At 41.8% G+C, this 288,358-nt stretch overlaps 4 protein-coding genes and 1 pseudogene across 4 annotated transcripts; 2 read left to right on the top strand and 3 right to left on the bottom strand.

The window, feature by feature from the left end:
• The first annotated feature begins 24,216 nt into the window (after nt 1-24,216).
• On the top strand, nt 24,217-99,258 carry LOC126425285 (uncharacterized). Its single transcript, XM_050088257.1, has 3 exons — nt 24,217-24,331; nt 72,932-73,440; nt 97,417-99,258. The coding sequence occupies exons 2-3, from the start codon at nt 72,949-72,951 to the stop codon at nt 98,683-98,685; spliced, it is 1,761 nt and encodes a 586-aa protein (XP_049944214.1). The 5' UTR covers nt 24,217-24,331; nt 72,932-72,948; the 3' UTR covers nt 98,686-99,258.
• Nucleotides 99,259-103,182: 3,924 nt separating this feature from the next.
• Nucleotides 103,183-104,102, bottom strand: LOC126424721 (uncharacterized; annotated as a pseudogene).
• A 16,915-nt stretch (nt 104,103-121,017) lies between these two features.
• On the bottom strand, nt 121,018-210,007 carry LOC126424845 (Golgi resident protein GCP60). Its single transcript, XM_050087654.1, has 9 exons — nt 209,433-210,007; nt 190,507-190,648; nt 186,466-186,606; nt 178,097-178,201; nt 155,388-155,475; nt 152,707-152,926; nt 150,233-150,357; nt 134,162-134,345; nt 121,018-125,685 (listed from the first exon to the last, which is right to left on the bottom strand). Exons 1-9 carry the CDS (start codon nt 209,614-209,616, stop codon nt 125,441-125,443), a joined length of 1,434 nt encoding a protein of 477 aa, XP_049943611.1. The 5' UTR covers nt 209,617-210,007; the 3' UTR covers nt 121,018-125,440.
• A 7,246-nt stretch (nt 210,008-217,253) lies between these two features.
• On the bottom strand, nt 217,254-230,010 carry LOC126425160 (proteasome subunit alpha type-3). Its single transcript, XM_050088110.1, has 6 exons — nt 229,881-230,010; nt 229,469-229,551; nt 229,269-229,392; nt 227,908-228,156; nt 224,575-224,687; nt 217,254-217,525 (listed from the first exon to the last, which is right to left on the bottom strand). The coding sequence occupies exons 1-6, from the start codon at nt 229,899-229,901 to the stop codon at nt 217,348-217,350; spliced, it is 768 nt and encodes a 255-aa protein (XP_049944067.1). The 5' UTR covers nt 229,902-230,010; the 3' UTR covers nt 217,254-217,347.
• A 29-nt stretch (nt 230,011-230,039) lies between these two features.
• LOC126425028 (V-type proton ATPase subunit D 1) lies at nt 230,040-253,480 on the top strand. The gene is made up of 6 exons (XM_050087937.1): nt 230,040-230,168; nt 230,384-230,501; nt 230,591-230,738; nt 231,983-232,198; nt 247,778-247,856; nt 252,546-253,480. Exons 1-6 carry the CDS (start codon nt 230,128-230,130, stop codon nt 252,694-252,696), a joined length of 753 nt encoding a protein of 250 aa, XP_049943894.1. The 5' UTR covers nt 230,040-230,127; the 3' UTR covers nt 252,697-253,480.
• The last annotated feature ends 34,878 nt before the right edge of the window (nt 253,481-288,358 follow it).

Below are 288,358 nucleotides of genomic sequence, written 5' to 3'. Positions count from 1 at the left end.
TGGACACCAGTGTACCGGGTGATCAAAAAGTCAGTATAAATTTGAAAACTTACTAAACCACGGAATGATGAAGATAGCGAGGCAAAAATTGACACACATGCTTGGAATGACATGGCGTTTTATTAGAACCAGGCGCTCCACCCCATATTGCTAGACGCGTGAAAGATCTCTTGCGTGCGTCGTTTGGTGATGATCGTGTGTTCAGCCGCCACTTTCGTCATGCTTGGCCTCCCAGGTCCCCAGACATCAGTCCGTGCGATTATTGGCTTTGGGGTTACCTGAAGTCGCAAGTGTATCGTGATCGACTGACATCTCTAAGGATGCTGAATGCCTCACCATAACTCTGGACATGCTTTACAGTGCGGTTCACAACATTATTCCTCGACTACAGCTATTGTTGAGGAATGATGGTGGACATATTGAGCATTTCCTGTAAAGAACATCATCTTTGCTTTGTCTTACTTTGTTATGCTAATTATTGCTATTCTGATCAGATGAAGCGCCATCTGTCGGACATTTTTTGAACTTTTGTAATTTTTTGGTTCTAATAAAACCCCATGTCATTCCAAGCATGTGTGTCAATTTGTACCTCTCTATCTACATTATTTCGTGATTTATTCAGTTTTCAAATTATACTGTCTTTTTCATCACCTGGTATTTGCGTATTCAATTTAATATATTGTTTATACGTATCTTGAAACTGTGGGGGTCAATATTTTCAATCTTTAAATTCTTTAATCTTCGTCCGATTTCTACGTTTATTACATGAAATAATAAGAATAAAAAGAACCAAAACCGGTTATTGCAGAAACCGATCATTTTGAGCGGTTTTAAGAGTCAGGTTAAACTGACATTAAAAAAAACGATATAACCGAAAACAGGTCGTTTCAGCGATGACCGCCATCCCTTCTGTGATTCCCCGTCGAATGTCGCGAGTAGGGACCATGGGAGGGCAGTCACGTGCTGACCGCTGACTGCTGACCGCAGCGCACGAACGCCGTCCAAAACCGCAAACACTCTTTTGTCCCGGCAACCGGCTGTCTACGACGTGTTTCCTTCCTAGCTGCTTTACGGACTTAAGTTTATAAACGAAAAACTTACGTTTGTACAGCATCACCTCTCGGCCCTCAGCCTACGAAACCAACCTGGCTCTAGTCCGAACAAGGTATGCACTTCCAATTGACTCACAAAGTTCTACATCTTACAACCGAACGCCCCTGAATATGCTGCAGCTATTCAGCACCTCATTGCTCTTGATCTTCAGCTATACTCCGCAAGCCATCTTGCGATGAGCGGCGAGGGTACTTTGTGTCTTTGTCTTCCACCGTGACTTCCACTCCCCCGTCCCTCCCCTTCTCTCCCGTTCCGGTCTCGAATGATTCACGGGAAGAGCCCCTTTTTGTAAGCCACGGTGTGGGTTCAAATCTCCCTGTGTTTACCTTCACGGTCTTTTCGCGAGATGTACTTAGGAGGAGGCAATATATTGGTTGACTCTTCTACGGACGTACGTTCTCTCAACTTTAACAGTAGACCACACCGTGATGCAGAACGCTTTAACTTCTCTCTGCATTAATTTGAAGTTAAATTATTACGACTGATAGGCAACGGCCTTGCCGCAGTGGCTACACCGGTTCCCGTGAGATCACCGAAGTTAAGTGCTGTCGGGCGTGGTCGGCACTTGGATGGGTCACCATCCAGGCCAACATGCGCTGACGCCATTTTTCAGGGTGCACTCAGCCTCGTGATGCCAATTGAGGAGCTACTCGACCGAATAGTAGCGGCTTCGTAACGACCGAGAGGGCGATGTGCTGACCCCATGCCCCTCCTATCTGCATCCTCCACTGAGGATGACACGGCGGTCGGATGGTCCCAGTAGGTCACTCGTGGCCTGACGACGGAGTGCTTTATTACGACTGATATTGTTCAATGATTGTCACCTTGTACCTTCTGCCACACACATCGTAATATGGCTCACGGAATATACGCTAGTATGTAGATAAAACGTAGTTCACTTGCAATGAAGAAAACAATATACCGGTGACAACAGGCAGGACACATCACACACATAAAGAGAACTACAAAACATCGACAGCAGACCGCAGCAGAAAAGTCTGAATAACCTAAACTGGGAAGATTTAATGCGTGAACAGGTCGGAAACACGGCTGTGAATGTTAGTACGTCTACAGTACAGACGCATACTTCTGACGTACGAGGCCTCTTCGGAAAGTAAGATCCGATCGGCCCCAGTGACAATCAAACCGGTTATATTTGCAGCAGTTAGCTACACCTTCCCTACACAGTCGCTGATCCGACTGCGACATTTGTCGTAGCTTTGTACCAACTTTCCAATACCCTCGTCATAGAATGCAGCCGCCTGTGTTCTCTGCCAATTCTATACGCTCGTTTACAGGTGATTGTCTGGGGCATAATGTTGTCTTCACAGCCAGCGGTTCATGTGAGCAGACCTGAACGTCAGAGGGAGCCAAGTACGGTGCGTGACCAAACACTTCCCATCGAAAACGCTGCAGCAATGCCCGCACTGCCCCTGCAGAGTGCGACCAAGGTCATCAAGGAGGAAACGCGTGACAGTTACGTTGTGTGGGTTGCATGACATCAGGCGAAATCTTTCACAGGAACGCGTACTGTACTTGGCGGGAGACACTGTTGTTCTAGGCATCTTTACGTGGTCGCTGTCCGCTCATGACTGAAAAAAGTGACGTGACGTGATCGACAGCCATACTAGAGGCATCGTCCAACATATCTACGGAGAGCTTCATCAGGATTTCACTGTGGCTTCCATTCCGCTGTCGATCGCACCTCATTTTTCGAATAGCCCTCGCAGAATCGCAAGACATATTCTGCGCTCAGGCGTAATGAGGTATCTGCAGCAGAACCGCTTCCTCCATGCCAAGCAATATGGATGATTCCGGAAAGACTGGTCTGGCGAAATCCAATTGTTGCTTTTCTCACATGATGTACTGAAAGCCATGGATGAAGGCATTGAGGTGGATGTAGCATTTCTTGATATACCATGAGCAATTGACTCAGCCGCACACTAATGCTAATCATTGAAAGTATTCAGAGTAAATCTGTGTGAGGATTGAGGATTTGTTGGTAGGGAGGACGCGGCATGTTATCTCGGGTGAAGATTTATTGACAGATGAAGAAGTACCTTTGGGTGTCTCCAGAGGAAGTGCGTCGCCAGCTTTGCTAATCGTGTTGTGCAGGGTGTTCCTTATTAACGTTTAAAATCCTCCGAAGCAACAAAGAGGTCTCTCAGAGAAGTAATTTAGTAGCAAGATACATGGGGCCGTAATAGTCGGGAAATAACCCAAAAGTGCACGAGAAATGTTGAGCATCAGCAGATGACGCACTTTCTCGTGCTGCGACTGGGCTTGGGCGTGAAGGTATGATTGAGCAAAGCAATACTTGCATTCGGACAAACGGTGCAGATTTCGAATACCTTTTGTAAACGTGATCTGTTGTAAACATAGAAGTTACAATATTATTGTCCTCGGTGTAACCGAGGGAAAGCTGTTCTTATTTTGGGTTTCTTTCCTTTTGATCCTTCTTTTTTTATATAGACATTATTTAGTAAAGAAAACTTAGCTCATTTAATGGTAACAACGCAGTTCGAAAGCTTATACTCATTTTACTTGGGACGCAATAAGGTAAGTCTTGTTGTACTGTACTTTGCTGTAAACCAGCGGAGACTGCCAGACTGGTAAGTAGAATAATAAATCTTATCTCAGTGTAAACACATAATTGTCTGACACAAGAAAAAAACTGCTTCCTGGCAGAATCAAGACTCGAACTCCAGTCCCCACGCGCTTAAGTCGCTCGCGTGGGCCCGGAGCCGCGCCGGCGTCAATACTTGACCAGTGATGGGATGACCAGGCGTGGCAGACCGTTAGGCTCAGTTGCTCTAAGCGCGGAGAGGTACGTCATCTGGTCACCTCACATCTTCAACATTCCTCATCCGCTTTTGGGGTATCTACCGACATCTGCAGGCCCCTGTCTCTTGTATTAAATTGCTTCTTCCAGGGTCATCTACGTCGCTTCGGAGGTTTTGAAACGTTACTAAGAATCAACCTGTATATTAATGACATGGCCCACAGTAGTAATACTTTCCTCATACGTACTTATGTGATGCGGTTATCTACAACGAGATGCTGTCTGAACAAAGGTTCACCAATATTCAGTCATATCTTGATAGGAGTTCAAGGTGGCGCAAGAACGGGTTACATACTTTTAATGTTCAGAAACGTTAACTTGTGCACTTCATAAAATGAAAAAAAAAAACCGCAGTGTCCTTAGAGTACAATATTTTGGCTGCCCGTTGTACCCGTTCTCTAAATGTCCTCCGTGTTCTCAGTGGTGTGTCGTGGGGAGCGGATCGAACCGTCCTACTTCGCCTATATCGATCGATCGTCCGCTCCAAGCTGGATTATGGGAGCTTCGTATACTCCTCTGCACGGCCATCCATCTTACGCCGCCTCAACTCCATACAACATCGGGGTTTACGACTTGCGATTGGAGCATTTTATACTAGTCCCGTAGAGAGTCTTCACGCTGACGCTGGCGAACTGCCACTCCCCTACCGGCGCGATATACTGCTTTGTCGGTATGCCTGTCGGCTACTGTCAATGCCCGACCACCCGTCTTATCGTTCCTTTTTTGACGACTCTCTCGACCGTCAATACGGGTTGTATGTCTCTGCCCTGCTACCCCCTGGAGTTCGCTTTCGTCGCCTCCTTCAACACCTTAATTTTTCACTCCCTGCAGCCTTTCGAGTGGGCGAGAGCCACACGCCACCTTGGCTCCAGGCTCAGGTTCGCGTTCACCTTGACCTCAGCTCGCTCCCAAAGGAGGTTACCCCCGGTTCGGTCTACCACTCCCGTTTTGTCGAACCTTCATTTATACAGATGGCTCAAAGACCAATGACGGGGTCGGGTGTTCCTTTATTGTCGGGGCACAAAGTTTCAAATACCGGCTCCATGGCCATTGTTCGGTCTTCACAGCTGAGCTCTTTGCCCTCTACCAGGCTGTTCTTTACATCCGCCGCCACCGACATTCTGCTTATGTCATCTGCTCCGATTCCCTGAGCGCCATCCAGAGCCTCAGTGACCCGTACCCGGTTCACCCTTTCGTGCACCGGATCCAACGCTCTCTTCAGCAGCTGGTCGACGTCGGTTCTCCGGTTAGCTTTATGTGGGTTCCTGGCCATGTCGGTATCCCTGGGAACGAAGCTGCAGATGCCGCGGCCAAGGCTGCGGTCCTCCAGCCTCGGACAGCTTCTTGTTGTGTCCCTTCATCAGATTGTAGCAGGGTCATTTGTCGGCGCATTTTATCGCTGTGGCATGCCGATTGGGCTACACTTACGGACAACAAGCTTCGGGCCTTGATACCTCTTCCCTCGGCTTGGACGTCCTCCTCACGCCCCTCTCGGCGGGAGGAGGTCGTCTTGGCCCGGTTACGAATTGGACACTGCCGGTTCAGCCATCGCCATCTGCTGACGGCTGCGCCGGCGCCGTTCTGCCCATGTGGGCAGTTGCTGACGGTCCGCCACATTTTAACGTCCTGTCCGGATTTTAACACGCTGCGTCTTGATCTTGGCCTGCCATGTACTCTAGATGCCATTTTAGCGGATGACCCACGAGCAGCTGCTCGCGTTCTTCATTTTATCAACTTGACAACCCTCTCTAAGGACATTTGATTATGCTGTTTTTTTAATCCTATGCCTGACAGTCTGTCTTTTATCGTGTTTTCCGTTTCGTTGCTGTTTTAAACTTGTGACTCGCGGTGCATTCCTAACGTAGTCTGGGCGCTAATGACCGTTGAAGTTGTGCGCCCTAAAACGACAAAAAAAAAAAAGAGTACAATATCAATGAGTCTGAGATGGAATCAGTCGACTCCTATAAACACCTGGGAGTAACATTTTGCTGTAATATGAAACGGAGAGATCACATAGGCTAAGTCGTAGGTAAAGCAGGCGACAGAATGAGGTTTGTTGGCGGGGTACTGGAAAAATGCAGTCAGTCTACAACCGAGACTGCCTATAAGGTACTCGCGCGACTCATCCCAGAATATTTCCCAAGTTTGTCCGGCCCATTGTAAATAGAACTAACAGTTACACTGAAGGTACACAAAGAAGGCAAGTGCGAATGGTCAAAGGTTTGTCACGAAGATGATGATGAACTCTTGAACACAGACGCAAACTGTCATCTGAAAGTCTACTTCGAAAGTTTGCAGTATGAGAACTGAGTGAGCAACGTACGAACATACTACAGCCCCCTACCTATCGCTCCGGTACGAATCGTGAAGACCAATCGCAACGCTTGCAGAGGCGTATAACACATTAAGAATCAGTTTTGTTCCAACTTAGCGCAGTGGCCAGATACGTATCGCGCCTGACTTGCACGCAGCCCGCACAACATACCTGTCTTGCAGGTCCTCTAATCTCCTTTCGTTATCGTCAGTTGTCTACATAATTATAGCAGCATTTTTTCTGCTAGTTGCTTTTTGCACCCACCCGTAGACCAGTTTACATTTCATCAACTTCGCGTGTTTTTATTTTACTCTGTTAGTATTTGAATAGAAATCGTTTCGGCGCATTATGAAACAATTTTTAATGCGTGTAGAAAATTACCAGCTTTTATAAACTACAACTTTGATTTAATTGTTAATTTCAAGCACTTATAACCATCATAATTCCCCAGTCAGATGTATTAGTCACCCAGTCTGTGGAACGGACGAATTTAGAGTGTAATTACTATTCTATTGATCATATTACGTTCAAAAATGGAATTGCAATTCACACAGTCTAGTAGTTCTATAGTGTGTGGTAGTTCTCGAAGCACTCTTGTGCAGAGGTGCCTCGCAGAACGAGCAGATGTTGCAGGTTTCCTTCCTCAACTTGCGTGCGCTGCTAACTTTGCAGAGCTTGGAAGAGTATTTCTTGGTCCCCGATCGGACAGTTTCCCCCAGTTTGTGTTTCCACATATCCCCTGATAGTCTGTGAGGATGGTGCTCTTTAAGTGTTCAAAATGTGGGTATTTTCCTGGGGTCTTCGTCTTCTCCTCCATTGTCCCCTAGATCAGTCACTTCTGGCTGCTGAGTTGATATCCAGTATCTGGTTGTCTCCAACAGGACTGACTTATACTACATCATCTTTTCACGGTTGTGTTCTATACACTATGAAGGCATCGAATGGGGCACAGTTGGTCAACCAAAGGACTACCTTCTTGCTCCATTTGACAGTCTTTCTCACGATTGAGTAGTTCGACAAATACTGGTCTGCTCTGTCCCGACCCTTCATGTATGTACAGTACTGAAGGATATAGTCAGGCGTCTTCAAACATCTCTCTTGCTTTCTACACTCTTTATCGTAGCTGGACGTATAGTGTTAACCATTCGCACCACCTGTTTGTCCTTCCAACCTCGTAAAACGACGTCTCCCTTTTGCCAGTATAAGCTTTTCCCTTTCTCGAGACTTTTCAACAGCAGCTGGAGTCTCCTATTGGCCCTTATTGTCCCTACTGATCATATAGTCTTCCGAGCTATCAGGTTATCTGCAGCTGTCAGATTTTTATAGTAGTTTTCCCGATAGACATGATGCCAGATACCTAATTGCGGTGCCAATACAGAAGAAATGGTTTCGTCCTAGTCTTTCCCCTTTCACAGTAGATATTTCCATGTTACTTATGTAACTATTGTGGCCTTATAAACCATTTGTACAAGCAGGCCATATTTCACCGGATTTCCGGGATTGTAGGTCCCAAACGATAGGCGGCCTCTCCAATGTATCGTGACCTCATCAAGTGATATCTGTTTTGTTGATTTATATATGGTCTGAAAACGGTCCACAAAAATCTGTAGCACCGGTAAGACCTTATAGAGTCTATCTGCTGGATCATCCTGTAGTGAACTGTCCTTAAAGTGCCAAGCATTCCATACTAGTTCTCGTCGATTGCGACTCATCAGCTTTCTGACGATGGGAGTTTCAGTCTACGGGTCTGTGCTCCAGTGCTCCAGATACTGTCCTTTCTAACTTGTCCCATCGCAATTATGATCGCTAAAAACCATCTAATTTCAAAACCTTAAATGTCAGTCCAGTTTAGTGTCTTGGCTGATGCTTTATACTTATGTAAATTGTGATTGCAATACAGGTTAGATTGTGTTACGGAAATACCAAATAACTCCTCATCAAAAAAAAAAGAAGCGAGTTACAACCTATGAAATACAACATGGATCATCGGGAACAGATGTACGGCCTGGCTGAAGTTGAAAAGGTTCGAAATGTGTGACTGAATTGTCTTTAGTATCGCCATTGCTCGTGTCTGTTCCACGGTGGCAAAAGTCTACCTCGTTATCACTACTAGCATCACTGCCACTCACAGACACACGTGGCTGTTTCCGCCGTTTAGTTGACGTAGGGGGCCCAAACTCACTGACTCCATCGCTACTACTGTTTCCCAAGTCATTGTCTATCACACTTGGTACGTCCGATAATGAATCTGCGTATAAATCATGAAACATTTCATCGTCGCGTAAAACACTTTGCCAATGGCGAGCCATCTTCTGCGTTGACTCCTGGCTCGCGTATACGTGCAGATTTCGCAGCTGTCATGATCGCATAGTGACCAGGATCTCCGGGACCCGGCACCAACGTGTTAAGTAGTCATTCTCCTTATGACACCACAGTCAATAGAGCTGGGAAAAGCCCAAATGCATCTGCATCTACTTCTACATACAGGGTGTTTCAAAAATGACCGGTATATTTGAAACGGCAATAAAAACTAAACGAGCAGCGATAGAAATACACCGTTTGTTGCAATATGCCTGGGACAACAGTACATTTTCAGGCGGACAAACTTTCGAAATTACAGTAGTTACAATTTTCAACAACAGATGGCGCTGCAAGTGATGTGAAAGATATAGAAGATAACGCAGTCTGTGGGTGCGCCATTCTGTACGTCGTCTTTCTGCTGTAAGCGTGTGCTGTTCACAACGTGCAAGTGTGCTGTGGACAACATGGTTTATTCCTTGGAAACAGAGGATTTTTCTGGTGTTGGAATTCCACCGCCTAGAACACAGTGTTGTTGCAACAAGACGAAGTTTTCAACGGAGGTTTAATGTAACCAAAGGACCGAAAAGCGATACAATAAAGGATCTGTTTGAAAAATTTCAACGGACTGGGAACGTGACGGATGAACGTGCTGGAAAGGTAGGGCGACCGCGTACGGCAACCACAGAGGGCAACGCGCAGCTAGTGCAGCAGGTGATCCAACAGCGGCCTCGGGTTTCCGTTCGCCGTGTTGCAGCTGCGGTCCAAATGACGCCAACGTCCACGTATCGTCTCATGCGCCAGAGTTTACACCTCTATCCGTACAAAATTCAAACGCGGCAACCCCTCAGCGCCGCTACCATTGCTGCACGAGAGACATTCGCTAACGATATAGTGCACAGGATTGATGACAGCGATATGCATGTGGGCAGCATTTGGTTTACTGACGAAGCTTATTTTTACCTGGACGGCTTCGTCAATAAACAGAACTGGCGCATATGGGGAACCGAAAAGCCCCATGTTGCAGTCCCATCGTCCCTGCATCCTCAAAAAGTACTGGTCTGGGCCGCCATTTCTTCCAAAGGAATCATTGGCCCATTTTTCAGATCCGAAACGATTACTGCATCACGCTATTTGGACATTCTTCGTGAATTTGTGGCGGTACAAACTGCCTTAGACGACACTGCGAACACCTCGTGGTTTATGCAAGATGGTGCCCGGCCACATCACACGGCCGACGTCTTTAATTTCCTGAATGAATATTTCGATGATCGTGTGATTGCTTTGGGCTATCCGAAACATACAGGAGGCGGCGTGGATTGGCCTCCCTATTCGCCAGACATGAACCCCTGTGACTTCTTTCTGTGGGGACACTTGAAAGACCAGGTGTACCGCCAGAATCCAGAAACAATTGAACAGCTGCAGCAGTACATCTCATCTGCATGTGAAGCCATTCCGCCAGACACGTTGTCAAAGGTTTCGGGTAATTTCATTCAGAGACTACGCCATATTATTGCTACGCATGGTGGATATGTGGAAAATATCGTACTATAGAGTTTCCCAGACCGCAGCGCCATCTGTTGTTGACAATTGTAACTACTGTAATTTCGAAAGTTTGTCTGCCTGAAAATGTACTATTGTCCCAAGCATATTGCAACAAACGGTGTATTTCTATCGCTGCTCGTTTAGTTTTTATTACCGTTTCAAATATACCGGTCATTTTTGAAACACCCTGTACATACCCCGCAAGCCACCTTGCGTGGCGGAGGGTACCCTGTACCACTATTAGACATTTCCTTTCGTGTTCCACTTTCAAACAGAGCGAGGGTAAAGCGACTATCTATATGCCTCCGTATGAGATCGAGTTACTCGTATCTTCTCTTCGTGGTGCGAAATATATGTTGTCGGCAGTAGAATCGTTCGGCAGTCACCTTCAAATTCCAGTTCCCCAATTTTCCCAGTAGTGTTTCTCGAAAAGAACCTCGCATTCCGTTCAGGGATTCCCACTTGAGTTCCCGAAGCATCTCCGTAACACTTGCGTGTTGTTAGAATCTACCGGTGACAAATGTAGCAGCACGCCTCTGAATTGCTTCAATGTCTTCCTTTAATACGACTTGGTACGAATCGCAAACACTGACGCAGTACTCAAGATCAGGTCGCACCAGCGTCCTGTGTGCTGTCTTCGTTACGACCAGGGTCACAGTTATTGAACTACATGAAATAAAATCGTCATGACTTCTGAACGGTTTGCATTAGGACTTTCAAACTGCACGGTTGCCCGTGGCGCATGTTAGGAATTAGTATCCACACGCATGGTTTGTTTTAGCGACAAAGCCCACATTCATTTGTGTGCGTTCGTCAATGAGCAAAACTGGCACATTTGGGGGACTGAGAACCCGCATTTCGCAACCGAGAAGTCTCTTCACCCTCGACGGGTGACTGTGCGGTGTGCAACGTCCAATCACGGAATAATCGGTGCGATATTCCTCGATGGCACGGTAGCTATCGAACGGTATAAGAAGGTTTTGGAAGATGATTTCATCCCCATTATCCAACGTGACCCGCCTTACGACGGACTTCAACCCCATCGAAGCAGGCGAGTGTTTGGCGTCATGGAGGAGCACTTTCGGGATCGCATTCTGGCTCTGGGGTACCCAGAGGCCACTGCCATGGGCCTCGATTGGCCGCCATATTCTCCGGATCTGAACACATGCGACTCCTTTTTGTGCGGCTATATTAAAGACAAGGTGTACAGCAATAACCCCAAAACCATTGCTGAGCTGAAAATATCCATTCAGGAGGTCATCGACAGCATCAGTGTTCCGGCACTTCAGCGGGTCGGGTAGAATTTTACCATTCGTCTGCGCCACATGGTGGCAGCCATATCGAACATGTCGTAACCTAACTCCGAATGTCTGTAGTAACTGTTTTGTAAATAAAACTGTCTTTTCCTGCTGCTGGATACTTTATTTATCCCACACGCGTTCCGCCTTCTCCTGCTCTAAGGCATCTTCAGTGGGATGTATAACGATATCGTTTTTGTTCGTTTTAGACTATTAAACAGTCCACTTCGCGATATTTTTTGGAAACTTGTTATCTGTAGTAATGTATACATGTTGAATAAAGTGTGTACACGCCGTAGTTTGTAACTAATTTATCACCCTGTATGAGCCACACAGTCCCAAAATTTTCCCGATAAACCGGAGTCGATCATTCGCCATCACTACGACAATCCTTACATGGTCGTCCCATTTCATATGTGTTTGCAGCATTATGCCCGGATATTTAAACGACGTGACCTTGTGAAGCAGGACGCTACTGACGATCTATAAGAACATTAGGGGTTTTGTTTTCCTACTCATCCGCTTTAATTTACATTTTTCTACATTTAAAGCTAGATGCCATTCATCATAGCAAGTAGAAATTTTGCCTAGGTCATCTTGTGTTGACCTACGCTCAACTTATCTTCGATATCTTCCCGTACGCCGCAACATCATCAGCTACACTTTCCGTACGCGAGATCGTTTATGTATACAGAAAATAACGGCGGTCCTGTCACACTTCTCTGGGGCACTCCTGACGATATCCTTGTCGCTGATGAACAGTTGACATGGAGGGTAACATACTGGGTTCTGATACTTAACAAGTCCTTGAGCCACTCGCATTCCTTGGAAGCCATTCCACAATCTCGTATCTTCGTTAACAATCTGCGATGGAGCACCATGTCAAATGCTTTCTGCAAATCTGGAAATACGGAGTCTGCCTGTTACCCTTCCTCCACAGTTCGCGGTGTATCGTATGAGAAAAGGGCAACTAATGCTTTCTAAAAGCACGCTCAGTCGTAAACATGAGCTTCTCTGTCTTTTTTTTTTTTTTTTTTTTTTTTTTTTTTTTTTTTTTTTTTTTTTTAATTCATTTCCTGTGCTAACCTCTTCATCTCAGAGTAGCACTTGCAACCAATTATTTGCTTGACGTATTCCAATCTCTGTCTTCCTCTACATTTTTTGCCCTCTACAGCTCCCTCTAGTACCATGGAAGTCATTCCCTCATGTCTTAGCAGATGTCCTATCATTCTGTCCCTTCTCCTTATCAGTGTTTTCCACATATTCCTTTCCTCTCCGATTCTGCGCAGAACCTCCTCATTCCTTACGTTATCAGTCCACCTAATTTTCAACATTCGTCTATAGCACCACATCTCAAATGCTTCGATTCTCTTCAGTTCCGGTTTTACCACAGTCCATGTTTCACTACCATACGATGCTGTACTCCCGACGTACATCCTCAGAAATTTCTTCCTCAAATTAAGGCCGGTATTTGATATTAGTAGACTTCTCTTGGCCAGAAATGCCTTTTTTGCCATAGCGAGAAAGTTTATTATATTCGAAATGAAAATACATTCGAGGTTCTGCAGCAAACCGATGTTAGGGACATCGGTCTGTAAGATTGAGTGTCCGTTGTGTTGTCCTCCATATACACAGGAGCCTCCTACGCTCTTTTTCCAGTCGCTTGGTAGCTTGCGTTGGCCGCAGATTCGCGACAAATGCAATCTAGGTACGAAGCTACGTACCCTCTGCCATGCACTTGACAGCGGCTTTCAGAGTAGGGGTGTAGACGAGGCACTCAGAAGGGAGAAGGTAGCGCGAGTTCACACACCTACAGACATTAGGTGGTTTGCCGAGTATGATGTAGATGACGTAGACAAACCCCAGCCAGCTACACACTGTAATCAAGGCGGTGTTGTAGGAAAGGTAGCCTGGAACGTTGAGACGGCTGCAGCACTCGGAAAGGATATGGCGCTGCGTCTCAACACCTGCACAGCAGTCGGAGGTTTGCCATGACAAGCACCCTCAGCGACGCACTTCAGAACGGTGACCTGAGAACAGTCACCGTTGTTGCGTTCCTCAGTCCGAAGGCCTCTCTGATGCAAATCTCCGTGCTACTCTGTTGTGTGCGAACTTCTTCATTCCGCTGTAACTACCGCAACCTGCGTACATTTGAACCTGCTTACTGTAGTCTGTTCGCTACCTTCTCATTGGTTGAGCCATCCACCTCCAGTACTCTTCCGTAGCACCACATTCCAACAGTTGTTTCTGTCTCGCGTCGTTTGCATTATCTATCATCCACGCTTCACTTCCACACAGGCCTACACTCCACATAAATACACATACATCTTCGTCTACATTATGCAAACCACCGTGAGGTGCATGGCAGAGGGTAGTCCCTTTGTACCAGTCATTAGGGTTTCTTCCTGTTCCATTCACGTATGGAGCATGAGAAGAATGACTTTTACAATGCCTCTGCCCGCACAGTCATTATTCTAATCCTATCCTCAAGATCCCTGTGCGAGCGATATGTAGTGGGTTGTAGTATGTATCTAGAGTAATCATTTAAACCCGGTTCTTAAAACTTTGCTAATAGACTTTCTCGGGATAGTTTACGTTTGCCTTCAAGAGACTGCCTTTTAAGTTCCTTCAGTATCTCTGTGACACTCTGGCACGGATTAAACAAACCTGTGACCATTCGTGCTGCTTTTTTTCTGTATGCCTTCAATATCCCCTGTTAGTCCTTTCTGGAACGGGTCCCACACATTCGAGCAATATGCTAGGATGGGTCACACGAGTGATTTGTAAGCAATCTATTTTGTAGACTGACGGTGCTTCCCCAGTATTCTACCAACAAACCGAAGCCTACCACCCGCTTTACCCACGACTGAATCTATGTGATCACTGTATTTCATATCCCTACAAAATGTTACACCCAGGTATTTGTACTAGTTGGCCGATTCAAACAGTGACTCATTGATATTATAGTCATAGGATACCATGTTTTTTCGTTTTGTGAAGTGCACAATTTTACATTTCTCAGCATATCGAGTAAGTTTCCAATCTCTGCACAATGTTGAAATCTTATCAAGATCTGACTGAATACTTATGCAGCTTTTCTCAGATAGTACTTCGTTATAGATAAATACATCATGTGCGAAAATCGTGGTTTTACAAGTAATATAGTGTGCAAGATCATTAATATACAACACGAACGGCAACGGACGCAACACACTTCCCTGTGGCACACCTGCAGTTACTTCTACATCTGACGATGACTCTCAGTCCAAGATGACAAGCTGTGTCCTCCCTACCAAAAACTTCTCAGTCCAGTCACTAATTTCACTTGATACCTCATATGACCGTACTTTTGACAGTAAGCGTAGGTGCGGTACTGAGTCAAATGCTTTTAGAAATCAAAAATTCATAAAATAAATTCTAACAGTTAAATTTATATTCGGTGTTTAAGCATTTTTCTTATCCAGTTTTCCATATTCTCTACTTCGGCCAACATAACTCATTTTGATGCCCGAAACCCACCTACTACTTTTAGTCTCTCATTTCATAATGTTTTTCCCTGAGCATTACCTGGTTTGACTGGACTACATTCGATAATCTTCGTCTCGCTTTCCTTGATGTTCATCTTATATCCTCCTTTCAAGACAACAATATCATCGGGAGACCTCAAGGATTTTATTTCTTCTCCCTGAACTTTAATACCTTCCCCTAATATTTATTTGGCTTCCTTTATTACTTGCTCAGTGTACAGATTGAATGAAATCGGTGACTGGCTACAACCATGTCTCACTCCCTTCTCAACCGCTGCTTTCCTTTCATGCCCTTAGACTCTTACAACTGCCGTCTGGATTCTGAACAGGATGTATATAACCACCGAACCCTGTATTTGCCCCTGTAGCTTCAGAATTACAACGGGTGTATTCCAGCCGACATCTAAAATCTAAAAGGGCTATAATATAAAAGGCCTATAAACATAGTGTTGTCTTTTCTTAACGTATCTTCTAAGATAACTCGTAGGGCTAGTACATCCCCGTGTGTACCTACATTTCTGCAGGGTCGCCCTCTGCCAGTTTTTCTGTTCTTTTGTAAGCATGGTCCCGGTATTTTAAGTTGTGAGCTACCTTCAGCTTCATCCATCCCACGTGTAAATCCCCAAGTACATTATTCTCTTACTACACAGGGAAACTCCCTATCGCGTGGCACCCCCCTCCCCTCCCCCCCTCCACACCGATTTAGTGGTAAGATGGCCCACTGGACAACCCGTCAAAAACTGAAATCAAGCATGAAAACAGAAAGAAGCTGTACTGGAGTGTGAAAAACGAAGCAAAATAGAAACAGTGGACAGTCTAAGAACAATAGGTGCAATAAAGAGCAGCCTGAAACAGCCATGGCGACGTGAGTAAGTGGTTGTGGTGCGGGCGATTCGTGTTCAGAACTCCCTCGTGCTATTTATTTATTTATTTATTTTCACAACGTTATGGACTTTCCGTCCGGTCATTGAAATGCCTGTTCTCTTTCTGTAGTCATGGCAGCTGTCATAGTATGAATTGGTTACAGAACATACATCATGTGGTAAGAATACGTTACCGTCGAAAGTAAATGTGATGAATTTGCGAGAGAAGGCGAGATACCATATAGGCCTCTAACAGAAATGAAAACAACAAATAAACGGGTGTGAACTATGTTACAACAAAGAAATTCAAGAGTCAAGACTTCCAAAACGGAACGCAACTTCAAAAGTGTTAAAAACATATGTTTTGAAAGAGCACAGAGAAACTGTGTGGCTGTGAAACTGTTGCATTCATTTGCTGCAGCTTATGACAAACTTATTATGTTTTCATCATTTGCTTGGTAGTGATCACATTCACATTCATACGAACACCTAGATCGCGCAAGGGGGCATATCTCACTCACTCACCAGGCGTACAAATTAGGTGCATCGGTAAGGGATTCCTATCATATGACACACGTACTGTCGCTAATGCCGTGTGTGACACGCCAGACGTGGAGGATTCGGTTGACGAGTCGGCTTGCCGTCAAACATTTGCGGGTCTCATTCGAAAACCACTTCCTTCCGGTTGCTAATAGAGTAGTTTTGCAGAATCAACTTTCATTATAGGTTGGTTCGTTACACCTCGCTGCTGCAAACCGATGTTACACCGCGACACAAACACAAATTTCAATAAAGCGAACAGCGTAAAAGAAAAATCCGAAGGAGGGAGCTTTGAACATAGATCGCTCGCTTCACAATCCAACACCGTGACGTCTTGTTTTTTCTACATCAGCCAATGTTGCATTTCCTAAGATTGGACCGTTCACTGCTTCTATTTTGCTTTTCCTTTCACAGTCCAGTACACATTCTCCCTGTTTTCACGCTTGACCTGTGTTCAGTTTTTAACGGAGTGCTACTGGGTCCTCTTCCCACTAAATCCGAGGGGGGGAGGGGGGGGAGGGGTTGTGATGGTGAGTTTCCTACATCTACATCTACGTTTATACTCCGCAAGCCACCCAACGGTGTGTGGCGGAGGGCACTTTACGTGCCACTGTCATTACTTCCTTTTCCTGTTCCAGTCGCTTATGGTCAGCGGTAAGAACGACTGTCTGAAAGCCTCCGTGCGCGCTCGAATTTCTCTAATTTTACATTCGTGATCTCCTCGGGAGGTATAAGTAGGGGGAAGCAATATATTCGATACCTCATCCAGAAACGCACCTTCTCGAAACCTGGACAGCAAGCTACACCGCGATGCAGAGCGCCTCTCTTGCAGAGTCTGCCACTTGAGTTTGCTACACATCTCCGTAACGCTATCACGGTTACCAAATAACCCCGTGACGAAACGCTCCGCTGTTCTTTGGATCTTCTCTATCTCCTCTGTCAACCAGACCTGGTACGGATCCCACACTGATGAGCAATACTCAAGTATAGGTCGAACAAGTGTTTTGTAAGCCACCTCCTTTGTTGATGGACTACATTTTCTAAGCACTCTCCCAATGAATCTCAACCTGGTACCCGCCTTACCAACAGTTAATTTTATATGATCATTCCACTTCAAATCGTTCCGCACGCATACTCCCAGATATTTTACAGAAGTAACTGCTACCAGTGTTTGCTCCGCTATCAAATAATCATACAATAAAGGATCCTTCTTTCTATGTATTCGCAATACATTACATTTGTCTATATTAAGGGTCAGTTGCCACTCCCTGCACCAAATGCCTTTCCTCTGCAGATTTTCCTGCATTTCGCTGCAATTCTGTAATGCTGCAACTTCTCTGTATACTACGGCATCATCCGCGAAAAGCCGCATGGAACTTCCGACACTATCTACTAGGTCCCTTGTTAGTCCTGTCATTTCTGCCTTTTGTGGGTTTATTCTCAAGCCCACATTTCCTGTTCTACTTCTCCAGTCCTCCACTGTTTTTATCATTTCTTCTGTCAACTCTGATACAGCTGTAGTATCATCTGCGTATGCTAGTATCTGCACAAGTCGATGCCCTTTCCTAATCTTCTCGCCTCATATTCTAGATTTTCTACGGCGTCAATTTTCCTGAACTGAATCTGGGGTAAAGTGAACTGTTTATACTTCATATTCGTGCTCCTGTCTTTGCAGTAATTACAGAAATGCTATCTGGTAAAAACGAGTCGCCAGAACTGAAACCGTATAATTGCATTTTTAATTAAGTTTACCGAAGTTATTAGAAGGCCAAAATTGTAAACTAAATAAGCTATCTTGTGAAACTACGTATTCTGCGGGAGTGAGCAGTGCTACAATGCGTGACGTCACAATACGTCATTTGCAATTCCAAAAAAACGAAGCTAACAGAATGAAAATGCTACATAAAATTTCTCATTCAATTTTGAAAGAATGAATCGCCAAAATGTTTCCCTGTGAATTTACGTATACAATCCGAATAATCAAAATTCCAAACACTGAATAATGCACACGCAAATGTAACATTGTACTGTGGAAATAAAAACTGTTTGCATGTGAAATGTAATGAGAACTGAATTTTGCCTAAACTGGTTGATAATTCATTTTGGAAACAAGCTAACTGAATGGTCTAACTGTAATCTAATTGTGCTGTAAAACTGGCCCCAACAAATTTCGTATAGTTTATCTCTGGCAACGGAAATTCGCTATTTCTTCAAGAGATGAACATAAAATATGCAGCGCAGGAGCAAGTAGGCTAAGTAAGAGAAGGCCTTGGGCAGTGCAGCTGTTGTAAACAGAACGCGCTTTGCTCTCAGCCGCTGCATTCCGTAGACTGCAATGCGGCAACACACGCAGTCAGAAAACAAAATTCTTTCGTGAGGAGACGGTGCCGGAATTTGAACTCGTTACATGGTTGAAGGGAAAGTGACCTGTAAGAAACTGTATTGTAAAACAAAGTCATTGTCTATCTATAACAATCGTCTTAACAAAACTTGTACCTTATAACAAATTTTACTCTGCCAAGATTGATTATTAAAAATGGTAAAGGTGAAACAATGTCTATAGCCTCTGAGTGCAAGCCATGTGAATAATAAACTTAACTTATTCTAATCTGAACAATGAAACCAACTAGCCCAAACCAATAAAGAGAGATTCCACTAAAACCATCGGTTAGTCATAAACAAACACTTTATCTCAAAATCTAGTCCATTTACTCTCGCCAAAATCATAATTCATAATCCATTGCTTATCTCTGTGGTGCCAATCCGCTCAAGTAGCATGGACAACACACCACTTTCTAATTAGCTGCTCTGACCCCAAACCTTCAGATGCCAGTCACTCAGATCGGTGCCAAGCATCCTGTGTCGATAGAGCATCAGCCAAAAGTCCGATTTAGCTCGTTCTGTGTGCTGTAGTCCTGTAGAACATGCGTAAATGGCAATTGAAAGTAACAACACTAGAAATACGGAGCACATCAAAATCAAAACAGTAACTACCATATGTTACTTCCGTGCGGAAGTTGGTAGAGCATTAGATCTTCTGTATCAAGGGGCCTGGGGGCCAACCACAATGACAACCATTTTTTACTGTATTATGCGTGAATGCGGTATATGGGGCAACGTGTTTATGACATGTAATAGAGCCGTTTGGAATTTACAGCAATGTTCTCTTGCCAGTCTGCTCTCGCTCCTCGGATGGGGGCTCCCGGCCAACGATGCCATAGCCTCATTTCCATATTTTTGTTCTCCCATATAACAGTTTCAAGGCTTAAACAGTTAAAAAAATTGCAGTCCCAGAGATCTGAATGCTGGACCATTGGCTCTACATTGCCACCCACGGGCGATCAACAATGCGGTTACTCACGGATACACTGTTCCTGTATAAGTAGCTCTGGCGTTACTTTTTAGTTACCGTTTAAGCATGTCCTACTGGACGACAGCACACAGTACGATTAAATCGGTGGGGTCAGGGATTTTCTCTGCCTCGTGATGACTGGGTGTTATGTGCTGTCCTTAGGTTAGTTAGGTTTAAGTAGTTGTAAGTTCTAGGGGACTGATGACCATAGATGTTAAGTCCCATAGTGCTCAGAGCCATTTGAACCTTTTTTTTTTTTTTTTTTGATTAAATCGGTGTTTAGGTTCATACTCTATCGACACAGAACATTTGGTACCGATGTGAATATCTGACATTTGCAACGACAATGCTAGCAGCAACCAAAGTAATTCTACTCAGAACCGCTGTGGCGTAACAAACGACTATCCAAAAACTAACATCCTGTACACATGTGGAATATGACACATCCCATGAAAATAGAGCATACATCATTTTCCTAGAAAACCGAAAGTAAACTACAAAACTTACAGCGTACCATTGTTTCGAGGACAAGGTTAAACGATATGGGTGTCAACGCGCCACGTCGTCGTACCCCAGTTCGAAATTCCACTTCCTTTGACATTCCTCCTAGATGCATCGAAGATACACTGAAGCGCCAGAGAAACTGGTACAGGCATGCGTACTCAAATACGCTACTGGCCATTAAAATTGCTACAACAAGAAGAAATGCAGATGATAAACGGGTATTCATTGCACAAATATATTATACTAGAACTGACATTGATTACATTAACGCGCAATTTGGGTGCATAGATCCTGAGAAATCAGTACCCAGAACAACCACCTCTGGCCGTAATAACGGCCTTGATACTCCTGGGCATTGAGTCAAACAGACCTTGGATGGCGTGTGCAGGTGCAGCTCCCCATGCAGCTTCAACACGATACCACAGTTCTTCAAGAGTAGTGACTGGCGTATTGTGATGAGCCAGTTGCTCGGCCATCATTGACCAGACATTTTCGATTGGTGAGAGATCTGGAGAATGTGCTGGTCAAGGCAGCAGTCGAACATTTTCTGTATGCAGAAAGGCCCGTACAGGACATGCAACACGCGGTCGTGCATTATCCTGCTGAAATGTAGGGTTTTGCAGGGATCGAATGAAGGGTAGAGCGACGGGTCGTAACACATCTGAAATGTGACGTCCACTGTTCAAAGTGCCGTCAGTGCGAACAAGAGGTGCCCGAGACGTGTAACCAATGGCACCCCATATCATCACGCCGGGTGATACACCAGTATGGCGATGACGAATACACGCATCCAATGTGCGTTCACCGCAATGTCGCCAAACACGGATGCGACCATCGTGATGCTGTAAACATAACCTGGATTCATCCGAAAAAAAATGACATTTTGCCATTCGTGCACCCAGGTTCGTCGTCGAGTACACCATCGCAGGCGCTCCTGTCTGTGATGCACCGTCAAGGATAACCGCAGCCACGGTCTCCGAGATAATAGTCCATGCTGCTGCAAACGTCGTCGAACTGTTCGTGCAGAAGGTTGTTGTCTTGCAAACTTCCCCATCTGTTGACTCAGGGATCGAGACGTGGCTGCACTATCCGTTACAGCCATGCGGATAAGATGCCTGTCATCTCGACTGCTAGTGATATGAGGCCGTTGGGATCCAGCACGGCGTTCCGTATTACCCTCCTGAACCCACCGATTCCATATTCTGCTAACAGTCATTGGATATCGACCAACGCGAGCAGCAATGTCGCGATACGATAAATCGCAATCGCGATAGGCTACAATCTGACCTTTTTCAAAGTCGGAAACGTGATGGTACGCATTTCTCCTCCTTACACGAGGCTTCACAACAACGTTTCACCAGGCAACGCCGGTCAACTGCTGTTTGTGTGTGAGAGATCGGTTGGAAACTTTCCTCATGTCAGCACGTTGTATGTGTCGCCACCGGCGCCAACCTTGGGTGAATGCTCTGAAAAGGTAATCATTTGCATATCACAGTATCTTCTTCCTGTTGTTTAAATTTCTCTTCTGTAGCACGTCATCTTCGTGGTGTTGCAATTTTAATGGTGTACATACATATGTAAAGAGGCAGAACACGACGCTACTGTCGGCAATGCGTATATATGATAAGTGTCTGGCGCAGTTCTTAGATCGGTCACTGCTGCTACAATGTGAGATTGAATGTGGTGTTACAGTCGGCACACGTGCGACGGCACACAGCATCTCCGAGGTAGCGATGAAGTGCGGATTTTCCGCACGACCATTTCACGAGTGTATCGTGAATGTTAGGAGTCCGGTAAAACATCAAATCTCGGACATCGCTGCGGCCGGAGAAGGATCCTGCAAGAACGGGACCAACGACGACTAAAGATCGTTCAACGCGACAGAAGTGCAAACTTCAGCGAATTGCAGCAGATTTCAATGACGGGCCATCAACAAATTTCAGCGTGTGAACCGTTCAACGAAACATAATCGATGTGGGCTTTTGGAACCGAAGAACCACTCGTATACCCTTCATGATTACACGTCACAAAGCATTACGCCTCACCTGGGCCCGTCAACACCGGGTGATCAAAAAGTCAGTATAAATTTGAAAACTTAATAAACCACGGAATAATGTAGATAGAGAGGTAAAAATTGACACACATGCTTGGAATGACATGGGATTTTTTTAGAGCAACAAAGTTCACAAAATGTCCGACAGATGGCGCTGGACAGCAAAACATCAGTAACTGCTACCGTGACGAGTGAGAGGTACGCCGATATGTTACAGAACCGCATCATCCCCAGCCTGGCGGATAAACACCTGCTGGAACGTACGATGTTTATGCAGGGTGGAGCCCCACCTGATATTTCTAGACGCGTGAAAGATCTCTTGCGCGCGTCATTTGGTGATGATCGTGTGCTCAGCCGCCACTTTCGTCATGCTTGGCCTCCCAGGTCCCAGACCTCAGTCCGTGCGATTATTGGCTTTGGGGTTACCTGAAGTCGCAAGTGTATCGTGATAGACCAACATCTCTAGGGATGCTGAAAGACCACATCCGACGCCAATGCCTCACAATAAACAGTGCTGTTCACAACATAATTCCTCGACTACAGCTATTGTTGAGGAATGATGGTGGACATATTGAGCATTTCCTGTAAAGAACATCATCTTTGCTTTGTCTCACTTTGTTATGCCAATTATTGCTATTCCGACCAGATGAAGCGCCATCTGTCGGACGTTTTTTAACTTTTGTATTTTTTTGGTTCTAATAAAACCCCATGTCATTCCAAGCATGTGTGTCAATTTGTACGTCTCTATCTACATTATTCCGTGATTTATTCAGTTTTCAAATTTATACTGAATTTTTGATAACCCGGTATGTTGCCTGGTAGGACGAGTCTCGTTTCAAATTGTATCGAGCGGATGGATGTGTACGGGTATTGAGACAACCTCACGAATCCGTGGATCCTACTTATCAGCAGGGGGCTGCTCAAGCTCATGGAGGCACCGTAATGATGTTGGGCGTGTGCAGTTGGAGTGATATGGGACCCCTGATACGTCTAGATACGACTCTGACAGGTGACTCGTACGTAAGCATCCTGTCTGATCACCTGCATCCATTCGTGTCCACTGTGCATTCCGACGGACTTGGGCACTTCGACCAGGACAATGCGACACCCCACACGTCCAGAATTTGCTACAGAGTGGCTCCAGGAACACTATTCTGAGTTTAAACACTTCCGCTGGCCACCAAACTCCCCAGACATCAACATTATTGAGCATATCGGGGATGCCTTGCAACGTGCTGTTCAGAAGAGATCTCCACCCCCTCGTACTCCTACGAATTTATGGACAGCACTGCAGGATTCATGGTGTCAGTTCCCTCCAGCACTACTTCAGACATTAGTCGAGTCCATGCCCCAAGATGTTGCGGCACATTTTCACCCAGTTTGGGTGCATAGATCCTGAGAAATCAGTGCCCAGAACAACCACCTCTGGCCGTAATAACGGCCTTGATACGCCTGCGCATTGAGTCAAACAGAGCTTGGATGGCGTGTATAGGTACAGCTGCCCATGCAGCTTCAACACGATACCACAGTTCATCAAGAGTAGTGGCAGGCGAATTGTGAAGAGCCAGTTGCTCGGCCACCATTGACCAGGCGTTTTCAATTGGTGAGAGATCTGGAGAATGTGCTGACTAGGGCAGCAGTCGAACATTTTCTGTATCCAGAAAGGCCCGCACAGGACCTGCAACAATGCGTCGTGCATTATCCTGCTGAAATTAGGCAGCTGTACCGGTTTGTTTCGCTCTTCAGTGTATTTACTACTCCTCGTGGAACACCTTGCCAGTGTTTATGAAGAGCTATCTGCTCTTCCGAAGTCGGTTGGTGATGCCGATGCGTTGCGGGTTTTCAGTGACGCACTGGGGAGCGGTTAGTCCGAGAAGTGAGAGGGCCGGTGAAGCACCGCTGCCTTGGTCAACGCCTGGAGGCCCCACCGTGCGTCAGAGGCCGCCGCCCGCGGTGGTGGGGGAAGGAGCGGGTTAGCCGCGCTGCAGCGGCGAGAGCCGGCAGTCGGCGGATGACCGAGGATGCGGAGGCAGCGCGCTCACTGGACAGCAGCCGCGGCGGGACTGCAGTGACGCCACACAGGTGCGTGGGCCGGCCGCGCAAACAATCGGGGCTGTCCAATATTTCACCGCTGCTTGGCGCGCTTGTCAAACGCGGGGCGAGTTTGAGAGAAATATTGTTTGACGTCAGTTTTGACAAGAGGGCTGGCGTCGTTTGTATCTATGTTCGCCTCGCGTGTTTAGCGGAGTTCTATTTACCTCACTGTCTAATGAGTTTTATAAGTAAGGAAACTGTCTTCGAGAATGTTGTTGTTGTTGTGGTCTTCAGTCCCGAGACTGGTTTGATGCAGCTCTCCATGCTGCTCTACCCTGTGCAAGCTTCTTCATCTCCCAGTACCTACTGCAACCTACATCCTTCTGAATCTGCTTAGTGTATTCATCTCTTGGTCTCCCTCTACTATTTTTACCCTCCACGCTGCCCTCCAGTGCTAAATTTGTCATCCCCTGATGCCTAAGAACATGTCCTACCAATCGGTACCTTGTTCTTGTCAAGTGCGCCACCGACTCCCCTTCTCTCCAATTCTATTCAATACCTCCTCATTAGCTATGTGGTATACCCATCTAATCTTCAGCATTCTTCTGTAGCACCATATTTCGAAAGCTTCTATGCTCTTCTTGTACAAACTATTTATCGTCCACGTTTCACTTCCATGCATGGCTACAACTCCATACAAATACTTTCAGAAGCGAATTCCTGGCATTTACATCTATACTCGATATTAACAAATTTCTCTTCTTCAGAAACGCTTTCCTTGCCATTGCCAGTCTACATTTTATATCCTCTCTACTTCGGGCATCATCAGTTATTTTGCTCCCCAAATAGCAAAACTCCTTTACTACTATAAGTGTCTCATTTCCTAATCTAATTCCCTCAGCATCACCCGATTTAATTCGACTACATTCCATTATCCTCGTTTCGCTTATGTTGATGTTCATATTACACCCTCCTTTCAAGACACTGTCCATTCCGTTCAGCTGCTCTTCCAAGTCCTTTGCTGTCTCTCACAGAATTACAATGTCATCGGCGAACCTCAAAGTTTTTATTTCTTCTCCATGTATTTTAATACCTACTCCCAATTTTTCTTTTGTTTCCTTCACTGCGTGCTCTATATACAGATTGAATAACATCGGGGAGAGGCTACAACTCTGTCTCACTCCCTTCTCAACCACTGCTTCCCTTTCGTGCCCCTCCACTCTTATAACTGCCATCTGTACAAATTGTAAATAACCTTTCGCTCCCTGTATTTTACCCCTGCCACCTTCAGAATTTGAAAGAGAGTATTCCAGTCAACATTGTCAAAAGCTTCCTCTAAGTCTACAAATGCTAGAAACATAGGTTTGCCTTTCCTTTTCTTCTAAGATAAGTCTTAAGGTTAGTATTGCCTCACGTGTTCCAACATTTCTGCGGAATCCAAACTGATCTTCCCCGAGGTCGCTTTTACCAGTTTTTCCATTCGTCTGTAAAGCATTCGCGTTAGTATTTTGCATCCGTGACTTATTAAACTGATTGTTCGGTAATTTTCACATCTGTCAGCACCTGCTTTCATTGGGATTGGAATTATTATATTCTTGTTGAAGTGTGAGGGTATTTCGCCTGTCTCACACATCTTGCTCACCAGATGGTAGAGTTTTGTCATGACTGGCTCTCCCAAGGCCGTCAGTAGTTCTAATGGAATGTTGCCTACTCCCGGGGCCTTGTTTCGACTCAGGTCTTTCAGTGCTCTGTCAAACTCTTCACGCAGTATCTTATCTCCCATTTCATCTTCATCTACATCCTCTTCCATTTCTATAATATTGTCCTCAAGTACATCACCCTTGTATAGACCCTCTATATACTCCTTCCACCTTTCTGCTTTCCCTTCTTTGCTTAGAATTGGGGTTGCCTCTGAGCTCTTGATATTCATACAAGTGGTTCTCTTGTCTCCAAAGGTCTCTTTAATTTCCTGTAGGCAGTATCTATCTTGCCCCTAGTGAGATAAAAAAAAGAAAAATTGTTGTCCAGGTGCGAATAGGACTCGCTTACTGAAGACATAATTACAGACATAATTACGTACACAGACATTTCATACATCCCAGGAATGAGGACCTCGACGATGTTTCCCTGTTGTCAATGCTGAGACTGGCAATACATCGGTCCCCGGGTTCCCAAGGCTTTCGAGAATGTTTAAATTTCAAGTTGGTAGTCGGGTAAATACGGATAAAAGAAATATTTTTTTCGCGTGACAAAATAATAAGCTACGCAATTTCCTGACTTTTCTCCCTTTACTTGTACTCTGATCTTCTTGCCAAATTTTATGATTCTAGACCGCTAATACGTTTCAACGAGTAAGTTTGCGAGCATCAAAATATGTGACGTAAATGGCCGTATGTTTTGATTTCATCGACGTAGGAGTTAACCTTCATTATACCGCCATCTATGATCTCGACAATCCTTGCCTGTTATCGACATAATCGGTCCCTCGGATTCCAAGACTTTCGAGAAGTCGGATAACAAACGATAAAAGAACTATTTTTGTCATGTGATATAATTATAAATTATCAATTTTCAGATTTGTTTTCCTTTACTTGTACTGTGAAGTCATTCTTATTGACAAATTTCACAATTCTAGACCAACGGAAAGTACTCTACTGGACAAATTTCCTCTACTTCTATGGTCACAGATTTTTTATCATCAGACTACCGGTTTCCGTCTATAATGGCCATCTTCAGATGTGTTTTATAAAAGCATATACTAATATACTGGAGGCATAGTGGCATCATCAAACGCTGTAACGTTGGGGGGGGGGGGGGGGATGTGGGGAATCCAAAATGTTGTTGCTGTTGTTGTTGTTGTTGTTGTTGTGCCACCACGATTGCGTCCTCTGGCCGCTGTTTATGATCCTCGCTCGCTGTGGCTGGATGTTCACTTCCGTTATAGTGAGTAACCGTGAAGATGGAAGTCTGTAGACTTCCTCTTTACTGAAATTGCAGTTATTCTTTGATATTTTGACTGTTTCACGGACGTTCGTTTCATAAATATCAGTTTCTCTTGTCTACCACGTGTGTGTTCTTAAAATCTAGAACTTGGTTACATCATTGTTGATGCTCTGCCACAGCTGATTTGAAATTTTGTCTTAACGGTAGTTGGAAAGGAAAACCGATTGATTTGAACTTTAGCTAATCACAAAATTTGCAATTTTCTAATTAATATGGTATATAAATCACTTATCAACTCACCTTGTACACATTTTTTTTCTTTTAAAAAAATATTGTCTGCGCCAGTTTAAAATGTTAAAAACTTTACATGCATTGCTTCAAGATCAAATAAATTCGTTAAGTTCTTCTATAGAAGACAGTGGATTGCACTATTACAAAGGCGAAATTACGTTGTTTCTATTGGTAGTACTGTCGAAAATAATATCGTACCCTTTCGTAATATAAACACATGTTGTATGTCGAAGTGTTAACTAAGTGTGAATACTGGAATGATAATGGACTTCGAGATTCTAACGAAAGATCGCTATGAATGTAAGTCAGGGAACGAAGCAGAACATACCTGCGACAGGAACCATAAAAGATCAACTGGTGAAATGGATGTATCTGCAGCTACTGAAGTCTTCAGTCGATCCGCGAATAAAACGTGTGTTCGTCACTTTATGTTCTTAGCTGATGGGGTCTCAAAAGCAGACAACAGTATAGTAGCAGCTGAGCCTTACGGTGACAATATTATCACAAAACTGGAATGTGTCGGTTATGTCCAGAAGAGGACTGGCACCATGAAGTTGAAACCAAGTTTCAGAAACAGGAATTTTTCAGATGGTAAAACGATAACGGAAAAGGCTGACAGACGAAGTTAGTGATGAACTATAACAATACTATGGAATGGCCATTAGAAATAACACTGATAATTTGTTCAGATTGAAGCAAGGAGAAATGGGCTACATACCTTCGCCAGCAAACTGTCAACAGATCGTAAGCCAATACGCCAACCTTGTCCTTCCGGATCAGATTTACGGTACAATTGTCGCAACTCCCAGTACTCGAACACTCGATCCCAGCAGCAGCCGCCGGCCGGTGTGGCCGTGCGGTTCTAGGCGCGTCAGTCTGGAACCGCGAGACCGCTACGGTCACAGGTTCGAATCCTGCCTCGGGCATGGATGTGTGTGATGTCTTTAGGTTAGTTAGGTTTAAGTAGTTCTACGTTCTAGGGGACTGATGACCTCAGCAGTTAAGTCCCATAGTGCTCAGAGCCATTTGAGCCAGCAGCAGCCATGGAAGACGTAATGCCCCTTTACGGACACTTTACGCATCCTCCGTTATGGAGGAAGTGTCTACATGGGCAGACTCAGAACCCAAATGAGTTCTTCAGCAATCACATGAACTCGCGTACCAAAACTGTATTTACTGAAAGCAAGACAATAAAATGGGGGGGGGGGGGGGTCATGTTGTTATTGCTTTTAGTGGTGGCAACACTGGTATAGGAATTAATCATTCAGAGAGCTTCAAGGGATGGACCAGCAGCAATGTATGCAGCAGAAATGGCCACTAAGGAGTCCTCAAGGGAGGAAAGAAAGAGATCCATAGAAAATGATCAAGATAATACGGAGTGTGATGTTTCTGAGTGGGTAACAAAATGAAACACGTTTCTCAAAACTTACATTGTCAGTTCCATTTTTCTGAATCTCAGGAATCACTTAGAGTGGAATATTCATACTTTCAGAGAGTTGTTATTGTTGCTGTGGTCTACAGTCCAGATATTGGTTTGATGCAGCTCTCAATGCTACTCTATGCTCTGCAAGCTTCTTCATCTCCCAGTACCTACTGCAACCTACATCCTTCTGAATCTGTTTAGTGTATTCATTTCTTGGTCTCCCTCTGCGACTTTTACCCTCCACCCTTTCCTCCAATACTAAATTGGTGATTCCTTGATGCCTCAGAACGTGTCCTACGAACCGATCCCTTCTTCTAGTCAAATTATGCCACAAATTTCTGTTCTCCTCAATTCTGTCCAGTACCTACTCATCAGTTACGTGATTTACCCATCTAATCTTCAGCATTCTTCTGTAGCACCATATTTCAAAAGCTTCTGATCTCTCCATACCTAAAGTGTTTATCATCCACCTTTCACATCCATACATGGCTATACACTATACAAACACTTTCAGAAATTATTTCCCGACATTTCAAATCTATACTCGGTGTTAACAAATTTCTCTTCTTCAGCAACGCTTTCCTTTCCATTGCCAGTCGACAGTTTATATTCTCTTTACTCCGGGCATCCTCAGCTATTTCGCTCCCCAAATAGCAAAACTCCTTTACTACTTTAAGTGTCTCACTTCCTACACTAACTCGATGAGTATCACCTGATTTAAATCGAATACATTCCATTATCCTCGTTTTGCTTTTGTTGATGTTCATCTTATATCCTCCTTTCAAGACACTGTCCATTCCGTTCAACTGTTCTTCCAAGTCCTTTGCTGTCTCTGACAGAATTACAATGTCATCGGCAAACCTCAAGGTTTTTGTTTGTTCTCCCTGGATTTTAATTCCTACTCCAAATTTTTCTTTTGTTTCCTTTACTGCTGGCTCAATATACAGATTGACTAACATCGGGGACAACCCTGTCTCACTCTCTTCCCAACCACTCCTTCCCTTTCATGTCCCTCCACTCTTATAACTGCCATCTGGTTTCTGTACAAATTGTAAATAGCCTTTCGCTCCCTGTATTTTACCACTGCCACCTTCAGAATTTGAAAGAGAGTATTCCAGTCAACATTGTCAAAAGCTTTCTCTACATCTACAAAAAACGTTCAAATGTGTGTGAAATCTTATGGGACTTAACTGCTAAGGTCATCAGTTCCTAATCTTACACACTACTTAACCTAAATTATCCTAAGCACAAACACACACACTCATGCCCGAGGGAGGACTCGAACCTCCGCCGGGACCAGCCGCACTGTGCATGATTGCTGGGTCCAAGACCGCTCGGCTAATCCCGCGCTGCTACGTCTACAAATGCTATAAACGTAGATTTGCGTTTCGTTAACCTAGCTTCTAAGATAAGTCATAAGATCACTTTTTCCTCATGTGTTCCTACGTTGCAACGGAATTGAAACTGATCTTCCCCGAAGTCGGCTTCTACTACTTTTTCCATTCTTCTGTACATAATTCGTGTTAGTATTTTGCAGCCATGACTCATTAAACTGATAGTTCAGTAATTTAAACACCTGTCAGCAGCTGCTTTCTTTGGAATCGGGATTATTATATTCTTATTGAAGTTTGGGCGTATTTCGCCTATCTCATTCATCTTGTTCAACAGATGGAAGAGTTTGGCCATAGCTAGGTCTCCCAAGGCTGTCAGTAGTTCTAACGGAATGTTCTCCCATGGCCTTGTTTCTACTTAGGTCTTTCAGTGTCCTCTCAGAAAGTTACAACATACGAGTACGTATACTGAGCCTACCGAACTAAAATACAAAAATGTTTGGTATAATTAAAACTACTTTGGAAAAAGTATAAATATTATACAAAACTCTGATCGAAATGTAATGATCTCAATCTAACACACTAACAATTAACACGTAATGTTGTATAAAAGTCTGACGTCCATTGTTACAGTGGTTTCTGAAACAAAGGGACATCTAAATCGTCTCCTCTGTACGGGAATATACATAATGCAGGGTGGAGAAACACGGCTGGCGACATACGGGAGTCTGGGTGTGGCGGTGAGTCGTGCTCGGGTAGCCTGGTGGTAGCAGGAAATCCGGGTTCCAGACCGGGTCCGGTACAAACTTCCATTGTCGTCATTCCATTAGGCAGCTGCCGGTTGTCCATATTCGTAACTGCGAATGCAGTTCATATTTTTCGTACTGAGACTTTGGCCCTCTCATTTAGCTTACCGCGAACTGAACCGATCTGTTTATTCCAGTATTTTCGGTGTCCGAGTGTTGCTGTTGCTTCTTTGTCTCCGAGGTGAGTTTGCTCTGGAGAGTCTCGTCTTCCAGGATGATGACAGCCGCGTTCACCAGCCTGCAAGCGTACGTTGCCGGTTTGACGAATTCTCGGGCACCCTGTCTGCACATCGACTGGCCCGCGAAATCAACCGATCTAAATCCCATCCAAAATATGGGTGACAATTTGGAACGGCTGGTGAAGCGTACCGGCCAAGGTCTGCGCATTTTGGTAGCTCAGGGGTGTCCAGTTATCAGTGGGTGGCCTGAGCTGGCTTTGGTAGACCTGAAGAAACTTGTAGCCTCTATTTGGGCCATTATCGGGATGGACGCGGCGATACGCGGCATTGGAAGGGTGCCTCGTCAACTGCGCCCAGTGGAATTTGCGCCCACCGAACGTCGAGACAAGCTCCGCTAATCCCGTGTTCGAACTCTCCAACTTGCCCGACAGCTAGAGGAGCCGAGGGCACTTACGTTGCGTACTGATGGACAGGACAGCAGATGCTCGAACAGTAAATGTAACATATTACAGGCTGACTCTTACAGAGAAGACAACATCAATCACCCACTTCTTACAATGCTGTTTATTCATTTCAACAGCGCTGCTACCGGCTAGCTCACGTTAAGATACATTTTACATTAGCTTTCACTTTTTGTCTTCCCAAATGATGAAATTTCTTTTGGTGGCGGTGTCCTACAACCAAAATAAGATATGAGACAATGCCTTTTCAACTGTGATTGTTGGTCAGAACGATTTTAAATGATGTAAACGAATTATTCTAGTGGAGATGTTTTGGTGACGTAAGGAAGTGGAGATCTCCACTAGAATAATTCGTTTACATCATTTAAAATCGTTGTGAGGCACAATTACACTTAAAAAGACATTGTCTCACACCTTGTTTTCGTTGCAGGACACCACCACCAAATGAAATTTCATTATTTGGGAAAGCAAAAAGTGAAAACTAATGTAAAATGTATGTTAACGTAAACTAGCCGTCTGAAGATGAATCTCGCGGTTCGAAACCGGTAACGGCGCTATTTAAATAAATAAATAAATAACATTGGAAAAAAGTGGCTGGTTGTTGCTGCCTTCTCTGTAAGAGTCAATCTGTATTTCGTACCCAGCCACGGGCTCAGAATGTCGGTTTTCGTCAAAATAGCAATAAATGTAACGACAAAATTTTTTAGTCAAAAAGGTATCGTAATTTATTTTACGTTCTGTCGGACGCAATTGCACAAATTTTTGCTTAGGACCGGATCTTCAGAAACTCCAATGGAAAACATGAAAATCCACTTGCAAACAAGAAATTTAAAAATCGTATCTCTTCTTCAAACAATATGGAATGGATAGATTACTACTTACGTTACACAAATTCGTACAAGCGCAACTCACATACGCGTCGCCACTGTCTCAATGGGCTAAGGGCCCTACTGCTTGGTGACGGCGGCCATTTGTGTGTGTGTGTGTGTGTGTGTGTGTGTGTGTGTGTGTGTGTGTGTGTTGTGCTTTTACGCATTTGTGTGTGTTTTCCAATTCTGAAGAACTGGAACATCTATAGCATTGAAACTTAAGAACTGGAACATCTCTAGCACTGAAACTTCTTGGCAGATTAAAACTGTGTGCCGGACTGGGATTCGTAGCCAGGACCCCTGCCTTTTGCAGGCAAGATCTCTACCCGTTCTCGCAGCTTTACTTGCGCTAGTACCTAATCTCCTACCTTCCAAACTTAAGTCCCAGGTTCGAGTGCCGATCCGACACACAGTTTTAATCTGGTAGGAAGTTCCACATCGTCCGTTATTCAACACCTCCTCTATCTAATGAGCAGCAATCTGTCCTTTCCGTGTTGTTGGTATTCCATCCTGAACTTTCCACTGTTTGACAAACCATAACGGTACTTTAAAATAAATACAAAATAAAATATGGTCCACACCTGGTGATGAGCATATGGCGCACGTGATGTACACGGTGGGCGAGAAGTTCCCGCACCCATTCTACATCTACATCTGCATTCACACAGATACTCTACAAGCCACCGTATGATGCGTGGCGGAGGGTACCCTAAACCATTACTTGCCATTTCCTTTCCTGTTCCACTCGCAAACACAGCGAGGGAAAAACGACTGTCTGTACGGGTCTGTATCAGCCCTAATCTCTCGTATCTTTTCTTCGTGGTCCTTACGCGTAATGTACTGCGTTCAGCTTTAAAAGCCGGTTCTCTAAATTTTGTCATAAGCCTTCCTCGAAAAGAACGTCGCCTTCTCTGCAGGGATTCCCATTGGAGCTCCAGAAGCACATCCGCAACACTTGCATGCTGACCGAACATACCGGTAACAAATCTGCCAGCCGGGCTCTGAATTGCTTCGATGTCTTTGATCAATCCGACCTGCTACCGATCCCAAACACTCGAGCATTACTCAAGAATAGGTTGCACCAGCGTTCTATATGAGGTGAAACACGTTTAGCAGAATTGTAGCTATCTTACTTCTTATCGGGTCATGGAATCAATTGTTGGAATTCATTATTACATGTTTTCGCGGTCGCAGGAGTTTAATTTGGAGCCATGGTAGACATGAGCGGTCACAGTTACGCTATTTGCGCGCTTAGTGACAAGTGTTTCAGTGCACGAAACACACAGAGCAGGCAGTGAGACAGATTATTGAACATTTTCAGGAAAGATTTAATAACGCTCGACCGCGAAAGGCAACACTTCTGGATTCGGAAAGACGTGCCTTTGCTGTTGCAGACCACGGAGTGGAAAAAAGCAGACACGAGAAGAAATACGTGCCGCACTCTCTCTTACGATGTCGACACGTGAGCGTGCTTCGGTACACGGAGTGCCGGATCACACGAAAAAAGAACTTAAGGTCCGACATTTTCGACCGATGTTTGTAAACGAGTTTTAGGATACAGACCAGAATGGGGGCGTTTTAGCGTTTCGTACTTTGTTAACTCGATTTCGAAATGCTGTTAGGCGAGCCAAGGTTATGTTCTCAGATGAATCTGCCATTTATTGTCGTTTAGGTCAAAGAGAATCCTCAATACACAGTCGAGTTAGGAAAGAACCCGCCTCACGGAATGATATGGGCAGCGTTGACACAACCTCTGGTTGGACCGTACTCTTTTTCATGGGACTATGAATAGAGCATTTATTTATTTATTTATTTGGTTCATCAGTCTTCTGACTGGTCTAATGCGTCCCGCCACGAATTCCTCTCCTGTGCCAACCTCTTCATCTCAGAGTAGCACTTGCAACCTGCGTCTTCAATTACTTGCTGACTGTATTCCAATTTCTGTCTTCCTCTACAGTTTTTGCCCTCTACAGCTCCGTCTAGTACCATGGAATTTATTCCCTGATGTCTTAACAGATACCGAGCGGGGTGGCGCAGTGGTTAGATACTGGACTCGCATTCGGGAGGACGACGGTTCAATCCCGCGTCCGGCCATCCTGATTTAGGTTTTCCGTGATTTCCCTAAATCACTCCAGGCAAATGCCGGGATGGTTCCTCTGAAAGGGCACGGCCGACTTTCTTCCCAATCCTTGCCTAATCCGATGTGACCGATGACCACGCTGTCTGGTCTCCTTCCCCAAACCAACCAACCATCTTAACAGATGTCTCTTCTCCTTGTGAATGTTTTCCACATATTCCTTTCCTCTTCGATTCTGCGCCGAACCTCCTCATTACTTACCGTATCAGTCCAACTAATTTTCAACAGCCGTCCGCAACACCACCTCTCAAATGCTTCGATTCTCTTCCCTTCCGGTTTTCCCGCAGTCCATGTTTCACTACCATACAATGCTGTGTTCCAAACGTACGTTCTCAGAAACGTCTTCCTCAAATTAAAGCCTGTGTTTGATACCAGCAGACTCCTCTTGTCCAGGAATGCCCATTCTGCCAGTGCTAGTCTGCTTGTTCCACCCGTCATTGATTGTTTTGCTGCCTAGGTAGCAGAATTCCTTAACTTCATCTACTTCGTGACCAGCAACCCAGATGCTGACTTTCTCACTGTTCTTATTTATGCTACTTCTCATTACTTTGCATTTCTTCGATTTACTCTCAATCCATATTATGTACTCATTCCACTCATTCGATCCCGTAATTCTTCTTCACTTTCACTCGCGATAGCAATGTCATCAGCGAATCGTATCATTGACATCCCTTGACCTTTAATTTTATTTCCGCTCTTGAACCTTTCTTTTATTTCCATCATTGCTCCTTTGATGTACAGATTGAGGAGCAGTGGCGAAAGACTACATCCCTGTCTTACACTCTTTTTAATGTGAGCACTTCGTTCTTCATCGTACACTATTATTATTCCCCCTTGGCCCTTGTACCCGTCTTTCTCTACAGCTTACCTCTACTTTTCTCAGAATTTCTAACATCTTGCACCATTTTATACTGTCGAACGCTTTTTCGAGGTCACCAAATCCTACTAACGTGTCTTGATTTCTATTTAGTGTTGCTTCCATTAGCAACCCCAACGTCAGTATTGCCTATCTGGTACTTCAGCTTTGCTAAAGCCAAACTGATAGTCATCTAGCAAATTTTTTACAAGTGTTGAAAATGTGGTTAATACCTCAGCTTGAGGAAAGGGGACCCAAGGATGCATACGGTTGCAGGAAGACGGAATGCCCCCGGACCCTCTTACACTGCGCGAGTTACTAAATAGACGCTCTCCAGGACGGTGGAAAGGTCGTGGTTCGTCAGCAACGACAGCTCCCTTGAAACGGCCACCATGAAGTGAGGCTAGCTAGCACTTGGCAACTCGGTGTGGGGAGTCAGCCGTAAAGACGCGTGTACTGGTCACGTCGTTACGCTACGAACGAAGCCCTGCGCACTGCTGTTGAGGATGCACTTCCCACTGCGACGCCTTACATGATCAAAAATACGTCAAGAAGAAGTGGAGTCGTATGGAATTGTGTTTACAGCATGATAGGGGAGCAAATGGTTCAAATGGCTCTGAGCTCTATGGGACTTAACATCTGACGTCATCAGTCCCCTAGTACTTGGAACTACTTAAACATCGCGCAGTGATACCTGAACGCTCGAGGTATTATAACGAGTGTACAGACCTCCAATTAGTCAGTGTGCATCAGTCTGCATTAATCTGCTTTAGTCTGTACCAGTCTGCGTTAGTCTGTACCAGTCTGCGTTAGTCTGTACCAGTCTATAGTCAAGTTTCAGTCTGCGCCTAATAAGATTATCATATTCCTGTACACAGCCATGAAGATAAATGAATAGACACTTTGTCAAGTATCCGAGACATGTGAGAATAAGATTAACGTACCAAGACCAGAGGAACTTCAGAATCAAGTTAAGTAATGTCTATGATTTTTATTATTTAAATAAATGTGTGTGAAAATTAATCAAGTTCTGTTTAAAGTTGGTCACCGTCAATCTGCTACTCTAAGCGTGCAAGTGGCATTTCTATCGTCTGACCTAATGGCAGAAGATAAACACGCCACGATAAGACCACGAGACATATTGCTGACACTCGCCCGCCTACTTCGTTAGCTAGCGACAAGTCAAATAATCTGATGGTGTGTGTACCGAAGGTCTTACAGTATGCACAACACACTTAGTAGGCAGTTTGTTTACACAAATACTGGTCGCATATTTCTCAGATTCTTGTAGAGACGCAGCTTTTGTGCAACGTGTGCATAATTAAAGTTCCAGTTTCAAAACGCTGTAGAAAGAGCGTTTGACAAAGAGAATGGCAGAAAATTTGAACTGTATATTATTCACGCATGGAGAAACGTCGTGGAACAAGAAAGAAACAAACTGAAAATGTCACCAATAAATGGCGTTGTACGCGTCTTAACGTAAATGGTGTCGGCTACAAATGACAGATGAATCGCAATACGACGACTATTGCACCATCCGTATTGTTGAAGGTACAAGACGACACAAGTTCGGCAGTTAACAGTTCCGCCACTGTTACTTTGGTAACCCCATACACCACGGCAAGGTCGTACCACACTGAATGGGAAAAATCGCTTTTTAATTGTCCTGAGGCCAGAAACCGCATAAAAAGCGAAATAACGAAGGTTTCTAATTGTCGTGAGACTATGAAAGACACGTTCAATACAATGTCAACCGTTTCCAGCCAGAAACTAAAATCTAAAAACGGGATGCTCCACAACAGATCGGACTGTTAAATGTTCGACACTACAATAGTGAAGCCATAGTCACAGTACATATTATGTTATTTTTTTAAAAAAAAATGGGGTAACATTACTGGTTTCAAGAAACTACGTCATCATTTGAAAATTTTTCTTACATTACCGGTTTCATTTGAAAATGAAGACGTAGTTCGTTTAAACAGGTAATGTAACAGCTTTTTTTTAAAAAAAAAAAGGAAAGAATGAAATATTTTACGTACTGCGACTCTTGTAGTGTGAAGGAAATATTAAACTTCATTTAATTTATATTATAGTCACAGTCCTTTATGACAATTATGTCGGAATATACACACATCAAAAAAAGTTTTGCATCACTCCGGTTCCCAGAACTCCTGAAGATAGACGTTGACTGTGGATATTGTTTCAAAGACACAGTCCGTTTGACAGTTGAGAGATCTCTCTCAACCCGCCCAAAGATGGAAACAACCGTGCATGAGCAGCGCCTATTAGACGGACAGCGTCCGACAGCCGATCAGTTCCAGTCACTCCACCAGGAAGGAGGTACACGGCTCGTGTTGTCAGTAGTTCAACCATGCCTACACGGTCAATACCGCGGTTCGATCGCGTCCGCATTGTTGCTTCGTGCCAGGAAGCACTCTCAAGAAGGGAAGCGTCCAGGCGTATCGGAGTGAACCGAAGCGATGTTTTCAGACATGGGGAAATACAGAGAGACAGGAACTGTCGATGACATGCCTCGCTCAGGCCGCCCAAGGGCTACTACTGCAGTGGATGACCGCTACCTACGGACTATGGCTCGGGGGAACTCTCACAGCAAAGCCACCATGTTGAATGATGCTTTTCGTGCACCCACAGGACGTCGTGTTACGACTCAAACTGTCCACAATAGGCTGCATGATGCACAACTTCACTCCCGACATCCATGGCGAGGTCCATCTTTGCAACCACGACACCATGCAGCGCGGTACAGATGGGGCCAACAACATGCCAAATGGACCGCTCAGGATTGGCATCACGTTCTCTTCACCGATGTGTGTCGCATATGCCTTCAACCAGATAATCGTCGGAGACATGTTTGGAGGCAACCCTGTCAGGCTGAACGCCTTAGACACACTGCTCCGCGAGTGCAGCAAGCTGGAAGTTCAGCGCTGTTTTGGGGTGGCAATATGTGGGGCCGACGAACGCCGCTGGTGGTCATGGAAGGAGCCGTAACGACTGTACGATACGTGAATGCCTTTCTCCGACAGATAGTGCAACCATATCGGCAGCAAATTGGCGAAGCATTCGCATTCATGGACGACAATTCGCGTCACCATGGTGCACGTCTTGTAAATGAGTTCTTTCAGTATAACGACATCGCTTTACTAGAGTGGTCAGCGTGTTCTCCAGACATGAACCCTATCGAACACGCCTGGGATAGATTGAAAAGGGCTGTTTATGGACGACGTGACCCACCAACCGCTCTGAGGGAATCGCCGTTGAGGAGTGGATCAACCTGGACCACTAGGGCCTTAATGAACTTGTGGATACTATGCCACGACAAATAGAGGCAAGCGTCAATGTAAGAGGACGTTTACTGGGTATTAGAGGTTCCAGTGTGTACAGCAATCTGGACCACCACCTCTGAAGGTCTCGCTGTATGGTGGTACAACATGCAATGGTGTGGGGCGTGTGCAGTTGGAGTGATATGGGACCCCTGATACGTCTAGATACGGCTCTGACAGATGAGACGTACGTAGGTATATCTGATCATCTGCATCCAGTTATGTCCAATTTGCATTCCGGCGGACTTGGGCAACTCCAGCAGGACAATGCGACACCCCACAGGTCCAGAGTTGCTACAGAGTGGCTTCAGGAACACTCTTCTGACTTTAAACATTTCCTCTGGCCACCAAACTCACCAGACATGAAGAATGTTGAGCATAGCTGGGATGCGTTGCAACGCGCTTTTCAGAAGACATCTCCACCCCACATACTCTCATGGAGCTATGGACAGCCCTGCAGGATTCATGATGTCTGTTCCCTCCGGCACTATTTAAGATATTAGTCGAGTCAATGCCACGTCGCGTTGCGTCACTTCTGCGTGCTCACGGGGGCCCCAAACGATATTAGGCAGGCGTACCAGTTTCTGTGGCTCTTCAGTGTATGCTGTTCAAATATGACGTCATTCTGATCATTGGTTCTCTTTCTACAGCGTTTTGAAACTGCAATTCTAAACGCTGCATACCTGTGGAAAAGACGGTGGGTAAAACGTTAGGAATGGGAAAGGGCTACACCGTGGCTCCCCCTACAGCTGGCTGGGTCAATCAGCTCAAAGGACAAACGGAGTGACGCACATACCACTTCCAGTATAGGACGGTGCCCGTGTGCTACTGCACTCCGGTGCTGAGAGCAGTGTACGAGACGAGGACGTCCTCACCGTACGTCTCACGCAAGGAACAAATAAAAGAAGGAAACGCGGAATGCGCACGCGCTGGCCGCCGCTAAGAGGAGCTGGGGAGTTATCCGTCCGCAGCACACTTCAGGTGTGGGACCGGTGGGTGGTATACAGCCATGTCCGCCCTCAGGGTTACGTAAGCATTGCGGTGCTGGCTGCAGGCCGCTAAAGAGTTTTTACCGTCGGAAACGGCGCCTGACGGCGCGGTACTGACAAAACCAGTTGCTCCTTCTCCTCCACAGGAAACACCCACCTGCAGCGTCCGGTTCCCACTTCACGGAGTCACGTCACAGCTGAGCGCCAGTCCCAGACCAGCTGCTGGCTCCGTTGCAGCACACAGTGTGGCTTTTGGTATACTTCTCGGCCTGAGGAAGGAAACACGAGGCTTAATAGCTACTAACTCTTTACCCGCGACTTCGCCCACATTCATATGCACTGAAGAGCCAAAGAAACTGATACACTTGCCTGATATGGTGTAGGGCCCCCGAGAGCACGCAGAAGTGCCGATACACAGCGTGGCATGGACTCGACTAATGTCTGAAGTAGTGCTGGAGGGAACTGAATCCTGCCGGTCTGTCCTTAAATCCGTAAGAGTACGAGGGGATGGAGATCTCGTCTGAACAGCACGTTGCAAGACATCCCAGATATTCTCAATAATATTCATGTTTGCTGAGTTCGATGGCTAGCGGAAGTGTTTAAACTCACAACAGAATTCTGGAGCCATTATCTAGAAACTCTGGACGTGGGGGGTGTCGCATTGTTCTGCTGGAATTGCCCTAGTCCGTCGGAATACACTTTGGACACGTATAGTTCCAGGTGATCAGACAGGATGCTCACGAACGTGTCACCTGTCAGAGTCGTATCTAGACGTATCAGGGGTCCCATATCACCCCAACTACACACACCCCACACCATTACCAGCTTGAACAGTCCCCTGCTGACATGCAGGGTCCATTGCTCCATGAGGTTGACTCCAATTTGAAAGAGTCGCATCCGATCAGTTAACATGTTCCCATTCATCAACAGTCCAATGTCGACAAAGGCGAGGGGTAAGGCTTTGTGTCGTGCAGTCATCAAGGGTACACGGGTGGGTCTTCGGCTCCGAAAGACAATATCGATGACGTTTCATTGAGTGATTCGCACGGAGACACTTGTTGAAAGCCCAGCATTGAAATCTGTAGCAATCTGTCACGTTGAACGATTCTCTTCAGTCGTCGTTGGTGACATTATTGCAGGATCTTTTCCCGCTGCAGCGATTTCGGAGATTTGATGTTTTACCGGATTTCCAATATTCACGGTACACTCGTGAAATGGTCGTACGTGAAAATCCCCACATGATTGCCACCTCGGAGATGCTGTGTCCTATCGCTCGTGCGCCGACTGTAACATCACGTTCAAACTCACTTGAATCTTGATAACTTGCCGTTGTAGCAGCAGTAACCGATCTGAAAACTGCGCCACACACTTGTCGTCTGCCGACTGCTGTGGCCGAGCGATTCTAGGCGCTTCACTCTGGAACCGCGCTGCTGCTACGGTCGCAGGTTCGAATCCTGCCTCGGGCATGGATGTGTGTGATGTCCTTAGGTTAGTTAGGTTTAAGTAGTTCTAAGTCTAGGGGACTGATGACCTCAGATGTTAAGTGGTGGTGGTGGTGGTTAGTGTTTAACGTGCCGTCGACAACGAGGTCATTAGAGACGGAGCGCAAGCTCGGGTTAGGGAAGGAGTGGGAAGGAAATCGGCCGTGCCCTTTCAAAGGAACCATCCCGGCATTTGCCTGAAGCGATTTAGGGAAATCACGGAAAACCTAAATCAGGATGGCCGGAGACGGGATTGAACCGTCGTCCTCCTGAATGCGAGTCCAGTCAGATGTTAAGTCCCATAGTGCTTAGAGCCATCAGAACCATCTGAACTTGTCGTCTTCTATAGGTGTTGCTGACATAAGCGCCGTATTCGGCCTGTTTACACATCTCTGTATTTGACTACGCATGCCTATATCGGTTTCTTTGGAGCTTCAGTATACTTCACGTGTACTTCATACACATTTCTACGCATATTTCTACACACGTTTCATCCGTATCAGTGACGAACTTCGCCCTGCAGTTTCATCTCAATTCCTGAGTAAACTTTTAATTCCACCTGCGTAAAAAATGAGCAAAAAGTAATCGACAGCCCTTCAACATTTTACGGTAATACGCCTGTGAAAGCCTGGAAAAATACTAGCAATTTCATAAATTAACTAAACAAACACTGATTTTTGGCCGTGTTTCAGACATTTTCTTACGGTTACTGCGCAGCCTAGAATTCGGATTATAAACGCATTTTCAAGTACAGTACTGACTCGAGAGATGATAATGCAAAGATAAAGATGATGATAAGGCAAATATAGTCATCTTTTCTATCCCTATGTCCCAAGAAGACTTTGACAAGGAACTTAATACAGTAAAAACAATAGTGATAAATAATGTATTTGGCCCTAACATCATTGGCAAAATTCTAGGTAAAAAGATGAAGAAGCAAGCGCAAGTCCCTACTGTCCCCAATGAAAAACACAGAAAAACTGGGAAAGAAATTGTTCAGATTACCTTTTATAGAGAAAATATCCAACAGGATAAGTAACATTTTGAAGGCAAAGGGTTTCTCTGTGGTTTTCTATGCCCCTCAGACAATAGGTGAAACGTCCCCTTAGAAAAATTATACATGACTGTGCTTAAACTGACACACAATATTTTTAGCGCAACGCAATCTGACTTTCAAAAATCCCTACAAAAGAATGGCCCTGACTAACATTAACCTATACCTTTCACAAATCACTTACCTCACCAAAAATCTTCGTTACTCGAACTACTGCAATACAGCGAGCGCCACTACTGCCAGCTAAATAAAAGATTCAAACTACGGAAGGCACTAACTACTGATAGGCATAGTTAGCAAATGAAAGATTTTAATAGAGAACAAACAATGTATTTACCTTAATAGTCATCAAAAGTCATAATATATATAGCAGTTCATGACATCCAGTCTTACAAATTTCAAAACTCAGTCATTTCTCTCCCCACATCCAACACATTGGCCACTTCCCAAAACAATTTGTAAAATTTTTTGTGGGGAGCATGGGGGCTATGTAAGTAGGCTTTTAGGTTTTCTTATTGGTAACGCCACGTAACGCTCTGTATGAAAAATCACTGGCTGTGCTGTGCGCAGTCTGTGGGTAGTTTGCAGTTGTCTGCCATTGTAGTGTTGGGCAGCTGGATGTGAACAGCGCGTAGCGTTGCGCAGTTGGAGGTGAGCCGCCAGCAGTGGTGGATGTGGGCAGAGAAATGGCGGAGTTTTGAAATTTTAAAGACTGGATATATATACTTACTTACTTATCGCGAATGGACCCAGAAGGATCACGCAAAGCTTTCTGACGTCGTTTCTTCCATACTTCTTTCATTCGTTCTCCATATTTTCTTTTTCTTTCTTCTGTCCATTTTGTTCCTGGTCTCTTTAGTGCTTCCTTCTCCGACAATACAATCCACTTTTCCACCTTATTTCTAAAAGTTTTTCTATCTTTGGCATCTTTAAGTTCAATATTTGCTTTTTGTAAATCTAATTTTACTTGGCTAATCCATGGTGTTGTTGATTTGACTTTTTCTATGTAAGTGAGAATTCTGTTGGTGAGTCGTGTGGGGGGAAGTCTAGTGACATGTCCATAAAATTTTAATCTTCGCCTTCTTATGTCTGCTGCCAGGTTTGATATAGTTTCTGTGGTTCTTCTTGATTGTATCCGGTATCCTTCTTCTGTTAATTTTGGACCTAAAATCTTTCTCATAATTTTGCGTTCTTCTTTTAGTATTTTTTCTAAATCACATTTTGTGTGGAGTGTGAGCGTTTCACTAGCATATAGTGCTGCTGGCTTAATTACTGCGCAGTAATGTCTGATTTTTGTGTTCGAGGAGATGCATTTTTTATTGTATATTTCATGTGTCATACCATATGCTCTCTTCATTTTCTGTTGTCTGATCTTCTGTGCAACTTTCTCTCCTCCGGTTGGCTCCAAAATTTCACCTAGGTATTTAAAATGTTTTACTCTATTTATTTTTCCATATTTTGTGTTCAAACTGTGTATATGGAATTTCGTACAGAAAAATTCTGTCTTTTGAAACGAAATTTGTAAACCTACTTTATCCGCGCATTCCTTAAGGATCTCTATTTGTTTGGTGGCGATTTCTTCATCATCTGCAAGTATGGCCAAGTCGTCCGCGAATGCTAAACAAGATATCTCCACGTTGTCTTTGGTTCTACCAAGATGGATTGGTTTCCAGTAGGATTGATTTTTTAATTCTTTTCCCATTCATTCATGACTTTATCCAGGACTATATTAAACAGAAGTGGAGATAGCCCGTCACCTTGACGTACTCCAGTTTTTATGAGAAAAGGTTCAGAGATTTCTCCCCTGAATTTAACTTTAGATACAGTGTCTGTCAGTGATTCTTTGATAAGCCTTAGTGTTTTAGAGTCAAGTCCAAGTTCCTCTAAAATGTTAAACAAAGATTGCCGGTCAATTGAGTCATGGGCTTTCTTAAAATCTACAAATGTACAAATTATGGGGGCATTTCTAATTGCTTTGTGTTTTAATATTGGCTTTAAATTAAGTATTTGTTCTATGCATGAGCGACCGGGGCGGAAGCCTGCTTGATAATCACCAATTTGGCGTTCCAGCTGCTCTTGTGTTCTTTTCAGCAGGCATGTTGAGAGAATTTTGTAGGTGACTTGTAAAAGTGAGATTCCCCTGTAGTTATTGACATTTGTTCTGTCTCCTTTTTTATGTAACGGGTGAATAAGGGCACATTTCCAATCCTCTGGTAATTTTTCTGTTTCCCATATTTTTGTTATTATTTTTGTGAGCTCTTGCAACGTCTTTGGTCCTAGGTTTTTTAATAGCTCTGCAACAATGCCATCTTCGCCAGATGTTCTATTATTTTTTAAGTTTTTAATGTGACATTTGATTTCTTCCTGTGTTGGTGGTAATGAATCCGGTTGAGCGTTGGCACTGATTTCTTTGGGAAACCTTAAACTAGGTTCTGGGCAATTTAGTAGGTTAGAAAAATATTGAGCCAATACTTGACAGTTTTCCTGGTTTGTTAGGGCTAATTTACCATCTGGTTTTCTGAAACATAAATTTTGAGGGATATATCCTCGTATTTTGTCTGCGAAAGTTCTATAGAAGTCTCTTGTATTATAGTTTTGGAAATTTTCTTCTATGGCATCCAGTTGTGCCTTTGTGTACTTCCTTTTTGCTTGCCTAATAGATTTTGAAACCTGTTTTCTAACCTCGTTAAATAAATGTAGACTTTCTTGTGATTTTTTACTGTTATATTCTTGAAATGCCTTTTTTCTCCTTTCCAATGCATTTTCACAGTCTGAATCCCACCAAGGGTGTTTGAATATCTTTTTCAAGGGAATAGTTTCCTTAGCTATTCGCGTGATTTTAGAATGAAATTCTTCCCATGTGTTTGCCTTTTCCTTCTCCCATTCTTCTTTTACTTTAGATTCTTTAATCTTCTTGGTGTCATATTTCTGTATTTCTGTTTTCTTCTGATGACTTCTTCGTGCTGTAAACTTGATTTTAATTCTAGTTAGGTAATGGTCTGAATCAATGTTTGCTCCTTTGCGTACTTGGACGTCGTAAATTTCTTTTTGTACTGGGTATGAAATCGCCACATGATCTATTTGAAACTCGCCAATTTGTTGTATAGGAGATCTCCATGTCTTTTGTTTTCTTGGACATTTTCTTAGAGATGTTGACATTATCTTCAGGTTATTCTGCTTACATAGTTCGACGAGCCTTGTACCATTTTTATTGGTAAATTTATGTGCAGGATATTTGCCTACGGTTTTTATATATATATATATATATATATATATATATATATATATATATATATATATATATATGTGTATATAATGACTTTTTATGTCTATTAAGGTAAATACATCGTTTGTTCTCTATTAAAATCTTTCATTTGCTAACTATGCCTATCAGTAGTTAGTGCCTTCCGTAGTTTGAATCTTTTATTTAGCTGGCAGTAGTGGCGCTCGCTGTATTGCAGTAGTTCGAGTAACGAAGATTTTTGGTGAGGTAAGTGATTTGTGAAAGGTATAGGTTAATGTTAGTCAGGGCCATTCTTTTGTAGGGATTTTTGAAAGTCAGATTGCGTTGCGCTAAAAATATTGTGTGTCAGTTTAAGCACAGTCATGTATAATTTTTCTAAGGGGACGTTTCATAGTTAGTTGCTTGTTCAATGCAAACGGCAAACAACGAGCCATCACAAAAAGTTGGGTTCATAAGATCATGGGACAGACGGGGAGGTCAATCTGCATGAGGCTGAAGGAACACCATAGAAGCTAGAGACTGAAGAAACCTGATTCAGCCTTTGCGGAACACTGCCTTAACAAATACCGCAAATACATAATAGATCTACAAGTATTACACACAGAGGAAAAGGGCGATCAACTCAGCCAGTTAGAAATTTTAGAAATTAAAAAACAGATTGATACAACCGCACACTTATTATTAAACGATCAAAACCAATTTAATTAATCACCTCTTTTAGATGATATCACAACTCCGGGATAGAAGTAAAACTTTGGGCCTCACTCCATCAGTAGATAAAAAGTTCTTGGTTGATGCATAACTTTATTCCTAGGTATGTTTAGTCATGCTAGTGTAATTTCTGAATTGTGTATTCCATATGTAATTTGTCAAAAATGGTCTTTGAAGTAATTTTGCGTTAAACCAAGGATCGATACATTAAGCTGTTGAGATGACTATGTTTGCCTTATCATCATGTTTGTCTTTGCATTATCATCTTTGGAATCAGTACTGTGCTTGAAAAGGGGCTTATAACTGGAAACCTAAGTTGTGCAGTGACCATAATACAATTTGTGAAACAATACAGAAAACAGTTTCTGTTTAGTTAATTTACAATGTTTCACCAAGAACCCACAGTTGATTCAACTAAAATAATTTTCATAAAATTTACGCAGCTGTAACTAAAAAACGCGAACGCTTAGGAGGATGAAAATTGAAGGACAATAGGATTGTTTCTTGCTGAGCCTTTTGATATACAATTAATTACATTAGCTCTGACGTTGACGTCATTACAAGTGTTTTGTCAAGAACCTAAATTACATTTTATGTGCCTGTCCACACTTGGAATCTACACACTGGCTTAGGTGTTTGAAACTTTAAGTACGCATTAACAACTTGTGTATCTAAAAAGTCGACTACGATCATCTTATTTCAGCCACGGGTTTTTATTATAGAAATTTTTACATCTGATAATCAAAACTATAGTTATTTTTTATAATTAATCAGAATGTATTTTCCTCTCTGTTGATAGTAAAACAGCGCATGTACCCCACCTTCCTGCAAATGGTACCCTGAAAACCCCAAAAAACTCTCAGATCTTTGGCTGAAATATATTTTTTGTGCATAAAATAAAAGTCAGAAAACTTAACTCTCGGGAAACTCAATTCAAAGTTATATTTGATCTATAACTCGTCTCTGTTGTTCCTAATGCACTCCAGCTGCATAATCTTCTTGGTTTACATTCTCCTCATCTTCTCTCTTCCTTCTTTTCTTTCCTCTTCCCTCTTAAGTTACCTCAAAGACCCACTGTTCAGCTTCCGCCACTCTAATGGAATCAGTTACCAACAGTGACTGTCTCATACTGAACCCAGAATATATTCGTAGCTACTATACAACTTCACACCTGCTAACTGTCCCACATTAAAACAAATTACGTGCATAAAAATAAGTTTCGACAATTGCAAAAGAGCAGCCACTCAAACTACAGGAAAGTTTATAAGGAAAACATTGCACGAGAACAAAGATATACAAGGGAAACATAAGAGCATCGTAAAGCGTATCTTCAGTTGGCTCTAAACCTGAAAAACAGTAATTTAATCTAATGAGAACACTGACGTGTGGAAGCACCGGAAGGAAACATGGGTGTTCACGCAGATCGCGAGATGTTTAAGTAGATTTTTAAACAACTTCCTAATGTCCGAATACCCTCCCCCCCCCCCCCCCCCCAATGAAATGGACCTTGCCGTGGGTGGGGAGGCTTGCGTGCCTCAACGATACAGATAGCCGTACCGTAGGTGCAACCACAACGGAGGGGTATCTGTTGAGAGGCCAGACAAACGTGTGGTTCCTGAAGAGGGGCAGCAGCCTTTTCAGTAGTTGCAGGGGCAACAGTCTGGATGATTGACTGATCTGGCCTTGTAACACTAAACCAAAGCGATCTTGCTGTAGTGGTACTGAGAACGGCTGAAAGCAAGGGTGAAACTACAGCCGTAAATTTTCTCGAGGGCATGCAACTTTACTGTATGGTTAAATGATGATGGCGTCCTCTTGGGTAAAATATCCCGGAGTTAAAATAGTCCCCCATTCATATCTCCGGGCGGTGACTACACAAGAGGACGTCGTTAACAGGAGAAAGAAAACTGGCGTTCTACGGATCGGAGCGTGGAATGTCAGATCCCTTAATCGGGCAGGTAGGTTAGAAACTTTAAAAAGGGAAACGGATAGGTTAAAGTTAGATATAGTGGGAATTAGTGAAGTTCGGTGGCAGGAGGAACAAGACTTTTGGTCAGGTGAATACAGGGTTATAAATACAAAATCAAATAGGGGTAATGCAGGAGTAGGTTTCATTATGAATAAAAAAATAGGAATACGGCTAAGCTACTACAAACAGCATAGTGAACGTATTATTGTAGCAAAGATAGATACGAAGCCCACGCCTACCACAGTAGTACAAGTTTATATGCCGACTAGCTCAGCAGATGACTAAAAGAGATGGATGAAATGTATGATGAGATAAAAGAAATTATTCAGATAGTAAAGGGAGACGAAAATTTAATAGTCATTGGTGACTGAAATTCGATAGTAGGAAAAGGAAGAGAAGGAAACGTAGTAGGTGAATATGGAATGGGGGTAAGGAATGAAAGAGGAAGTCGCCTGGTAGAATTTTGCACAGAGCATAACTTAATCATAGCTAACACTTGGTTCAAAATCCATGAAATAAGGTTGTATACATGGAAGAACCCTGGAGATACTAGAAGGTTTCAGATAGATTATATAATGGTAAGACAGATATTTAGGAACCAGGTTTTAAATTGTAAGACATTTCCAGGGGCAGATGTGGACTCAGACCACAATCTATTGGTTATGAACTGTAGATTAAAACTGAAGAAACTGCAAAAAGGTGGCAATTTAAGGAAATGGGACCTGTATAAACTGACTAAACCAGAGGTTGTACAGAGTTTCAGGGACAGCATAAGGGAACAATTGACAGGGATGGGGGAAAGAAATACAGTAGAAGAAGAATGTGTAGCTTTGAGAGACGAAATAGTTAAGGCAGCAGAGGATCAAATAGGTAAAAAGATGAGGGCTAGTAGAAATCCTTGGGTAACAGGAGAGATACTGAATTTAATTGATGAAAGGAGAAAATATAAAAATGCAGTAAATGAAGCAGGCAAAAAGGAAATACAAACGTCTCAAAAATGAGATCGACAGGAAGTGCAAAATGGCTAAGCAGGGATGGCTAGAGGACAAATGTAAGGATGTAGAGGCTTATCTCACGAGGGGTAAGATAGATACTGACTACAGGAAAATTGAAGAGACCTTTATAGAAAAGAGAACCACTTGCATGAATATCAAGAGCTCAGATGAAAACACAGTTCTAAGCAAATAAGGGAAAGCAGAAAGGTGGAAGGAGTATATAGAGGGTCTATACAGGGGCGATGTTCTTGAGGACAATAGTATGGAAATGGAAGAGGATGTAGATGAAGATGAAATAGGAGATATGATACTACGTGAAGAGTTTGACAGAGCACTGAAACACCTAAGTCGAAACAAGGCCCCGGGAGTAGAAAACATTCCATTAGAACTACTGACAGCCTTGGGAGAGCCAGTACTGACAAAACTCTACCATCTGGTGAGCAAAATGCATGAGACAGGCGAAATTGCATAAAACTTCAGGAAGAATATAATAATTCCAATCCCAAAGAAAGCAGGTGTTGACAGATGTGAAAATTACCGAACTGTCAGGTTAGTAAGTCACAGATGCAAAATACTAACGCGCATTGTTTACAGACGAGTGGAAAAACTGGTACAAACCGATCTCGGGGAAGATCAGTTTGGATTCCGTAGAAATGTTAGAACACGTGAGGCAATACTAACCTTACGACTTATCTTAGAAGAAAGATTAAGAAAAGGCAAACCTACGTTTCTAGCATTTGTAGACTTAGAGAAAGCTTTTGACAACGTTGACTGGAATACTCTCTTTAAAAATCTGAAGGTGGCAGGGGTAAAATACAGGGAGCGAAAGGCTATTTACAATTTGTACAGAAACCAGATGGCAGTTATAAGAGTCGAGGGACATGAAAGGGAAGCAGTGGTTGGGAAGGGAATGAGACAGGGTTGTAGCCTCTCCCCAACGCTATTCAATCTGTACATTGAGCAAGCAGTAAAGGAAACAAAAGAAAAGTTCGGAGTAGGCATTAAAATCCACGGAGAAGAAATAAAAACTTTGAGGTTCGCCGATGACATTGTAATTCTGTCAGAGACAGCAAAGGACTTGGAAGAACAGTTGAACGGAATGGACAGTGTCTTGAAAGGAGGATATAAGATGAACATCAACAAAAGCAAAATGAGGATAATGGAATGTTGTCAAATTAAGCCGGGTAATCCTGAGGGAATTAGATTAGGAAATGAGACGCTTAAAGTAGTAAAGGAGTTTTGCTATTTGGGGAGGAAAGTAACTGATGATGCCCGAAGTAGAGAGGATATAAAATGTAAACTGGCTATGGCAAGGAAAGCGTTTCTGAAGAAGAGAACTTTGTTAACATCGAGTATTGATTTAAGTGTCAGGAAGTCGTTTCTGAAAGTATTTGTATGGAGTGTAGCCATATATGGAAGTGAAACGTGGACGATAAATAGTTTGGACAGGAAGAGAATAGAAGCTTTCGAAATGTGGTGCTACAGAAGAATGCTGAAGATTAGATGGGTAGATCACATAACTAATGAGGAGGTATTGAATAGAATTGGGGAGAAGATGTGCTTGTGGCACAACTTGACTAGAAGAAGGGATCGGTTGGTAGGACATGTTCTGAGGCATCAAGGGATCACCAATTTAGTATTGGAGGGCAGCGTGGAGGGTAAAAATCGTAGAGGGAGACCAAGAGATGAATACACTAAGCAGATTCAGAAAGATGTAGGCTGCAGTAGGTACTGGGAGATGAAGAAGCTTGCACAGGATAGAGTAGCATGGAGAGCTGCATCAAACCAGTCTCAGGACTGAAGACCACAACAACAACAGTTCATTATTGCTGTTTGTGTTTACATAGTGTCATTTTGTCGTTTGGGGATATTAATGGAGCTACGAAGCTAGAAAATTGAGTGCCAAGAGAAGAAATTTGAGCATTTCCGACAAATTCTTCTGTTTGAGATCAGTAGAAGGGTGACAACACCAGGGCCAATCAGATACATTTGCGTCGTGTCTGGAGATAGTGCCATTGGAGAGAGCACAGCAAGAAAATTGTTTTCTCGTTTTGAGGAGGATCGTTTCGGCCTTAGCTACTCCCCGCGTTCCGCAAGACCTTCTGGGTTTGATGAAGATCGTTTAAACGCATTAATCCACAATGCTCCATGTCGGTGTACTCGAGAACTGGTAAATGTGATGAATTGTGACCTTTCCACCATCGTGCGACGTTTGCATGCAGTGAGGAAGGTTTAAAAATCGGGTCTTTGGGGAGCGCGTACTCTGAGCCAAAATCACAAAGATCAGCCGATGGCCAAATGTGCATCTCTGCTCGTCATCAACTGGCACGAGAAAAACAACGACCATTTGTATCCTCTGTAGTTGCTAGTGACAGAGAAACGGTGTTTTTATGCTAATACAAGGAAAAGAAGGGAATGGTCATCAACTGAGGCGCTTTGCAGGCGCAGTCTAAGAACGACAAACAGGAAAACTGCAGCTCCACGATCACGTCCGCGCGTGTTCTACTAGACTGACAAGAAACACTACGCAGGAGTTGTGTTGGGAAGTCATATTCACCTGATCTTGTGCCCTCTAATTTTTTCGCTCTCTAACGAACGACTTTCAAGGAACTTCCATTCCAGATGAAAATGCACTCTGAACTTGGCCCCACGAGTTCTTCGTCGTAGAAGCACGTGATTTGTGCAGTCGCAGAACCGAAAACTTAACCCAGCGTTGGCAGACTGTCGTAAATAGTTATGGAGAATATATTTTTGATGGCTAAAGTCACCATTGTGTGTATCTGTTGAGTTGTTTTTTTTTTCATCTTATGGAAAAACGCTACGATATTATACACCAGCCTAATACATAAATGAACTAGTGGATAAAGGCACAAGTTCAGTGAGGCTTTTCGAAGATGATGCTGTTACAAACACAGAAGTCGAGACGCTACACAAATTGTAGCGAAATACACGAAGACCTGGAGAGGATGGATGTTTGGTGCTAGGAGTGACGACAAATGGCGAGCATAAATGACTGTACAGAATTGTGAATGCACAGACAGAAAGACCCATTACTTTACCATTACACAGTTTCAGAGCAATAAGTGGAACCAATCACATCCATAATATCGGGTGATCAAAAAGTCAGTACAAATTTGAAAACTGAATAAATCACGCTGTAATGGAGATAGAAAGGTACAAATTGACACACATGCTTGGAATGACATGGAGTTTTATTAGAACAAAAAAAAAAATACAAAAGTTCAAAAAATGTCCGACACATGGCGCTTCATCTGATCAGAATAGCAATAACTAGCAAAACAAAGTAAGACAAAGCAAAGATGATGTTCTTTACAGGAAATGCTCAATATGTCCCCCATCATTCCTCAACAATAGCTGTAGTCGAGGAATAATGCTGTGAACAGCACTGTAAAGCATGTCTGGAGTTATGGTGAGGCATTGGCGTCGGATGTGGTCTTTCAGCATCCCTAGAGATGTCGGTCTATCACGATACACTTGCGACTTCAGGTAACCCCAAAGCCAATAATTGCACGGACTGAGGTCTGGGGACCTGGGAGGCAAAGCATGACGAAAGTGGCGGCTGAGCACACGATCATCACCAAACGACGCGCGCAAGAGATCTTTCACGCGTCTAGCAATATGGGGTGGAGCGCCATCCTGCATAAACATCGTACGTTCCAGCAGGTGTTTATCAGCCAGGCTGGGGATGATGCGATTCTGTAACATATCGGCGTACCTCTCACCCATCACGGTAACAGTTACAAAACCAGATTCACGCATTCCCTCGAAGAAAAAAAAAGGCCCGATAACGGTAGATGTGGTAAATCCAACCCATACCGTGACTTTCTCTTCGTGCAGTGGAGTTCCCACGACAGTTCTAGGATTTTCGGTAGCGCAAATTCTGCAGTTCTGGGCGTTGACACACCCTCGGACCGTGAAATGAGCTTCGTCGGTCCACAACACGTTACTCAACCAATCGTCATCTTCCGCCATCTTTTGAAACGCTCACACCGCTTCACTAAATCGCCTGGTAACAGTTCATGATGCCGATGGATTTTGTACGGATAGCATCGGAGGGTACGCCTAAGTGCCAACCAAACAGTAGTGTATGGAATTCCGGTGCGACGTGCGACTGCACGAGCGCTGACTTCCCCGTGCATAGACGAACCCGCTATAGTCTCCATTTCTTCCTGAACTGTCCGAGCAGCATTACGCCTTGTGCTCGGTCGGCCACTACGGGGTCTATCGTCTAAACAACCCATGGCCTCGAACTTCGAAATCATTGTCGCCACAGCTGCATTTGTCAACGAACCTTTACCCGTTCGAATTCCCTTCCAATCCGATTCCCCATTATGATAATACAGCTCCACTGAAAGCGCCTTTTCAGGTAACGTCAACATGCTGCGACTGCTGGCGCGTCTGATTCTGTGTCTCGTTACAGCTCCTTTTATAAACGATTGTCATTCGCAGTCACTGACGTTTTGCTGTCCAGCGCCATCTGTCGGACATTTTGTGAACGTTGTTTTTTTTTTTTTTTGTTCTAATAAAACCCCATGTCATTCCAAGCATGTGTGTCAATTTTTATCTCTCTATCTACATTATTAAGTGGTTTATTAAGTTTTCAAATTTATACTGACTTTTTGATCACCCGGTATATTTGAGTGCATACGTTCGGAGCTGTTTACAGTAGAACGATGGCACAAAACTAGTTGCAGGTACGGCAGATATCAGATTGCGATCCACTAGACGCAACCTCAGGATGTGTAGTCCACTCACAAAGGAGGTAGCTTACAAAACATTTGTCGACCAATACTTGAACATGGCTCGGCAGTCTGGGATCTGTACCAGGTGGGGTTGAGAGAGGAGGCAAATAAGATCCAAAGAAGAGCAGCACGTCTCATTAGATGTTCATTTACTAAGCGCTAAAGCTCAGTCAACTTCTGCGGCCCACGCTACAGGAGAGCGGTTCTGCATCACGGCGTGATTTCCTGTCAAGGTAGCGACGGCGCAGTTTCCTAGAAGAGTCGACGACTATTTGCTTTCTCCTTAGTATATTTCGCGAAGGTGTCGGTTAGGGAGATTCGAGTTCCCACAGGGCTTGACCGGCAATCGTGCTTCCAGCGTGAATGACAATGGTGCACCAAGTACCCTCTGCCGCGCACCTTAAGACGGCTTGCGGGGTACAGAAGCAGACACAGATGTGTGTGATGTAGTGCTGTGCTGTTTGTGACGGGCAAGGAAGGAAGAGCAGCAAAGCCAAGACCGCGACTGCTTCCCGAGAGCTCTTATCAGCGGAAGTTGCCACACTCGAGTGCGCAGACGTCACACGTTCGACGAACCTTGTCCCACCTCGCGGCTGCCCGGAAACCACGGGAACCGTTAACGGGCAGCACGAGCCAGTGCAGCGGCCTACAAGCAGCTGTCGTGGGGGTGGGGGTGGGGGGGGGGGGGGACAGAGAGACCGCAGGGTTTAAATGGATATACACTGAAGCACCAAAGAAACTGGTATAGGCACGCCTTTTTCAAATACAGAGATATGTAAACACGCAGAATACGGCGCTGCGGTCGGCAACGCCCATATAAGACAACAAGTATCTGGGGCAGTTGTTAGATCGGTTACTGCTGCTACAATGGCAGGTTATCAACATTTGAGTGAGTTTGTACGTGGTGTTATAGTCGGCGCACGAGCAATGGGACACAGCCTATCCGAGGTATTCATGAAGTGGGGATTTTCCCGTACGATCATTTCACGTGTGTGCCGTGAACATCAGGAATCCGGTAAAACATTAAATCTCAGACATTGCTGCGGCCGGATAAAGATCTTGCAAGAACGGAGCCAACGACGACTGAAGAGAATCGTTCAACGCTTTTTTTTTTGTTTCTTTTGTGGTTTTAGGGTGCACAACCACAGTGGTCATAAGGTTAAAACAACAACTAAGAAGGACAACACTATAAAAGGCACATTAACAGGCAAGGGATTAAAAGAAAACAGCATAATCAAATGTCCTTAGACAGGCTTGTCAAGTGGATAAAACGAAGAACGCCAGCAGCTGCTCCTGGGTCATCCGCTGAAATGTCATCCAGAGTACGTGACCGGCCAAGATCAATGCGCAGTGTATTAAAATTCGGACGGGACGTTAAAATGTGTCTAACCGTCAGCAATTGCCCACATGGGCAGAACGGCGCCGGCGCAGCCGTCAGCAGATGGCGATGGCTGAACCGGCAGTGTCCAATTCGTAACCGGGCCAAAACGACCTCCTCCCGCCGAGAAGGGCGTCAAGAGGTCGTCCAAGCCGTGGGGAGAGGTTTGAGGCCCGAAGCTTGTTTTCAGTAAGTGTAGACCAATCGGCATGCACAGCGATAAAATGCGCTGACAAATGACCCAGCTAAAATCAGATGAAGGCACACAACAAGAAGCTGTCCGAGGCTGGAGGACCGCAGCCTTGGCCGCGGAATCTGCAGCTTCGTTCTCAGGGATACCGACATGGCCAGGAACCCACTTAAAGCTAACCGGAGAACCGTGGTCCGCCAGCTGCTGAAGAGAGCGTTGGATCCGGTGCACGAAAGGGTGAACCGGGTACGGGTCACTGAGGCTCTGGATGGCGCCCAGGGAATCAAAGCAGGTGACATAAGCAGAATGTCGGTGGCGGCAGATGTAAAGAACAGCCTGGTAGAGGGCAAAGAGCTCAGCTGTGAAGACCGAACAATGGACATGGAGCCGGTATTTTAAACTGTGTGCCCCGACAATAATAGAACACCCGACACCGTCATTGGTCTTAGAGCCATCTGTATAAATGAAGATCGTATTAATGAACTTCGAACGACGTAACAGAAGCGCAACGCTTCCGCAAATTGCTGCACATTTCAATGCTGGGCCATCAACAAGTGTCAGCGTGCGAACCATTCAACGAAACATCACCGATATAGGCTTTAGGAGCCGAAAGCCCACTCGTGTACCCTTGATGACTGCACGACACAAAGCTTTACGCCTCGCCTGGGTCCGTCAACAACGACACTGGACTGTTTGTTGATGACTGGAAACATGTTGCCTGGTAGGACGAGTCTCGTTCCAAATTGTATCGAACGGATGCACATACACGAGTATCGAGACAACTTTATGAACCCATCGACCCTGCACGTCAGCAGAGGACTGTTTAAGCTGGTGGAGGCTCTGTAATGGTGCGGGCCGCGTGCAGCTGGAGTTATATGGGACCCCTGATACGTCTCGATACGACTCTGACAGGTGATTCGTACGTAAGCATCCTGTCTGATCACCCACATCCATTCGTGTCCCTTGTGTATTCCGCCGGATTTGGGCAAATCCAGCAGGAGAATGCGACACCCCACACGTCCAGAATTGCTACAGTGTGGCTCCAGGAACACTCTTCTGAGTTTAAACCCTTCCGCTGGCCGTCAAACTCCCCACACATGAACATCATTGAGCATGACTTGGATGCCTTGCAACGTGCTGTTCAGAAGAGATCGTCTGTCCCTATTCTTAGGGATTTATGGACAGCCCTGCAGGATTCATAGTGCCAGTTCCCTCCAGCACTTCTCCAGACATTAGTCAAGTCTATGCCACGTCGTGTTGCGGCACCTCTGCGTGCACGCAGGGGTTCTACACGATATTACGCAGGTGTACCAGTTTCTTTGGCTCTTCAGTTTAACAACGCTGTTGAAGATTACGCGCACTTGGTCTTTCAGTACTTTTAGAACACCGGAAATAAAGGGTCACTGACGTAATAATGAGTGTAATTCAAGTGTCTGAAGAGTGTATTGGACGTAATTCGGTTTTATAAACCACATCTTTACGTACTGGATTGGTACGTAAGTTCGTAACCTTTAATAAACACAACAGACACATACTAGAGACCTTAGTCATTACTAATACATTCTCCTTCAGTATTTACAACAGTCTGCCAACGCTGGGGTAACTTTTCGATTCCGCAACTGTAGAAGTCACGTGGTTTTGAGGCGAAGAACTCGTCGACCCATGTTCGGAGCGCATTTTCATCTGGAAAGAAATTTCCTTGAAGGCTGTTTGGTAGAGAGCGGAGAAACTGAAAATCTGAGAGCACAATATCAGGTGAATAAGTTCGATGCGTAATGACTGCTGTATAGGGTGTTTTTTTTTTTCGCTCTAGCAGAATGTGGGTGGACGTTATCGCTAGAGTTGCCAGACGCCCCGGTTTTCTGGGTCAGTCCTGGTTTCGGATTAAAAAAACGAGCGTCCCGAAAACTGCTTTCGAGATGCCGGTTTAGTCCCGGCTTTTTGATGTCAAATATATACTCTCATATCGTCTATTTATTCCCAAATGCTGGCGTGGATTTGTGTTTTAACTGTCACTGTGAAGCAGAATAATGTTTTTTGTTTCATTGTTGCAGCTGCCAGCGTCTATCAAGGGTCTTTATTGCGCATAACGCTTCCTTCTATTGTTAACTCTTGTCTTGGGATACAGTTGGAGTTAAGAAATTGCAGCTACGTGGTTCTCTGTCCGAGGCTTATTGTGCTTAGTTCATATTTGCGTGTGTGACGTGACCTCCAAATTCCAAAGCGAAAGCGTTCCTTTCAAGACAAATATTCAGAAGAATGGTCTTTCATCAAAATCGGAAGACATGATTATGAAGTGGAATGTAGAATGTTGTTATGGTGGTCTTCAGTCCTGAGACTGGTTTCATGCAACTCTCCATGCGACTCCATCCTGTCCAAGTTTCTTAATCTCCCAGTACGTACTGCGGCCTACATCCTTCTGAATCTGCTTAGTGTATTCATCTCTTGGTCTCCCTCTACGATTTCTACCCTCCACGCTGCCCTCCAATACTAAATTGGTGATCCCTTGATGCCTCAGAACATGTCCTACCAACCGATCCCTTCTTCTAGTCAAGTTGTGCCACAAACTCCTCCCCAATCCTATTCAACACCTCCTCATTAGTTATGTGATCTACCCATCTAATCTTCAGCATTCTTCTGTAGCACCACATCTCAAAGGCTTCTATTCTCTTCTTGTCCAAACTATTTACCGTCCATGTTTCACTTCCATACATGGCTACAATCCCTACAAATACTTTCAGAAACGACTTCCTGACACTTAAATCTATACTCGATGTTAACAAATTTCTCTTCTTCAGAAACGCTTTCCTTGCCATTGCCACTCTACAATTTATATCCTCTCTACTTCGACCATCATCAGTTATTTTGCTCCCCAAATAGCAAAACTCCTTTACTACTTTAAGTGTCTCATTTCCTAATCTAATTCCCTCAGCATTACCCGATTTAATTCGACTACATTGCATTATCCTCGTTTTGCTTTTGTTGATGTTCATCTTACACCCTCCTTTCAAGACACTATCCATTCTGTTCAAGTGCCCTACTAAGTTCTTTGCTGTGTCTGACAGAATTACAATGTCATCGGCGAATCTCAAAGTTTTTATTTCATCTCAATGGATTTTAATACCTACTCCGAAATTTTCTTTTGTTTCCTTTACTGCTTGCTCAATACACAGATTGAATAACATCGGGGAGAGGCTACAACCCTGTCCCACTCCCTTCCCAACCACTGCTTCCCTTTCGTGCTCCTAGACTCTTACAACTGGTATCTGTACAAATTGTAAATAGCCTTTCGCTCCCTGTATTCTACCCCTGCCACCTTCAGAATTTGAAAAAGAGTATTCCAGTCAACATTGTCAAAAGCTTTCTCTAAGTCTGGAAATGCTATAAACGTAAGTTTGCCTTTTCTTAATCTAGCTTCTAAGATAAGTCGTAGGGTCAGTATTGCCTCACGTGTTCCAGCATTTCTACGGAATCCAAATTGATCTTCCCCGAGGTCGGCTTCTACCAGTTTTTCCATTCGTCTGTAAAGAATTCGCGTTAGTATTTTGCAGCCGTGACTTATTAAACTGATAGTTCGGTAATTTTCACATCTGTCAACACCTGCTTTCTTTGGGATTGGAATTATTATATTCTTCTTGAAGTTTGAGGGAATTTCGCCTGTCTCATACATTTTGCTCACCAGATGGTAGAGTTTTGTCAGGACTGGCTCTCCCAAGGCCATCAGTAGTTCTAATGGAATGTTGTCTACTCCGGGGGCCTTGTTTCGACTTAGATCTTTCAGTGCCCTTTCAAACTCTTCACGCTGTATCATATCTTCCATTTAATCTTCATCTACATCCTCTTCCATTTCCATAATATTGTCCTCAAGTACATCGCCCTTGTACTATATACTCCTTCCACCTTTCTACTCCCTTCTTTGCTTAGAACTGGGTCGCCATCTGAGCTCTTGACATTCATACAAGTGGTTCTCTTTTCTCCAAAGGTCTCTTTAATTTTTCTGTAGGCAGTATCTATCTTACCCCATGAGAGATAAGCCTCTACATCCTTACATTTGTCCTCTAGCCATGTCTGCTTAGCCATTTTGCACTTCCTGTCGATCTCATTTTTGAGACGTTTGTATTCCTTTTTGCCTGCTTCATTTACTGCATTTTTATATTTTCTTCTTTCATCAATTAAATTCAATATTTCTTCTGTCACCCAAGGATTTCTACTAGCCCTCGTCTTTTTACCTAGTTGATCCTCTGCTGCCTTCACTACTACATCCCTCAAACCTAACAATTCTTCTACTATGTGGAATATGTAAGTCGTATGTTTCCATTTCACATGTAGGAAGGGCAGATATTGTAGAACATTTTTATTTCAGTGTCATAAAAACAGAGCCAATCAGTAGCAGCACCGGAATTATTGTACCGTTAAACATCCTCTGTCTTTGAAATCGTTACACTGTATTTCTAGGCTAAGCCCCAGTCTTTTTAACGATTCTCTCACAGCGAAGAGTGTGACGTTGGGCAGAACCAAAACAGCAGCACTTTTGAAAGCAGTTTTGGCGCCTGACACTGTCAAACAAATATGCGACGACTTTTTACTGGTCCGCTATTATTCAACAGCTACAGATGCGAGTAATCACAAGGCTTAAAAAATATTTCCATTAATTGTTCTACATCTTACATCCCAGAATGGCATTCAAGTGAAATTGCTTAAATTAGTTTCGCTGCCAAATGAAACCGCCTCTTCAATAAGTATGTACTGCATTACTGCATTAGAAGAAAATAAAACTGATAAGTGTAAGTGTATTGCATTTTGCAATGACAATGCTAACACTAATTTTGGAGGAGTGCGATGGGCAGGTAGAAATAATGTATTCGCTAGACTCAAAACAGAAATAAACGAATATCTTTGAGACGTTGGCTACCCCGCTGACATATTACACAGTGCTGCCAAGACAGCCGATGACGTGACGGGTATTGACGTAGAAGCCTTTATAATTAAACTTTTTAATTAATTCTCCATATACACAGTACGAACGGAGCGTCTAAAGGAGTTTTGTGAGTTTGTGGACATCGAGTAAACGGAAGCATGTCTGTGGTTCGTGCATAGTCAGTTGAGCGTGTTTCAGAGACAAATACTTAAACTTCAGAAAGCTGACAACAGTATTATGGAAGCAGTTGACATTTTGGAAAATACTAGCAGAATCACAGAACGTCGTAAAGAAGAAAGTTTTATTCCACTCAATGTGACACCTCTCTTGGAGAACAGCGAGGTTGCATTAACTAGTGAAATTCAAAAATTTCATGTTGATGTAGAACAGTTTAATGAAACGTGTATAGCTTATGTAGAAAAATGGTCAACAAATCTCAAAGAGTTTTCCATTTTTAAAGGCATGTTGCTGGACGCAGAACATGAGTGGAGCAATGTGACAAAGACAATAACATTAGTGCAAGGTAAGAGGATTGTCAGTAGACGATAGTTTATTGTTTGAAAAATGTTCAAGATGTGTCAGAAATCTTATGGGACCTAACTGCTAAGGTCATCAGTCCCTAAGCTTACACACTACTTAAGCTAAATTATCCTAAGGACAAACACACACACCCGTACCCGAGGGAGGACTCGAACCTCCGCTGGGACCAGCCACACAGTTATTGTTTGATCAGTTTTCTTTACTCAAGCAGTTCACTGAATCAGAAATCAACAACAATAGTGATAACTGAGGGAGTAAATCGTGTAAGGAGAAATGGACCTACTTCTATCGACAGACTGGATGCGTACAACAGTATTCTCAGTTGCTGAATCTGTGTGAATTCGTCTTCAGTGTTCCAGGGCATAATGCAAACGCGGAACGAGTATTATCTCGTAATTGTGCAGTGCACTGAGAAACCAAACAGATTACAAGTACCAACGGTCGAAGCAATAATTAAATGTGTTGTTAATTATCTAAGTTTTATGCATACAGCGGAAAGATCTTCTCTCCAAAGCTGAGACTTCAGATAAATAGGAGGCATAAAATAACAAATTATGTGATTTTGCACTTTAACATACAGTGTTTCAATAGACAATTCTATATCACGTATTAATGTTTCAAAATAAATACTTGTGTTACCAGTACTAATACGAGATGGTATCCATAATTTTCGGGACTGGTGCTGCCATCTGGAAAGTAGGAGTAGCAGCTCTTTGCACCGCTAGGTGGCGAGAGCTGCATATCTGATGAGTTAGTGGGGGCGTGGCATTCAGCTGGGAGGAGGTGTTGCGTGTCTATAGTGATTTCCGCAATACTCTGCGTTTGGTGTGTGGTGATTTTACGATGGTTCCGCGAACAGGACAGCGCGTGTGTATCAAATTATGTGCGAATCTCGGGAAAAGTGTTACGGAGATCTTTGCAGTGATCCAACAAGTATTTGGGGGACTGAGAATGAGTCGCACGCGTGTGTTTGAGTGCCATGCTCGGTTCAGGCCCGGCCGTACATACGTCGAAGATGATGCTCACATTAGAAGGCCCGTTAGCCGCACAATGCCAAACATTGTTGCCAAACTTCAACAATAGGTTCGTGCGGATCGACTTCGAACCATTCGAGACCTTGCGGATGAAGTGGGTATTGGTTAAGGGACATGTCAACGAATGTTGACTGATGAATTGGGCACGCATTGTGTCGCCGCAAAATTTGTGCCAAGGGTCTTGACTGCCGAACAGAAGGCACAGCGTGTTGAGGTGTGCACGGACCTTCATGAGACCGCATCTGATGATGGTGGTGGTGGTTAGTGTTTGACGTCCCGTCGACAACGAGGTCATTAGAGACAGAGCGCAAGGTCGGGTTAGGGAAGGATTGCGAAGGAAATCGGCCGTGCCCTTTCAAAGGAACCATCCCGGCATTTGCCTGAAACGATTTAGGGCAATCACGGAAAACCTAAATCAGGATGGCTGGAGACGGGATTGAACCGTCGTCCTCCCGAATGCGCGCATCTGATGATCCAGCCTTCTTGTCACGGGTTGTCACCGGCGACGAGAGCTGGATTTACGGTTATGATCCAGATACAAAGCAACAATCGTCCCAGTGGAAGAGCCCAGGCTCTCCAAGAGCCAATAAAGCGAGACAGGTGAAGAGCAAAGTGAAGAGTGTGAGGTAACGGGCGAGTTGTGCCGCCCTGGAAATATTCTAAGTTCGGAGTTGGTGCGACCGCAGGGGCTGCTCGGCAAGCCGGGGCCCGCCAGCGAACACGTGGTGCCAAACGTTAACCGGACGAGAGGGGTAGCGCCAGCTGGGAATTCCTTAGTGACGCTGTGTGGATGAAGGAGACACGCCGGGAGTGCCAAAGATGGCAGACATTTCACAGTTCGTATAACAATTAGTAGTAGCCAGATGAATCATGATACCTCAAAAAGATACATGTACACTACCATTATTTGCACGATGTTTCTGATGGTGTTATCAGATTTTCAGTATCTTTAATAGTTTGAAGTTTAGTATCTGACTGTAAATTATACAAGTAACACCCAGCAACAAATTTCCAACATATAAGCGCTTCTCCGATTTTGTCGATCGCCATGTCTTTAGAAAGCTATTAGTGTAAAACTAAATTGGTATGAATTACAGGCATGTAACTTGAATAGTACATGAGTTATTGGAGGTCAAAGTGGCCGATTACTACTAATCACATTAGGCCACAAGTACTCCACAGTTACACGAAAGAAACGGTAGCAGCATGCTTGTAAATATATTTATTCATCTATATCTTTGTTTATATCTGATATATACTAGTTATGAAGAAGTTGGTTAAATATTTACTATCTTTGAGACATTAGGCTGCTGGCCTACCTTTTGTGCTATTCCTTCGATATATGTTAATTTCAGTTGTTTATGTATCTAATAATGTGTGTTAGAGCGTGTTTAGGGTCCAGCCGTAGGAATATTTATTTAATTTCAAGTTATTTAAATGTAAATCCAGTATTTCGAATGTGTTTCATTACGTTTGTGTGGATACGTTGGCTTGGAGACATGGAGGGAGCGCTCTAGCCAATCACAGCGATCGTTACTAAGAGAGACGTATGGAGGTTGGGGAGGGGCATCGTTTTCGAGAGAGGACACAGAGTTCAAAACAGTGCAGCGCAATGGACTGTCACACAGGACACGGGGAGAGTCCTCGACAGAACGGTCCGACGGACGCACGGTCGAGGGAAAGACTTGAGTGTGGAGCGGTTTGCGCGTGGTCGCGGCACACAGGAATACTTCGGAGTGCCGACTGGTGCACTTGTGAGATTTCCGTCGCTTCTACAGTGAAGACGTAGTGTGTGTTTACAAGAGAATATCTCGCGAGCTTTGTTGTCGTTCATAGCTAATTACGTGCAGTAGGAATCTATTGTTTCACTGTTATTCAACTTATATTTTATAGACACCAATAAGTGTTTTGCAGAAATGTACCACATTCTCAAAAGAACTTCTGCTGTCGTACTCATCGTTTAAAGTCGTTAAAATAGTACCTGCAGATTTTAATTAATTACAATCTTTCATTTATAAATTTCTATATTAATTCGCAATTGCCAAGTGATAGGAACCTTCGACCATTCGATTCATGTGTGTATTCATATTGTATACTGTAGACTCAGCAGTATTTCGCTTGTAATGCGGCAACTACCTATCCCAGCCGCTAGACGACGAAACCAGCCAAAACTTTTAATACGAGGGCTATCCACAAAGTACATTACGTTTTGGAATTAAAAATAAATAAAGTATTGGACATTTTTTTTATTATATACAGATGAAAACCACACTAAATACTACTTTTCTACATAGTTGCCATTTAAATTAAGGCACTTATCGTAGCGATGGACGAGCTTGGAAATTCCTTCGTCGTAAAATTCGGTCGCCTGCGCCTTCAACCACGCAATGACTGTCTTTTGGGACAGAAAAGGTGTGATATTTGTGGATTTCTTGGAATGAGGCACTGCAATAAACTCTCAAAGGTATTGCCAAACTCTGCACAACCTCAGAAGAGCAATACAAAACAAGCGCAGGGGAAAGTTGGGCTCAAAGATCTTGCTGATTCACGACAACGCCCGGGCCCACACGGCAAATGCCACTCGTGAAGTTCTCGAATCTTTTAAGTGGGAGTTGTTTCCTCATCCGCCGTACAGTCCCGACCTGGCACCGAGCGACTTCCACTTATTCCCAGCAATGAAGAAGTGGTTGGCTATGCAGCGTTTTGATGACGACGGACAGCTTCAAGAAGAGGTAACCGCGTGGTAGAAGGCGCAGGCGGCCGAATTTTACGACGAAGGAATTTCCAAGCTCGTCCATCGCTACGATAAGTGCATTAATTTAAATGGCAAGTATGTAGAAAAGTAGTATTTAAGTGTGGCTTTCATCTATATATAATAAAAAAATTCCAACACTTTATTTATTTTTAATTCCAAAACGTAATGTACTTTGTGGATAGCCCTCGTATTTCAACTCTGAGTCGGAGGGTACGTAGTCGAGGGCCACCTCACTTCATTCATTTTCTATTTGAAAGCCCGAAGAGCATGATCATCTTTTCTTTGATACCAAGGGAATTGTACACAAAGAATTCGTCTCATCCAACCGAACAGTGAATTCCGCGTACTAATGCGATGTTTTGCGACGGTTCCGTGAAAACGTGCAGTGACAACAGCCCGAACTTTGGCGTCAAGGGAACTGGCTGCCGCATCACGACAACGGGTCCTGTCACACATCGTTGCTCACCCGGACCTTTTTGGCAAAAAGACAACATGGCGGCTGTACCCCACCCACCGTACTCGCCAGATTTGCCACCTTGAGACTTCGCGCTATTCCCAAAACTGAAACTCAATTTGAAAGGCCCTCGGTTCGACACTCTAGAGAGGATTCAAGAAGAATCGCTAGCAGTGATAAACACACTCAAAGAACAGGACTTCCAGAAAACGTTTGATCAGTGGCAGAAGCGATGGGACCGGTGTGTACGCGCGGATGGGAACTACTTCGAGGCTGAGGGTGACCCTTAGTCCAAAGGTAAGGCTTTCCACAGATGGCAGCACCAGTCCCGAAAATTTTGGATAGCACCTTGCATTGTAAAATGTTCTTACCATTTGAATGCCCTCCCTTGGATTTTGTTAAATTAATCACAGTATAAAGTGTTCATTTATTTATTTATTTTACTAAATCAATTGAATACAGCAGTAATTTGCACAAATATTTCACTTTTTTAGCTTAAGAAAAGTGTCCCGAAATATCCTGGTTTATGATTCACAAATTATGGCCATTTTTAGTTAATTTTAGAGAAACGTCCCAGTTTGCTAGGAACAAATTCTGGCAACTCTAGTTATCGCAGAACAGCATCGCCTCACTCAGTCTTCCTGGTCGTTGTTCTTCGATTACATCTGCAAGACGCCTCAGTTGTTGACTGTAAACGCCAGCAGTGATGGTTACACCTCGGGGAAGCTGTTTGTAATACGCTGAACCACTAGCTTAGCTGCATAGCATTATTTTTAATGGGTGAGAGCAGGTCTTTGTGCTTGGAGTTGCTGCTTCGTTTATGCTCAACCATTCCTTTCTTTCCCTTATGTTAGGATAAAAACACCATTTTTTGTCACCAGTAACGATATAGGACACGAATGGTCAATGTTGTTCATGAGCCAGTTAATGACGAGCAAGCAGAGGTGCACATTAGGGCTCCCACTGATTTTTGTGATTTTGGCTCATAACATGCGGTACCCATACATCCGATTTTTGAACCTTCCCCACTGCTTGCAGATGTCGCACGTTGGTGGAATGATTACAGTGCACTACATTTTCCAGGGGGAAAAGATTTAGAATGCTCTGCAGTAAAAGAGTGCGAATAGCTTGCTGGCCACAATTTTCGGCGGAGTCGGTGGAATGAGGATTGAGACAGTGGTTTCCCTTTTCCTACCAAAATCTTTTACAGATGAGCATATTAGCCTGTTTTGTGCCGCGACAGCAGCATTCTTCAGCTGTTTCTCTTCTTTTCCCTGTTACAGCGTGGTCTGCTGCTTATATAAGACGAATTCCAGGGGTCAGTACAGTTTTGGGAGTTTATTTAGATACAACAACAACAAAAGTTTTGCGTCACCTTGGTTCCGAGAGTTCCGGGACCTGTACAGAAAATTGGGATAAAGATCAACATAAACACCATTCCTGTCCTTTTCATTGCTCATGAAAACCACACATTGCATGTTGTACCACCATACAGCGAGACCTTAAGAGGTGGTGGTCCAGATTGCTGTTCACACTGGTGCCTCTAGTACCCAGAAGCACGCCCTCTTACATTGACGCTTGCCTGTATTCATCGTGGCGTACCATCCACAAGTTCATCAAAGCCCTATTGGTCCAGATTGTCCCACTCCTCGACGGCGATTCGGCGTGGATCACTCAGCGTGGTTGGTGGGTCACGTCGTCCATAAACAGCCCTTTTCAATGTTCATAGAACATGCTGGCCACTCTAGTCGAGCGATGTAGTTATCCGGAAGGAAGTCATTCGCAAGATGTGCACGTCTACATCTACATCCATACTCCGCAAGCCACCTGACGGTGTGTGGCGGAGGGTACCCTGAGTACCTCTCTCGGTTCTCCCTTCTATTCCAGTCTCGTATTGTTCGTGGAAAGAAGGATTGTCGGTATGCTTCTGTGTGGGCTCTAATCTCCTCATGGTCCCTTCGCGAGATATACGTAGGAGGGAGCAATATACTGCTGGACTCTTCGGTGAAGGTATGTTCTCGAAACTTTAACAAAAGCCCGTACCGAGCTACTGAGCGTCTCTCCTGTAGAGTCTTCCACTGGAGTTTATCTATCATCTCCGTAACGCTTTCGCGATTACTAAATGATCCTGTAACGAAGCGCGCTGCTCTCCGTTGGATCTTCTCTATCTCTTCTATCAACCCTATCTGGTACGGATCCCACACTGCTGAGCAGTATTCAAGCAGTGGGCGAACGAGTGTACTGTAACCTACTTCCTTTGTTTTCGGATTGCATATCCTTAGGATTCTTCCAATGAATCTCAGTCTGGCATCTGCTTTACCGACGATCAACTTTATATGATCATTCCATTTTAAATCACTCCTAATGCGTACTCCCAGATAACTTATGGAATTAACTGCTTCCAGTTGCTGACCTGCTATTTTGTAGCTAAATGATAAGGGATCTATCTTTCTATGTATTCGCAGCACATTACACTTGTCTACATTGAGATTCAATTGCCATTCCCTGAACCATGCGTCAATTCGCTGCAGATCCTCCTGCATTTCAGTACAATTTTCCATTGTTACAACCTCTCGATACACCACAGCATCATCTGCAAAAAGCCTCAGTGAACTTCCGATGTCATCCACCAGGTCATTTATGTATATTGTGAACAGCAACGGTCGCATGACACTCCCCTGTGGCACACCTGAAATCACACTTACTTCGGAAGACTTCTCTCCATTGAGAATGGCATGCTGCGTTCTGTTATCTAGGAACTCCTAAATCCAATCACACAATTGGTCTGATAGTCCATATGCTCGTCAAGAAACACGGCATTTACCTGGGAACCCGTGTCTATGGCCCTCTGAGTCTCGTGGACGAATAGCGCGAGCTGGGTTTCACACGACCGTCTTTTTCGAAACCCATGCTGATTCCTACAGAGTAGATTTCTAGTCTCCAGAAAAGTCATTATACTCGAACATAATACGTGTTCCAAAATTCTACCACTGATCGACGTTAGAGATATAGGTCTATAGTTCTGCACACCTGTTCGATGTCCCTCCTTGAAAACGGGGATGACCTGTGCCCTTTTCCAATCCTTTGGAACGCTACGCTCTTCTAGAGACCTATGGTACACCGCTGCAAGAAGGGGGGCAAGTTCCTTCGCGTACTCTGTGTAAAATCGGACTGGTATCCCATCAGGTCCAGGGGCCTTTCTTCTTTTGAGCGATTTTAATTATTTCTCTATCCCTCTGTCGTCTATTTCGATATCCACCATTTTGTCATCTGTGCGACAATCTAGAGAAGGAACTACAGTGCAGTCTTCCTCTGTGAAACGGCTTTGGAAAAAGACATTTAGTATTTCGGCCTTTAGTCTGTCATCCTCTGTTTCTTTACCATTTTGGTCACAGAGTGTCTGGACATTTTGTTTTGATCCACCTACCGCTTTGACATAAGACCAACATTTCTTAGGATTTTCTGACAAGTCCTTGAAGACGAATGCCTCACCAATATGCTGCCAATATGGTTGCACTATTGGTTGGAGGATGGCATTCACGTATCGTACAGCCGTTACGGCGCCTTCCATGACCACCAGCGGCGTACGTGGGCCCCACATAATGCCACCTCCATCTTGCTGCACTCGCTGGACAGTGTGTCTCAGGCGTTCAGCCTGACCGGGTTGCCTCCGAACACGTCTCCGACGATTGTCTAGTTGAAGGCATATGTGACACTCATCGGTGAAGAGAACGTGATGCCAATCCTGAGTGGTCAATTCGGCATGTTGCTGGACCCATCTGTACCACGCTGCATGGTGTCGTGGTTGCAAAGATGGACCTCGCCATGGACGTCTGGAGTGAAGTTGCGCATCATGCAGCCTATTGCGGCACAGTTTGAGTCGTAACACGATTTCCTGTGGCTGCACGAAAAGCATTATTCAACATGGTGGCGTTGATGTCAGGGTTCCTCCGAGCCATAATCCGTAGGTAGCGGTCATCCACTGCAGTAGTAGCCGTTGGGCGGCCTGAGCGAGGCATGTATCTCCTCCATGTCCGAACAACATCGCTTTGGTTCACTCCGAGATGCTTGGACCCTTCCCTTGTTGAGAACTCTTCCTGGAACAAAGTAACAATGCGGACGCGATCGAACTGCGGTATTGACCATCTAGGCATGGCTGAAGTGCAGACAATATGAGCTGTGGAATGACTGGAACTGATGGGCTGTCGGACTCCGTCCGTCTTATAGGCGCTGCTCATGCACGGTTGTTTACATCTCTGGGCGGGTTTAGTGACTTCTCTGAACTGTCATAGGGACTGTGTCTGTGATACAATGTCCACAGTCAACGTCTATGTTCAGGAGTTCTGGGAACCGGGCTGATTCAAAACTCTTTTTGATGTGTGTATTTCGACACATTGACATACTTACATACTTTGACACATATAAGCAACAAATAATTACTCATAACATAAGGTTAAAACAAGAACGTATCCCGTTCAACGAAAGTTCATTTTACACTACTTTATGTTCGCCAAAGAATGCAGCAAGACCAAAGAATTTCGTATGACAAAATAATTTTTTGAAAGATAGTTAAGCCACCAGGTGGCACTATCGAATAATATCGGCGTCAAGACAGCCGGTATATGTGTGAAGTGCCCATTAAACAGAGACGGCGCCTCATAAAGTTCTATTGGTGAAAAAATGACGATCGTTTGGTGACTTCAGAACCCTTGCAATTACCCCAGAAATGTTGTCATGTGCTCACTAACTGTCAAACCTAGATTTACGCTTCATTCTGGATATAAAGCGCATGTTTTACCTGCGTAAGTACTGTAAATTTGAACCACCGGATCTCGGTAACAGATAATGATAGCGAAAAAAGTTTCGAAGGTCCTCGAGATCATCTTCAGAACATATGGTAAAAATTTCGAAGGTCTGTCGTGGACATAAATTATAGAAGTGGTCATCTCCGCAATTGGTACTTTTCGGGATTCTCTCAGGAACCGCCCACGAACAAGTCGTGTTTTCATAGGCCACCCGAGGCCCACATTAGGCGACAACTATTGCAAAAGAATCAACCAATTCGTTCAGTTTGCCTTGGCTTGAGGAAATGCGTAATGTTTAATTTTTGACTGTGTACTGTATGATAGTTTCAGTATGCCCGTTCTTCCGATAACCATACGAATGGTCGCTAGGCCAAGGACTATCCAAAACACTTGACGCCTTATCTTCGTGGTGAATAAAACCCGAGAGATAACCCACTGAAAAATCGCATTTTCGCAAACAACACATGTTAGTACCGTGCACTCTCGTGCATAGACCAATAACCTTGGAAAAGCATACGTGCGAAAAATTGAGCAGTACATTCGCTACGCAGTTAATTTTTTTGTTATTACAACTCTGAAGGCTTTGAGACTGTCATAACTTACGCAATATAAAATGGAAGTCTTTACTCATAATTATCATCATTTCACTAATCACTGCAACGGTGAACACGCATCTGCAGACCACAGCTGTACGAGCCTGCTAATGAGGGGAATGTGGTGCCTCCCAGTAGTTTGTGCCTACGTTCAGCAAGTCAGCCATTGTCTCATACCACTTTTCTTATTGGACGGCGTTTCCACTTCTGCGTTGCTTTACTCAACTTTTTGTGGTTTTCTGTCTTACCTGCGGACTTACAACCCGTGTCGAGTTTGTTGCTGATAGCAGGGGCAGTCGGCCCGTGAATGCAACGTGTTCGCCTCTACCTGGATAGAATACTACCCGTAGGGGCACAACCCCATTCACGAGAGCAACCAGCTGAGCAGTGTATAGTGTCAAATACGACTTCTAAGATTTAAAATTCAGCGCAATTTTCGAAATGCTTAGTTATCATGCTACTTCATCCTCCGGAAGTCAGTTGTGAAATCTGGAAACTGATATACCTTCGAAGACAAAAAAAAAAAAAAAAAAAAAAAAAAAAAAACCTACCACGCAGGAATTATGTAACTGGGATCGAAATCGATAGATGTGATGTACATGAACGGACAAACAAGTGATTACAATTTCGGAAAAACTGGATGACTTATTCAAGAGAACGAGTTTCACGAACTGAGCAAGTCAATAACGCGTTGGTCCACCTTTGGCCCTTACGCAACAAGTTATTTGGTTTGCCATTGATTGACAAGAGTTGTTGGATGTCTCCTGAGGGATATCACGCCAAATTCTGTCCAATTGGAGTGTTAAGATCGTCAAAATGTCGAGCTAGATGGAGGGCCTTGCTCTAAATACCTCAGACTTTCTCAGCTGGTGAGAGATCCAGTAACCTTTTTGGCCAAGGCAGGGTTTGGCATTATCTTGCTGAAATGTAAACCCGGGGTGGCTTGCCATGAAGACCAATGTAACAGGGCATAGAATATCGTCGACGTACCAATGTGCTGTAGTGGTGCCGCGGATGACAACCAAAGGGGTCCTGGCACCCTAGATCACCAGTGCTTGTTGTCAGGCCGTATGGGGGGTGGCAGTTAGGCTGGTATCCCAACAGAGCATCTTCAGACACGTCTTCACTGGTCATCATGGAAGAATTCGCTGAAGCACTCATCACCGAATACAATTCTGCCCCATTCAGTGAGGGTCCAGCCAGAAGGCGCGCCAGATAGTGGTGGGATACCAGTCTGACTGTCGCCCGACAACCAGTGCTGATGGTCTGCAGCGCCTTTTCATCTCAGAGCAGGAACTCTTTAGTTATCATCCGCAGCACCATTCCAGCGCAGTGGTACGTCGACGATATTCTACGCCTAGTTTTGTTGCCTTTCATGGAAAGCCATTCTGGGTTCAGCAAGATAATGCCCGCGCACACACAGCGACAGTTTCTAGTGCTTGTCTTCGTGCTTGCCAAACCCTACCTTGGCCAACAAGGTCGCCTGATCTCTCCCGAAATGAGAACGTTCTGAGCATTATCGGCAGAACACTAAAATCATCTCGAGATTTTGACAGTCTAACGCACCAGTTGGGCAGAATTTGGTACAATATCGTTCAGGAGGACACCCGACAACTCTGTCAATCAATGGCAAGCCGAATCACTGCGTGCATAAAGGCCAGAGGTTGACCAACGTGTTATTGACTTGCACTGTTTGTGAGGTTCTCTCTCTCTTGGATAAAATCCCAATTTTTTATGAAACTGTAATCATTTGTTTGTAGACTTGTGCTTCAAGTCCATAGATTTCCGTTCAATTCGCATAATTTCTTCGTAGTTTAGAGTGTGTGCAAAAATATAAATGCTTCTACAGTTTTTTTGGAAGAAGTTCATTACCTCCAGAAATTCCGCCCACACCCTCCTCCCATGGCATGGAAGATATCACGTGAGAAGCATGTGAGGTGACTTTTGCATGATCGATGGTATCTGAACTCTTGCTGCTTCCCATATCTCCAAGGATTTTACATTAATTCGATCTATTCTTTCTGTGTGAAAACTTTGACAATCGTTACTGTGTACCTAGAATCAGTCCGAGAGTTCGAATGGGCTGCTGACATCTGGACCATTCAATGCCCTCTCATTACGATGTGTTTGGTTTCCAGGAGTGCCTGCTGCTGCAATGCGTCCCCGAGTGCAAACTTGCTTGCTTCTCCTCGTCGGGGTGCTGACCAGTCCCGGCAGAGGGGGAACGATTGGCAACAGGAACGACCGTATATACTTTGACAGTGCGGTTGGCGCAGATCCTTCAGGTGAGGACCCACACGTGAATCATCCACTTTGGAAGACCAGGCCCGAAAGCTCCCACCTGCAAAATGTTCGGGCCAGCAGTCCAGGAGTTGGAGGAGTGGAGCACTCCAGGTTCACACTGGAGCAGGCACCCACCACCAGTGCACTGCTGCAGACCTCTCCTGGGTGGGCCCAGCAGCTGGGGAACACAGAACCACCAATGGTGTACAAGCCCCTGCTAGACGAAGATCAGCTCGTTGCATTCGAACTCAACAAGTTGAAGACGACCCTGCCGCCACCAACCAGCCTTTCTGGAGAGGCAACTACTCCTGTTGCTGTAGCAGTGTCCGACCAGCCTGAAGGCGATGCGGATATCTCGTCGCAGGTGAGCAGACATTGCAATAAGACATTGCATACTCAATGGAGTATGATTACGGGCTCAATCTTCTATTCACTAATCCAGCTCGTAATTGTTGTTGTTGTTGTGGTCTTCAGCCCTGAGACAGGTTTGATGCAGCTGTCCATGCTACTCTATCCTGTGCAAGCTTCTTCATCTCCCAGTACCTACTGCAGCCTACATCCTTCTGAATCTGCTTAGTGTATTCATCTCTTGGTCTCCCACTACGATTTTTACCCTCCACACTGCCCTCCAATACTAAATTTGTGATCCCTCGATGTCTCCGAACATGTCCTAGTCAAGTTGTGCCATAAGCTCCTCTTCTCCCCAATTCTATTCAATACCTCCTCATTAGTTATGTGATCTACCCATCTAATCTTCAGCATTCTTCTGTAGCACCACATTTCGAAAGCTTCTATTCTCTTCTTGTCCAAACTATTTATCGTCCATGTTTCACTTCCATATATGGCTACACTCCATACAACTACTTTCAGAAACGACTTCCTGACACCTAAATCTATACTCGATGTTAACAAATTTCTCTTCTTCAGAAACCCTTTCCTTGCCATTGCCACTCTACATTTTATACCCTCTCTACTTCGACCATCATCAGTTATTTTGCTCCCCAAATAGCAAAACTCCTATACTACTTTAAGTGTCTCATTTCCTAATCTAATTCCCTCAGCATCACCCGACTTAATTCGACTACATTCCAGTATTCTCGTTTTGCTTTTGTTGATGTTCATCTTATACCCTCCTTCCAAGACACTGTCCATTCCGTTCAACTGCGCTTCCAAGTCCTTTGCTGTCTCTGACAGAATTACAATGTCATCGGCGAACCTCAAAGTTTTTATTTCTTCTCCATGGATTTTAATACCTACTCCGAACTTTTCTTTTGTTTCCTTTCCTCGTAATTGTTATGATTTGTAATAAACCCAATACTAAAAACGGCAGCTGCTAACAAATGTGAGTATTATCAAACCATCAGTTAAATTAAGTCATGTTAGCGAAATACTGACAGGAATATTATAAACTGAAAAATCGATGAGCTTGAAGAAACTGTTGTGGGGTGGGATCAGCTTGGGTTCTAAAGATTTACTGGAACACACAATGCATTGCCTTGCTGATCCTATAACTTATCGAAAGATATAAACTAAAAAACGATAAACCTATGCTTATGGGATCTGTACATGCAGAAAAAACTTTTGACAAAGTTTACTTGACTACACTCTCTGAGTTTCTGAAGTTGTCAGCGATGAAATACCTGGAAAGGGAGGTTATCGACAACTTGTGCTGGAATCAAACTGAAGTTATAAAGACTCAGACAATATGAGGCATTAGTTGAGAAGGACGTGAGAATGGTTTGGATCCTAGTCCATCCATTATTCAGTCTGTACATTGAGCAAGGAGTAATCGAAACCAAACAGAGATTTGAAATGACCATCAGAGATCAAGGAGAAGTGAAATTTTTGAGGTTTGTCAATGGCTTTGTCAGCCTGTTAGAGACGACAAAGGACTTGGAAGAGCAGTTTACTGGAATGTGTAGCGTAATGAAAAGAGGTTATAAGATGAATATAAACAACATGAAAACAAGGCTAATGGAATGTAGCCTAATCAAATCATGCGATGTTCGGAGAGTTATATTTAGAAATGAGACCCTGTAGCAAAATAACTGACAGTGGTAGAGGCAAAGATTATGCAAAATGTAAAATAATAATGGCAAGAATAGCTTTTCTGAAAAAGAGAAATATTATTATTTTTTATTTTTCACGTCTACTTCCGTAGGACAGAACTGAGAGGCAAATCTCGATGGACATGTAACGAGTCAGTTGTTAACGTGGAATACACGTTTGTCAGCAGTAGGCGAGTAAGTTAACGTGGCAACTAAATTTCCGTACCGTTAACCAGCCTTTACACCACATGTAGATTTTCTTTTTTTTAAATTTCAGTTCAAGGGATAAGCCAGGCGAAGCAAGTGTACTTCCGTTTTCTTCGTCATAATTAAAGTTTTGCAGTATACTCTGCTACTTTTGTTAATGCTGTTTCAGAATCCGTACTAGATTTAGTAAAAAATCGTAAAACGTAAAGGTGAGTAAGAACCAAACATGATGAATAAGAGATGATGAAACGAATTTTGCAGGTGTAATACTTTTTGGGGAATCGTCTTAACAATGACATGCTTTCATACTTAACAATTACAGGTGCTACTCGTTTATTAAGGTCCGATCGGTGGGGAAATTGAAACCACAGTGAAAGTAAAAAATGTTTTATTTGCAGCAGTTAGCTACACTTTCCAGGTACTTTTCTACATAGTCGCCGCTCCAATGTAAGACATGTGTTGTGGCGTTGTACCAACTTTCCCATACACTCGCCAAAGAAGGCAGCAACCTGTGCTTTCCGCCAGTTCTCTAAACTGGTCTGCATCTCGCTGTCTGTGCCAAAATATTGTCTTCGTAGGCAGCGGTTCATGTGAGCAGAGTTGAAACTCAGACGGAGCCAGTTATGGGCTGTATTGTGGGTGAAAACGCTGCAGCAGCATCTTCACTGCCCCTGCAGAGTGCGGCCGAGAATTGTCACGAAGACGGACACGGAGGACAGTGACGTCACGTGGGGTGCATTACGTCAGGCGGAATCTCTCGCCGGGCCTCTTAATGGAAATGTCGTGTGGCTAGGGCCTCCCGTCGGGTAGACCGTTCGCCTGGTGCAGGTCTTTCGATTTGACGCCACTTCGGCGACCTGCGCGTCGATGGGGATGAAATGATGATGATTAGGACAACACAACACCCAGTCCCTGAGCGGAGAAAATTTCCGACCCAGCCGGGAATCGAACCCGGGCCCTTAGGATTGACAGTCTGTCACTCTGACCACTCAGCTACCGGGGCGGACCCTCTTAGTAAACAAATAGGCCTCGCACGTTGTCTACCAGTTCCGCGTGGATGGTAAAGCAGATGCACAACGTAGCGAAACTGGGGATGCCGCTGAAGAAAAAAATAATCCTAGCGCTTTTTCTACGACAGACAGCAGGGACTGTAAATTTAATGCTTCAGTCGCTGTTTGTTACGCTTCTTCCTGGCCCAATATTAAAATGATAACAGTTATGTTATTAGGGACGAGTTTCGAGTCGCCACATACCTACACGTACAAGCTAAATTCCTTTGTCTGCAGTTTTTTTTTTAATCATAGCACTATTGCAATTTTATTGTGGAGCTTGTCGCCTAAATTTCGGCTATTAGTCACTGAGAGAAAAAAAAAATCTTTCATAAAACCTACACTGATGGGGAATATTTTCGCATTGTGCAGGATGACAATCATCGGAAAACATTTGGCAACATGCTGCATATCGTGATCAGGGAACCTCCACAAGTGCTCTCGATTAGGCCACTTAACAGCTAATTGACGCAGTGTGAAAGCAGACACTATAGAAGAATCTCTTACGATGCTGTAGCCGCTTGGTGTAAGTGGAACTGGTAGCAGAAGTCGGCAGCACGGGAGGTACAAATACATGGATCAAAGAAATTTCATGAAAAAAATGGAAGGGGTCCTATTCCGATTCCCTGTCCAGTTGGAGATTTTTCTCCACTCGGGCACTGGGTGTTGTGTTGCCCTTTTCTTCGGATCGTCATTACTGAACGATAATCGCCTCATGGGGTCACGTGACAAGTCTAAGCCCATGTAGCTTTGTCCTGGGGTATCGTTTTGTCAAGAGTTGATATGGATGCATGGGCGCGTCCCGAAAGCCAATTGTACCTAATAAAAAAAAAGATAAAGGAAAAAAAGGCTTCTTGTGAAACCGTTCGTAGTACCGCGGTCACATGCAACGTCTGTGAAGCTTAAGCGTTTCCAGAGCTAATTCAAGGCGGGGGAAAAAAATGACCGGCAGTGCGTGATCACGGTGCTACGGGCGATTTCACGAGAAGCGTTTCCAGACAGTTCCAAACAGCGTTACACCCGACGTCGTGTCCAGTTCTTAAACAAAGGCACAGGTCAGACCCGTCTACAAGAAGGGTAGAAGAAGTGATACACAAAACTACCGTCCAGTATCCTCGACATCGGTTTGTTGTAGAATCTTAGAACATATTCTGAGCTCGAACATAATGAGGTATCTTGAACAGAATGACCTGCTCAGTGCCAGCCAACATGGATTTCGAAAACACCGATATTGTGAAACCCACCTCACACTTTTCTCACATGAGACACTGAAGGCTTTGGATCGAGGCAGTCAGGTAGACGCTGTATTTCTTGATTCCCAAAAATCATTTGATTCAGCGCCACACTTACGCATACTGTCAAAAGTACGATCATATGAGGTATCAAGTGAAATTTGTGTCTGGGCTGAGGGTTTTCTCGTACCGAGGATACACGGCGGGTATGTTCCAGGGAAGTATGTTGGGACCCTTGCTGTTCACGTTGCATCTGTTACAGATAATACTGATAGTAAAATCATGTCTTTTGCATATGATGTAGTTATGTGTAACGAAGTGCTATCTGAGAAAAGCTTCATAAGTATTCAGTCAGATTCTGATAAGATTTCAACATGGTGCAGAGATTGGCGACTTACTCTAAATGTTCAGAAATGTAAAATTTTGCACTTCACAAAACGAAAAAACGTAGTATCCCATAACAGCTATGAGTCACTGTCGGAATCGGCCAAGTCATATGAATAACTGGAGGTAACACTTTGTAGGGATATGAAATGGAATGACCACAGTGGTTCAGTTGTGGGTAAGGAAGGTGGCAGACTTCGGTTTATTGGTAGAATACTGGGGAACTGCGATCAGTCTACAAAGGAAATTGCTTACAAATCACCCGTGTCACCGGTTCTGCAATATTGCTGAAGTGTTTGGGACCGGTACCAGAGAGGACTAATGGGGGATATGGCACGTATACAGAGAAGGGCTGCACGAATGGTCACAGGGTTGTTTGATGTGTGGGAGAGTGGCACAGAGATACTGGGGCAACTCAAACTCTTCCAGACAGAATTTAACTATCCCGAGAAAGTTTTAAGCACCGGCTTTAAGTGATTACTCTACGATATACTACAACCCCCTACGTATCGCTCACATAGGGACTGTGAGGATAAGATTGGAATAATTACTGCACGGACAGAGCCATTCAGACATTCTTCCCGTGCTGTGTATGTGCATGGAACAGGAAGAAACCCTAATAACTGGTACAAGGGGATGTATCCTCTGCCATGCACCTCACTGTGGTTTTCAGAGTATAGATGTAAATGTAAAACCGATGTCAAAAGTGTGTTCTGGCTAACAGTGATTATTTTGAAGACCAGTAAATGTATTTTATTTGTAATTCTTGTTTCGTTCGTTTTGTGAGATAATTCACAGAACTTCTCAGACGCATCTTGTAGAATAATATGCTTCTAGAAACTAACAACCGAATTCAAAAACATCAAGAGATCTTAAGAGCGTAGTTGCCCCGCTCAGTAGTAAACAAAAATACAGAGATGGTAATATTTTAAGACGGGCTTACTTTTAACTGACGTTGATGAATTTCGCCGTGAGCTAAGTAAAACTAACAGAGGGGTAAGCCAGTGCGACTGCTTGCCATGTAGGAGGGTATGGGATGGGGGGAAGTTTCCTTGTTTGTCTTCCAGTACAGGCAACTCACGGGCGTGGCGAGTCGTATCGGTGTTGACACGGTAGTAATAAGGATTCGTGAATACACGTTACAGAGACAGTCATCTTAAAATCCGGAACATATTTCTTGCAAGGAATGTGAAATTAAATTAAGGCTGTTGTAATACAACACGACGACTACGAGAAAAATAACATGAAAAACGTTTAGTAAGCATTTGTGGGCGTGTCTAATACTGCATGCTGCATTTAAATATAAGTACGATCACTGTCTACTTATCAGTTCACACGTTCAACATAACAACACTTCGTCAGGTAATTACAGTCACTACTTTGCGGTCGCTGAAGTTGGCAGCAATGTGAAACAAAGAACAGTCGGTAGCAAATGTTCCGACTTTTAACGCGGGGGCCGGTCCCAATTTTTGTTTCCTTTGTTATAGCTAGCTATTTTGTTTTGTATAACATAACACACCAATTTACGTAGGTTACGAATTAATAGTAACGTCGGTACTTATGCGGCCCGAGGTTCAGCACTGCAGTGTCAGTATTGTCTCGTGAGCAGAAAAGTTTCACTACTGCTCCAGCTGTTCTAAAAAGTACCCAAATCGTGCCAACACGGCCGGCGCTGGTCGTATAGCAATAAAGCACACTGCCTAGAAACCGAAGAGCGGCGAAGTGTTCCCACCCTTCTCGAGTTTGTGCAGTTGGGGAAATAAATAGTTGTTTTGTGGGATATCCTGCTTTGAAGCTGACGAAAAAAAGCATTGTAGCGAGAATTGTATCGGTTTGTTTCAGTATTGCAATGTTTCAGTTGCGCAGACGTAGTTACGTTGTTGAGGAGCGTCTGTGTGGGTGTACGGACATCGAACGACGGGGCAAACAATGACAGAGATAATGAGTGAGTTTTTACGCACAGCTTTCGCAAGGCCGCAGCTGATATTACGATAAGGCCAGGGATGTCGTCACGATACCTGTTCGAAACGCATTTTTTGAAGGGTGCGCCAATGCTTATTCTTTTTGGACATGTTGCTAACTTAATTGTTACCTCAGAACTATCCCCAGGCCACTGGACTGGGCGTGGTTCGGCATCTCCAGCCTCACCTGAAATGACCACCACGAAGCGCACACCTTACCTCGCCACACAACCCGCACTGGCTAACAACCAAGTCCGGTTTGGCTCAACAATGGTATAAGAGTAATGAACACTGCGCAAAAATGCGAAGGAATCCTTTGGGGGCATAACTCCTGAGATGTTCCCCAGCACAAAAAGGAGGACACAGAGACGCACACATTTCTGTGTAAGACATGATGGTGTACGCGCAGATCCACTAGATACATTTTTTTAATGTAAATACTTGAGTATACAATAAACTATTTTGACCAAGTGGTACGCGGATTTCTCGGACGCAGTGCAGATACACTGAAGCGCCAAAGAAACTGGTGTAGGCATGCGTATCCAAATACAGAGATATGTAAACAGGCAGAATAAGGCGCTGCGGTCGGCATGCGTATCCAAATACAGAGATATGTAAACAGGCAGAATAAGGCGCTGCGGTCGGCAACGCCTACATAAGACAAGAAGTGCCTCGCGCAGTTGTTAGGTCGGTTACTGCTGCGGCAATGGCAGGTTATCAAGACTTAAGTGAGTTTGAACGCGGTGTTATAGTCGGCGCACGAGTGATGGGACGCAGCATCACCGAGGTAGCGATGAAGTGAGGATTTTCCAATGCGACCATTTCAGAAGTGTACCGTGAATACCAGGAACCGGGTAAAACATGAAATCTGCAACATCGCTACGGCCGGAAAAAGATCCTGCAAGGACGGGACCAACAACGATAGAAGAGAATCTCTCAACATGACAGACGTATAACTCTTCCTCAAATTGCTGCATATTTTAATGCCGGGCCATTAACAAGTGTCAGCGTGCAATCATTCAACGAAATGTCATCGATATGGGCATTCGGAGCCGAAGGCTCGCTCGTGTACCCTTAACAACTGCCCGACGCTAAGCTACATGGCTCGCGTGGGCCCGTTAACACCGACACTGGACTGTTGATGACTGGAAACATGTTGCCTGGTCGGACGAGTCTCGTTTCAAATTGCATCGAGCGCATAGACGTGTACGGGTATGGAGACAACCTCATGAATCCGTGGACCCTGCATACTGGTGGAGGCTCTGTAATGGTGTGAGGTGTCTGCAGTTGGAGTGATGTGGGACCCCTGATACGTCTAGATACGACTCTGACAGGTGACACGAACGTAAGCATCCTGTCTGATCACCTGCATCCGTCCGTGTCCATTGTGGATTCCGACGGACTTGCGCAATTCCAGCAGGACAATGCGACACCCGACACGTCCAGAATTGCTACAGAGTGGCTCCAGGAACGCTCTTCTGAGTTTAAACACTTCCGCTGGTCACCGAACTCGCCAGACTTGAACATTATTGAGCGCATCTGGGATGCCTGGCAACGTGCTGGCCGGAAGAGATCTCTACCCCCTCGTACTCTTACGGATTCATGGTGTCAGTTCCCTCCAGCACTACTTCAGACATTAGTCGAGTCCATGCCACGTCGTGCTCGCGGGTGCCCTACACGATAAATGAGGCAGGTGCTCTTTGGCTCTTCAGTGCATTAGAGTACAGTGCTGACGGCATAACGCTGATGGCCGAGACAGAATGTAAATTGAGTCGGTCGTCAAAAAAGCAGGACATGCGCTAGCTGAGATCCATAACAGGCGCATCAACAGACAAGAAACGCTAAGGGGTGTACTAGCCGATTATGCCGGAAGGCTGCACTTAAAACTTGTGCAAGAAACTAACAAAGAGGTGAACGAATTTTGTTACGTTGCAGGTGAAATACAGGGTGAAAGAACTTGAGCGACGAATTTTCGGAGGTTGTTCACGGATATTGTTGCCAGGCACTCGTGGTCTCCGCTGGCTGGTTGCAGAGTAACAATGTAATGATCGGTTTATTCGGTTTCTTGCAACAGTTGCCTTTGTTTCTATGAAAATGCGTTCCGAGCCGCTGTAATATGCACTCGCCGGAACCTACAGCACACACAGCTCAGAGTAAGGAAGGGAGCGCCCGGGCAGATGCCGCAGTGCTGTGACGTGGCTGTTGCCGCTGCGGAGAATAGCTGTGTATTTCAGTCTGTCACTGCGTTCGGTGAAACCACGCAGGCCGGGCAGCTCCGCGGCAGTAAATCTGTCCACACTGCTGCGTACTGTTGTTAACGTACGACTGAAACTGCCGGAAAAACAGAACCGAGCAGTACTCCCCAGAGGGCGACAGGATACGAGGTGGGCATTGCCGTCGGCGACATCAACTAACGGGACCGAACGGAACAAGTTTGTTCCGGGGCAAAACACCGAGAGCACACTGTCGACATTTGCACCGCTGTACAGATATTTCCGATGCGACACAGATACAAAGATAATATAGGAAAACAAACGAAGTGCAATTACTCTTTAGCAAGCCACTCGTCTCCTGCACCAAAGTGCTCGGAAAACATGTCTGAACAACCGCCGAAATACAAGGTCACACTGTTGAAGGAGAAGGCTGTCGAGGTAATTTTGGAAATTTATGGTAACGTCTTATAGGACCAAACTGGTCAGGTCATCGGTCCCTGAGCTTACACACTACTTAACCTAACTTATGCTAAGGACAACACTCACACCCATGTCCGAGGGAGGACTCGAACCTCCGACCGACGGCGGGGGGGGGGGGGGGATCGCTCGATCTCTGACAAGACGACCTTAGACCGCGCGGCGCTGTTGAGCACGTCCTCGGTTGGGCAGCTCGAAGAAACGCTTCGAAGTTACCTAAATCGTGGAGTGACGAAGTAGGTCTCCTCGCCAAAAGTTCAATGTCCCGTCGGGATGGTGCGTGGGTCCTGAGGCAGAAATCAAAAGAATGAGAGATACAACCGGTGGGAGAAGTCTTGTATAATACTCAACATTGGTACAGAGCGTCCTTGTCGAAATCCATATACAAGTCCTTGGGAAAGTAGACCCAAGTTAAACACTTCAGCAGTTCAGTATACATGAATACATGGAGGGACAAAAGTGATGCGACACCTCCTAGTATCGTGTCGGTCGTGCTTTTGCCCGACTCGGCGCGGCATGGCCGCGGCAAGTCGTTGGGAAGTCCGCTGCGGAAATATTGAGCCATACTGCCTCTAAACCTGTCCCATAAATGCGACACTGTTGGCGGTGCGGGTTCCCGGGTTCGATTCCCGGCGGGGTCAGGGATTTTCTCTGCCTCGTGATGGCTGGGTGTTGTGTGATGTCCTTAGGTTAGTTAGGTTTAAGTAGTTCTAGGTTCTAGGGGACTGATGACCATAGATGTTAAGTCCCATAGTGCTCAGAGCCATTTGCACCATTTTTTGAATACCCAAACAATGCCGGGTTTGTCAGCGAGTTCTGTGCAAAAACTTTCCACAAGATGATATCTGTGCCCAAAAGCAAGTAGTGACTTTGATGCAGTCTGTCAAAAACCAAAATACATGCCAGATCGTCAAACACATGCCATGAGATTACGTCTCCGTAAACGCAACATGATTTCTAGTAGGGGGACAAAAATTCCTATGCCATCGACTCCATATGCAATGCTTCTGCAGCGTCTTGCAATGCTTTTTTTACAGGAAAGCGTCCGATTTTTCTTTGTAAGTGCTCTGTTTTACAATATTGCTAAAGTTTTGACAATATCATTACTCACTTCATTGTAATCGCCTGGATTTCAAAAGGCTAAGCACAATTTCTCAAATGTTCAAATGTGTGTGAGTTCCTAAGGGACCAAACCGCTGAGGTAATCGGTCCCTAGACTTACACACTACTTAAACTTATGCTAAGAACGACACACACACACATGCCCGAGGGAGGACTCGAACCTCCGGCGGGAGGGACCGCGCAATCAGTGACATGGCGCCTCTAACCGCACGGCCACAATTTCTCATTTAGGAACCTTCCAGTAATAGGTGTTCCTGCAGCTCATCGAAAATTGCGACGGGCTCAAAATAGAAAATAAAACAAACGGTCGTCGTTTTTTTCTTAATCAGATAAAACCAACACAGTGTGGAAACATCAATGGCTTTGTTGCAAGCTTCTGTAGCATATCGGCACTGCGCAAGTCCATAGAGCACACGGGAAATATCGTCTGAATATTGGTATAATGCTCTTGTTTACATTTTGTGCAAACTTTAAAAATGCACGTAATTGTCCTACTTTTACTATTTACTCATTGGTGACAGCACTGCCGAATAATTTCTGCTGCTACGGATGTAAATCGAAATACGAGGGTGCAGGAACAACTATACATTTCAAGGGTGAGTAGCACAAACTCGTATGATCTGCAATGAAATCCAAATGAGTTTCTGATGTTGTTCTTGTCAGTAAAGAATGGACAAATCTAGTAAACGTGGTAGATCAGTCTTAATCTATACAGGGTGTCCATAAAGCCCCTGTATCGTCTAGAAAAACCATTACGTTGGAAAATATTTGCGTCAAAGGATCTCGATTTGTGGAAAAACGTTTAGCAGGTCAATCTCGGAGTTTCTTTTCTGTTCTGTCACTATTTCGAAGTGAACCCCACTCGTCGCTCTTGGAACATCAAGGCGATATTTGAGTTCTGCCCATGTAGAGGTCAGCACTGCAGCATCAACAGTTGCGACTGCTTCATTGATTCCTGCACGAAATGTGGCAACGTCATCGGCTGTGTCGTGTACCCGCGGTCCTTGACGTAACACCACAAAGAGAAATCTAAGTGCTTGACGTTGGAAGAGCGTGCGGTCCGTGCGATAAGACGATCACGATCCATCTCCCTCTCACCCGGAGAAGCAAGTGCCATTACCCGATTTCCCAGAAACGTCGCTCGGTGGAAGAGGAGCTAAAATAAGCGAACACATATCTCGGCTTATCAGCAGAGATTCGACCGTTTCTGGGAAAACGAGAGTCAAAAGTTTCCGACATAATTTAGATCGCTTCTAGCGCGCAACACGTTGACCGCAACTGGTTAAATAGTGGCTAGTGTCTCGTTCTCTCACTTCTGCGTCCCATGTTCAAAGCCCGACAAGTGTTTTTATTTTATTTTATTCATTTATCTACCAATGCCCATAGAAGGATGGTACACGAATATTTCTTATAAAGTTTGGGGACACAAGGCGTTATATTAATTGTGAAATTGCAACTGTGTTTTATAATACACTGAAGCTCCAAAGAAAGTTATATAGGTATACGTATTCAAATATAGAAATATGTAAACAGGCAGAATACGGCGCCGCGGTTAACGCCTATATAAGACAACAAGTGTCTGCCGCAATTGTTAGATCGGTTACTGCTGCTACAATGGCAGGTTATGAAGATTTAAGTGAGCTTGAACGGGGTGCTATAGTTGGCACTCGAGCGATGGGACACAGCATCTCCGAGGTAGCGATGAAGTGGGGATTTTCCCGTACGACCATTTCACAATTGTACCGTAAATATCAGGAATCCGGAAAAACATCAAATCTCCGACACAACTGCGGCCGGAAAAAGATCCTGCAAGGACGGGACCAACGACGAATAAAGAGAACGTGACAGAAGTGCAACACTTCCACAAACTACTGCAGATTTCAATGCTGGGCCATCAACAAGTGTCAGCCTGCGAACCATTCAACGAAACGTCATAGATATGTGCTTTCGGAGCCGAAGGCCCTCTCGTGTACCCTTGATGACTGCACGACGCCAAGCTTTACGCCTCGCCTAGCCCGTCAACACCGACTTTGGACTACTGATGAGTGGAAACATGTTGCCTGGTCGGAGGAGTCTCGTTTCTACTTGTATCGAGCTGATGGACGTGTACGGGTATGGAGACAACCTCATGGACCTATGGACCCTGCACGTCAACAGAGGACTGTTAAGGCTAGTGGAGGCTCTGTAATGGTGTGGGGCTTGCGCAGTTAGAGTAAAACGGGACCTCTGATACCTCTAGATACGACTCTGACAGGTGACGTAAGCATCACTTGCATCTATTCATGCCCATTGTGCATTTCGACGGACGTGGACAATTCCAGCAGGACAATGCGACACCCCACACGTCCAGAGTTGCTACAGAGTGGATCCAGGAACACTTCTCTGAGTTTAAACACTTCCGCTGGCCACCAAACTGTTGCAATGTGATGTTCAAAAAAGATCTCCACCCCCTCGTACTCTTACGGATTTATGGACAGCGCTGCAGGATTCATGGTGTCAGTTTTCTGCGTCACTGCTTCAGACTTTAGTCGAGTCCATGCCACGTCGTGTTGCGGCACATCTGCGTCCTCTGGGGTCCTACACAATATTAGGCAGGTGTATCAGTGTCCTTGACTCTTTAGTGTATGTGTGTGTATGATATTTTCTGTGGTTACAATCTTCTTAAATTCTCATATTCTTATATTTCATTCTTATATCAATTCTTAATTCTTATAGTTTATACTTATGTTTATTCTTCAGGGAGATTTGGTGCGTTCCCTTGCATGATACCAGTCGACCAGACATTCGAAACATAGAAATTCCGAACACCACGAGCATTGAGTGAACACAGGTTTGCCACAGTGACATTTCTTCGTATGAATCTCACTCGGGAAGGAATCGTCGTTGACATTGCTTAAGACTTCATGCGTTGGCAACAATTTGGCGACAAACCACGCATAACGATTCACTTTTCTGGTAACTGGCGCTTGCAGTTGATTATGAATCACGTTACACCAGAGAAATTCCACCGAAAAACAACTTCAATTAATTTTTCCATTCATTTTTTTTTTCCTCATTCACCAGACATATGTGTAGATAAATGAAAAACAAAATTAAAATGATAATCGGGTTTCGAACACGGGGCGCAGAAGTGTAAATCTGCGACTCAACCCACTGTGGCACTGGGCACTGATTTGGCTGGACTGTTTGCTCCATGAAAGGCATATAAAGTATCTCGAAAACTTTAACCGTCGTTTTCTCAATTCCGGTCGAATACCTACGGATAACCTAAAGCAGGTGTTCGCTTATTTTGAGCCCTCTTCGACTGAGCGAAGTTTCTGGGAAATCGGGTGATGGCACTTGTCGTGTTCTCGTCAGGAAAGAAATATGTCGTTCAGCACATTCTGCAGGCCCAAACTCCAATGTCGCGCTGCATCGTCATGCTGGTAGATGGTGGATGGCTGCACCGCTTCGATCTGTGGTAGCAGGAACAGTTTGACAGTATACAGGTAAACATTTCGCGTTATGTCCCGTTCAGGCTACCACGGATGTGTTCACGCGTGTCCTGTGGGTTTTTGGAGCTCGAAATGCTAACGTTTTGGCGTCCACATGTCCAGAAATGTGGAACGCTGTTGCTTCATCTCACTGTCAGCCTTATGGAAGCCAGCATGGAACGCGTGAATGCATAGTGCAGAGGACGATCGTGTGGCTGTAATGCTTCGACCAATTGCACTTTTGTACGCATAAAGGCGTAACCGCTTGTGTAGCACTTTATGGAGAGTTGATCCTGCTTCCTGCAATGAATTGACTTGGGGAGTTGCACTGGAATGCAGCTTCGCCCTGTCAACACATTATTGAGACACAAGGGGACGTCCACTTCGAAGAAAGTATTTGACAGTGCCTGTCTTTCTTGAACCATCTCACTGTACTTGGTTTTGCTGGTGGTGCCCTCCCACACTGTCGCCGATACTTTCACAGGACCGTTGTCATACACTGCGCCTTCTCCTGATTTGTCACCATTTTAGCGCATTCCAAGACAAATCGTCCAAGACAAATCGGAAGGAAAGGACAAAGGAAAAAGTTTGAAAGCTGCCAAACTTTTTCCAACAGACCCACATTCCCTGTCTCTAATAAACTAAACTCTACCCGAACATGCCATGAAGGCCCAACGGTACCGACCGGCCGCCGTGTCATCCTCAGACCACAGACGTCACCCGATGCGGATATGGAGGGGCATCTGGTCAGCACACTGCCCTCCCGGCCTTATGTCAGTTTCCGAGGCCGGAGCCACTGCTTCCCAGTCAAGTACCTCATCAGTTTGCCTCACAAGGGCTGAGAGCACCACGCTTGCCAACAGCTCTCGGCAGACGTGATGGTCACCCATCCAAGTGCTAGCCCAGCCCGACAGTGCTTAACTTTGGTGATCTGATGGGAACCGGCATTACCAATGCGGCAAGGCCGTTGGCCTGTCTCTAATAAACTGGTGGAAAAAAATTGCAACAGCAAAAAATTATTAATGCAGAGCGATGAAATTTCGAGAATACTTCTGTCTAGGTAACATAAGAGGGCTATCCACAAAGTGCATTACGTTGTGGAATTAACAATAAATAAAGTATTGGAAAATTTTTTATTATATACAGATGAAAGCCACACTTAAATACTACTTTTCTACATAGTTGCCATTTAAATTAAGGCACTTATCGTAGCGATGGACGAATTTGGAAATTCCTTCGTCGTAAAATTCGGCCGCCTGCGCCTTCTACCACGTGGTTACCTCTTCTTGAAGCTGTGCGTCGTCATCAAAACGCTGCATAGCCAACCACTTCTTCATTGCTGGGAATAAGTGGAAGTCGTTCGGTGCCAGGTCGGGAATGTACGGCGGTTGAGGAAACAACTCCCACTTAAGAGATTCGAGAACTTCACGAGTGGCATTTGCCGTGTGGGCCCGGGCGTTGTCGTGAATCGGCAAGATCTTTGAGCCCAACTTACCCCTGCGCTTGTTTTGTATTGCTCTCTGAGGTTGTGCAGAGTTTGGCAATACCTTTGAGAGTTTATTGTAGTGCCTCTTTCCAGGAAATCCACAAAAATCACACCTTTTCTGTCCCAAAAGACAGTCGCCACGTGGTTGAAGGCGCAGGCGGCCGAATTTTACGACGAAGGAATTTCCAAGCTCGTCCATCGCTACGGTAAGTGCCTTAATTTAAATGGCAACTATGTAGAAAAGTAGTATTTAAATGTGGCTTTCATCTGTATATAATAAAAAAAATTTCCAATACTTTATTTATTTTTAATTCCAAAACGTAATGTACTTTGTGGATAGACCTCGTATGTTAGTGATTAACTTAGGAAGATCAAAGTTAAGTCCGAGATAAGGCATTGCAAATATGAAATGCTGGTACATTAATAACCAGGGTAAACCGCCAAAAGGTTGGATGCAAGCATGCGAACGTGCATGTGTTGTGTTGTACAGGTGCCGGATGTCACTTTTTGGGATGGTGTTCCACGCCTGCTCCACTCGGTCGACTATCACAGGGAAGGTTACTGCTGCTGGAGTTGTAGTCTGATGATGTCTCATGTATGCTCGACTGGAGACAGGCCTGGTGATCGAACAGGCCAAGGAAACATGACTACAACAGCGGAATACGGGTGAGCGTTATCCTGTTGGAAAACATCCCCTGGAATGCTGTTCATGAGTGGCGACACAACAGGTCGAATCGCGAGATGGACGCACAAATTTGCAGTCAGGCTGCGTGGGATAACCACGAGAGTGGTCCTGCTGTTGTATGAAATCCTACCCCAGACCGTGACTCCAGGCGTGGCTCCAGTGTGTCAAGCAAGTTGCAGGCCGCTTAACTGGCCTTCTTCTAGCCAACACACGGCCATCATTGGCTCCGAGACAGAACCGGCTTTCATCAGCAAACACAACAGACCTCCACGCTGCTCTCCAAACAGCTCTCGCTTCATACTACTGAAATCGCAAATGGCGGTGGTTTGGGGTCAGTGGAATGCACGCTACAGGGCGTCTGGCTCGGAGCTGTCCTTGAAGTAACCAGTTTGTAACAGTTGGTTGTGTCACTGTGGTGCCAACTGGTCGAATTCGCCAGAGGCATGCAGTGCCACGTGGCCGTCCGGAGCCCGTAATCACTGCTGCCAGCAATCACGTACAGTGCCTATATTCCTGCCACGTCTTTCTGCAATATCGCAGAAGGAACATCCAACTTCTTCTAACCCTATTACACGTCCTCGTTCAAACTCACAAGGGGAAGGCCTCAGACACGGCCAACCGATTCGGCTCAAATTTGGCGGGTCGCTTGTGTACAACCTAAAACGAAGGACTCTAAGAAATTTTGGGCCAACACCCCCGCAATTTTGAGAAAATCACTCCTAAAGGTTATGACGAGCAATCGACTCAAAATTGGAGGGATCGATAGATAATTGTAAATACAGCATTTTTCATCATCATCATGTATGGGGTCCGCAAACGCAAACTTTTCCAGAAATCGAGGGAAGATACATTTACAACTGCCGCTTCTGTACCTACGTGGTAAACGATTTTCACCGACAGCGCCGATAGCTCAACGGCCAAGGTAACTGGCTGGGAATCGGAAAACCCGGGTTCGAAGAAACCTAGCGGTTGTTATTCTTTTGGTTTTTATTTTTCCATATCTCAATTGATAGGGATAGGATGGTTAACAAGGTAAGTAAATCAATAAGGAATGATAATAATAAGGTAGGCAAACTAGTTTCCTAAACGCCGTGAGTTAGTAAAGTATTAAACTTTTAACCCTTGTCACATGAAAACAACTCCGAATAAGAGTGTTGCGAATTCCTCACGAGGGATCACAGATAGCCATCCGTGCGACGCTTGTTTACACCGAGGCACGGGACAGAATGCACGCGGGGAGAGTTATGTTGTCCCGGTTGCCTATTCGTCATATCATAGTTGTGGACCTGGAAGAGTGAAGGTGTCCAGGACGAACCTTTTAGAAGTGAAACGGAAGTAGTTGTTTTCCGTCATTAGGCTGCCGCGAACCTCGCGGATACATGTAGTCACTTTTCCATCGTTAATGCACCGAATGAAATACGTTTAATGAATGAATACAGTGTTCTTCCGTAAGTAACATATGACGAGTACTGTATCTTGTAGGTAGTAATTAACTTGTCTGTTTATGCCGTAGTAACTAGTTTTCGTTTGTTGTGTCGCATCTTTCAGGTGCATAATCTGAATAATGGAGGATGTACACCCTTCGACTAGCGCTGTATTATACAGGGTGATTCAAAAAGAATACCACAACTTTAGGAATTTAAAACTCTGCAACGACAAAAGGCAGAGCTAAGCACTATCTGTCGGCGAATTAAGGGAGCTATAAAGTTTCATTTAGTTGTACATTTGTTCGCCATTTCAGCCAATAAAGTTTTTGGTCCCTTTTTCTTCGAAGGTGCTACTGTAACTGGACTACAGTATCTGGAGATGTTAGAGAATTGGCTGTTCCCTCAGCTCGAACAAGAAGCACAACAATTCATATTTCAGCAGGATGGAGCGCCACCACATTGGCACTTATCTGTCCGTAACTACCTGAACGTCAACTACCCGAGGCGATGGATCGGCCGCCAGGCAGCCCGTGACAGAGCACTTCATCACTGGCCTCCAAGAAGCCCTGATCTTACCCCCTGCGATTTTTTCTTATGGGGGTATGTTAAGGATATGGTGTTTCGCCCACCTCTCCCAGCCACCATTGATGATTTGAAACGAGAAATAACAGCAGCTATCCAAAGTGTTACGCCTGATATGCTACAGAGAGTGTGGAACGAGTTGGAGTATCGGGTTGATATTGCTCGTGTGTCTGGAGGGAGCCATATTGAACATCTCTGAACTTGTTTTTGAGTGAAAAAAAAAACTTTTTAAATACTCTTTGTAATGATGTATAACAGAAGGTTATATTATGTTTCTTTCATTAATTACACATTTTTAAAGTTGTGGTATTCTTTTTGAATCACCCTGTATAGTTGGGAGCCTGTCACAGACGATGGCAAGCGGGAAGTTACCAACGCTGTGTTTTGGTTTGTAAAAGTGTTGCAAGACAGATGCATTATCAATGCACTACCGGAAGCTGATGGTTCTGTTTCTCGACGTGACAGATTGATAGGAGCGGCTATCGTAGAGCGATTTTTGGAGCTGACGAACGAAGTGACTTTTGTTGATACTGAAGTACTGTACCATGAAGACGAAGCAGGTGATTCAGTGGAAGATATCCCGACTGGTGAATCGTAAAATGGTCATAACACTTTGGAAATCTCCACGTCACTGGGAATATGTGCTTCATCTGTTCCCGATGAGTATTATGAACCGGTTACTAAACGATTGAACTATGTCGCTATACCCCTTGAAGTAAAAGTAAAGTATGCGTTTTCACACCTCATACCTGATGATGAAAAATGCTCTATTTACAATTATCTATCGATCCCGCCAATTTTGAGTCGATTGCTCGTCATAAACTTTACGGGAGATTTTCTCAAAATTGCGGAGGTGTTGACACAAAATATCTTAGATTCCTACGTTTTAGGTTGTACACAAGCGACCTGCCAAATTTGACCCGAATCGGTTGGCCGCGTCTGAGGCCTTCCCCTTGTCAGTGAGGTGTTGATAATGGCGTCTTTGTCGCCATAGAGGCATTCTTGACCAACATCAGCTCACCATGCCCAACCTCAGAGGTCACTAACCCTCACGACCGTTACAGCACGTATTTAAAGTAAACCTGATTCATTTCCTCATGGTGGCACTACTGGCGCCATTCTTATGCGGCTGGTGCGAAATTTCGATAGACATCATCTTTCAAATGTAGAAACACGCCTACCAACCCTCATTCGTGTCGCACATCTCCTTCTTGGATTCTTTCCGTCAGTTTAGTTTCCAAGTAATGATTTTTGAAATGATGGTGGAACCTCATGGATAGCCTACCCTATATTTCCTCTATTTGTGTACAAGTAAACGAATTGTAAGCTGTGTATTGCAGCTGATTAAAACTCGAACAACAAAAACAATTGAAGATGTTAATATATTGAATACACATTTATTCCACAGCGCACAGAGACTGAATTTTTCACAGCAGGCTATTTTGCAGGAAGTACGGTGTAAGATTCCCTTGAAAACCACGCCGGACCTACATTCATCCATCCTGAATCGAATGGAAGCTGTTTTGAATGCCAACGGTTTAGGCATGGTAATGCTTTGTATTTTTGGTGTTTCAATATTTCATTTGTTTATATTAGGCAGCTGCTTTCTAAGTTTTTGCGAGATGATTGCCGTATAGTTTGTTCGATTTGCTCTAATAGTTCTTTAGTCATCATCACTTAAAAAGTTTTGTGTGCGCCGAAAAATGAATCTGGCTAGCGAACATTTCTGGGCTGACTTTTTGAGATTTTAACGCCTAACCATTGTGAATACCGGATTAAAAATGCATTTGCCAAAGAAGCCCCATCTGACGCAAAATTTAGAATTGGTACAGAGACTCAAAAGAGACAGGTTTTTCTTAGTGGTGAATTTCATGAAGAACACCCAAGAACTGCTATTACTGATGAAAATATTGCCGCTGTTCTAGCAATGCTTGACTGAGATCGACGGACATGTCACGAATTTATTCGGGCGACATTGGGCATTGGTATGAGTCAGATCCAGACCATTTTACATCAACTATTAGATGCGAGTAATCTTTGTTGTCGATGGATTCCATGTAAACCTATTCCTGATGAAAAACAACGACGCACTGATTGGTGCTGAAAAACCCTGGAGAAAAAGCGGCATTAAAAATTTGGTTTGGAAATCGCTACTATGCTGAATGTTACTGTTATCCTAAAAAGAAAAGTCAATAGGCTCAAATGGTCTTTCAAAGAGATCCTAAGGTTACAAAAATGTGACTAATCTGCAGTACTAGCAAGAAGATGGATGCTAGTTTTTTTCTCTAATATACTGCTACAGCATTTGAAGACAGATGTACAATTACTGCCGATTGGTGCACACATGTCGGTTTACCACTAATTTTTGAAAAAAGTTTTTGCAATATGGGTACGACGAAAAACAACTTCCCATAACAGCAACGCATCGTGCCATACAGCAAAACCGACAGCTGAGTATCTAGATGCCCTAAAGGTCAGCACCATGGTCCTTCTACCATAAAGCCCTGACCTATACTATGTGATCAAAAGTATGTCGACACCTGGCCGAAAATGACTTATAAGTTTGTGGCGCCCTCCATAGGTTAAAGTTGGAATTCAGTATGGTGTTGATCCACACTTAGACTTGATGACAGCTTCCACTCTCACAGGCAGCGCGGGATTAGCCAAGCGGTCCAAGGCGCTGCAGTCATGGACTGTGCAGCTGGTCCCGGCGGAGGTTCGAGTCCTCCCTTCGGCATGGCTGTGTGTGTTTGTCCTTAGGATAATTTAGGTTACGTAATGTGTAAGCTTAGAGACTGATGACCTTAGCAATTAAGTCCCATAAGATTTCACACACACATGAACATTATTGAACACTCTCAGAGGCATACGTTCAATCAGGTGCTGGAAAGTTTCTTGGGGAATGGCAGCCCATTCTTCATGGAGTTCTGCACTGAGGAGAGGAATCGATTCTGCACTGAGGAGAGGAATCGATGTCGGTCTACATCTACATCTACATTTATACTCCGCAAGCCACCCAACGGTGTGTGGCGGAGGGCACTTTACGTGCCACTGTCATTACCTCCCTTTTCTGTTCCAGTCGCGTATGGTTCGCGGGAAGAACGACTGAAAGCCTCCGTGCGCACTCGAATCTCTCTAATTTTACATTCGTGATCTCCTCGGGAGGTATAAGTAGGGGGAAGCAATATATTCGATACCTCATCCAGAAACGCACCCTCTCGAAACCTGTAGAGCAAGCTACACAGCGATGCAGAGCGCCTCTCTTGCAGAGTCTGCCACTTGAGTTTACTAAACATCTCCGTAACGCTATCACGATTACCAAATAACCCTGTGACGAAACGCGCCGCTCTTTTGGATCTTCTCTATCTCCTCCGTCAACCCGATCTGGTACGGATCCCACACTGATGAGCAATACTCGAGTATAGGTCGAACGAGTGTTTTGTAAGCCACCTCCTTTGTTGATGGACTACATTTTCTAAGGACTCTCCCAATGAATCTCAACCTTGTACCCGCCTTACCAACAATTAATTTTATATGATCATTCCACTTCAAATCGTTCCACACGCATACTCCCAGATATTTTACAGAAGTAACTGCTACCAGTGTTTGTTCCGCTATCATATAATCATACAATAAAGGATCCTTCTTTCTATGTATTCGCAATACATTACATTTGTCTATGTTAAGGGTCAGTTGCCACTCCCTACACCAAGTGCCTATCCGCTGCTATCGGTGAGGCCTGGAATGACGTCGGCGTTCCAAAACATCCCAAAGGTGTTCTATAGGATTAAGGTCAGGACTCTGTGCAGGCCAGTCCATTACAGGGATGTTATTGTCGTGTAACCACTCCGCCACAGGCCGTGCGTTATGAACAGGTGCTCAATCGTGTTGAAAGATGCAACCGCCATCCCCAAACTGCTCGTCAACAGTGGGAACAAGAAGGTGCTTAAACCATCAATGTAGGCCTGTGCTGTGAATGTACCACGCGAAACACAATGGGTGCAAGCCCCCACCATGAAAACACGACCACACCATAACACCACCCCCTCCGAATATTACTGTTGACACTACACACACTGGCAGATGACATTCACCGGGCATTCGCCATACCCACACCCTGCCATCGAATCGCCACATTGTGTGCCGTGATTCGTCACCCCACACAACGTTTTTCCACTGTTCGATTGTACAATGTTTACACTCATTACATCAAGCGAGGCGTCGTTTGGCATTTATCGGCGTGATGTGTGGCTTATGAGCAGCCGCTCGACCATGAAATCCATGTTTTCTCACCTCCTGCTAACTGTCATAGTACCTACAGTGGATCCTGAAGCAGCTTGGAATTCCTGTTTGATGGTCTGGATAGATATCTGCCCATTACACATTACGACCCTCTTCAACTGTCGGCGTTCTCTGTCAGTCAGCAGGCGAGGTTAGCCTGTACGCTTTTATGCTGAACGTGTCCCTTCACTACCACATTGGAAACAGTGGACCTAGGGATGTTTAGGAGTGTGGATATGTCGTGTACAGAAGTATGATGCAAGTGACACCCGATCATCTGACGACGTTCGAAGTCCGTGAGTTCCACAGAGTGCCCCATTCTGCTCTCTTGACGATGTCTAATGATTACTGAGGTCGCTGATATGGAGCTACCTGGCAGTAGGTGGCAGCACAATGCACCTGATATGAAAACGTATATTTTTGGGGTGTCCGGATACTTTTGATCAAATAGTGTAGCACCTTGTGATTATTGGTGTTCCCCAAAGTTAAAAACAAAATTCCTGGAAAAACTTTTTCATAATCAGGTGAACCAGTGGAACATTGTGAAAACCAGGTTTCTGACGTGCATCAGGAAGAGTGGCATAATTTCTTTAAGGACTAATTCCACCGAAAGCAAAAAGGTATTGGTGCTAAATGGAGATCTTTTTAAAATAAAATTATTCAAATGTTTTAACAACTAATCCTTGTTACATTTCGCAAAAAATTTCATTGATACCCACATTTGGAGCTTTTGCTAGTGAATCTTCCATAGCACGTAGAACTCGCCATATAATTGTTCTTATGCCTTTTCTAGATCTATAAAGTACGACCAAACATTTTGCTTGTTTTCTCGAGGCTCCTAAATTCCTGCCTTACTGCACGAATAGCATCAGTGGTTTCCTTGCCTCCTGTGAATTCAAACTGACTACATCATTCATTTCTGCTATTATCTTTTCGGTGTGTTCATTAGACATTGTACATATTGCTTTATTACGTTCTTCCATTCGTTGTTTAACTCCTCTGCACGAAACGCAAACAGTACACTATCGTCAGGAAAGTTGTGCACATACGTTCCATTAACAAACATTCCAATGCACCAATGCAACATAAATGCTATTAAAAGCTCAATACAGTACTTCCACAAAGAGTGAGGTGATCAGGACATAACTGTCAAGACAATGATTGGTACATGGACTGAAGAAGTTGTTTGCTGGATTGCGAGAGCTGAGTACAGACCAGGATGACAGGGAGGTAAGTGGTAAGTGGTTCAGTAATGATGACTAAGATATGGTCATAATTTTTTTCTCGGTTTAAGGACACGAGAGGTTCCTCTAGGACTGCTGAGAATGACTAAACTGATAACTCATCCTGATTTCTCTTTCAATTCTGCGTTCTAGGCGCTTCAGTCTGGAACCATGCTGCTGCTACGGTCACAGGTTTGAATCCTTCCTCGGGCATGGATGTGTGTGATGTCCTTAGGTTAGTTAGGTTTAGGTAGTTCTAAGTCTAGGGGACTGATGACCTCAGATGTTAATTCCCATAGTGCTCAGAGCCATTTTTGAACCATTTTTTCAATTCTGTGTTTCTCACTATCCTGCTGGAGTCTAATAGAACCTGTAGCACTGATGTGTACTAACAATGAAAATCTGAAATTATGTGACATGTTTTATTAAAATCAAATTCAGCCAAAATTCACTCCTGAAAATTTTCCTACATCCTGTTTTTATTCTGCAGCTGGCAGAGCTGCTCAAAAGCATTCTGAGCGAGTCCGAAGACCAAGGAAAATCGAGGACGCAGCAACCGAGGCAGCCTCCCAGAGTCGACGTCATGTCAACTGGCAAACCACCCGAAATCCACGGGTTCCGCCCGCAACTAGAAGACGATATGAAGAGTGTCCTCAAGCTCAAACCACGACAGCCGGAACTCAATGCTACCGTCCACCTGCCTCCGCTGCAAACTGCAAAGGTGCCTGCGAATGATGCTGAAGAGGACTTGAAACACATTCTTCCGACTCTCGAGGAGACACTTGGCTGTATTTTGGAAGACAGTGAGGCTGAGGTACTTACCTCGACCAACCGGCCGGTACTACCACCATTACATCCGACAATGACGGACAGCAGGCAACCGCCGCACACGACGGAGGTGCCACTGACTGATGCTGCAGAGGACTTGAAACACATTCTTCCATCTCTCGAGCAGGTACTCGGTGGCATTTTGAAGGACAGTGAGGCTAAAGTACCTACCACAACCGGTCACTCTGTGATACCACCAGCACGTCCAACAATGACAGACAGCAAGCAACCGCTGCAAACAACGAAGGTGCCACCGACTGATGCCGATGAGGATTTGAAACACATTCTTCCGACTCTCGAGGAGGCACTCGGCAGCATCTTGAAAGACAGTGACGTCAAGGTACCTACCACAACCAGTCGGTCAGTGATACCATCGGCAAGTCCAACAATTACAGACATCAAACAACCACCACAAACGACAAAGGTGCCACCGACTCATGCCGAAGATGACTTCAAACACATTCTTCTAGCTCTTGAGGAGGCAGTCGGCAGCATCCTGAAGGATAGTGAGGCTGGAATATCTAGCACAACCAATCAGTCAGTGCTACCATCAGCACATCAAGCAACAACCGACAGCAAACAACTGCTGCAGACAACAGAGGTGCCGCTGACTAGTGCCAAAGAGGACTTGAAACACATCCTTCCAGCTCTCGAGGAGGCACTTGGCACCATCTTGAAGGACAGTGTGGTCAAAGTACCTACCACGACAAGCCGGCCATTGTTACCACCTTTATCTCCGACCACAACAGACAAAAGACAACACTTTTCAGCAGTCCGGCCCCAGCCAGAGGACACCATCCGACCCATTCTGGAGAAAACTCTGTTGGAGCAGGAAGCAACTGCTCAACAGCAAACTTCTCCACCATTTGTCTGGCACCACAGACCACCGAAAAAAAAGGATTACAGTTTCGATAACTTCCTGCCAGAGTAGGAGTGAATGTTCAGGGATATTTTGCATGCCCATAAATCCAATCATAGTGCCACATTCCCTTACACAACTGATGCTATGAGCACTACAAAAACGCCTATCTTTTCTGTGTCAGAACCCACAGAACAGTGACTGTTCTCCCAAGATGACCTCGTAGTTACTTACATGTTCCACAGTGCAATCAGTCTGTCTTCAGATAAGGAGCTTCTCTTCCAGGCAGTTAAACCTATCTTGCAGGATGTGCTCAATACCCAAAATTTGCACCAAACAAACAGTAGGCACAGTTGTGAAATGTTAGAGTGACACTGGCAAACACTGTGAACCAGATAGCTACTGTCAGATGGCGTTAAGCTGACGAAAAGTTAAAATGGTTTGAGATTTAAAAAAATTCTCAAACCCAATGATTGGTAGAAGGGGAGATTATTTTATTTTGAAGCGAACACATCGTGGTTCAATGTAAAGTGAACACATTATTTGTGTATGTTCACAAAACAAATTTGTGATTGCATTTTCTTGTTCTTAACCTTTCTTTGTATGTTACTCTGAAATTCGTATTAAAATTTAGTCATCATGTCAGATCCATTTTTCAATTATTGATAAGTTTCAGAACAACTGAGGTGCTGAGAACCATAAGGACCTTCATTGATTTTAAGATTGTAGCGTGTACGCATGCTCCTGGAATTTGTTGCTCTTATGGTGAACCTCCTTCATCTATATCTGTAATCCCACACTGTGTATATTAACACCCACAAAAAAGCTGTCTCGCCAATTTCTCAGATATTCATTTCCATATGGCCCAAAGCACGAAGCATAATGTTGTTGTTCTGCCCTGTTCAATTGTTATTTATGGTTGACAACATAATTTAGCATCTACATCATGTAAGCAAGAGTAATGCTTCATAATTAGAGGTATATCGGCAATTTTATCTGAACCTCAAGCCACAGCATGTGCTTAATGAATATTATGATAGTGAGGACCATGAAGGTTGGAATAGGTCATCATAATGTGTGTGTAGTGTTTTTCTGTCTGTACTTTATGTTCTGATTTTAGTTTCACATTAATTAATTGCAAACTTAGCAACTGTCAAAAGATACTGTGGTCAGTAGCCTATATCTGGAAAATTTGCTAATTAACATTAATAACAAATATATTCTTAAATATTAATTAATATTTCATAACAAAGTGGTTACATTATTTTTTTCATACGCAGTAGTTGATGAGTCTGTTAAAAAAAATTTCAGGCCTATGAGACTTCTCGGTTGTCTACAAAATTTGATTTTCACAAACATCTGTTTTTCCCAAAACTTTTGTTTCTGTGATTTGGGTCCTTATTGTTCTCAGTGCCTCAATAAAAGTCACCCAAGTCACAAACAATTATTACATAACAGATTATCAGTCAAATTACAGTGTTGGTGAAGTTCACAGATGCAATAAGTATTTTAATTTTTTTAAATTTGTTACAGCAAACAGTGATAAAGACCATATGTTTTATTACTACAGCTCAACACACATGCTCTGAAAGAAAAACCAATATATTAATTTTATTGGTTTTATAAATATTTAGACTTAAAGTCCACAACCAGTCAACTCATCCCATTTGATGGAGTGAAGTTATTTTTTTTGAGAAAGGACCATTTTTCAATAAAAATGAATCTAACTGATGTATTGTCAAAACTTTTCTTATTTCACTCCTTACACTCAAGCTATTACGTTTTTCAAATCTTTGAGCGGAGTAAAAACACAGCTCACTAGAATTTACACAATGGATTTCTGTTTGAATTTTCACAGCAAAATGAAGATTGGGAAATGGGCATATGGCCCATCAAACTGGCCAGAGTGAGGTCTATTTTTGCACAAAAAAGTTTTGTAAGTAATCAGCATAATAAAGAAAACCTTAATTATTGATTTGAGGGAAAACTGAAATAGCCAAAGTGTTAAAAAATATCCAATTGCAGCATAAATTGAAACTCTTCCACTTTCTCTTCATTATACACTCCTGGAAATGGAAAAAAGAACACATTGACACCGGTGTGTCAGACCCACCATACTTGCTCCTGACACTGCGAGAGGGCTGTACAAGCAATGATCACACGCACGGCACAGCGGACACACCAGGAACCGCGGTGTTGGCCGTCGAATGGCGCTAGCTGCGCAGCATTTGTGCACCGCCGCCGTCAGTGTCAGCCAGTTTGCCGTGGCATACGGAGCTCCATCGCAGTCTTTAACACTGGTAGCATGCCGCGACAGTGTGGACGTGAACCGTATGTGCAGTTGACGGACTTTGAGCGAGGGCGTATAGTGGGCATGCGGGAGGCCGGGTGGACGTACCGCCGAATTGCTCAACACGTGGGGCGTGAGGTCTCCACAGTACATCGATGTTGTCGCCAGTGGTCGGCGGAAGGTGCACGTGCCCGTCGACCTGGGACCGGACCGCAGCGACGCACGGATGCACGCCAAGACCGTAGGATCCTACGCAGTGCCGTAGGGGACCGCACCGCCACTTCCCAGCAAATTAGGGACACTGTTGCTCCTGGGGTATCGGCGAGGACCATTCGCAACCGTCTCCACGAAGCTGGGCTACGGTCCCGCACACCGTTAGGCCGTCTTCCGCTCACGCCCCAACATCGTGCAGCCCGCCTCCAGTGGTGTCGCGACAGGCGTGAATGGAGGGACGAATGGAGACGTGTCGTCTTCAGCGATGAGAGTCGCTTCTGCCTTGGTGCCAATGATGGTCGTATGCGTGTTTGGCGCCGTGCAGGTGAGCGCCACAATCAGGACTGCATACGACCGAGGCACACAGGGCCAACACCCGCCATCATGGTGTGGGGAGCGATCTCCTACACTGGCCGTACACCACTGGTGATCGTCGAGGGGACACTGCATAGTGCACGGTACATCCAAACCGTCATCGAACCCATCGTTCTACCATTCCTAGACCGGCAAGGGAACTTGCTGTTCCAACAGGACAATGCACGTCCGCATGTATCCCGTGCCACCCAACGTGCTCTAGAAGGTGTAAGTCAACTACCCTGGCCAGCAAGATCTCCGGATCTGTCCCCCATTGATCATGTTTGGGACTGGATGAAGCGTCGTCTCACGCGGTCTGCACGTCCAGCACGAACGCTGGTCCAACTGAGGCGCCAGGTGGAAATGGCATGGCAAGCCGTTCCACAGGACTACATCCAGCATCTCTACGATCGTCTCCATGGGAGAATAGCAGCCTGCATTGCTGCGAAAGGTGGATATACACTGTACTAGTGCCGACATTGTGCATGCTCTGTTGCCTGTGTCTATGTGCCTGTGGTTCTGTCAGTGTGATCATGTGATGCATCTGACCCCAGGAATGTGTCAATAAAGTTTCCCCTTCCTGGGACAATGAATTCACGGTGTTCTTATTTCAATTTCCAGGAGTGTATTCTCTTAATAATAATAGAACACCAATCAGTATTTATATATTTCATGCTTTCTGAACAAAACTTGAAAATAAAATAAAACTGAAAAAGTAAAATATTTTGTGGAAGAAATAAAACAGGTTAGAGACACAAATAACGTGCCTTTCGATGCATGAAATCTTGTACACCAAACAAGGTGATGATTGAGAATTGAAAGTTCAATGTTTAACTTAGAATTTTAAGGAGTACTGGAGGCTATTTTTCTGGTAGAATTTCACTCCTCGGAGTGGCGGACCCATAGCTAATATTAACAAGGGTGCTGCTCCAGAAAATTTTGAGGCTTGATTTAAAAACTGTGTAAATGGAAATAAACATTGTCCTCACTCATCCAGCCCTGTCCCTGTTTCCATTCCAGCACTACACAGCCCTCTATTCAATCAACGCACCCAGTCTTTTTACTTCTCTCCTTTTGCGCTTCTGCCCCCCCCCCCTCCTCTCTCTACCTCTCGTGTTCTGTCAAACATCCTAACTGGACCTAGCTGCCCTAACCACTCTCCACCTCATCCCTGCACACTCCCCAGCAGCACTTCACCAACCCCCACACCTAGCCTGCTATTCCTCCCCCTCCCCACCCCAGCCTCCTCCTTAACCCCACCCCAGCCTCCTCCTTAACCCCACCCAGCTGTTTCTTCCATCATGCGCAGCTGCTGCTGTTCATAGTCTGGCTTCATCTGCCACACTCTGTGGTCTCGTGTGTGTGTGTGTGTGTGTGTGTGTGTGTGTGTGTGTGTGTGTGTGTGTGTGTGTGTGTGTGTGTGTGTGTGACAGAGAGAGAGAGAGAGAGAGAGAGAGAGAGAGAGAGAGATATTTATTTTTGACAAAGACCTTGTTGGCTTAAAGCTTATTTGGAGACAGTCTTTTTGTTGTGGCTTTTTGCGACTCAGCATCTCTACTATAAGGTGAGTAGCAACTATCCTTTTCATAATATTGTTACATTCAGTCCTGGATTTTACATTTATTCACAATGTTGATAAAATCCTAGAAGAACAAAGTCAAATATCTTGCACTTACTTTAACCCAATTTTTTGCTGTTCAAGCTTGATCTGTTCATTTACAAAGGAAATCCATTCTTCTTGTTTTAATTGGCACAAGAAGATCGATAATTTTCTCAATGATCTCTGGATGACATCGGAGGAAATTTTTCTCCATTGAAAGCACTGCAACCGCATTTATACTTCGTGAACTCATAGTGCTTTTTAGAAACCTTTTTATTCTTTTCAGTGATGGGAAGCAGAATTTGCCTCCGTTGTAGTTCTAGGAACTGTCAAGAGGATTTTTAGCAGTTTTGTAATTTACTAAGGAACATTGTGTTGATTTCCCTTTTTCTGTTGTTTACTATAAGTTTGAGCACTTCAATTACTTCACAATATTCAAGAATATCAGACCTACAATATACTTTTAATTCAGTTTCATGCTCTCGTTTGTCAGTCGTGAGGTTCACTTCACTGGTTACTAGTCTGTCTCTTGTGTCAGATACTCACTCTCAAAGCTAGCAAAGCATTTCTTGTTGAACAATTTAGCAACTACAACGTGTTTAGTGGAAGAATATCTGTCCATTATGCCAACACATATTTAATCACACAGGTTCTTACATTCTACCATGAGTGGCTTATGAGGATTCTCACAGTACTTCGAGCTTCTTAGTTCTAAAGTAGCAGTTTTGAATATTGTGATATATTCATTAACTTTACACAAACTAATTTCTCAAGATTGCATTTATTTGTAAATTATTTCACAACGAGGCATAATCTTATGAAAAAGCTCTAACCATAACTTGAAACTGTCATCAACCAGGTAGGCCTACTTTAAAATTCCTATTGTTCTGCAATGGTTTTATCTGCATTTGATGTTTATTGAATATTAGTAAGGCTCTTTTTTCAAGATCGAGGATTTTCATGAACCCTATTTGTGCTCTGCATGTCGAAGTTCCACCTTGTAGAACATGCGCAGGGAATTCTGATGTTCATATGCTTCTTGAGAGTGGACACACATTGTGGTTATCTTCAGAAGTATACTGAAGTAACCAGGATGTTAGAGAAACACATTCTTGAGTTTCGTATAATACTGTATTTCTTATTATTAAGTTGGTGTGCGTAACAGTGAACCAAATGTGCATATTATAAACTGCTTTTGTTTTTGCTCGAACTCCTGCTGTTTTGGCTTTTCATGACATTTGAACCATAAAATGTGGGAGCTATGAGTTTTTGTCCATTTCCTTTGGGGATAACATCCTATTATTCTGAAATACATTTTGATATGCCATCTGCAAATGAAGAATCCCCAAAAATGCTCGTTAGTGACATAAGGACACCATTGAGCAGTGCTGGCTTGTGTGTAGGTGCTGTGGAACTGCAGCATGCGCGTCTCCACTTGATATTATCAATAACATTTAATAAAATGAGTCCTTTTCACTTTAATTATTTTTTTTTGTATTTGTTCCTTAAAGCTAAAAGTCAGTAGCCATCCCAAGTTTATGAAAAAATAAAAAAAATACATGCTGAGCATAATTTCAAGTATCATTCAAAGGTGTGATATATGTTTCTCTAACGTATTTTATTCCTTAATTTTAGATAAATCATTTCATAAAACATTTGACCATTTTTTCTTTTATTCTGTTTTTCATATATTTTTTTTCCAAATGGCTTCCTCCAGTCTTCGAGATTCTCTTCTATTTCCTGTATGTTATCAAATGTAATGGTTACATCATTAGCTCCGAGATTTCACAGTGGTAGTTATAAATGTCCTTGCAGATAGAAAATTCATTACAACACTAAAGAATAAGGGACTATAGATACTTCCCTGATGGACAACCACAATAGAATGAAAGCTCCTTTGACACCCCCCCCCCCCCCCCCTTCCACCACCACAAGACTTATGACAGAAGTTTGGACACTGCTGTATATGTCCGTAATGAGTCATGTATGGTACTCCAGGTCATGATGTTTACAGAGAGCTTGCCATGATACTGTTTATGGTGCTCAGCCAAAAGCCTTTTCCATATCTAGAAAGAGCAAACCATGAATTTGCTTGCTTTCGTGAGATGTCTGCATACCTAGTCTTTTTGTGTGAGTAGCATTCATGGTTCCTTTTTCTGCTGAGAATTAAAACTAACTTCACTGTTCATTTTTGCAATTATCTATTTGACATGTTCATTAGATGTTCTACATATCACTTTATTACTTTCTTCCACTTGTTAAATTCCCCTGCACAACATGCAAACAGTAGTGTCATCAGCAAAACAAATCCTTTGCACATATACCTTTAACACACATTCCCAGTGTAGTCATTTGAATGAAACACATCGAACATAAATACTATGAAAAGCTATATACACTACTTCCACAAAACATGATGCGGTCAGGACATAGAGCCAAGAGAATGAATAGCACATGGACTGAAGAGGATTTGCTGGACTGCAAGAGCTGGGTAAGGACAGATGCGTCAATCTCTTGGGAGGTACGTGCTAAGTGCTTCACTTACATGCGTTTAGATGTATTCATTATTTTTTTCTGAGTTTAAGGGCATGAAAAGTTCCTCTACCTCATTTCTGTTTCAATTCTGATATTCTCCCTACTCTGCTGAGGCTAATGGAACTTGTAGCGATGATGTATATTAGCAATGAAAATCTAAAACTGTGTGATGTTACAGCCATTTCGCTGTTTTATCAACTTGATTATCAAAATTTTTGTTAACATATTTGGAATAAGAGTTATATAAATAAAATGATAATGAAAACTCAGTCTTGATAATAAAATAGAAGATAATTTGATTAGTGGTAGCCAGTTTCAATCTATACACACCACCTTCACACTGTATCACACCTCTGAAAATATAACAAAGTTTCTTAAAGGGAAATCCAGGATTTTTGGATCATTATCTTGCTGCAAGACAAACCCTTTCCCTATCAGATGCAAATCAGATGTTTTGGCACGTCACTGGAAAATGACAAGATAATCCTTTTGGTTAATTTTTCCATGTACTTTCACCAAATCTTCAACTTTATTTCTTCGAAAAGATGCCCTATACCATCACAGCACCCCCTCCATGCTTCAAAGTTAGAATTACACACTGACAATTCAAGCATTCATTGGTAAACAGTATACTAATTGCTGGCATTTACTTCCAAATATTTCGAAATTGGATTCATCAGTGAATAAGATTCTTTCCCAATCCCCTGCTGTTAAATGTTGGTGTGTCATAGCCCCAAAAAGCCTTTTGTTCTTGTTAACATGGTGCGACAATGGTTTGCTGCTGCTACATAACCCTGGAGTTTGTTTTCTGCTGGGTGTCATCCCACTCGTGACTCACTCATTGGTCTATCCCACATTGTGTTTCATTCTGCAGTCTATATTTACTGTTCACTACCAAATACTTTTCCTGGCATTATGACATTTTCCTGGGTGCTCCTAAATGAGGATGATCATTGTATGAGCCTGTATCTCTATGCAAGTGTACGGTCTTGAGAAATCTGCTGTAGGAAATCTTCAATTTCTTTGATATTTGTCAGACACAATTGCTGTCTTGGTGCAAATAGATGATCTTTACCCATGAATCATACGGAATTTGGCACTTTGGGTCCATTTTCAGTTACTTTCGCTGCATGTGTTACCTTCTTTCATGGCATCTTCATACAAACAGAACTATAACTGAACAGATATATAAATAACGTATCTTATGGAATCCTGTCATCTGATGGTGTTACACGGCATGTTTGAGAGAACAAGTGAAGTTAATTCTATGTACTCTGACCAACATCAATATGTATGTGTAGGTACGAAACTGCAGCATTATTACACGTTGCTTGAGCATACTATTCTATGTTCTAACCAGTAACTCAAATAGATCACTCCCATCTTGCTCTGCTGCAGTACATAACACATGTTTCCAAACATATGGAGGGTAGTGTACGTTACATTACCATCGAGTTTCTCCTCACTGGAGACTTCTGCGATCATGCGCTAGATGGTAGGTGAAGCTTCATCTTTATAACTCTAGCATACAGTTCGGTCCACTCAGTGCCTCCACAGATTACTAAAGGGTATAAATATTTTGATTTTATTGTCATTTATATTGTCTTTTCAGTATTGTTTGTGTGTTTAATAGTTCCCGATTTCCTTCTAAGAAAATTTATGTTAAATTTTTGGAGATGCCTTACAGTCTGAAGATGATCTGTATAGATTCAAACCGGTCCCAACTAATATATTATCTTCTATTTTGCATTCAAGAACGACTTCACCACTATCATTCCTGAAAAATTTACTACATCCTGTTTTTGTTCTGCAGCTGGCGGAGGTGCTCAAAAGCATTTTGAATGAAACCGAAGTCCAAAGACAATCGACAACGCAGCGACCGAGGCAGCCTCCCAGTGTCGACCTCGTGTCACGGAAACCGCCTGTGGACTCGACTAGCGACACAGCCAAATTCCAAGACTTCCTCCCACAACTAAAAGAGGCTCTAAAAGGTGTCCTCACTAAGCACGAATCGGCAGAGCTGCAACCACCGAGTACTGTCCACATGCCTCTGCTGAAAACTCCGAGGGTACCTCCGAGTCACACCGAAAAGGACTTGAAACACATTCTTCTGACTCTTGAGGAGACTCTGAGCAGCATCTTGAAGAACAGTGAGAGCAAAATATCTGGCACGACCAGCAATCCAGCACTACAACCAGTACATCCGACAACAACAGATAGCAGGCGACCGTCGCAAACTCTGAAGGGGCTACCAACTGAAACCAAAGAGGACTTGGAACACATACTTCCGACTCTCGAGGAGGCACTCGGCAGCATCTTTGAGGACAGTGAGGCCAAGATACTCAGTACGACAAGCCATCCAGCACTATCACCAGTACATCGGACACCGACAGACAGCACAAAACACTTTGTAGCAGTCCTGCCACAGTTAGAGGATAAGATTCGATCCATTCTGGAGGAAGCAGCATCGGAGCAGGAAGCAGCTGCCAAACAGCACACATCCCCAGTACCGGCCTGGCAATACAGGCCCCCGACGACAAAGGACAGCAGTTTCGTCAAATTTGTACCGGAGTTGAAGAGAGTTTTTGGGGACATTCTGAGTAGCCACAAATCTAATCAAAATTCCACATTCCCTAACACAACTGTTCTTAAGGGCACTATGGAAACTCCTATCCATGTGTCATTGTCCACAGAACAGCATCCACCCTCCTAAAGTAAGATCATAGTGTCAGACAGTCCATCTTCAGATTCTGAGCCCCTGTTCCAGGCTGTTAAATTTACATTACAGGATGTACCACTTGCCAGGAATTGGGAAACAACAAACCACGGGCATTGCTGTGAAATGCAAAGTGTGACACTGGGATTGTAAACGACAAATGTCTGATGGTTACGTGTTAAGTAAGAACCATTTTTCGACAGTCTCCTCCATTCCAGAATGGACCTTCTGTTCTGCATCGCCTTGTATGCTGTTATGAAACTTATTGCTGCAATAAAACTGTGTACCAGACTGGGGCTTGAAACCCAGAACCTTGTCTTTTGCATGCCATGCTCTTAACAAACTGAGCTACCCAGGTGCAACTCGTGTTCACATCTGTAGTTCTGACAGTACAGTCCCCCTTGCCTACTTTGTGGAACTAGTAATCCTGCAAAACGGGCTGCTGCAGGGATATAGCTTAGCCACAGATTTGGGGATTGCTTCCGTTATGGATTTTGCTCTGCAGTCGGGTGTGCACTGCCTGGCAGATTAAACCTGCTTGCCCAGCTGGGACTCCAAACTGAGACTTTTTGACTTTTACATGCAAATCCCCAAAAAAGCAAAGAGCCCAGATTCAAATCCCAGTCCAGCAGAAAATTTTAATCCACCAGTAAGTTTCAACATCGTATTTATTCCTAAGATTCTCTTGCAAGCTCCCACAGCATCCACCAGTCTGCACTTCCAGAAGTACTTGTCCCACGAAATATATAGCAGAGCTTCAGTGACCTTCAGAAGGTAGTAGAGAAGCACTGGCAGAAATAAAGCTGTGAAGGCAGGTCACAAGTAGCACAAAGGTAGCTCGAGTCACTGAAGGGCACTACTGGTGAAAGGCAAGTCCTATGTACAAATACCAGTTCAGGACACTCTTGGTTAGACAAGAAGTTTCAGTACGAAAGATGCTTGCCAGATTGTACTGGGTAATGGAAATATCACCTTCGTAGATGAATATACTTTTAATTTTGATACCCATTTCATTGTTTTCCTATTTAGGCTCTTATTTGACATACCTACAGAGTACATTTCTTAATACCCACTCTGCACTGCATTTCATTCATTGGCATTTATTTATGCAAGATACCGAAAGGAGCAAATACTGACAACAATAAAAGAGAAAAGGATACCCACAGCAACAGCATTCTTTCTTTTCCCTGGTATTTATCCCATCTAGTAAAGAGATTGTGAAGTTTTATTTCATTATTTGACTCTGTGGGTGGATGTCCTTCCTGATACCACAATCAACATAAGGGACGGAAGTCTTGTGCACGATCTGCCTGCATTTGGGTATTTTAATTGTTTGTGAATTGTATTCTCTAATGCAGAATTTATGGACTAGCCCAACATTTGACAAAACAAGTGTGCAAAACGATACTGAGGCAGTCATTAATCAGCCACGCAGATTCAGTCTGGGCCTGGTGCACATCTTATTTTCACAAGCTAACATGCTGCATGTTACGCTATATAAGCAGGTACCCACATCACCAATTAATAAAAAAAGACCAGTTGTGATCAGTGGGGCAACTTGTGGCCAATATCGTAAGACTATCACAGCCGTGATGTCATATGACCTTTCCCCAGCAGTTAAAAGTAATTTAAAAAAAAAAATTACTTTTGACGTCATAGTATTGTCTGTAAAGTATGCTGGTTTGACATTCTATGATATCTGGAAATGACCTGTGCAACTGAAACAGGCAGAAAATTAAAATTTTTGGTCAGCATATCTTAGTGAGCATGGAGTTCTTTAAATATTTACAGGATGTAGGCCACGGCCAATATAGAATTGAATACCATGTTCTCCTTCACAACTCATCCAAGAAGCAAGCCATATTTTTGAAGATTATTTCAACAGCTGCACCAAGCATGATGACACAATGGTAAAATACTGGTCAAATATTCAGGAGGATGGTGATTAAAATCCTCATACGACCATATTTGGGTTGTACATTTATTCCCAAAATTGCTTAAGGTGAAAGCCAAGAAAGATCTTCTGAGACGCCAGAGCTGATTTTACACCATATCCTTCCCCAGTTCAAGGTTGTGTTCCTAGTGGGTTTGTCACGAATGGGACATTAAACTCAATTCATCCTTTCTTCAACAGTTGTTCATAACCCATAAACATTGTTACGTACGTGCATGACAAATGTGAGAAATGTGTGTGTTCCCAAGTTTTTTGTGTTTTGCCAAGGACAGTAATTACAGTACAAACAAAGACACCATGATTGTGCCATAAAGAGCATAGAACTGCACAAAAATTTGGAAGGTGCTGTGGCTCCCAAGATTCAGCACTCAGCATATCCTCCTTTATCTGCAGGAGTAGCCTTTCCATTACTTCAAGGACTCTTCAGTAACTATAACCATTGTTAACCGGAGTATGTTAACCAAGGAGACAAACTGAATCACACTAGAGACTGCAAGGATGGGGTGTGAACAAGTGTACACATGGCATACAGTACACAGTTTGTCTTAACCTCACAGATCTCTCAAACAAGCAATTTCCGATGAACAAAAATTACCTGTTACCAGAAAGAGACACGCACAGTCATAAAATGTACGAAACACAGTTTGTAAAATTCCTTTTGGTTCAAGCTCAATACCAAGCTAAAGTAAGGTCAAAACTTGGCTACAGTGGTCAAACAGCTCAGTTCACAATATTTTTCACTCGGATGTATGTCTCATTGCGTAAACTGTAAGACAAAAGTGCTACCAGTACCCCATGCTGCCTTTTTGAAAGTGAGCAATAAGACTACTATATATCCTCAACATTCCTCATGTGGCACACATACTATATCCAACATTTATTTGTTTTTAATTCCAACATGCTGTGCCTGACTGTAGCATGTACTTTACATCTTGTGCTTTCATTTCTGTAAGCTCCCGGTAGCTTTTTATCGCAGTGTTAGCACAGCTTCAAGAACTAAAGATAATTTCTGCTTGTCTGTAGTAATTTTGAACTACTGTAGAATGTATTTACGGTAGCTGCAATATGCTAACATAACACACACTACAAAATAAAAATCATTTTTTTCCTCTCAAAAATATGGCAATTTTTTCCCTTTAATGTAGCACTGGGTCTACACCTCTATTTCCACATTCACAAGATAAGGCAAAAGGAGGAAGAGTGTTAAGAAGATAAGGAATGTGATGGTGAAGATGATGCACTTCCAATAAGGAAACAGCCCAGTAAACCACAGCCTGAAGCATCACCAACCCCAGGGATGTTGTGTGCCATGAATCTACCTAAGATGATGAATAAAACTCAGAAAAGTCATTTCAGTTGTGTTTTGTCTGCATGTATAGATTAGATTAGATTAAATTTTTGTTCCATACACCCAAAAAAAGGGATGATTCTTGCAGATGTGGAACATGTCAGTAAGTATGACAAAAAAAACACAAACCATTTGAGTATAATACTAAGTACCCGGATCATTTGTGACCAAGTGCTGTTGAAACTGAAATCAGACACAGGTTTTTACTTAAGGTGGCCTAACAGCCTCTCTTAAGATTTTCATCTATAGAGTAGAAGAGGTTGCCTATCAATCCTCAATATTGGACCCCTTCTTGGATCAAGGTAGGTGATTTTATGTAAATTGTTCTTATTCCTAGTATTGATATTATGTATTGAGCTGTTGGTTGGAAATACAGACAAATTACTTGCAACAAATTTCATTAAGGAATAAACATAGTGAGAAGCAGTGGTTAGAATACAAAGTTCCTTGAACAGGTTTCTACATGATGTTCTTGAATTTACACCACAAATGATTCTTATCACACGCTTTTGCACACTAAAAACTTTTGCTCGGTTTGATGAGTTACCCAGAATATGATCCCGTGTGACATAATAGAATGAAAATAAGCAAAGTGTGTGTTTTTTTAATATTTATATCTCCTACATCTGAAATCATTCTCACTGCAAACACAGACCTGTTTAGGTGCTTAAGCAATTCTGTGGTACGCCCTTCGAGTTGTAATCCCAGAAATTTAACACTGTCAACTTCTTCAATCTCATGTCTCTTCATATGTTAAACACATGCTGGAAGGAAATCTCTTACAGTTTCTGAACTGCATATAGTGGGTCTTTTCAAAGTTTAATGACAGTGAATTAGCTTCAAACGATTTATTAATGTCAGTGAAAATTTGATTATCAGCTATTTCTAAATCTGTACTTGACTTGCTACTTATTGCAATGTTTGAATCATCTGCAAACAAAACAAACTTAGCATCTGGCAGTGTAACAGACGAGAGGTCACTAATGTACACAAGAAAAAGCAATGGACCCAAGGTGGAACCTTGAGGAACACTACATCTAATTAATTTCCGATCAGATGAAGACTGACTGCCTACTGCACAGGTATTTCGCAATAACACCCTTTGTGTCCTGTTACAGAAGACTCAAACCATTTCGCAGCACTGCCAGTGACACCATAATATTCTAATTTACTTAAGAGAATGGTGTGGTTCACACAGTCAAAGGCTTTTGACAGGTCACAGAAAATGCCAGCAGCCTCTAAGTTGTTATCTAATGAATTGAATACATTCTTAATGTAAGTGTAAATAGCTTTCTTTGTATCAGAACCCTTAGAAATCCAAACTGTGACTTGGACATTATATTATTTGCAGTCAGATGCTTAAGGAGACACTTGAACACAACCTTTTTAAATATTTTTGAGAAAGCCAGAAAAATGGAAATTGTTCCATAGTATGGGATGCATATCTGTGCAACGCACTAAATGCAAAATATATCTTTCTTTCACAGAAAAAAGGAACTACTTTTCGCAGTAATATTAAAAAATAACAGAATGGATTGTATACACAAGGACTTTAGTAGATGAGCTAACATGTATTGTCCCACACTAAAATCATTGCACAGCAGGAGTGGCGCACTGTCGGAAGAGAGAACACGCTCCAGGTTTCCTGCAAACACAGTTCTTATGTGATACAGGTAACAGGTGCATTACAGTGTCCCAGAACAACACACTGGCCACCTATATAAACTTTTTACTCACAAAACTGAAGCTCAGGGCTTTGAGGATGTGGTAGATAACTTCACACTCTGCACAAGTCTCTTCAGACAGATTCAAATGCTTTCTTACCAAACTTTGCCTCCTGGTCCAGGACTTGGAGATGGCTTGTGTACTTTGGTGCAATCCTTCAAAAGAAACTTAAAAACATGTTTTATAAGACACTTCTACAAATTACCTATCTGAAATCAAGGAGTGGACCACTCGTGTAAGCTATGTGAGAAGTAGCAGTGTTGATTGAATAGGTCTCTGTTCTCATAAATTTTGCCTAGAACAGCATATGGAAGCATGTGCAACAGAAGTAGAATTTCACAAAAAATCCTTCATAATATTGAGTGTATATCGAGCACCTGCAGGTAACTTTAATCTGTTTGTAAACCACCTTGAAGATGTACTGGCCCATTTAACAACCAAAAACAAAGAAATAGTGGTTGCTGGTGATTTCAATTTAGATTTCCTTAAAGACTCTCCCAATAAGAACTTATTTGAGTTAGTAACACTATCATTCATTTAATTCCCAATGTAAAGTTCCCCATTAGGGTAGCCAATTGCTCACAAACAGCCATTGATAATATCTTTATAGAAAAGTCCAATGAACAAAATTATATTACAAAACCAATAGTCAATGGCCTCTCAGACCATGACATGCAGTTCTTTCTGTTAAATGTTAATACTGAACAGAATAGAAAATCTGTTAAATCTGAGCTCAAGAGGGTAATCAATAAGCCAAAAATTGATTATTTTAGGACACTCCTCAGAGACATTCACTGGACTGATGTTTACAGTGCTCATGGCATGAATGAAAAATATAACACTTTTGCTAATAAAGTGCTTACCTTATTCGAACACTGTTTTCCCCCCAAAACTTACCAAGGTTAGAGCAAAGTCTACAAAGAAGCCATGGATTACTCAAGGAATAGCGGTATCTTGTAAAACAAAAAGACAACTGTATCTGTCAGTCCAAAACAGTTCCGATATTGATGCTATACCACATTACAAGAAATACTGCAAAATATTAAAGACTGTAATATGGACATCAAAGCAAATATATTACAAGGAAAAGATAGTCATATCAGATAACAAAATAAAAACAATATGGGATATAGTGAAGGAGGAGACCGGTAGAACCACACATGAAGAGGAACAAATAGCATTAAGAGTAAATGATACATTGGTGACAGATGTGTATAGTGTTGCAGAACTTTTTAACAAACATTTTATAACTGTTACTGAAAAGATGGGGTTGTCAGGTTCAGTAGATGCTACTATGGAATTCCTCAGACCAGACATTTCAAGTAACTTCCATAATATGAATTTTACCCTCCCTACCCCAGCAGAAATAATGTCCATCATAAAATCTTTAAAATCAAAAACATCTAGTGGATATGATGAAATATCAACAAAGTTAATTAAAGAATGTGATTCTGAGCGAAGTAACATATTAAGCTATCTGTGTAACCAGTCGTTTATCAGTGGAATATTTACTGAATGGTTGAAATATGCCGAAGTTAAGCCACAGTTTAAGTAGGGAGATAAAGAAACAGCATCAAATTTCCGTCCAATTTCACTGTTGCCAGCATTCTCAAAAATTTTAGAAAAGTAATGTACAATCGTCTTTGTAACCATCTTATTTCAAATAACACACTGTCAAAGTCACAGTTTGGATTTCTAAAGGGTTCTGATATTGAGAAGGCTATCTACACCTACAGTGAAAATGTGCTCAATTCATTAGACAAAAAATTGCAGGCAACTGGTATATTTTGTGATCTGTCAAAGGCATTTGACTGTGTAAATCACAATATCCTTTTAAATAAATTAGAATATTATAGCTAACAGGAAATGCTGCAAAATGGTTCAAATCATATCTATGGCAGGAAACAAAGGGTGTTATTAGGAAAAAGAGACATGTATCAAGCTATCAGGCATCATCCAACTGGGAACTAATTACATGTGGGGTCCCACAAGGTTCCATTTTGGGGCCCTTACTTTTTCTTGTGTATGTCAATGACCTTTCATCAGTAACATTACCAGATGCCAAGTTCGTTTTGTTTGCCGATGAGACAAACATTGTAGTAAATAGCAAATCAAGTGTAGTCTTAGAAAGATCAGCTAATAAAATATTTGTGGACATTAATCACTGGTTCTTAGCCAATTCTTTGTCACTAAACTTTGAAAAAACACACTACATGCAGTTCAGAACTTGTAAGGGGTGTCCCACAAGTACATGCCTAACATATGATGACAACCAGATAGAAGATGTGGATGGTGTTAAATTCTTGGGATTACAGCTTGATAATAAATTCAACTGGGAGGAGCACACCACAGAACTGCTGAAGTGTCTTAACAAATCTTTATTTGCAATGCGAATTGTGTCAGACATATGGCGCCTTTTTTTTTCCTTTTTTTTTGAGTAATTCATCAATCCAAGCTAAAGTTTTCCGGGCACAAAAACATGCAGTAAGAGTTATATGTGGTGTGAACTCAAGAACATCCTGAAGAAGCCTGTTTAGGGAACTAGGGATACTAACTACTGCTTCCCAATATATTTATTCCTTAATGAAATTTGTCATTAAAAATATATCAGCTTTTCAAACCAACAGCTCAATTCATGGAATCAATACTAGAAATAAGAATAATCTTCACAAGGATTTAAAGTCACTTAGTCTTGCACAAAAAGGTGTGCGTTATTCAGGAACACACATTTTCAACAACTTGCCAGCAGCCATAAAAAGCTTAAACACCAATGAAATTCAGTTTAAGAGAAGCCTAAAGGATTTATTGGTGGCCAACTCCTACTCCACTGATGAATTTCTCAGTAAAACCAACTAATATAACTTGTGCACAATTTCAGTGCAGTAATATGTTCACTGTAAGTGTGTGTGTGTGTGTGTGTGTGTGTGTGTGTGTGTGTGTGTGTGTGTGTGTGTGTGTAAGTACAATCTAACTTCTGCACCATTTCTGTGCAGTGATGTTGTATTATAGTAGTTGTATTACACGTTTATTAACTCATAAATAAATAAATAAAACTTTTTTATTTTAAATTCAGTGCATTAGTATTTGTAAAATGACTCTTTCATATAGTGTTCATTAAAAAATGACGATCATTCCACTTGGGACCTGTGGAATGGTACATTAGCTTATTTGTTTTAATTGTAAATATTTGTCATGTATTGTTGATTTTCTGACATGTTCTACATCCTGGAGGACCTCCTCACTATGGATCAATTGGAATGAAATTAAATTTAATCTAATCTAATCAGTAACTGACTATTGCTCTGTGACTATGTGTTGGTAAGTTGATATTAAGCTAGCAGTAGGAGAGAAACAGCCACGTTTTTACATAACTGAGTAAACAGAAAAGTTTTCTGAAAGCAATAACTTTCAATTACTTTTGTGTTACATTTAGGACATAGCCTCAAGTTACAGATTCCGATTCATTTCACTCCACCATCCCCTTTTTTTGAGAAGGTGTCAATGATAAAAATCTGACTCATTTATCTGAGCAAAACCTGTTACTACCTCCCAGTTTGGCTTTCACAAAAGATTATTCGCAGAAAAACAATATAAGACTTCAAAAATGCAGTCCTGCCAGAGATAACAAGAAAAATTATCCTGTTGATACATTCTATGATCTCACCAAAGAGAGAGTGGGGCAAAAAATCTACCCGACAGGCTAAACTGCTGCATCGTTAATGGCATCCTTTCTCAATGATTTACATTCCATTATTTCAAACAAGCAAAAATGAAGAACTCCTAGTGCTAGAAGTAAACATTAATGGTCACACGCTGAATGACTGTGTGTAAATAACACAGAAAGTAATCAAGCAGCTCAGTTCAGTATAAAATTCTTCATTTACTTGGCCATAGTGCCCATAGTTGCTTTATAATTGTTGAGGGTTTTTTGTTCTGTCATTGCAACTACAAAAATGCGTTATATTTTCACTGGACGCGTTTCGCTATATTGAGGTAAATTACATCAGTGGTCTGTAACTAAGTTATTTACATTCTGACTTGCTTTTAGATTGAAAAACAGTTCATTAAGAATAGGTTGGTTTGTACTTACTGTGATTTTTCGGCTTATTTCTCGCTTACATCGGGAAATGCCGTCTACAAGCACATCGTTTGTTTTCTGTGTTAGACACTGATAATCTTGGTCTAATTTTTTAGATGTTCTGCAGTCCTATGCACTTCTTATGTTTTTCACAACACACTTTTATGCACACCACTGTATTCTGTTTGTTTTTGTACTTCAAGTATGTGTTGTTGTTTGCGCTTTGTGGTGTAGCCAACATAACCTTTCCACTACTTTGTCTTTGACCTACAACATTTTCTTTTTTATTATTATTATTTTTTAAAATTAGATTATTGTATGTGTGTAATTCTATTTAATTAAGTTTCTGTGTATGTATGTACTGTGTAAGAGTAGAGAAGGAATAGTGAAGGAGGGTTTTTCATTTTTTTACTTTTTTTTTTAGGGGAGAGGGAAAACATGGGGAGTTGGTGTAAATATATAGCAGTGTTGTGGAGTGTGAGTTAGAGGAAAAGGTGAGGAGCAAGAAGTGAAATGAAACTGTGAGTAGTGGGGGAGGGGGGGGGGAGGGGGGGGGGTGTGAAGAGTGGAAAAGACTCTCCTTTTTCATGTAATGTCATTGTTTATTATATATAGAGTCTGGTTTCCAATATTTATCTGGTATTGAGCAACTGTTTATTTTGTGTTAATGCTTTTTGTATGTGGAAATTTTCTAATATGCACCTACCATGCATGTTATGTCATCCATGTATCTGAATCTAAACACAGAAGACGGCAACTACACAAAGATATAAATACTATACACAAAAACATAAAGTTCACAATAGAAGAAGAACAAGAAAACACATACAACTTTTTAGACATAAACATCAGAAAGACAATAACAAACACACATCTGACATATACAGAAAACCCACAAAAAGTGACATTATCTTAAATGCAACTTCAAACCACCCACAGAACCACAAACAAGCAGCAATCAGATACATGTCAAACAGACTGAACAGGATCCCCCTAAACAGTTTTAATTACCAGAAAGAGTTAGCCATTATAAAACAAATAGCATTGAAAATGGACACAAAGAAACAATGGCAGACAAACAAAAAATAAAGAGACAAATAATGAAAAAATAACCAAACCACACTAACTCGTACAATTTGCTCTACAACAAAAAAAATGGTATACAATGACCTACCACAACAAATTCATTCATAAAATAGGTAACATTAAAAAAAGAAAAAGGAGTCATAAACATAGCTTACAAAATGAACAATTCCATAAAAAAGCACAGCCCAAAACTGAAATGAAATCCAGACAGATACCAACAATGTGGTATCTATCAGCTTAGTTGCAGAGATTGTGAGAAGATATACATGGGAATGACTGGCAGGACATTCGACGCGACATAAAGAGCACATCACACCATTTAAATATGGTACAAATCATTCAACATTTGTGGATCATCTAAAAGAAGAACACCATGGACCAAGCAGTATTGAAACCGATATGAGCCGATATGAGCCCACTGAGGAACTGCATTACAAGTAGTGGCGTACTGTAAACGTTCTGTTGTTACACGTGTAGGTTTTTCTTTTAATAAAATACCAAAGTGATCTAGTAAATATTTAGCTGATAATAGGATGTACACAGGAGCTATTTAATAAATTTGAGGAAGCTTCTTTCCTGTTAATTTACAAGGTTACATTTATCTGATAAGAACAATTAGTATTCTCTTTGTACTGTTAATGTGTACAGCTATTAAGTTTCTATGATTTGCTTCATCCTTCGTTAATGTGTGCCTTTACTTTTTCCACATTATTCCTTATGGGATCTATGCAACTCAGTGAATGACTGGACAGCAATATAGTAACAGTTTACCATTAATAACATGTAGAGCTTCAGTTCCAAACAGCTGCTCTTCTCCTGACTTGTTGCGAATCTCAATGCTTTCCTGCATAATAGGACTCACAAAAGAAAGAATGATGGAATGTGCTGAGATGAAATAACTATCAGTACCTGTTCAATATTTCTTCCCCCACAGAAAGAAAATAAACCTGCTGATATAGTTAGGAGAGTTTGATAGGTGCAAAGAAAGAGATTTGAGTACAATCTCAGCCTTTTCAAACATTTTATTATTTCAACAAGTATATATTTATTTCCTCTAATAAAGCACACACACACAGAACACTCATTGTAACAGATATGAACAAAAATATACTTTTACAAAAAAATCTAAATATGTTCTAATGAATAAAATGCAAGTGCACGGAGAATCCCCTTACATCAGATTAAATTACTCAACACAGAATTATTATTTGTTGTTCTTTATAATAAACATATACATATGGCGAGGTTGTATACAAGGTGCTAATCCAGTCTATTAGAAAACAACATGGATCACACAGAAGAAACAACTGATACAATTAATACTTTCTTTTGGCATGATAATGTAATGAGCAACATACTCCACTCAACACAATCTGAGGTGCTTTCAGAAAAATGTATGTGCCAAAAACTACAGCGCTAAAGACTGAGCAGCCACAATATCAGTCTCTCACATATCAGCAATGGTTTCACAGAGAGAAGTGTGTGCTCCAATAATCTCAATGAAAACATCACTAAATAAGCTTGTACATGTAGCAAGTGCTGTATCCCGACACATTCATAATAATTTTGCTAAATCTACAGGGTACTTTCATCTAATAATTACATTATTCACAAATTCACATATTGACTGAGGGGTAGATTATAAATTGATTCAATAATCACAGTGGAGCAGTGGCCACACTTTTCTGTTTCATATCTGCTTCAAACAAGCTAGGGATTGCAGAGGCATCGATAGTTGTTTGATACAATGGGAGCAAAAACTTAAGGATTATCTCCTTACTTTTGGTTCTTAGAATGTATGGCCAATATTTTTTCATGCAATTCCTGGAATTCAAAACTCAAGAGACACAAAGGCACATTTTATACATTATAAAGCATCAACATCACTCATTAAAAAGAGAAATGTAAAACTGAGCACCAGTAACACAAACAAATAATCTGTACAATACTGTCCAATGGTTGTAGCAAACAACACACACTGTGAGAATCAAAAGTGCATCAAAAGTGCATATTTCATCCATTCTGAGCATCTGCATAACACTTGGGTATCTCAATGGAAACCCTGACATTTTCATTTCTGGTCATAAATGAAAATTATGCATATCAGATATCTGCAGTACAAACTTTCATTTTTAATTATTTAAGCATGTCTGATACTCAGGTGCACCATACAACTAGTGTGAGAGAGCACATGCCATCAACTTTTTCTGAATGTCGCTTTTATCCCCCCCCCCCCCCCCTCTGCTGCGGCAACTGCCAAATGGCAACAGATTTTCTTAGGTTGTGTTAAAAAAAAAATTTCAACCGTTTAATGCATGGCTGAAGTTTTTAGAAGTGTTCTTATTCAAGTGGAAGTGGATGGTTGCAAAATGGAGCACAATGTCATGGTTTACTCGGTATAACATTCTGTGACTTTCAAAGTAAAGTGAAAATGGGTGAGCTTGGCTGTCAGGTTTTTCTTTTTTTTTGTCTTGTCTTCTCTCTCTCTCTCTCTCTCTCTCTCTCTCTCTCTCTCTCTCTCTCTCTCTCTCTTCTGTCTGATATTTCTTTCCTAAAAGAATTTACACCTTGCCTTACTAAAAGACATTGGGTAACTAAGTCAGACTCCAGGACTGTAGGAGTAAGTAAAGAAGTCTGACCCATGTGGTCATGCTGAGAGGATTGAGCACAAATTTAGTGTGGTTTTATTCATATGAAAGCTTTGTCAATAAAAACAATAGGGAATAATTCGAGGCTCCAACTTTGTAACTTGCATGTGTTCCACAATAAAATCAGCAACATAAGTACAGAAAACTTAAAAATGTTGGAAAAAAATTAAATCTATATTTCCTTCACAATAATCTCTTTTTGATGCACATTAAAGTTGAGGGAGCTATGGAAGTATATGAGAAATGTAAAATGAGCTTCTAATCAATTTGGGAATGCTCTCTCCAACTGTGTTGATCAATACTTAATACTTTTAAAAATGGTGATCAATTTCCCACATTAGGATCCTTGCCTCTAACAAGTGTGAGATTAGGAGGGGTACTCTCTTGAAGTTCTCAGACAGCATGAATGTGACCAAATTACTATGATCTTGGAAAAATAAGGGTCATTAGAATACACACAGTGAAGTTTTAGTTGCCTGTATTTCATAATCATTTAAACAATTCCGTGTCTCTCTCTCTCTCTCTCTCTCTCTCTCTCTCTCTCTCTCTCTCTCTCTTTTTTTTTTTTTTTTGTAAAAAATGGAAAAAATTGAATCATCGATTGGGAAAAAATGACTGATCTTAAGATTTAACTTGAACAAATTTAAAAGAAGGGTAGGATTTGACATTAAAGAAGGATTCATTGAAGGTGATCAAGAATTGGGAAACCCAGAATGGAATAATGACAATATTATGAAAAGGATAGATTGCTACTCACCATATAGCTGAAATGTTGAGTCGCAGACAGGCACAACAAAAGGACTACCAAAAATGTAAGCTTTTGGCCAGAAGGCCTTCTGAAATAGACAACATACACATACACGCAAACACAGCGCACACACACGATGACTGTCTCTGGATGCTGGGGCCAAAAGTTTACACGTTCAGTAGTATTTTTGTTGTGCCTGTCTGCGGCTCAACACTCTGCTATATGGTGAGTAACAATACATGCTTTTCATAGTATGTTTGAGTATATTGTGACAAAAATTCATAATGCTCCAATTAGCAACATCCAGGTGAAACTAAGAGAACTTGTTGGCATTGAGACTGCTCTCAATTTTATCACTTTTTAGGGAACATTATAAAGTTGGAAAGTAACTGGACTATTGCCTCGAAGGGGACTACTTTGAAAAATAAAAAATCTCTTAGTTTTCATTTCCTTGGTCAAACCAAAAATGTTTTTAAGTGTAACAGTATTCTGATCGATTGACAGGTGATCTTAAGTATTTTCTAAATATCTGATCAAATGTTGACTATACAAGTATATATCATTTTCTTAAGAAGTTTATTTCTTCTTGAAAACAAACTGTTTCACCAGAAATGTCAGTTTCCACTTAGACAAGAAAAATTGGAGGAATTTAACTGAGGATTTCCTTTTTCCCTACTTAAACTTGGGATATAAAAGTGTGTGTTACAGGGACAAAGTTCAAATTGAAAGTAAATTCAAATAAACATGGTAAAGCTTTAAATATTAGCATCTGGAACGAGAAGGACACCTTATGACCTATTATTGGAGAAAAAAGATCTATTTAAGACACTACAACACCACTGACCAACACACACACTAATGTGGGCATACCACAAATTTAGGTGAGTACTCACAACTTTTTAACAGTACAGCCATCTGATGATTATAAGAATTTGTAGTGAAAGAGCATGGTAGTATTACACATAGAGCATAACCTTTCATACTGTCAGCAAAAAATATATGCTACTACACATCAGTAGATACCAGTGTATAGAAGTATGATATTAAATGTCTGTATAACATTTACACTATATTTTTCTCAGTAAAATTAATATATGCGACACTTTAGAACAGCCTCTCACCCAATTCTATCCATAGGAAAAACGTGTTATTAATTCAGAGTATAGCACCAAAAATAACAAAATAGACATTAGTTGCAAATATTTCCAAAACTACCAACAGACAATGCTTCTGTGACATGTCTCTCAACTTTTAGACAAGCACAAAAATAAGACCCAAGAATGAGAGATAAGCAATCAATCTGTAACACAACATATTGTGGTATCCCAAACATCAACTTATGACATTTACCGATGAAAATCTCACTCCTGTTACAAAGTTTCTCAATTCCACCAATAAATTCAGACATTGTATTCACATATTGCTGCATATCAGAAACAATGTGGCTGTTATAGGTGTAACCTGGAAGTTCAAGTATTAAGATTGCCACATGCATATTTGTGAACATGATCAGACCAATCAGCAATAACAGGTTATAACAGAATGATAGATTGCTATTAGATTCCACTGCTATTGCTGGAATGGTCCAAACAGCTGCACGTCATTCTTGTGTTGCTTAACACTTTCCTCAGTTTCTGGAATTTCCTGGGTTGTTGATGGCGTCATGTTGTATAACACATATTATATGCCCTGAAGAAGGCTGCTTGCTACAGTGGCCAAAATATTGGTACATTTTATGACATGACACAGTCTACAACCCAGAAGAATTCTATTGAATTTGACTCCAGGTGCAAAAGCTTCCGAACACACTTTTTTCATTTGTCATCAGGTCAACTGTGAAGAGAGACACTGTTTTAACACATTTGTCATCAGGTCAACTGTGAAGAGAGACACTGTTTTAACAGACATCAAATTTTCCTCAGTAACCTAATTCTAAAAGATACTGACAGGGAAGGGGAAGGACGGGTATGGGTGACAACAACAATACACCAAGGAAGTTGAATGCCAGCTCAATAAATCGGGTTTGTAGGACGAGTGGAAGGATGTACAAAAGAAGATGGTAAATGAAATGAGGGCATAAAGAAAGATTTAGGAATAGACAAGCTAAACCAAAAAAATAAAATAAAACGGATGGAACATGTAGACTGTTTGGGTGGGGAAACATTCCATGTAAAGTCTCTGAATTACTAATGCACTGGAAGAAGGTATGCAGGAAGGCAATACAAGACATGGAGTACTGCACCAGGCAATTTGCCTAATACATGAAGTGAAGAAGAGGAAGAAGAAGAAGAAGAAGAAGAAGAAGAAACTGACTGCAGCTTCAGTTCACAGTGCCTAGTTATTCGTCTACATTGACATAGAAGATGGGTCTTTTCGTAGGGCCACTTCCAAATCAAATACAACGCTTAACTGCCACAAGCAAAATGTAATATAGTTCTCCGTTACCCATGAATGAGTTTTGAATTTTTCCTGCAAGCTTTTTCTGCTCATTTAAAACCTCTTACAGAATTTTGGTTCAAGGAAGACTGCACGTATAATCAACTGTCCACACATGTAACCAGACAAAACATACAAAAAGTATGCGATATTGTACGAGAGGCAGAGCAAGTCAATTCAAACAGGTGAAAACATAACAGAAATGTGTGTGTCTATATATTCCTGCTCGACAGATTATAGCACAGCATAGATGACCATCTACCTGTTATTGGGCAGGCTATGGGTATACTATAAATATCACCGGGGCTAGAATAATGTTCAATAATAAAATATAATAACAACAACAATGGAAGGACAAAAGGTGTTGTTTCACTTGAGACTTTCCATTATCATATTTATAATAATAATAATAATAATAATAATAATAATAATATTAAAGCATTCATAACAAAAATCCATACACAAATATTCCATCTTTCTGAATGACACCACCAGTTTTTCCATTTACATACTGAATCTACTTGTACACATTCTGCAACTTTTGTATCAACTTACACATGCCCACATTTACAAAGCAATTCACGTGTTAAAATTGCTAGGAAAGAATATTACATCTGAGTTTGATCGACATGCACAAATTAAAGCACATATGAAACAAAAATGATAGTTTAAAAGTTAAGTATACTCCATTTTGAGCATAAGAGATCACTAAGGCAGACGAGAATGGGGATAGTGGTTTCCTACAAAACAAACGGGTTAAAAAGTACAGGACCGAAATTATTGTTCCCTGAAATGAACATATTTAGGCAGTAAACATATCAGATAACAGAAAACCACAGCCAGTAGTACAGATCAAAGTGTCTCACAAGATACTACTGCGACACATATTTCAACCCTTCACTGCCTAATTTATTGCACATTCAGAGAAATGTTAAATCAGAAAATTTAGTAAACAGCAGATATCTGCACTCGTGTTTCAAACAACATTTACTCGGAGCATTCAACTTCACGACAAATCAAAATAAGAAAGGAGAACAGTGCTCGACTGCCCTCACTTATGCCACCACGAGCGGCCCGCACATCCCCCGCCGGACACTCACCGCGTGTAGTAGACGCGGTAGTAGAGAGTCTTGGAGCGCCACAGGCTGTACGAGTTGTCGAACTTGAGCAGGTAGACACCCTGGCCCGGGTACACGTGGCTGCCGGCATACACCTCCAGCTGGCACTCGCGCCGGAACACCGGCACGATCACCGACAGTGGCGGCCGGCTCGCGTCGGCCGCTGCCGCCCGCAGGCTCGCGACACCGCCCCCTCGCTCGACGTCGTCGCCCAGTCCGAGGTCTGGATGTGAACAATAGGTGAAATGAGGTGGTGTGCAGATACTTACAACTGTGCTGGGTTAGTCAATATAAAAACAACCAGTTTTTATTAACTTTTGGACCTCGATGTTCCAGATTTTTCCAATTTTATTTTTAAACATCTACATCTACACACCCAGACCTACATCCATAACCCTGTGGCTAAACATGCCTTGGTGCACAGCCAGCACATCTTGGCACAGTGTTACACCGTCCGGGTTATCTGGATACTTCCCACTAACACCAACCTGTCAGAACTCCGGAGATGGGAACTTGCCCTTCAGTATATCCTCTCTTCTCGTTATCCACCAGGCCTCAACCTCCGCTAATTTCAAGTTGCCGCCGCTCATACCTCACCTGTCTTTCAACAACATCTTTGCCTCTTTACTTCCACCTCGACTAACATCTCTGCCCAAACTCTTTGCCTTTACAAATGTCTGCTTGTGTCTGTGTATGTGCGGATGGATATGTGTGTGTGTGCGCGCGAGTGTATACCTGTCCTTTTTTCCCCCTAAGGTAAGTCTTTCCGCTCCCGGGATTGGAATGACTCCTTACCCTCTCCCTTAAAACCTACATCCTTTCGTCTTTCCCTCTCCTTCCCTGTTTCCTGACGAAGCAACCATTGGTTGCGAAACCTAGAATTGTGTGTGTATGTATGTGTCTGTTTGTGTTTCTATCGACCTGCCAGCGCTTTCGTATGATAAGTCACATCATCTTTGTATAAAAACAAAGATGTTGTGACTTACCAAATGAAAGTGCTGGCAGGTCGACAGACACACAAACGAACACAAACATACACACAAAATTCAAGCTTTCGCAACAAACTGTTGCCTCATCAGGATAGAGGGAAGGAGAGGGAAAGACGAAAGGATGTGGGTTTTAAGGGAGAGGGTAAGGAGTCATTCCAATCCCGGGAGCGGAAAGACTTACCTTAGGGGGAAAAAAGGACGGGTATACACTCGCACACACCCACACACACATCCATCCACACATATACAGACACAAGCAGACAGAACTTATTGTTTCTCCAGCCTGATACTTCTTTCTCCATCTTGATATTTAATCCACTGTTTGTGAACACACACATCAAAAATATAACTTTTTATTTTTTAGGAAAAGCAAATGCAGTAGTTAAAGTCTCTTCGGGTTTGCTGCCAGGTCCTAAAATCAACTCTATTCGATATTTTGGCGATCCAACTGGTCGCCATCTTCAGGAGAATGCTGCTGCTGCTGCTGCTGAGGCTCGCTGAGACTCATCAGCAGAAGCAGCAGCAGCATTCTCCCGAAGACGGCGACCAGTTGGATCACCAAAATATTGAATCGAGTTATTTTAGGATCCGGCAGCAAACCCGAAGAGACTTACAAGACTTGTTACGCTGGGAAAGCCTACAAAGTCAAAAATGCAATATTTCTGATATTTTCCGATTTTTGGGGGCTAACATGAAGCAAACGATTACAGCATTAATGTATTCTAGTCCATGTTTAAACATTTACAGTGATATCATTTTCATCTACTTCGTAAGAATTCAGATGCAGAAGTGATTTCTGTATAACCTATGAATCCCTCTCTAGGACTCCGAACAGAGTTTTATATTCTGGTCTAATAACAGGTTGCCGATGGATATCAAGCAGAAAATTGGAAATTCAAAAACAGAGTAAAAGAATACCTCATTACTCACTCCTTTTGCAATTTAACAGAATAATTTGACTCAGAAATGTAATATTTATATTATGTGGATCCTAACTTTTCTTGTATACAGACAGCTGAGTGAGCTCTGTATGTAGCTATATACACACCTGGAAATGGAAAAAAGAACACATTGACACCGGTGTGTCAGACCCACCATACTTGCTCCGGACACTGCGAGAGGGCTGTACAAGCAATGATCACACGCACGGCACAGCGGACACACCAGGAACCGCGGTGTTAGCTGTCGAATGGCGCTAGCTGCGCAGCATTTGTGCACCGCCGCCGTCAGTGTCAGCCAGTTTGCCGTGGCATACGGAGCTCCATCGCAGTCTTTAACACTGGTAGCATGCCGCGACAGCGTGGACGTGAACCGTATGTGCAGCTGACGGACTTTGAGCGAGGGCGTATAGTGGGCATGCGGGAGGCCGGGTGGACGTACCGCCGAATTGCTCAACACGTGGGGCGTGAGGTCTCCACAGTACATCGATGTTGTCGCCAGTGGTCGGCGGAAGGTGCACGTGCCCGTCGACCTGGGACCCGACCGCAGCGACGCACGGATGCACGCCAAGACCGCAGGATCCTACGCAGTGCCGTAGGGGACCACACCGCCACTTCCCAGCAAATTAGGGACACTGTTGCTCCTGGGGTATCGGCGAGGACCATTCGCAACCGTCTCCATGAAGCTGGGCTACAGTCCCGCACACCGTTAGGCCGTCTTCCGCTCACGCCCCAACATCGTGCAGCCCGCCTCCAGTGGTGTCGCGACAGCCGTGAATGGAGGGACGAATGGAGACGTGTCGTCTTCAGCGATGAGAGTCGCTTCTGCCTTGGTGCCAATGATGGTCGTATGCGTGTTTGGCGCCGTGCAGGTGAGCGCCACAATCAGGACTGCATACGACCGAGGCACACAGGGCCAACACCCGGCATCATGGTGTGGGCAGCGATCTCCTACACTGGCCGTACACCACTGGTGATCGTCGAGGGGACACTGAATAGTGCACGGTACATCCAAACCGTCATCGAACCCATCGTTCTACCATTCCTAGACCGGCAAGGGAACGTGCTGTTCCAACAGGACAATGCACGTCCGCATGTATCCCGTGCCACCCAACGTGCTCTAGAAGGTGTAAGTCAACTACCCTGGCCAGCAAGATCTCCGGATCTGTCCCCCATTGAGCATGTTTGGGACTGGATGAAGAGTCGTCTCACGCGGTCTGCACGTCCAGCACGAACGCTGGTCCAACTGAGGCGCCAGGTGGAAATGGCATGGCAAGCCGTTCCACAGGACTACATCCAGCATCTCTACGATCGTCTCCATGGGAGAATCGCAGCCTGCATTGCTGCGAAAGGTGGATATACACTGTACTAGTGCCGACATTGTGCATGCTCTGTTGCCTGTGTCTATGTGCCTGTGGTTCTGTCAGTGTGATCATGTGATGTATCTGACCCCAGGAATGTGTCAATAAAGTTTCCCCTTCCTGGGACAATGAATTCACGGTGTTCTTATTTCAATTTCCAGGAGTGTAACTCCTCTGTTTAAAGTATCAGATAACAACGGCTGCTGAGCAGTACAGGAGAAAGAAAAGCGCCTTTATCCAAAGTGCAGTAGCTGTTTTCCTCCTAATATACACTGAGGTGACAAACATCACAGAATATCGTGCCGGACCTTCTGCTGCCACCGTAGTGCAGCAACTCGCCACGCGTGGGCTCAACGAGCTGTCGGCAGGCCCCTGCAGAAATATTGAGCCATACTGCCTCTATAGCTATCCATAATTAAAGTATTGCCAGTGCAGGATTTTGTGCACGAACTGACCACTCGATTTGTCCTGTAAAAGTTTGATGGGATTCACATTTAGTGATCTGGGTGACCAAATCATTCACTCGATTTTTCCAGAATGTTCTTCAAACCAATCACGAACAACTGTCGCCCTCCGACACGGCTCATTCTCATCCGCAAGAATTCCAATGTTGTTTGGGAACAACTTCTTTGCGAATGGCTGCAAATGGTCTCCAAGTAGCTGAACATAACCATTTCCAGTCAAAGATCAGTTCAGTTGGACCAGAGGACCCAGTCCATTCGTGCAGACACAGCCTACACCATCATGGAGACACCATCAGCTTGCACGGTGTGTTGTTAACAACTAGGGTCCACAGCTTTGTAGGTCTGTACTACACTTGAACGCAGCCATTAGCTCTCGAAGTGAACTCCATCCGAACAGGTCGCGGAAGGCCCGACACTACTGACCGACCACCGTACCACCGTCAGGTGTCACTGGATGCGGATACGGCAGGGCGCGAGGTCGGCACACTGCTCTCCCAGCCAGTGTCAGTTTTCGTGACTGGAGCTGCTACTCCTCAACCAGGTAGTACCTAAATTTGCCTCACAGGAGCTGAGTGCACCCTGCTTGCCAACAGCACTCGGCAGACCAGACGGTCATCCATCCGAGTGCTAGCCGAGCCCGAAAGTGCTCAACTTCGGTGATCTGAAGGGAACTGACGTTACGACTGTGGCGAGACCTTAGGCCTATCCTTAGCTGGTACCAACTGCAACTGGGACTCGTATGACCACGCCACAGTTTTCCAGCCACCTAGGGTCCAACCAATATGCGCACGAGCACAGGAGAGGCACTGCACGCAATGTGCTGTTAGTAAAGACATTCTCATCAAATATATGTTCCCATAGCCCATTAACACCAAATTTTGCCACAGTGTCCTACCAGATATGTCCATCATATGTCCCATACTGAGTTCATTGAGTTCTGCAGTTATGTCATGCAGTGTTGCTCATCTGTTAGCACTGACAACTCTACGCAAATGCTGCTGCTCTCGGTCATTAAGTGAAGACCATCAGTCACTGTGTTGTCCACGGTGAGATACAATGTCTGAAATTGTTACATAGAATTTTCAAAGCGTTTGCAAGTATATTCATTCTATGAATAGTTAGAATCACAAGTTCCTCTAAATAAGGGTTCACCTTCTGAGGATGTAATGTTTCAGAGTAGAGAAGGAATTAGCATATTTCATCAAAATATAAGAGGTATTAGAGATAATGTTAGTGAACTGGTTAAAGAAGTTGACTCTGAAATTATTGGTATATCAGAGCACCATTTAAATAATTTGACAATTCAGAGGCTTCCTTTGTGAGGATACAGATTAGCTGGCTGTCTTTCAAAGAGTTCCGTGTGGGGTGGGGGAGTGCCTATGCATGTAAAAAACAGTATTCCATTCGAGTCCATAGACTATCATGACACTGCACTGAACAGATATTTGAATGTTGTGCAAAGCAGTTAAATTTGGTGAAACTAAACTTCTAACTGTTGTTGTTTATACATCCCCTAACCCTGATTTCAGATCATTTCTGCTCGAGGTAGACAAGGTTCTTGATTCACTTTGTAGGAAGTAGCAGAAATTAGTTATATGTGGTAGCTTCAATATAAATTTTGTATATGATGGTGCAAGAAAAAGGATGTTGGTAGATCTCTGAATTCATATGATCTGATGCAGACTATGTTTTTTCTAACTAGGGCGCAGCAGCACAGCCATAGACAACATTTTTATTCGTTCTTCATTACTAGATGGGCATTCTGTTAGTAAAAGGGTGAATGGCCTTTCAGACCGTGATGCACAAATTTTAACACTAAAAGGCTATTTTACTCAAACAAATGTCACATATAATTACAAACTATGGAGGAAAGTTAACCAACAGCAATAAAGAGTTTTTTAAACCTTGCGAACGAACAAGAGTGGGAGGATGTTTATAGTGCCGATAACATAGATGATAAATGTAATGCCTTCCTTAACTCATTTCTCATGCTCTTTGAGAGTTACTTTCCATTAGAACATTCTAAACAGTGTACTAGCAGTAATAGGCAGCCCGGGTGGCTGACTAGTGGGATAAGGATATCTTGTAGAACAAAGTGGGAATTACATCAAAATGTTAGAAGTAGGCACAATCAAGCTATAGTAGCCCATTGTAAGGTGTTTAAAAATGTTATTAGGAAGGCAAAGAGTATATAGTATTATATTTTGGGGTAGCTCTTCCCATTCTTAAAGGATATTTTTGGCTCAGAAATGGGCAGTTTGGGTAATAAGTGGTGAAAGTTCACGAACTTCTTCTTGATCCTTGTTCACGAGTCTTGGTATTTTGACATTGGCCTTTCAATACATATATTCCTTACTGTCATTTCTTGTTAACAATATTAGCTTATTCCCAAGAATAAGCAGCTTTCACTCAGTTAATACCCAGCAGAAATCAAACCTGCATTTGGATCGGACTTCCTTAACTCTTGTGCAGAAAGGTGTGGAGTATACTGCTGCATCCATTTTCAATAAACTACCACTCAAATTCAAAAATCTTGGCAGTAATCCACGCGCTTTCGAATCGATACTGAAGAGTTTCCTCGTGGGCCACTCCTCCTATTCTGTCAAGGAGTTCCTTGAAAAATTAAGCTCATTCTTGTTGTGTTGTTGATTGTGTTAATTTAGACTTATGGATTGAGTGTTTCGGGTTCATAAACATTTTATTTTTATCTGTCATTACTTTTATGTCGTAATTTCATGTACCGACACTTTACATGACCTTTGAGATTTGATCCTCAATTTGCTCCTAAGGAATTTGGCGTGTAAATAAATACATAATCTTCACAAAGAAAAACCACTGCATGACATGTCAATGACAATCAGATGGCTATTGCTTCGAGACTATTCCTGAGCCCCTTTGACCATCATCTGTACGAATTGAACATTAGTTGGAGGGCAGATTAATTTTTGGAGAGACCTGTTTCATGGATAAAAGAATCAAATTCCATCTTAACGATACCAAAACTCAGTAAAAGCCTTCCAAGAAAACTTATCCTTATGATAGTAACTTAAGCAGGTCCTACGTGTCATTAGATGTCCATAGAGTTAAGGAAAAATACTGTACATAGCAGGGTTTCTTATTTTAAAAATCAGATTTCAAAGTTGTAAGACATCAACATAAACTGCAGGAAACTTTTAGTACATCAAAAATTTGCAAAAACAAAAGGGCACTGCTGAATTTCAGCTCTTTGCCAATATTCTAATATAATTTACCGTGCGTCGGCAAAGTCTCTCTGCGGCAGCGAGCCTCATGTGCCTCCCCTTGCAGAATGTGTAAAATTGGCAGCACATTCAAGTCTCGCCTGCACGTGTTCCATCTATCTGCAGTGGTAGGGTGGGGGACAGTAGTGTTGCATGTGTGTTGCAGCTTTTAGTTGTGTTATCGTCCACTTCTTGCGTAAACTGTGTGTTGTGAGAATGCTTGCTATTGCGGAGAGTATCAGCAGTTGGGTAACTGGTTAAGGGTCTTATTGTAGTTTTGTAGAAGTAGTTGCAGTATTTTAAAAATTGTCAGAAATAAATAGTTAATACGTAATTTATTACTATCCAAGGAAATGTGATTTGTATGGCCTATTTTAACTTTTAAGATAATAGGCTGTAATTACGAAGAACAAATAAATAAATAAATAAATAAATGTTGCAGAGGGAGCATTTTTAGTGGAAGAGGTTTTCTGTGCAGAAGGAAACTCTTCAGGCCACGTGAGGCGGCAATTTAGTTAACGCTTTCCTATTTCAAGGTGCCCACATCATGACTCTGTACAAGATTTAACTTGCAAATTCCACACAGCACATGCAGTTCAAGATGCAGCACGAACTGGTAAGCCCATAGAACGGAAGCTTGATGTCACTTTGGATATCATAAGCTTGACGACACTTTGGACATCGTGCTGCAGAGTCCAACAAAATCAGTGAGGAGAGTGTCTCATACGATAGCACGTAAGGCCGCAACCAAAAACCTGGGGACGTATCCATAAAAAATTACTGCTGTGCAACAATTACATTGTATATACCATGTAATAGTGTACTGTGAATGGTTTCAGCGATTTGTTAACTGACATACAGCTAATGTTTTAGTTTGAACCTTTTTCACTGAAGGGGTTTGGTTCCACCTGTGTCACGACATTAATTCCAAAATTCACGAATTTGGTCATCAGAAAATCCACATGCTGTATGAGAATGCCATTGCACACTAAGAAAATAATAATGTGGGTGAAATAATGTGAACATGAATCATAGGCTGATCTTTTTCAATATTAACGTAACCTTCAATGTCTATTATTCCCAGATAATTTAACCATTTATTCCCCTGCTAAATGAAAATGACATCAATTATTCATTTTTCCAAAAAGACAACACTACTGCTCATATGGCACACCAGTCCATATGACTTTTAGATGACATCTGTGGAGGCAGAGTAATTATGAAAGGTCTCTGGCCCCTGCACTCACCAAATCTCTCTCTGCCTGAATATTTCCTTTTGCGTGTGGCTACAACATTCGTGTATCAAAATAACCCAAAGATATTAGATGAACTGAAGACTGCAACAACTGATTATCTGCATTACATTACACGTGGAACATTGGTAAAGGTGATTGCAAACAAATGTAAACATATTTAACTATGCCTTCAAAAATGAGGAAAACATTTCCACCACCTAAAGTGATTTTGGTGAGTATAAAGTATTTCATTGTAATTAATATTATTTTTTTTTCACTGCAATAATGTTGAATCCCATATCCCAACATAACTGTGGCCACTAGCAGTGAATCCCGGCCCCTAGCCTATACAGTGAAATGAATGTTCTGCCAACCTTACACAACCCTCGAGGCAAGACATGTGGAGCTCGCCACTGCAGAGACACTTTACAGACGTACTTGTATACAGCATATGTCCCAAATGCAATTCATACCATCATTGTCCTCATCATCATCAAATTCCTCTTCATCTTCTTCTTCGCTCTCTGCGATGTGAACAGAAACTTGACTGGTGGTTGGTTTCGCCCATTCAAAATATACTCCGAAACCAATATCGTAGTTGTCTGTTGCAAACTCCCAAAACAGGCATGTGCCATCTTCGTGTGTTGGAACTCGTACCTACAAAGAGAACACATCAACAAAATCATTTACAAACAAAAAACTGTTAATGCCAACTTACTTCACATGGCTGCAAAACAATTACCGTATTTACTCCAATCTGAGCCGCACTTTTTTTCCAGTTTTTGTAATCCAAAAAACCACATGCGGCTTAGAATCGAGTGCAAAGTAAGCGGAAGTTCTGAAAAAATGTTGGTAGGTGCCGCCACAACTAACTTCTGCTATAGAATTTATGTAGTGCTACACAGGCATGCCTTGCAGGCACAAAGATAAATACTGGTGCCAAAACCTCTGCATCAGTAAATAAATTTCTAGGAAAAGGTAGAAGACGAGCTTTTTTCTTGCCCCGAGTTTCGACCACCGCTTTTTCATACATTATCGAACAAAGTAAATAGAAATTCCGTATTGTTCACCTTAGAATGTAGCAGCCTTTTCAATATTCGTAGCAACAAAAATAAATTTCGTTACACTAAAATACCAACAATGTACAAGGCTTTAGGATTGTTGCACGAGATGATAAGCTGGGTCTCGTTAAGATTTCACGTAGTGCACCTATTGCTTCGTGGAATTTTGTAAAGTGCTTGCTGGTGTTAGTGAACCATAGTGAAGCGCTTTCATTATAGTGCCAAATTCAAGAGGGGAGTTATTTCTTTTACGGAACAAAGTTCTAATCATTCTGCAGGTCTGCAATAAGGGATCGATGAGAGCAACGTCGTGCAATGACAACTGCAGAGAGACGAATTATTTGAATGTTCAAGTAGCAGGAAAGCATTTAGCGGGCCAAGGTGTGGCCAATATCATGCACTAGAAGTGATTTTAAATGAATTTGTTAAGGAACAGTGTCAGAAATTCCTTCCAGTGAACACTGAAATTTTAAAAATTAAGGCACATGAAATTGCTAGAGAGCAAAAAATCGAAAATTTTAAGGCTAGTCGGAGCTGGATTGATCTGTTTATGAAGTGCTGGGGTTTTTCCGTTCGAAGGCGAACTTCAGCTGCACAGAAGCTGCTAAAAAGTTATTAAGAAAAACTTGTGGAATTTCAGCACTTCATAATTAGGCGGCACACAGATAAGCAATAACTTCTTGGTCAGATAGGAAATGCTGACCAACTCCCGCATATTTTGACATGCCGTCAAATTATACGCAAAAGACAGAAAGACATAAGTGTTCTTACATCAGGGGGTGAAAAACAGCGGATGTCCATCATGCTTGCTTGCACAGCAGATGGACATAAATCATCCCCATTCACAGTTTTCAAGCGAAAGACTTTACCGAAATTGGAAATGTTTCCAAAAACTAATTGTGCGAACAAACGAAACTGGGTGGTTTTTGGAGGACATGGTGCTGGAATGGATTAAGTGTGTGTGGAATCGTCGTCCTGGCGCAATGCTTGGTTTACGCAAGTGATCTCTGGTTTGCACAGTCTGTTGGTATTAGATGCGTATGCAGGCCATACAACACCTGCAGTAAAACGAGAAGTAGAGGAAAGCAAAACGCACTAGGCAGTAATTCCAGGCGGGATGACGTCAATTCTGCAACCACTTGACGTCTTTTAGCTGATGACACTACTATTATGCTTGAAAGTCAATCAATCAGTGAACTAGTAAATAAATGTAATGCTGTACTTGTAGTTGTCCTACACTGGTTTAAGTCTAACAGATTAACACTAAATATTGAAAAAGCACAACATATTTCATGCATCATCACCAGAAAATGAAGCAATCAACTTATACTATGACAGTCAAAATATATTACAGAGTGACACTAAGTTACTGGGCATTACAATTAATGACAGGTTAAACTCTTCTTATAAAAGACTAAGTGTAGTAACTTATGCCCTGCATGTAATTTCCCCTGTTGGTGATGTGAATGCTATCAAAGCAGCTTACTTTGGATATTTTCACTCCATCACGTCATATGGTATAATTTTTTGGGATAATCAACCTTTAGCCAAAAAGGTCTTTAATGCACAAAAGAGAGCAATTAGAATCATGAGTGGCATTCATCCAATATATTCTTGCAGAAACGTGTCCAGTAAGCTACAAATATTGACCACCACATCAGTACTTATTTTCTTTGATGATTTTTGTCTTGAATAACCACTCTCTTTTTACATCCAATAAAGCATACCACGATCACAACACAGGTCTTAAAATGATTTACACAGAGATCTAAAACAGCTAAGTGTCATACAAAAAGGTATTCATTATTCTGCCACAAAACTCTTCAATTCTCTTCCATCTGATATCAAAGTCCACATTAATTCACCAGCTACATTTAAATTTAATTTAAGAAAATACCTTATCGATAAGTCCTCCTATTTTCTGGAAGAGGAACTGCAAAGTAGGCCTAACCAGTGGCAGTCTTTTTAATTTTTTATTGTATTTCCTATTTATATTCTAGTCTCTGTTTATATTATGTTAGCTGCAATTTATCTTCGCTGCCTAAAATGATCAATGCACGAATTTTCTTTTTTCTGTTCCAAAAGTTATTTTCCATAGTTTACATAATGTTTACCTGAACTGTATTTACTTAATTTCAGTTCACCCTTTAAGTTTATATCACCAGACTGCTACGTTCTTGTCATGGTGCTAATGTTTGTTGTATATCTATAAAGATGTGAACCTGGCTCATTCACATCTTTGTGATTCATCACTATATGGATTAATGGAATATGAAATAAACAAATAACTAAAAATAAATAAATAAATTACTAAACTTCCAGGCAGATTAAAACTGTGTGCCTGACCGAGACTCGAACTCGGGACCTTTGCCTTTCGCGGGCAAGTGCTCTACCATCTGAGCTACCGAAGCACGACTCACGCCTGGTGCTCACAGCTTTACTTCTGCCAGTATCTCGTCTCCTACCTTCCAAGCTTTACAGAAGCTCTCCTGCGAACCTTGCAGAACTAGCACTCCTGAAAGAAAGGATATTGCGGAGACATGGCTTAGCCACAGCCTGTGCTAGCTAGTGCTAGTTCTGCAAGGTTCGCAGGAGAGCTTCTGTAACGTTTGGAAGGTAGGAGACGAGATACTGGCAGAAGTAAAGCTGTGAGCACCGGGCGTGAGTCGTGCTTCGGTAGCTCAGATGGTAGAGCACTTGCCCGTGAAAGGCAAAGGTCCCGAGTTCGAGTCTCGGTCGGGCACACAGTTTTAATCTGCTAGGAAGTTTCATATCAGCGTACACTCCGCTGCAGAGTGAAAATCTCATTCTGGAAATAAATTACTGCTCAGTAAACTATGGCAGATGTCCAAAGTCATATTCCCCTAATCCTCTTGAGCAGTGTATAAATAAAGTGAGCAACTGGATGGCACCTCAATACATTACTCTACCTGATAATGCTGTGTTGGTTTGAAGTACCAGTGCAAAAACTGACAATGTCCTTGGAGATAAAATCCACACTGAATGGTTTTAAAACGGATTTTTTATCTGTCTTGACTGTATCAACTTTTTTTAAATGACTTGTTCTGATTCAACATGAACCAGTCTCAGAGCTGTAGACAACAGTAAACTAACTAAACAGCAAATACTCTAACATCAAATGCATCAGAATGTACCTGATTGTATCGGTTACAAGAGTAACTCATCCAACCGTCAGCAAAATGTAAATGCAATATCACATAATAAAATGATTGTTCAGTAGAATCCACATTATTAATATGGCTCACAAGGCTACTTCCAACTGATGGCATGTGGTACATTTGTTGCATTTGAATAAAAGAAGTACACCCACAGTGAATTAATAATAATTATTGTTCGTATGGTAAGGATGCCGTTCTTGGAGGCGCTTAATTAAAATCTGTGATTCATAAATTATAGTAATGATGTATTTATAATGAATGGCTTTTAACCTAGGATTTCAATTAAATACATTCAATTACTGTATGGTTAAATGATGGTGGTGTCCTCTTGGGTAAAATATTCCAGAGGTAAAATAGTCCCCCATTTGGATCCCCGGGCGGGGACTACTCAAGAGGACGTCGTTATCAGGAGAAAGAAAACTGGCGTCCTACGGATCGAAGCGTGGAATGTCAGATCCCTTAATCGGGCAGGTAGGTTAGAAAATTTGAAAAGGGAAATGGATAGGTTAAAGTTAGATATAGTGGGAATTAGTGAAGTTTGGTGGCAGGAGGAACAAGACTTTTGGTAAGGTGAATACAGGGTTATAAATACAAAATCAAATAGGGGTAATGCAGGAGTAGGTTTAATAATGAATAAAAAATAGGAGTGCGGGTAAGCTACTACCAACAGCATAGTGAACGCATTATTGTGGCCAAGATAGATACGAAGCCCACGCCTACCACAGTAGTATAAGTTTATATGCCAACTAGCTCCGCAGATGACGAAAAAATTGATGAAATGTATGATGAGATAAAATAAATTATTCAGGTAGTGAAGGGAGACGAAAATTTAATAGTCATGGGTGACTGGAATTCGAGAGTAGGAAAAGGGAGAGATGGAAACATAGTAGGTGAATATGGATTGGGGGAAAGAAATGAAAGACAAAGCCGTCTGGTAGAATTTTGCACAGAGCATAACTTAATCATAGCTAACACTTGGTTCAAGAATCATAAAACAAGGTTGTATACATGGAAGAATCCTGGAGATACTATAAGGTATCAGATAGACTATATAATGGTAAGACAGATATTTAGGAACCAGGTTTTAAACTGTAAGACATTTCCAGGGGCAGATGTGGACTCTGGCCACAATCTATTGGTTATGAACTGTAGATTAAAACTGAAGAAACTGCAAAAAGGTGGGAATTTAAGGGGATGGGACCTGGATAAACCGAAAAAACCAGAGGTTGTACAGAGTTTCAGGGAGAGCATAAGGGAACAATTGACAGCAGTGGGGGAAAGAAGTACAGTAGAAGAAGAATGGGTAGCTCTGAGGGATGAAGTAGTGAAGGCAGCAGAGGATCAAGTAGGTAAAAAGACGAGGGCTAGTAGAACTCCTTGGGTAACAGGAGAAATACTGAATTTAATTGATGAAAGGAGTAAATATAAAAATGCAGTAAATGAAGCAGGCAAAAAGGAATACAGACGTCTCAAAAATGAGATCGACAGGAAGTGCAAAATGGCTAAGCAGGGATGGCTAGAGGACAAATGTGAGGATGTAGAGGCTTATCTCACGAGGGGTAAGATAGATACTGACTACAGGAAAATTAAAGAGACCTTTGGAGAAAAGAGAGCCACTTGTATGAATATCAAGAGCTCAGATGGAAACCCAGTTCTAGGCAAAGAGGGGAATGCAGAAAAGTGGAAGGAGCATATAGAGGGTCTATACAAGGGTGACGTACTTGAGGACAACATTATGGTAATGGAAGAGGATGTAGATGAACATGAAATGGGAGATACGATACTGCGTGAAGAGTTTGACAGAACACTGAAAGACCTGAGTCGAGACAAGGCCCCGGGAGTAGACAACATTCCATTGGAACTACTGACGACCTTGGGAGAGCCAGTCCTGACAAAACTCAACCATCTGGTGAGCAGGATGTATGAGACAGGCGAAATACCCTCAGACTTCAAGAAGAATATAATAATTCCAATCCCAAAGAAAGCAGGTGTTGACAGATGTGAAAATTACCAAACTATCAGTTTAACAGGTCACAGCTGCTAAATACTAACGCCAATTCTTTACAGACGAATGGGAAAATTGGTAGAAGCTGACCTCGGCGAAGATCAGTTTGGAGTCCGCAGAAATGTTGGAACAAGTGAGGCAATACTGTCCCTACGACTTATCTTAGAAAATAGATTACGGAAAGGCAAACCTACATTTCTAGCATTTGTAAACTTAGAAAAGCTTTTGACAATGTTGACTGGAATACTCTCTTTCAAATTCTAAAGGTGGCAGGGGGTAAAGTACAGGGAGCGAAAAGCTATTTACAATTTGTACAGAAACCAGATGGCAGATATAAGAGTCTAGGGGCATGAAAGGGAAGCAGCGGTTGGGAAGGGAGCGAGACAGGGTTGTAGCCTGTCCCCGATGTTATTCAATCTGTATATTGAGCAAGCAGTAAAGGAAACAAAAGAAAAATCCCGAGTAGGTATTAAAGTCCATGGAGAAGAAATAAAAACGTTGAGGTTCGCCGATGACATTGTATTTCTGTCAGAGACAGCAAAGGACTTGGAAGAGCAGTTGAACGGAATGGACAGTCTTGAAAGGAGGATATAAGATCAACATCAACAAAAGCAAAACGAGGATAATGGAAAGTTGTCGAATTAAGTTGGGTGATACTGAGGGAATTAGATTAGGAAATGAGACACTTAAAGTAGTAAAGGAGTTTTGCTATTTGGGGAGCAAAATAACTGATGATGGTCGAAGTAGAGAGGATATAAAATGTAGATTGGCAATGGGAAGGAAAGCGTTTCTGATGAAGAGAAATTTGTTAACATCGAGTATTGATTTAAGTGTCAGGAAGTCGTTTCTGAAAGTATTTGTATGGAATGTAGCCACGTATGGAAGTGAAACATGGACGATGACTAGTTTGGACAAGAAGAGAATAGAAGCTTTTGAAATGTGGTGCTACAGAAGGATGCTGAAGATTAGATGGGTAGATCACATAACTAATGAGGAGGTATTGAATAGGACTGAGGAGAAGAGAAGTTTGTGGCACTACTTGACTAGAAGAAGGGATTGGTTGGTAGGACATGTTCTGAGGCATCAAGGGATCACAAATTTAGCATTGGAGGGCAGTGTGGAGGGTAAAAATCGTAGAGGCAGACCGAGAGATGAATACACTAAGCAGATTCAGAAGGATGTAGGTTGCAGTAAGTACTGGGAGATGAAGAAGCTTGCACAGGATAGAGTAGCATGGAGAGCTGCATCAAACCAGTCTCAGGACTGAAGACAACAACAACAACAACAACAACAACAACATTCAATAACAGTACTCTCACCATACAGACAGTAATTATTATTAATTCAGAGAGGATGCACAGGTTTTGTGAAATAATGTGTGCACACTTGAAAGGTGTGTGCATTAGCAATCTGTTGTGATCTGTGAGAGTGCACTGTGTGTGAGCAATACTGTGAACTTCCTATAGAGCCCACCACAGGCGAGTGTCTATTTAAAACCTGCCACACCACACTCACACCCCGTATCATGTTATTACCTGCTTGCATACATTTACCTTACCTTACCATGTTAAGTGTTTGTTATGGTGTTTGGTGCACATTCCACATCTAATAGAGTTGTACTAACATTCTTCGTTGTGTTGTATGTCCAAGTTACAACACACGTGATGATGAGTGTGGGATTATTCTCCACACAGTTTTCAGTCTCTGGTTGGTCCTCCATAGCGTTCACAATGTCTGAGAGCGCTACTGACAAGTTCTTACATCGGCCGTTTGATCAGAAAGGGGTTCTCACTGCAGTGTTGCAGGAGGCATTCACCACGGCACAACATTATCAAACCAAGGTGTTGCTAATGCTTGCCTCTGGTTTGGCCAGTTTGAATCCATCTCAATCTACATCGCCTGTCACGCTGCCCCTTGCACCTCCTGTCTTGCCTGTCACTACCCCTATTGTTTATCCCCTGCCGTATCCAGCTTATGATGGGTCTGTCGAAGAATGGGAAGCATACAAAAAACAGTTGCGACAGCATTTTCATGCATTGGGTTGACTGATGTTACCTTATTCTGTACTTTTTTTTTGTTTTGGTTATCACGCTGCACGTATCAACTCCTTTGCCAGCTGGACCCCCTGCAGGATCTGTCTTTATTCTCTTTCGATAACACATGCGACCTTCTTTCGAAGTACTACTGTAAACAGACACTCGTCATTGCCACTCGAGTTGTGTTCTATTGGTGTCACAAGAAACCAGAAGATTCCGATAAGACTTGGGCTACTGAGCTTCACTGTTGAAGCCATCATTGTCACTTTATCAGTGATGAAAATAAGGAGTCGTATCCCGACCAAACGGCTCGTGACGCAATCATTGGATTATCCCCTGATCGTGAGGTTCGTGAGCAGGGCCTTCAATATGAAAACCCCTCCCTCTTCGACATTTGCACTATTGCACAATCATTTGAGGTTTTGAGGGCTGCAGGTACTCAAACTATATCATGGTGTGAGATTGCAGAAGTTCAACCCACTTCCCCCCTGCCGTTTGTGGGACGGTTCACAATGGGACAATACGGTGGTGACAATCCACATGTGAGAAAAACATCTTGGCGGCTGGCCCACCTCAGTATGCCAGCCATGGCCGCAGCAGCAGCAGCAGCTGCAGCACAACAAGCCCAGTAATGACAACAACGTGACCGCTCCACGCTTCCCTCTTGTCAGTCGTTTTTTGTAACTCACGACACGCCGGATTGTCCTACGCGGTGGGCCGTTTGCCGCCAGTGTAACAAAACTGGCCACATTGCTCCTGCTTGTAGAAAAATTCCAACAGCCTACTGCAGACACTGACACAGATGTCAATTGTATATTGGCAATCTCCGTTGCTACTAGTAAGCGTTTTATTGCGGTCAAGGTTTAGTAGAAGGTTTTGCACATCTAAGTCGACACTGGTGCTGCCATGTCATTACTCAATTTGCAAACGTACATAGGCTTGCATTCTCCCCCTTTAGTGCTACTTTTTTGTCACGTACGTCAGTCACTTGTAGTAAACAAAGCATTCAGATATTAGGCAGTTTCTCAGCCCCAGTCATATATAAACAAGTGGTTCATCTGCTCACTTTTCTGATCGTGAACAGTGCACACACCAAAAATTTTTTGATATGGATGGCTTAAGCTTTTCGGGCTTACTGTTTCCGATAAAGTTAATCTCGTCCATGATCAGGTGCCTTATACACAACTCAACTCTTTATGCTCTGAATTTTTCGCCCTGTTTTTTGTGGATTTGGGTTGTGCTAGTAAATCCAAAGCCCACGTAACTGTGAAACCTTTGGCTTTTCTTTTGGGCTCGCCCAGTGCCAATGGCACTCTGTGACCACGTCAAGGCGGGGCTCGATCACCTCACAGCCTCTCGGGTCATCCAACTGATCGCATCCCATGAATGGGCTACCACACTCAATCATTGTCGAGAAGTCATCAGGATGGTTCTGCCTTTGCAGCGATTTCAAAGTTTCTGTCAGTGCTCTTCTATCATTGACACGTACCTCTTGCCACACTCTGACGAACTTTTTGCTAAGGTCATCGGTGGTCAGTATTTTTCCAAGATCAACCTCTCTAATGCGTATTTGCTGCTTCCCACTGATGCTGACTCTCAACGGCTCTCGGTCATTAACATGCCTTGTGGAGGAAGACACTGCGGACATCCGAGCTGTTCCCCAAGAGAAGTGGAATGAAGTAATGTGTTCACACTTGACAGCCACGCACATTAGCAGTGTATTGTCATCCGTGAGAGTGTGCCACGAAAGAGCAATACTGCGGATATCCGATAGAGCCCAGCAAGCCTCAGTTATCATGTTATTACTGCTTGCATCCATTTGCATTATCTTATTGTGTTCAGTGTACGTTATTACCGCTTACATTCATTTGCCTTATCTTATTGCGTTCGGTGTATGTTATGGTGGTTGGCATACATGCCACAGTCTAATAAAGATGTAGTAACATTCTTGGTTGTGTTGTGTGTCCAAGTTACATCATTTTGTTCAAATGTGACAAATGTACCAGGTACCCCTCTGCATGCATAGTCTAGGGGTAGTGACTTTAATTAGTAATCAAAACCTCCTCAGTCCTCCATTTGAACCCTGCCACCACTTAAATTTTTAATAAAAAATCAGCACTGGCAGCCAAAGACTTCAGGTATAAGAAGTTACCCTCCTTCTGCTAACAGCCTTGTCAAAGAAGGTGCATGAGTGGACAGAGGTCTAAGGCACTCTTGCCTGTGGAGGTGGGAAACTTTCCCTAAAGATGGAAGGATCAGCAATGATCAATGGCATGTAGATGCAGAAAACAATGGAAATCCCTGCATCAAAGAAACATGATGTGTGGCTACAAGACATGTGGCCTGTAATTGAAAAAGTGTCACAATAATCTCTCCGGTGGCAAAAGATTCTGGAATACTCCCAATAGTGCCTCATTCGGATCTCCAGGAGGGGACTGTCAAGGGGAAGGTGATCATGAGGAAAAACTGAATAAACATTGAAATGATAACGTTCTATGAGTTGGAGCATCAAATGTCAGAAGCTTGAATGTGGTAGGGAAGACAGAAAGTCTGAAAAGGGAAATGCAAAGGTCAGATCTAGAAAGAAGACAAGGATTTCTGGTCATATTTGTATAGGGTAATATCAAAAGCAGAAGAAAATGGTGTAATGGGAGTAGGATTCATTACGCATAGGAAGATAGGGCAGGGAGCGTGTTATTGTGAACAGTTCAATAATAGGGTCGTTCTCATCGGAATCGACAAAACACCAACATCGACAATGATAGTACAGGTATACATGCCGATGTCGCAAGCTGAAGATGAGGAGATAAAAAATATATATAATGATATTGAACAGGTAATTCAGCGCATAAAGGGAGATGAAACTCTAATCGTAATGAGGGATTGGAATGTGGCTGTATGGGAAGGAGTAGGAGAAAGAGTTATAGAATAATAAAGGCTTGGTACTAGAAATGACAGAAGAAAGACTAACCACATTCTGTAATAAATTTCGGCTAATAACAGTGAGTACTCTGTTCAAGAATCACAAGAGGAGGATGAATGCTTGGAAAAGGCTGGGAGATATGGGAAGATTTCAGTTAGATTACATCATGGTCAAACAGACTCTGAAATCAGATACTGGATTTAAGGCTTACCCAGGAGCAGATACAGAATCAGATCACAATATAGTGGTGATGGAGAGTAGGCTGAAGTTTAAAAGGTTAGTCAGGAAAAATCAATAAACAAAGAAGTGGGATACGGAAGTACTAAGGAATGAAGAGAGATTCTTGAAGTTACTTAAGGCTGTAGATACTGAAATACGGAATAGCTCAGTAGGCACTAAAGTTGAAGAGGAATAGATATCTCCAAAAAGGGAAATCACAGAATTTGGAAAAAATATCTTAGGTACGAAGAAGGTAGCTGTGAGGAAGCCATGGGTAACAGAAGAAATATTTCAGTTGACTGATGAAAGAAAGAAGTACAAAAATGTTGAGAGAAAGTCAAGAATACAGAAATACAAGTTGCTCAAAAATGAAATGAATAGGAAGAGCAGAGAAGACAAAATGGCTGCATGAAAAATGCGAAGAAGTCAAAAAAGAAATGATTGTCAGAAGGATCAACTCGGCATATAGAAAAGTCAAAGCAACCTTCAGTGAAATTAAAAGCAAGGGTGGTAACATTAACACTCTGCCGTCCGGCGACACCACAGTGGTGTCGTGTACGAAATAGTGGTCGACGGCCGGCAACACCACAGTGGTGTCGTGAGCACAGTATCGCTCTGTTGCCGGCGACACCACAGTGGTGTTGTGAGCATAGTATTGTGCAGTGGCCAGTGACAGCACTTTAGTATCTTTTGCATTCTGTTGGTGTTTCGTTTAGGTGACAGGAAATTACACAAGTCAACAAGTTTTTTGTTTTTATAAGTACTTGTGCCCTTTCATCATGGCAGACAAAAGACACGATATGATTATTGACGATGAGTGCACGGACGTCTTGTCTAATGTTCCTGACGATTTGGCCAATTGGAAAGAACACAATGCATATAAAAAAAATGAAAGTGAAGCAGAATCGTCAGAAGATAGTGAAATACATCCATGAAGAATTCAGCGAACACTACTGTTGCCAACTGATTCGGATGGATCAGATGAAGAAGTCAGTGCACAGTGGTCAGAATTTTATTTACCGAGTGCCAATAAATAATTTGAAGGATCTGCAGGTCCAAACGTATTTCCCAAAGATACACAGAGCATCAAAGATATCATAGAATTATAAGTTTGGAATGATCTATTTGAATATATTAACAATGAAACCAACAAGTACTACAGTCAAAATTGCAATAGAAGGAAACTGGATTTAAAAAATGCCAAATTTGTCGATGTTACGGGACCCGAACTCAGAAAATTGTGAAAATGGTTTGGGCTTGCTATCCTTAGGGGAATTGTAAAAAAATCATGGATAGAAGATTATTGGTCAACGAATTTGTTGATATAAACACCAATATTTCACAAAACGATGTCCCACAACTGATTCAGACAAATATTATCATTTTTACATTTTTCCAACAATAACAATAAACCGGATAATGCCGACTAGCTTTTCAAAGTGCAATTCGTAATTGCTTATTTTTCTAAAAAGTTTAAAGAAACTTTTAGTCTAAGTCAAAACATCTCAATTGATGAAGGAATGATACCATTTTAAAGTTTACAATCCGTTGAAAATTATGAAATATGGAATACTCATTCAGAAGTTGTGTGATTTGAGTACGGGATACAGTTCCTCATTCAAGATTATTCTGGTGCTCGACAGCCTTTAGCAAAAACAAAGATAGAACTACTGACACCTTATGGAAAGTGGCATCACCTCTACATAGATAATTATTGTAACGTGTAGAACTTGAAGAGAAGTTACCTGAAAAGAAAATTTAAGTTTGTGGAATGATATGGCAAAATAGATGATTTCCAAAAAAAATTAAAGTGAGCGAAAAGTCAATGTGTTTGAAGCTTGTCATCAACGCAAAGGTGAAGTACTTGCACAGGTATGGAGAACTTCGAAAATATTTGAGTTATTATCCTATATAGAGAAAAACTATAAAATGGTCAAAAAAGGTTTGCATCTACCTCTTTAATTGCATATTATTTAATGCATTCTGTACATGGCAATATTTCAATACAGAACACAAGAGTCTCCGATTTCACGATTTTTTACTGCAAATGTCTGTTTCGCCGATAAAAGACCATGTACCTGCTTCTGAGCAAAACTTGGAGGCTGCCACTACATCGCGTACGTCTCATCAGGATCCAGTTGACAGACTTTCTGGTTACATAAAGCAACACCAACTAATACTTATTTCCGAAATGAATAAACAAAAAAAAAAGGAACTTCCATGTATCTTCCAAAAACAAACAAAGGAGAACAACAAACTTAATGTGCAAGTCTTGAGGAGTTGCGTTACATCTTGGAGACTGTTTTGTTGCATATCATATGAAAGAGAAATACTAAGTACCTAGTTGTTGTTGTCGTCTTCAGTCCTGAGACTGGTTTGATGCAGCTCTCCATGCTACTCTATCCTGTGCAAGCTGCTTCATCTCCCAGCACTTACTGCAACCTACATCCTTCTGAATCTGCTTAGTGTATTCATCTCTTGGTCTCCCTCTACGATTTTTACCCTCCACGCTGCCCTCCAATGCTAAATTTGTGATCCCTTGATGCCTCAGAACATGTCCTACCAACCGGTCCCTATGCAAATAAACAAATATATGAAACAAACAAATTTTGTATTTATTTACATATGTATACATCTGAAATTTCATGAAAGTAGGGGAACAGGGCTGTAAACTTATGAGAACTAATGATGAGATTAGTAAAACTTAACAATTTATAATCTCCAAATAATGTCAAGAATGGCCGGTGACAAGCCAAGTAATCTGAATTAGGGCAGCCGGTGCCAAGCGAATCAATTTGTATGAGATGTTTGGACAGCAAAGTGTTAAAGAGGGAAAAGGGTATTCCACTGTTAAATGCAGAGGGGAGAGCAGATAGGTGGAAAGAGTACACTGAAAGCCTCTACGAGGGAAAGCTTTGTCTGATATGATAAAAGAAGAGATAGGAGTAGATTTAGAAGAGAGAGGTGATCCACTCTCAGGATCATAATTTAAGAGAGGTTTGGAGGACTTAAGATCAAATAAGGCAGAAGGGATAGATAACATTCTATCAGAATTTCTAAAATCATTGGTGGAAGTGGCAACAAAATGACTATTCACATATGAGTGTAGAATCTATGAGTCCAGCAATATACCATCTGACTTTCAGAAAAATATCATCCACACAATTCCAAAAACTGTAAGAGCTGACAAGTGAGAGAATTATCGTACAATCAGCTTAACAGCTCATGCATTAAAGTTGCTGAGAAGAATAATATACAGAAGAATAGAAATGAAAATTGAGAATCTGTTAGATGATTAGTTTGGCTTTAGGAAAGATAAATCCACCAGAGAGGCAATTCTGATGTTGCAGTTGACAATGGAAGCAAAGCAAAAGAAAAATCAAGACACATTTGTAAGATTTGTTAACCTGGAAAAAGCGTTCAATAATGTCAAATGGTGCAAGATGTTAAAAATTCTGAGGTTGGTTATGCTATTGGGAGGGACAGGTAATGAACAACATGTGCAGGAACCTAGAGGGAATAATAAGACTGAAAAGTGAAGAACAGAATGGTCGGATTAAAAAGGGTGTAGAACAGGGATGTAGTCTTTCACCCTTACTGTTTAATCTATAAATCGAAGAAGCAATGATGGACATAAAAGAAGGGTTTAGGAGTGGAATTTAAATCCAAGGTGAAAGGACAACAATTAGGACAACAACTATACGAACTGCTGACGATATTGCTATCTGCAGAGAAAGTGAAGAAAAATTACATGATCTGCTGGATGGATTGAACAGTCTAATGAGTACATAATACGGATTGAGAGTAAATCAAAGAAAGAGTAAAGTAATGAGAATTAGCAGAAATGAGAACAATGAGAAACTTAACGTCAGGACTGATGGTCATGAAGTAAATGATGTTAAGGAATTCTACTACCTAGGCAGCAAAATAACCCAAGGAGGACATCAAAAGCAGTCTAGCACTAGCAGAAAGGGCATTCCTGGCCAAGAGAAGTCTACTAGTATCAAACATAGGCCTTAATTGGAGGAAGTAATTTCTGAGAATGTACATTCCGAGTGCAGCACTGTACAGTAGTGAAACATGGACTATGGGAAAACCAGAACAGAAGAGATTCAAAGCATTTTAGATGTGGTGCTACAGACAAATGTTGAAAATTATGTGGACTGATAAAGTAAGGAATGGGGAGGTTCTGAGCAGGATTGCAGAGAAAAGGAATATGTGGAATACACTGACAAGAAGAAGGGACAGGGTGATAGGACATCTGTTGAGACATTAAGGAATAACTCCCGTGGTACTAGAGGGAACTGTAGATGGTAAAAACTGTAGAGGAAGACAGAGGCCAGAATACATCCAGCAAATTATTGAGGATGTCTGTTGCAACTGCTACTCTAAGATGAAGAGGTTGGCACAGGAGAGGAATTTGTGGTGGGCTGCATCAAACCACTCAGAAGAATGACCGGAAAATATTATTATTATTATCATCATCATCATCATCATCATCATCATCATCTACCTGTTGGCAGTAGCCTTGTGAGTTATATTAATAATGTGGATTCTACTAAACCATTATTTTATTATGTAACAGGGCATGTACATTTTTGCTGAAGTTGGACAGGTTACCCTTCTAATCAATACAATCAGGTACATTCTGGGGTACATTCTGTCGTCTACAGATCTGAGGAAGGTTCAAGTTGAACTGAAACCGGTCATTTTAAAAAAAAAAAAAAACTAATGCAAACAATATGAATAATAGATCTTTTTTAAATATCATGCCAGTCTGACACACACACACACACACACACACACACACACACACACACACACACACACACACCTGGTATTTGTGAGACAGGAAATAAAATAACAGAACAGCACTGAAGCTTGTGAAGAGTCTGAAAAATGGCTTCTAGCTCTCCAGGCAAAATCAATGTTGTGAGAGTCCCAGAACAGGAATCTGGTGGACCCACTCAAGGCACTCTCGATTAATGAATTATTTGCAATTTCTTAACAATTACTCCCGCTTTATAGACTGATTTGTACTGGTTGCAGAAAAGTTAGGACTTAGCTGAGGAGCAGCGGCACACAACATTGAACTGATGCACACGTGTACGATGATCTCACCGTTACTGTTTCTCCGTGGCCAACCTTTATGATGGCATCTCCCGACTCCCTTCGAATAGCTTCCTTGAATTCACGTATGTCCTTTCGAGTCCACATCGAAGCAGCCGACGGAGTTGGCAGACCACCTGAAATTTAAACACTTTTCAATAATCACTAAAGTTGTTCATATCATTCCAAGAGAGACAAGCTACATAATTTTTTATTAAACCATTTAAATGATATATCTACAAGTCTACACATTAGCACACTTTTTGAAGGGTCTGAAAAATTCTGAGTTCAGGAACCTCTCAACATCTCTAGCAGACACAGCTCAAATGGTAGCTGAACAGGTCTGAGAGTAGTTCATAACTAATTGTTTGCACCTTAATATCACAAAGACTTGTAACGTGATTTCAAACAAGCTATAATGACCTTTCAGTACCAGAAGAAGGCATCAATATTTGTACACTGAATGAAGCACAGTGTCAAAAATTCCGGTTTTTTCTCATTTCCAAGGAAGATTCCCCCCCCCCCCCCCCCCCCCCCCAAAGCTCAAATGTTTAGTAGTCTTTTCATAGTGTCTGTCTGTGATTCAGCACCTCCTACCACAAAGGACGGGTATCTATTGAGAGGTCAGACAAACATATTGTTGCTGAAGAGGGGCAGGAGTCCTTTCTGTAGTATGAAGTGGAACCATCTGGATGATTGACTGATCTGGCCTTGCAATATTAGTCAAAACAGCCTTGGTGTGCTGGTACTGTAAACAGCGGAAAGCAAGGGGAAACTGCAGTCATTATTTTTCCCAAGGATATACAGCTCTACCGTTTGGTTAAACAGTGATGCCATCCTCTTATGTAAAATGTGCCAGAGGTAAAATAGTTCACTATTTGGATCTCCAAGTGGTGACTAAGAGCATTTCTTCATTGGGAGTGACTTGTGTGAGAGGGGAGAGGGGTGGGGGGGGGGGGGGTGCGTATTCTAAGGGTCACAGTGTGAAATGGTCAGTGCCTTAGTTGGGTACATAGCTTAGAGAATTTTAAAAGGGAAATGTATAGTCTGAGGTTGGATATAGTATGAATTAGTGAATTGTGGCAGCATGAACAACATTATTTCTGGGAGGATGGGAAGCTGAAAGATGTAATGAATTTGTAGTGTGTCCATATTAGGGACAGAAACTGGAGGACAATATTATAGAAAGAAATGATGAGGTACGAGACAGGACATAACTTGACACAGTACTGAAAGCTCTACGCGAAAGTCATACACTGGAGCAGACATTTCCTCTGAATTATTGAGATTCTCAGGAGAGTCAAACATGACAAAAGTATTCTACCTAGTGTGCAAGACATATGACACAGACGAAATACCATCCGACCTAAAGAAGAATGCAATAATACCAATTTCAAAGAAAGGTGTTGCTGACTGAACCACCAATTCAGTAAGCCAAAAATTCCAAACATTGTCACAAATTATTTACAGAAGAATGGAAAAACTGGTAGCAACCAACCTTCAGGAAGATCAGTTTGGTGAATGGTTGCAATTACTTCAGACAACTTTTAGTTCGTGTTTTGGCAAAATATAGGAACACGTGAGGTGATACCGATCCTACAATTTATCTCGGAAGATAGGTTAAATAGAAGTAAATCTATATTTATAGCATTTGTAGGTTTACAGAAGGTGTTTGCAACACTGATTGGAATGCACTCTTTGAAAAATCTTAAGTAACAGGAACTGGTTGATAGAGCAAGTACTGAGGCATGTAGAAATCATCAATTTGGTAATGGAGGGAAGTGTGAGAGGTAAAACTGCAGATGGAGACCAAGGGATGAATTCAGTAAACAGTTTCAAATAAATGTAGGTTGCAGTAGTTGTACAGAGCTGAAGAGACTTGTATGGGACACACTAGTATGGAATGCTGCATCAAATCAGTCTTTGGGCTGAAGATAAGAACATAAAAAGCAGCAGCAACAACAACATCATGATATTCAAAAATCTAACTTGTGTATTTTAATCTAAAATCCAAATCTAATGTGTAATTTTTAATGTAAAATATTACTGTATACCTGTACAAGTGTAATTAAGAAAATCCATATCATCTTCCTGATGAGTAAATACAAAATAATTATATAAATATAAAAATATGTTAACAGGGTGAAGCATGAAGCCAAGCTGAAGTGGCATTCTCTCTTATTTTAAAAACAGTGTCACTGATTATAGAAGTCATTTCAAACATCCTCAGTAACCATAGAGAACATCTCTGGAATGCTCTGTAACCAAAGAGAGCACCTTCAGAAGGTCCCCCGTCACTGACTTCTACTATCGAGCCAAATCAAGAGTTATCAAAAATATTAAAAAGCCGTAAATCGTCATCGCCTAAAAATAACAGAAATTTTTATTTTGCCGGCATGCGAAGAAAAGTGCCAAGATGCCCTACTTAGCGAAGTTTTCTTGACGTGGATAACAGAAAAACGTGCCTAGCAGAATTTGTGGCGCACCTCCATTTTCGTCCTCGTCGTCACTGTCCTCGCCCCGGGGTGACAGCGTGCCGTTGGAGCCGAGGTGCTGCAGCAGCCTGGCCTGCTCATCTGTGTCGCCATCCATGGCGCCGGGCACGGCCCTCCCTTGCTGCTGCTGCTGTTGCTGCTGCTGGATGTAGAGCTGCTGCATGTACTGGTGGTAGTGCTGCTCCTGCAGTTGCCTCACCAGCACTGCTTGCTGCAAATCACAACGTATCTTCCCTGGACTTGGATTTTACTGAGCTACTGCGGTCTGTACGGGAAAGATAGTCCGGTACCTGTCCGGCACCTCAGAGAATAGAATATGTCGCAATTACAACTCAATTTTGTATTGAATTTGACGTACGTGATCAAACGGGACTGACAGCGTAACAAGTACAACTTGTAGTGGTATATAAAATATATTAACTCCAGTTTGGACTGGGACGTGACACTCCTCCAAGATTTAAAAATAATTTGCATATGTTGGCTACATTTTGTGCAGCAAATGTAAAAACTCCAGCAATTACATTTTTCACTGCAAACTTTCTGACTGAAATGCAGTAGAGTTCTTAATTCTGACCCGCCATAACACTTACTGACAATAAAGATGAGATAAGTTAATTACCAAGTTTTGAGACGAGGCAACAAAATGCAAAAGAATCAATTTTTTTAGTCAAAGAATTTCCTTATAATTGCACGATACACACTGCTTAAATAGGAAAAGAATAATCTTTAAATTATCGTCTTTAATTTTTTATACATAAAGTAAAGCATTCGCAAAAATACTAACTTCAGGAATGCTACGGAAAGGATAAATTGCTACTCACCACATAGTGGCGATGTTGAGTCACAGACGGGGCCAACAAAAAGACTGTCAAACAGGTAAGCTGTCGGCCAAAAAGGCCTTCATCGGAATTAGACAACAAACAAACAAAACACACACAAACAAGCACGCGTGCAAACACAAATGCAGCTCACACACGCGCCCATAGTCTCTGGCTGGAGAGGCCAGACTGCAAACAGCAGAGCAAGATAGGAAAAGCAATCTGGTTGGTGGGGCTAAGGAGGAGGCTGAGGTGGGGAAAGCGAGGTATAGCAGTAGCAGGGTAGGGGTGGGGGACAGTAAAGTGCTGCTTGGGGGAACACACATGGACAAGGTGGAGAGAGGGTAGGGCAGCTAGGTGCAGTCAGGAGGTTAGACAGAAGGCAAGGGGTGTGTGGGGAGTGGGACAGCAGGAAAGGAGAGAAGTGAAATGACTGTGGGTGTTTCGGTGGAACAGAGGGCTGCGTAGTGCTGTAGTGGGAACAGGGAAGGGGATAGGTGGGTAAAGGATAATGACTAACAAAGGTTGAGACCGGAAGGTTTATACTGCAGGGAGAGTTTCAACCCGTGCATTCCAGAAATGCTGGTGTGGTGCACAGGACGTGAAGCAGTCATTAAAATGAAGAATGCTGTGCTGGACAGCATGCTCAGCAACTGGCCAGCCGCTTCTCGGTCACAGTCTGTCAATGGCCGTTCGTGCGAACGGCCAGCTTGTCTGTTGTCACGGCCACATAGAACACGGCACAGAGGTTGCAGTTGGCTCGTAAATCACATGACCGGTTTCACTGGTAGCCCTGCCTCTGACGGTATATGTGATGCTTCTGACCGGACTGGCGTACGAGGCCGTGGAAGGACGTATGGGACAGGTCTTGCTTCGAGGTCTAGTACAGGGATGAGCCGTGCGGCAAGGGGTTGGAGGTTGGGAAGAGGGGTCGTGCAGGGATGGACGAGGATATTGTGTAGGTTCGGTGGGCAGCAGAATACCAGTGTGGGAGGGTTAGGAAGGACAGTGGGTAGAACATTCCTCATTTCAGGGCACGATGAGCGGTGGTCGAAATTCTGGTGGAGAATGTGATTCAATTGTTCTGGTCCTGGGTGGTACTTAGTCATTAAGGCGATGCTCCTCTGCAGGACTTCAGAAGGTATGGGGGGACTAGCAGGATAGGCCATGGAAATCTGATTCTGTACAAGCTTGGGAGAATAATTACAATCTGTGAAGGCCTCAGTGAGACCCTCGGTGTATTTCGAGGGGGACTGCTCGCCATTACAGATGCGACGCCCGAGGGGGACTAGGCTGTATGGAAGGGGCTTCTTGGTGTGGAATGGGTGGAAGCTGCTAAGTAGAGGTATTGCTGGTGGTCCCCTCTCTATCCCATATACATACAAAACCGAGGTTAGAATAAGCCCAGAAAAGAAAAGCAGTTGGCTGAAACCTGACCCCTTTCACTTGAAACATTAAAAAACCACAAAGATACGTTTATCGAAGCATATAATCTTCTATAAATCCTCAGAGTTCAGATCCACTTGGGCCTTTTTTTACATTTGTGTACTAATGTGAAACTCATGAATACACACTTTTATGTACACATACAGAATGAACCTTGCAACATGTTCAGACCTTAGAACAAAATAAAGCAGTCACAGAAAAAGTTAGTGGAACCTGCTTGATTGAGGAACAGCTTCTATCAGGGAACAATTCTTGGAATGAGGCAAGTAACAAAACAGAATAAAAAGAGTGTTCAGTTTCACGCCTCAGTAGCAACTGAAGACAAGAAATATTGGTGTCAGTCTATGACAGTAAGTATAGTGCAATGGTCCTTGCTTCCGTCGGACATTACACGTCAAACCAGCTCACCTGTTCCGGGTTTCCAGGATACTGCTGCTCAGCATATGCTTTGAACTGGTGGAATGTCTGCTGGTTCAGAGCTTCCTGGATTTGGCGTCTGTAACAAGTAAGGAAAGCCTTCCTGCATAAGAGAAATATGATAACATTGAATATACATGTAAGTGTTTGGAAGCTTCCTCCAAATGTATTTGTCAGTAGTGTAAACTTGTACACGAGTTAGACACGGATGATAAACAGTTTAGACGCAAAGAGAACACAAGCTTAGGAGATGCCACGCTACCAAGGAACACTGAAGATTAGGTAGGTGAACAGCTTCCGAATTGAAATCGGGGAGACAAGAAATGCATGGCACAGACAAACAGAAGGAATTGGTTGATAGGACATGTCCTGAAGCATCAACAAATCACCATTTTGGTAACGCAGGTAAGTGATTGTATGTGGGGAAGAGGATCTTTGGAGTGGTGGGAGTAAAAACTGTACAAGGAGACTAATGTATAAACACAGTAAGCTCATCCAAACTAATGTAGTCTGTTATACAGATACGAAGAGATCTGCATGGTATGGATTGGCATGGAGAGCTGTATCAAACTGAGGATCAAAATAACAAGCAAGTGTGCAAATAAGTATCTGCAACAAATTTCCCACATTTCTAGAACTGTGAAATCTTAAGCACTACACATCCAAATTTTGAAGAAGTTTTGTAAACAGTATGTAAGGAAGCAGCCTACTCACGCCATATAGAATTCATATGCTTTCCATTGTGTGCCAGCCTAGTCCGCTGAAACTAGCTATGATGTCACGAATGTTGCGCAATACTTTAAAATTAAAGTACATAATCTGTAAAGTTAATAGCATGTCAGGAGTGATGCTAAAATGATAATGTGTTAAGCTTCAGTTTAGTAACTTTACCAGTTTTCGAAATTTGGACGTTTTATGTAACAATCATTGGTGCAACAGAAAGGAGCTAGAAACATCAAAATTTATTTTTGGATGCCTTTTTCATTGTAATTTGATGGAAACAGCATGCTGGACCTCACAAAGAAATATTTTGGTTGAAACTCATGATCTTCTGCTTTTGTGTCCTAAAAGTACGGAAGCAAGATAGATTAAGTAAGTGATTAGATAAAGCTAGGATGTTTAGATTTCATAAGAATGGAGATAAGCTATAATAACAAAGATGTGAGAAGTTTCCAAAAGGTAGCTATAAAACTACAGCTGTAGCATCTCTCCAAAGGTCAAGTTCAGAGCTCATCTACTGCGTGCAGTGCAACTAAAACAATTCTATTGCCAAAAGTATCTAACCTAGCCACATCAGAATTTTATTATAGATACTTACCTGTGTGCTGATTGCACAATTAAATTGAGAGCTTCATCGGCCTTCAGTGAAAGAAGCAATTAATTATATAGTAACTTGAAGTGGTGCTCTACTAGCCCCAGCTGCTAGTCAGGATGGCAAATTTTGTCGGCTGCATTTTCGGCAGTCTACGCCGCGGCTATATAAATAAGAGTGCTGTGAGCTGGATTCAGGTCTCAGTTCTCTTCTAGATTCGTATCAGAGCACACTCCATCTCGGAAGCCGCATCGCGTCTGTGCAGGTGCAAGGAACAGCTTTGGATGCTGTATTACATAACTCAGTATGCACGTAACAATGAGTTCCCATTGGGGTAAAGTGTTAATTGCGGAACGACTTCAGTGATTTATTCTCAGTTTGCGTATGTCGTATTTTCATGTGTCGCCGCAGGACAGACCTTCTATCGTTACTAGCGTGGTGTTTGATGAGTATTAACATCAAATTTTGGCGAGTATTCACTTTGAACATTTACATCGATAAAAATTGTGGAACAGTTTCGTTATGTAGGGATAATAGGATCCGCGCAATAGACTCTGAACAGCTCTGATAGTACAAGAGCTGATAGTAGCATTGCTTGGGTAAACTTTTGTCTGGAACTTTACGCTTTATCGTTTTCAGAACATAGTGAATATTGTTATAGTAAACTGCATTTTCTATTAATCCCAGACATCATCCTAAATCCTCAGCGTAATGAACTTTAATGATCAATACCTTTATTTCTCCATCAGAGTGGGCACAGTGAACTTTAATTACAGGCATCACATTTTTGCTAATCACTTTCTGGTTGCCAACATTGTAGTTAGAGAGCCTGTGTTGAGAAAGGCAACAACATAAAATTTTTCCACTCGCCACCCCACAAGTACACTGAACTGTAAAATCGAAACAGCATCATTACCAAAATGAAAAATTCTTCGAAGCAGCTAAACATACAATTTGTTAGGTAATTTTTAAAATGGAAAAATTTATTGCATGCACCAAAACAAGAAGTGTAGGCACAGTAACTGAGAATCCAAAACTGTCCTTTTTTGGAAGCAGGTGATAAATATTATGACAACTATTAATATGCTTTGTAAACAGCACATTAACATATCAGAAGTAGTTTCTACAGTTTTTCTTAAGACAACTTTTGAAATATGAAGCTACAGAAAGATTTGAGCATGCAAATTAAATTCTGAATGAAGTAGGTCTAGAAACAGCAAATAATGAAATAAATCTGCCATAAGAAGGCAGATTATATGAAACAATGACTAAGGATACCAAAACTGGAAGGAGCATAAAAGCAAATTTTATAGACACATTTGATTTAATTTATTCACCCAGGGATAATATCACAATTACAAAGGATTTGTCATAATACTGAAATGGAAATAAGCAGCTCAAAATATGGACGCACAGTATACGAAAGTATGAGTTGATAAGGATAGGACAGGTGATCGGACATGGTCTTGCTGAAGGACCCCCCCCCCCCCCCGCATTCGTCTGAAATGATTTAGGGAAACCACAAAAACCTTAATGAGGATTGCCAAATAGAGAAAATTCCATTCTCCGAAATATGATGTCAGTGCCTCAGCCCTTTTGCTGCTGTGGGCATGTACACACATCCTGCTATACCGTTCCCCAGGTGTGGGTGTGTATAGGCATGCCGCATGGAGTTTACCACGCTGCTATGGACATTTGAAAGTGTTTTCAGCTGCTGACCCCTCACTGCCACGGATGAGTTACTTCCATATCTCAATGCATAAAAAAGATTCAAGTCTTTATTACACAACATATGGGCCTCACTGCATGCTATTGTTTACAGAAAACCTCGTTTTGATAACTTGAATTGTTTACAAAATATTGTTATAATAGAGGGAAACATTCCACGTGGGAAAAATTATATATAAAAACAAAGATGAGGTGACTTACCGAACGAAAGCGCTGGCAGGTCGATAGACACACAAACAAATACAAACACACACACAAAATTCAAGCTTTCGCAACAAACTGTTGCCTCATCAGGAAAGAGGGAAGGAGAGGGAAAGACGAAAGGAAGTGGGTTTTAAGGGTGAGGGTAAGGAGTCATTCCAATCCCAGGAGCGGAAAGACTTACCTTAGGGGGAAAAAAGGACAGGTATACACTCGCGCGCACACACACACACATATCCATCCACACATACAGACACAAGCAGAAATATGTCTGCTTGTGCAGGACCCGTGTTTGCGGCCTCTTGTGGGGGCCCAGAGCACTACTAAAATGTGCGCAATTATTGACACATGCCAGGGTAGTGGTGGTGAAGGTGTAGTAATATGTGATTTACTGTGGTCCTATACTTTATATTTTGGATTTCAGTGTTACAATACAGAGTATATTTCATCTGATAGTTTGGAAATTATAATTCTGTAAAGGACTAAAATGTTTCAAAAATGATATGTCCAAGTTTTGTTTTGCTCACATTCACAAGAGACTCCCATGACTGTTCGTGATTATCACTTCAAAGAATGACAGATCTGTCAAGTTAGCTGTTTATTTAACCATAATTAGTTTTGGGTATAATCATGTCAGTGGCACACACAGACAACAAATGTTTATCACTAGCTGAAGATTGGCTTAGGTCTTAAACTGCTCACAGTTAAATAATTAATTTAGCTAATTTGTGGCTGATAGCTATATTCTTCCCATTTGTATGTTGCATTTGGCAGTTTATAATTCTGGGAAGTCTCAGAAATGTAGGCCCCTTCGTTTGGATAGAAGACAGAAAGATTCGGACTTAAAGGCACGAAGATAACAGAGAAGGGGAAGGTGGCTATGCTACTACAATATCTAAGTTCTGGAACAAGGGGAATACCACAAAACATGTGAGTAAAAGAAAATCAAATTTGTGTTGTACCTGACAGTGTAAGCCTGAACAGTGATAGTGAAAAATTTCTTCCTCGACAGGCTATTATTTTTTTTTTTTAACACAGGCATCAGTCACAAAAACTGAAACCCTACCTGAAATGTGGGTATGACTCCTTTTATTTGCTGCCCATAGTGTGCAAAATCTGTACCAATGAGTAGCATACCAATTTGTCCATTATAGATGTTATTGCTTTGACCTTTTCCTTATTGAGAGTCCATAACAGTTAGTTCAAATCAAATATAAACTGTTTTAAAAATTACAACTGGTCACTCTGTAATTTCTTTATTTATTGTCTAATTCCTTGTTCATCAAAGACAGGTGATTCATCTGAAATGTTGATGCTTTCTATTTGCAGTGTGTACATTTAATACAATAAACATATTTTCCATGTGTATGTTGTACAGTAGCTGAATATGTGAATGTGTTTCTGCTTGATGTTCCCCGTCAGTATTTATGAATATGATTACACGTAAAATTACCTTCAATAATGTTGCACTAAAAATGTCAATCAACAACTCACAACTGTTGCAGTGCTACAGACAAGCCCTTTGCATTTTGTTCTGAGGCTGCTTTTGTTATGGCTGTACTGCTCACCAAATGCCAGTGCCTGTGCTGAGAGATGTCATTCTGGCTGATGTAAAATATATGTCATACAATTTTTCAAAAACCATTAAATGAAAAAATGTGGTTTTTGGACACCTTATTGCCATCAGATATCTTCACTCAATAAAGATTTGAATTTCTTTTTGTTATCTGTTATACTTACTGCTGCATCAGATAAGTAAAATGTTGGCTGTGCTGAGAGACAGCATCCTGGCTGTTATGAAATACTTATTATCCAATTTTTTGAACTATTATGTGAAAAAAATTTGATTTTTGCACATCCTGCAGTCTGATACCTTCAACTGACAAATTTCTTTTCTTTTTATGACATTGTTACTGTGCTGCAACCAATTACATAAAACATTGCACAAAATTTTAAAGATTTTGCTGAGGTAAAAAAGCATTGTGCAAACTTTGCATTATGGGTGATTTTAGCTCACACATTGCAGTGAATGAAATGTATATAAGAATCAAAGTTTTATTTGAAACTGAGAGCGGGAGGATATTTCATTTTATTCTCGAGTTACTGGTGTTATATCCGAAGGACAGTCGTGCGTGACAGGTCCATTCACATCCTTCTGCATCACGAATAATGTGATCATAACAATCACAATATTTTGTAAGATGAGGTGACTTACCGAACGAAAGTGCTGGCAGGTCGATAGACACACTAACAAACACAAACATACACACAAAATTCAAGCTTTCGCAACAAACTGTTGCCTCATCAGGAAAGAGGGAAAGACGAAAGGAAGTGGGTTTTAAGGGTGAGGGTAAGGAGTCATTCCAAGCAGCCCCTGGTGGACCAATGCTTATTTCATAACTATTTAACAGCTCCAGTTGGCAGTCTTGTGTATGTTCTCTAAACCGTACTGTACATGCGCTGTCACGCCATGACTTAATAGTTACTTTCTGAAGATTGTATCTTTTATTTTGCTGAAATTAGAGAAGGGTCTATTTCCTTATTTCATCTAATTTTTGGGAAATATTACCAGTTACACAAATATGTTAAGTGCACAGTATGTAGAGTGTCTTTCAGGAAGGAAAAAAATTAAAAAAATCAAATGAGGAATCTTAGGGGGGAAAGTTAACTCAAACTTCAATTCTTACTGAAATACATTTAGTGTACACATAGTTAAAAATCTTAATTACATTTCAGAATTGCATATCATGCACAATAAAAGTGTCAAGTATCATCATTTCCCGTGTCAGTTTTTGGAAAATATTATCACTGGAAGCAATTGGAGGAGGAGGAGGGAGAGGGAGAGAGAGAGAGAGAGAGAGAGAGAGAGAGAGAGACCGTTTTTCTTATACATTCTAAGTCACAAAAAGAAGACTGACAAACTCATGCACACTGTCACACAAATTGACTCGCACTGCTACAACAGAACACATCTATACAACCAAATCTGCTAATTCACCAAACATGAAGTTAGTAGAAGCTGAATTTCATATTTCATTTTCTTCACTTTTCAATACACATTTGTTGATAAAATAACAGAGGGACAACTATTCATCAGAGTGGGTGTTTCAAAATCCAAACTCTGCAAAACCAAAAGCTTCATCCCAAATGCACAACAAAGGAGAGAAACATATGACAATGATTGTTGAATCTGTATTTATATTCATGACAGAGAGATACTAAATAATGGGTCTTCATCTGAGAAAAAAACTGGATGATAACTATTAGATTACGACTGACACTTTTCGCAGAAATTGTGTGCATCAGTTAAATTTTACACCAAAAAGGTAGACACCAATGACAAACTTGTACATACATGTATTTTGGGAAAAAAACTTTAATACTGACAAATTAACATAGAGAGACGTAAGGAACTATTCTCATCAGTAAAATATTAAAGATTGTGACCGGTTAAATGAGAGCACACACACGTGTGTGTGTGTGTGTGTGTGTGTGTGTGTGTGTGTGTGTGTGAGAGAGAGAGAGAGAGAGAGAGAGAGAGAGAGAGAGAGAGAGAGAAAATCATATCTGAATTGGTCAAAATGTGTGACAGTATACACAACAGGCTGCTGTGGGCAGAAATAATAAAACAGCAGTCTGCCCACAGAAACAAAGTATTTTGCCAGTAAAAAATATTACTGTATTAACATGGCAAGATTTACCATAAATGTGCAGCAATAAAATATTTCAAAAGTATGAGACAGATACCTCTACCTGTGCCATGGTTACCGACTGGTGTGTAAACTTGCTTTCTGATCAAACAGCTGGTGTTTGCCAGTAGTGTCACTGATACAAGATAAGCCGTTGTGGGGACACAGATAACAGCTACCCGGGCAATTTGGCAGCCCACACACACCCACATTCATTAAAAGCATCCTAAGGTACACCACTTTACAACAGAAGAGCACTGGGAAGGCTGCAACTGCTATCTGTACTGAGTCTGTGTGCTAGATCCCAAAAACATTACCTGCTGTGCAAGGTGACCGAGTGTCACGTATTTTCACATCAGTTTGAATAGAATACGACAGCTTAGAATACGTCCACAGATTAAGCCACAGATTTGAACATTTCTGGTTGTACCATTTATTTTGAGACATGGCACTTTTGATTAGAAAACAAAGATACTAACTCTTCTGAACATTAAAATGAGAGCCGGCCGGTGTGGCCGTGCGGTTAAAGGCGCTTCAGTCTGGAACCGCGTGACCACTACGGTCGCAGGTTCGAATCCTGCCTCGGGCATGGATGTGTGTGATGTCCTTAGGTTAGTTAGGTTTAAGTAGTTCTAAGTTCTAGGGGACTGATGACCATGGATGTTAAGTCCCATAGTGCTCAGAGCCATTTCATTAAAATGAGAAGTTCACTGAATTCTAAGAAAGTAAGACATAACAACCACTACTACAATAATAATAATAATAATAATAATAATAATAATACGATGAAGAAGAAAAAGAAGAACAATAATAATAGATTAGAGCAAACTGTTTACATCAAAAGCCTTGAAAGCAAGAGCTCGAAAACGGAAAAACTTAAATAGCATTCCACACCACATGATACATTTACAACAAAAACTGCTTTTCTGTAACACCAAAATTCATCACTACAACTCTCATCACAAAGCAAAATGTCTGTATTTATCAAATAGCCTTATCCCCTCAGTGAGATGTTTATAAGCAGAATTAGACCAAAAAGGGAGAACAAGCTTACGAATTCTACCAGGTCCAAAATCTTATAAATGGGATCAACATAAGAAATTGAAATATGAAATACATGCTGAATGAAAAAAAATTACAGAAACAATGTGCAAACACAGTTTTGTTTTATGGCCGCACATAAATAATGGCTGAAATGCATCTTCAACACCTTCACGTCTTAAACAGACATGAGAAAACCCTAGAATACAATCGTAAAAAAATATGTAACTTTACGAGAAGAGAAATGCTCTACTGTTGCCAAAAGGAATGCTGTGCTAGACAAGTGAGTTTATAAAAAACTTAAAAACTTCTGGCTAAGAGTTGTCATGACAGTTGTAAGCTTATCTTGGTCCGTAAATACCAGACTTATTAAACAAGTAAATAAATGTACAATATAACTGAATTATCATAAAACAGAAAGAGATTTGAGCACTTTCACAAAGATTGGAAAAGACTTCCAAAATCATGCTAGTGAAACAGAGACAACAAGTAAATATTAGAGGAACACGATACTGATTTAAAAAAGAACAGAACTTGACACTTTTCCAAAATCTTTAGAGAAGAGGTGTAAGTGTTAAAACCAATGAAGCTTCACCTCAAAGCTTCCACAAAGAGAGTGATTACAAACAACATAGCCAACTGCAAGTTGCTTGCAGTTGCCATCCAAATATTTTGAAGAGCTTCTGAATTGTGAGGAGCCATCAAAACCATTATTCTTTAATATCAACACGATGAGAACCTAGTTTGAAAACCACCAATACTGCAGCAAGCATAATCCAATACTTAAGAAGAGTGATGATTGGTGCATATTCTGTAATCATATTATGTACAAGACACTGCTTATTAAAACATATTTTAATCTCTTTGTTTTCCTTATGTTAGTTCTCACTCAAAAAATTTTCTACCGTTAATGTTACAAATAAACTGGCACAAGACTGTTCTAAAATCAGTTTTGATAATCAATCACTGCTGTTACCATATACCAATTCCAAATGTACTGATATCACACCTGGTCAAGTGACAGGAATATTCAGAAGCCATTCTTGGATCAGAACTAAAATAATGAAAAACAAAGTGTAAATCTATTTAATTAAGCAATTTTTTAACATAATATAACTCAAGAACATGCAAGTATTAATATCAAAAATATATTCTCATTTCGTCTGCTTGTAGGATCAGTTTCAATAAACTTTGAATAAAAAAACTTTATGACTGATGTGTCACCAAGACAAATATTAGGAACCAGATCCCAGCCAATTGCTTTTCTTCCTTGCACATTATGTGCTCACTGTTTCATCAGTTTTATAGGTACAAACTGAGCTTTGTTATGTGTGGTTAGTAGAACATCAGCAACAATGGCCCCATCACTGCTATCTGTCAATCATAAAGTTATTTTATTCAAGCTATAATCAACTGTTGCTATTCCTCGACAAGCCTAAAATTACTGATGATTTAATTGTAACAGAATCTGAACCTACTATTAACTTGTCTCACCTTTGTGCAACATCCTTCCTTGTCCGCATTAGATCTATTTATGAGGGTAATCCCAAAAGTAAGGTCTCCTATTTTTTTATATGTACGTAGACCTGTTTATTTCTACAGTGGTTTACATCAGTTTACAGCTTGAATATTTAGCTATTTTTCAACATAATCACCATTTCTGTCGATGCATTTTTGTAGACGCTGTGTCAGTTTTTGTATGCCCATGTCATACCAGCTCGCCGCCATGCTGCTCAGAAAGTTATGAACCTCTTCTTTCACCTTGTCGTCGCAGCTGAATTGCTTTCCGGCCAAACGCTCTGTTAACTTAGGGAACAGGTGGTGATAATCACTGTGCCAAGTCAGAACTATAGGGTGGGTGGGTGATTATGTTCCACTGAAACTGTTGCAGGAGAGCAACGGTTTGCCGAGCAATGTGTGGGTGAGTGCTGTCATGGAGAAAGTGTACAGCCTTGCTCAACATTCCTCTTCTCCGGTCCTAAATTGCCCGTTTGAGTATTTTCAGAGTCTCACAGTACCTGTCAGCATTAATTGTAGTCCCAACAATTCAGCTCCGATGATGAGGTGAAAGAAGAGGCTCATAACTTTCTAAAGAGCATGACGGTAAGCTGGTATGACACGGGCATACAAAAACTACCACAGCATCTACAAAAATGCATCAACAGAAATTATGTGGAAAAATAGCTAAATGTTCAAGCTGTAAACTGATGTAAACCATTGTAGAAATAAACAGGTCTATGTACTTGTAAAAAAATAGGAGACCTTACTTTTGGGATTACCCTCATATGAAAATTTGTAATAAGAAAAAACACTTTCTTGATGCCGTGTAACTATTATTTATTTCTTCATTTAAAAACCAGTTTTCGGCTTCTTGAGCAACTGCTGGGTGACAATGATTCATACAACTGCAGACAAGGTTATATGGAATGGGCGGAAGTGTTATAGGTTGTAATAACGATTAATATTATGATTCTGATATTAAGTACAGGTTTCAAACAAAAACAAATTGTTAGCATCTAAAACAGGTTTATGTGCAATTACCTAGTTCTCTCACATGCTCATAAATTACAGGAAACAGTTCATTTTAAACTGAGGTAGCTTTCTGTGTCATAATGGTTACTTCTTCCTTGCATTTCCACCAGCAACGACACATTTCTTCAATCCTTTACTATATGAAAAATGTCACAATGTACATCAAATGGATGGTTTCTGTTTGAAAACACTTGTCTCATGTAATCAGCAATTTCTCTCACGTTCAAGCTACCAAACTGCCACAGCTCTGCCTGCCTGACCAACATAATTTTCCCAAGAGCTTCCTGATTTTCTAATATATACCACTTGGTGTCAAAGACTTGACAGTATATTTACACCTGAATATAATCTTGTGTACACTACTGCTAGTCTAAAATCAAAATCTGAATTTGTACAATTTGAAAATGTTTACAAGAACTTCAGAAAGTTCACCAACATATTGATTCAAGCTTTCTACCATGTCAAAGATCACTTTTTTATTCTATGAGCTCTGTAGCACATCTCTCATAAGTAATATCTTCCCCAAAGTTGTTCAGTAGCTTGCTGATATATACAATGATGATATCTATTGTCAAGTGATGGCCTTGTAAGCTGAAAACTAGTTGTCAAGAAACATAAATAATCCACACATTGTATTGTCACTGAGAAATATGAAATTGTTCAATGAAGCAGCAGTGACATAATCCACCAACTACATGAACTTTTTTTCCCACAGCGGGTACCGCAGCAATGAATTTATTAAATAAAGTGGCAATTTCCACTTTTGCTGTATTCATTTTATTTGTTCCAAATTAGTTTCAGCCTTCTAGGTTGTTCTCAAGTGATTTTGTGATACTGTAAAAAATAGAATATATTTACCTGCACAAACAGAAATGTAATGATGTGAATGGAAAAATATTTTAAATAAATTTACTTGCAACAGAAAACTATGCCTTACATATTGAGATGACAGTGTTTCCAAATTTTTGTTTTCTGTTCATTTTGATTCAGAAATCCTGTGTATTGGATAGACAGCTTGACATTTACGAAGGTATTATATTGATCAAAGAGTAAAGGTAGCTAAGGCCAAAATAAACTGAATAATTTCAAATACTATGGCTATATATTTGCGTGCATGATTGCAGAAAGTTAAAAAATAATAAGAAATAAAACAGTATGGAAAACAAAATAAAAGTAAGTATTAAAATATACAATAAGGTGACACTGAATTTTAAGTTTCATTTTACTGTATACTGTAGAAGATTTCTGACAGGTCATTAGAAGAATGCGACTGAAGTTACTGAGGAATTTTTTGTTCTGAAGATCTGTTTGCTCATTACTAAGTCTATAAGACTGAATTTTAAAATGACTGAAAATTTAGATTTCCAGTTGAAATATTTGTTTACTTCCATTTCTTAGCATAATCCAAAATTTGGAGCTTTTCATCAACGGGTTTGGATTCATTGTTAAAGAGATGCGCAAAGACTTTTTGCTGTTATTGCTACATTTTATGGGGTCTTTATAATGTATCCGAAAGTTTCTACCGGCTTGCCCAATGTACACTTTGTCACTATCGTCACAGCCAATTTTGTACATCCCTGTCTTACAAATGCGTCTCTGTTGTACTGGCTGTGTATCTTATAACATCAGTAATACTGTTTTCAGTACAGAACCCTATTTGATATTTATATTTTTAAAAGATATGCCTATTTTATTACAAATGAATCCATAATAGGGCGTAACTACAAATTTAGTTTTTTCATTTGGTTTCCTCTTTTTCTGGAGTAATTTGTTTTGCACTTTATTTTTGCTTAACTTTCAGTTTCTGTCTACACTTTTCTTTAATTATTTATGGCTTGAAATTATTTATTTTGGCTAAATTTTCTAATATTGCTAATTCTTTGTCAATATCATTAACCAAAACAAACTGAAGACACAAATTTAAAGATGCTGTCTTTTAAATACATAATGCATGGTTTTCTGTTGCAGGTAAATTTATTGAAAATGTATTTAGTCACCTCATTACATTTCTATTCATGGACATAATATCATATAATCAATTTTGCACAGAACCACAAAATCATTTGAGAATAGGATAGAAGGCTGAAACGAGTTGGGAACAAATACAACTGATACAACAAAAGTGGAAAATGTCACCTCCTTTTATTACATGAACATTCTTTGCAAGTGAGCATCTGGCATATGCAATACCCCCATTGTCAACAAAAAATAAGTTCCAGTTGTTATCACTCCATTATATCCCACCTACATTCATTGTGCAGTTACATGCGCAACAATCTTTCTTAGTATGGCTGCTGCTGGGCAAAAGTTAATAATGATAACTTGCCACCAAAGATTTTACACCTGTAATGTGATGAGCTCCAGTATGAGGTCACAAATGTTAGGTGGTAGTAAAGTGTTTCATAAGAGTGGCACACAATCACCACAAAAACAAAATTCCATTACGTAAACAATGACACAGCTTAATGCAGGATGTCGAACTTCAGCACTCTGAACAAGTTTTCAAAATAAATAAGACTACAGCACAAGAAACTGGTAATTACTTCACAGTAACAGGGTTCTCAGGTACACACCATTTTAAGAATATTCGTCGCAAAAATAAATGAGATGATCATACCTGACTTCTGTATCATCTCTTATTTTCCACTGACAGTAACAGCTTATAAAAGCCTCTAAACTAATCAGAAGCCAAATACAGACAAGCAAGGCTAAGAGGGCATCACATGTAGTCAAGTCACACTCACCAAACTGCTGACACACTGCCACGAATACACAATGAGCCACACACACGGAACAAAAATCTTTATGGTTCCCAGCAATGGTGGACAGCAATGTACACACTGCACTGCAGAAATACTGATGAGCAGCAACATCATTACAAAGATGCTGTAGTAAATCAAACCATTTTCTTTGACTAGTACTTTACTCAATGACAAATCAATTTGTTCTCCTCATGAGTACTTTTGTTGGGTTAAAGGAGTATCCTCATTGTTTACTACCGATTGGTCCACTCACTGTCACAATATTGGAATGAAATTTTGTATGGGGCAGCTGCAGCCTGCACGGTTGGAGTATTCAGGCTCCACAAGAGAGCTATTACGATATTTGCTAGCACACGTAAACTCGAGTCCAGAAGGGATCATATCATCAAGTATGATTTATTCTGGACACTCAGTATATGCTATTAAAACACATGTTCTCAAAAGACAATGTAGTGAGTAGCATAATGATTTAGCAACATTCATTGTTGCATTAAATAAATGAGAGATGATTATCAAAAGATTGTGAGGAATAAAGTAGCTACAGATCACTTGCTGCTGGAAAATATTTCTTTGCCACTTTGTCAAGTGCCGTAAAGCGAATGCACAGAAATCCTTATCAATTAAAAGTGGTTTATACTCAAACACATATTTCTGAACTCTGTGACTGAGGCACTATTTTGTGTGTGTGTGTGTGTGTGTGTGTGTGTGTGCGCAGATCTACTATATTATTGGTGGTGAACATTTAGTAAAAGATTCTAAACTATAGTGTTTAATGTGTTAATCTCATAAATTAAACAATGAAAATTCCAGGTAGGAATATCAACAATGTAGGAAAAGCCAGATTGCTACTCACAGTAACAATGACACGTTAAGTTGCAGACAGGCACAAACAGAAGATGCTTACATAAAGCTTTTGACCACAGCCTTCATCAGCAAAAGAGAAACACACTCCACTAATACACACAAGCAAGCAAACCTCATGAACACTATACTGCTAACGCCAGCATCTCAGGCCAGAATGCAAGTGTCTTAATTGTGCTTGTCTGCAACTTAACATGTCTTCTTTACAGTAAGTAGCAATCTGTCTCTCCCTACATAGTTGTTATTTTTATCTACTATAAAGGGTTTTTCAAAAAGGACTTTACAACATTAAAAATTCATGTAAATTTATTGAAAGAAGGTATAGAGCGGGGTTTTGTGTTACTTTGTAGGGAAACATATCAAGTTTTTTTATCCTAAACTAAAAATGTTTCTTCCCAAAATCACGGTAGAATTGTGGGTGTAGCTTGCTCAGTGGCAGCATAAATTCTTGCTCTACGTTCAGGTAGAGAAGCCGACACAGGTACAAATACGATATCCTTGATGAATACAGCCCGCCCCCCCCCCCCCCAAACACACACACAAAAAAAAGTGGAGTCACGTCTGGGGAACGTGGGGACCATGCAATTCGCACATCATGGCCAGTCCATTGACCTGGAAAGTGGTCACTGAGAAAATCCTGGACGTCAGCCACATAGTGGGGTGGTGCACCATCTTGCCTGAAGTAAACATTTCGTGCTTGGTCATCCTCATCAATCTGTGGTATCAAAAATTGTTGTAATTTGTACATGTACATTATCCCGTTGATGGTTCTCTCGTGGAAAAAAACACGGGCCGTATACTTTGTTCTTGCTTAATACACAAAAAACGTTCAGTTTAGGGCTATCACAAACATGTTGCAATGTAGTCCGATTATGAGGATCTTCAGCATACTTGGTACAGAAATTACTCTGAACTGTTGTCGCTGACTTCGATTCTTTAAATCAAAACACACAGCTAGCACGCTAGGGTCCAGTGAAGGCAGCCACCTTAAACTGCTGCTAGCACTACCTTATGTTGAGATTCAGCACTAGCAAACTAAGTGAGACAAAACTTTATGTATTTCCCCACAAATTAACACTACAATCACCTCTGTAATTACCATGAATTAATTTCTATGCATTTTCAAAGTTGTAAAGTCCTTTTCGAAACACCCTGTATTTGTGTTACATTATCAATCTGAATGTACAAAAAATAACAATGTCTAAGATTGTAAAGTTAGTACAAGCAAATAGATGATATAGTTATGGATTCTTCCATCACTTCTTGGTAGAACAATGTCTTGTTCAAACCAAAAACTGGTTAATAATGAACAAAAATGGTGGAACAAATTGCTGTTTGTTTGCTTTCCAACATTAAAATATATTATCAAATTAAAAATGGATTATTATTTATTGTTATTAATTACTGATATTGGAAATCATCATCACAATTCTTTTTGGGCTTCCGTTCCACCCGTACACACACAAACTAACTAGAAATGGCTTCTGAGATTTGATTTGGATTTTTTTCGTGAAAACTACTGAAACCATGAACTGAACCATAAACTAAAAGTAAAAATACCCAGAGAAATATCCAAAACATAGAACTCCTAGTTCATAAATTAAACCACTAACTCAAAAATTCACAGAGATATTTTATTACTAGACACTTTACTTTCACAGATAATGTTAAAAATTCACTACCACAAAAAATACACTTCCTAAACACTGTGAAACACAGGGTCAGGGAGGGGGGGGGGGCGGGGGAGGGAGAGGGCGGGGGAGAGAGAGGGGGGAGAGAGAGGGGGGGAGAGAGAGAGAGAGAGAGAGAGAGAGAGAGAGAGAGAGAGAGAGAGAGGGGGGGGGAGAGAGAGAGAGAGAGAGAGGGGGGGGGGGAGAGAGAGAGAGAGAGAGAGAGAGAGAGAGAGAGAGGGAGGGAGAGAGAGAGGGGGGGGGGAGAGAGAGAGAGAGAGAGAGAGAGAGAGAGAGAGAGAGAGTACTCTGGACTCACAGTCGGGCAGCCTCAAGCAAACACAAGAATTCTGCAGGAAACCACTAAGCGTAAGGGGAGGGATCAAAGTTGTGACGTAAGGAGTGCTATCACTCCAATAGGAACACACAAGCATTTTAAATAAAAAATACATTACATGGGAAAACGAAAGGGACGTTTGAAGAAAGCTGAACTGTTCCTTTTTGGGAAAAATTTACTCCATTCAATCATTTTTGTATGGAAGATTCTGTCTGACACTATCACATTGTTTTTTTTTTTTTTTTGGTTATATCAACCAATACAAACCTGCTGAAGGAGATGTGGGGGAGTCAGTATTTCTGAAGAGAGTAGGACAAGGTTGCAGCCTAGCCTTCACATTGTTCAATATCTAAACTGAACAAACAGTGAAGAAAACCGTGCAAATGTTGGTAACAAGATGTTAAAATGTTTGCCTCATCAACATCTGCGTGTAAATGAATGAGTAGGGAAAGTCTGTGTTTCCCCTCGAATCACATTCAGAAGATGTGTAGGCAGCTGAAACCTATTTTGTGTACAGACTGAAGTTTAATTTGGAAAGTGTGTGTATTTTTCTGATTTATCTGTAATTATTGTTCACCTGGAAACGGCCGCAGAGGCTGGAAGCAGCTAGCAGTGTGAGATACACAAACTTCTGTTAAATAATTACAGTCAAATTAAGGAAAAGGAATGCTGTTTGATTTTATGCACACTGTAAACCTCAATATACAGAAAATATAGATAAATACTAAAATAAAGATGAAATAGAAAAGCAACAAAATCTTTCCAAAGTGTTACAAACAAGAAACGTTTCTGAATACAATGACAGTCATTTACAACAATTGAAAAGAAGTTTTGCAAACTGATGTCAAATAGGTAACACTATGTGTCGTCCTAGATAACAGTGGAATTAAATGCAATCTTTAGTTCAGATGTCTGTAAACATTAATAAATAAAATTAACAGTGTGATAAGAATGGTCATGGCAAATTCAATAAGTGTTGAAATAAATCTCACAAGAGCTTCCCGTTTTTACTTAAACCAAAAATAGAGGGGTTTGGTCACTAACCTGAGCAGTTTAACAAAAAATAGGATACTGTTTTGACGTTCATGTGTGTTTTAATGTGTCACGGTTGTCTGTGGAACATTTTTATGAGATGACATGTTTACCATTCTAATTAAGAGACAAATGATTCTTTTTACATTTTTTATTTTTATTTTTTTAAAATGATGCTACAGTGCTTTGGAACTGGATGCAAGTAGCAGCAGCATGATGGAATTTCTTTTTTCTTACACAAATGGATCAACCACATTCCATTACAATATGTGAAAGCCTCATGCTAAAAACTGTTGGCAAGCTCCCACTTTGTGAATAGCTAATGTTTCCTCAGTTAATAAACATTCTTATTTCTCATCAAGCTAAGACCCATCCTTTCCCATGTAGTTTCAGTTCTCTGAGACTGCAGACGTGTGTGCAAATTGTGCTTGTGTGTGTGTGTGTGTGTGTGTGTGTGTGTGTGTGTGTGTGTGTGCGTGCGTGTGTGTGTGTGTGCGTGTGTGTGTGTGCGCGCGCGCGCGCACGTGAGTGTATGTGTGTCTATTGCTGACAAAGGCCTTAATGGCCGAAAGCTATGATTGTGTGAATCTTTTTATTGTGCCTATCGCGACTCGGCATCTCCACTATATGGTGAGTAGCAACTTTCCTTCTCTTGTATTGTTACATTCCATCTTGGATTTTCCATTGTTTGATTAAGACCCAGCCTGAAACATTAAATCTGTATAATCGGATCACCTTACGGAAAGGACAGATTGCTACTCATCGTACAGCAGAGATGAGTCACAGACAGGCACAACACAAAGTGATGCTCAGAGTCTGGCCCCAGCAGAGCTTTGTCTGCATGAATGTGAGTGTCTTATGTATGTTGTCCATTTCAGAAGGAGGTCTTCTGGCCGAAACTCACGTGTTTAGTAGTCTCCTTTTTGCACCTGTCCGCAACTCAATATCTTCACTATATGGTGAGTAGCAATCTGTTCTTTTCATAATATTGTCATTATTTCATCCTTGATTTTCCATTGTTTAATAAGATCAATCTGCAAGAGTGGCGGCTAATAAAATGCTTTATATCAGGTGGGAGTTCAATCTCTCAAGAATGCAAAGTCGATATGAACATTATTTTTTCTGTCTTTCTATTGCAGTTGTGTAAACAACAATGCAACTATTCTGTTAATAGCAAACCACCATGAAGGAGTAAATGTATGGGGAAGTGATTTACAACTTCAAGGTATCTATAAATGCATCCCCAAGTATGTGTGGTCATCTACTTCACACAATAATCTTACTGTTCACTTATGACACACACACACACACACACACACACACACACACACACACACACACACAGAGAGAGAGAGAGAGAGAGAGAGAGAGAGAGAGAGAGAGAGAGAGAGAGCGCATGTCTCCTCAGGATCATCAAGAACATTTTCTCTGATGTTTCATCACAGATATTTGCAGTTTCATTTTTGCTATTCACAGTTAGAGTCAGTGCAAACAAATACTGCCTATCACGTACTTTACGTGACACAGAGTCAACAGAAATCAACTATCTATTTCTTTCTTGTTACAAACTTTTTTTTTAATGTGGAACTTCATATTCCTATTTGATAGAATGGTTGAACTAAATCTAGTTCAATAGCCTTTTTAATGATGTGTGTTAATAGGGATAGCAAAACACAAAGAGTAACCCAAACTCCATCAGCATTTGAATAGCACTGCTACTGAATAGTAGCAAAAAGGCAGCGTGGCACCGCGTGAGGCTCCTATATCCTCACACATGATATTATTTACAGTATTTTTGGCATTTTTAAACATGTTCTTTAGTGTGGCTGCATACTGACCCACAAAGTATCAACAGTTGTGCAGTTACAGCTGGTTAAACTTTATCTAGCAGTAAAATTATCTTTGCCTGCTGACAAAGTTTAACGAATTGTCACTGTCATTTGTTACGTGCGCGCGCTGGGCATAAGACTTGAATCGGACTCAGCTGATGAGCAGTGCTGATGAGATGTAGATGTGTTGAAGTGTGCGTCTTGTTACAACAAGGATGAATTTTTACTCATCTTGAGATTATCTTCTGTTTAATCATTTGCACCTACAGCATACCTGAACTTTCAGTGAGGAAAAAAAAAAAAAAAGCATTACAGGATTTTTCCAAATGAAAATGTAATTTGAATTTTTTGAAGGAAGAGCAATTGCAACAATGAACAACACATTTTATTATTTGTAATTAATTTTTGTAAATTAAAGTAATTCAATACACTGGACGAAAGTACTGATTACAAATGGTCGATACACACACGCGATGTGGCATGTTGGCTGAGGAAAATGTTAGAAACAAACATTCATCAACACAACAAGTGCTGGAGGGCACTGGAGCAGAATGTCATTTTCTCCATCTACCTGAGTTCCAAAGCCAATGAAAACTCAGCTGATATTATCAAATAGGAATGTGAAAAATGAAAAATTAGGTTGTTCTCAAAACTTTTACACTAAGTAAAAATATTCCACACTGTATTAGTTCTACAGTTATTGGCTTGGTCTCTATCAGTGTCTAATGTAGTCAGTACTCCAGCCACCAAAAAATGTCTTAAACATTTATTTGCCACAGCCGCCTTCCCCAACTCTCTGCTTCTCACCTCGTGCACTGATCTGCACCTCACCATCTGTTTTGTACTGCCACGAACAGCGTTACTCACTCACTGCTGCAGTATAGGTTATTCTTCCCGTTTTGCTGTTACTGTTAAGACGTTTCCATAAAACAAATATCACACTAGACTAATTTGGGACCACTCTATTGGAAAAGGCACTTTCAAAACATGTTTTTTGTACCGTAAAACAATCTGATACATTCGTATAGATATTTTGGCAAACTAGCGATGCTGCAAGAGTATGTGACTTCGGGAAATATCAGCACTGAGACGGCACGAGTGTGTAGTACGGAAAGAGGGCCTCGAGCAGCACAGGGCATGGGCAGTCTACTGGCAGTGGAACACGCCAAGATTGCCCAGGACAGTTACAAGTGTTAACTTGGAAAAGTAGCAGGTTTTCTTGTTTCGATGAGGCTGCATGATGCGTAGATACCTATATAAAGTTGTCGTTACCTTTGTCGCATCTGCACTGCCAGTTTGGCACATTTCCATGCAGATTTTCATTCTGCCACAAAGGTACTCACCGAGGTATACTCACTGTGTGACTGTTGTGGCTGTGGCTGTGATTATCGTTGTACAATGGAAGTTAATGAGCTCTAAAGCCTACAGTTTACAGTACATCTACCGGGGGGGTGTCAGCTCGTCGGGACCTGTGCCACATGTACATACAAGCTTCTGAACGAAGTTTTTCAGGATGAGGTTTTGACAATGCTCACTTGTTACTGGCCTGAATTTTGGTATTGTAAAGAAAATGTGTTTCAATGATTTAATCTTGTTATTTGAAGTGCATCATTTGTTAAGTTTACTGAATGGGGATCTGCACCCTTAACTATTTTATTGTTTTTTTTATGCTTTTAAGTAAAATTTTGATGTATTTTGTAGGTGTGTCAAACTATGTTGACTATTCACTTGCAGTTTCAAATAAAATTGTTGAAGTTACCTTACTGACACCTTTAAACTACTTCAATATTTATAGCCTTTAAATCACTTGTTGGCAACTCCCCACAATTTAACAGCTATTTTACAAGAGCTTAACCGAATAATTAAATGCGCTCACGTTACCCCACAAGTGCCTTATGTAAACTGTTTGTGTTAAAAAAATTTGTAAATTCTTTTGCTGAGGGTGGACATTATCTGCTGACACTGAGCACTGAACGACACACATGTTGAGCAGTATTTGTCTGACCTGACACCTTCTACAAATTGCAAAAACAAGATTGCAAATGCCTGCCAAAACCTCGAGTAATCTGTGCCCGATGACTCTTGCGGCACACCTGTAGCGACAATTTCATGAAAAAAAGGAAGATTAACAGATTGTTAGAGACAGGACAACTAAACGGTTTGGTCAATAGGTCTTGTGGCAATAAGAAATACACTCCTGGAAATGGAAAAAAGAACACATTGACACCGGTGTGTCAGACCCACCATACTTGCTCCGGACACTGCGAGAGGGCTGTACAAGCAATGATCATACGCACGGCACAGCGGACACACCAGGAACCGCGGTATTGGCCGTCGAATGGCGCTAGCTGCGCAGCATTTGTGCACCGCCGCCGTCAGTGTCAGCCAGTTTGCAGTGGCATACGGAGCTCCATCGCAGTCTTTAACACTGGTAGCATGCCGCGACAGCGTGGACGTGAACCGTATGTGCAGTTGACGGACTTTGAGCGAGGGCGTATAGTGGGCATGCGGGAGGCCGGGTGGACGTACCGCCGAATTGCTCAACACGTGGGGCGTGAGGTCTCCACAGCACATCGATGTTGTCGCCAGTGGTCGGCGGAAGGTGCACGTGCCCGTCGACCTGGGACCGGACCGCAGCGACGCACGGATGCACGCCAAGACCGTAGGATCCTACGCAGTGCCGTAGGGAACCGCACCGCCACTTCCCAGCAAATTAGGGACACTGTTGCTCCTGGGGTATCGGCGAGGACCATTCGCAACCGTCTCCATGAAGCTGGGCTACGGTCCCGCACACCGTTAGGCCGTCTTCCGCTCACGCCCCAACATCGTGCAGCCCGCCTCCAGTGGTGTCGCGACAGGCGTGAATGGAGGGACGAATGGAGACGTGTCGTCTTCAGCGATGAGAGTCGCTTCTGCCTTGGTGCCAATGATGGTCGTATGCGTGTTTGGCGCCGTGCAGGTGAGCGCCACAATCAGGACTGCATACGACCGAGGCACACAGGGCCAACACCCGCCATCATGGTGTGGGGAGCGATCTCCTACACTGGCCGTACACCACTGGTGATCGTCGAGGGGACACTGAATAGTGCGCGGTACATCCAAACCGTCATCGAACCCATCGTTCTACCATTTCTAGACCGGCAAGGGAACTTGCTGTTCCAACAGGACAATGCACGTCCGCATGTATCCCGTGCCACCCAACGTGCTCTAGAAGGTGTAAGTTAACTACCCTAGCCAACAAGATCTCCGGATCTGTCCCCCATTGAGCATGTTTGGGACTGGATGAAGCGTCGTCTCACGCGGTCTGCACGTCCAGCACGAACCCTGGTCCAACTGAGGCGCCAGGTGGAAATGGCATGGCAAGCCGTTCCACAGGACTACATCCAGCATCTCTACGATCGTCTCCATGGGAGAATAGCAGCCTGCATTGCTGCGAAAGGTGGATATACACTGTACTAGTGCCGACATTGTGCATGCTCTGTTGCCTGTGTCTATGTGCCTGTGGTTCTGTCAGTGTGATCATGTGATGTATCTGACCTCAGGAATGTGTCAATAAAGTTTCCCCTTCCTGGGACAATGAATTCACGGTGTTCTTATTTCAATTTCCAGGAGTGTAGGTCACTGTACGCATAAACAATAGGATGAGAGACCAATCAGCTACACTAGCCTCTATAAGGAGCAGACGCCTGGCGTGGCAGTGACTCACCTCTGCAGTTCCTGCTTGGCCCTCTCCTCCTCCTCCTGCTGTCGAGCCGCCTCCTCTAACCTTCTCCTTTCATCCTCCTCTCTTTGCCTCTCCTCCTCTTCTCGGCTGGACAGATGCATGAAAGCGACATATTATACACGGGAAAAGAAGGGGAGTTTGTACAAAAATCTTAACGGGCAAGAACTGTGAAGCAGTCTCCCAGGAGAACTTCACGAGTCACTACACTGTTATAAACAATGCATACATTATAGTTTAAAGAAAAAACACAGAATGAAAACACACTGCAGCTATACAAGATGGTGGGCGCCATTTAGTATTTCACAAATGGCTCAATATATGTCAATTACATTTTCGAATGGTGATAAATAGGAAAACGTGAACAACTGACTGTGTATTTATTCATTTTTTTACACTATGTTTCCCAGTGAGTGACATTTCAGTGTATCTGTACAACAGAAGTACAGTTATACATTTCCCACTATGCCCGGTTTATACACTGGAGCACACACCAGCGAACAGGCTTCACTGAACAAGAATTCTGTCTGGTGTAACAGTAAGTGAGAGCAAGACAATGGCATTTGGCCATGTTCAGTTCACATCAGCTGGTTCTCCCTTGTTTTCCTCCAGTTGTCAATTTTTTAGGTAACGGTGAAAGTTCAACTGTGAAAGTTCACGTTTTCTCTGCTTCGGCACTAGCAGTATAAAGAGAATTTGTCTGTTGTCGCATTTACATACTACTTTTGTTTTTTGGTCTGATGTAATTACATTTTGCTGGAGGCGTATTGAGTCTCAATTTTATCTTCGGTAAGGATAGAAGCTGAAGTAATTACTTAAAATTTGTGCCAATTCCTTCAGATCACTAGATCATATTTACCTGAGGTACAGGCAAGATTTCCCATTACATACAAAGCTGAGGTGCCATTCCAACTTTGGAGAGCCTCTGTAGTATTGACGATTTCAGAAGGGGGAAATCAAGATGGGCTGGGGTGTGACGTTTGTGTTAGGGAGGGCACTGGACGAGGGTAATCCATCCAGATGTGTTAGCCACAATGCCAGGGTGATTTTGCGGATAACATATGTGCCTAGTAAGCTCTCAAGTCCCAGCCTAGGCACAAAATTTAATTCATTACTTCAGCTGCTATCCTTAGCAAAGACTTCTGTTTTTGGAGAGAGCTGCAGGGGGGACACAGTGGTCAGAAGAGAATGCAATGTTGCTGAGAGAAGAGTGTACATAACATAGGTGCTTGTGGGGTCCGAGAGATCCACAGCACAAATGCTAACGTGAAACTAATACAATTGGTATACTCCAACTAAATTACTTTGTGACTGACAGATTGCTGTATTGCCAGTGAGCAGCCACCTGTGGTCCACGAGGCGCTGCATGTACCCACAAAACGAGCAACACGACAAAGCAAACGGTGCTGGAGAAACAACTACAATTGGCTGGCCCCTACCACTCAACGCCTTGAAATGTCAATGACAAAGTAATTTTAATCAGGGTACAGAAAATTGCTGAAGCACTCAGAGGTCCAACTGGAGATCTGACAAAGGTGATAAATTCATTTGATCCTTCCATCAGGTGGAAACGTAATTAATCAGCGGGAGCTCTGTATTTCTTTTTATTAAAACTGAACAGCACAATGAACTTCCTTGAAAGTTAACAGGTGCAAATATGCATCCATTATGTTCACTAAAAGTAAAATTGTATGAAGACCTGATCAGTCAGGTTGCTAACACTGGTAGAAGTAATTGTATGCCCGATGATCACTGTTATTTTAAAGGTTTCTAATCAGAATAAATAAAGATGATTTCCCATAATTACACTACCTCCTTTCTAATGAACTACACAGCAGATTTTATTAAATAGCCTACTTAATAGGTTGAATGAATATTTCACATTTCATTTATCATATTTTATTGACATTTATCTTCATTATATGTAGTTGAAGTGAATGTACAACAGCTACTGAAATCCAAAGCACTTTCTAATAACCACAGTGTAAACATCAGCCTTTCTCCAAGTTACGTTGATCGCCAGCAATTAGTGTGCCGTTTTCAAATTTTCTCCAAACTTCTAGTGAAAAGCCAGCAAGAAGCACCATCTGACAAGTCTGAAGTTTTGGAACATTGCTAAGGAAGGCAGGAGCTGCAGGTGTGCTACCTTAATGCTTGCGTACAAGTTCAGGCACCTACATTCTTCTTCTCCTTATCTAATTTGTTTACTTCATCAAAAACAATGCACTCACCATGCAAAACTAATCCAATCTGAATATCAAAGGTTTGTGCTGGGGTTATAAGTGGTGATGTTATCAATTGAAACACATGTGATAATTATAAGTGACCAAAAAAAAAAACAAGACTGTGGATTTTGTTAAGGTTGTCACCTGACATTTGTTCTCTTCTAATTTCATCCAATCCTTTCAGTGTAATGGTAGCGAACACTGGCGAATTATCAATGAAAGCTCATTCGCTTATGTCCATTTCCATTTGCTCCCATGTAAACCAGCCTTTAACAGTTGTGAGAAAATGTTCACAAAAGGTGACAAATGTGCTAAATGTGAACTTTGATAGCAGCAAACATTGCAGTTTCTGCACTGTTAGGCAAACAAGGTGAAACAGGGCTTTTCCGGCAGTCTCAACTTTCACACTGAAGAACCTCATTTATGTGGACTGAGTGGGCCATACGTAATCCGGATTACTGGAAAATTAGGATAATATGAAAATATTCTACTAAATGTGAAGCTCTTATAGGCACTACAATATACAAATCCTTTATTTTGGCACGAACAAGAAACCCACTTTTTGATCATCTTTATAGTTACTGTAGTCTACTCACATTTATTTACTGAAGTAGTGTGCAAATTTCTTTTGTGACAAACTTGTGTGGTGTTCAAGAGCAGCACGAAAACAATAGATGTTTCCCTAACATCAGCTCAGATGGATTTGTTTCTTGCTGACGTTCTAGATAAAGTCAATTTTTCCAGCTGTGCCATTGCTTAAAAAAAAAAAAAAAAAAGGGGGGGGGGGGGCATAATTTGGAAGCCAGAGTCTTTTAATGGGTAGGATGTGATAAGAATGCTCAGATTTATCTGCATTATAAATCTGATGTCGAGTTCAATTTTCAGAGGAAATAACTTCTTCAAATTAGTTTGTGAAGTTTTCTGCAGCACTGTTCCGTCCAAAAACACTTTCACCTGACACTGAAAGCTAGAATATGCCATGACGAGTGTTCCATCTTTCCAACTGACCTCGGCTAGCTAAGAAGTTGGGATCGTCGTCAGGTAGCTCGCCATTTAATTTTAACACCTTTTCCTGCAGCGCATGGCAGGACATCTGAACAACAAACACTCTTTTCTCACAGAACCAAACAAATAATGCTTCATCCAGTGTTCATTTCATGCTTTCCTCATTGCACATCATTTCTTCAAACTGTATTTGGTTATCATTTTGAAGCACAAGCCTTCAATTTCTTTGCAGTTCCAGTCCGAGACAGTCACTGTCCCTAAACCACATTCTGCAGCTATGTTTTTCCACAGTTTTTCTTTGTCTAGTTTAATGCTTCCAACTCTCTACCCTTTGAAAAAAGGACTTTCTTTCACTTTGAAGCCATTTCAATGATGTGCACTCAAAATACACAACAAAAGAACAACAGCAGTACAGTTTTGTAACTGTGTAGGAAACAGTTCTACACAGTTACGAAGCTGTACCGCTGTTGTTCTTTTGTTCTGTATTCTGCTGTAAGCAATGGGAGTGCCAATCTCTATGCAACCTGAGGCACCACCATAACAACTGTACATATACAGTACCGTACCAATGTACAACCCATACTTTCACATAAAAAACTTGAATCCCGATAAACCAGAAATCTGGATTAATGAGCACCAGATAAATGAGGCTCTTGCATACTTAGCACCTCATCACTTTTTGTGGAAAATCTACCTGCAACTCTAACAACCAACGTATCATTTTTGAGCACTCTCGACTGTCATTATAAAGGGTATTGGGTTCCATGTCCATAAAGTTATTTTTACTTCAGTATCCTGATAGATACAAAAAGTTATAAATATTTAACTGTACAACAAAATCTCACTTTATACCATAATTTAGATAAACCATAGATTTCGATACCTTGAACCATTCATTAAACATCAAGAATACAGAGACTATATTACACACCTATGTAACAATGCTTACCAGATTTTCTTGCTAATCACTCATTTCAGAATTTTATTAAGTTCTAGTAGTTAATGAACTTTGTACGAGTTATACTTCAACTAACTAATTTTCACATCTAAAAAAGCCAATGTGACTTCACTGGTGTGCCTCTTCAACTGAGACAAAAATGCTTGTGCTTTTTAGAGTACACAGCTTGAGTGATCTTTGTACCAACACAACAGGGGAAGAAAAAACAACAGATAAGGAGGCTACATCCACTTACAGCAAGCATCACCTTATCTTGTTTAAACATCATTCGAGCGGGCTGCATTCTGTGTCAAGAAATATTAGGATCTTACTAGTGATTATTAACCTCAAAATTCTGCATATACTGTAGTCTGCTTGCATCCAACGAACATTATGAATGGCCAGTAACAGATCCTTATGGTCTAGGTTTGGCCCAATTTCTGCTTCCTTTTACCTTATATTCTTCTTTCAACCCTCTGGGTTCAATTACACCACAGTCGAGCTCAGACTTTTCCTCAGTTTACTCCTTAGCAACTTGACAATATTTCTTCTTCTTTTGTGTCCGTTTGCAGTGGGCCACATTATTTCAGCTGGCCCTTTCCTTGATCTACAACCTATAACCAACTCTATGAGCCTCTCTTCTTTCTATAGCTTATGTCATGCCAACTTTCAACCTCAAAACACTGGTGTATTCCAGTTTCTTTTTGAAAAGGTCACATTCCTAATTGTGTTTGTGATGCTTAAAGGTTTACGATCCTGTTGAACCTCAAAAAAAGAAAGACTTTTTTGTTCCGAAAACAGGTAAAATTCTGTTTAGTCTGTGTATTTGGGCTTATTGTGTAATTCTTACAAAGAAAGCAATCCTTTATTGCTCCATGTCTGTCCCCTTTCTCCACATGCAAGTAAAGCTTGCTAAAATACCGTCTTCTGTACCAGTCATTCTCTTTTTCAGGACCTAAGGTCTCCTTTAACATCTTAGATTCTAATTTCTTACCCAGACCTCTCCTATTCACAATGAGACATTCTGTTGCACACAAAGCCTCTTGCTGAACGAAAGAACAACAGTTGCCTGGGACTGCAGTCATGTGTGCGCACGCGCGCGCATGTGTATCTATTGTTGACAAAGGCAATTGGCGGAAAGCTTTAAGTGCGAAAATCTTTTTGTTGTGCCTATCTGCGACTCATCATCTCCGCTATATGGTGAGTAGCAACTTTCCTTCTCATAATATTGCAACACCACCTAAGCTTGACATTGAATGACATAATTCATTTATTGCAAACACCTCCAATTAGCTGATATATCATTTCCATCTTGCTGATCCTAGATGTGAAGGGTTCTCTTTCAGCAGTGTTCGCGTCTATCCACACTCTCAGGTACTTTTTTTGTCCCTCTTCTATATTTAGCCCCCGCAAACACCGCCTTGACATTAGTTATGAAATCCAATTTTTTCAAAGAGATCTGGAGCCTCACCCACAGCAATCGATTCTCAGGTCTGTTTCCACAATCCATTCTGTCACCATCATTGACCCATTTATTACACAGTTCCTTGAACCATTCATCAATGCATTTTTCCTGCACACAGTTGAAAAGGAACCTCGATTGCTTGCCTCTGCACAAAACCAATCCTAATCTCGAAGGCAGCTTAAAACTTCCCACCAATTTTCACTTTACAAATGGCTTCAGTCCAGGTCGTTGGATGATTCTTCTTGTTTTGCTGTGTATGTTCATTTTTTCCAACACTTGGAATAGTGGATTTCAAACAACAAACATCTCGTTCCTGAACTTCAGATACCAAAGTACAAATTTAGGGTTGATGAGCTGCTCAGCACGAAAGGGTCCCTTCCTAATGCCTACTTGATATTCTTCCAGTTGTGAGGAAAAACGCCCCTCTGCTTTATTAAGGGTCTGCAAACATGTCAGTTTTTTACTTTTTCCCTCTGAATACATGAATTTTTATGGAAATTCTACCATCCATAACACTGAGACAAGCTAACTCAAACAGAAGCTCAGTAGTAAGTTCATAAGACTGCAGGGAGACGATGTGTGCTAGTCCACTCCCATCTAAGATGAGTATTACACCAGTCTCAGTCACTGGAGAGCGATCAAAGTGGAAATGTGAACGCAACTGCCACCTGTGCTCCTCACTGCCAGACTGAAGCATCAGCATGATAATTGGTTCAATGTGGAACAGAATAATTGGTCTCTGGTAAACTGGATTCTTTTTAAAATGGTTTATTGTCTGGCACATTCACACAAAATTTCAAGAAAAATCATAAGAAAAGCAGCAGTTCAATAACAAGTACGTTGATAAAACCACACTGTCAATCTCCATGTGCTTGTGAATGAAATATTGCTCCCTCTTATCATCATAAAATTATGGCTGCTGAAACCAGTAATTACCAGAGGAAATTTTATGCAGTTGTGCTGGACAACAAATCATCTTAGAAAGCATTTTATCAATCACAGACATCTCCGTTACAACTCAAACGTTTCTCTTTCCAAAACTGATAATTTGTATAGTGACATTTCAGCTCATACCAGGCATATCTGTAATCTGTAAGTTTTGGCACCTCAGAGAATATGGCGGTGCAAGCACTGATAGCCTGGACTTCTTTCAGGAGTGCTAGTTCTGCAAGGTTCGCAGGAGAGCTTCTGTAAAGTTTGGAAAGTAGGAGACAAGATACTGGCAGAAGTAAAGCTGTGAGGACCGGGCATGAGTCGTGCTTCGGTAGCTCAGTGGTAGAGCACTTGCCCGCGAAAGGCAAAGGTCCCGAGTTCGAGTCTCGGTCGGGCACACAGTTTTAATCTGCCAGGAAGTTTCATATCAGCGCACACTCCGCTGCAGAGTGAAAAGTCTCATTCTGGAAACATACCCCAGGCTGTGGCTAAGCCATGTCACCGCAGTATCCTTTCTTTCAGGAGTGCTAGATCTGCAAGGTTCGCAGGAGAGCTTCTGTAAAGTTTGGAAGGTAGGAGACGAGATACTGGCAGAAGTAAAGCTGTGAGTACCGGGCGTGAGTCGTGCTTCGGTAGCTCAGATGGTAGAGCACTTGCCTGCGAAAGGCAAAGGTCCCGAGTTCGAGTCTCGGTCGGGCACACAGTTTTAATCTGGCAGGAAGTTTCAACAGAGAAAATTGTCAGCGGTTCTTGAAAGTGTCACAATAAACATGAAATTATATTTAAAAATTATGGGAGGTGGTTTCCTTGAACAATGTCTGCATAGCTGACAAAGCAGTCCTGTAGCTGCATTCGTAAAAAATACATGCATTTGGTTGCCTTGTTTTCTTTCACCTAATATAACAAAAAATGGTTCAAATGGCTCTGAGCGCTATGGGACTTAACATCTGTGGTCAACAGTCCCCTAGAACTTAGAACTACTTAAACCTAACCAACCTAAGGACATCACAAACATCCATGCCCGAGGCAGGATTCGAACCTAATATAACATTTTATACTCAATTTCTTCAGAGTGTGAAACACATTTTAGGAATAGGAAAGGGTCCATTTAAACACTGTGACTGATGGTGTCGCTTCCAAGCCTCACTGATTCCTGTATCCATGAGTCGTGGTGCATATCAGATGTGTCAGTGCTGTTCCGAATCATCCATTTGCTACCCACAGCTGCCGGCATCTATCTCTGCAGCATTGCACTTTCTCATCACTTTACACATAAACAGCTTGTTGCATCAGAAGTATGGGCTGCCTGATGACAAATGGGTGTTTTTCCTTTTTTTTTTCCTTTCAAAATCACAAAAGGAGGGAAGATATTCGCGCAACAGATTTACAAAAAAATAAAGTAATATTTTAGGCACTGGAAGGGCTTAACTGCCTAGGAGCAATATCTTATATTGTTTTAAAATAAATGTACATACAATAAATACTTCATTAAATCTAGGAAGCCCCATTTACACAAATCAGTTTAAATTTTAAAAGATGTGCCACATAAAGGATTAAAGAAGAAATGATGTTTCCCAAGATTTACCACTGACACATGACACAGCCCATCCTAGGGCAATGCCATTCAAAAAAAATTGCATGCTAAATTAATATTTCCCCATGCCTTTCCGTTTTCTGCAGGTTTTTTTATGTGTTTGGTCAAACAACACAGAGCACAATGAAAGACAACACAGTAGCAAACAGTAAAGTAATGTGTAAACTTTAACTACATATTCCATAAATTACTTACGCTAGCCTCTCCTTCTCTTCAACATCTCGTTTATGAGCTTCAATAAATGGAGCGAAGGATGGACACAGATTGTCTAGCCTCTCCACAAAGTTACACATTGCCTCCTCAGGAGACATGGTACCCAACTGCTGCCACGCCAACCTGATAAAGTGAAAATGTTATTCCCATAGTGCCAGAAATTCTAACTGGGTACACTAGCACATATGCTCTAGTTAAATATTATAGTATCAAACTATGGAAACTCCAGGTAGGAATATCAACAATGTAGGAAAAGATAGGCTGCTACTTACAGTAAAGAAGACATGTCAAGTTGCAAACAGGCACAAGATGCCGGAGTTGGCGGTCGTGTGCACATGAGCTGTGCTTGCTTTGTGTGTGTGTGTGTGTGTGTGTGTGTGTGTGTGTGTGTGTGTGTGTGTGTGCGCGCGCGCGCGCGCGCCTATCTCTTTACTGATGAAGGCTGTGGCCGAAAGCTACATGTGTGAATGTTTCAGTCATGCCTTTCTGCAACTTGCCATTTCTTCTTTGCAGTAAGTAGGAATCTATCTTTTCCTACACCGTAAATATTATAGTATTTCATTAGTCAGTTCCACATTCCACAGATCATATTCATGATAAATATTATGAAGGGTAATGTGTGTACTGAGCAACAGCTAGCAGAAACAATTAAAAATATACACTTATTTATTAGGCCACATGCTGCACATTCACACATTTCCAACTAGCTACTTGTTTCTATTTATTAATTCCTCTACATTCCAGAAAAAGCTGTTACGGGTAGCACAACATTCACCTGCATATTAAAACACTTGCCAGATGTCAAAAATGCACAGATCAAACATATAAATATTAAAAATCTTTGAATATACATTAATAAATGTACTGCCAAAGATAGCTGCTACAGCCTATACTTAAAGGCTTGAAAATGTCAGCAGTCCTGAACACCAAAGCATATATCCCCAAAATTGCATTACATCATTCAACAAAAACATCGTATGCCACAAATATAAATTATAGTGATAAAAATAAGAGATTAAGATTATTCATTACTTACATGTTGTCATTTGAAATGTCTATGGTGAATAGTTTTTGTGGAAATTAATCCATACTTAAATAAGACTGTGTTAAATGTGCACATTTTCATAATCTACCCATGAGGATCATTAGATTGAGATGTTTACCCATGACACATGCACATCTCAATCTAATGATCCTCAGCTTAAAAAATTATGCTTTCTTCACGTAATGTATAGCCTTAGATGATCCTGAATAGTGGAAAATCTTCCAAGCTGATAAAAATTGTGATGGTACTGAACAAATGAGATACTAATTTGCAGTCTTTCCTTTACATACTAGTTGTTCTTGTGGATTTCTCTGATATTTTCCACAGAATGTGCAGAACCATGTTTTTACGACAGCTTCGCACTGTTGAGATTGATCTATTATCAATACTTTCTCAGTATCTATACCCAGTACAATGGTGGAACAATAAAAAAAAAAATAATAATAAAAAAAACTTGGAAAGTTATAAAATAACAGAAACAAGGCAATCCAACAGCTGTGAAAAGCAGAAATCAAGAGGGGAAACTACAGTTATTACATTTCATGAGGGCATACAGCTGTACTGTATAGCTTAATGATGACTGCGTCATCTTGGGTAAAATATTCCAAAAACTGAATTGTTCTCCAGTCAGATTTCCAGATGTGGACTGCTTTCAGGAGGATGCTGTCTGGAGAAAAGCAAATCTGGCATTCTAAGGTAGACCAAGGAATGTTAGACCCCTTAATTAAGTGAGCAGGCTACAGTACTTGAAAATAGAAATGGATAGGTTGAAGTTAGGTGTAGTGGGGATTAATGAGGTGCAAGGAGAATAAAAGATTATTGGCACAAAATCAAATAAGTGTAAAACAGAAGCAAGACTTATAATTAATACCAGAAATAGGAATCAGAATGAATTGCTACAAACAGCATAAAAATGGAGCCACCACACTAAGACAAGTGTATATGCCAACTGCCACCAATCATGTTGGATATTTAAGAAATGTCTGATGGGACAAAATAAATTATTTACAGACAAGTCACTTTAAAGAGATCCCCGACAGTTGCAGTGGACTGGGTGCCACAGCTTGGTGCCACTACTGCAACCAGTCACATTAGGCAATTTTGTAAATGTCTCTATGGCAACACCTGAGTGTTACCAGAGTTCTATACACATCTATTGTTTTCACCTACAATCACTTGCACTTTGCAGTTGAAAGCTGGCAACAGTGCTACCAGCTGTCAGGGATCATCTTACTTTGATTCGACAACAGTTCATTAACCCTTTAACTGCTCTGGACATGTTAACGCGTGCACCTTTGTACCTGTTCCTGTGTGTTCTGAATGTCTTTATGCGTGCCACCAGTCCTTCTATCTGGTACTCTGAATGTGTCTAAGTGTAGACACATTCAGAGTGCCAGGTAGGGCTGGTGACGTGTGTAAACACGTTCAGAACACACAGGGACAGGTACAAAGGCGAATGCGTTAACACATCCAGAGCAGTTGAAGGTTTAAGGAAGGTGAAAATTTAATTGTACTGGATCACTAAGATTACAGAGTACAATTTAATCATTACTAACACTTGGTTTAAGAACATGAAAGAAGGTTGTATATGTGGTAGAGGTGTGGAAACACCGGAAAGTTTCAGACAGGTTATATGACATTATGAGAAACTTTTTAAAAAAAACAATTTTTAAGCCAAAATACACTTCCTGTCAAAAATGTGGGCTTTGACCATAATTTATTGGTTATGAACAGCACATTACAACTGACAAAATAGCAAAAAAGGCTGGAATTCAAGGAAAAAGAATCTGGATAAACTGAACATACCACAGGTTGTTTAGAGTTTAAAAGGAAACATAAGGCCATGTTGGACTGAAACAGGGGAAAGAAGTACAATAGAAGACAAATGAGTAGCTTTGAGAGATGAAACAGGGAAGATAGCAGAGGGCAAAAAGGAAAAAAACAAACAAGATACTGAATTTATTTGATGAAACGAGAAATTAAAAATTCCACAAATTAAAGAGGTAAAAGGGCATACAATGGTATTGACAGAAAGTGCCCAAGAAGAAACGGGTAGAGGAGATATACAAAGCTACAAAAACAGTGCAAGGCTATAGCAAAAGTATATCCCACATACACAAATCTATATAAAAAAATCTTTGGAGATACTTGGGAGAGCCAACCACGATAAAACTATTCCACCTGGTGTGCAAGATGTACATGAAATGGGCGAACTACCCTCAATACTTCAAAAAGAATGTAATAATTCAATTTCCTAAAAGGGCAAGTATTGACAGCTTAAATCATGGTTGCAAAATACTTACACAAATTATTTACAGAAGAATGTAAAAACCGGAAGAAGCTGACCTTGGGGAAGATCAGTTTAGGCTTAAGAAAAAGGTAGGAACATGTGAGACAATACTGACTGACATATCTTAAAAGATAGTTGACGAATGGCAAACAAATTATTAGCATTTGTTGATTCCAATACAGCTTTTGAAACAATGTTATCTATAACTTTTACAGAAACAGGACTGCAGAGAAGACTCAGACATGAAAGGGAAGCAGTAGTTGAGAAGGGTTGCCCAAAAAAAAAAAAAAAAAAAAAAAAAAAAAAAAAAAAAAAAAAAAAAAAAAAAAAAAATTACTGTGGAAGGGGAAGCATATTTGAAAAAGGTACAACACATGGAGTGATAAGTGTGATGTTCAAATTGAGATATGAAGTGCCAATTGTAGAAAAATGTGTTACTGGTTCTGGAAACTGTAACTAACAACCTAGTTTGTTTATGGAGTCCAAACCAAAATAATGTGCATTTTGTGTTGAGTACCAGTACATCAATCAAGTCTGGTAGATTTTCTTTTTGCTATTAATTTTATATAGTGTGTGCAAGCGATTATTATTTTTTTCCCGGTCTTGTTTAAGTGGCCGTTGCCTACTCGACACAAGCAGCTGCCTTATTTCATTTCACTATTTTCATTCCATTCATGATTTACATTACCTGCGATCCCTGCCAATAACATCCAGCACACCTAGAGGTGGGAGAGTTCCTGGGTTGTAACGCCCATGCCTCGCTTGGCATGTCAATGCTACTAAACCACATTTTGCTTCGTATGATAACTGAACTGCCTTGCCCTCTTTCTCTGAAAATAAAAACACGAATGATCATATGGAAATCATTGCACTGATAATTTGCACTGTTAAATGGAAACATTAAAAGAGGCACAATATGGATACTCGAACACTAACAGTCATTTGAATGAAATAAGAACTGATATATGAAATGTGCATCTGTACTACAAACTGACAACCGATTATTTGTCTTAAGTGTGATGGTGAACGTATATGGAAGGACATGAATGAAGGTGGAAGTAGTGAAGAATACAACAGCAGTCAGCTTTGATCTCTGACATAAATCAGTACGGCCGAAGATTTCCAGCATAAGCACACACCCCGTTCTGCATCAGTTTTGTCAGAGAGTGTGGAGGAGTGGGAAGAACTTCAAGGCTGACTCTTACCTTTGGAACGGTTGGTTGGTTGGTCAATTTGGAGGAGGGGACCAAACAGCGAGGTCATCGGTCCCATTAGATTAGGAAGGAATGGGGAAGAAAGTTGGGTGTGCCCTTTCAAAGGAACCATCCAGGCATTTGCCTCAAGTGATTTAGGAAAATCACAGAAAACCTAAATCAAGATGGCTGGATGTGGGTTTGATCCATTGTCATCCTGAATGCATGCCCAGTGGGCTATCCACCTTGGAATAGGAAACTGCCCCTACAAGTGGGTAGAATGAGCAATGATCAACAGCCTGAGCATGCAGAAGGTAATGGAAAACACTGCATTAAGGACGCACACAATGTGTATCCATGAGATATGTGGTCTGTAAGATGATGATCTCTGCTTTGGCAAAACATTCTGGATTACTTGCCCCATCAGATCCCTGGCAAGGGACTGCTAAGGGAGAGAGAACAATGGGGGAAAAGAAGAGACTAACGAACAAAAGGGTAGCATTCTAAGAGCTGTAGGGTGACATGTCTGGAGCCTGAATGTGGGAGGGAGGCTAAAAAGTCTGAAAAGAGAAATGGAAAGGCTCAAACTACATGTAGTGGGGGCCAGTGAAGTGACACGGAAAGGAAGATAATGATTTCTGGTCAGACGAATATAGCGTAATAACAGCAGCAGAAATGGTATAGCTGGAGTATGATTCATTATGAATACGAAGGTAACGGAGAGAATGAATTATTGCCAACAGTTCAGATTTGTTCACATCAGAATCAACAAGGAACCTAGGCCAACATCAATAATATAGGCCAACAGTACACATGCTGATGTCACAAGACGAAGATTAAGAGAGAGATAAAGTACAAGGACACTGAACACACAATTTGGTATGTAATAGGAGATGATAATCTAATAATCATGAGGGATTGGAATTCGGTATTAGGAGAAGGAATAGAGTTATGGGAGAATATGGTATTGGTAGCAGGAATGAGAGAGGAGAGAGACTAATTGAGTTTTGCAATAGACTTCAGTTATTAATAGCAAATACTCAATTCAGTAATCCCAAGAGGGCGAGGTGTATTAAATAAGGGTTAACAGACACAGGAAGATTCCAGCTGGATCTCAGAATGGGCAGACAGAAATTTCAAAATCAGACATTGGATTGTAAGGCACCCCCAGGAGCAGAGAGAGACTGAGATCACAATTTAGTAATGATAAAGAGTAGACCAAAGTTTGAGAGATTTGTCCAAAGAATCAATGTGGAAAGAAGTGCATACTGAAGTAACGAGGAATGATGAGATGTGTTTGAAGTTCTCTACAGCTGTAGATGCTGCAATAACGAATACCACAATAGGCAGTTCAGTTGAAAAGGAATCTACATCTCTAAAAAGGGCAATCACAGAAGGTATCATAGGTATAACAAAGGTGCGGAGGAACAATGGTAACAGAAGAAATACTTCAACTGATCCAAAAAGGAGGAAGTACAAAAATATTCACGGAAATACATGAATGCATCAGTATAGCTCACTAAAGAATTTAATAAACAAGGGGCGCACGCAGGGAAGCTAAGGCAAAACAGCTGCAGGAAAAACATAAAGAAACTGGGAAAGAAATGGTCATCTGAAGGACCATTTTCAACAAACACAAAAGAAATTCACAGCAAGGGCATCAACATTAACAGTGCAATGGGAATACCCCTGTTAAATGCAAATGAGAGAGAGAATAAGTGAGGGGAAAGTCTACTCTGACAACATGACGGATGAAGAAAGGGATTCAATATGGAAGACAAAAGGGACCCAGTATTAGAGTCAGTTTAACGGAACTTTGGAAGGCTTGTGATCAAATAAGGCAGAAGGGATGGATAACATTCCATCGGAACTTCTAAAATCAATGGGGGAAGTGGCAACCAAATGACTATTCGAACTGATGTGTTGAATTTGTAAGCCTTGAGACATAGCATCAGACTTTAAAAAAATCATCCACACAATCACAAAGAAAGTAAGAAAAGATAAATGTTAGAACTACTGCACAATCAGCTTATCACCCCATGCATGCAAGATGCTGCCAAGAATAGCAGACAGAAGAATGGAAAATAATAATGGGGAGCAGTTAGGTGACAGTCAGTTTGGCTTTACGAAAGGTGAAAGTATCAGAGAAGTAGCTCTGACGTTGCAGGTGATAATGGAAGCAAGACTTAAGAAAAACCAAGACATGTTCATGGGATCTGTTGACGTAGAAAAAGGGTTCAACAATACAAAATGGTTCAGGATGTTCAAAATTCTGAGAAAAATAGGAGTAAGCTACAGGGAAATATGGGCAATATGCAATATATAAATGAATTAAGAGGGAAAAAATAAGAATAGGGGGCTAAGAATGAAGCAACTGAATTAAAAAGGGTGTAACACAGGGATGCGGTCTTTTGTCCCTACTGTTCAATCTTGACATCAAAGAAGCAATGACGAAAATAAAAGACAAGCTTCATGAGTAAGATTAAAAATCAGGGTGAAATGATATCAATGATACAATTAACAGAGGGCACTGCTATCCTTAGTGAAAGTGCTTTCCAGGGCCTTTTCAATGGAATGATCAGTCTAATGAGTACAGGACATGGGCTGAGAGTAAACCAAAGAAAGACAAAAGTAATGAGAAGCAGCAGAAATGAGAACTGTGAGAAATTTGGGAATCACAAAGTAGCTGAAGTGAAGCAGGTCTGTTACCTCAGAAGCACAATAATACATGACCAGGTGAAGGAATTCGGCTACCTTTGAAGCAATATAATACGACAGACGAAGGAAGGATGACATAAAAGGCAGATGAGTACAGGCAAAGAGGGCATTCCCAGCACAGTGAAGTTTACTAGTGTCACACGCAGGTTTCAATTTGAGGAAGAAATTTCTGAAATGTATATCTGGAGCATAGCATTGTATGGTAATAAATCCTGAACTCTGGGAAAGCCTGTAAAGAAAAGAACTGAAGTGTCTGATACGTGGTGCTACAGAAGAATGTTGAAAATTAAGTGGATCACTAAGATAAAGACCAAGGAGATTCTTCACAGAATTGGAGAAGAAAGAAATATATGAAAAACATTGACAAGACAAGGGGACAGGATGACAGGCCGTGTGTTAAGACATCAGGGAATAACTTACACAGTACTAGATGGAGCTATAGAAAGTAAAAACTGCAGGGGGAGACAGAGATTGGAACACACCCAACAAATAATTGTGGACAGGGTGCAAACGTGATTCTGAGTTAAAGAGGATGGCGCAAGAGGTTTGAAAAAAATTGTGAGTGTGATTAGATTAGGTTACATTAAATTAGATGTACATTTCATTCCAACTGATGCACGGTGAGGAAATACTCCAGGATGTCAACATACAGTCCCACATATTTTAACTACGAATGTCTCCAGACTCCGCGGGCATGTGTGTGTTTTGGCTGGACACATGTTATGATATTGCAGTGCCCTTGTTGTTTGGAAGTATGATGCAAAGTTCCTTCGGACATGCATCTACATCCAAAGGAACAGGCACTGAGGTGACTACAGCTGTCACGAAACACATGAAACGTATTCGCAGTTGTGAACATGGACAACCCTCAGATGTATAATGGTATGACAACAAAACTTTGTGCTGGACCGGGACTCTCACAAATTAGGGTTATCCATATTTGCAACTGTGAATACATTTCATATTTCATAATGGCTGTAGTCACAGCAGTGCCTGTTCCTTCAGACATGGATGCATGTCTGAAGGAACTTTGCACCATACTTCTGAACAACTCTGGCATCCATTATTTATCCACCACACCGGGCAAATGACTTCCAATTAAATTATCTCCCCTGTAAAGGAATATACATAATAATGTAAAAGTACAGGTTGCAAACACATGGTTGATGATATGGAAGTCTGGGTCTGGCCACGTGTCGTGCGCCGATAACCTAGTAAGGCGACCACTCACAATAAGCGAGAAATCCGTGTTCAGGTCCCGTTCCGACAGAAATTTTCATTGTCACCATTCCATTATACAGCTGACAGTTGCCCATATACGCAACTACAAATACATTTCGTGAACATGTCTTGTTAGTATCACCTTCAAACATAACAGAACACAAAGGGGAAAAAAATGGATATTAATTGGGGACATATTTATAATTCTACGTTTACATCTATAGTTTACAAAACACTGTATAGTGCACGGCAGAGGGTACTTCCCATTGTACCATGTAAAATGGTTTCTACCTGTTCCATTCACGTATGGAGTGCAGTAAGAACGACTTTTAAAAACGTCTGTACGAACTGTTATTAGTCCAATCTTGTCTTCCTGGAAATTATAACAGTGACATTTGAGGGAGCTGTTGTACAGGGTGTTTCAAAAATGACCGGTATATTTGAAACGGCAATAAAAACTAAACGAGCAGCGATAGAAATACACCGTTTGTTGCAATATGCTTGGGACAACAGTACATTTTCAGGCGGACAAACTTTCGAAATTACAGTAGTTACAATTTTCAACAACAGATGGCGCTGCAAGTGATGTGAAAGTTATAGAAGACAACGCAGTCTGTGGGTGCGCCATTCTGTACGTCGTCTTTCTGCTGTAAGCGTGTGCTGTTCACAACGTGCAAGTGTGCTGTAGACAACATGGTTTATTCCTTAGAACAGAGGATTTTTCTGGTGTTGGAATTCCACCGCCTAGAACACAGTGTTGTTGCAACAAGACGAAGTTTTCAACGGAGGTTTAATGTAACCAAAGGACCGAAAAGCGATACAATAAAGGATCTGTTTGAAAAATTTCAACGGACTGGGAACGTGACGGATGAACGTGCTGGAAAGGTAGGGCGACCGCGTACGGCAACCACAGAGGGCAACGCGCAGCTAGTGCAGCAGGTGATCCAACAGCGGCCTCGGCTTTCCGTTCGCCGTGTTGCAGCTGCGGTCCAAATGACGCCAACGTCCACGTATCGTCTCATGCGCCAGAGTTTACACCTCTATCCATACAAAATTCAAACGCGGCAACCCCTCAGCGCCACTACCATTGCTGCACGAGAGACATTCGCTAACGATATAGTGCACAGGACTGATGACGGCGATATGCATGTGGGCAGCATTTGGTTTACTGACGAAGCTTATTTTTACCTGGACGGCTTCGTCAATAAACAGAACTGGCGCATATGGGGAACCGAAAAGCCCCATGTTGCAGCCCCAGCGTCCCTGCATCCTCAAAAAGTACTGGTCTGGGCCGCCATTTCTTCCAAAGGAATCATTGGCCCATTTTTCGGATCCGAAACGATTACTGCATCACGCTATCTGGACATTCTTCGTGAATTTGTGGCGGTACAAACTGCCTTAGACGACACTGCGAACACCTCGTGGTTTATGCAAGATGGTGCCCGGCTACATCGCACGGCCGACGTCTTTAATTTCCTGAATGAATATTTCGATGATCGTGTGATTGCTTTGGGCTATCCGAAACATACAGGAGGCGGCGTGGATTGGCCTCCCTATTCGCCAGACATGAACCCCTGTGACTTCTTTCTGTGGGGACACTTGAAAGACCAGGTGTACCGCCAGAATCCAGAAACAATTGAACAGCTGAAGCAGTACATCTCATCTGCATGTGAAGCCATTCCGCCAGACACGTTGTCAAAGGTTTCGGGTAATTTCATTCAGAGACTACGCCATATTATTGCTACGCATGGTGGATATGTGGAAAATATCGTACTATAGAGTTTCCCAGACCGCAGCGCCATCTGTTGATGAAAATTGTAACTACTGTAATTTCGAAAGTTTGTCTGCCTGAAAATGTACTGTTGTCCCAAGCATATTGCAACAAACGGTGTATTTCTATCGCTGCTCGTTTAGTTTTTATTGCCGTTTCAAATATACCGGTCATTTTTGAAACACCCTGTAAATGCCTACACATTTCATTCAATACTGGTTCTTGAAACACTGGAAATAGATTTTAGAGGATGACTGACATTAAGTTTAGGTGTCTTCCAATACACGGTTTTCAGCATTTCTGTGAAGCTCTCTTTGGGTCAAATATGTATCTTATCATTTATGCTGTCCTGCTTTGTGCACATTCAATAGCACTTATTAGTCCTACACGTATGAGCCTTAAGCAATATGCTAGGATGGGTCACACAAGTGTTTTGTAAATAACCTTGTTTGAAAACTGATTTTGACAGTATCTTGCTAACGAAGTCGTCCACCTGCTTCACCTACAACAGACACTATACAATTATTCAACATCATATTCACATACATTGTTACACATAGGTATTTGTATGAGTAGCTTATCAATCTTGTTATGATATTCCATTTTTGTATTTTGTGCTATTCACAATTTCACATCTCTAAACATTTAAAGCAAATAGTCGAACTTTGCACCACTCTGAAATCTTATTAAGGTCTGACTCAATGTTTGTGTAGCTTTCCTAACACAGGACCCCACATGATTATTCATCCACTGCAAAAAGCCTGGTTACCATTAATACTGTCTGACAGGTTGTTAAAATATATATAAAATACACCTCATCATGGCACACCTGAAGTTATTTCCACATCTGGTGATGACTTTCTGTCAAAGATATCATGCTGAGTCTTTCCTACCAAGAAATCATCAAACTAGTAACAAAGTTCATTTGTTACTCAGCATGAACATACATACATTAATAAGGATTCATGTAGTACTGAGTGAAACGTTTTTCAAAACTCGAGAAATATTGCATCTGATTGCCTCAACCCACAGATTTCAGGATGTCAAATGAGAATACTGCAAGTTGTGTTTTTGCAAAATAGATTACATAGAGCCCATGCTGGTTTCCAAATAAGAGTTAATTCTGTTCATGATAACTTTTAAGTTATAAAATTACACAGCAGATGGATATTAGTGTTACAGGACGATTATATTGCAGAAAGCTTCTGTTGCTGGCCAGTTAGTTTTGAGTAATCTATGGTTTATTATGTTTAAATAAAGGGTAACTGGGCCACAAATTCTAAATAGCAGCTGGCAGGGACTCCATCAGGCCCTGGATTCCAGTCTAGCAATGACAGTTGTTTCTCAGTGCCACTGACATCATTACACTTAATTTTATAGTGGTTCACGAATGAAACTTGAATAGTAGTTCTGGACCCTCCTTTGAAAATGAACATCTGTCAACTAAGTACAGCATACAGTGTTTTTGTTTTTGCTTTTTCATTGCTATCCTCAATTTCAGTTCTTTTGTCATCCATGAGTGTCTGAACTATAACTTTGTTGCCACTACTAGCAGCCTTAAACATAAGACCAGGATTTCTTTACGTTTTGTGAGAGATCTTTCAATAAGATTCTGATACTTAAGTCACTGACGGCTTCATGCATTGCGCTCTTGACGTGTTTCATTTAGCATCTCTATGTCTAAAACCCTTTGCTTCATTTCAGATCTATTGTGCAGTAGCTGCCATTTCTTTGAAAGTTTTTTGATACTGACTCTGTAGTGTACACCATGGAAGGTTCCTCCTATCGTTAATTGTTGTTCTATATACGTACATACCTATTACTTGGTCAACCAGTCCGCCCCGGTAGCTGGGTGGTCAGCGTGACAGACTGTCAATCCTAAGGGCCCCGGGTTCGATTCCCGGCTGGGTCGGAAATTTTCTCCGCTCAGGGACTGGGTGTTGTGTTGTCCTAATCATCATCATTTCATCCCCATCGACGCGCAGGTCGCCGAAGTGGCGTCAAATCGAAAGACCTGCACCAGGCGAACGGTCTACCCGACGGGAGGCCCTAGCCACACGACATTTCCATTTTTACTTGGTCAACTATTTTTCTATACAGTTGCTCTCATCAGGGGCGGCGAAGAATTCAGCTCACGAGTCGAGCCCTGGCACGAGTGCCTTAGTGCTCAGCCTACTTGCACATTTCCCTTGCCACCACGGCACAACGTCTGAGCATGAGGAGGGAGAAACTGCAAACATGTCGCATTTAAATGTCAATGCAGTCACACTCCAAACGACTTTGTTTTATATTTCACATTTTTCAACAAAAAAAAAAAAAAAAAAAATTTCAGTATTATTTAATTATTTTTGGCGCACTAAAAACATAATATAATTTTTATCTGGCATAAAGTGTCAAATATGGACATAAGTGAACAATTCCACAGATTTTCGCACTCAGGTTGCCAAGCAATTGTGTCTTATTTAGTTTCATAATTGAAATACTGAAACATTTTTGTAACCTCATAATGGAAATGTGGAAACTCTACTTGAAGAAAACAATGTGAACGTCCTGGACAATTTTAACATAAAAGGATTTGTCTTTAAAATGGGAATTACACTGCAGATCAATCAGTAACATCTGCACACGCATAGGGACGCTTTCAAATTAAATGACAAGTGGTCTCATAAACAGACGGCAAGTGGTCTCAAAAACAGACGTAAGATTGGTAGTATCCTCAAAATATTTAGGAAACTACCCTCCTAATTCTCTCACAGCCACAATGAATTCTTAAAGTTGTGTGTCTTCTTTAATGCCACCATGCTTAGGGAAATGGACAGTGTTTTTTGGCACAATTTGTCACTTCCACTATGCAATTTTCTTTTCAAATGCATCTATCCAAAATTGTTGCAACTGACACTGAAATAATGCATGTGACTTCAGAAATTTTACCATTTATACCACCAATTTCCTCATGTGCTCCATGGCTGAAAGTTAGTGTAAAGTGCTTCTCGTTGTATGGAACAATGAATCCTCTCTAGTGATTGTTGTGATTTTTTGCTCTTTCATTGCTAACTAAATCTTCAAATTATTTCTGCATGGTACTTTAATAGTGTTTCATAGCAAATTTGCAGTACCTGTCAATTACACGTCTATGTAATAGATATTGAGAAGTCTCGTCCCTCTCTTCTGTCATTCCCATTCAGTTTTCAAGGCTTGTGATGACAGATCACTAGACTGCCTCTTTTTGTGCATACAGCCAGGGGACCTCTGAATATCCTTCATACCACAAAAAAATGATAAGGGTATACAGTGCTGACACCACAATTCTGCCACACTGTAGTGTGTAGAGATGACCAAAAAATGCCATGCCACAATACTAAATGAAACATCACACTGTACCGAGTACTTCTGTGAAGGATCGAGCAAAGCCAATATAGGCAGAGCCTTGGCCTGCACACCCAGATCGTGAGCTGTTTGGCACACCATGCCTGGCCCTGCTCCACATCTCCTACTCAGAGATAAATTTTCAGCTTCCTCCCTGAGATATGCCACTACTGACTCTTTACATAATTCACTGAACATATACATAGCTATACTTGTTTCGATTGCCATTTCTACTCTGGTAATCATTGTTGCAATGACTATCTCACAGTCAGTGATACCAACCCAATATACACACCTCAAAGAAGTCAAAGTCTATTTGTTGGCATTTGATCTAATACATTCTTGTCAAGAGTTACGTATAAAATAAATTTGTTACAACAAATTATTGACCTCATCAAGTCACAGCCAAACTATGACCTTTCAACCTAATCAATACAAGGGGGTACACAAAAAAAGACTAGAGTAACATTGCCGTGGGCAGAGCTTGTGTAGTACGCATTTCTGTCGATAGGCCTGTATAGAGCAACTCCTTGCCAGTTCAGTGCCACCCATGTTGTCAACCTGGCTTGTTCTGTTCATCTGCAGTGACTGGTTTTGCTGGCACTATTTTGTTCTTGTTTCATTTTTATGATGGAAAGTTTAAGTGAACAATGCACGGCTGTGAAATTTTGTTTTCTACTCAGTAAAAATACTGCTGAAACTGTTTTAATATTCAAAACAGATTACTAAGATGATGCTATGGAAAAAACTCAAGTGTACGATTGGTTTGCTCGATTTAAAAATGGCAACATGTTGAATGATGACGAACCTCGTTCTGGATGTCCATTAACTGTCTGAATCGAATCGACGAAAATATTGGAAAACATTCCAAGAGCCTGTGCTCACAGACCATCAACAGACAACTGATAGAGATCAGTGGGTTACCTTGGAGCTGAGTTCAGCACATTTTAATGGAAGACACACAACCAGCTCTGTCAAACAGTTTCTGGCTAAAAATAAAATGGTTCTGCTGCCTGACCTGGCTCCGTGCGACTTTTTCTTATTTCCACTCATGAAAAGGGACACGAAAAGGCACAGATTTGACAACACTGAAGAAATCAGACTGGGGGAGGGGGCCAAGGAGCTGTCCGCCATTTCTACAGATGACTACAAAAAATGTTTCAAACAGTGCAAGCACAGGTGGGAAAAATGTATTAGTTGTAATGGAGCATACGTCAAAGGGGACAAGGTTGTTTTGTAGACAATTTGAAGCTATACAGCTTTTAAAAACCAATTCCAGTTTTTTTTGGATACCCCCTCACATTTTGGGCTGTGCACAGAAAAGTCTACCACCAGTGACACATTCATTGGATTCCCCAATCAGCAACCAAATTATCACCTTCCAAAATAACCAAGTCCTACACTTAAGATCAGTCTGACAACAATCTGATATATGAGGGACATTTCATTAATAATGCACAGGTTGGTATTCCTGTGGATTGGAAGCTTAAGGAAGAAGCACATGTTTTTGACTATTTTGCTGTGTATTCTTAACATAAAATTGGCATGACATAGAAATGGACCCTTCAGGGGTGTTGGGTATTGTGACTGTTGAAGGTCAGAGGTTGTACATCAAGATCAAAACTTGACACGGCAAAAGCAGACACCAATCCATAGCGTGTTAAGACAATTTGAAAAAGAGAAACATTTCTGCGACAAGGGCCCCACACTGTTTAACTGCTGAGGAACAGCACAAAAACACCTGGACGCTGCACCCTTGCTCAAACAACGATTCAACCGTGAAGCTCAAGGATTCTTGTGTCGAATTGTCACTCTTGGTGAAACGTAGATAACGGACTTTGAACTGAAGTTGAAATCAAGGTCCAATGAGAAGAACTTCAGATTCCACATTCAAAAAAATTTCGACCCACACAATCAAAGCTCAAGCAAATGATGATTTTTGCTTACGATTACCAAGGAATCATCGTAACGGATAAAGTCCCACGTGGAACAAGTGACACAGCAGTGTATTATCGTAACTTCAAACAAATTCTGCGTAGAAAAATGCTCAAAATCCGATCTCAGCTGTTGGAGGCTGTGCCACTCATTGTCCATAGCAATGCTCATCCACATATCAGCAATGTTGTAGCCCAAAAACTGAGCAAATAATACAGATGGCAAGTGTTGCCGCATCCTCCTTGCGGTCCAGACAAGAGTCCACCAGGCTGCAACTTGTTGCCGAAGTTGAAAAAACCTAAGCGTGGACATCTTCGTCTTTCTCTGGAAGAGCTATCTGCCACCATTATACGAGACATTCGACAGATGAGCAGAAGTGTGGTGTCTTGGATGGAATAACAGATCCAAGATGTTGGGATCAGTCATAGAGAAGCAGGGACACTACTGAAAGACTGTAAAGAGATATTGGGAAAAAGGGAAAAAATAAACACTATACTCTGTCAGTTCTGACACAGATAGACACCTATCCTAGTTCACAGAGCAGGCAAGCCTCCAACCCCACATTCTGAAATGAGACATGGTCATCCGACACCTTGTCAAATACTGATGGCACTATCCTTCGAGCATTTTCACTAGATGCTCATGATTGTAGAACCTGAATAGCTAACCAGCATCACCAGAACCAATATAGCTACATTTGACGTCATGTTCCTTGGTTTTTGGGAGGAATCCAATACACTTCTACAATGCCTTACAGAGAACAAACTTCAAGTTAGTGAATAATGGATAATATATGAGATTGGATAGAGCTTTCCTTGAAGTTAGAACACAACACAACGTAACACAACATTCTCAGTGGACCAAATTTGATAAACGAAAAGGTAATTTTGGGGGTAACATAAAGGAGTGTTATAGAGTTACTAATATTTACAACTTATATTGCTGATCAAGTGGATAATGTTGGAAGCTCCATGACGCTGTTGTCCACAGGAAGGTTGCAAAGCCTGTAGTGAACTGCAAGAGGACCTGCAGAGGATCGAAAGCTTGGTGCAGGGACTGGCAGCTCACCCTAAAGGTAAATAAACGTAAGATTGAGAGTAAATAGGCGGAGATATCCATTACTGCTCAATTACACCATTGGTGAGAAATCACTGGATACCATAACAACTGTAAAATACCTCTCAGAGTAGCTGTCCACAGCGACCTAAAGTGGAATGACCAATAAAACAAATAGCAGGTAATGTACACTCATGTTCATAAATTAAGGATAATTGCAGAATGTGGTGCCACACAACGTGGCACTACACAAAACTGGCACTAATAGCATAGACCCATAGGGAACACACACAATACAGATCTGTAAGTCCATGGTACTGGTGATAAGTTCAGAAAACTATCCCGAAACACATGTGTTACAAAACGCCACTGTTTCCTGTGCATGTACCCCGACATCAATATGGGATATGATCACCACGCACACAGGCCGCACAATGGGTTGGCATACTCCGTGTCAGGTGGTCGAGCAGCTCCTGGGGTATAACCTCCCACTCTTGCACCAGTGCCTGTCGGAGCTCCTGAAGAGTCATAGGAGGTTGAAGATGAGCAGCGATATGTCGACTGAGAGCATCCTGGACATGCTCGGTAGGGTTTAGGTCTGGAGAACAGACAGGTCACTTCATTCGCCTGATATCTTCCATTTCAAGGTACTCATCCACGATGGCAGCTCAGTGGGGCAAAGTGTTATCATCCATCAGGAGGAAGGTGGGGCCCACTGCACCCCTGAAAAGGCGGACATACTGGTGCAAAATGACGTCCCAATACACGTGACCTGTTACAGTTCCTCTGTCAAAGACATGCAGAGGTGTACATGCACCAATCATAATCCCACCCCACAACATCAAACCATGACCTCCACACAGGTCTCTTTCAAGGACATCTGATATGGTTCCTGGTTCACGCCAGATGAAAATCTGGCGAGAATCACTGTTCAGACTATACCTGACTCGTCCGTGAACATAACCTGGGACCACTGTTCCAATGACCACGTACTGTGTTCTTGACACCAGGCTTCACGAGCTCTCCTGTGGCCAGAGGTCAGTGGAGTGCACTTTGCAGGTCTCCAGGTGAATAAACCATGTCCATTCACTCGTCTGTATACTGTGTGTCTGTTCCAGTGGCCACAGTAAGGTCCCGAACAAGGCTACCTGCAGTACTTCGTTACCGCCTGCGGGCACTGATGGTGAGATATCAGTCTTCTTGTGGTGTTATAAACTGTGGACGTCCCGTACTGTAGCGCCTGGACACGTTTCCTGTCTGATGGAATCGTTGCCATAATTGTGAGATCACACTTTGTGGCACACAGAGGACCCGTGCTACGACCAGCTTCCAGTCGCCCTAGTATTCTACCTCTCATAACATCATCAATGTGTGTTCTTTGAACCATTTCCTACACACAGTCACCATTAGCACGTCTGAAAAAGTCTGCAAACTTACTCGCTGCACCGTACTCTGACATGCACCAACACACCTCTGGATATGTAGACTGCTGCGAGTGCCACCGTGCGATGACCGCAAGTCAAATGCGCCACATGGTCATAGCCTGAGGTGATTTAAAACCTCAAACTGCCCACCAGAGTGTTGTTTCACCATGTGTCAGCATTATCCTTAATTTATGAGTATTAGTGTATATAGCAAACTGGGGCTCATAGTAAAATTCATAAACAAAAGAAGTGGTTTACAAAATGCTTTTTCGACATATTCTTGAATAATGTTCATCAGCCTGGGATGCCTACCAAGCAGTATTAAAAGATTTAACTAAGAGAAGTTCTCACGAAGTGTGGAGTGTTTCTTCACAGGATAAGCAGTATTAAAAGATTTAACTAAGAGAAGGTCCAATGAAGCATGGAATGCTTCTTCACAGGACTGTAGAGCAAGTGTGGGAGTGTTAGAGATACATTCAACAAACTCCAGTGGCAGACAGTACAAGGAAGGCTCTGTGCGTCACGGAGGTTACTGCTGACATTCTCATATCCTCTATGTACAAGAGGAGTCGAGGAACATCATATTTCCTAACACACATCTTGCGAAATGATCACTTTGAGAAAATAAGCTATCATATTTCCCATCCACCCTTCATGAACAAAACAGGAATGGGTGGAAAAGTTAATGGCAATGATGCTGTGACTGAAGAGACGTCTGTGGCAGTGCCAGGGGCAGCAGCCAGGGTGCAAGAAGTTCCCAATCCACAAAGACTGGTGCATATGCATGAAAGTAAGTGAGACGAGGGCATGCCCTCATACCCTGGGGTGGAATGATCACATAGGCTCAGTCATGGGTAAAGCAGGTGGGAGACTGTTTACTGGTGGAACACTGGGGAAGTGCAATCAGTCTACAAAGAAGATTGCTTACAAACCACTCGTACAATCGGTTCTAGAATATTGCTCAAGTGTGTGGGATTCACAGGTACCAGACATACCATCTGCCACACACCATAAGGTGGCTTGCAGAGTATAGCTGTATATGAAACAAAATTTGAGTTAGCATCAACTGATATTATTAACAGTAAAATTTAATGAGCTCTTGGGCACCCTCCACCAAGTAAGCAAACATGAACAAATTAGTTTTATGCTAGAAGTAGATGTATCAAAACATTTTAGCAACTCTACTGCACACTTACGGTTCAAGTTAACCCAAAAACCTTCAAAATATGTAGCCTACTCAATTTATTATTCATTGCTGGTTCAGTAAATTAACTGGGATGGAGCACTCTTGACAGTACACAAGTGGATAAACTGTCTACCCTCCCCTCTCCCCTACCCCAAAAAGAACCTGCCCCAAATATTAATGCTAGCCAATTTGTGCTATACCATTTAGCATGCTCTACAAAAATGTTCACTATTTTCTCTGCTGATGCCTTTGCACTTGGCATTAATTACTGGTGCACCCAGCAAAAAGGACTAACTCTGCCTACTAGTGTAAATAAAAGAATAAGCAGAAGCTTTGATACTACCTTGCTACTTCATATCCACATTGTTGCCTTTCAACCTAACCCAAGACTCGAGCTATGCTACTGATCACCTTATTCACCATAGCTAAAATTTTGCATTCACTACCAAACTGTCACCTTTCATCCTAATCTATACCTCAGGCTACACTACAGATTAAGCTGTCAATCTACATTATACAAAATAACACACAAACACAAAAAAGGTAATTGTCAATGTTTGGTTCTCTTCCTCTTTGTGCATGTCCGACACCACATGCCACAGCATCATTATCTCACAGGATAGACCGACCTCCAGTACCAGTAGGTTTAAATGACCCAAATAAAATGGTATAGCATTAACACACAGCAAGAATAGTAGTGGCCTAGGACTTAGTCTTGTGGAATACTCATTATAATTTATTTGTGTGTGGTTGATGCAATGTCTCTCTGGTTTGGTTACTAGTTAAGTAACAGGACACAGAAACCGACACTAACTCTGACTGAAGTCCCCTTCAGTGAACCAGGCTCTTCCATTATTTGCTGTTGTTGGCGATTTGTTTTCGTCAGTCGTAGCCAATCGGTTCACATATCTGAGAATAGCTGAGTTTAATTACTTCTTTCCAAAGAATAAGAAAATTTGTTTCTGATATGCAGAATGGGAAGAAAACTAGATTAGCTAACTGAATCAACTGTAGTGTAGCCCGAGGCCGAGGTTACATTGGAGTGTGGCAATTTGGTTGCAATTTTGCAAAGCCAACACACGCGAATGTAAAAGAAATTAGATATGCTGACACAGTGACGTGTGGCACAGCCCGGGGCCTAGATTAGGTTCAAATGTGACAATTTTGTTATGAGTGAATGTGAATGGAAGAAAATTTAATTTGCTCACCAACTAACCAGTAGCAAAGCCCAAGGCCTTGGGTACAACGGAATGTGACAATTTGGTTACAAATTGACCTAGCCAACAAATCTCAACACAAAAATAGGAGTGCCATGATAGATTGATGTGTAATATAGACAGAAACACATGTTCGTTATCACAATACGCTCCTTGTATGTATTATTTCCGATTTCACAGAAAATTCCGACAATGTTGTTAAATTCTAACCTAACAGAACAAAATACTCGGCTAATTTTAGTTACGAAACACAGGAAATTATGAACAAGCACTATGATTGGCTACCAACAACCAACTCGAGATTTGTTTAGTGAACTTCCCACAATTCATCGTGTCGACAACTACAAACAGCAGCACGTAGTGGGAAAGCTGTGGTACACTGTAAATGTACTTTTACCCTACATTTTCTACATTCTTTATATTAAGTATAAATCAGAGCACATATATGCTGAGCAATGCCCAACATAAAATTGTAGCACCTAAAATACTATGCTGATTACAATGGCAACATTTTATCATTTAAAAATAATTTTAAGGAATTACTGCGATTATTCACAAAATACAAAGAAGCAACCAGTTACAAACAGTACCACGTTTGCGGTGATCTCATCGAAGTTTATCATCTTCATAGTCTCTCAGGCTTGCAAGCAGATTGATTGACCATTGTTGAAAGATTTTTTGATGGCATAACATGCCATCATTATCAGGTTACCCCTGCTCACTGACATCCTGGACCAGTGGGTCATATATATATAGTCTCCCCCTCCACTGAACCCATGTATGGACCACACTATGTGATGCTACAGTGGTGGGGGTAGCTCGCACTCACGATTCAAGTGCGGTCCTCAGTCTGCGCTCTACCTTTGGCGTGCTCAGTGTTCCGCTTTCACTGTGTTTGGAGAATTTTCAGTGCTGGAGCCCACAATTGACTAAGTTGAAATACATTGTTGTTGTTGATTAGTTCCCATGTAGCCTCCTTGTATACACAGTCCCAATAGTGGGGTGTGTTTTGCAGACTTTTTGTACCTTTGTGTTTCATTTTGTGGTTGGTTTCAATGCAATGTTCACCAGTTTCTGATTTAGTGGGTTGCTTTAGGTCAGTGTTACCTTACATGGTCGAAAATTAATTCTACAACGATCAATCAATCCAGCTGCATGCCTGAGGGACCTTCAAGCACCATATTCGCTGGGAATTGATGAGTACTTTAAAATTAAAGTCACACTAGATGTGGAACTACAAATACATGGAGTAGCATTTGACTCCAGGTGCTAGGAATTTTAAAATGATTTTTCAACTCTGATTACAATTGTGTCCATGAAAAATTTCAAGTCCTCCACTTCAAACCTTGCAACCGAGTTGTTCTAAATCACAGTTACCAATATCATGTATCAACTATCCATCGTTTCTCATGAGCCTACAAAACGAGGGAGTTCAGTGGCAGTGTTCAGAGTAGTGTTGGATATAATGCTGCATCATTCTCTTACAGAATCATGGTCGAGATCTGTTTGACTATCCCCAACAATACCACGCAACAAAATAATCCTAACTGTTGGGCAACTGACTGCCATTGTGTTACTACTGTAAAGGCACATGACAACTGGTATGTTGTTTTCTGTAGATGAAGATAAAACTTTTTTCTTACATGTTCAATGGTGTTCCTAACCGCTACAAATTCAACAGAACTTCTGAAAAATAGTATGAAAACACACAATGAAAGTGCTACTGCACACAGTATTGTTTAATCATAAAGAGTGAATTGATCAGAAACTACACACTAGAAACCCAAAGACTTCAAACTTTAACATGTTTAGAACTGGAGAGTCAAAAACTTGAAAAAAGGTTAGGAAAACCCATGGCTTTCGATTCTACCCATCTTCTTCGACTAATGACATCAGAGATTAACTACGCCTGCAAATGTATTTCAAAACGCAATATGATGAAGGCAGCAATTATTCACTGCACTTACAAACATTACAACTGATATTTTACAGCATAAATGGAGAAACTGAAATATAATCTACATTTGATTGGAATGGGAAGAAAGCCTAACATGTGGTAGCAAAGTAAGTACCCCTCTGCCATGCACTTTAGTTGTTTGCAGAGTATTTATGTAGATGTAAATGTTGGTTTCTAAATGGAGTTATTTTTGTTATGTTTTTAATGTGGAATTCATCATATCATAGAAATTAATTGAAAGAAAGAATACAAATATGAAAAGATGTCATTCCTGTTTTTCCTGGTGTCAAGGGATAAAACCAAGTACACATTAAAGGAAACTTTATTCAAATCTAGAATGCATTAGGCCTATAGAATGTGAGAAACTATAAATATAATATCGTTTGGGACTAGAACACCTGCTTTCAGAAAAAAGCAATAACAGTCACTAGACTTACTGGTAGAAATACTTAAACATCAGCACCTCGTTTACAGGACAGATGGTACTTTCAACGTCAAGTTTTTAACTATTTTTCTTCAACAATGCAAATGCTACACTATATTTTCTTTTTTAAAAGATGACATTCTTACCTTTATAAAACCTAAGGGCAAGCCGATATAGATCTTTCAATTGGAATCCCCATTTCTCCAAGGCTTCCTCATCCTCCTTACTTAGCTCTCCATCAATGTGTGAACGTGTTATGCTTTCCTCGGATCCTATACTTAGCCGGTCTAGCTGGCTGTCAAGATGACTGCTTTCGCCATTCGTCGCCATTGCATCTATAAGCCCCTTGGACTTATAGGTACCGAATTATGTTGTAAGAGTCTGTTTATTACTATGAGCATAACAGTTTTTGCTTGCACAAATCGACGCCACAGTTTTTCTCTCTTGGAATTCGTATTGTTATTTCGCAGTAGCACACTAGATGCCTTTCTCAGTGCCAGTTACATCTAATTCCTTCAACACATCTTCAAGCACCTCGTTACCTCCTATTAGTTTTCATTCCCTTAAAGAATGTGCAAGTTCAGCTTAATAAACACAGTTCATTTTCCCCTCTTGCCAACGCACAATACTCCACCTCCACCGTACATCACGACGACCCGCCAGCGATGTTCTTTCGCTGTTCAATCTGTCGACAAACAGTAGCTACGCAGACGTCAACATTTTACACATTACTTGGTGTACATTTATGTTAATCAGCGTGCAGCAGTAGTATCAGCAAAATCACAATACTCGTATATGCGGAAATGACAATGGGTTTTTTGCATTCCGACTGTGCAACCACAAATTGTTGAATCTTTGTATTTGGATATGATCAGCTACAAACGTCCGTCTTTCGGCACAGATTCAATTTTCTGGCTGTTTTATTTGTCTCAAAATCTAATTTAAAATACACAAATACTTCTAGCCCAAATAAAACGGCTATGTATAATTCGCGTAGTTTTTTTTTCCAATTACTTTGAACATTGTTTGGAAATTCTGCGAGTTCAGAAACGTCATCCCTTACGCTGCACTCCACGTTCCTCTATGTCGAAGTTGAGTTTTAAGCAGCTGAGTTTAAGAAAGAAAGAAAAAAGCCACTGATGAGAGCAGATTATTAGCCAGACTTTAAACGGATTATTTTCAAAATGAGGGAGCAATCGGTCGTCCCTTCATTAAAGCTAAATCTAGATTTCGGCTAGTTCCGAGCCACGATACTGGATAGGCTACAGCCGAAGTCTAGATTAGCTCTAATAAAGCCTGAAAGAAAGGGAGACTGATTGCAGTGGTCTGTCATTTTTAAAGTCACATTACTGTCGTCGAGTACACTCCACATTCCTAACGTAAGGAAACTTGACGGATTATTTTCGTCAGCTATTAACACTTTAACACAGCGCAGAAAAGTAAACAACACTACTAGGTAAAACGGGAGTTGCATTTCCGGCAATCAGTGAAAATAACTATGCCAGGATTCATAATTATTATTTGGAAAAGAGCTAAAACATTGTTTTTAATTTTTTATACTTCGATTTACGACAGGATATGGTCACAAAACATATTACAAACAGTACTTCCGGAGTATTGTCACACGTTGCAAAATACAATTAAATAGTATTCACGTGTAGAGTGTCACCATATTTAGTTCAATTCAATTTATTACCGTCCTTGTAGTACATCATCAAAATGACATAGGACTTGTCAATAAACATTACAACTTAAAATACATGTACATGAAAATTTATAATTGAATTTACTTGTCACTTAGACATTACAATTTTAATACAACTGTAAGAACATTAACATAAAAATATACAAGTAGGATAACAACATTAAAAAAAGCTTGTGATTCTCACATCACAGATTACTTCAATTCTAACAATAACGCTGTTTCACACTTTCATAGAAACAGCAAGTATTTAAACGTGAGCAATTACACATATTTATTATGTCAGGGAAATATTAATTGCGCTTTTATTGTCAATGAGTCATAAACTCTTCAATACTGTAAAAACTACTGCTCAATAACATGTTTTTTAATTCTCTTTTAAATATGTGCAGTTTTGGTATTATTTTTAGTTCTTTGTGGAGAGCACTGTAAAGGATTTTGGGTTGGTATAGTACACTTTTGTGATACATAGCTGTTTTATGAATTTCTCTGTGGAAATCATTCCTATTTCTCATTTCGTAGTTGTGAAATTCTCTGTTTAATGTAGAAAATTCCTCATGTACTTTTAAGAAGCATATGCTTTCCTATATGTATAAGGATGGTAGTGTCATGATTTTTAATTCTTTGAAAGCATGCCTACAAGAGTCTCTATATCCTATACCTTTTATTATTCTGACTGCCTTCTTTTGTAGTCTAAATGTATGTTTTGTGAGACTGTTGTTCCCCCAAAACTGTACACCATATCTTAATAAATTGTGCATGAATGAAAAATAAACACATAACACTGTTTTAATATTACATGAGCTTTTAAGCATTCTAAGTATATAACATATTTGACCTAATTTTTTGTTCAATTTTTTTTTTTTTTTTTTTTTTTTGCAATGAGTCTGTTTTCATTAAACCATCTGTCTGCTTCGTCTGTTGCTAATGTGACTTTTTCCTGTAAGTCAGCTTCACTATTTACTTTAACAAACAAACTTGTATCGTCAGCAAACAGTACTGCCTCTGCTTCAGATAGTTGACTTGGTAGGTCATTGATAAATATTAAAAACAGTAATGGCCCTAATACAGATCCCTGGGGTACTCCGTACAAAACTCTCTCAAATCTTGATTAATATGTCCTATCTGCATGGCTTATCTCCACCTTCTGATGCCTGTCCGACAGATATTATTCAAACCATATGTGGGCAACTCCACGTATCCCATAGGCATATAACTTCCTAAGCAGTAACTTACGGTCAATGACATCAAAGGCCTTTGATAGGTCTAAAAACAATCCACAATTTAATTTCTTTCTATTTATGGAATTTAGAACAAGTTGCAAAAAATTGAAGATAGCTGTTTCAGTTGATTTATTTTTACAGAAACCATTTTGCGCATTAACCAATATTCTATTCTTAATAAAAAAAATTGTATAGTCTATGATACATTATCCTTTCTATTATTTTTGAGAAACCTGACAACATTGATAAAGGCCTAAAGTTACTAACATCATATTTATCACCGTCCTTGTAAAGTGGCTTTATAGTTGACAGTTTAAGTTTTGATGGAAACACCCCTGTCTTAAAAGATTCATTTATAATTTCAGTGAGATGTGAGGCTATGTTTCTTGCACTTTGCTTAATGACTTTGTCAGGAATCCCATCACACCCACATGGCATTTTATTTTTTAACTTATTTATAGCATTTAGTACCTCTGATTCAGTTACTGGCTAAAGGAACATTGTCATGTCATTCATGGGTTTTTTACCTTGCTATTGGAATTGCATTTAGTTTTAATTAAATTTATGGCTATATTTGTGAAATGTTTGCTAAATATGTTGGCAATCTGAAGTGGGTCCTTAACAGTTTTACCCCCACTTTTAATGACAAAGCTGTTATCTTTTCTTTTGCGTCTACCTATATTTTTATTTATTACCTCCCAAGTTGATTTCATTTTGTTGTTACCTTTCTCAATATATGAATCATTATCAAGCTTCATATTGCTAGTTTACTTTTATACATCTTGCAGAGTTTGCTATTAATCAAGGAAGATTTAAAATTTATGAAGTCCTCCATAACTATATTTTATAATTTACACAACTGAAGTCCTTGTATGGCAAGCTGATTTTCAATTGCTTCAGGCAAAACTTTAGTTCTGTAATTTAAAAAGAAAAGTAATTTCTAGTGTACATTATCCTCTCTGCTAAGAGAACCACATTCATAGTTCCTGTAAATGTTACTAATTTTGGCCAGAAAAGGTGATGCGTCATTTCAAATTCTGCTGACCTGAACTGTTGTTCCATCAGCTGGCAAAAAACGATTTTCTCTAGTTCCTGCTAGAGTACACTTATTTTCTTCTTCTGACACTTCTGTTTATACAATTTCTCCTTTGCTGATGAAAGCAAATTTAATGCCATTAATGAAGTTAGTGCAGAATTGAAACAGATCCGTAGGCATAATAATCTAACTATTAATCGGCTGTCACAAGCTTGTTCTTTCTGTTAATTGCTAGATCAAATTAAATATCCTTGAGATGCAAACTTTGATATTTAGCTATGTAATGATGGCAGAACTGACTCCAAACTTTTGTTTCTACTTCATTATTGATTCCCTGCTTTTGGCCTTGTGTCCCATTAGCACGAGTCCATTGCCGTGTGGTATGAAACAGCTAGCAACTGCAGAAGCTACAGCTTCTGGTCCAGGACACTTTTCATAGTGATTCTTTAAATTCCTGATTTCAGACTGCCATGCTTAGAAGCTAGTGATTATCTCAAATTACTAGACATATAAAAAATGAGAACACTATGATTATTAGATTCTTTATGTTCTTTCAGAACTTCTGAATCTACATGGGGCCCTATGTGCTCGCATTACAAAACCAAATCTTAGTTTTCTTACATGGTTTGGAACACGGTGCTTTAGAATAATTAGCAGAAAATTATTTTTACACAAGAGAGGGCTGAAAGTGCCCATTTTTGGCATTTTTCACAGCATTAATCAATTTTTGGCCCCAATTTGTAAACTACTGGAAATTTGTAAGAGAACTCAAATTTATATTCTATGACCTTGTGTTGGCAAGTTATTACATGCACAGTTTCAGATTTATCCCACAATTACTTCAAGAGATACAAAGAGCTCAATTTCACATTCTTTTTCAAGTAGCTATTTCTTTGGCCACATTCACTTCAAATTATCTAAATTCATATTATTCATGATAACTTTTTGTATTATCCCTTGTAAGAGAGTGCAAAAAAGCTGTACAAAATGGAGCAGCTCCGTTTCTTTCAAAAAATATTGCAGAGTCCAACAAATAACTATTGTCTCTGTAAGTATTACACTGGTGAAAGCAAAAATTTGGCAATATTCACTGGGAACATGTGTGAGTGCTCACAAAAATTTCATTAATATCTGTTATAGTCACTTAGGAACTTTTTACAAAATTAGACCACTTGGCATGGAATGACCATTTTACGGGATAAAAATTATTCCAGAAAAAGCAAAATTAGTGATCTTTAATAGCTACTTCATACCAATACTGACCTATGGTATCAAAGCATGTACCTTTCCAACAAGAGCAGCCCAAATACATTTGGAAAGATAGGTGACTGGAAAACATCCTCCAAGAAGATGCCAAACCCATGGAATGGATACCAACGAGACGATCTTACTGCCATATGAAGGACAACAGATTACGTTTTCCGTGACGGGTTATATATGGACAGAAGGAAGTGGAAGAGGCTCATTGACAATGCCCAGGAAACTAGACTTACACAATGATAATGATGGCACTGACTGGTTGGCTCTCAAATGGCAATCATGACTGGAGACCAGAGGGCTCTGCCGGGGTGTGATCAGCATGCAGAGTGATCATATTGATTCCGTGCTCCAAGGTTTAGGACAGCTCGGACCTCTGGCGGAATTACAGAGAGCATAGCTCTGCAAGGTTTTGCAATAATTACATGCTCTACCAAACTGTCCAGACACCTTACATATACAGACTAAGACTGTGTGAAAATGGTTCATTTCTTACGTTGCTGGGTGCATCAGCTGTATTAAAATAAGCTTTCAAGATATTTTTTTTTCTTGTAACATTATTTGCTCTAAATAAGTTTTAGAGGCAGCTGTCTACATTTACATCAGCAATAATTTCATTCTACTACATAGTTAACAAGTGTCAATATTCAAACTTCCTGTCAGACTAAAACTGTGCTGTCCTGCTCGTATATGGTCAAAATTTGACCAAATTTCATATAATCAAAATATCCTATATACAAATACCCAACAGCAATGTTGTGCATCACTGTTAGGTGCAGAAAGAAAATTTCAAAGCAAGACTAAACAACTGAGTGTACTAATACCACCAGGCAGAAATAACTCAGGGCAGATGTAATTTTGCCTTGGAGAATCAGTGTACAAAATGAGAAAGCAGTTTACAAAATAGTAATATCCATAGGACTGTCATACACTTAGTTATCAACCAAAAGATCACTTTCTGAAGTAGAAAAAACACACATACACACACACACGCCCGTGTGCGTTCACATGAGCACAACTTGCACACACGACTGCTATCCCATACGTCCTTCCACTGCCATCAAACTTGGTCATAGGCACCTTGTTACCACATCAATGGCAGGGCTATCTGTGAAAGTAGTCATGTGATTTACAAACTAAACTCCAACCACTGTACTGCTTTCTACATGGGCATGATGACTAGCAAGCTGTCTGTCCACACGAATAGTCACAGGCAAATTGTGGGCAAGAGACAGATGGACCACCCAGTTACAGAACATACTGCCCAACACAATGTATTTCGCTTCAATCCCTGGTTTACAGCGCGCATCATCTAGATTCCTCCTACGAACACCAGATTTTCTTAAATGCACAGGTGGGAACTCTCCCTGCTATACATCCTAATCCCTGTAATCCCTCTTGCCTCAATCTTTGCTGGTCCCTGTCCTTCATCCATCTATCCCCTTCCCTGCTCCCACCCCAACAAAACACAGCTTTCTATTCAACGAACACACCCATTAGTCCTTTCCTCCTCCTCCACTCCCCTCGCCCCTCCCCAACCTCCTGCTCCTGGCTGCACCACCCTGACCCACATGCTCCCCAGAAGTGGCATTACATCTTCCCCCAACCCCGGTTATCCCCACCCCTTCCCTGGCCCATGCTTACTCCACACCCACACCATTGGGCTGCTGCTGCCATCAGACGCAGTTACAACTCAGTCTGGCCACAGACAGTGGTCGTGTGCTTGAGTTGTGCTTGTATAAGTGTGTGTGTGTGTGTGTGTGTGTGTGTGTGTGTGTGTGTGTGTGTGTGCGCGCACGCGCGCGCGCGCGCGCGCGCATGTGTGAATGCATGTACATCTGTTTCCCTGTTTTTATGACGAAGGCTGTGGCCAAAAGATAATGTGTGTCTTAATCATGCCTGCTTGCAACTTAATGAGTCACCTTTACAGTACGTAGCCAGCTATCTTGTCCTTACTTTGTTAATCTATCCTTTTCATAATATTAGTGTTCTAGCTTGTGTGCACAGTGTCACAATGGCCGGATGAAAAAAATAAATGGATTCTTACTGCATGTAAAAATATGACTTTTAAGCTAGTTTAACAGCGGATGGTTGCTCTTTCTACTTTCCGTGGGAATTCACATGCATTTCATGTAGTTACCTTTTCTTACAACATATTTGTCTTGGTTTCATTAATGCTACATTTGTGCCATGTTCTCCAGTTTTCCACTAGGAATTGTGTACTAGAAGATAGTTGGAAATTTATTTAAAAATATATTACATTTAGGACCGAAGTCTAACCCATTAAAACTGGGCAATTCAGATTTTTAGAACTTTCATTAAGCTCCGAGTCCATAATGTGAATGTGGACCAGTGTATCTACAGTTTCTTCTTCATTACATCAAACAGAAAGAGCTAAATCCATCACTTCTGTTATGAAAGACCCATGTTAGGTATCTACTAATGTTACAGTATAATGGTGCACCATCATATTTAAATCCACATTTTTGTGGATTAAACATTTCAGTGGAACTGATTAGATGATTAGTCTGGCATCAATGAACTGTTCTGAGACTTGCCTCCATTATGTTTTTCTCATAGGACAACAAAGTAGTAAACAATACTCTAACACACCTGTCACATCCAACTTATAAATAAAGGAGCCAACAAAGGAAAATTGTTAATTAAGATGCAAGAAAAGGAAGAAAAAAAGTGTGGGAGAACTTGTTAGGGAGCTAGAGGTTTACATAGTAAATAACCAAAAACAGAATGAGGCTTCCAGTATTTTATTCCAGAAACTATTAAAATAATGAATGAGCACATTAAAGTTGGACAGGCACAAAATGAGTCTTCGCAGAAGACAATCACGTGTCTATCGTGTCTGAGTCAGAGTCGTCCTCCATCGCAGCTTTGGCTGCCTTCTCTGCTTCTGCGAAGACAGGTGCGGGCACACGCTCGTGCAGACCTTTGGTTACATTTCCTACCCAGCTCAATTCAAGTTCAAACTGCTTGTCCTTCAGCTCATCATGGACAAGGTAGATTCTGTAAGAAAATAAAGGTACTGTAGCACTGTGGTTAAACTCCAACATTAATCCAGATTTGGATAAAGTATTACACGTTCATAAACCCAATATGGCATATTAATCTCAAAAAGATAATGTTCATTTTACAATTACAAAAATTTCAAGCCTTTTGTAGTTTCACTTTAATGACTTCCAGTATTTATCCGTTTAAAAAATTACTGAATATTACTTAAGTGTGTGTTGACCGAGTTGTAGGTAACTGTTCTTAGGTAGGGTGGTCAAAGTGATCTGTGCCTTTCACTAATTCTTAACTCATCAGAAAAGATTCCCTATCAATTATTTTTTTGTTTGGTGAAGTGGTAAATGCGTACGTGTCACAGATATACAAAATAAGTTAGAGAGAATGTATGGGCCTACATTTGCAAATAATTTGAGCAGAAAAACACACAGGTCCGAAACTGACAGCTGGCCACAGTTAAGTGCTTATACATGAAATGTCTTATGAATATAACTCTGAATTTGTAACAATAGTGTGTTTGGCAAACAGTGTCCGTAGGAGTGTGCTAAATGCCAACACAACATGCTTTAGTATGTACAACACTTTCTTTATGGAAGTGGGTCTGGACTGGAGTGCAAAATTTAGGACCATATACATCAGTTCAAGTTATGATGGTACACTATTAGTCATGAGAATAATTTTGTGGATGTTTCCAAATCACAAAATCTGACATGTATTGAAAAACATTCTGTAGTATGTCACCAATTGTTATTAAGTGTGACAGTTCCACTGTCTATTTTTTTTCTTTTCTTTCTTTTTTTTTTGTGGTTTTAGAGCACACAACTACGATGATCATTAGCGCCCAGACTAAGTTAGGAATGCACTGCGAGGCACAAGGTTAAAACAGCAACTAAAAGGCACAACACTGTAAAAGACATGTTAATAGGCATAGGAAAAAAAAACAGCATAATCAAATGTCCTTAGACAGGTTTGTCAAGTGGATAAAACGAATAACGCGAGCAGCTGCTCCTGGGACATCCGCTAAAATGGCATCCAGAGTACATGGCAGGCCAAGATCAACGCACAGTGTATTAAAATTCGGACATGACGTTAAAATGTGGCCTACCGTCAGCAATTGCCCACATGGGCAGAATGGCGCCGGCGCAGATGGCGATGGCTGAACCGGCAGTGTCCAATTCGTAACCGGGTCAAATCGACGAGAAGGGCGTGAAGAGGTCGTCCAAGCCGTGGGAAGAGGTTTCAAGGTCCGAAGCTTGTTGTCCGCAAGTGTAGCCCAATCGGCATGCCACAGTGATAAAATGCGCTGACAAATGACCCTGCTACAATCGGATGAAGGGACATAACAAGAAGCTGTCTGAGGCTGGAGGACCGCAGCCTTGGCCGCAGCATCTGCAGCTTCGTTCCCAGGGATACCGACATGGCCAGGAACCCACATAAAGGTAACTGGAGAACCATCGTCCCCCAGCTGCTGAAGAGAGCGTTGGATACGGTGCACGAAAGGGAGAACCAGATACGGATCACTAAGGCTCTGGATGGCACTCAGGGAATCAGAGCAGATGACATAAGCAGAATGTCGGTGGCAGCAGATGTAAAGAACAGCCTGGTAGAGGGCAAATAGCTCAGCTGTGAAGACCGAACAATGGCCATGGAGCCGGTGTTTGAAACTGTGTGCCCCGACAATAAAAGAACACCCGACGCTGTCATTGGTCTTAGAGCCATCTGTATAAATGAAGATCATATTAATGAACTTCGAACGAAGTTCGACAAACCGGGAGCGGTATACCGAAGCCGGGGTAACCTTCTTTGGGAGCGAGCTGAGGTCAAGGTGAACGCGAACCTAAGCCTGGAGCCAAGGTGGCGTTTGGCTCTCGCCCACTCCAAAGGTTGCAGGGAGTGAAAAATCAAGGTGCTGAAGGAGGCGACGAAAGCGAACCCCAGGGGTAGTAGGGCAGATACATACAACCCGTATTGACGGTCGAGAGAGTCATCAAAAATGGAACGATAAGACGGGTGGTCGAGCATTGACAATAGCCGATAGGCATACCGACAAAGCAGTATATCGCGCCAGTAGGTTAGTGGCAATTCACCAGCTTCAGCATGAAGACTCTCGATGGTACTAGTACAGAACGCTCCAATCGCAAGACGTAAACCCCGATGTCGTATGGAGTTGAGGCGGCATAAGATGGACGGCTGTGCACAGGAGCAGACAAAGCTCCCATAATCCAGCTTTGAGCGGACGATCGACCGATATAGGTGAAGTAGGACGGTTCGATCCGCTCCCCACGACATACCGCTGAGAACTCGGAGGAGATTTAGAGAACGGGTACAACAGGCAGCCAAATATGACACATGTGAAGACCAGCTAAGTTTCCTGTTAAATGTAAGACCTAAAAATTTTGTTGTCTCCACGAATGGGAGAGCAACGGGACCGAGTCGTAAGGACGGTAGGAGAAACTCTTTGTAGTGCCAGAAGTTGATACAGACCGTCTCCTCGGCAGAAAAACAGAAGCCATTGGCGACACTTCAGGAGTAAAGACGGTCAAGGCAGCGCTGAAGACAGTGCTTCAGGAAACATGTACGCTGCACGCTGCAATAGATGGTAAAATTGTCCACGAAAAGGGAGCCTGATACATCAGCTGGGAGGCAATCCATTATTGGATTGATCACTATGGCGAAGAGAGCGACGCTCAAAACAGCCCTGTGGCACCCCATTCTCCTGGCGAAAGGCGTCGGACAGGACAGAACCCACACGTACCCTGAACTGTCAATCCATTAAAAAGGCACGAATAAAAAGAGGGAGGCGACCGCGAAGGCCCCATGTATGCATGGTGCGGAGAATGCCCGCCCTCCAACAGGTGTCGTAAGCCTTCTCCAAATCACAGAACACAGCCGCGGTCGGGCGCTTCCGCAAGAAGTTATTCATAATGAAGGTCGACAAGGTAACCAGATGGTCAACTGCAGAGCAGCGCCTACGAAAACTGTTATCCTGGATAAAGGTGTCCGACAAGGCAGAGCCCACACATTCCTTGAAAACTTGAGTCATTTACAAATTCCTGAAGGAAACAAGGCATGTGGCCATGGAAGCCCCCACATGTAGCAAGTGCGGAGGATATCAGTCCTCCACCAGGTGTCTTAGCCTTTCTCCATATCGAAAAACACGGCCATAGTCTGGGATTTCTGCAGAAAACCATTAATGACATGGGTGAACAAAGTCACGAGACTGTCAACTGCAGAAAGGCGTGCTCGAAATCCACACTGTGCAGTGGTTAGTAAAGTGCGAGACTCGAGTTACCGTACCATCTGTGCATGAATCATGTGTTCCATCAACTTGCAAACACAGCTGGTGAGAGAAATGGGGTGGTAACTAGAAGGAAGGCTTAGGTATGGGTGTAACAGTGGCATGGAAAATGTGCATTCTGCACAGATGCGGTTGTATGTATGAAGCAGGAAGTGCTTGTCCACAAGAGAAAGATGCTGCAACATTTGAATGTTAACACTGTCTGGCCCAGGGGCAGAGGATCGGGATGAGGTGAGAGCACTATCTAGCTCCCTCATAGTAAAGCCGGCATTGTAGCACTCTTGATTCTCAGAAGAGAAGGGTATCACCCAAGACCTCTGCTTGTTTGCAATGGAGAAAGGCAGGGTGATAGTGAGGCAAGCTCCAAATCCCCGCAAAATGGGGGCCCAAAGTGTTGGAGATAGCAATAGATGACACCATCTGCCACTGCCAGGGTGGCCCGCATAATGGAAGGAGGAGCAGAGCTGTTAAAGTAACTAGTGAATGAAATCCAGCTAGCTTTTTGCTATCCTGAAGAACACAATGACACTCTGCATGCAACTGTTTATAATTAATGCAGTTTGCCATAGCAGGATGATGGTCAAAAGTGTGGAGAGCACATCTCCGCATGTGAATTACGTTGCAGCACGCCTCAGTCCACCAAGGGACTGAGACACAGCGTGGTAAAGGGGAAGTGCAATGAATGGATCTTTCTGCAGCAGTAAGGGTAACATTTGTAAGGTATTGTACTTAGTCATCACAACTTGGGAAATGTTGTCTGTCGAAGGTCACCAGGAAAGAGTAGAGCCTCCAGTCGGCCTTAGTAAGCTGCCATTTGGGTGTGCACGTACTCAGGGTAGGAGTCAGCAAACAGATAGCATGCCGGAAATGGTTGCTCGAGTACATGTCAGAGAGAATGGACCACTCGAGATGATGGGCAAGCGGGACAGCGCAAAAGAGTAGATGCAAATGGGAATAGATGCGAGGAGTCTGAACGGAGCATGGGTGCCCGTGTGTTAAGGCAGAGGTGGTTAAGTTGACTGAGGTCAGCCAAGAGGACACTTTTTGGACAGGTTCTGGGAGAACCCCAAAGTGGATGGTGCACATTAAAGTCACCAAGCAACAGAAAGGAGTGATGTAGCTGCCCAATAAGCTGGAGGATGTCTGTCCTGGTGACAGTGAATGATGGAGGGATACATACAGTACAAATGGAAAAGGTCATGTGAGGAAGGAAAAGGCGAGCTGCAACAGCCTGAAGGTGGGTAGTTGGAGAGATGTGTTGAATATGAACGTCATCCCGTATGAGCAGCATGACTCCCCCAACAGATGAATGCCATTCTCAAAAGGAAAGGTCAAAGCGGACCAGGAAGAAATGCAAGAGCTCAAAGCAGTTGTGAGTGTGCCATTTTGTTTGCTGGAGGCACAGAACAAGCGGACGCTATAATTCTAACTGCAATCATAAATCATCTTCGTTTGACCAAAGGTCGCGAATGTTCCATTGAAGGAGAGTCATAATGAGGAAAGGAGAGGAGGGAAAAAACAAAAGGATGTCATCTCAGCGCTCCTTGAGTGCAAGCCCTCAAAGACACTCTTCTACAGGTACAGAGGCCGGAGGATCCTGCTCCATGAGATCTACAGAGGCGTTGGCAATCTCTCTCTCTCTCTCTCTCTCTCTCTCTCTCTCTCTCTCTCTGTCTGCCTGCAGAGTGCAGAGCACAAAAACAGCTGGCAGTGTGCAGCGGAGACACAGAGGTCGGCTGGGTGAGGGTATCACGTGGTGACACCGTCAAAGAGGGTCTCCAAAACGTCAAAGGAGAAGACCGTTTGCCTTTGTTTGACTTCTTCGAGCCTTTCCGGTTGGCAGAGGAAGATTCAGATGTTTGTTGGCTGGAGGGAGGTAGGAAGTCTTCATGGGAATATTCCTTCTGCCCTTTTCGGCCTGCCGGCTGTGTAGCAGGTGACTTTACCCCAGGAGGTAAATGTCTGCCAGCCTGTTGTACAGCTGGACAAGGAGACAGCGATGCTACCATGACATTGGGCGATTTCACAACCTTAGTGTTAAATCTGAGGCCGCATGTCGCCATGGCCATGCTCCTTCACGGAGCGAGACCAGTACTGCAAATGCCCGATGCTAGAATGGAGGTTTGGGGCTAGCAAATAACTTGCGAGTGACAGGGTAAGGCACTTTTTCCTTTACCCGGATCTCCTGAACAGCCCACTCATTGCGATACACGGTACAATTTCGAGAGGAGGCGGCACAGTCACCGTTGCAGTCGATACAGCGAGGAGGAGGTGGCAGACAATCGCCCTCGTACGCATCCCTACCAAAGGTTACACATTTGGCCGGGTGTCGACAAGACATTTGAGAGTGGCTGAAACGATGACAACAGTAGCAGCGCATTGGTCAGACAGTGGGAACTACACAGCCTGCTTCGATCTTGGACAGAAGCACCACTCTATCAAAGGTGAGAAAAAGAGTGTGTGTGGGCACTAAGGACACTTCTGCCTTTTTCATCACCCGATGGATGGCACTGACACCTTGATCAGAGAAGTATGTTTGGATTTCTGCCTCAGTCAGATCATTGAGAAGCCTAGTGTAAATAGCACCATGGAAAAATTCAGAGTTCTATGGGCCTCAACATGAACAGGATAGTCGTGGAGAAGTGAAGCGGCAAGCAGTTGCTGTGCTTGAGAATCAGAAGTAGTCTCCAAAAGCAAAGTGCCACTGCATAATCGAGAGCAGGATTTGACCAGGCCCGGCAATTGCATCAACTCCTTTCTGAATAAGAACTGCATTTACTGTTGCAAAGGACAGACTGGCTTCAGTACGTGAAACCACAAGAAACTGTGGTGCAGCTGGGAGGGTCTTTGAATTGGGAGCTTCATTCCATTTACACGTCAGACATGGACAGCGAAGATGATGACTGGTTCATTGCGAGAAAATCATCCACGATTGCCAGTGTCTCCGATGGCGTGCTCCTTCCAACTGTCCCCCCCCCCTCCCCCCCTCAGAGTGGGGGGCTCACCTGCCTTAGGTGACTGTTCACACATAAGGTCACACCTCCCGAATACCTGACAGAGAGACCAATCAGCAATTTGGGAAGGTAGGAGCTCTGGTAATCACCTCTCCCTGGGCCAGCCTGTATCAGGGGGTACCTGTGAACTCTACCTGTGTTTGGGAAGTATGCGGTAACCAGTCACCGGTTATGCGTCGGATACGTGGGCTGGCCTTCAGAAGCGCACAGGGAGGAAGAACAAAAAGAGGAACCCCAAACGCTGAAGTGGAGGAAGTATAAGAGAAGGTGAGCAAAGAAAGAAAAAAGGAATGGTAAAAAATGGTGAGACTGTTCTGATGTCAGCCACTGAAAATCCCAGACGTTCTGCAAGAGAGGGAAAAAGAATAGCAAGAGGACAAAAATGCAGCACGGAAGGGAAAAGATGCTGCAAAGGTTGGGGCCCCATGGTAGCCAAGCACGAACCAACCAAAGAGCGGTGAACTCCCTGGTGGTACATGCAAATGGTAAAACCAACATTTTCGTACAAACTTTAAAGTATCCAAGAGAACAAATGCATTGCCATACTGAATAACAGGCAACTCCAAAAATAACAACAAGTGTAAACTCTGACATGGGAAAGTTGCAATAAGTTCCATACAACAGCAGGAAAACTACTAGAAATTCATCTATATTTAAAAATATGGAAGAGCTGCAGGGCAGACTCACTTATTCGGTTCATGTATTGTCACAAGTGAGTAGAGAACTCCACCACTTACATTTTTGCAGCATCCTTCACCAGATCCTTGATACTGATGGAACTCAGCTTCAGCTTTTCGATCTCTGTTTTTGCAGCCTGTTTTGCTTTACCAACAGCACAGCCATAGTAGCCCTGAAATACATTACATTGTTTTAATACAGAATAAATAGACACCTTCCAAACTGGAGCAAGTTGGAGAAAAGAGCAGTTCAAAACAGCAGCTCCTATATAAAATACTTCAGTCTCTAAAAAATTACTTCCAAGCCTCAAACACACCATATTTACCCAAGCTTAACAATAAACAATAAGACAAGCCTGAATGTAAGATGTGCCTTTTATTAAGAGCCTACTTGCGAAAATTTTATTTTTAACATATTCATATTCAGATTAATCAAAACTGCAAGCTATTTTAATGATACAAAGTATCTGCATTAAAAAAATTAGCATTATACCTATTCTGAACTTATGCCATTTACTGATTGTCTACATTCTGATAATACAAGGAGAAACACAATAAACAAAAATAAATGGTTTACATTATTTTTTAGCTTCACATCTTTATTTGCATATTATCAAAATCAATCATCTGTGGTATCGCTATTTTTTAACCACCACCACCAGCACCAGCAATCCCAAAATCTGGGACGTTAGCTTCGCCTAACGAATGAGAGGTGCATAAAGGGGCAATTTGTTTCTACATACAGGCAGCCATGAAATTTTTCATCTTGCTTGATACAAATATTTGGTTGTTCCTTTAAAAAATGTCACGATTTCTGAGGTGGAAGTTAAGGTAGGACCTGAGAACTCAGCTGTTCTTTTCTTCGCAAATACATAGCAGATTTTCCATCTACACTGATGTGAGAACGTGACACTATTCCTTTGTCTCTTTGTTTCAAACATATTGTCTGGCTACTGCATAGAAACAGCACCTGACACACCCCTTTTCATTTCCATCATACACCACGGCAAGCATTGACAACTGCGTCAACACACACGTATTCCACTGGCCTCTGTCTAGACTTTTAGCATCTCCTACAGAAACGTATACTACTTTTGAGTATTTGTCCAATTTTAAAATCAATTCATTTCCAACTACACATGGTTTCAGGTAAACTGCAATTTAAAAGTGGTAAATGTCTTAAAAGGACCAGGTATCCAGCATATATTCCCACAGTTGCAACCACAATGAAACAAACAGCTCACCACTCTCTTCCCCACATTGTCCTAGTTCTCAGCCAATTTGGAGTCACTGCTCCCCCTCCAGCCCTTGAGTATTCTTCAGAATAAACCTGCAAGTGACCTCAATTTTCATCTGAAAATTTAAGACAACCACTATACTAATCTATTACACAACACAAAAAACACTGACCTCCGCGGCACTGGATTAATCTGGGAATATAAGACAACTTTGTATTTTTTGAATGAAGAATTTGGGGAGAAACATCTTATAGTTGGGTAAATGCAGTATTCCTATATAAGGTCTAAATAAGCACTTTGTTAGAGTAGTTTCATATTAAATACATATTGCAGATAATAATTTTAATGTTTACTTAGAGTAGGTTCAGTGTATTTTATTACACTAATTGTGTACAGTACCTGTTTCGCTAAAATCAAACCTCAAGCAGGCATACAGTGTACTTTGTATACATGTAAAGTAGCTCTCTCTATGTTACCCATGTAAAAACATGTCTGAGCAAATTCATAGTGTAATCTTAGTTTATGTGAGCTAAATCACTGTTTAATTAAGCAATAATAAAATAAACTTTCATTGTATCACTCTGCTGCTGCATATAAGTGTTACCCCACAGTAATCACCCTCTTGGAGCATTAACCAGCGCAGTTGCATCAGATCCCCGTCAAATGCTTATTTGATTCCTAATTATCTCGTAGACAACTGCCCCATTGTGGGATTGTCCTGCCAGCTTTGAATCGGGTAATTTTCTTGCACGAACTGTAGAGTTTTTTCTCACTTATCTCGCTGCTTCCTTTATATTGCTGCTGCCCAGGCTGACATAACAACACAACTTATTACTGTGTTAGCTGAAGCAATAATGAAGAAACAGGTATGGGCTCACAATTGTAAAACAACAATGGAATGGTGCAGGACTGTTATTTGCAGTTGGTGCGCTTTATACATAGGTGCATCAGAGAGCGCTTAATGAATAAAAATGTGCAAGTTTTATTAGATTATCACTGATGCAAGTACACTAACCTCACCTCTGGTTATGACATTCAGATGCAGAGAAGATCACAACACTATGAGTGGTTGGAAGAAGTGAGGAAAGTATGTATTTCATGTGATATATTCCACAGATCCTAGTTTTAGAACTACAAATTTATATTTACATTTACAGTTTATGTTTAAAAATGTCTTTTACTACCCTATATGCAAACTATTTATCATGTAGAATATTTTTGTAAAGAGAAATAGTAAGTAGAGAATTTATGCCAATAACTTCTGGCCAGAGAAGTTGATGCATAATACTTGTTAACGGAACAAAGCTGTGTATGATGAAGTGAAGACCATTTCCGTATGCTCATTTTCTATAATGGATATTGTCACCTTAATTTTCTTCCTGCTTCACAACTGTCTGTGGCCTTTTTGAATCACAGTTAAGTTGAAATTATCGTTGCATTGTCTCCATGAACTAATTACAAACATCAAGCCCTCAGACCCACGTTTCACAGCTGTTATTTGCATCTATTATCATTCGCTGCAGTTTATTGTTCTTCCAGCGCTGACAACATGAGCAAAGTCAATGACAACACCACATTGTCCTCTCAGCTGCTTACAGTTGAACCAGCAGAAATCGTGCCGCTTTTGATTCGCACTGTAGTCAACCTTGAAAATCAACAGTTATGTAGAGCAGTAGCAACTTTAATGCTGCTGTTGAAGCTCAAGTTGCATTTGTCGTGCAGTGTATCAAGTGTTCTCTTGTGTTAAGTCTCCTGTAGAAACGTATGATATTGTTGAGTATTTGTCCAATTTCGAAGTCACTTCAGTTCCAACTACAACTGGATTCATGTGAACTGCATCTAGGCATGGCAGATATTCACAGAGAGCCAGGATATATGATATACATTCCCATGGTTACCAACACAACAAAATTTGCTGCCTGCTAGCCACTTCCCTCCTGACATTTGCCCTAGTGCTCCAACGAGCTAGTCCCACTGTCCACTTTCTCACCATTCCAGTTCATACAAATTATACCTGTGCATGGCCTGAATTGTCATAGGATCCGTATATGTAAGATGGCCACTATATTAAGCTATTACACAATGTAAAAATGCCAACTTCAGGAACAGTAGTTAAATCTGGAAATGTTAAGACAACCTTATATTTCTTACTCACATAGGAAACTCCTGAAGGATCAATCATGAACATAGCAGGCCCATCAACAGGTTCATAGCTGCTAAGAACCACACTACATCCAAATGGACGCACAGCACTGTACAAAGTGTAAGCGTGCATGTAGCCCGCAACCCTGTCCACTAAGTGACGCAGTGGGATTCCATCTCCATACTGGGCGCGGTAATTGGCTGCTTCTGTCCGGGCAGTCTCCACAATCTGGCGTGCATCTGATATCAAACCAGCCACAGCCTGGAAATATCAGAAAAATCATTTAGTTTGTTTCAAAGCAACAGTATCAAAAACTGGGCGAGACTGCCTACTCTAATTTTGTACTTCTGCCATGCAATGTCCTCTTCTAGTTCAATCCAACATTTCCTTCTTACCTCTCCTCTTCCCACTTCCACTCCATCCCAAATCACCCCCTCCCCCTTCATTACACCATATTTTCATGCACAACATTAGTTCCACTGCAACATTAGTATGTAGCCATGCCATCAACAGGAATAAATGTTTACGCACTGCCTTAGATCAATAATTTAATATATTAGTAAAGCTACTTCTAGTCAAACTTTTCTCTCCTGCCATAGCAGTCTCTAAAATTTCTATCATACTAAATTAATATACTAAACTGTGTGTCTAGCCTTAAATCTTTATATGATGAAGCGCACCTTTTATAAAAGTCTTTTGAGCCCAAGAAGGTCTTTTCATCATGTGAATGCTACCTTTGTCATACATTACTTTATAACAAACACTATTTCTGTGAAGACTTTCAATAAAGAAACAGAAAATTCAAGGCAGTTACTGTTGTATGGCCATCTTATGTACATAAAAAATGACACTAACTCCTACGACTGTGTCCTTAATAACGTTTTTTCCATTACAATTTAACAGGGATCAAGTTTTAAACTATATTTTCAATACTGGCATGGTTATTAGAGCCAACTATTTGACGCACATGTAAAAATGCAGCTTTCATGCAGCTGAAGATACAACAGCTTTACCAAGTGAGCCCTCACAACAGTTGCAACACCCTTATCATATAATGGCAAGTAAATTACATATTGAAACTTCCTGGCAGATTAAAACTGTGTGCCGGACTGAGACTCGAACTCGGGTGAGCTACCCAAGCACGACTCATGCCCCGTCCTCACAGCTTTACTTCTGCCAGTACCTCGTCTCCTACCTTCCAAACTTGGTAGAGCACTTGGCCGCGAAAGGCAAAGGTCCCGAGTTCGAGTCTCGGTCCGGCACACAGTTTTAATCTGCCAGGAAGTTTCATATCAGCGCACACTCCACTGCAGAGTGAAAATCTCATTCTAAATTACACACTAGTTCTTCTATTTTACCGATTTTTTACTTACCATTCCAACATGTTTGTCGATATTGAATATTCTTTGGTTCGCACCTGGTTCATACAATTTTGAAGTGACAAGTTTTTCGACGGCAAATACAACGCCATCTTTTCCCCTCAGGCCTATTACAGTACTGTGAAAATATTCAAAAACATTAATTGGCTTTAACATTGGTACGACGAAACAATGTGCGTGTAACAGTTTCTTACCCACTGTTATCCACTGCTTTCTGTGCATATTCCACCTGAAAAACACGACCATCTGGCGAGAACTGCGATGCGGAGAGATCATACTGAAACAAAATAGTGAAAGACGATGTGTACGTTTGACAAAATACATAATTGTAAACAGTGGTTTGGTGACATTTTCCACACAATGTTGCATTACACCTTCTGTAAATTGGAGTTTCTGGTGAAATGGTTAGCAGCTATCTTTGAAATAATGTTAAATAATTAACGCTGAACTGACATTCCGTTTTAACACAAGTGCAGAGTGAATATCTATTCCCACCAAAAATTTGGAACTAGTTGAGATCAAACCAATTGTCAGTATTTCAGCGTACAGTACCTGTAAAAAGCTTTCACAAGAAAATCATTCCGTACTTTGAATGTGGCTACTTACACCCGTTCCTATAGAGCTCATGTTGATTATGTTCTTCTTTTTCCTCAAACGATAACAAAACTACAACTCGTCGTCCACAACACACGGTGATACGGCAAATTGTTTTTCGTGAAACAACAGACTGTCTGTGGATTCAAAGTTTTGAATATCGAAGATATGCACAAATCGAAAGTAATGCCTTCCCTTCTAAATTCTCTGCTGCTGTCAGCTGACTTCGAAGATAGTTGGTTTGTGTCGAGAAGCAAAAATGTCTGGAAAAGATAGAATTCCAATATTTCCCTCGCGAGGGTATGTATAAAGACAAAATTTTTGTTAATAGATTTTGTAGCTACACTGTAAAGAACTTTGGGCTATTCATTCAAAATGTGTCGGAAAAATTAGTTTCCACATGGGGGGAGTGTCCCTTTATAGAATTGGGTTACCATTAGAGTGTTCTTTAACAGTTTCAAATCTTGTGAATGGATAGCAAATAGACGGTCTTTATAATAATTCGTATTTTACAGAGCGCAGATGTTAATGAAAGCTAGACTAAAAGGAGCACAGAAAGGCCACAGTTTACTGAAGAAAAAGGCAGATGCTTTGCAGATGCGATTTCGGCAGATTCTGGGGAAAATTATTGAGGTAATGGGTTCTGCTTATACCACAAATAATTACGAAAGTTGTAATTTTTATACGTACTGCTCGGATATTTTATGTGGATTTATTTTTAGACTAAGACGCTGATGGGAGAAGTGATGAAAGAAGCTGCCTTTTCATTAGCTGAAGCAAAATTTACTACGGGAGATTTCAACCAAGTTGTCCTGCAGAACGTAAATAGGGCCCAAGTAAAGATTCGGACAAAGAAGGACAATGTTGCAGGTAGGACAGTTTTTTTATGTTGTAGCTATAGTTCAGACCATTTTCAGATTGTTCGAAGAGACAAAGAATACCATCAGTGTACATAACATGACAAATAAATGAAAAAAAATGTGGATTCCAAGAGTTGTGGGATTGAGGTAACGTGTAAATTACACACGTACCAGGTTATGGGTTACCTGGTGACGCCATAATATGTCAACAGTTGATTATATGTTTCAAAATATGATCATGGCTAATTTTAATCCTATTCCTTTTCAGATATTATTGGAAACAGATCTTGTATTTGAATACAGTTTGAACTGATGTTGCAATATTTCTTTTGGATCCAGGCTGTAACAAAAAAGTGTGGTCAGACAGACAGAAAATATTTCACACACTTAGAGGAAGAAATTATTACAGGGACATGTTCCCTGGAACACTTTATTTCCATGTTATGTTTCATTTTCTACTTTTCTTCGTAATCACATTAATCGTGGAAAACGCACACAGAGAGAATGTACCACATTACATGAAAAGTTTTCTTACATGGCATGTTCAAAGTGCTCTCTTCGTTACTTTTAATTAGAATGTACAGTAAGGTTCACTGTCAGTGCTTGTTGTCACAGTTGTATGAAGGTAATGTTGACATGTAACTCAATTCATTATTTTAGCTGACATGTGACAAAATACATTTCTGTACCAGCATCAAGCATGTAGCATCAAGTGTTTAGTAGTCACCACAGACTGTGCAGACATGTACCGTAAATTGTTTTAGAGTTCATGATTTATTCAGTTTCCAGTACAGTGTAATGGAAGTGTACTCAAATTCTGAGATGGCAGATGCTCATTCGTTGAACAGATTAGCAGATGGTAATAGTCATGCCACTCAACATTTTGATTGAGATAGATTCCCAGAGTGATGATGCCTCAACAGGAGAACTTTTGAAGCAATTGATCATGGCTGCATGGAATGTTTAACCCAACTACTCACAACTGGGGAAGGCCCAGAAGAACAAGGACAGAGCAGAATTTGTCTGTGATTAATGTGTTGAAGAATTGCATAAACTGAGCTGCTTCTGGACCAATGGCCATATAAAATGTTTTCTTTCTTGGCATGTGAGGAATGTTACCTGAAGGTTTGGCCATGCCTTTTTGTTACTCTCTGTAGAAAATAATGAATTCATCAGTGGTAGAAAATTGTTTAGGATAAGCTTCATAGTAGATAAGTCTTGTACATAGTTATACCATACTTAATTTTGTTGCAGGTGTTATGTTACCTGTATTTGAAAGTTATCAAGATGGTACAGACACTTACGAACTGGCAGGTCTGGCAAGGGGTGGTCAGCAACTTGCCAAACTCAAAAAGAACTACCAGAGTGCAGTGAAGCTGTTGGTTGAATTAGCTTCACTGCAGACATCTTTTGTTACTCTTGATGAGGTCATCAAAATAACCAATAGAAGAGTTAATGCTATTGAGCATGGTAAGTGACATAATCAATACATATTAGTGAGGGGACTATTGAATGGGCTAAATGGAATGGTATGAACACTTTAGTTGTCTACAGATTTGCTCTCAATGACTGAGAGGGTACAGAGGAGAGCGTGAAAGATAATTAACAGTGAAGAATAGTTTGTCAGGGACAAAAAGAGAAGCACAAGCTGGATTTCCTATGATGTTTTTGGAATCTATGCTGTTGGTCTGGAGGAAGTAATTTTGTTTGAGGTTTGTGTTTGAACTCAGAATACATTCTAAAGTTCTGCAACAGAAGAATGTCAATGATACTGCACAATAGTTTTGGTGATCAGTTCTGCTGTCCTTGTAGACTGTTGTAAACTGTGCTGTATTCAGTTTTTTTGTAATGAGATTTACGAGGGGCGTTTGAAAAGTCTGTGCAGAGTCCGAGAGATGGCACCACCGGCACATATCGAGGTCATGTTTAGTTAGTAGCATCTTTGGAAAGAACGCACACCAAGTTTCAACAATATTGGTCTACTTTGTATTTGGCTTTCTTGTGAATAGAGGAAGTCGAGTGATTGTCAAAAAATGGACGAAAAAGAATTTCGTATGGTGCTTAAACATTATTTTATGAAAGGCAGAACGCCTCAGGAGACTAAAGAGAAGCTTGATAAACATTATAGTAAACCTGCACCTTCAATTGTAACAGTTTATAAGTGGTTTCAAAATTTTTGGAGTGGTCATATGAGCACAAGTGATGCTGAACGTTCTGGACGCCCTGTGGAGGTTACGACTCCAGGAATCAATGATAAAATCCATGATATGGTGATAGATGGCAGAAGAGTTAAGGTGCGTGAGATTGCTAGTGCTGTTGGTATCTCCAATGAACGGGTACATAATATTTTGCATAAACATTTTGACATGTGAAAGCTATCCGCAAGATGGGTTCCGCGATTGCTCACGCTTGACCAAAAACGGAATTGTGTGAAGTGTTGCAAGGATGGTTTGCAGCTGTTCAGTAAGAATCTGCAGGACTTTAAGCATCGTTTCGTCACGTGGATGAAACATGGATACATTATTGTACTCGTGAGACCAAACAACAATCTAAATAATGGGTTACCAAGGGAGAATCTGCACCAAAAAAGGTGAAGACCATTCCTTTGGTCAGAAAGGTTACGGCGACTGTCTTTTGGGATTTGCATGGGATAAGCCTCATTGACTAGCTGGAAAAGGGTAAAACTATTACAGGTGCATATTATTCATCGTTATTGGGCCGTTTGAAAGCCGAGCTGCAGAAAAACACCGGCGATTGGACCGCAAAAATGTCCTTTTCCATCACGACGATGCACCAGCACACCTCACCAGTTGTGGTTGCAAAATTATTCAAAATAGGATTACAACTCATTTCACCCCCCCCCCCCCCCTCTATTCTCCAGACTTGGCTCCCTCGGACTACTATTTGTTCCCCAATTTGAAGAAATGGCTGGTGGGGCTAAGATTTTATTCAAATGAGGTGGTGATTGCAGCAACTAATAGCTATTTTGCAGACCTGGACAATTCCTATTATTCGGAAGGGATCAACAAATTAGAACAGCATTGGACAAATTGTGTAAGTCTAAAAGGAGACTATGTCGAAAAATAAAAAAGGTTTACCACAAACTCATAAGTAGTTATTATTTTTGCACCGACTTTTCAAACGCCCCCTCATATAGTTTATTTTATTTACACGTCTAGTTCTGTAAAACCAAATTGAGGAGCGCATCTCCAAGGTTGTGGTATGTGTCAGTACATGAAATTGGAACATAAAAATGATAACAGATAAAATAAAATGTTTACGAACCCAAAAAAAGTCAAGCCATAAGTTTAAGTAAACGCAATCAACAGTATAATGTAAGAATCAGCTTAATTTTTCAAGGACTTCCTCAGCAGACTAGAAAGATTGACCCATGTGGAAACTCTTCAGTTACGATTTGGAAGCACATGGATTACTCATTAGATTTTTGAATTCGTGCGGTAGCTTATTGAAAATGGATGCAGCAGTATACAGCACACCTTTCTGCACAGTAGTTAATGAAGTGCGATCCTGATGCAGATTGGATTTCTGCCGAGTATTAACTGAGTGAAAGCTGCTGCTGCTTGGGAATAAGCTGATATTGTTAACAAGAAACGACAGTAAAGAATATACATATTGAAATGCCAATGTCAGAATACCCAGACTAATGTCAAGAGGTTCGCGAACTTACACCACTTATTGCCCATTTCTGAGCCAAAAATGTCCTTTTAGAATGGGAAGTGTTACCCCAAAATATAATACCATATCACATAAGCGAATCAAAATAACCAAAGGAGACTAATTTTCGTGTCAAACAGTCACTTACTTCAGATAACGTTTGAATAGTAAAAATGGCAGCATTAAGTCTTCGAACAAGATCTTAAATGTGGGCTTTCTACTACGGTTTACTATTTGTGCACACTTAAAATTTTGAACTGTTCAGTTTCACTAATCGTGTGACTATTCTGTGAAATTAAAACACCAGATTTTGTTGAACTGTGTGTTAGAAACTGTAAAAACTGAGTCTTTTTGTGATTTAGCATTAGTTTATTTTCTACAAGCCATGAGCATACATCATGAACTGCACTATTTGAAACAGAGCCAGTGTTGTGCACAACATCATTTACTATCAAGCTAGTGTCATCAGCAAACAGAAGTATATTATTTATATAAATAAGGAACGGGAGTGGCCTCAACACTAATTCCTGTGCTCCCCCCCCCCCCCTCCTCTTTGACTTTACCCCACTCAGACCCCACATCACAGCCATTTGCAACACTGTGAATAATGACCTTTCACTGTCTGTTGTTAAAGTAAGAGGTGAACCAGTTGTTAGTTACTCCCCGAATTCCACAATGGTCCAACTTCTGGAGCAATATTTTGTGATCAACACAAACAAACACCTTAGTTAAATCAAATAATATTCCTAGTGTTTGAAACCTTTTGTTTAACCCATCTAGTACATCACAGAGAAAAGATAATATAGCATTTTCAGTTGTTAAACGGCTTCTAAAGCCAAACTGTACATTTGATAGCAAATTGTGATATAAAATCATCAATTATCCTTGCATACACAACGTTTTCAATAACTTTAGCAAACACTTATGGCAGAGAAATATGTCTAAAATCATCCCTTTCTCCTTTTTTATTGAGCAGCTTTACTACTGAGTACTTTAATCGTCCACGAAACTGACTATTCTTAAAGGAAAAATTATAAATATGGCTGAGTACAGGGCCAACATGTGCAGCACAGTACTTTAATATTCTGCTAGATACTTCATCATATCCAAGAGACTCCTTAGTCTTCAGTGATTTAATTATTGACTCAATCTCCACATTGTCTGTTTTCCAGAAGAGTATTTCAGACATCAATCTGGGAAAGGCATTTGCCAAGAGAGTTACATGATTCCCTGTAAAAATTAAATAAAAATGTATGATTCCCTCTACGCCAACTACACATTCGACCAAATATAGGCCTATTATATATAAAAACAAAGATGAGGTGACTTACCGAACAAAAGTGCTGGCAGGTCGATAGACACACAAACAAACACAAACATACACACAAAATTCAAGCTTTCGCAACAAACTGTTGCCTCATCAGGAAAGAGGGAAGGAGAGGGGAAGACGAAAGGAAGTGGGTTTTAAGGGAGAGGGTAAGGAGTCATTCCAATCCCGGGAGCGGAAAGACTTACCTTAGGGGGAAAAAAGGACAGGTATACACTCGCACACACGCACATATCCATCCACACATACAGACACAAGCAGAAATATGTCTGCTTGTGTCTGTTTGTGTCTGTATGTGTGGATGGATATGTGCGTGTGTGCGAGTGTATACCTCTTTCCTGATGAGGCCACAGTTTGTTGCGAAAGCTTGAATTTTGTGTGTATGTTTGTGTTTGTTTGTGTGTCTATCGACCTGCCAGCGCTTTTGTTCGGTAAGTCACCTCATCTTTGTTTTTATATATAATTTTTCCCACGTGGAATGTTTCCTTCCATTATATTGATATCAAATATAGGCCTAGTTAGATTCGTACGTCGGCGTATCCAGCACCTCGGGCGTGCAGCGCGAAACTTCCGGTACATCCTCCTCCGACGATATACAGACAATTTCCTCCGGGGTTTCCACGTTCGACATGTCCGACGCATCCACATCCTCCTTAAATGAGCAATATGACATCCAAACGTGAAATTAACGCCTCATCTCTAATAATAAACTCATTCGATACAAATATTACCAAGCCACGGTGTTTAATAACCATTCCCGGCTTATTCTTAACATTAATGGTAACAGGCCGTCCTTCGACAATACGCTTCAATATAGACGCATATTGCCGCCATCTAGACCATTCAAATTCTTCAAAAACAATAACATTATGAACACGTGCATCATAGCCACCAAATCGAATTCGGAACAAAAGGGCAAATACACATGTTGCTTTCTAGAAACAATCTTTTCAATCAATGTATACTTGCCGATATTTGTATCGCCAAATAAATACAACTGCATTTTACGAACCTCCGTGGACCGAAAGGCCTTGTTATACCACTGTACCACGCGGCCTGCCCAGCCATTATAATTAAGATGACACTCGCTCAAAGACTGCACAACCAACCGATTAGCCTGAAATGAATCAAAATACTTCTCAATGAAACGAATACGTGACCAATTGTTAACTAAAAAAGGATCAGTATAATCGATCCTACTAGTTTGGTCGGCCCACCTACGCAACCTAACGTTAAAAGACAAACTTGAATCATTACAATTAGATATTGGTACAGAGTCATACTTCGTTATATAAATTAAAGCCGACTTGCGGCTCCTGCAATTTTGAACATCGAAAACTCCGCTAATACTACCAAACATAAACTCTATATCAGACCGAACTTCTTGTAAATACATTTTATCTTCGAGCTTAATATTTTTATTTAATTTTTCTCCACACGAGAATGAGCAATGTGTCACAGTGGTAAGACACTGGACTCGTATTTGGGAATACATCAGTCCATCCACCTAGAGTTATGTTTCTGTGATTTCTCTACATTGATTAAAGCAAACGATGGGCTGATTCCTTTGAAAGGGCACAGGCAACTGCCTTCCACATGCTTCCCCAATCCGAATATGTGCTCTGTGTCTACCATCTCGTCGTCAACTAATTGCTAAACATTCATCTTGAGGTCCTTCCTTACTGCGGGAGAGCATCACAGATATACTGAAAATCGTGATTTGGCAAACTCGTGAAGATGGCACAAATTAATCCTGTGAAAGCCTGCTTACAAAATTGCAACAGCAAGCATTAAGTGAAGAATCCAGATATATTCTTCATGCTGGTACATATTATTACTGTAGGGATCACAAAGAAAAGATTAGGTTAATTACAAGGTACCAAGCAACCTAGCTGGTCAGTGTGGCCATGCGGTTCTAGGCGCTTCAGTCTGGAACTGCGTAACCGCTACGGTCGCAGGTTCGAATCCTGCCTCGGGCATGGATGTGTGTGATGTCCTTAGGTTAGTTAGGTTTAAGTGGTTCTAAGTTCTAGGGGACTGATGACCACAGATGTTAAGTCCCGTAGTGCTCAGAGCCATTTTGAACCAAGCAACCTAATTGTGTATGGTGGTACCAGTATCCGATCCCTACTTCCCTATTCCGTTCACAGATGTTGCACAGAAGAATGATTGTTCGTAGACCTCCATATTAGCTCTAATTTCTTGAATTTTCTCGCTGTGGTCATTTTGTGAGATATATGTTGGAGAAAGTAATACACTATGTGATCAAAAGTATCCAGACACCTGGCTGAAAATGACTTACAGGTTCGTGGCGCTCTCCATTGGTAATGCTGGAATTCAATATGGTGTTCGCCCACCCTTAGCCTTGATGACAGCTTCCACTCTCGCATGCATACATTCAATCAGGTGCTGGAAGGTTTCTTGGGGAATGGCAGCCCGTTCATCACGGAGTGCTGCACTGAGGAGAGGTATCGATGTCGGTCAGTGAGGCCTGGCAAAAATTCGGTGTTCCAAAACATCCCAAAGGTGTTCTAAAGGATTCAGGTCAGGACTCTGTGCAGGCCAGTCCATTACAGGGATGTTATTGTCATCTAACCACTTCACTACAGGTCGTGCATTATGCAGAGGTGCTCGATCGTGTTGAAAGATGCAGTCGCCATCCCCGAATTGCTCTTCAACAGTGGGAAGCAAGAAGGTGCTTAAAACATCAATGCAGGCCTGTGCTGTGATAGTGCCACAGAAAACAACAAAGTTCCATTGGATGTCCACAATGTGTACCATGATTCGTCACTCCTACACAATGTTTCTTTCCACTGTTCAATCATCCAAAGTTTACGCTACTTACACCAAGCAAGGTGTCGTTTCACATTTACCGGCATGATGTATGGCTTATGAATAGCTGCTCGATCATGAAATCCTAGTTTTCTCACCTCCCACCCACCTGTCATAGTACTTGCAGTGGATCCTGATGCAGTTTGGAATTCCTGTGTGCTGGTCTGGATAGATGTCTGCCTACTACATATTACGACCCTCTTCAACTGTTGGCAGTCTCTGTCAGTCAACAGACATGGTCAGCCTGTACACTTTTGTGCTGTGTACGTGTCCCTTCATGTTTCCACTTCACTGTCACATTGGGAATAGTGGACCTAGGGATGTTTGGGAGTGTGGAAATCTCGCATACAGACGTATGACACAAGCGACAGCCAATCACCAGACCACGTTCGAAGTCCGTGAAATCCGTGGAGCGCCCCATTCTGCTTTCTCATGATGTCTAATGACTACTGAGGTCACTGATATGGAGTACCTGGCAGTAGGTGGCAGCATAATGCACCTAATATGAAAAACATATGTTTTTGGGAATGTCCAGATACTTTTGATCACATAGTGTATGTTGTCTGATACTTTCTACACAGTACTCTCAGAATTTCAATAGTAAACCTCTCCACGATGCATAATGCTTCGCTTGTAACATCAGCCACTGGATTTTGTTAAGCATCTCTGTAACACACTTCTGCCAACTGAATGACCTCATGATGAAACATGCTGCTCTTCATTGGATCTTGTCTAAGTCTTGTATCCGCCCTGCATGGTAAGAATTCCACATTGAAGAACAGTACTCAAGAATTAGTTGAAAAAGTGCCTTGTAAGCCACTTCTTTAATGGATGAGTTACATTTCCTTAAGAGTCTTCCTATGAATCTGTCTGGCATCTGCTTTTCCTAAAATATGTTTTATGTGGTCATTCCACTTAAGTTTAATCTGGATAGTCACTCCAAGATATTCTGTGGTATATACTGTTTCCAGCAATTTGTCATAAATAGTGTAGTTGTATACTAATGGATTTCTTCTCGTATGAATGCACAGTATGTTACATTTATTTACGTTCAGGGTCAACCGTCGTAGCCTACGCCATTCACCAATTCTCTGCAGGTTATTTTGCAAATATATATTGCCTCCTGGTATTGCTGCTTTCTGATAGACAATGATATTGTAGGTGAATTGTCTTAAAGAGCTTCTGATGGATTCCACTAGATCATTTGTATACAATGTAAATACTAACAGTGCTGTCAAATTTCCTTGGGCTACTTCAAAAATTACCTTTACATTTGTCAATTTTATTCGGTTAAGAATGATGTGTTGAGTCCTGTCTGAAAGGAAGGCTTGAATCCAGTTGAAAGTGAGGCCCAATAAGTGGTAAACTCCTCCCTCTCTCTCTCTCTCTCTCTAAATGACAGTACAGGATTGTATCAGGTGCCTTTCTGAAGTCGAGGAATGTGCCATCAACCTGAGTGCTGTTGTCTATAGTGCTGTGAATGTCAAGTAGGCATTTACGCAGTCATTCATGCTGTGCTCCATATGTGAATGGAACAGAAGAAAGCCTTATATGTGGTGATATGGGAGGTACTCTCTCACATGTATTTCACAGACACATATTTTTGTGACTGATTTTATTCTGTTGTATGGGAAAGGAAGCTCCCCTCCACACATTGCTCCACAAGGAGAGTATCAGCAAGGAAGGACTGAGTGCCAGCTATTTGGTGGGGTTTCCTATTACATAGTTCAAATTTGTTTATAAATTAATGAATGCATATAATTGTATATACTCCTAAAATTTAATATCAATTTTTCACAATACGAGGAAAAAACTGAATGACTGAATGGTAATACTGTATAATAGTGAGTTTCCTGGTGTTCTGTCGAGTTGTTGTTTCCATTTTATGCACAGTATTTTGACAGCTGACCCAGCCGTTCGCTTCAGGTTCTCTGGACTGCTCAATCCAAAGCTACTTGGTCATGGAATGAGTCAGCATGTAGGCAAAAGAATGGATAAAGTATATTTAAAAAAAAGAAAGAAACTGAGAGGCCATAGAATAAATAAGGCATTACAGAAAATTTTCTCAGCTATTATGAGTAACTTTTGTTCGTAATAGGAGTTGTGTGCCACAGGTACAGCTTCCAACTTGATTTGAAGAACGGGAGTTTTATCAGTCAGTTTTCTCAGTCCTGCCAGAAGCCTATTGAAAAAGAAGCCTGCTGAATAGTCCACATGTGTCTCTATCTTGCTTAAGGCACTGTTGTATATGTCCAAGTTATCTTTCCATAAAGGTTGACTCTTGCAGTTTCTTCTGAGTCGATCAGTAAAGTCTGCAATTAATCACCTGATGCGGCATATGTACAGGGGTGGAAGAGTTTGGATTCTGAGACACCTCAAAAACTGCCTACAAGAAGTTTGTGAACTGACACCACAGATTACTCCTACTGTCCGTTTATGGACTAAGAAGCTGAAAATATTCTTGTTGAGTACACAAAGTTGCACTAAAATACACAGATGGAAAAAAAAAAAATTGCAACACCAAGGAGTTGTGAGATGTAAACAAAGCTCGGTAAGCAAGTTTCTATATCTGAAAGATGATATCTTTTCAAATTTCACATCTAGTCACGTAGGTGTGGTACTAGAAGCACCACTATGAGAATTTAAATCAGGTTTGCTTTAAGTACATGCTGTGACAGTCATGAGCATTAGTTACCTCTGAAAGTGGACGTGGTGAATTGAAGTTTGTCAGAAATGCCATTATTGACACCTCACTGTGTTTGAACAAGGTCGTGTAATAGGGCTACGAGCAGCCGAATGTCCCTTCTGTGGTATTGCAGAAAGACTTGGCAGGAATGTGGCCACTGTACACGATCGCCGGCAGCAATGGTCACGGGGAGATACGGGCACGAGAAGACGGAGCTCCGGATGGCCGTGTGGCACTACCGAGGAAAGAGCACTGTGTGTTCGGCATGTGGCTCTGGTGCATTGTACTGATCTGCAACAGCAATTTGAGAAGAAGTTGGCGTCATAGTGACACAGATGTGTTACAAATCGATTACTTCAAGATCAGTTGCGAGCCAGACGCCCTGTGGCATGCATTCCACTGACCCCAAACCACTGCTTAAGCGAGTGCTCATTGGGGGGGGGGGGTAAGGCAGAGGTCAGTTGTATTTCCTGATGACAACTGTTTCTGCCTCAGTGCCAGTGACGGGCGTGTGTTAGTTAGTTACGAAGTTACAATCTGGGGTTCAATTTCATATACAGCTCCAATGCCATCACAACCACTGTAATCATCCCTCTATCGACTGACCAAGTGGAATATGCGTGGAACTCCTACCCATAAACTGATATCTGGTACTTGTACAACCCATGTACATGTGTGTTTGCATTCAACATTCTGGTGGCTACACTTGTTATTAATGTACCAAAATTTCACATTTGCAGTGTTACTCACTGACATATGTTAGCTAGACAAATGGGTTCCCAAAATTTCATTGCTCTGTGTTGACGATTTCTCGGTATTGCGATTTTTTTCCCCAGTGGTGTGTAACACCATACAGGGTAACAGAGCGAATGTAAACAATACAAACCAACCTTTGAATTTCAGTGTCAGAGACAATGGAGATCATTCTTACAGTGAGATAGCAACATTCAGTTTCTCCATAAGATCGCAAATGTGATTTTTTTCAGGAAAGTCTCTCATCCACCTTCAGCCCTGAGAATTTAAAACAGCCAACTTCACTGACTATCTCACGATCTTTAGACAGTAAAACTGGGGTTCTACAAGAGTTCAGTATCATAAACTGTATTCATCATGTTTTGTTACGATTAAGGGTTAATCTGGTCTCTGAAAACCACATGCTGCTATTACTAACTATCCTATTAGGTACATCATTTAAAGTACATATCCCATCTTTAACAATAACACTTTGATCATTTGCAAAAAGAAAAAAATAAATAAATTTGAATCACCTGTCATGTGTAGTGACATATCATTGATGTATATCAAGAAAACCAATAGGCCCGGATCAGCGCCCTTGCCATTTCATCCCGCACATTCACATGACCCTAGTAGATTCAGATCATCTCTTCCCTGTTTGTGGACACAAGAATAGAACCTTCAGATATGAAATGAACTGTTGTTGAGCTAGTTACTTAATCCCATAATGTTCCACCTTGAAACTTCCTGGCAGATTAAACCTGTGTGCCCAACAGAGACTCGAACTCAGGACCTTTGCCTTTCGCGGGCAAGTGCTCTACCATCTGAGTTACCGAAGCACGACTCACGCCGGTCCTCACAGCTTTACTTCTGCCAATATCTCGTCTCCTACCTTCCAAAATTTACAGAAGCTCTCCTGCGGACCTTGCAGAACTAGCACTCCTGGAAGAAAGGATACTGCGGAGACATGGCTTAGCCACAGCCTGGGGGATGTTTCCAGAATGAGATTTTCACTCTGCAGCAGAGTGTGCGCTGATATGAAACTTCCTGGCAGATTAAAACTGTGTGCCCGACCGAGACTCGAACTCGGGACCTTTGCCTTTCGCAGGCAAGTGCTCTACCATCTGAGCTACCGAAGCACGACTCACGCCGGTCCTCACAGCTTTACTTCTGCCAATATCTCGTCTCCTACCTTCCAAAATTTACAGAAGCTCTCCTGCGGACCTTGCAGAACTAGCACTCCTGGAAGAAAGGATACTGCGGAGACATGGCTTAGCCACAGCCTGGGGGATGTTTCCAGAATGAGATTTTCACTCTGCAGCGGAGTGTGCACTGATATGAAACTTCCTGGGACATTAAAACTGTGGGCCCGACCGAGACTCGAACTCCACTGCAGAGTGAAAATCTCATTCTATGTTCCACCTTATTCAAAAGTGTTTGAAGGTCCACATAATCAGATATATCTGTTAAATAAAGGAGAATATCAAATGTCCTCAGCGTATTGTTTATACCTGTTAGTGCCTCTAACACACAAGAATAATACCATTTTCTGAGGATACTCCTTTTGTGCACTCACACTGTGAGCCTCGCTACAAAATGTGTGTACTGGGATGTTCCAGTATTTCCTTATACATTGCTTTCTCAAAAGCTTTTGAAATCACTGATAGCAAAGAAACTGTCCAGTAACTATCTAAATTTGGTACCTCTTTCTCCCATTTGTGAACCAGTTTCACTAAAAGGTATTTGAATCCATCAGGAAGTTGACCACACCTGGGGGACATTGTAAGGGGCTGAGTACATTAATCTTCATTATCCTACCTAAAAGTTAATCTTATCAATGAGAGTCTTTACTCTTTATTGATTTAATAATTGATTGTTTCATCTTCACTTATTTCCTGTAGCTGCATGTGATATAATTGTCCACGAACACCAAATTTTTAGAGTGCTGCATAATTATCTGTACGAATAAAATTTTGCTTTAACTGAACAGTTTCATTCCCACAAGAGATGTGTAATATGTTGAGCATCCACATTCTGCCCACATAACTCTTTCACAATTGGCCATATAGTTTTAATTTTGTTCTGAGAGCCATCTATTCTCTTGGAGTAATGATTTATTTTAGCCTGTCTGATGACATTCTTCAGCACACAGTCTACTGTGAAATAAAATTCTGTAGCTGGGCTGTGACTGTCCTGTCTATTATGATGCTGCTCCCATTTCCTCCTGTGCGGCATTTTACTGTCATTAGTTATCCAAAATGGTTGCTTAATACAGCTGCTTCTCTGCCTGCAATTTTTAGTGGAAAAAGGTTCTCAGAGAAAGTGATAAAGGTTTAGCAGAAATATGTTCTGTTTGTCATTTAATTTCTCTTTATTGTAGACTTCTTGCCTTTACCCTCCAATATTGGCTGTAAATCTCTACAATGGTCTCTAAATAATTTGTTTACTGATTTGGAGTGTGATGCTATATCTATTAAGTTACTGTCTATAATTGTGCTACTGTTTACCTGAACTGTAGTTGGAAACCATACTGTGTGTACCATTTTGTAAGATTCAAATAAATTCATTAATGTCCTTTCCTCTGGAGAATCAGCCACAAAGTTTATGCAGAAATTCCCACACCAGTTAACTTCACATGTCTTTCTTAAGAACTGAGCCTAGCACAACGCCAACTCTGACTCTGAACTGGCAGATCTGTAGAGGCCTACATCTAAATGATTTTCCTTGAAAATTTAGACTTCCTTGTTGTACAATCTTCAAATATTTGGTCCTCACAAAGTTTTGATACATCAACTCTTTTGAATGAAACATTACATTGCCATAAATGGCCACTCCTCCCTTCTGCTACAAACTCCTCATCTTGAAATAAGGTGTACCCCTCCAAAGAATGCATCAGTATATTTTTTCTATATAAATGATGATCAGAGATACAAATCATGTCAGAGTCAATATGTATTAGCAGTTCATCTACTTGACCTCTAATTTCCTTAATATTTTGGTGAAACAATTTTACTGGGTCTTCTAATATGCACTCCCCATTTACTGAACTGTCTTGCAGCATTAAAGGAGTATTCCTCAAGAAGGTGTACAACATATCTGACTTCTTTGCATTATCAGAGGAATTTGGCCTTGAGTGAACCCAAATCCACCCACCCCTTCTCAGGTGTAGGCTGTGTATCCTATAACTAGAACTGTTGATGCCCTCAACTGGCATCCTTGCAAAATGTGCCAAGTCAGTAGTCATTGGCAGCCTCTGAAGACCCATGTTGACATGTCCTGCAGCACTCAGTACCGCAACAACACTTATTATCGAAAGTACAGTCATATGGAGTATCGAATGAATTTTGTGACTGGGTTAAGGATTTCTTGCTATAGTGGATGGGCCGCATGTTGTCTTGGATAGAAAATCATTTGATAGATATGAAAGTGACTTCAGACTTGCCCTAGAAAATTGTATTGAGGCACTTGCTGTTCATGTCGTACATCTGTGGTCTGGCATAAAACATTAATAGTAACCTCAGACATCTTGCAGATGCAGTTATACATACTGAAGTATATCTGAAAATTTTCAGTCAAATGTTGGTAAGATTTCAAAGTTGCACAAACATTGACAACTTATTTTAAATATCAAGAATGAACATGAGAAATGTATTATTTTATAACTACGAGGTGTGTTCAAAAAGTGAGGTGACTTTATATTTTTAAGAAAAAATATTTATTAGTTCATCAGTATTCCTGTTGTCCCCTTCAAAGTAGTCCCCCTGAGATACAATACACTTGTGCCAATGTTTCTTCAATCCTCGAAGCACTTCTCATAAGCACTTTTTGGTACAGCCATGAGTTCTTCCAGTGAAGAAGTTTTTATTTCCTTAATTGTTGAAAATCTTCGTTCTTTCATAGGTCTCTTCAGTTTCAGGAATAGGCATAGGAAGAGGTCACAGGGGGCCAAATCTGGTGAATATGGTGGCTGTGGCATGATGTTGTGTTGTTTTTGACCAGAAAATCTCTAACAAGCATTGATGAATGAGCAGGTAATGCGAAAGCCATGAATTGTTTTTCCACAATTCTGGACATTTTTTGTGTATTGCTTCTCATAAATGGTGCATAACATCAAGATCACACTCCTTATTGACCGTACAACCTCGAGGCAAAAATTTATGATACACTACACCACGGTAATGGGGGGGGGGGGGAGAAATAAAAAAAGTTAACAAAACTGTGACATTTGGTCAAACTTGGCATGCTTTTTTTGATCTTGGTTCTCCGGGATGTTTCCATTGGGATGACTGGGCTTTCGTTTCAACATCATAACCATAAACCCATGTTTCGTCACCACTTATGACCCTTTTGAGCAAATCAGGATCATCATTGACATCATTCAAGAGCTCCTGAGTGATGCTCATGCAATGGTTATTCTGGTCAAAATTTAGATGTGTTGGAATAAACTTCGCTGACACACATCTCACGCCCAAAACGTCCAAAAATATTGCATGATACAAACCGACCAATATGCCAACGTCCTTAGCAACTTCTCTTACGGTAAATCGACAATTTTCCAAAACAATTTTTGTTCACAGCTTCGGGTTATCATCTGTCGTTGGTGTGCTGGGGTGTCGAGAGGGAGGTTAGTCATTGGCATCTTCTCGGCCATCTTGGAAGAGCTTGTACCACTTGTAAACTTTTTTATTTATTTTTTAGAGCAGACTCACTGTATGCCTCTGTCAAAATATCAAGTGTTTTAGAGCACTTGATTCCATTTTTCACACACAATTTGCCGCAAATTCTTTGCCCCATTTTTTATAAAACGGGTCTAACCTTACCATCTGTCAAAATCAAACAAGGTATGCTGTACACCTGAAACTGTGAACATATGTTTGGGACATGTGTACCAATATAACAAAAAGAAAAAAGATTGATAATCGAACGTACGTTGCCCACGCGATTTGAAAAGTCACCTTACTTTTTGAACAGCCCTCGTAGAATATCACTAAGTCAAAACTGGTATCAGATAACTCACTCACATATCTGGGTGTAACAGTTTTTAGGGATATGAAATGGAATGATGACATAGATTCAGTCCTAGGTAAATGATTTGGCAGACTTTGATTCACTGGTAGGATACTGGGAAGATGCAGTCAGCTTACAAATTAGATTTAAAAAAAAAAATTAATGCAATGTATCTTCAACTGTATCGGACTGTTACCAGTAGGGCTATAATGGAATGTAGACTATATACAAAAAAAGACAGTGCATAAGGTCACATATTTGTTTGATCCATGAATCACTGAACAGGCAGACACTTGAAGATAGAGTCTGACTTTACTGCAGAAGTCTACTTATGAAGTATGAGTGTTAAGTGAAGAATATGCAACAATACCACCACCCCCAAATTATGTATTGCTCAGATAGGGACTACAAGGACACAATTAGGCCAATTGTAGCATACCCAGAGTAATTTATCTAATTGTTCATCCTGTACCTCATTAGCAAATGGAACAGAAAGAAGTGCTGCTCAGTGGTACAATTGGAAGTACCCTCTGCCATGCACTTAACAGTGCTGTAGAGAATATGTATGTAGATGTTCAAATATTTTTTTAAAAATAATTAAACTTTCTCAGCAATTTCTGCATGTAGTTCATGTCCTCCGAATGCTTTGGTTAATAAAACAACTTATTTTTTCGTTCATTGCAGACAAAAACATTGACTTAAATAGGGACTAGCATTATTTATTTATTCTATTTTTGGTGTATTCTTTGATGTGTTAATCCACTAATGATTAATATTAATCTTTCAGTAATTATTCCACGCATTGAACGTACACTTGCCTATATAATATCTGAACTGGATGAATTGGAGAGAGAGGAGTTTTACCGGTAAGCAAATTATTGTGTTCTCTGTATATGGTGCATTTGTCTGTAAACTGAAATTATCAAAGATTCCTGGAAAAACTTAATTTTGTTTGGGAGCAAGTATTTACAAATAGAAATAATTATTTTTATTGTAAATGTCTGTTGATACCAGAAATAGACATCATCAAACGTGTATAATGTAACAGTACATGGATGATTGGTTGTTGCCCAGGTAAATAACAAGTTATAACAGAGTGGACACATGGGCAAGTTATTTGAGTAGCTCAGATCAGTACCTCTGATGGTGTTGACTTAAGAATAAAGTTGTAAGCTTTTGTTAATGTGTTTTCTCCATTCTTTTCTCTTCTAGAGTCATGTTTAGGAGGCACTACAGCTAAAGTGAAATGTAGGCAATAAGAGCATTGTATGTGATATAGTTGCCCATCTTTCAGATGTCTCTTAAAACAGATTGTCACACTCAGTTCCCAGCCTTTTCTTAATGATATATTTTATTATGAACAGTAACAATGAATTCACAGGAAATGTCATTTACACAATTACACACATAATAATCTCCACAAAAATTGAAGCATACCTTAATGCCATGTCTCCTACAAGTTAAGATTAGCTAGTTTCATGGTCATAGTCACTTAATAGCTACATGACAAGTAGCAGTGTTCATTCTACATGGGTTGCCTATTGTTTCAGATGTAGTTAACTGTTGTTCTTTTATTGATGTAAGGAGTGTCGTGTATATACCACTCTGCAAGAAGTAGCTAAACATCGCCTGTTTTAATACTGAGGACCTATCAGCTTTTTTAAGTGTATTGGAGTTGCTTCAAAGTTAAGTTAGCCAGTCTAAGCAGAAGCAGTACCTCCATTCATCGTGTTCCCTAGATAGTATAACCTTCAGAGAGTTGAATGAGTCAGAATGCTGTCTGCAAAGGGAGCTTGCTTGCTTGCCTTTTTTTTTTTTTTTTGGCCGATTCCACTCTCTGAAGATTCTCTTTCATGGCCTGTCCTGTCTCAGAGGATGGGATTATTGTTAGTTGGGAGCTCCAACATTAAGCGCATTGTGTGCCCCTTAGGGACTGACAAGAAGGGAAAGAAAACCAATGTGCACTCAGTGTGCATACCGGGTGAAGTCATTCCAGATGTGGAAAGGGTCCTCCCGGATGCCATGAAGATCACAGAGTGCAGCCAACTGCAGGTGGTTGCTCATGTCATAACAGTGATGTGTGTCACTTTGGATCAGGAGAGATTCTATCTGGTTTTGAGCGGCTAAGAGAAGTGGTAAAGACTGCCAGTCTTGCTTACAAGATGAAAGCAGAGCTGACCATTTGCAGCATAGTCGACAAGACCGACTGCGGAGCTCTGGTACAGAGCTGAGTGGAGGGTCTGATCAGAGGCTCAGACAGTTCTGCAACCTTGGAGGCCTCAGATTCCTCGACTTGCGCCAAAGGGTGGTTGGGTTTTGGGTTCCGCTGAATAGGTCAGGTGTCCACTATAAGCAGGAGGCAGCTACATTGGTAGCAGGGGCTGTGTGGCATGGACTGGGCGGTTTTTTAGGTTAGAGGGTCTCGGGAAAACACAAGAAGGGCTTCAGTCACAAAGGGTGCAGGCCGAACACAGGAAGAACATAGATACAGGAACCATTGGTATAACAGTTGTAAATTGTCATAGCTGTGTTGGGAAAGTACCAGAGCTCCAAGCGCTAATAGAAAGCACTGATGCTCAAATCGTTATAGGCACTGAAAGCTGGCTGAAGCCGGATATAAGCTCAGCTGATACTTTTGCAAAGAACCTAACGGTGTTTCGAAAGGATAGGCTAAACATGGTTGGCGGTGGCGTGTTTGTTGCTGTTACAAGTAGTTTAACTTGTCGCAAAATTGAAGTAGATACTTCCTGAGAGTTAGTATGGGCAGAGGTCATTGTTGGTAACCAGTAGAAAATAATAATTGGACCCTTTTACCGACCTCCAAATTCAGATGATACAGTTGCTGAAAGTTTCAAAGAAAATTTGAGTTTGATTTCATACACGTACCCGACTCATACGATAATAGTTGGTGTTGACTTTAATTTACCCTCGATATGTTGGCAAAAATACATGTTTAATTCCGGAGGTACACATAAAATATCATCCGAAATCGCGCTAAACGCATTCTCTGAAAATTATTTCGAGCATTTAGTTCATGAGCCCACACAAATAGTAAACGGTTGTGAAAACACACTTGACCTCTTAGCAACAAATAATCCTGAGTTAATAACGAGCATCAAAACTGATACAGGGATTAGTGAACACAGGGTTGTCATAGTGAGATTGAATATTGTAACCCTCAAATCCTCCAAAAATAAGCGAAAAATATACTTATTCAAAAAATCAGATAAAAATTCACTTGACGCCTTCCTGAGAGGCAATCTGCACAAATTCCAAATTAATAATATAAATGTAGACCACATGTGGCTTGAATTGAAAGAAATATTACCGGCAGCATTTGAGAGATTTATACCAAATAAATTAACAAATGACAGAACTGATCCTCCTTGTTACATAAAACTGGTTGGAACACTGTTGCAGAAACAATGAAAAAAATATGCCAAATTTAAACAGATGCAAAATCCCCAAGATTGGCGATCTTTAACAGAAGCTCGAAATTTTGTGCGGACTGCAATGCGAGATGCCTATAACAGTTTCCACCATAAAACTTTGTCTCGAAACCTGGCAGAAAATGCAGAGAGATTCTGGTCGTATGTGAAGTATATTAGTGGCAAGAGACAATCAATGCCTTCTCGGCGCGATAGCAATGGAGATACTATCTAAGACAGTGCTGCCAAAGGAGAGTTACTAAACACAGCCTTCCGAAATGCCTTCACAAAAGAAGACAAAGCAAATATTCCAGAATTCGAACCGAGAACAGCTGCCAACATGAGTAACGTAGAAGTAAATATCCTCGGAGTAGTGAAGCAACTTAAATCACTTAATAAAAGCAAGTCTTCTGGTCCAGACTGTATAACAATTAGGTTCCTTTAGGAGTACGCTGATGCATTAGCTCCATGCTTAACAATCATATACAACCTTTCGCTCGACGAAAGAACCGTACCCAAAAACTGTAAAGTTGCACAGGTCACACCAATATTCAAAAAAGGTAGTAGGAGTAATCTACTAAATTACAGGCCCATATCATTAATGTCGATATGCAACAAGATTTTGGAACATATATTTTGTGTTCAAACATTATGAATTGCCTCGAAGAAAACTGTCTATTGACACACAGTCAACATGGGTTTAGAAAATATTGTTCCTGTGAAACACAACTAGCTCTTTATTCACATGAAGTGTTGAGTGCTATTAAGGGATTTCAGATCGATTCCGTATTTCTGGATTTCCAGAAGGCTTTTGACACTACCACACAAGCGGCTTGTAGTGAAAAGTGTGTGCTTACGGAATATTGATCCATAAAATTTTGAGGTGTGCAGCCGCATGTGAAGATGGCTGGGCGGTATTCAGCCAAAATATTAGAAGTAGTCAAATATATGCGGCTGCACACCCGAAATTTAATGGCTCAGTATTTGCGTCGCGAAAATATGAAGATGCACATTATGGAATATCATCTCAGTTATGTGACTGGATATGTGATTTCCTGTCAGAGAGGTGACAGTTCGTAGTAATTGACAGAAAGTCATTAAGTAAAACAGAAGTATTTCTGGCATTCCCCAAGGTAGTTTTATAGGCCCTTTGCTGTTCCTTATCTATATAAATGATTTGGGAGGCAATCTGAGCAGCAGTCTTAGGTTGTTTGCAGATGACACTGTCGTTTATCAACTAATTAAGTCATCAGAAGATCAAAACAAATTGCAAAATTATTTAGAAAGATATCTAAATGGTGCGAAAATTGGCAGTTGACCCAAAATAACGAAAAGTGTGAGGTCATCCACAGGAGTGCTGAAAGGAATTCGTTAACTTCAGTTACACGATAAATCAGTCTAATCTAAAATCCGTAAATTCAACTAAATACCTAGGTATTACAATTACAAACAACTTAAATTGGAAGGAACACATAGAAGACTGCATTTTATTGGCAGGACGCTTAGGAAATGTAACAGACCTACTAAGGCGACTGCCTACACTACGCTTGTCCATCCTCTTTTAGAATACTGCTGCACGGTGTGGGATCCTTACCAGATAGGACTGACAGAGTACATCAAAAAAGTTCAAAGAAAGGCAGCACGTTTTGTATTATCGCGAAATATGGGAGAGAGTGTCACAGAAATGATACAGGATTTGGGCTCTACATCATTAAAAGAAAGGTGTTTTTCGTTGCGACAGAATCTTCTCACGAAATCCAATCACCTACTTTCTCCTCCAAATGCGAAAATATTTTGTTGATACTGACGTACATAGGGAGAAACTATCACCACGATAAAATAAGGGAAATCACAACTCGTATGGAAAGATACAGGTGTTCGTTCTTTCCACATGCTATACGAGATTGGAATAATAGAAAATTTTGAAGGTGGTTCGATAAACCCTCTGCCAGGCACTTAAATGTGATTTGCAGAGTATCGATGTAGGTGTGTGGATGAATGAGAGAACTAATTACTCAAAATAAATTTTTGTACTAATTATAGTCAAAACTTGTGTACTGTCTAGATTTTTAATGGGATTATGTTAAGTATTTTTCCTTGTGTTCCAATGACTGTTTAATGTTGTAGGTTGAAGAAGATTCAAGACAAGAAACGCATTGCCAGAGCCAAGGCTGAAGCTAAAGCCGAAGCGCAGAAACAGGCGTTACTGAAGGCGGGCCAAGATGTCACCTACACTCCGAGTCTACTGGATGAAGGAGATGAAGATATCCTGTTCTAAGTGTTAGGTACCATGTGGTGGTTTTAGGTGCATTTCTTATCTGTGTAAATATTTGCTACTGTATCTTACATTTTAATGTAAAAGAAAAAGTTCTTTGTCAGTAGGTTTAGGCTTTCATATGTTGACATCAGTAATATGGGTACAAAACAATGTAAAATATATTTAATGTCCCGTTAGCAGACAGCAAAATTGACCGGTTGCTTTCATTTATCCATTCCGTATGTCCACTTATATATTCAATACTGACATTCATTAAAGTGATACCTGTTCATTGACTTTACTCGGGGATCTTTGAAGGTGGAAGAGTAGGTAAAATGGTTAGAAGGATGTTTTGTAGAACAGTATTAAAATAAACCTGTAGTTGAATTGATGAACTGTTGAAGTGATAACATGTAAACTGAAATTTTTGTTTCAGTGGCTAAAGTATAAGTGTAAAGTTGTAATCCTTAAAGATTTAAACAGTGCTGAGAGCATTTTTCTGTTTGAAAGTTGGATGCTACTGCCATGTAATATTTTAGTCTTTTGTTGTGTGTGTGCGTATGTGCAACTTCTAGCAGTTTGGCAGATGGCTGTTACTCTGTGTTAAAACACAGGACAATTCCAAAGTCCGTATGCAGACTGTATCTTATGTAAATATTCATTTTGGTGAAAAAATTTCAACAAACATCTCATTGTGTCCATTGTAAATATGAAATGTGGTCTAATTGTAACATTCCATCAATGTGAACACTGTATATAATGAGTTTAAATAGCTTATTGCAAGATAAATTATCTTAATGTCAAATCTGCATTCTGTGTTTCCAAAATAGAAGACATTTCAGAAGCGTAAGCAGTTTCACAAAAAGTAGCAATAAAAAACCAAAGAAAAAACATTATTTACTAGGTGGCTGCTCCATCATAGTGGATAGATGCTAAAATCAGTAGTTGTATGAATTGAAATTTCCATCCTCTGGAAAATGGGCTTTTCTTAATTAAAGCAAGTGTCAGTCAGGACAGAATCTAAAATGGAGACACCAAAGTATATAAAAAGACAGACTCAACAATCAACACAAATGTGTATTTCTAAAATTTATCTTTATTTATCATATTTGGTATTTTTGCGTGTCTGCTACTGTATGGTAAGTAGATTTCCTTCTAAATTATGTCTTCGGTTGTTTCCAGGATGAGTCATCTACTCTGCAGCAGAGCATGTGCTGGTTGTATGAACTTTCTGGAAGATTAAAACTGTGGGTTCAAATCCCGGTTCAGCAACAGTTTTAATCTGCCAGGAAGTATCATGTTAGTTGAAGGGTTCTCATAATAAATAGTGGAATGAGCAAAAGCAACCACTAACAGTGCTAGGAACTGTTGAGTAATCAATTAGAAAATTAACAAGAAGTTGCACACCATACCACCATCTTAAAAGTTTTCTTGCCAAAAATCCTCCTTTGTGATGTTGTTGAACTTGCGCATCACATTGGCATCAATGTCAGTGTGTCGCCGAAGTGTTGACCCTTTGTGTAAATCTGTGCACTTTTTTCTTTGTGGTTTCATACTGATAATGCCAAGTGTTGTCACATGTGGTGATTTTTTCCAGAAAAGATTTGTCCACATTTTGCATTTCAATCAAGTCAGGACAGGCATTCACACGTCATTTCTGTTCGGGAGTCAAGGTGTTTTTCAAAACATTTTGAAGAATGTCTTGATCACTTAATTTAGAGATCTTGCTCCATTGCAGTTTGCGACACAATGGCATTGAAAGACATTGTCTGCACGTCCCACTACTTAACACTCCCTGCCCACATCTGAATGGCCAAATGCACATCTGTTGTTTACAGTTGTTAGTTTTAGCCCACCATAGTTACTACATGAACATCACGTACAAATGAAGAATACTGTAAGTCTTGGAACTCTTTTGAAGGATGGTGTATTTGATGCCGATTTCAATTTGGGGATACTTTAGTGTATAGATTTTATCATGTATATTTGTCTTCATTTTCAGACTTTTAGAAACTGTGTATTATTTGATGATTTGTGCTACATAGCAAGTCCTTGGAAAAGCAATGAGCTCCATTTTTTTCCAGCTTGAATGACATACTGCAGGTCATACATATTCATTATTAAACATTAATTGCTGAATGTATACCTACTGTTGTCCATAGTTATAATTATTCAAAGTAATCATTGTAAACATAGACAAAACTGCCATCTTGTTTTGAAACTGTCATTAAGCACATTATTTGTTATCAGAGGTAGCCAGACATGAAAAGATGGGAATGATAGTGAAGGTATATGATCCATGTGAATGGATTCAGTATCTGAAACTGTTTGAAAGCACACAGCTATTATCTCTCCTTGTGCCAAGCATGTTCATAAATGCATACCATGTAGACTTTGGCTGTACAGGAAGTAGTAACAAAACTGTTTAAGTCCTTAAAACACAAGAGTGACCTATGTTGGTGAATGATGTTAAGGTTGAATTCATTTGATGAAACACAATGTATGTGGTCTTCTAAATTAAAAAGAAAACAGACAGGAAAGAAGGATGTTATTGAAGGTCTTCCTGTAGATTGCATTTTTCATAAGCATCTCTCTCTCTCTCTCTCTCTCTCTCTCTCTCTCTCTCTCTCTCTCTCTCTCTCTGCGTGTGCGGGTGTGTGCGTGTAGGAGTGGAGGTGTATTTTTAGTTTGTTGACTGTCCTTGGTGTTCCATTCCAAGTGATCACCTGTAACTGAATTTTGGTGTTTTGTGATTCTTTCACTAGTTAGTTACATGTTCCATAGATCATTAGAATGTTTTTTTTAAATCGAAATGATGTGGAATGAGTCAGTTTACAGGGTATGTATACATGATTTGTGTTAACATTAAGGAATGCATTATTATTTTTACTCGTACTGATGCGACTACACTTAATTTCTTTTTTCTGGAAACCAGTGTTTAAGTAAAAATAGGATTTATCCAGGAAAAATGATTTTAAATTAGATATATAGTGTGCTGTGCTATCTGTCAGACATGTTATGTTACTGGGCAAATGATCAAAAGCTTTTGTTACTGCATATTGAACTCCTTTCAGAGCCACTGACAGCATTAATAATGGGTAATAGGTCATTTTCCCCTCTAGTTTTGTAAGGTATGTACACCATTGTTCTTCTCAAATTGTTTTGGATTATTTATGACGAATTTCATTTGCAAATATATGTATTGGGACAGCCCAGTTAAAATGCCTAGCTCCTCGAAGAGGTGCCAACATGACGTCTGCGGGTGAACATCACACATCAGTCTTATTGCTCGCTTTTGTGCAATCAGTACCAAAGAAGGTTATTCCATAAGATGCTATTTAGTGCAAATATGCAAAATGTGTCTGGAGGTTAATACTCTTTTCCAAGATTAGCAATTGTATAACGAGCAAAAGTAGCTAAACTTGATTGTTCTTCCAATGCAAGTTTTCATCAGTATGTACACTCAATATTTGTGGAGCCTTCTGCTCTATTTACCGACTCCTGCTCATGTGCAACATCAGTTGTTGGTACAACTCACTTGTTGAACAGAACTGAATTAAGGATGGCCAAGAAGTCATCAGTTGCCAGTTGGTGTGCTATGTTTACTTTATGGTGCTGCAAATGTGCTGATCAAATGTGGCCTCAGCAACACAGCAGATACAGACAGCAATGTTCATTTAGGATGGACTTATTTTTCCAGTGTCGTACTTTACTGTGGCATTTTGACTGAAAATGGAACTTAGTTCTTTGTGCACTGGTGTCAGCTGTGTGCCCATGTGGACTGGAATATCCATGCCTTCCACTGGCATATGTGCTCATACTAGATACTAAATCCCCCTCTCATTTGGTAACAAGTCAGACTGAATTATTTACATGTTCTGTAAAGACACCTACAGGGCTAGACAAAGATATGGAAACACCAAAGACACTACACATTACCATGCCCAGTATGGCGCAGAAAAGCTGGGCATTCATAGCAGCTTTCAATCATCTCATAATGGATAAATGCAGGTCCTGTATGTTCTTCAAGAGAATCTCATACTATTTTTCATCCAAATAGTGGGAACTTTAGGTAACAATGGTAAAGATGGATAGCAAATCACACACCCATCTGTCTAAAATAGACCACAAATGTTCAGTAGCATTGAGATCTGGTGACTGTGGTGGTCGAGGGAGATGCGACAATTCATCATCGTGCTCACAAAACCAGTCCTGTATGATGCGAATGTTGTGAGCAGAGTCCCTGTGATCTTGGAACACACCATCACCATTGGGGACAGACATTGTCCCCTGATAAGCCAAGATGGTGACTTAATCCTTACCAGTAATGCAGCCTTGCAGAGTACCCATGATACCCATGGAGTACCACAATATGGCTGCCCAAATCATAACAACCCCTGCCATGTTTCACTCTTGATACATAAACTCGGCCACAAGTTGGGAACAGTGTCAGACAAGACTTGTCCAACCAAACGACATTCCGTTACTCCACAGCCCAGGTTGTAAGGTTTCAGCCCACATTTTCGTGTTGCAGGCATTTGCATCACTGATGTGTGGTTTCAGAATTCCTGCAATTCTGTGCTTATGGAGCTCCCTTCAAGTTGTTTCGCTGCTGACGGGGTTCGCGAATGCAACATTCGGTTCTGCATTGACTTTTGCAGCGGACATTCTCTCATTTTTCATGGTAGTCTCTACAATGACTGTTTACCACAATCACTCAACATACAGTTGTGTCCACATTATGACTTAGCTGTTATGTTTTTCCACTTTCTGTGTGTTCTGTATCATTTGGATGGTGCCTATTGAAGCACAAAACACTGCAGCTGTGTTGGTTACAGAAGCAGCCACCATACGCACACCAGCAATTTGTCCACATTCAGAGTCACATATCTGTGACATAATGCACTCACAAACACACGGAACACTGTTCTAATCGTGACTGACACTTGCAATGTATTGAGAGGGCGTGCACAGGTGCCGTTTGTGGTCAAATACAACAGCACAACCTGCAGGCTTAGCTAGCATTTGCATTTGTGTTCGAGCCTGACTTTCTTGTTGTTTTCCATATTTTTTGTCAAACCCCTGTATATTTTTTTGCTTGGTTTGGATTTCGATATTTATCAATGATCTTCACTTTAAATCCACTTACTCTATAAAAGAAATGGTTTTTCTAAAAGAGTAGGTTAATATAATTGTTTTTCCAAAATTTCCTTAATGTTGTACTTACGTACACTACCGCTCATTAATTTCAATACACCCAATAAGTGACATCTAGTCCTCTGCAGAGTAGGTCTAATACCGTGGGTATGATTGAGGAAGCAAAGGAATAGTACAGCAGTTGTACACATGCCATGATTCTTGTTTGTGGTCTTCGAGATACAATAGTATCCAGCAAACAGTGTTATGTACATAAACTTTATGTACCTGTCTCATATGTTTGTTTACCTATTTGCCAACGGACATCACATTTGGTACATCTGTGTTATTCCCTGTAGTAATGTGTTGTACACATCACTAGTGTGGCTCCACAAGTGGAGATATCAATAGAAAAACTTCCTGCAATTGTAGCACTTAGCCAAGCTGGTTTATCTATTTGCCAAATTGCGAAAGTGTAGTATATCTATAGGGTGAGTGCAATATACTCTTCACTGCCAGAAGATAACAGGTAGCAATAAGGACATACCACTGCCAGGGTGACCTTGCGAAACAACTAAAAGTGATGATAAATATATCAGAATTACCAGTAATAGAAATAGATTTGAAACAGTGCCCCAAATTTGTGCACAGTTGGTAGAAATGAGCACGAAAACAATATCTGTAGCTACAGTAAAAAGGAGACTGACTGAAGCCGGCTTGAAAGGATGTATCACAGCAAGAAAACCCCTCCTAAGGCCCATAAATAAACAGAAGAGACTTGAATGGGCTAGAAAACATTATAAGAGTGGATGAAGGTGTTATTCACCAATGAATCAAAGTTCGTAATTTTTGGAATCAGAAGGAGAATATTTGTAGGGGAAAGGGTAGCCCAGCAGTGTGTTCTTCCTACGGTTAAATACAGTGGAGGTTCTATTATGGTTTGGGGATGTTTTGCCGGAGGTAGAGTTGGCAGCGTTGTGAAAATAGAAGGATGTATGGATCAGAAGCAATACCACAGCATACTTCAGTATCATGCAATACCTAGTGGATTGTGCTTAATAGGGAAAGGGTTCACCTTACAACAGGATAATGACACAAAACAACGGCAAACATACTGTACGAACTACATTGCATCAAAGGAAAAACAGAAAGTATCGAAAGATATGGTATGGATGTCCCAAAGCCCCGATTTCAATCTCATTGAAATAGTCTGGGATAAAGTGGACAGACGTATCATGAAAGTTAATATATCCAACAAGAAATATCTCTGAAATATTGTTAAGGATGTGTGGAATCATATAGATTCCCGATACCTACAAAAACTGATTGACTGCATGCCTCAAGTTTGTGAGGCAGTTATTAAATCCAAAGGAGAATACTTTGATGAAAGTAAAATATATTGATTGTGATTGTATTATATATATGTGGAATTTAATATAATTATATTTTGTGAGAAATAACATTTGATTTGTGTTTTAAATCTGAAATGGCAGGGTGTATTGAAATTAATGAGCTGTAGGGTAGATCACAGTCTACAACAGACCATAATATGATGCTAAGACCTGTTTCACTGTACCACTATGAAAATCATTTTTTTCATTACCAGATTTACAAGTATTAATATATATTATTAGATTTTTTTTAGCATTTGCAGGTAAGTTAGCATAAGTGTGGTTACTGAAGAGAGCGGAGGGGCAGCAGCATTTTCAGTAGTTGAAGGAGCGACAGTCTGGATGACTGACTGATCTGGCCTTGTAACATTAGCCATCAGATTTCGTCATCAGGAGGGAAAAAAAAGGTGTTCTGCAGGTTGGAGTGTGGAATGTTAGAGTCCTTAGCCAGGCAGTTAAGTTAGAAAATTTAAAAGGAAAATAAATAGGTTCAAGTTAGAAAATTTAAAAAGGAAAATAAATAGGTTCAAGTTAGATATAGTGGGGGACTTGTGAAGTACAGCGAGAGAAGTAACATAACTTCTGGCCAGATGAGTAAAGGGTTATAAATACATCATCACAGGGATAATGAGAGTAGGTCCAATAATGAATAAGTAAATAGGAATGCGGCAAAGCTACTATGAGCAGCATAGTAAACACATTATTGTAACCAAGATAGGCGTTAAGCTCACACCCTCCACATGAGTACAAATTTCTATGCCAACTAGCTTCGCAGATGTTGAAGAGATCAAAGAAATGTACATTGAGATAAAAGAAGTTATTCAGCTAGGTAAGGGAAACAAATTTTAACTGTGATGGGGAACTGGAATTCAGTATTGGCAAAACAAAGAGAAGGAAAAATAGTAGGTGAATATAGACTGAGGAAAAGGAATGACAGAGGAAGTCACTTGGTAGAATTTTGCATAGAGCATAATTTAATTATAGCTAACATTTGGTTTAAAAACCACAGAAGGAGGTTGTATGCGAGGAAGAGACCTGGTGACACCAGAAGGTTTCAGACTGATTATGTGATAGAAACACAGAGATTTCGGAATCAGATTTTAAATTGTAAGACATTTCCAGGGGCAGATTTGGACTCTGACCACGATTAATTGGTTATGAAGTGTCAATTAAAATGGAAGAAATTGCCGAAAGGTGGGAAATGAAGGAGGTGGGGCCTGGAAAAGTTGAAAGGACCAGAAGTAGTTAAGTGTTTCAAAGGGAGCCTTAGGCACAGTTGACTGAAACTGGGGAAAGGAATGCAATAGAAGATAAATGGGTAGCTGTGAAAAAGAAAATAGTGAAGGCAACTGAGGATCAAATAGGAATCACGACAAGGCCTAGTAACAATCCTTGGATATTGAACAATGGAAAATCCAGGATGGAATGTAACAATACCATAACCAATACATTCTCCACCATGGTTTCGATTACCTCTCACCATGCCCTGAAATGGGAAATGTCCTGCCCACTATCCTTCCCACCCCTCCTACCATGGTATTCCGCCATCCACCGAATCTACACAATATACTCGTCCATCCTTACACAACCACTGCTCCCAATCCCGTACCTCATGGCTCATATCCCTGTAATAGACCTAGATGCAAGACTTGTCCCATACATGCTCCTACCACCAACTACTCCAGTCCGGTCACTAACATCACCTATCCCATCAATGGCAGGGCTACCTGTGAAACCAGTTACGTGATTTACAAGCTAAACTGCAACCACTGTGCTGCATTCTATGTAGGCATGATAACCAACAAGCTGTCTGTCCGTATGAATGGCCACTGACAAACTGTGACAAAAAAAAAGTGGAACAACCTGTTGCTGAACACGCTGCCAAACATGATGTCCCTCATCTCAATGACTGCTTCACAGCCTGTGCCATATGGATCCTTCCCACCAGCACCATCTTTTCTGAATTGCGCAGGTGGGAACTTTCCTTGCAATACATGCTATGTTCCTGTAACCCTCCTGCCCTCAACCTTCGTTAGTCATTGTCCTCACCCATCCAGCCCCCTCCCTGTTCCCATTCCAGCATTACACAGCCGTCATTTCATCGTCACACCTGGTCTTTTAATTTCTTTTTATTTCTCTCATTTCCGCTACTTACCCCCTCCCCCCTCCGCACCTTCTCTCCTGTCCTCTGTCTAAACTGTAACACTTCACTGTCTGCCACTCCCACCATACTATCCCTCCCCGCCCCAGCCTTCTCCTGGCCCCCACCCAGTCGCCACTCCCCTCATGCACTGGTGCTGCTGCTTGCACTGTGGTTTCAGTTCTCTGAGACTGCAGACGTGTGTGCAAGTTGTGTTTGTGTGAGTGTGTGTGTGTGTGTGTGTGTCTACTGCTGACAAAGGCTTTTTTGGCCGAAAGCTATAATTGTGTGAGTCTTTTTGTTGTGCCTGTCGCAACTCAGCATCTCCGCTATATGGTGAGTAGCAACTTTCATCGCTGTTATAGCTACATTCCATCCATGGATAATGAATTTGATCGGAGGCACTGAATGTAATTGATGAAAAGAGGAAATTCAAATGTCTAAAAAAAATGAGATTGATAGGAAGTGCAGAATGAATAAGTTGGAATCACTAGAGAACGAATGTAAAGAATTACAAGCATATATCACTAGGGGAAAGATAGGTACCACCTACAGGAAAATTAGAGGCCTTTGGAGAAAAGACAAGCAGCTGAATGAATATCAAAAGTTCAGATGGAAAACCAGTACTAAGCAAAAAAGGGAAAGCTAAAAAACAGGAGTAGTGTATAAAGGGCTACACAAGAGATGAACTTGAAGGCAGTATTATAGAATGGTAAGAGGACATAGCTGAAGATGAGAGGTACAATACTGCGAGAAGAATTTGACAGAGCACTGAAAGACCTGTATCGAAACAAGGCCCCAGGAGTAGACAACATTTCATCAGAAGTGGTGATACCTGTGGGAGAGGCACTCATGACAAAACTTTTCCATATGGTGTGCAAGATGTATGAAACAAGTGAAATATCCTCAGACTTCAGGAAGAATGTAATAATTCCAGTTCCAAGGAAAGCAGTTGCTGACAGGTGTGAAAATTACCAAACTGTCAGTTTAAAAATTCGTTGGCAAAATATTAACACAAATTCTTTAAAAAAGAATGGAAGAACTGGTAGAAGCTGACTCTGAGTAAGATCAGTTTGGATTCCTGAAAAATGTAGGAACTTGCAAGACAATACCGACTCTACAGCTTATTTAAGAAGAATAGTTAAGTAGAGGCAAACCTAAGTTTATAGCGCCTGTAGACGTAGAGAAAGCTTTTGACAATGTTGACTGGAATACTCCCTTTGAAATTCTGAAGGTAGCATGGGTAAAATTTAAGGAGCGAAAGGCTGTTTACTACTCGTACAGTAACCCTACAGCAATTGTAAGAGTCAAGGGCCATGAAAGGGAAGCAATGGTTGGGTAGAGAGAGAGACAGGGTTGTGGCCTATCCCAAGTGTTATTCAATCTATACATTGAGCAAGCAGTAAAGGAAACAAAAGAAAAATTTGTTCAGAAAGAACTAAAGTTCAGGGAGAAAACTTAAAAACCTTGAAGTTTGCCGATGACACTGTATTCTGTCAGAGACAGCAAAGGACTTCAAAGAGCAGTAGAATGGTGTGGAAGATGTCTTTAAAGGAGAATATAAACTGAACATCAGCAACAGCAAAACAAGGATAGTCAAATGTAGTTGAATTAAATCAATTGATGCTGAGGGAATTCGATTAAGAAACAAATAACTAATAATGACCAAAGTAGAAAGAACATGAAATGAAGAGAGGCAATGGCAAGAAAAGTGTTTCCGAGGAAGAAGAATTTGTTAACATCAAATGTAAATTTAAATGTTAGAAAATCTTTTCTGAAGGTATTTGCTGTTGTATAGCCATGTATGGAAGTGAATAATTGACAAAAACAGTTTCGACTAGAAGAAAATAGAAGTTTTCCAATTGTTCTGCAGAAGAATGCTGAAAATTAGGTGGGTATATAGCATAACTAATGAAGAGGTACTGAATACAACTGAGGAGAAAAGTAATTTGTGGCACAGCTTGACTAAGAGAAGGTACCGGTTGATAGAACACATTCTGAGACGTCAAGAGATTACTGACTTGGTACTGGAGAGAAGTATGGGGGATAAAAATCATTGAAGGAGACCAAGAGATGGATGTAGGTTGCAGTAGTCATTCAGAGGAAGAGGCTTGCATGGGTTAGAGTAGCATGGAGCGCTGCATCAAACCAGTCTTCAGACTGAAGACCACGACAGCAACCATCACCAGATGGGACAGAAACCTGGGACCCTTGCGTTTTGTGGGCAAGTGCTCTACCAACTGAGCAAGATAGCACAATTTATGACTTTTGGTGACAGTTCACGTTTGCTAGTACTTCATCTCTTGCCTTCCAAAGGAGTTCTCTTGCAACCTCGCATGACTAGCACTCCTGGAAGAAAGGATATTGCGGAGATGTGATTTAAACACAGCCAACTCTGCAGCAGAGTGTGGGTTGATTTGAAACTTCTCGGCAGGTTAAAACTGTGTGTCTGCTCGGAAGCACTTTCAGTAGTTTGAAGGTAACAGAAGAGGTACTGGCAGAAAAAAAGCTGAGAGACAGGTCATGCTTGATGGCTCAGACAGGAGAGCTCCAGACCACAAAGTACAGAGGTCCCACTTTCACGTCCCAGTCTGGCACACAGTTTTAACCCATTACTTGCCAAATTTTGCTAGTTTACTTTTTGAAGCCTTGTTGTGTGACAAATGAAAGAAATTCCAATGTATTAGAAAAAAAATGCAGACTGTTCCATTTTTGTGACATTGGAAAAATGTGCTATCAAAATGCTCATCAATATTGTCAATGCATAAAACTGTAAGAAACGAGAAAAAACAAAAGCACTGTAATGATATTGATTGTCTATTCAGTATGAAATGAAACAAAACACGTGTCATGCACACCAACATTGCACCTATCGCACATTTTTGTCAGGTTTTATTTTTTATTTATTTTTTTCTATCGTGGTACAAAAATCTCTTCTGTGTTTTACTTGGGCCAGTGAAGTGGTTTCCTGAATATAGTTCTCTTTGTCAAACATGTAGTCATAGAATCCTCATTCATTTTCTTTTGCTGTTTTTCTTGTGTCAACAAAGGGACATGCATTAGCTCACATCTCTCTTATTGTTCCAGTAGCTTTCATTTTCCTCTTTTCCCAGAGCAATGACAGACTCAACATTGGTGAAAAAGTTGTCAAAGAAAAGCTTGTGATTTGGATACCCTAATTCTGGAATCATGCTGATTAATTCCTTTATTACCCTTGCACCCAAAGGCTTCTGTTTATTGTAAGTTGTGCCATTGTATGGTGAAAAATCATAAAGAAAGCCACTGAATCTTGTAAAACACCATATTTTATATCCAAATCTGACAGGCTTTCCCCCCAGAAATATCTTAGCTGAATATTTGCCATAATAATGTACCACTATTTCATCAAGAGAGAGCTTTGAACTAAGTAGACTAAATGTACCAAATTCCTTTTTCAGTGTTTCAAAGTACAACCTCAGATTGTACATCTTGTCACATCTGTCTATTTTGGAGTTGTCATCTTATTTCCAAAATCCTGTTTTGTGGCATGCAGTTGAAGACTAAAGGAACACCAACATGTGGAGTGTGTTCCCACTACATACTCTCATAGGGAAGCTTTTGATACACACTCAGAAGTACTATGCCAATAAAGGATTTTAGTTCTTCTTTGGTTAGAAGAAAATTTGTTATGTTTGAAATCATAGGTTTTGCTTTTTTCAGAAATAATAATCAACAATTTCCCAGGAAAAAAAAATCCTCAAACACATGGGGTGCTGTCTTGTTTAATAGATATTCTGCAACGTCAATTTCATTTCCCTTATCTTGTTCATTAGTGTTTGTGTACATTTGTACATTTTGTGGGTAGTTCACCACTTTCCACTCCATTTCCTAATGTTTTTATTGTCTTGGCTCCTGGAGTTAAATCGGTAACATTACCTTCATCCTTGCTTGTTGTAAGTTCTAAAGTACCTGCTACATGTTGTACAATACAATCATTGTTCAGTGCATTTTTATCAAATGTCCTCTTTATTTGTTATTCATCTGCATCGTGTGGAACAATCACCAATTCTGAGTCACCACCTTTATCTTCTCTCACTTCATCGTTCTCCAGTTCCGCTAAAATCTCTTAAACTGTAAGTCCATGCGTCATGTTATTATCCTGTTGGAATCATAAAATGTGAATGAGGGAAAATTTAAATGGTGGGAAAATTTCATACAATGTAAAGAAAGCAGATCTAAATAATGTAAATAGCAATTTTTGTATGTAAGATGTATGTACGAGGGGCGTTCAGAAAGTAAGCTCCGATCGGTCGCGAAATGGAAACGACTATGAAAATCCGATAAAGCTTTGCACAGATGTGTTGGGTAGTGTCTCTAGTATAACCCCAGTTAGTATCACGTCGCTCTTCTCATTTCTGAGCTCGCAGTGAGTGCGTAAATATGTCTAGAAAATAGTGTCTGCCGCCAAGTACGAGGGCCTGGTGAGAAATTTCGCCTGAAGCTATGCAGCTAACATTACATAACTGTCGTGCTGTTTCTTCTTCAAGACAATTCTCAGCCGCATTCTGCAGGGGCAATGAAGATGCTCCTGCATCGTTTTCAAATGGAAATGTGAGATTACCCACAATACAGTCCGCAATTGTCTCCCCCTGAGTTTCATCTCTGGTCACATGAACCACTGTCTTTGAAGACAACATTTTGACACAGACAACGAGGTGTAGGCCAGCGTGGAGAATTGGCGGAAAGCACTGGCGGCTGCCTTCTATGATGAGGCTATTGAAAAGTTGGTACAACGCTATGACAAAAGTCTAAGTCAGAACGGCGACTACGTAGAGAAGTAGCTGAAAGGTGTAGCTAATTGTTACAAGTAAAACATTTCTGATGTTCACTGTGGTTTCAATTTGGCAATCAATTGGAGCTTACTTTCTGAACAGGCCTCATACAATAATAGGCTACATCAACAAAAGATTGATAATGTAACATGTCCCATTATTGGGACATCTGAAATATAGGCCACTGAATCTTACATGGACATCTGTACATTCATAACAGATACACCCAGACAACTAAATCAGAATTCATTGTTGTACTGTACAACTACTACAGTAGTACAGGAACCACCAGCAAACATACAGTGTAGCTGAGTGTGAAGACAGCAAATAGACAAATTAATTCCTTTCCTAAAACAAACTAATTGAAGAAAAATTGTTTCAGTTTCCAGGTATTGTAGCAGTAAATCCATCTTTCAGTTGCAATAGTCAGAGCTAAAACCTCATTGCTTGCATAGAAATAAATAAAATATTTGTACCCCAAAAAAAGGGACCGGTTAACCTGCCAAGAAGTTTCATACAGGAGACATGATAAATGTAGCAGCACAGCCAGCCTTACCACAGATTGAGTCTGTGGTTATCACGTAGGATTAGTTGAGAGATAACACAACTCAGTATTCAATACACACTTATTAAGCACTTGTATACAACAAATATGGCAGTTGAGCTTGTTACATGCTGAAAGTTAACACTGGAACAAAGAAGCAATGTCACGAAGATAGGGCACTCTGAACCAGACACACCACAGAGCCCTCCCCCGGAATTACGGAGCATGGCGGAGGGAAGCCACATTGCAGGAATTCGTAATCTTTGTGCCAACACGGCAGCCAGTGCAACAAGTGGGGGCGTCAATGTTGGCGGTGCAGCAGTGCTGTGGTTCCAACGGCTGCACAGGCGGAGACGAATCAGCCGAAGGCAGGTCGGCTGCATCGGGAGGTAGATCGGTGAGTGACGATGCCGGTTTCAGGTGAGTAACAGACACTGTCTGTGGCTGTCCACGGAGGTGTATGACGAACGTGTCCGTACCGCGACACAGCATGCAGTGAGGGCCCGAATAAGGTGGCTGCAGGGTTGCTCACACAGTGTCGTCCCGCAGCATGACAAAAGTCGCACGTAGCTAGGTTCTTGTGGACAAACACAGGCGGGGTAGTGTGGGGGTGGGGCAAGGGGTGCAGAGGTTTGTGACATGGGTGCATACTTGCTCGACCAGTGCGGGGAGAGGAAGGGGCTGAAGGTAAATCCTTGATGAACTCAGCGGGGAGAAGAAGAGGCTCGCTGTATAGAACCTCAGTGAGTGATGCATCACAATCTGCTTTATGGGCCGAGCGAATACCTAGCAGATCCCACGGAAGGCTTCTGACCGTAGGCCTCCATGGCACATTAGGGCGGCTTCGAGTGTGCGATGCCACCGCTCAGCCAGACCGTTTGCCTGCGGGTGGTAGGCTGTGGTATGAAATTTGGCGTCGCACCAGAGTTCACAGAGGCGTGCAAAGAAGGGGACTCAAACTGGCGTCCCTGGTCGTTTGTGAGAGACAGAAGACAGCCAAAGTGAGCAACCCACGTCGAGATGGAGCGGGCAACAGTCTTGGCTGTGATGTCAGTAAATGGGACTGCTTCGATCCAGCGGGTCACGTGGTCATTGATTGATAAGATGTATCTGTAACCCTTGGAAGGGGGAGGGGGGGGGACCAATGACCTCGATACGGACGTACCGGAAACGCCTCCTTGGAATGTCAAACTTGCCCAATGGAAGTTGAGCGTGCCTGCCGACCTTGCTGTGCTGGCATGGGACACACGCAGAGCTCCAGGCACGACAGTTGTGCTTCACACATGGCCAGACGAAGCACTCTGTAACCAGCCGTGTCGTGGCTTGCCTCCCATGGTGAGCTAAGTTGTGCAGGGCAGTAAAGACCCTATGACGAAGGGTGGCAGGGACCAGAGGCCGGAGTGTGCCCATAGAGCCATCACAAAGGACAGGGATCGTCGAACCAGATAGTATATGGGGCTAAACAGAAAGCAATCAGTCATCGTCTGATATTATTCGCTGTATGCCATCGTCATCGGCTTGTAGATGGGCGAGCTCCTCCAGATTCAGTGGTGTGGTTAGCATGCAGATGTGGGAAAGGTAGTCTGCTACAACGTTCTCTGCACCCGGATATAGCACGCATCGGGAAAGTGCCGACAGATGTAGTCCGTATGGTGGAAACGCCTTGGCGGAAGGTCCTTAGCTGGATTATGAATAGCATCCACGAGTGGCTTGTGATCTGTATAGACCGTGAAGGGTCGCCCCTTGAGGCCACTACAGAAATGTTTAATCGCCTCATACACAGTGAGGAGCACACAGTCAAAAGCCGACCACTTGTACTGGCTCTTGGTCACTTTCTTGGAAAAGAAGCGGAGGGATTGGGTGGAGTGAGCGGTGTGCTGTTGTAAAACAGCCACATAGCTGAGTCACTGGTATCAGTTGTGATCGAGACGTGGGCTTCAGGGTCAGGATGGGTGAGTGTGATGGCTTTGGCGAGGGCAGTTTCAAGGTTACCAAAAGCGTCGAGCATCGGTTTGGTCCACTCCGACTTCCGTTTTCCGGTGGTGTTATTGCTGGAGAGAGCATGAGTGAGGACCATTTGGATGGAGGCAGCTTGAGGAATATGGGAGTGGTAAAAGTTTGCCATACCCAGAAAACAATGGAGCTGAGCACAATCCTCGGGGAAAGGAAGGCTAAATATGATTTCGACACAAGAACTCGTCGGTCTGAGGCTGTCGGCAGAGACAGGATGGCCGAGTAATGTAACAGATGTGGAACACAGTTGAGATTTATCGTGGCTGATCACCACGCCGTTAGCAGCGAGGGCTGAATGGACTACATCGAGGTGAACTTCATGCTCCTCAGTGGAGGAGGAAAAGATAAGTATATCATTTAAGTAAGCATAGGCAAATGGCAGAGGAAGCAATATGGAATCAATGAACTGCCACCACGTCTGCACAGCATTTTTCAATCCATAAGGCATGTAACGGTATTCAAATAGGCCAAAGGGTGTGACGATGGCTGTCTTTGGAATACCCGGTGGATGCATAGAAATCCGATGATGTGCCTTTGAACAATCTAAAACAGAGAAAAAGGAAGCACTGTGAAGTAATTGCATGAAATCCTGGATATGTGGAATGGGGTAGTTATGAATAATGGTACGAGTGTTAAGGGACCTGTGGTCCCCTCACACGCATAATGTGCCATCCTTTTTGGGAACAAGGTGTATAGGTGAAGACCAGTTGCTATCGGAGGGGAGAAGGATGCCCAAAGCCAACAGATCCTGAACGATCTCCTTGGTGCGCAGAAGTTTGGAAGTGTTAAGGCACCTGGACTTAATAATGAACAGGCGGACCATTGGTGGTGCGAATCCTATGACAAGTGCCATTACTGATGGCTGATACTCGAGGAGGAGGGTCGGCAAGAAGGTATCCGCAGGCAACGTCGGTTCACTGACCTTGGTGAACTGCGGGGCGTAGGCAGGGCACTGGCTGTAGTGGATGATTAAAGGAGCGAAGCGGTGTGAAGGATCTGGAAGGACGTAGATTTGTCCACGGCAGTGTGAAAAAAGACAGCAGGCGGTGGCATGCTCCACACAGGAGCAGATTGCTGAGAAGATGCTGTAGAGATGTGTGATGGTCCGCCTTGCTGTGGGGCTGCAGATAGGCAATGTATGGTATGCCGTGCATGTGACAGTTTGGTGGAGGCAGAGGCGACACGGGTGGGTAAGGCCTTGTTCTGGGTGTGGAGTTCGTCAATTTGTGAGCACACGTGCGACAGATCAGAGAACTGTGTTGTTATGCGCTCGACCAGGGATGCCCACGTGGAAAGTGTAGCCAAGGAGGTGCAGAACAACGTAGTGTTAGCACGAAACTGTAGAGCCACACGTTTGGCGGAGTGTGACAGCCTGCAGGTCTGGTGAAAGTTTGTAATGGTGTAGAAAATCTACCCCAGTCACACCATTTATATTAGACTGTGCTACCCTGTGCATAGAAATGTTCGATTCACAGTTCCGGAACTTTGTCGGCACGTCAAGCGATTTCGAAGGCAACGATGTACGTGAAGGGTAAACCACAATGTCTTTAACTGGAAGGTCACCCATGTTGTGATTAGGCAGCAGGCATTGTCCATGTTGTGTCTGCTGTTGTGCTGCCACACTAGGTGGTGGCCATGTTGAGCCGGGTAAGGTTAGGTGGCCGGGAGTAAATAGGTGTTCACTTTTAACCAAATTTGAAGTAGGTATACTTTTCCACTCGTGGTTGGAAGTGGCGTAGTTATTGGCGCCCGTTACACTTGCACCGAAAGACACTGGTATATCCATTGTGGCAGAAACAATGTGGGCTCGCACACGAAGTTTGTAAATGACGAAAACAAGCACAAAATAACTCATGGTGAGATGACAACGGTGTCGGGGTCACCACTGTGGTTATCACGTATGATTAGTTGAGAGATAACTAACACTAAGTATTCAATACACATTTATTAATCACTTGTATGTAACAAATATGGCAGCTGTACATGTTACGTGCCGAAAGTTAACACTAGAACAAAGCAGTCCAAAGATGCAAAGTCACAAAGATAGGGTGCTCTGCACCAGAGACGCCACAAGTCCCACCAAATGCTCAAATACAAGTTATTTTGTATTCAGAGATTATAGTTTGAACAGTTAACTGATGCTCAGAGTTGTTATGGCTTATGCAAACTGCAGAAACATATGCATGGCACTGGCAGTTCCATAGAAGATCTCCAGTTAATAACGTGGGCACACACCAGTTCACTTATCTTTTTATGGGGCTAAATAATCATTGTCACTAGTAATCATTTCCTTCTCATACTCAAGAAAATGTTTTCCACCGAACTTTTGAAGTGTAACTGTTGCTGCCACATAGTTGTAGTTATTGTTGTTGTGGTCTTCAGTCCTGAGACTGGTTTGATGCAGCTCTCCATGCTACTCTATCCTGTGCAGGCTTCTTCATCTACCAGTACCTACTGCAACCTACATCCTTCTGAATCTGTTTAGTATATTTATCTCTTGGTCTCCCTCTACGATTTTTACCCTCCACGCTGCTCTCCAATACTAAATTGGTGATCCCTTGATGCCCCAGAGCACGTCCTACCAACCGATCACTTCTTCTAGTCAAGTTGTGCCACAAGCTCCTCTTCTCCCCAATTCTAGTCAATACCTCCTCATTAGTTATGTGATCTACCCATATAATCTTCAGCATTCTTCTGTAGCACCACATTTCAAAAGCTTCTATTCTCTTCTTGTCTAAACTATTTATCATCCACGTTTCACTTCCATACAAATATTTTGAGAAACGACTTCCTGACACTCAAATCAATACTCGATGTTAACAAATTTCTCTTCTTAAGAAACGCTTTCCTTGCCATTACCAGTCTACATTTTATATCCTCTCTACTTCGACCATCATCAGTTATTTTGCTCCCCAAATAGCAAAACTCCTTTACTACTTTAACTGTGTCATTTCCTAATTTAATTCCCTCAGCATCACCCGACTTAATTCAACTACATTCCATTATCCTCATTTTGCTTTTGTTGATGTTCATCTTATACCCTCCTGTCAATACACTGTCCATTCCGTTCAACTGCTCTTCCAAGTCCTTTGCTGTCTCTGACAGAATTACAATGTCATCGGCGAACCTCAAATTTTTTATTTCTTCTCCATGGATTTTAATACCTACTCCGAACTTTTCTTTTGTTTGCTTTCGCTCCCTGTATTTTATACCTGCCACCTTCAGAATTTGAAATAGAGAATTCCAATCAACATTGTCAAAAGCTTTCTCTAAGTCTACAAATGCTAGAAACGTAGGTTTGCCTTTCCTTAATCTTTCTTCTAAGATAAGTCGTAGGGTCAGTATTGCTTCACGTGTTCCAACTTACTACGGAATCCAATCTGATCTTCCCCGAGGTCGGCTTCTATCAGTTTTTCCATTCGTCTGTAAAGAATTCGCGTTAGTATTTTGCAGCTGTGACTTATTAAACTGATAATTCGGTGATTTTCACATCTGTCAACACCTGCTTTCTTTGGGATTGGGATTATTATATTCTTCTTGAAGTCTGAGTGTATTTCGCCTGTCTCGTACATCTTGCTCACCAGATGGTAGAGTTTTGTCAGGACTGGCTCTCCCAAGGTTGTCAGTAGTTCTAATGGAATGTTGTCTACTCTGGGGGCCTTGTTTCGACTCAGGTCTTTCAGTGCTCTGTCAAACTCTTCACGCAATATCATATCTCCCATTTCATCTTCATCTACATCCTCTTCCATTTCCATAATATTGTCCTCAAGTACATCGCCCTTGTATAGGCCCTCTATATACTCCTTCCACCTTTCTGCCTTCCCTTCTTTGCTTAGAACTGGGTTGGCATCTGAGCTCTTGATATTCATACAAGTGGTTCTCTTCTCTCCAAAGGTCTCTTTAATTTTCCTGTAGGCAGTATCTATCTTACCCCTAGTGAGATAAGCCTCTACATAATTACATTTATCCTCTAGCCATCCCTGCTTAGCCATTTTGCACTTCCTGTCGATCTCATTTTTGAGACGTTTGTATTCCTTTTTGCCTGCTTCATTTACTGCATTTTTATACACTCCTGGAAATTGAAATAAGAACACCGTGAAGTCATTGTCCCAGGAAGGGGAAACTTTATTGGCACATTCCTGGGGTCAGATACATCACATGATCACACTGACAGAACCACAGCCACATAGACACAGGCAACAGAGCATGCACAATGTCGGCACTAGTACAGTGTATATCCACCTTTCGCAGCAATGCAGGCTGCTATTCTCCCATGGAGACGATCGTAGAGATGCTGGATGTAGTCCTGTGGAACGGCTTGCCATGCCATTTCCACCTGGCGCCTCAGTTGGACCACCGTTCGTGCTGGACGTGCAGACCGCGTGAGACGACGCTTCATCCAGTCCCAAACATGCTCAATGGGGGACAGATCCGGAGATCTTGCTGGCCAGGGTAGTTGACTTACACCTTCTAGAGCACGTTGGGTGGCACGGGATACATGCGGACGTGCATTGTCCTGTTGGAACAGCAAGTTCCCTTGCCGGTCTAGGAATGGTAGAACGATGGGTTCAATGACGGTTTGGATGTACCGTGCACTATTCAGTGTCCCCTCAACGATCACCAGTGGTGTACGGCCAGTGTAGGAGATCGCTCCCCACACCATGATGCCGGGTGTTGGCCCTGTGTGCCTCGGTCGTATGCAGTCCTGATTGTGGCGCTCACCTGCACGGCGCCAAACACGCATACGACCATCATTGGCACCAAGGCAGAAGCGACTCTCATCGCTGAAGACGACACGTCTCCATTCGTCCCTCCATTCACGCCTGTCGCGACACCACTGGAGGCGGGCTGCACGATGTTGGGGCATGAGCGGAAGACGGCCTAACGGTGTGCGGGACCGTAGCCCAGCTTCATGGAGACAGTTGCAAATGGTCCTCGCCGATACCCCAGGAGCAACAGTGTCCCTAATTTGCTGGGAAGTGGCGGTGCGGTCCCCTACGGCACTGCGTAGGATCCTACGGTCTTGGCGTGCATCCGTGCGTCGCTGCGGTCCGGTCACAGGTTGATGGGCACGTGCACCTTCCGCCGACCACTGGCGACAACATCGATGTACTGTGGAGACCTCACGCCCCACGTGTTGAGCAATTCGGCGGTACGTCCACCCGGCCTCCCGCATGCCCACTATACGCCCTCGCTCAAAGTCCGTCAACTGCACATACGGTTCACGTCCACGCTGTCGCGGCACGCTACCAGTGTTAAAGACTGCGATGGAGCTCCGTATGCCACGGCAAACTGGCTGACACTGACAGCGGCGGTGCACAAATGCTGCGCAGCTAGCGCCATTCAACGGCCAACACCGCGGTTCCTGGTGTGTCCGCTGTGCCGTGCGTGTGATCATTGCTTGTGCAGCCCTCTCGCAGTGTCCGGAGCAAGTATGGTGGGTCTGACACACCGGTGTCAATGTGTTCTTTTTTCCATTTCCAGGAGTGTATTTTCTCCTTTCATCAATTTAATTCAATATTTCTTCTGTTACCCAAGGATTTCTACTAGCCCTCGTCTTTTTACCTACTTGATCCTCTGCTGCCTTCACTACTTCATCCCTCAAAGCTACCCATTCTTCTTCTACTGTATTTCTTTCCCCCATTTCTGCCATTTGTTCCCTTACGCTCTCCTTGAAACTCTGTACAACCTCTGGTTTAGTCAGTTTATCCAGGTCCCATCTCCTTAAATTCCCATATTTTTGCAGTTTCTTCAGTTTTAATCTACAGCTCATAACCAATTGATTGTGGTCAGAGTCCACATCAACCCCTGGAAATGTCTTACAATTTAAAACCTGGTTCCTAAATCTCTGTCTTACCATCATATAATCTGTCTGAAATCTGTCAGTATCTCCAGGCTTCTTCCATGTATACAACCTTCTTTTATGATTCTTGAACCAAGTGTTAGCTATGATTAAGTTGTGCTCTGTGCAAAATTCTACCAGGCGGCTTCCTCTTTCATTTCTTAGCCCCAATCCATATTCACCTACTATGTTTCCTTCTCTCCCTTTTCCTACTACCGAATTCCAGTCACCCACGACTATTAAATTTTCGATTTCTTCAATTTCTTCATCATCTGCAGAGCTAGTTGGCATATAAACTTGTACTACTGTAGTAGGCATGGGCTTCGTATCTATCTTTGCTACAATAATACGTTCACTATGCTGTTTGTAGTAGCTTAGCCGTATTCCTATTTTTTATTCATTATTAAACTTACTCCTGCATTACCCCTATTTGATTTTGTATTTATAACCCTGTAATCACCTGACCAAAAGTCTTGTTCCTCCTGCCACCGAACTTCACTAATTCCGACTATATCTACCTTTAACCTATCCATTTCCCTTTTTAAATTTTCTAACCTACCTGCCCGATTAAGGGATCTGACATTCCACGCTCCGATCCGTAGAACGCCAGTTTTCTTTCTCCTGATAACGACGTCCTCTTGAATAGTCCCCGCCCGGAGATCCGAATGGGGGACTATTTTACCTCCGGAATATTTTACCCAAGAGGACGCCATCATCATTTAATCATACAGTAAAGCTGCATGCCCTCGGGAAACATTACGGCTGTAGTTTTCCCTCGCTTTCAGCCGTTCGCGGTACCAGAACAGCAAGGCCATTTTGGTTATTGTTACAATGCCAGATCAGTCAATCATCCAGACTGTTGCCCCTGCAACTAGTGGAAAGGCTGCTGCCCCTCTTCAGGAACCACACATTTGTCTGGCCTCTCAACAGATACCCCTCCATTGTGGTTGCACCTATGGTACGGCTATCTGTATCGGTGAGGCACGCAAGCCTCCCCACCAATGGCAAGGTCCATGGTTCATGGGGGGGATAGTAATAATAATAATAATAACAATAATATTTATTCAATATTGAATAATCAAATACAATCCCTAGAAATAATACAGTTTCAGGGCATCATACAGATTATTTTTCTAAATACGTCAGTTTATAAATTACAAACTAAAGATATGTTTGTATTAATAAATTTTACATTTGGTACTATACAATCACAATATTACAAATATTGTTTTTATCAAAACTTAAAACTATGAGCTTGACATACTTATGAAGCACTTGTCATACAGATATAATACTCGTCTAGGGAATAAAAAGGGTTTTCAATTAGAATTCTTTTTAGCTGATATTTTAATTTGTTAGTAGGAAGGGTTGTGAGACTTTTCGGTAGGGCATTGGCTAGCTTTAGCCCAGCATGAAGTGCATTTTTTTCATATTAAGCTGTTATGTGGCTATTTACATGGTATCTGAACTTTTGCCTAGTATCGTACTGGTGCAGGTCACAGTTGAAATTTGAATTTATTGTTTTCACAAGCAATATAACTTTCAATATGTGTACACCTATAATGGTAAGCACACCTAATTTTGAGAACAGATTCCAACACGATTCTCGAGGTTTGGCACCACAAATAAATCTGATAACTTTTTTTCTGTAGTATTATTAATGTACTTAGGTTGGCTTGAGTTGTTGCACCACATATTTGGTTGGTTGGTTTGGGGTAGTAAAGGGACCAGACTGCTACGGTCATCGGTCCCTTTGTCCAAGTACTAAAAAAACACCCACAGAGAATAAAATACGAGGAACAGAATAGAGCACAGACGACACGGAACAAGAGAAACTGAGACAAAGACCACACAAAACGAACTAAAAGCACACAGAGTGTGACGGTGGTTGGCCGACCAGAGAAATAAAAAAGGAAAAGCCAACCACTTGAAACACATTAAAAAATCAGTTTAAAACCGGAAGCCAAAGGCCAGAATCAACACAAAACAATAAGATAAAAACAGAAACACTCAGATTAAAGAATAAAAACCCCCTGCCCGAATAAAAAGTAAAACTAAGTCAGCCATAGCCGAGTCATCTGTTAAAAGGGCAGGGAGCGAGTCAGGCAGTGCGAACGACTGCCTGAGCGCAGCTAAAAACGGACACTCCAATAAGACATGAACCACGGATAAAACGGAGCCGCAGCGACATAGAGGCGCGTCCTCACGGCGCAATAAGTGGCCGTGCGTAAGCCGAGTGTGCCCAATGCGCAGCCGGCAGAGGACAACAGACTCCGTGCGAGAGACCCGCAAGGAGGAGCGCCACACACCGGTAGCCCCCTTGATGGCCCGAAGTTGGTTGCGTGAAGGCAGGCCGCGCCATTCAGTGTCCCAAAGGTCCAGAATTTTGCGGCATAGGAACGCTCGCAAATGTGTCTCCGGGAGGCCAACGTCCAGAGATGGTGCACTAGTCGCCTCTTTCGCCAGCCGGTCAACATTCTCGTTGCCGGGGATCCCTACATGGCCTGGGGTCCACACGAAGACCGCAGAGCGGGCGCAACGCGCAAGAGTATGCAGGGACTCATGGATAGCCATCACCAGACGGGAACGAGGAAAACACTGGTCGAGTGCTCGTAAACTGCTCAGGGAATCGCTACAGATGACGAAGGACTCACCTGAGCAGGAGCGGATATACTCTAGGGCTCGAAAGATGGCGACCAGCTCAGCAGTGTAAACGCTGCAGCCAGCCGGCAAGGAACGTTGTTCGGAATGGTCCCCTAGAGTGAGCGCATAACCGACTCGACCAGCAACCATCGAGCCGTCGGTGTAAACAATGCCAGAGCCCTGATACGTGGCCAGGATGGAATAAAAGCGGCGGCGGAAGGCCTCTGGAGGGACCGAGTCCTTCGAGCCCTGTGCCAAGTCGAGCCGAAGGCAAGGGCGAGGAACACACCACGGGGGTGTACGCAGAGGCGCCTGGAAAGGAGGCGGAACAGGGAAAAACCCAAGCCCGCAGAGAAGCACCACATATTTCTACAGCATAGTTTAACTTTGATGAGAATGGGGCATGATAGGCAGTTTTTAGTACACAAATGTCCTTACAACATTTGCTAATCATATTTATAGCAAACACATTCTTCGATAGCTTACATGCTAAGGAATCAATATGCATGTCCCATTTGAGGCTGTCCTGGATTGTAATTCCCAAGAACTTTGTCCATTTTTCCTTTTTTACAATGTGATTTCCTATGGATAATTTCACGTCAAATTCTATTTGCTTCCTTGTGTTAAATTCCATCAATGCAGTCTTTGAAGCACTTACGTTTAGATGGCTTTCATTAAAATACTTGACTATTTCATTAGTTACACAGTTACACAGTACCTCCAAACTCTCATAGTCTTTGTGTTTACACACTATTGATGTGTCATCTGCATACAATATTTTTGTACAGTTAGGAGAACAATACTGTATATCATTAACATAAATCAAGAAAAGAAGGGTCCCAAGACAGAACCTTGAGGCACTCCATATTTGATATCAGTAATTTTAGATTTGTAAGACCCACTGTTTGTTTTAAGCAAGACAAATTGTTTTCTATTGCTCATATACGATTTTATTAGCTCATAGCCAGTTCCTCTGATACCCAGGTTCCACAGCTTGTCAAGTAATATGATGATGCTGACACAATCAAAAGCTTTTTCTAGATCAAGGAACACTCCAGTTACATACTCCTTGTTCTCTATGGCCATTATTATTTTGTCTATTAATTGTGCTGCTGCTACTAATGTTGACTTGTTTTTCATAAAGCCATTCTGATTTTCAAATATTAAATTGTGTTGACTCAGGAATGTCATTAGTCTAGTATAAATAACTTTCTCAGCTACCTTAGAAAATGCAGGTAAGATTGAGATGGGGCGGTAGTTTTCAATTTTAGATTTATCACCTTTCTTGTAAATCAGGATTACTTGTGCTGTCTTTAGACTATCTGGGAAACAACCTGATGCAATTACATCATTTACTGCTGTGGCCATGGCATCAGATATGTTGTCTATGCATCTTTTCAGTGTACTGATAGACAATCCATCATTGCCTGCTGATTTTGTATTTTTAATGACATTACTATGTTTTTGACTTCCTTGTTATTGGTTGGGGCCAAGTATATGCTTTGTTTGATTGGAATGCCCCTATATCTATGCTGAAGATTCTTAAGATGGTCATTGACAGATTTTCCAACAGAAGAAAAGTACTCATTAAAAACATTTGCAATCTGACATTGACATTTCATGATATGCCCTTTGTGGTTTACAGTAAAATCACTTGTTGATCTTTACAATCCCTAAAGCTATTTATTACTTTCCAAACAGCTAAACCTGTGTTAGTAGAGTTTCTTAACATTGTGGCTACATACAGGGTTATTACAAATGATTGAAGCGATTTCACAGCTCTACAATAACTTTATTATTTGAGATATTTTCACAATGCTTTGCACACACATACAAAAACTCAAAAAGTTTTTTTAGGCATTCACAAATGTTCGATATGTGCCCCTTTAGTGATTCGGCAGCTCCCTGCTTGCTTTATTCGTCGACTTCCGTGGGCTACACGTGAAACTTGCCCACACGCGTTCAACCGTTTCTTCGCTCACTGCAGGCCGACCCTTTGATTTCCCCTTACAGAGGCATCCAGAAGCTTTAAACTGTGCATACCATCGCCGAATGGAGTTAGCAGTTGGTGGATCTTTGTTGAACTTCATTCTGAAGTGTCGTTGCACTGTTATGACTGACTGATGTGAGTGCATTTCAAGCACGGCATACGCTTTCTCGGCTCCTGTCGCCATTTTGTCTCACTGCGCTCTCGAGCGCTCTGGTGGCAGAAACCTGAAGTGTGGCTTAGCCGAACAAAACTTTATGAGTTTTTCTACGTATCTGTAGTGTGTCGTGACCATATGTCAATGAATGGGGTTACAGTGAATTGATGAAATCGCTTCAATCATTTGTAATAGCCCTGTATTTACTTTTAGTTTCTACCAGAAGATCTTTATAGTAATCCTGATAGTTCTGAGGGAATATGGAATAGTTGTAGGTAAACAGCTAGAATTCTCTCAGATACAGATTTATTCACACTTAGCTTCTACACAGATACAAGTCTGGAGGCTCGCTGCCGTTAGCGTCCAACATTGTGCCCAAAGCTCTCTCCTCAAAGATAGCACACTTACGCCTGAACAAATATCGATATTTATGGCACTCTACGGCACATAGCCCCCCCTCCCCCCCTCCGCACAGTGTGGAGTACGTCCCTGTGAATGGGGGGGTGAGAAATTAGGAAGGTGATGTACAGTTCTGCGTCAGGCGGAAGCGGTCGGCTGGTAGGAGTCCGGGGGGTGAAACCCGGTACGTCGACGGTGAAGTCAGCAAGCGACGCCGGCGGCTGAAGACGACGTCCTGTCCTGGAGTGGAGGTGTAACACTTTGTCAGCCAGCAGGTGGAGAATCACCTTGCCAGAAGGCCTAACAAAGGCACGCAAATTGCCACACGCAGCACTTCTGCTCAATTTAAAGCGGCGCACCACACGAGATTCTGCACTTCCTCCCCAACATTGTCACACGCGAGTACCACACGCACTGTATCACCATCTACAAAAACAGATAATTTATGTATGTCATCAGGGTGTACATGTGTTGTGAATTCTTGGGTGGCACCTGTACGAGCAATGGTAGGGAGGCAGGGAGGTGTGGGAAAGCCATGGCAGGGGGAAGCATCTGCTAAGAGAGGGGTGGCAGGTGCACTGGACTGCGCAGGAGACAACCTCGGGCGATCATCTGACAGACGAGGGACCGTGACCAAAGGCAACGAGGAGCCAGCGTGGCTTGAACGGCGTGACAAAGACCTGTCACACGAAGATGGTAACACAATGGTAGAATCCGAGTGGTTGGCAGTTCGACTGCGAGGGCTGTGAGGAGTGAAGCCCCGAAAAGATTGGCCACTCGAATTAGATGAATGCGGAGAAGGAGCAATGCTCGGCAGAGAAGCATGCTGTGAAGAATCAATACCCGAATGCATGATATGGGAAGATGGATGGCCGCTCAAAGCAGGAGTGGGAGAAATAGGGGCAGAATCAGGGAGGTTCACCTGAGGCTCAATGAAAGCTGGTTTCACTCAGTTGAGTGAGACCGTGGTTACAGAGTCTTTTATGAGGAGATCCATGTTATTCTCAGCATTTGACGACCTTGTAAGGACCTGTGTAGGGCGACTGAAGCGGGGCTTTGACTGAGTCGTCTCTGAGAAAACTCACAAGAGTCTAGCGTGTGTGGTATGTACACGGGCAGAGGTGTATGAACAGCTGGAGGTGGCGGCTGAATTTTGCTGCAGTGCAAGCGCACCCGCTCGAGAAGTGAAGGGAGTTCAGATGGCCATGGAAGTGGGGTGGGAGTGACTAATTCTCCAGGCAAAACCAGAGGTTGGCCATACACAAACTCGGCTATGGAACCCTTGAGGTCTTCCTCGAAAGTCGCACGAAGGCCAAGAAGCACGAAGGGCAGTGGCTCTGTCCATAGTGAGTCATGGCAATGCAGGGCAGACTTTAAGGTGCGATGCCATCGCTCGACAAGCCCATTGCTTTGGGGGTGATATGCAGAAGTATGAATTTTGACAATACCACACATTTTACATAAGTCAGAGAAAACTGAAGCTTCGAATTGTCGCCCCTGGTCAGTGGTGAGGTAAACAGGTGAGCCAAATCTAGAGATCCACGAATCTAAGAATGCTCGAATTACTGTCTCAGAGGTAATGTTTGGAATAGGCACAGCCTCAGCCCACCGAGTCATCCTGTCAATAGCTGTAAACAAGTAACGGAAACCCTCGGAGGGGGGCAAAGGGCCTACGAGGTCGACATGAACATGGTGAAACCAGCCTGGCGGTTGGGCAAAACAGCCAAGGGGTGGGGAAGTGTGCCTGGAAACTTTGTTTTGTTGACACAACATGCATGCCCTTGCCCAAGACTGACAGTCACGGCGCACGTCTCTCCAGACAAACCGTTCAGCTACCAGACAGGTGGAAGCTTTGACACCGGGATGTGCTAATGTGTGTAGTTTGTCAAAGACCTGGCGTTGAAGGGGATTAGGAATGAATGGCCGCAATGTACCAGCCGATTCATCACACCACACTAAGTCAGATATGCCAGGGAAAGTAGAGCGTACCGGTTGGAGAGAGGAGCTGTGGTCCGAAATTAACTGCATGGTATCGGGGTCTGCCGATTGCAACCGAGGTAGGTCCGTTAAGTCAATTAAGGTTGTGACAGCACCAACACACGAGAGAAAATCAGCAACCACATTGTCCACTCCTCAGATATAGTGAATGTCATTTGTAAATTGCAAGATGTAATCGATGTGACGAAAGCGTCGTGGGGGGCGGATCAGCCACAGGATTTTTTATGGCAGGAACCAACGGCTTGTGATCAGTGAGCACATAGAAATCTCATCCCTGAACATCAGTTCTGAAGTGTCTTATGGCCTCGTAAACTGCAAGTAATTCTCTGTCGAATGCTGAGTATTTCTTCTGCACGTTGTTTAGCTTTTTTGAGAAAAACTGCAGGGGGGTCATAACATCGTTGTATGTCTGACTCAGTACTGCGCCGATAGCATTGTCACTAGCGTCAGTAGTGATAAACATTGTGGCGTCCACACGTGGGTGAGCAATAGTGACAGCGGAGGCCAGCAGCTGTTTGAGTTCGTTAAATGCCTTGTCCATGTCTGGTGTCCATGGTACCTGGCGGGTGTCAGAAGTTTGTGGGCCAGCGAGAGCATCTGTGAGAGGAGCCTGCACCACAGAAGCGGCTGGCAAATGTTTTCGGTAATAATTAACTGTTCCGATGAACCTGCGTAATTCCCTATAGGTCTGAGGACGTAGCATCTCGAGAACAGGCTTGATCTTGTCCTGCGGTGGTGTCAGACCATCCGATGACACAACATAACTTAGGAATGTGACAGATGACTGGTGCAATTGAGTCTTTTCATTGTTCAGTTCAATACCAGCGGCTGCTAAAATATCTGTCACGACTTGAACACACTCCTTACTCTGTTCCAAAGTAGAAGCAAAAACCAATATGTCGTCCATGTATAGGAAACAAGTCTAGATGGGATGAAGTTTGATTGATGAAACGCTGCCACAATTGGGGGGGCGTTTTTCAACCCAAACGGCATAAATTTGTATTGGAACAGCCCGAAGGGAGTGGTTATGGCAGTCTTTTCAATATCCTCCGGAGCCATAGGAATCTGATGAAATGCATGCTTACAGTCCAAAACAGAGAAGTACTTTGCACCTGCGAGCGCACGATTGAAGTCTGCAATGTGTGGGACCAGATATTTATCAATGATGGTGCGGGCATTTAAACGCCTATAGTCTCCGACCATACGCCAAGTACCGTCTTTCTTTTGGCCAAACAGGATAGGTCTACCCCAGCAACCGGAAGAAGGTTCAATTATTCCCTTTTGTAATAGATCATCCAATTGTTCTTTTGCAATTTTCATAAATTCTGGCTTGAGGCGGCTTGGGCGTTGCGATATGGGCAGCCCATTGGTTAGACGTAACCGAAGAACTGTGCCATTAGTGACTACTGCAATACGTGGCGCGGCACGACAATCAGATGTCCGTGAAGTGGAGCAGGCAGTGGCGGACGGGCAAAGCTGTGGTGCTGAGGGCACGGAAGTACAGGTGTGCCAACCGCTCATAGGCTGCGTAAAGGCCGCACACGTGTTAACATGGGCGAGGTTGGTACACTGGTTCTTGGTAGCGGGCCGTGCCGCTACGAGCGCTGTAGGCAGGAGTGGGCGTGGCCGGACAGCAGATGGCTGTAGTTCATTGCCACGAGCTTGGCAAGTTAATTGTCCATTCGGAACGCAAGGAGCATGAGCACTCGGGCATACACTATAATTACAAAAGGGGGTGCTGACACAGTTTACAGAGTTCACAACATTGCCGTTAACGTGCGCGGGCATGGGAACACCAGATTGGCACGGACTGACCTTGTCTGTAGCCAACGAGTCGTCTGCTTGTAGTGTCGCGAGGCGTTGTTGTGTGGAAGCCAACTCGTGGTGTATGTTGCGGAGATGCAGCAGCATTTCCATACGTTCCATCCGCAACTTCGAAGACTTGGCACACTCCCCTAGCCACTTGTTTGTCCAAGATTGCAGCTCCAAGGATAGGTTTACACACTTCTTAGCACAGCACACGTTTGGTGTTAGCCGAACTGTCACTCGGTGGAGCGAAAGGAATATGTTTCTTAAGGGGGGGGGGGGGGGGGGTAAAACACAGTATTTTGCACAAAATCTAGTGACAACTGATAGTGCTTGAGAAAATCAATTCCGAGAATGGGTTCTTCAATTGTTGACACTAGAAACACCCACTCCAGCTTGCACTCGGGCGAAAGTTTCACTGTATACAAAGTGGAACCCGAACACTGTAGGGTAGACAAGTTCACTGCACGAAGTACTGTTTTGTGTGGTTGCACTTTATTGGTTGCTAGGCGAACCGGCAGCAAAGAGACGTCTGCACCAGTGTCTACCAGAAAACATACACCTGATCGTAAATCGTGAACATAGACTTGACCACACTTACTGTTGTTGTCCGAAACGGAGTGCAACGTGGGATGGTGCCCGTTGTTTACATCGCAGGAGGTGGCACCGTAGCCTACCTGCGGTTGGAGTTTGGGTGAGAACACAGTGACTGGCACTTGCGAGCTTGCTCCTCGAATCTCGTGTGGAAGAAACAGTAAGGTTGGGCGGGCCTGTGCTCCTGTGGGTAGTTGCTAGGTGACGGAGTATGTGCCCCAGAGTCTTCCACAGAGGCCGATGCACTGTCGTTGCGAGGAGTTGAAGGTGCAGGCAAGGCGGCTAGTTTAAAAAACTTGTTATCAGCAGCACCGGACAAGGGCGTGGCGTCAGAAAGCGTCTTAGTGCGTTCACGTCCAGAATGCAGTGCATGGAGCTCACGTTGCCTGGCGGAGTATGCTCTGTCGGCGGTGCGTAAACGTTCATTTACTGGCCTATCTTCATACGCAGAGATTGCAGTCTGGACAGGCAAAGGCAGCTTTTCAGTCCAGATTTCTGTGAGTGTGTCATCAGGCATAACTTGCTCATCGACGAGAAGACGGATGTAGCGCCACAGCTGGGACGGAGACCTGTCGCCGAGACGCTCTTCGTGGATGAGCTGTCGCACATTTTCTCTCCTGGTTTTAGAGACGTGCCCCAGAATCGTCTGCTTCGCCACAGCATACTTCCCTGCTAGGAGGGGTGCTTTGACCAGATCGTAAATTAAATTGACACGGTCGTGAAGAAGGTTCATGAGGCAGGCGAAGCATGCGTCATCATCCAAAGCACAGACATTGAATGTTTGCTCAACCAGGTTAAACCAGAACTCCGGGTGAGCGGGTTTGAAGTCTGGTAGTTTCAGCAGATTCGGCACTGCAGTCACTGCAGAGGTGCGCCTATTACTTCGGACAGAAGTAGAGCATGCAGAAGATAGCGAGTCCGAATTATTGGCGTCCCATAATGCGGGAATCACGAAATTCACTTGACGCCGGGGGGGGGGGGGGGGGGGCGGCTGAGAAGTGACGGACGCTCGAACAGTGTGAGCATCGTAGTCAAAATGTGCATTCTAATTGATGTGGTAGCTCGGAGAGAAGCCACAAGTACTTAAGTACGCCGGTGAATGTCCGTTATGCACACAGTATTCACTCGACCGTGAATGGTGGGGCTGGTTGTAGATGTCGGAGTAATTACTGTCCAGCACAGAATTGTTGACTTGATTAGAAGCAACACAAGGATCCCACACACGTCCACTAGGATGCACACTCGGTGTGATATTTGCTGTTTGGCGAGCATTGAACACCTGTTGACTAACCGGTGCGGAAGAATACATACGTGGCGGGAACTGATTCGAGTTTGAATTTACTACTGGATTTTCCAAAGTAGCAAAACCTCACTCGATGCCATGAACTGTATTGAATTGTGCGTTCAACACAGGAGTAAGAATGTTCTGACCAACACTCTGTGGAGAACACGTGGGAAGGTCTGTTTGTGTCTGTATATGTGTGGATGGATATGTGTGTGTGCGAGTGTATACCTGTCCTTTTTTCCCCTTAAGGTAAGTCTTTCTGCTCCTGGGATTGGAATGACTCCTTACCCTCTCCCTTAAAACCCACATCCTTTCGTCTTTCCTTCTCCTTCCCTCTTTCCTGACGAAGCAACCGTTGGTTGTGAAAGCTTGAATTTTGTGTGTATGTTTGTGTTTGTTTGTGTCTCTGTTGACTTGCCAGCACTTTCGTTTGGTAAGTCACATCATCTTTGTTTTTAGATATATTTTTCCCACGTGGAATGTTTCCCTCTATTATATTCATATCATTAATTTTAACACAATGAATAGTTTGACATAGTAAGACGTAGCATAAAGCATAGTGCAATATTTTTCAATTGTCTTTCTTATTTCATTGATGACTTACGGCAAATGAAGTGATGTATACCATGTGAGATTAACAGTTATTCGAAACTGTAAAGTAGTGGTCATGACATGCAAAAAAATAATATAAAATAAAATAAAAAATAGAAAACACAGAAGCAATCATTTTTTTACAGATTTGTTGCCTTCAGGTCATCATGGAACATCAGCACAGTTTATTTGTCACTTAATTTATCGGTTGTATGAATATATCCAACTTGCATCACCTGTTGTTATGTTGTTGAGCGACTTTCTGTTTCATTGGTCAAATGTGCAACTGGGGTAGCCCTTATTTTAACCATAGTATAGTGTAGACCCCTCAAATAGAAAACTGTTCCCAGTAGTTGAAAGGAAGCACAGGCTACTCCTATCTGCAAGGACAGCTTAGGTAATCCATGAAACCACTGCTGAATGTCCTTGCCACCTCTCTATTTTAGTATCTTATAACATATTCTGAGCTCAGGTGTAATGTATCTCAAACAGAAAAACCTCCTCTTTGTCAACCAGAAGAGTTTCAGAAAAAATTATTCCTATGAAATTCAACTTGAAATTTCCTGATGCAACATCCTGAAAGTCACAGTTCAATGCAAAGAGGTGGATTCAGTATTTCTTGAGATCTGAAAAGTATGTGACTCAGTAACACACCAATGCTTATTTATGAAAGGGTATCAGTTGAAATTTATGACTGAAAATGTAATATAATTGGACAGATAAAATATCTACTCATCGAGCGGCAGCAGGAGAAAACATGTCCGAGAGAGATAGAAATGCACAAGCTTTCAGGTCCTTCTTCTGGAAAATGAGTTGAAGGGGATAGAGGAGGAATGAATGAAAAGGACTGGCAAGGTTTAGGAAATGGGAAGAGTTGCAGAAAAGCCACTTAGAACTCCAGGTTAGGGGAGACTTTCTGGATGGTATGAGAAGGAAGGATTGATTGTTGGTGCCTGCACCGAATGAGATTTGAAAACCTGAGAACTTAAAAATGTAATAAGCAAGAAATCCAGTATTGTTTAACTGCCCTTTCTCGGGTTCCAACAACATCATGATAACCTGTCCTCTGCAAATGCCAGGCGCTTTGTTCCCTACAAACTGATGACTCTATCATTATCCTCCCAATGGACAATGGACCAACTACTGTGGTACTTGACCAACGTGAGTATATAAGCAAGTGTCCAAGCCAGCTTTCTGATACTTCTGCATACAACACCGGCCATTGACATCCCACCCCTGTGGTACAAACTGACCCAAGTCCCTCCTTAAAAACTTTGGCCCCTCACGAGGACTAACTCCTCAGTCATTAGAACTCTTTACCACGCCTAAACCACACACACCTATCTTTTACCTGCTACCTGAGGCCTGCAAACCCAGTCACCCTGGCTGTCCCATAGTTGCTGCTTCAATGCACCCACCGAATATATCTCTGCCGTGGTTGACCGACACTTGCAACCATTAATACAAAGACTTCCTCCTGTATTTTAAATACACCACCCAGTTCTTAGATTATCTGAAAACTGTGCCTGTTCAACACCCATGACACACTTTGCTTGCCACCATTAATGCCACCTCCCTCTATACTGACATCCCTCATGTACATGATCTGTCAGCTGCTGGACATTACCTCAGCCAGTGCCCACCTGACTGCAAATCTGTAACACCCTTCCTGCTCACCTTAATCAACTATATACTTATGAACAACTACTGTACCTTTAAGGGGCAGACACGCAAATAGATCATTGGAAACAGGATGCCTTCTTCCTATGTGAACATTATCATCGGTCAGTTGGAAGGAGCTTTCCTGTCATCCATAAGCCTTCAGCCCACAGCTTGGTTTAAATGCAGTGATGACATCTTTGTCATACGGACATGGGATCGGAAAGACAGATTAGATGCCACGGTAGATGGGCGTTTGTTACAGCTGACAAAAATGTTGTCTCCATTGAGGTCAAAGTTGAGCATGACGGAGAAGTTATCTGGTCATGTATAACAGATCTAGGGGGAGCAAAGTTAACTGTTGGATGTTTTTACAGGCCACTTTATTCCCCTGTAATGGTTACAGAATCAGTCAACAAAAGTCTGTGGTCAGTAGTGCATAGACACCCAGATCATGCAATACTAGTGAGAGATAACTTTAACCTAGTGAGTATAGGCAGGGACAACTACATATTCATTGCAGGGGGCACAGACAGAGCCCTGAAAAGTGCTTTTGAAAATTGTCTTTAGCAACTATTTCATCAGCCCACACACTATGGAAATATCTTAGACCTTGTAGCTACCAACAGGCCGGATCTTATTGATGGCATCAGATTGAGATGGGGATTAGTGGGAATGATATTGTCA

Source organism: Schistocerca serialis, chromosome 10 (assembly GCF_023864345.2).
Source record: "Schistocerca serialis cubense isolate TAMUIC-IGC-003099 chromosome 10, iqSchSeri2.2, whole genome shotgun sequence".
In the NCBI taxonomy this organism is placed as follows: Eukaryota; Metazoa; Arthropoda; class Insecta; order Orthoptera; family Acrididae; genus Schistocerca; species Schistocerca serialis.
Note: the sequence above shows the minus strand (reverse complement) of the source record. Positions and strands in the feature narration are given on the sequence as shown.

Coding starts and splice junctions, on each gene's coding strand:
- LOC126425285 (XM_050088257.1), top strand. CDS start 72,949: ATGCGTCCCCGAGTGCAAACTTGCTTGCTTCTCCTCGTCGGGGTGCTG. Junction 73,441..97,416: donor ATGCGGATATCTCGTCGCAG/GTGAGCAGACAT, acceptor TTTATTCTGCAG/CTGGCAGAGCTGCTCAAAAG.
- LOC126424845 (XM_050087654.1), bottom strand. CDS start 209,616: ATGGCGACGAATGGCGAAAGCAGTCATCTTGACAGCCAGCTAGACCGG. Junction 186,607..190,506: donor GTTATTGGCAGGGATCGCAG/GTAATGTAAATC, acceptor TCACTTTATCAG/GTTGGCGTGGCAGCAGTTGG. Junction 152,927..155,387: donor ATCCTGGAAACCCGGAACAG/GTGAGCTGGTTT, acceptor TGTGATTTGCAG/CAAGCAGTGCTGGTGAGGCA.
- LOC126425160 (XM_050088110.1), bottom strand. CDS start 229,901: ATGAGCTCTATAGGAACGGGT. Junction 224,688..227,907: donor ATCCTTCAGGAGTTTCCTAT/GTGAGTAAGAAA, acceptor AATGTATTTCAG/GGCTACTATGGCTGTGCTGT. Junction 217,526..224,574: donor GTGAAGGATGCTGCAAAAAT/GTAAGTGGTGGA, acceptor ATTTTCTTACAG/AATCTACCTTGTCCATGATG.
- LOC126425028 (XM_050087937.1), top strand. CDS start 230,128: ATGTCTGGAAAAGATAGAATTCCAATATTTCCCTCGCGAGG. Junction 230,169..230,383: donor CCAATATTTCCCTCGCGAGG/GTATGTATAAAG, acceptor CGTATTTTACAG/AGCGCAGATGTTAATGAAAG. Junction 247,857..252,545: donor GAGAGAGAGGAGTTTTACCG/GTAAGCAAATTA, acceptor TTAATGTTGTAG/GTTGAAGAAGATTCAAGACA.